This window comes from Zalophus californianus, chromosome 10 (genome assembly GCF_009762305.2).
Source record: "Zalophus californianus isolate mZalCal1 chromosome 10, mZalCal1.pri.v2, whole genome shotgun sequence".
Classification (NCBI taxonomy): Eukaryota; Metazoa; Chordata; class Mammalia; order Carnivora; family Otariidae; genus Zalophus; species Zalophus californianus.
Genome location: NC_045604.1, coordinates 29,942,820 through 30,231,177, shown reverse-complemented (window position 1 = coordinate 30,231,177; position 288,358 = coordinate 29,942,820). Strand labels below are relative to the sequence as shown.

Sequence of the window (288,358 nt, the reverse complement as noted above, 5' to 3'; positions counted from 1 at the left end):
GCATTTAACAATCACATGGGAGAAGGCAACCCATAAAGGAGGCAGAAAAAAGATGGCAAAAGAAGTTGAAGCGGGCTAACAAGAAGAAGGTGAGGAAATCAAGACTGCCAGAAAAATTTTTCAAGTCTTTCAGGGAATTTAACTGTAAAAGAAAGATGACTGATAAGGCAGGGACACAGAGGCAGATGAGGGATCAGTGAGGGTTGGTTTGTTTTTAATTGGATGTACTCAAGCATGATTAAAAATTGATGGGAAGAATCCGAGAGAAGGGTGAAGATGCTTGAGAAAAAAGAAATAATACTTTAGATCCTATATGTGATCCACCGTAGATTGCAGAAATATCACTGACCGATCTAGTAGGTTCTCAAATTTTCTCAAATCCAATCAGTGAAACCAAACAGCAGAACACTTTAAAAATAAATACATAGGGTGGCTGGTGGCTCAGTCAGTTAAGCATCTGCCTTTGGCTCAGGTCATGATCCCAGGGTCCTGACCTGGATCCTGGGATTGAGTCCCACATCTGGCTGCCTGCTCAGCGGGGAGTCAGCTTCTCCCTCTGCCCCTCCCCCCCGCTCGTGATCTTTCTCTCTCTCCCGCTCTCTCTCTCTCAAATAAATAAAATCTTTTTAAAAAAATAAACACATGAATAAAAATAGAATAGAAATAACAAACAGTGTGAAGTTCCTGGAAGGTGGGAGGTGATGTGATCCAGAGTACAGATTGGCAAGCCCTTCCACAGGATGGGGATGACAAAGTGGTGCAGAGGAAGAGACAATAAACAGCATGTTTGGTATCAAGAAAAGAGGGCATTTGGGGCGCCTGGATGACTCAGTCGTTAAGCATCTGCCTTCAGCTCAGGTCATGATCTCAGGGTCCTGGGATCGCGCCCCGCATTGGGTTCCTGCTCCGTGGGAAGCCTGCTTCTCCCTCTCCCACTCCCCCTGCTTGTGTTCCCTCTCTCGCTGTGTGTCTCTCTGTCAAATAAATAAATAATCTTAAAAAAAAAAAAAGCAAAGAGGGCATTCTCAGACAATGGATATTTGCTGTCTATAGGAGGAGGTACACAAGTGATGTGAAGTCAGGGACCAAGGTGGACAGGAGATAAAAGGGGGAAATAAAGTTGAAGGACAGGAATAAGGTGCTGCAAGTACCACTATACGTTAATTTTTTAAATACAAGTATTTATTCGCACATTGACTTGGCATACCCATGAAAGCAGCTCAATGGAAGAAACATATTTGCAGATACTTAAAAATGTCTCTCTCACTCTTGAAAATAGGTTAAGGAAATTACAAGTAAAATAAATCTCTTAACCCTCCAGCTTTAGACCGGATAAACGCAAGTTTTAAATGACAAACTGAAAATGAGTTTTGAAACCAACAACTAAAGTCTGTGTTGTCAGTTGGTTAATATGCTCATCATGAGAGCCATTCATTTATATAAATTATATAAATTAGTTACTGACGACCATAGCAAACATTAAAATTTAATCAGTATATGGATAAATGGATTGTTTAAATAAATAAATAAATAAATAAATAAATAAATAAATAAATAAATAAAATAATGGCTTTGTCTTTGCTGCTTGGTTATAAAAGCCTTATTCCATCACAAGTATTTTAAAGGTATCATAAACAACAATCCACTAACATAAATCAGAGCACATACCTTGCAAAGCAATATCACTGATGGCTCTTATCTGGCTGTGATTGATTCTCTGCTTATCCCAAACTCATCTAAGTGCCAATCCAGATTGCACACTGAAAGCAGGTCTGGTTCTAAAAATAGAGGAAATTTTTTTTCAAAGCCAATGCATTAGTGGTCTAGAATTTTTAATTACTCATCTTAAACATATTCACAATCTAAAATAAAAGTAATTGTTAAGTAGTAGCATCCAAGTAGCCAAAGTAACATGAGAGATGGACAAGATGCCCACATTATTCCTGAGAAGAAAGTTCCTGGTATACAATTTTAAAAGGCACCTTTGTTAAACTGGCATTCAGTAAAGACCAAAAAAGGATCTATTGAGAATTCCAAGCTCATATTTATCTTGTTCTGTATTAATTTTTTATCAAAGCAATCATTTTATCACTAGTTTTAAAAAATTTGTCAATGACTACGTGCTATTTTTACATGTTCTGACTTTTACTATCCTCTCTTGTTTAGATTCTTTAGTGTACCTTCTCATTCATGATATATTTTCTTGTGCATGTCTTCTCATCATCTGTCAAAACCTGGTTTAAAATGCCACCTCCTCAGTGAAGCCTTCCCAAGGCTTAATAAATTAATCCCTCTACCTCTTCACATGCCATTGTGTAGTTAGTTATACACCTACTTCTCTCTGCCTCTAGACTTTTTTGTATCCCTAGCACTGAGCACTGTTCCTGAAATGGTAATCACTAGATTTTAAAAGTCACTAGAATATTGGTAGACACTAAAATTACTGTAACGAGGGGCCCCTGGGTGGCTCAGTCAGTTAAGTGTCTGCCATTGGCTCAGGTCATGATCCAGGGTCCTGGGATCTCGGGCTCTCTGCTCAGTGAAGAGTCGGCTTCTCCTTCTCTCTCTGCTGGTCCCTCCACCTGCTTATGATCTCTCTCTCAAATAAATAAATAAAATGTTTAAAAATAAATAAATAAAAATAGGATAACTATAATGACATCTCAAGCAGTTCCTGAATGCCATCTAGGTTATCCATCATGTTCTCTGAAGACAATATCCAAATGCGAGCCCTTCCACTCACCCATCCTATTTTGGACTCATCCTCAAACAATTCCATATTTACTTTGCACTCTCATATTTGCACGCATGTCCCAATCTCTCTTGCTCTCACCCCACTCTCTCACTCTCCTTTTCTCCTCTCCTTTTCTCTCTCACCAGAATTTATATCTCTACATTAGGAGACAATGAGAAATCTGTATTCTCTTAGCAGCTTATTGCTATTTTCAGACTGTTCTTCTAGCACTTTTATCTGCAAACCCTCTTCCTCGGAAGTTCATGCCAACTTATTTATTACCAGCTTCTCCATCTCCTTGTCAATTTCAATCATCTGTTTCAAGACCATTACCCAAAGGTCATTGATGACTGTGGCACTCAATTCACATGTTTCCTTTCATGTTTTACACTATTATGGGCAACTTCAACAACTATGTGGAAGTGTTTTAAAATAGTAAAAATACTACCTATATTTTTAAGCACCTTCTATGTGCTAAGTAGTGTGTAAGGGCTTTCATGAATTATCTTGTTTAATCTTCCCCCCGATCCCATGAGGCATGTGCTACAATTAAGCCCATTTTATAGATGAGAAAATGGAAGCCTAGACACTCTTACTGACTCTTGGCCATGATCACGCAGGTAGTAAGTAACAGAGCTGAGACGAAAACTCAGGCAGGCTGACCACTGAGCTGCACTTTAAACCACTATCCTCGACTGTCCCTAGATTAATGGAAAAATCACAGCTCCTTGTTTTCCCAAATGTGGTGGTTTCTCCCTTCCTAACAATAAACTCCAGTTGCCAAACCAGGACTCTATGGACACTGGAAACTGCCCCATATGAAATCTTCCAAATTGCATCACTCCTTCACCCTCCATCTCACCTGATTGCTTACTCCTCTACCCCATGGAGATTTCAGTCCTCCTATTCACCTCCTAACAATCTCCCATACTCACACTTTCTAGACCATTAATAACCATCTAACCTGCACCTTCAACAAGCTAACCCCCTGTTCTCCAGCCTTACCGGTCCCCAAATTTCTCATCATGATCGACTTTAATCACATGTTTTTCCTGCCCTATATCTAGCCCTCACATTACCTAGACATTCAGCAGCATCTAACTGGGATGCTGTCTCCTCACCTTATAGTGCTTGGGGTTGAGATTTCCTGGTTTCTCTATTTCCTGACCTCTTTCTAAGAATCTCTATTGGCTTTTCTGCCCAGCCTTTTAATGTTGGTTTCCAAGGGTTTTCTCACTGGCTCTCTCATAATTTTATAATTTTAAATAACTTTTATTATGACATATTTTAAGAGCACAGAAAAGTATAAACTGTAATATGACAAATAACAAAGAAAGTATTGCTCAGATTTGTCAGATTTTTTTTTAAAGAAAGAAATTACAAATATAATAGATTCTCCCTGGGTGTCCTTCATCAATACCATTCTCATACCTCACTTCTAGAGGTAACCACCATCCTGATTTTGGTATTCATCATGCTCATGCTTATTTCTGTAATGCATGCCAATTTTTAACTATTTATATACACATATAATAATTTTGCAGGTTTTAAAATTTTATGGTATTAGTGCTAAAAAAATGAGCAATAAAGTCTTGAAAAGACATGATCTTTTTTTTTAAGATTTTATTTATTTATTTGACAGAGAGAGACACAGCGAGAGAGGGAACACAAGCAGGGGGAGTGGGAGAGGGAGAAGCAGGCTTCCCACCGAGCAGGAGCCCGATGCAGGGCTCAATCCTAGGATCATGACCTGAGCTGAAGGCAGACGCTTAACGACTGAGCCACCCAGGCGCCCCAATATGGAGGATCTTTAAATAAATACTACTAAGTGAAAGAAACCAATCTGAAAAGACTACATACTGTTTGATTCTAACTATATGACATTCTGGGAAAGGTAAACCTGTGAAAACAGTAAAAATATCAGTGTACCATTCTGTGGGGAGTGTTGATAATGGGGGAAGCTGTGCATGTGTGGGGGCAACAGTAATTAAAGTCTAAAAAATGCTTTATAGTATAAGCTGTACATCTTTCTACAATTTTATCTTTCTACAACTTGTTCTTTTCATTCAAATTTTCAACATTACTTTTAGAGACGTAAAACAATTCTCTTTTCTCCTACTAGTGGACATGTAGGCTGTTCCCCACTTTTTACAACTACAAATAATACTGCATAAGGATTCCTTTTTCGTGGTGCACATGAGAATTTCTCTAAGATTTTCAAAGTGTTTGTAATCAGGACAACTTGACACTTAAAAATCACTGAGGACCCAAGAAACTTTCGTTTATGTGGCCTATTTCTATCAATTTTGTCAAATTAGAAATTGACACTGAAATATTAACAACACAAGAATTCACAAGCACACAACCCATTAGCCATCACAGCAATGATGTCATCATGCATACTGTAGTCTCTGGAAAACGCCACCATACTTATGAGGGGATGAGAGTAAAAATCAAATAATTTCATAGTATTATTATAAAATGTTTTGACCTTCCAAAATCCCTAAAGGGTCTCAGGGCCACCAGCGGTCCCAGATCACATTTTGAGAGCTGCTGCTCTTAGGTATTACAAGGTCTCTGCATTAACGTAACATTGCCAAATTGCTCTTCAAAGTGGTTATACCAGATACACTCCCAGCATATTTTTGCCTAACTGTTGGGTATGATTTTCTTTTCTTCTTTTTTTTTTAAGATTTTTTTTTTTATTTATTCATTTGCGAGAGAGACAGAGAGAGAACAAGCAGGGGGAGAGGCAGAGGGAGAGGGAAAAGCAGACTCCCCGCTGAGCAAGGAGCCCAATGAGGGACTCGATCCCAGGACCCTGGGATCATGACCTGAGCCGAAGGCAGACGCTCAACCATCTGAGCCACCCAGGCACCCGGTAGGTATGATTTTCAAGGAGGTTGTTTATATATGTGTGTATGTAATAGATAAATATATTTCCTTGTGACCAAATCGCTTTTTAAATATTTAGTCAAGTTTTTCTAATGAGCTCAGCAGATATTTTTTCTACAACAAGAATATCTATCATTACCACAAGCAGAAATTAGGTTACATTTACTTCTTAATATTCATGATATTATTTAATATTCATATTTGGCTTAACAAAATATAAACTTAATCAACCATTCTGTTCTCCTCCTGAAAAATATAAGAACCTAAAAACACGGGGAGCCTGGGTGGCTCAGTCGTTAAGCATCTGCCTTCGGCTGAGGTCATGATCCCAGGGTCCTGGGATTGAGCCCCTCATCGGGCTCCCTGCTCAGGGGGATGCCTGCTTCCCCCTCTCCCACTCCCCCCTGCTTGTGTTCCCTCTCTCACTGTGTCTCTCTCTGTCAAATAAATAAATAAAATCTTAAAAACAGAACTTAAGACACTTTAATTTTAATATCCCTCCTATTTTAGCAGTTGTGTTTATTCAGAATTTTAGTATTAACTTATTTTTATATTTTCTGTTATAGTCATAGTTGCATGTGTACATATACATATGTAAGTTATATATAATTTCTCTAGTTAATAATAAATATACATTATATTTTTATACATTTTATAATTATATATTTATATTATATAATTGTGTGGTGTTATTTATTATATGTTATACATACATATATTTTATTTATTATATATACATTACACATATAATTTCTCTAAGCTGTTTTCTGGTTTATTTTCTCAAAAAACTATCTTCTACTTCACTAATTTTCTTTCTAGCTGTGGCTAATCTGTTATTTAACCCATCTACTGAGTTTTCTATTCCATTGACTATATTTTTCATTCCTAAAAATTCCTTTTTTCTTTTTCAGTCTATCTGGTCTTTTTTCAGAGTGTTTTATCCTCTTCTATATTTTCAATAATTGATTTTATGAATTTAGTCTTTCCACAAATTCTTATTTATGGCTTCTAACAGATTATTTCATTATGCAAAGTTCTGTGGAGTATAATCCTGAGGTTTTTGTGTCCAATGACTTTTCCTTTTGATGGTTCTTTTTTTGGAATTCCTATGAAGTTTTGAGGTGCATTAAATGTTCTATATCTTGATTATTTTGGTGATTACATAATTACATACATTTGTCAAAACTCAGCAAATTTCTCACTTTAAAAGACTGAAATTTTCAGTCTGTGAATTATACCTCAATGTGATTAAAATTTTTTTTAACCCTAACCCATACTGATACAAATTTTTATTTAAAAATTCCCACATGAGACCTTTTTCTTTTTAATCTCAAAGCCAAAATAGAACAGTTTACTTGTCTTCTTCTGTGCCAGTGGGCATTTTGTTCCCTAATCCACCATTTGAAGTACATATATCCATTCAGGGATCCCAAATGGGTTTGAATTTTAATGCTCTACCTCACCGGGGAAAACAGCTTCATCTCTTGACCACATGTGTGTTACAACCCAATCTTCTCGGTTATTGAAAGCAACAAAACCTCCACTTCATTCCAGCAGACAGACACCATCTCAGCTTACTCATTTACCATTATGATAATTTTGAGAGAGTCATAATTTAGAGGGAGTGAAGAAAGCTTTCTGCTCCTGCTTCATTTCTGACCCCTGGAAGTACCTATTACTTTCTGAGCATAAGAGTTGCTACATTGTCTTAGATTTGTATGTGTTTGTAGGGGGTGGCTTCTCAAGTTTTCTGGTCTGCCATATTTTCAGAATGCCCTCCTTGCCTCTTATTCTATAAATGTCAATGAGTGGCATGTTCTCCCATGGCTTCAACTGTTATTTATAGGCTGATTAACTCCCAAATCCTTATCTCTAGCATGGACATCTTGTTTCAATTCCAGTTGAATTCTGGAGCTATTCCAGAATTCACAAGGAGCTATTCCCACTTGAATATCCCATAAAAATCTTAAACTGTAAATTATGTTCATATTTAAACTCCCTCAAATGCTCTTGGATGGCATCATCATCCCATCAGTTTTCCATGCCATACATCTGACATTTTTCCACTCCCTTATCCCCTGTCAATACTACAATTCTATTCCTTAATGTCCCCCAGATAAATTCCCTCCTCTCCATTCTTAACTGCCTTAATTTGTACCTCTCTTTATAGTCTCCTCAAAACTATTCTCTACAGTTAATCGTCCATCTTTTGCACTTCTACCAGAAAATTACAAACCCGAATGTCACTCTTCTCTTTAAAATCCAAAACAAAACAAAAAAATAAAATAAAATCCAAAACAATTCTCCCACTGCATATATAAGGAAGCCCACATTCCCTAATTTAATGTCACATCCTTTCATGACCTAGCTTCTTATGTTTTTCAGTGTCAACTCCTGTTAGTTCCCTCAGAAGCTTTAGCCTTATTGAACATTTTACTTCCCTAAATGCAAGGTGCTCTCTGACACTACCAAAACTTTGCACATGAGAATCAAGCTGACTTGGCCTAGAGATTTTCTGGCATCTTTGTCATCCATGTCATTTCAAGAAGCATGCTCTCTCTGACAACTTCCCTGCTTTTCATAACCCTACCCCAGCCACCATGAGTGCCCCTCCGAACTCCCAGGGTATATGATGCCAAATGCCAGTTAGCACATTGTTTTGAAAAACTATTTAGACTTCTGTCTCCTCCACTATACCATCAATTCCTTGAGGGAAGGGGGCACTGTGTATTATTTATAATACCACTCCTAATTCCTAGCATAGTCCCTGGCCCATAGTAAATATTCTGCTGACTCATCAATAAAAACTGTCACACTTGCAATTTAGGAAAGACTACATGATCTCTTGGGTCTCTTCCAGATATAAGATCTATGATCTTATATCATCAGTCAAGGGTGAAAATAATTTTACCTAAAACTATACAGGCAAAATATGCTTATTCTTTTTTCTATTTGTAAGCCTTATATTATAGGCATTTTGTAATGTAGATGTCACCATGAGCTGTTCCATAGGCTGCCACTTCTATTTTTTAGTCTATTTTTTAGAATTCATAGGGATAAGTGTACATTATCCTCTCTTAAAGCAAATGGCACTTCAGCTTGACCAAGTTTAATGTCCATATAAAAATCAGAAATGTTACAAATTGAGGCATATAGAAACATTTCTCATCTCTCCTTCAGGCTCTGTCTGCCATCTGCATCCTACATCCCCACTGCTAACCTGCATCTGACCACTTTCAATCTAGAAACCTCATTCTCTGTGGAATACTTGAGTCAGAACTAATTATAGCAATAACTAAAATGGTCCTATGAATGCATGCACTGCACAACAAGAATACTTTTACTGGATTACTTAGCCGTGGCATGCTAGGTCTGTTAATGTGCTCTGCCTGGCTTCACTGCAGACATACTTCAGAAAATGTAAGGCTGCAGTTCAAGTAATAGAAGGCCAAAGAAACCTGAAGAAATAAAGAATCAAATTCATCTCCTTGGGAATATGTTTTAAAACAATCTTCTAATGGGAAAAAGGGACTTAAGAGGTTCATTTCAGAGCATATGTCAAAATGGAGCTGGGTCAATTTTGTAGTTTTTGTTCACTAGTTGGCTTTCTGCTGCATCATTCTTACTTGAGTTTAGAAGAGCAGCCTGAGACAGCACTCAGAGCAAAAAGTTGTACAGGGCTTTGTGATGCTCAAACTCCCTTAATATGCAACAACCCCCTGAAAAGGAAGGGATGGACCAGGCCATTCCTTTGTTTTCTCTCTCTCTCTCAGTCATAAATGAAAGTCTCTTGTTCCCCAAAGAGCAAGTGGAAACTTAATTCAGTATGGTACTGCCAAAGCATAAAAGCAATCAGCTTGGTCTTCAGCTAATTCCATCAAAATGGAAGGAAATCTGGAAATAAACAGGCAACAACCAGACAAAGTCTCAAAGCAGAGGGCATATAGCATGGCAATTAATACTTCAGACTCAAAAGAGAGCTGGGCTTAAAACTTAGCTCTTCCATTTATAGCTGTATGACTTCCTTCTCAGAGCCTTAAGGTTTCTGACTGTGAGAGAATAATGAAGCTTTTAACTAAGCTCTAAAAAAATTATATTCATCAATAAATTTAAATTATCTTAATACTTACTCCTCAGTAGTACAAGATAGCAAGTGGTATATGAAGAAGTTGGATCGATTATTTCCTTCTTTAATGAATACTACAGAAGAAACTTTATATAAATGTTGGCAGCTTGGCTCAATGACCAAAGCAACAAACATCTAAATAGGTTTCCTAGACACTATCCACCTCTTCCTCTGACTCATCACTTCAGCTTCAACAAACCTTCAGTGAATCTAGTCTAAGACAGGACTTTCCACTTTATACCATAATGATAATATATATATATTTTAAAGATTTTATTTATTTATTTGACAGAGAGAGACACAGCAAGAGGGAACATAGGTAGTGGGAGTGGGAGAGGGAGAAGCAGGCTCCCCGCGGAGCAGGGAGCCCAATGCGGGGCTCAATCCCAGGACCCTGGGATCATGACCTGAGCCGAAGGCAAATGCTTAACGACTGAGCCATCCAGGCGCCCCAAGATAATATATTTAAAGTGACATTTCTTTTTAAAGATTTTATTTATTTATTTGAGAGAGAGAGAATGAGAGATAGAGAGCACGAGAGGGAAGAAGGTCAGAGGGAGAAGCAGACTCCCCGCTGAGCAGGGAACCCAATCCCGGGACTCCAGGATCATGACCTGAGCCGAAGGCAGTCGCTTAACCAACTGAGCCACCCAGGCACCCTAAAGTGACATTTCTAAACTGGCAACATTCTACGATCTTCAAACACAAGATACTATCATATACCATCAATGTTAAGCATATAGAATGTTACAAAAAGCATGGCAGTTATAAATGTTGAAGTCAGGAGCTCAAACCAAGTTAATTTAAGTTTGAAAACATTCTAGTGTTATGGTTCTGTGGTTTTAGAAGAAATACTCATGACTGGTTCTGGTTTGAATAGGTTGACTAGGTTAAAACTAAAACATTTCTCCATTGGTTTGTGGTTAACCGATTAATTTATTGCTTCAGAAATTGAAGTTGGTTAGGCAGCCTCAGGTTTGGGTTCCTGGTTCAATTCTGTTCAAGTTCCTGGCAAATGTGTACTCAGAAAACTGTATGATTCCTAAATTACCACGTGCTAAATATCCCAACTTCCTCAAAAACCACAAGTCCCCCACAAACCACAAACTCCCTTACTCTGGTAAGATAACAAATGTGCTAGCAAGAGGCTGCCCAGAATACCAACCCAAAGTAGAGCAGGAGGCAGGCAACACCTAGCCTGAGAGCAAAGGGGACCCCTACAATGCTACTTAGGATGGTAACTGAACTAAAACGTGTGCCTTTCTTGGCTATTAGAAATCTTTATCTTGGCAACTCTCAACCATGATATGTGGACATAAACGTGTAGCTCTTTTAGTTAGGAGACATGTGTCAAGTCATCATTTACAAATAATTGTTTAATTTTTTTCAAATGCATATATTAATACACAGACATGTGCGTTCATATACATAATGATTATATGTATATATGTATACGTTAGTGAATTATTCTCAGTCACGTGCATTCTGATATGCTTTCTTGTCTAGGAGAAAAATGCATGGGGCTACAGAGGGTAGCACATCTGGGAGTGTCTCCCACATTTGGGCATAAATTGTATATGGCAGCAGAAAAATGTGACCTCAGGTAATTTGGCATTCCCTTATTTCTGTTCCTACCATAGGATAAACTTGGTAATGAAGACATGAGAATTTGGACAGTGGGCTAATGGCTGAGGTATATCCACAGGCATCACAGGTCTTGGATTCCCTGAAGCATTGGAGTGGCTTTGAGAGAATAACTGAGGCCCATTAAAGCCAATTTGCACTGAGAATAACCAGCTCTAGCAATATCACAGGCACCTTGATAACATCAGTTGACCTTGGTTAGTGCAAATTTGCATGAGCTTGAGCAGTATCAAAACCAGAACCTTCTCAATATTCCAAATTTAAATTCTGGAATGCGCAGCAGAGGGAATTTACAAATCTCCTAATCTAGTGGTCTCTAATTTTAGCTGGTCATTAGAATCAGTTGCAGGGCTTTACAGAAAAGATCTATCGAATAAAAATATCTAGTGCTGGAAACTGGAAATCTAGGATCTTAGGAAGCACCTCAGGAAATTCTGATGATCAGTCAGCTTTGGACACCACTGATCTAGTCCATCCCCCTTCTTCCATTTAGAATAATGTAACTGCAGACAACTCCTCAGTTGTAATAATCATGGCTAATATGTGTCAAGTGCCTGATGTGGACTCCTTTAACATACCTTCCCTCTAATCCTTACAGCTACTCTTAAATTCATACTGTGAGTAAACAACCTTCTACTATCCCTTCTCTCTAGATGTTCTGCACCATTCTCATGCAGTTTATCTTCTCACATGCTTTCGATGGACATTATTAGGTTTCCATGCGGTGCTTCAGAAAGTCCTGCCATCTTGAACAAAGAAGATAAAGTGATTGAATGGCATTTTTCATCCACAGTAGGTTCTCAAGGATTTTTCCTAGGACCTTTAAGGTATACACTATACTGTTCTCAGGGTTGTGGTATGTCAAAGCCCATAATGATTAGGGAGATTAAAGAACTCTTAGGAAATTAATATCTTCATGATTCACACACAAGTATAAATTACCCAAAGCAAACCCATGGTGCTTGATCACCAGGCACTTCCAGGACCAGGACTCCGGGATTTCAACCTTTTCTTCCCACCTCCCACCACTTCCACGTTGGGCCAACATATGATTTAAATTGATGGGTCCACCCAGAGCATTAAGACACTTGGCTACACGACTAGGTTTTTATACACAAAATGGTTTGACTTTTATTAAAAATATCTACAATGAAACAAGTTTAACTCCAAGAAATTTTGTTGCTGGTGTTTCTACTGCTACTTATTTCCAGAATTTCTAGCAACACATTTTGACTTTAATCAAAATCCATATAGATGTTTCACTTTTGAACTGATTTTTTGGCATCCTATAGAGAATTTACCTGTTGAGCACAGTTTTGGATAAAATGAAATAAGATAGCATCTGACAATATGTCTGGCGACACTGCCACTGCCACCAGTTTGTGTCACTGGCTCTCAGCTCCCTTCCATCATTTCTGAACCCCAATCAAAGCCTCCCAAGAGAAAGTTTTGGAAGACATGGCTAATCCCTTTGAAATTAGTTATTTTTCAGGGGGTGCCTGGCTGGCTCAGTGAAAAGAGCATGGAACTCTTAATCTCAGGGTCATGATTTTGAGCCCCATGTTGGGTATAGAGATTACTTAAGTAAAAAAAAAAAAAAAAAGAAAGAAAAAAGAAAATAGTTATTTTTCTAAATTTTCAGAAAATTGAATGGATCATATCATAATTGAGCTAAAAAGTTAGTGCCTCCATTGTAAATGCCAGCTACACTTCTCGTGATTATTTCGTCTCCTTCAGTCAATTGTGTAAATGATGTTACCTAAACTAATGGATGAAACAGGAAGGAGATATAATAGATTCTTCTACAAATGAAAAACTTCGAGAGTTGTACTTACAGAAACACGGGTATTTGGGGAACTTCAGAATCACTAGGGTTTATCTCACTTTACAGTTTTCCAAATCCATTCATGGACATTTTCATGCATGTTCTTCACAGAAATTACCGAAGGAAGCAGCCATGCAGTGGTAGAAGAGGTGTACTCTGAGGCAGGAAACTTGAGTCTGAGTCCAGGTTCTCAATTAGCTGTCTGATAGTTATTGAATCTATCTGAACTTCAATGTCATTACCTGAAAAATATGTATTATGATAGCTACTTTCACCTGCTGAAAAGATTAAATGACATGAATACATAAAAATGTCTACCTCGAGTTCCAGTTCCTCGGTTCCCCGACTGGCTCTCTGGCGACCCCGAGCGTCTCTCCCCCCAGGGGCCAGGAACCGGGCAGTCATGGCTGAGGTGAAAGAGAAGGTACAGCCACCTGACACGGATCCGGTCGAAATAGAAAACAGGATTATAGAATTATGTCACCAGTTCCCTCATGGAATCACAGACCAAGTAATTCAGAATGAAATGCCTCATATAGAAACCCAGTAGCAGGCAGTGGCCATCAATAGACGGCTGTCCATGGGTCGGTTGGATCTCTTAAGGAGCAATACAGGACTTCTGTATAGAATAAAGGATTGTCAGAATGCTGGTAAAATGAAAGGATTAGATAACCAAGAAAAACTAGTATATCAAATCATGGAGGATGCAGGAAATAAAGGAATATGGAGCAGAGATATCCGATACAAAAGTAACTTGCCATTAACAGAAATTAACAAAATTCTGAAGAATTTGGAAAGTAAAAAGCTTATCAAAGCTGTTAAGTTTGTGACAGCCTCAAAAAAGAAAGTATATATGCTCTATAACCTGCAACCGGACCAGTCAGTGACTGGTGGAGCCTAGTACAGTGACCAGGATTTTGAATCAGAATTTGTAGAGGCGCTTAACTAACAGTGTTTTAAATTCCTACAAACCAAGGCAGAAACAACCCGAGAAAGCAAACAGAATCCAATGATATAAAGAAATAGTTCATTTGCCTCATCACATGAAGTGTGGAAGTATATCTGTGAATTGGGGATCAGTAAGGTAGAGTTGTCCATGGAGGACATTGAAACGATCTTAAATACACTCATTTATGATGGGAAAGTGGAGATGACTATCATTGCTGCAAAAGAAGGCACGGTTGGCAGTGTAGACGGACACATGAAACTGTACAGAGCAGTCGACCCAATCATCCCGCCCACGGGTTTGCTCCAAGCCCCGTGTGAACTCTGCCCGGTTTTTGATGACTGCCATGAAGGTGGTGAGATTTCACCATCTAACTGTATTTATATGACAGAGTGGCTTGAATTTTAATAGAGAACTAGGAACTTTACTGACATTTTGCAAATGAAGTTACTTTGGGAGCAGATAATTTAACTCATGATGGAACATCAAATTCCCTTGAAAGCAAACTTCACAATAATGGATAGACTTGCTGCTATGAAAAAGTATTTTTTTAACTATGAAGACTAAATTTATATTGGTAGAGTAGCCAACAGAATATGAAGCAGGTAAGGTTAATAGTGAAATCCATTCTTCAATAAATAAAATATTTTGAACTTCAGGAAGACCACCTTCTGAAGCTTTCAAGACTTTTGATGGTTCATGGAAAAAGAAGCCAACAAATCCATATTTACCACATACTACAATAATGACTAAAGTTTAAAAATGCCCATTTTAAAGTTATTTATTAAGGTCTTCATTGGAAAATTTTATATCTGGTTCACTATTTCCATTTCTGTTTTCTCTTTTCTCAGTGGTTTCATTGAGAAGGAATCAAAAGCGGTGAGGCAGGAATAGCACTTGGAGGCATGAGTGGGGGAGAGAATGGAACATCCCTTTCCACACACTATTCATTCCTTTTTACATTAGAAATATTCTTTCAGAGGATTATGCCTTTGTACTTACCTCAAATGCAAATGATGACTATTGTCAAGGATGTTTTCAGTGCATAAATATGATTATTCTCATCCTAAAAAAAAAAAATCTACCTCAATTTCCAACTTATGCCTTCTCTCCATGCATATCCCAAAGAGTATTTTTTATCTTGACAAAAATTGTTCTAAAATATCACAAGTCTGCAGGAAGAGCCAGTCAAAAGTATTAAAGAAGAATAATGGGGGGGGCCTGGGTGACTCAGTTGTTAAGCGTCTGCCTTGGGCTCAGGTCATGATCCCAGGGTCCTGGGACTGAGCCCCGAATTGGGCTCCCTGTTCGGCGGGAAGCCTGCTTCTCCCTCTCCCACTCCCCCTGTTTGTGTTCCCTCTCTCGCTGTGTCTCTCTCTATCAAATAAATAAACAAAATCTTTAAAAAAAAAAGAATAATGGAAGATTATCATGGTGGTACATGAGCTACATTAATGGACTCCATTTCTCTAGTCTCTGCATGACCTTTTTTGCAATGTGACTCTGCAGTTCCTTCTAGGAAAAGTGGAGTGTACTTCCCTGCACCTCAGGTGTGACATCAGTTGTGTGACTTCTTTTGGCCAATGAGATGTTAGCAAACTTGCCTCAAGCAGAGATTTGAAAAAGTGCTTTTGCATTGCTTCTTGTCTGCCCTCTGCACCTCACCATGGAACATGTCTGGGCTAACCTGCTGGTGGTCAAAAGATATGTGGCCCAATTTCATGCATCTCCTTAGTCCACAGCCAACAGACCACCAGACTTAAGAATGAGCCCAACTAAAGCCAGAAAAACTACCCAGCTTAGCCCAGCCTAAATTACAAGCTGCAGATGCATGAGCTAAATAAACGTTTAGTGTTTTTAAGCTGTATTTTCTTGGTGGGGTTTACATTAGAAAATTAAGCCCTATAGAAAAAATATTTGAGTGACTATTTTCTCAATTCTCCCAAATGGTGCCTAGTTAATTCGTTAATAAATGCCTTAGGGTATTAAGGCTTAACTATCTTCTGTAGCCCTACTAAGAAGGAATGTTTCAAGTCATTGCATTGTGGATGGTTGTTGGATAGCATAATGAAAACAGTAGATAACTAATGCAACCATATATTAAAATGTTTTACAAAGTCATCATTCTTTTTTTTTAAGATTTTATTTATTTATTTGAAAGAGAGAGTGAGTGAGAGAGCACGAGCAGGGGGAGAGGGAGAAGCAGATTCCCCTGCTGAGCAGGGAGCCCAATGTGGGGCTCAATCCCAGGACCTTGGGATCATGACCTGAGCAGAAGGCAGTCGCTTAACCAACTGAGCCACTCAGGTGCCCCTAAAGTCATCATTCTTAAAATAATGTGTCACCAAAATGACAGATCAATGGACCAAAATTAAATATCAAAAAAGTCTGAAAATATATAAGATACAAAATAAAAGTGGGCATTTTAAGAAAGAAATGGAGCATTCATTGTAGTCTGCTGGGACAAGTGGCTACTATATGGAAAACAAAAACCTCACTACCTGACATCTTGCCCTCAAATACACTCCATCTGGTTAAAAACTTAACATTTTGTTTAAAGAAAGAGCTATATTATTAAAAACTAGATAATAATTCATATTATCTTCTATTAAGAAAAGACTTTTCAAGCATGTTATCAATAAAAGAAGCCATAACAGAATGACTGATAGATCTATGTAAAATTTTTAAACATCAGTATATGTTTAAAAAGCAAAAATATTAACTTTGGCACAAAATTTTTATATTTTGATACATAATGAAAAGGTAAATGAAAAATTAAATATGGTAATAGCTATTACCTATATATGTTTTCAGAGCAAATATTTATTGAGCTTCTTCTATATGCCAGAACTACATATCTGCGGATTAAATAGAAAGCAGAAAAAAGAAAGCAGAAATGAGCAAGACCCCTATTCTCATGGCACTTAAAGTTTAGTGACGGAGCAAGTAAATAAGCACAAGAGAGCATTCCAGTAAGAGGAAACTTCATGTGCAAAGGTCCTGTGGTGGGAGAGAATGTGGTGTATTTGAGAGACTGAAATAAGGCCAAAGCAGCAAGAACACAGCAAACAAATGAGAGACTGGCTCAAAATGAACTGAAAAGGAAAGCAGGAGCCAGAAGTTACAAGGCCTTATAAACCCTGAGGAAGACATTTGATGTTTATCCTAAGAATAAAGAAAGTGAAGGATTTTAATCTGGTGGGTGACACGATAGTATTTGTGTTTTGTAAAAACCTTCTGAATATAAATGAGGTAACTGATTCAAACATTTGATTTAGTGAGTTACGGTATGGACACAGGCAGGAAGCACTAGGAATTTGGTCCAGAGTGGTGGTAATAAAAATATTGACAAGTGAATGGATTCAAAGATAATTTAATGATTAAACACACACACACACACACACACACACACACACACACACACACACACTCTGAAGTTTGATGATGGGTAGGATTAAGGAAGTGAAGGAAAGATAATTATCTATTATGCCAGAATGTGATAATGACATTCACTAAAATAGGAAAAATCAGAGAACCAGGTAGGGAAGACATAGATTATGAGTTTTATCTTAAACATTAAACATATTAAGGCTGAACTGCCTTTAAAACATTCATATAGAAGTGAAGTAAGCAATGGACGCTTGGGTGGCTCAGACAGTTAAGCGTCTGCCTTCAGCTCAAATCATGATCCCAGAGTGCTGGGATCAAGTCCCGCATCAGGCTCCTGGCTTGGCGGGGAGCCTGCTTCTCCCTCTGCTTGCTTCTCCCTCTGCTTGCTGTGCCCTCTGCTTGTGCTTTCTCCCCCTCTCTCTCTCTCTCTGACAAATAAATAAAAAACAAAAATCTTTAAAAAAAAAGAAGTGAAGTAAGTGGTTAAATATGGAGTAGAGGTTCGAGCTAAAGAGAGAAACTTGGATCTCATCAGCATTTAACAGATAACTGAAGTTAGGAACATGGATATTTGAAGATGTGGGAAGGGCCCTCAGAACAGAGAAGTAAGTAAGGTGAGTATCCCTAAGACTTAGCCTTTAGAAGCTCCCAAGATTGGAGAGCCTGAGTGGCTCAGTTGGTTGAGCATCTGACTCTCAATTTCGGCTCAGGTCATGATCTCAGGGCCGTGATATGGAGCCCCAGAATGGGCATTGCACAGGGCAGGAAGCCTGCTTAAGATTCTCTCTCCCTCTCCCTCTCTCTCATCCCTCCCCCCAACAACCCCCACACCCCTACCTCCCATTTACCCCCACCACCCCCAACCCCGCTCACTGGCACCCGCAGTCTCCCTCTCAAAAAAAAAAAAAAAAAAAACTCCCAAGATAGATGGCCAGCTGGAGGACAAAGATTTGTGAAAGAATGAGGGCTGTGGAAGGAGAAAACAGAGGGAGTAAAGTCACCAAGGCCAGCAGAAGAGAGAACTTTAAGAAGTAGTGGTTAGCATGTCCAACTCTGTGGAGAAGTCAAGTAAAACAAGGACCTGACAAGGTGGTATCCTGAACAAGAGTTGCTAAAGGCATTGAGACATGAGGAAATGAAGACATCGAGGACAGTCCTCCCTCCTTATCCACGGGGGATACCTTCCAAGACCCGCCGTGGATGCTTGAAACCAAGGAGAGCCCTGAACCTTCTATGTCCTATGCTTTTTTTCTATACATATATACCTATAATGAGATTTAATTTATAAATTAGGCACAGTAAGAGATTAACAATAATAACTAATAATAAAATAGGACAATTGTACCAATATATTGTAATAAAAGTTATGGGAATGTGACCTCTCTCTTTCTTTCAAGATATTACACCATACTCACCCGATGTGAGATGATGAAAGGCCTATGTAATGGGATGAAGTGGGGTGAATGACGCAAGCCCTATGCTAGGCTACGGTTGAATTTCTGATGATTCGTCAGAAGGAGCATCATCTGCTTCCGGACCACGGTGCGCAGCAGGGAAAACAAAACCACAGATAGCGAAACTGCAGATAAGAGACAACCACTGGGCGCCTGGGTGGCTCAGTCATTAAGCGACTGCCTTCGGATAGTGTCATGATCCCAGAGTCCTGGGATCAAGCCCCATATCAGGCTCCCTGCTCAGTGGGAAGCCTGCTTCTCCCTCTCCCACTCCCCCTGCTTGTGCTCTCTCTCTCGCTGTCTCTCTCTCTCTCTGTCAAATAAATAAATAAAATCTTTTTAAAAAATTAAAAAAATAAAAAAGAGGCAACCACGACATAGGCAATTCTTGTAAGAAATTAGACTGTGAAACAGAAGAAGGATTATCAAGGGAGGTGAACAATCTTTCCCTGCTTTCTTCCCTTTTGAGTTTGCTAAATTTTTAAAGGTTCTTAATATTATCAAATTCAGTACTCCAAAATCTTTGTCAGGAAGTATAAAATACATAATAGTTTAAAATATATAGGTGATTTATGTAGCAAGCAGTCTATATTAGTCCTCTAATAGAGTCCATATAATATTATGGTTTGTAAGAAATAAAAACAAGCAGTAAATGTAATTTAAATATCAAAATGAAATTAAGTAATGTGTGTAAAGTTCTTACTTCAGTGCCTGACACAAATATACATTTTATTCTTTTTTTTATGTGACAGAAGAGATTCTGTCTTTATTTTTCATTCAAAAAAATGTCTGCTTCCACATAATCCTCCTTTATCTTGTAAGAGAAATCCCAGAGACAAATAGATTGAATAAGAAAGATATTCCATAAATTATCACATTATTTATATACTTGCTATCTTAGACCTGAAGTCAATACAATTTCTAGCCTTTATTTCATGGCAGGAAAAGAGAGTCTTAAGCAAGCTCCACACCCAGCATGGTGCCCAGTGTGGGGCTCAGTCTCATGGCCCTGAGATCAGGACCTAAGCCAAAAATCAAGACTCAGCCACTTAATGAAGTGAGCCACCAAAGCACCCTTCTTTTTTCTTTTATATAAATAATACTAAAATCTAAGACAATTGAAAGATTTTGTGCAATTAGTGTTGGGTATTCTGCTTTATCAATATTAATCTTCATTGGACAAATGCTACTTATTTCTCCCCTTTCTTATTCTGTTAGTACGTATACGCTTATATTATAACTAACTACAATTAAATTAATATAGATTTAATAAGCAACCAAATATTTTACAAAATATTCTCCAACAGTTTTGGTTGTCGTGTTTTTTAAAAAAGATATGTAAGGGTCCCTGGGTGGTTCCCTCAGTTGAGTGCCCGACTCTTGGTTTTGGCACAGGGCTGTGAGATCAAGCCCCAAGATGGGCTCCTGCTCAGCGTGGAGTCTGCTTGCCCCTCTCCCTCCTCCTCTGCCTGTCCCCCCACATGCATGCACATGCATGGTCTCTTCTTAAAATAAATAAATAAATAATAAAGAAAACAGAATTTGAAAAAATTTTAAAATAAAAAGATATTTGGGGCATGATTTATGCATATATACGTGTTATAATTAAAGAAAGGTGCACAAACATATTTAACATGTGTAAGATCAAGAATATTTGATTACATGAAGTAGTGAATAAATTCTTTTCTACCAAAAAATTTGCCTGAGCCTGAAAAGCAGCAAGAATCAGCACTTGGCCTTATGGATGCATTTTTATCAGGTGCCATAGGCCCATGAAAATTGGATATTCCTGCTTTACTCATATGTTGGACATAAACCAACACCACTCTGCAGCAGGTTCCCCTACAGAAGAAACTCTGTCTAATCCCTTCCAAAATGTCCTAAATGAGAAAATAAAATAAGAATTAAAGCTGCACTATGCTAGAGCACATTTATATTTCTGACAACTATGGATTATTCCATACTTACCTCTCAGTGCACCAGTAAGCAAGGAGCATGGGAAGCTAATAAAAGTAATGAAGTCTTTGTAGTACATGAACTCACTGCTGTTAAATCTCTTCTGAGAAATGGGATGAGCTTGCCAAGTTTGTTGGGAGGACAGCTGAATTTGTAAGCTGGTGAAGTGAAAATAAGTTGTGCCATGTGGCAACAGGGGCTGAAGATAATGGGTGTTAATGCTCAGGAACTGAATGCTTTATCTAACCTTCAAATTCATTGAGGAGTGATGATGACATAAAGCTGGATTTATCATATCTGTACTTGTCAGCAAAATCTAGAGAAAAAAATCATAGTTTTATCGTATACAAAGCTTGAGCATATCATGTTGCTACCAATATTGAGCCACATAATGTAAACTTACCATTCTTCATCCAATGACTGGTATCATTTGCCATCCCTGCTTAAGGGCTGTGTGGAAGTGCCTTAGTTATCCAGAGCTCCTAGAGAGCCATGATGATGTTGAGGTCTATGGAATGTGCTACTCAAGCGTTATATCAGTCAGAGACCACGCAGGAAACAGCCCACTCTAATTTAGGAAAGCTTAATATACAAAGGTGTGAGCAGGGCCCATGGAAACCACAAATATAGTGCAGCACATACCCTGAGGTAGTATTGGTGGGGTGCATTTATCACCCCTGGAATAGAAGTGTCGAGGGAAGGAGGAGGTTACTGGAATCTAGAGACAGAAAAGGCTGTGCAGAAAATGTCACCTTAGAGCAACTGTGACTTTCAGAAGAGGGACACAGCCAGCCTGAAGGCACCGCGCAGGGGGGGGTACGGAGCAATAATACCCCAGTCTCCTCTTCCCTCTACTCTCCGCCAGGTGCCGCCCATTGACTGAACCCAACCAACAACCGGGGGCAGAGAACCCTTTGAAACTGTCTCTCAGACATAGCGCAGGGTGGAGTAGCAAGTAGAGTGATCTGAAGGGGCAAACGGAAGATACCCAAAGTAAGTGGAAAGACAGCACTATTGTCTTAAGTAACCTCCAACTTTGCCTAAGTTTTTATTTTATCGGTAATTTCATAGATGATATGATTCACTTGGTTTCCTCTCCAGCATGAACATGAGAGTGGGTGAAGGACATTAATCCCCAGTAGTCAATTTCCTTAAGCATTTCCAGGTAACATAATCTCCTGCCCCCCCCCCAAAATCAAGAGTTCTCACCTAAATCCCCAGGAGAATATCTATTTTCATTTTACAAAGAATGCCAGTTGTTGAGTGGTGACTGTTTTTAAAGAGAATAATTAAAGCTCTCAGTTTCTCCTTTTACAGATCAGGTGAGCAATGTACTTACTTTGAACCATGACAGTTTTTTGGCTGCTTGTGAACTCTGGAAATATTGATCAGTTAAAAATATTCGGACGCTTGCATCTCCTGAATTTGCTTACTGCAGCCCTTCTTCCTGGTCGGTCAGGAGAGCACCAGCAATTTTGTTATCATGATAAATTATTCCCCCTGGTAGGTCACTCTTTTTTACCTAAAGTCACAATTTGCTCTTTCTTCTAGGTCACAACCTGATTTTTCAGGGTGACAGATTTATTGCTTGCTTTGTGCTCCAAAAAACAAATAGCCAACATTGCTCAAAATACAGTACTGTCACAATAACTTTGGATATTTCCCAATGGGAATAAGACCCAGCATTTATATTCCTATTAGAATATGGTAGAGAGAGAGAGCATTTTCCCATTTCTCCAAATCTGGGCTGGAGAATGGTGGTTAGGTCTAAGTCACGCTGCCAGTTTTAAGCAACTGTTAAGCAAGTACTTGTTGGGAGAGTCTTGCAGGGGCACTTCCTTTGAGGATGCACAGAAAAGCAGAGCAAACAGCTACTTCTGACCTCCAAAGCAAGCCTTTTCACTGACAGCACATTTTCTTCAGCCATCATAAAAACCCAAGTTCCCCATAAAATTTCCCTAAAACCTGAGAATGAAGCTGTGGGTGTTAGGAAGGTCATGTCACAGACCTCTCACGGTGGAATGTGGACTAAAGTGATGAACAGCACTGCCAGGCCTGTTCATAAAAAAACCCACACTCAGTCTTCAGTGCTTCCTTCCCCAACCTGCCATCTGAATATGCTGCAGATCTCCAACCCTGTATCAGGCCCAGCTCCCACACTGTACACTTCTAAATGCTGTGTAACCTTACAAATGTTACTTAACCACTCCATGCCTCCATGTCCTCATCTGTTAAAATAGAAATAGTTATAAAACATACTTTATAGGACTGTGGGGAGAATTCAATAAGCTACTGCTTATAAAGCATGTAAAACAAGGCCTTCCTATGCAAGTATTAGATAATTTTTCTAAGTTTAGTGTGGTGAAAATAAAGTGGTATCTTCCTTGTGGTTTTCTTTTCCCAAAATGACTGCTCACATTTTTTGCCATTTTTCTACTCCGGTTGTTAATCTCTCTCGTATTCATTCATTGAAATTCTCTATATATTCTGGGCTAAACATGGTTATTTATATGTGTTGTAAATATGGCTACTCTTTTTATGGGGGGGTGGGGGAGTGATTGGCAGAGCCAGCTGAGGCTTTATTTGGGAACAGACAAGTGAACTGGCTTTTAGTTGGGGGCAAGGGCAGGAGGTACCCAGGGCTGTAGGGTCCCCCCAAGGGTGGACTGAGGAATGGAGCTGAGCCTCCAGGTGGGTCTCCTGTTTCTGACGCTGCCCTGCACAGCTCCTTCCCCCAGAGACTCTGTGGCAGCCACAGGAGTGGGGAGGCTGGGAGCAACCACAGATGACTCCAACACCAGCTTCCTCTCCATCTTCTTCACAACAACAGCCTTGGAGGAGTTGACTCAGCTGAAGGAACTGGAGGCCAGCCACAGCCGAAGCTGGACTGGAAAGAGCTCAGGCTGTAGTTGAGGCTCAGGCTCCTTAGCACCCCCACCCCCAGTGGGCGGAGCTTGGCCCCCCTGAGTAGCCACTGGCAATCTTGGTATGGAGACTCAGCGTTTGCATCCCGGACTCCAGCCGGCTCTCCCCGCCCTCCAGTAGCTTCCGGTAGGTGGCGATCTCCATGTCCAGGGCCAGCGTGACGTTCAGGGGCTCCTGCGACTCGCGCAGCTGTCGCGCCAGGTCCCGCTCGGCTCGCTGCGGCGCAACCTCCCGCGCAGTCAGCTTGGCGTCAGCGTCCTTACTGGCCAGCTCCCTACGCTGCCCAGTATCAGCGAGGGCAGCCTCCAGGGAAGCCCCGTGGCCGTTGAGGCCATCGAGCTCAGCGTGGAGTCGGCCAGTGTTCGATTCGTCTCACAAGTCTCTGTCTTCAGGCGACGGAGGTCATCCCGTGCTTCCCAGCCAGTGCCACCAGCTGTCATGCGTGATCTGGCCGTGGTCTCGGTCTCGGTCTCGGCGGTGGCCTGGCTGCGGTTAGCGATCTCCTTCTACTGGGCCTTGAGCTCGGCGGTGGAGCCACCTGGTCCAGGGAGCAGCGGCTGTCCACCGAGAGCAGCGCGAGGCGCAGATGTGTGGCTGCCCCTCCCGGCTCCGCTCTTCGCCCAGCGGCCCGAGGAAGCCCATGGGGCCCGTCATCCCCTCCGGGCGGACTCCGGCTCTGCCACATTCATGTAAGCCTCAAGCGCCGCCTTCTTGAGGAGGACCGAGGCGTTCTCCATCTCTGCACGCTCTTCGATCTCTTCCTCCTACTTACTCTTGCGTGTGGACGAGCTCCACCTCCGGCTTCAGCCCCTATCCTGGGCCAGTGTGTCCAGCGGCCGCCCGAAGCTGATGGAGCTCTCGAACATGTTGTCCACATTACTCCGAGCCGTTTTCCGCTACCGCGGGAGCCTCCATTTCGTCTCCAGAATCTCGTTCTGCTGCTCCAGGGTACGCACCTTGTCGATAAAGGAGGCGGACTTGCCGTTGAGGGTCTTGAACTGCTCCTTCTCCTGTGTGCGCACAGCCTGGATGTAGGGGTCCACCTCCACCTTAAGGGGCCTCAGCAGGCTCTGGTTCACCGAGACGTCTGCCGTGCTCCCTGTACCCCCTACCCCGGCGTAGTCCCCGGCTGTCTTCATGGGGCCCAGGCCTCCACGGAAGCTGCTGCGGCTGCCCACCTGGGAGAAGGCCCGGGAGCTGATGCGCGCCAGGTGCGCTCAGGTACAAGCTGCTGCTGAAGGCCCGGGGACCAGAGGTGGACACCTTGTAGGACTTCTGGGTCACCCTGATGGACATGGTGGAGGCTGGAGTGGAGGCAGGTAGGCTGAAACAGAGATTGGAGAAGGAGCCAAGAAGCTGCTTCTAGGTGAGCCGTTCACTCTCTTTAGTATATGTACAGCATAGATTTTAATCTCAGGAAAATAAGAATTTTCAAAATAGATCCTCCAAATACCTGAAAGTCAATGCCTAATAATTGGAGTAAAGTATTCCAAATAGACTGACAGTTCGCCTTCATAAAAATAATTGCCAGATCGTTCCCTTGCTTTTTACTAAACCAGACTGGCCTAAATGTTACATCACATTCTTAAATCAAAGTAAACTTATAGGCATGCCTGAGTGGCTCAGTCGGTTAAGCCTCCATTAAGTCACCACTCTTGATTTCTGCTCAGGTCATGATTTCACCCTTGTGAGATCAAGTCCTGCTTGCGCTCAGCAGGGAGTCTGCTTGAGCTCAGCAGGGAGTCTGCTTGAGATTCTCTCCCTCCCTCTCCCTCTGCCCCTCCCTCGCTCTCTCTCTCTCTAAAATAAATAAATCTTTGAAAAACAAAAAGTAAACTTAAAATTGATAATCATCAATGATAACATACTCAGGGATACACAAGAATAATAAGCACAATTCCTGCCTTTATCAGGTTTAACATCTAGCTATGATGAAAGAATAAACACATTAAAAATATTTAAGGGGTGCCTGGGTGGCTCAGTCAGTTAAGCAGGTGGAGCTCTTGATTTCAGCTCAGATCATGATCTCATGGTGAGGGGATGAGTCCCACCTTGTCTCCCTGTTCAACGGGGAGTCTGCTAGAGATTCTCTCTTTCCCTCTCCCTCTGCCCCTCCCCCTACTCACCCCTGCTCTCTCTCTCTCTCTCTCTCTCTCTCAAATCAATAAATCTTTTTCGAAAGAGTAAAAAAAAAAAATGTTTTAATCATAAGGTAATATGAATTTCAGGTAGTACACACCACTGTATATATCATCATAATTCATTCCTATATTTGGGAAACTCATTTCGTAAGTCACACCAACAAAGACAACAAAATGGTAAAAACTCATTTCCTTCCTTGTTGATGGGAATCCTTGAAAACTCTGAGTTTATAGTGTCCACACCATGAAAGAAGGGGCTTTTGTTATTGGAATTAGTCCGTGGTTAGGGATATTGTCATAGATAATAGGTCCGGTGTCTAGGAGGATGTTAGGCTCCAGTAAATCCCTGTTGTCTTTCTCTCATCCTCACCATCTGCCATTTATGTACGGTTTCAAACGCGTGCATATTGGGCAACTCTTAGCCTTTAAAAAAATCTCATCATCTCATTTCTGTGAACATTCTTGAGTTTTTCAAGGATCTTTCTCTATAAGTCTCGAGTGATAAATGCAAGTTGGTTTTAATTATTCTTAATCATTTTGTGATCCAAATATGGCCTCTGTGGACTCAAAATATTTAAAGTCTAAGGTGTTTGTTTCAAATCAATCCAGCTTTGGTCCTTAGCTCAATGTCAGTCATCAGAGAACAAGAAATATTTTAAAAGACAGTTTTCTCTGGATATTAAAACCATTATATTTTAGGGGCGCCTGGGGGGCTCAGTCGGTTAAGTGTCCTACTTTTGATTTCTGCTGAGGTCCTGAGATCGAGCCCTGCATCGGGCTCTGCACTCACTGTGGAGTCTGCTTGACCCTCTCCTTCTCCCTGCTTGCTCTCATGCTCTCTCCCCCTTAAGTAAATAAATAAATAAAATCTTAAAAAATATATATTTTAATCATGAAAATTTATTCTAAATTCTTATAACTGTTACAAGCCAAAAGACCAGTTGGCAGAACAAGTATTTAAATTCTGATTCATTGTTTTAATTCAACAAATCTTTATAGTAATAATAATAATATTTCATAGTTAAGAAATGTCTATGTGCTGGGCCTTGCAGAAAGCTCTGAGTTAGGGCTTATCTCTTCAAGTCAATGAATGCTGCTTGAGTACTTGGTATGTGCAAAGCACTGTCCTAGGCATTTGGGAGTCTATAAAGATTGCAACACAAGTGATCATGCTACAAGATAGTATAGACCTATTAGGTATCATAGAAAAAACACAACTGCTTTGGTGGCTCAAAGACAGGAGTGAGCCTATCACTAAAGGAATCTGGAAAGGTTTCATGAGCAGATGTTAGCACATTATGGCTTGAAAACCCAGAAAGCCCTTCCACCCCCTACACATAAACCACAGGGGCTGTCCCACGGGCCTTAAGCAGAGGCACCACTGTAGTGAAACACTGTCCACACAACCCCATCCCCACCCCCACACATGTGTTCTAACTCCCATTGCCCTGTGCACATGCTCTTTTTGACTCCGACGTAGTGTTTTAGTCCTGCTTGTTGTTGGCATCATCTGCTCATGAATTGGTCTGTGGGTCATGGAATATTCTAACCTTAGCCTATCCAACACCTCCTGGAAAGATCTGTTAGGACCCAACAGATCATGTCCATATAGCTCTTTAAGCTTTTCAAAGTATCATCCCAGATAAGGAAATGGATGGAGATTTAAAAGTATGTCATATGTCACTGAAACTATGTCATAAAAAATAGAGATAGCAAAATATACGGGATTGTATTTGGCAGTAGTTATGAACACGCAAACCATTTGGGGGAAATAGCTTGGGCACTTAATGACACCCCTGACTTCAACCCACCCGTATTTTTTCAATTTATATTTTGTAAGATGATCTGTAATGACATGCCATCAAAAAATAAATACTGTAGGAATCAGCAGAACTTTCCAAGGTCCCATCCAGACCGCCCTGTACACATTCATAATCTGAATAACAGAATTCCTTTTCTTCTGTCAGTCACTGTGTTTGTTTTCTTTTTGTGGCCATCAGAAGCTACCAATGAGATAACTCAGAAAATATCATGCACAGGGAGCTAATTAGAATGGACTTTGCTACTCCTTGGCTTGTTTGAAGAAGCCGACCTCAGGCACGAAATTTCAGAGGATGGGGAGTGAATTCACAAGTCATGTGTCATAATTCCCTCTAACTCCATTCCTAACTCCTCCTCTTCTGGGCATGATGGACCCAGAGGGAAATAAAACCACAGCTGAGCCTTCATGGTGGGCACTGAGAGGTCTGTAATGAAAATATTATTTCCTCATCTTCACTTCAGGAGACCAAGGAGTCTAATGGAGAGATCGGCGAACTTCAAGCAGAAAGATGGAGATCTAATCCGCCATTGAATTATCACTAGTCCTCACATAAGTCAATCCTTCGGTTTCTTCTGCTGTAAAAGGGTGGGGAGTAAACTAAATGTTCCCTGAGATCCCCCATAGTTTTAACATTTTCTGACTATATTGCTCTCTAGGCAAGCAAGATTTCCCACACTATCCATCAAGTTAGTTTCCGTATATACAAGGGAAGAAATTCTTAAAAGTGGCAAAAGTCAGATTCCAGATCAAATTTGTTGTTAAAGATCATTGTGTCTCTCTATGAACTAAGATAAAGCAACTACCACCTCTCAATTTGATAGGAACAAAGTGACTCCCTCCATGATAAACTTAAACCAAAAGCATAAAAATTTTTGAAGTTACATTTAAAGCTTTTTGGCCAATCCTGTTTCTGTATTGGGGTACCTGGCTGGCTCAGTTGGTAGAGCATGCAACTCTTGACCTTTGGGTTTGTTGGTTCGAGTCCCACACTGGGCACAGAGATTACTTAAAAAAATTTTTTTACAGTCCCCCCCCAAAAAATCCTGTTCTTGTATTCTTGAGTCATTCAAATACTTAAAAGTAAAATGTGTTGATAAGCTACCAGTTACAGATGCCTACTGCAAGACAACCTGTGCCTCTCCTTCCCATTTATTCTCAGCTTGCTTTTCCAAGTGGGGCCCTCCCCAGCCACCCTATCCAGAAACACACCCACAGAGGCTCTACCTTTGCCCCGACTTTATTTTCTTCTTTGGTATTTATCATCATCTAACATAAGATATATTTTATTTACTTAACTCATTCTCTCCCTCTATGAAAGCAGAGTTTTGTCTTTTTTATTCATTGTTGTATTTGTAACATCTAGAACAGTACCTAGCACTGGATGGATGGGTAGTAAGCACTCAACATTTATTTGTTGAATGCATAAATAAATATTATTTACTATTATGATATATCAACTGCCACTTTTAAAAGAGTGGCCTCTATCAGGCATATAACCAGAATAAAGGCATCCCTGTCTTCAGGATGTTTTTTTCCAGCTCCAGATTACAAGAAAGGTCCACCTTTGGCAGGAACGCCCTACCAAAAATAAATAAATGAGCATTCCACATTGGCAACTATGACGTAGTCTGAAGTCTGACCTAAATCAGGGGATTTAACTTCAGGATGACAAAAGGATCAGAGAAACACATTATTCTCAAGTTGTTTCAGTCTTGGTCTGGGCGAGCCACAGAGTAAGCAAAGGTATCTTAAATGCTTTTTTTTGCTGGAGTAGCATTAGTCTGAATGCAACCAGGCTTCTTTTGCTTCTTAAACACAAATTATAATGAATTGCTCTATGATAAAATACTACTCTGGTTCTAATCTACATTCCAGAAGAAACTCCAGAATCTCTCTCTTGGGGCTTCTCCTAAATTACTCTGGAATTCTAGTGGCTGATGCAGGGTGAATGGGAGGTGAGCAGTCAGGGAGATGCCCACTCCAGAGTAGGAAGGGCCACTCTGATGTCTTGTCCACCTCTCCAGCTCTCAGTTTTCAGTTCTATGTGTCTCACACTCAGCCCATCCCAGGCTCCAGCCAGCTCAACAGCATTGTAGTAAGATGGGTTCTGTAATTCACCTTCATGGATCAAAATCACTGTCTTGTTTTTCTTTCCAAAGATCAGAGCTATCTTTTCAACTCCTTGCTGGCTGTCAACCACTCTTGGCTGCTGGAGGTCGCACGCATGCCTTGTCATGTAGCCCTCTCCTTTGTCAAGCCAACAAGAGTGCAGCAAATCCTTCTCAGGTCTCCTGTGATTGGTAAGTGGCAATCAGCCACAGTTTGCCTAAGCCAGAAATTTGGCGATCTTTCTTAACTGTCTTGTCTATTCAATTTTATCTCCATAATATGTATCAAATTTATCCACTTAGCCACCTCCCAACCGCCCCTATTCTAGTCCAAGCAGCCATCATCTGCCACCTGTATTTGGCAACAGTTCCTTAACTATCCTCCTTGCTGCCTCACTTCCTCGTAATGGAGTCTCCTCATTGCATCCAGAATGGTTTTTCTAAATCTCAGATCTGGTCTGGTTTTTTTTAATTGCCTTCCTAATTCCCTGTTATCCTCAGGATAAAGATCAAATTGCTTAACATAGTCTACAAATGACATTCCTAATCTAGGCCCTATTTATCTCTCTGATTTCATCTCTTGCTCCTCTCTCTACCTGATGCTCAACACAGAATAGAAGAAAACCCAGAATCCCCCTCTTGGGGCTTCTTCTAAATTACTCAAAAATTTTTCCTTGTTTCTCTGCTCCAGCCTTTCAGGACTACTCAGGACTAAAATTGACTACATTTTCAGGACTATTCACCCAACATGCTCTCCCACCCACCACCAAGCTTTTAGGCAGACAGCTTCATTTTCCTGGAATATTATGTCCTCCCCATAGGCTTTTTTTTTATATCACTTTACAAATCAAGTCTTTAAGAAATCTTCCCTGACTTGTCAAAGCCTTCACTAGTCCCATTATGTTGTCCTTACTCCACCAAACAGTTCATTATGTTCTGTTATCAATGCCCATCTACTTGTACTTCCATCAGACTATAATAAGCCCTTTAAGGTAGGGACCACGTCTTGTTCTTTAGTATATCTCTAGTATTTAGAAGGTGATTAGTAAATATGAAGCACTACATTTTTTAAAAAAATGTAATACCTTAATTTGTTACCATTGGTCACAGGTTGTTTTCTCTGGAAGGTAAATAGTAAGAGGTGAAGAGTGCAAGAGCTGTATCAGTGAGTAACACCTATATAGGAAGAACATAAGAACAAGCCAGGGGGGCAGAGCTAAATGGCAGGCCAAGATGGACACCTGACAATGTCTCTGCCGGATTAGCAGGGAAGTAGAGAGCAAAGATTTCCCATGTTGGGCAAAAGAGCTAGACCTCGTACGCCTTGCTTAGACTTTGGTGGAGAGCCCTCCAAGAAAAGTATGACGTCAGCTTGAAAGCTGAAGCCAACTCTGAAGGAGCCAACAAGTGGAATCGTCAGGAGAGCACACCCCCTGCAGGCAGGTGACCAACAAGCCCTTTCTTGAAGGGGAATCTGAGCAGCACATCCCCCCAGCTATCATACCAGTGAAGGTATTCAAAAGTGTGTTCTTCGGGCTTTGAAAACAATATCAAAAAATAGGTTCTAGGGAAGCCTGGGTGGCTCAGTCGGTTAAGCATCCGCCTTCAGCTCAGGTTATGATCCCAGGGTCCTGAGATCAAGCCGCCCATGGGGCTCCCTGCTCAGCAGGGAGTCTGCCTCTTCCTCTTCCTCTGCCCCTCCCCCAGCTCATGCTCTCTCTTGCTCTCTCTCTCAAATAAATAAATAAAAATATTTTTAAAAAATGAGTTCTAAAAATAGTTTAAAGTTTAATAACATCAATAACAGTATGTATTAAGACAATATGTATTAACATACTATAAACAATATATATTACCAATATTTATCAATAACATCATGTATTAAGTATATTTCTCCCAAGATAACTGTTTTTGAGGAAAGGATATTCATTATTTAAATACATCAGTTCTGGCCTGTTTGGTTTTCAAAAACCTAATCATGACTTTGGAATCATTACTCCTACATATACAGGATATTGATTTCTTTTTTTTTTAAGATTTTATTTATTTATTTGACAGAGAGAGAGACAGCAAGAGAGGGAACACAAGCAGGGGGAGTGGGAGAGGGAGAAGCAGGCTCCCCGCTCAGCAGGGAGCCTGACCCGGGGCTTGATCCCAGGACCCTGGGATCATGACCTGAGCCAAAGGCAGACGCTTAATGACTGAGCCACCCGGGTGCCCCGGGATATTGATTTCTTTTTTCATTTTACTAACATAAATTTTTACAATTTCTAAATGGCCATTTTTGATCCAGTGTTTGTCTTTTAACAAATTGTATAGGAATAGTAAAAGGCAAATCTTTGTCCTGATATGCTAATATAATCTAATTTGAACTCGTGCAACCCAGACTCTGCAAAATGTCAATCACTTCACCACTTGGATAAACTGAGTAAAATGAACAAATTCCACTAGATATGATGCAAAAAAAATGCTTAAATTCTTGCTTTTAGCATATCATATGTATATTCAACTTGCTAAGTATGTATTTTTAAAATGAGATTTGATAGACTCTAAAAACAGGTTTTGCTAAATTTTCAGAAACCAGAGTAGTAGAAACAAGCACAAATTTTCAGGAAAATAGTCTATGTGAGGCAAGTTGTTTCATGAAGCCTAGATTAGAAAATTCCACTTTAAATATCTTGGGCAGAAACACTGTGACCATACACATGTAATTTCACCAGACTTCCTAATATATGGAGCCAAATAGTTCAACTATCCCCAGAACTTTTTTCCAGTATTAAATGTTTTATGCTCCCCTTCCTAGATCATCTTTGTAACTTAGTCATTTTTTGAAATTTTAAAATTCTTGGCTTTTCTATATTCCGTACACATACTCAAACTTTCCTTCTAAAAGAATAAAGTCCACATCCTCCCTCCCAAGGGAAGGGTTCCGTGGGTTACCAATAATATTTGGAAGACAAAAATTATTGATGAGAAAAAAAATTATTGGTGGGGGGGTGGTGTGGTCAAATTGATTCAATCCTACAAGCATGTACTGAACAGTGACTGTATACAGAACTCTGTGCAAGGTGTTTGAGATATCAGGATGTACAAACTAGAATCTTGCCTCTGATAGTTTGCATTTTAGTGGAGAAGAAAAGGACATATGGAAACTTTACTGAGGGAGAAGCATATAACAGTGAAGAATGAACGTGGCATGAGCATGACCTATGAGAAATAAGAGGACATTTTAACAAAATAGGTTTATTTTGTGTATGTGTGTGGTAAGAACGCTTACCACGAGACCTACCCTGTTGACAGATTTTTATGCGTGCAACATAGTGTTGTTATCTACAGACACAGTGTTGTACCAGCCTTGAAACACAAAGGATATAAAATTGCCTTTTGAAGTTGTGGTTGAAAAATGGATTTTATCATCATCATCATCATCATCAAAAAATGATCGCAATGTTGCTATCAGCCCATGATTATCATGTGAGATTCCCTGGGATATTCACACCTGTAGAAGTCATCCTGCCTCAGGAGTCCTATCACCTCTTTCAGATTCCTAAACCTTAGATTAACAAACTTCCAATAGGTCTCCACATATGGTTAACTTTCTGTCCTCACGGTGGTTTGTGTATCAGGAGAGTAGTATTCATGCTGTCAGCACTTACTGAGAGACTACCAGACGTCAGGCTTCGAAGAAAAAAGAAATCATATAACTCTCAAGGATTTTATCTTTTCCCCTAGAGCACAAAGCCCAGTCTGCAATTAAATACGTGCTTGTGTAATTATCTATTTGAGGTCTGGCATTACACTATAACTTCCTTGGGGCAATATAATATATTGGCTAACATACAGGACTGTGAAGTCACACTGCCTGGGTTCCAATCCTTGCTGTGCCCCTTACTTGCTATGTGACCTTGGACCAATCACTCAGCCTCTCTGCATCTGAGTTTCATTATCTGAAAAATACCTACCTTGTAGGGCTGTTGTGAATATTAAACAAAATAAGGTCCATAAAACCCTTAGTATAGTACCTACTACACAGAAATGCTTGATAAATGTTACATATTTCTAGGGCAGGAGTCATTTCTCCTTTGCTATCCAGTTCATTCCTTGTGCCCGATACCCACTGGTGCTCAATAAAACAAATTAGTTCATTTTTGTCCCAGTAGTAGAATACAGCAGGTACTGAAAGCACAGTCGGATTCTTTAGTTCATTCCACAAAAATCTGAGCGCCTACTATGTGCTGGGCAGTGCCAGTACAGCAATCGATAGAATAGTAAAACAAATCCCTGTTCTTGTGAAGTTTATAATATAATGGAAGAAAGACATACCAAAAACATAATGCATGTAGAAATGCTATACTATGTTTAGAGGTGATAAGTGCTAGAGACAAAATAAAACAGAGGGGAGATTGGGAGTGCAGAGGAAATGGGTTGCATATTTAAACGGGGTAGTCAGGGTACTCTTCCTTGAAAAGTTACCATTTTGAGCCAAGATTTAAAGGAATTGAAAAAAATAAGCCTTGCAATTATCAAGGCAGGGCATAGCCCATGCAAAGGACCTGAAGCAGGAACGTGCCTGGCCAAGGGACAGCAAAGGGACCAGCGGGACTGGAGCAGAGTAAGGAGGAGAAACGTAGCAGATGAGGTCAGAGAGTTAATGGTAGGATGGGAGGGGGCACAGATCACATGGGACTCCGTAGACCACTGTGAGAACTTGGGCTTTTACTGAGTGAGATGAGAGCCAGTGTTGAACAGAATGACATGATCTGTCAGACATTGGTGGAGATATATATTTAAGAATCAATCTGGTCGGGGCACCTGGGTGACTCAGATAGTTAAAGGTCTGCCTTCGGCTCAGGTCATGATCCCAGTGTCCTGGGATAGAGTCCGGAGTTGGGCTCCCTGCTCGGTGGGGAGCCTGCTTCTTTCTCTTTCTCTCTCTCTTTCTGTCTCTCACCCGTGCTCTCTCTCTCAAATAAATACATAAATAAAATCCTTAAAAAAGAATCAGTCTGGTTGTTTTCTTCAGAATATGTTAGATGAGGGAAGGAAACCAATTGGGCGGCTCTTATAATAAACCAGATAAGACATTGATGGTGCTTGGACCAGAGATGGTAGTAAGTGATAAGATTCTAGATGCACTTGGCAGATCAGGATGTCCTGACAGATTGATGTATTAAGAGAGAAAGAGAGGGGCACCTGGGTGGCTCAGTCAACTAAGCGTCCAACTCTTGATTTCACCTCAGGTCACGATCTGAGGGTTGTGAGATCAAACCCTGCGTTGGGCTCTGCGCTGGAGTGGAGCCTGGTTAAGATTCTCTCTTCCTCTTCCTCTGCCCCTCCCCCTCTCTAAAAAAAGTTAAAATAGTAAAATAAACATTTAGGGCGCCTGGGTGGCTCAGTTGGTTAAGCGACTGCCTTCGGCTCAGGTCATGATCCTGGAGTCCTGGGATCGAGTCCCACATCGGGCTCCCCGCTCTGCGGGGAGTCTGCTTCTCCCTCTGACCCTCTTCCCTCTCGTGCTCTCTATCTCTCATTCTCTCTCTCTCAAATAAATAAATAAAATCTTTAAAAAAAATAAATAAAATAAATAAACATTTAAAAAAAAAAAGAAAGGAGGGCAAGAGAGAGTCAATAATGTCTCCATCGCTTTTGGTGTGAGCAACTGAAAGGATGAATGAGGTTGTTGTCAAGCAAGGCGGAGGCTGTGAGTGGGCAGAATTGGGGCTTTAAGGAACAACCAGAATTCAGTGTGGGATACACTAACTTGGACTTTCAAGAAGAGAAGCTGAGTAGGCGTTTTGGAATACAGGCATTTTAGCCCTCCTCTAGGTGAGTCAATCAGAACTCTCTTAGGACTATCTTCTCTGAAGGAAAAAAGTCATACGGAGGACTTGGAAAGAAGATGTCTTTTAGATCCTTCTACCTATAATTTACTCAGCTGGTATTTATTTTATTGAGGCCCTTTTATGTGTCAGGCGGCCCCGAAGGTGCTGAGACAAACACCAAGTAGAAAACAAAACAAAACTCTGCCCTCACCAGACGTGTTTCCTCTTCTCCGACTCCGCGATTCTGCAGAATGACCCGCCCAAAGGGAGGGTGAAAAATCTGAGCCTTTCCCAGGGGTTAGTGCTGGGATAAAAAAAATCAGTGAGCGTTTACAAAGGTTTTTCTGGTATTCTGTTTGTTTGTTTACCGTTCCATAGAGAATGTGAACCAGGTAGTCAATGTGACTGCTTTCTAGAGCATCAGCATGAGAGATATCAAGATGGAACGTAATTGTCTCCAAACTGCCTTTTCTAGGGAGCTCCCTGGAAGAAACTGCCAGAACCCGAGTTTTCTAGTTAAAAGGAAAAAGTGTTGCAACTACTCGAATCAATATGTGACTACCGCTATCACCCCTGTGGCCACATGTGTGGAAATCTCCTGGCAGAACAGCCAGTATTTGTGCTAACATTAACACACTCAAGGAAAATCAAAATGTGCCGTTCACGGTTGTCAGGCCCTCTCAAAAGCCTACCCCCTCCCACCATCTCTTAGATCGACATATCTGCAGGGTAATGGAGAGAAGGCAAAGCCCTTTTTCATCTGCAAGGACTATGGCTAAAATGGTCTATCGAATAACCTCCCCAGATAATTGTATATCGTGTCTGCCTGGATTAACAAACAGAAGATTGAGTAACGAGAGGAAACCCAGTAGATGACACAGACAACCTTTCTGGATCTCAGGTCCTAAGTACTTGGTGTTCCCTCCACCTGCTACCCCATTCCCCTAGATATTTACTTAGCTGGCTGCTTCTCACCAAAGCTCCGGAAGGTACTCACCTCAGAAAGGCCTTCCCTGATCACATCTTCTAAAGTAAGGATCTGACAACCCCCCAGCCTCCCAACAATCCACAGTGACAGAGCCGCCCTTGTGATGTAACTGCGTTTGTCACTCTGAAATGATCGTGATCAACCGTTTTCTTACAATCTCACTTGAATATAGGTTCCATGAGGGCAAGCGCGCCAGTCTGCCTGACTCCACGGCAGGGCTGGGGCCCAGAACAGTGCCCAAGAAATATTTATTATCCAATGAGCAAATGCTTGACCTGGATTATCTGGGTGGGGGTCTACAGGGCCTGAAGCCTGAAGATCATTTTTCAATTGCTCCATTTCAATGGGTTAAATCCCTCATAAGCAAGTCAAAAGTAAGAATTTGGCAAATATCCAGAGAATTCAGGTGCAAAAACCCACTTAGACCTCAAATATCCATTTCAAGAGAAAGTGAATCTTTCCAGTTCCTTCGGTTCTTGACTTGACTTTGTATGTGTAAATCGGGCTGTTTACTTCCTTTCTACTGACTGTGAGGAACAGGCTTTTCTCCTTCCTCAACAACTGGGAAGTTTCAAATCAGTGAAGCTCTAATGAATTATGGATTTGTGTGCAGACGGTTTTAGGTTTTGTTTTTGTTTTTTACTCTTTAGTTAGAAAAGAATTAGACCAGAGAAGGCTCGGTTCTAGACTCGATCCAGCTGATTCTCAGTTGTGAGATCCTGACTTTTCTGCACCTCAGTTTCCAATTTTTTGAATGACAAACTTTAATACGTATTCTAAATTCTAAAAATTACATATTTTTCTTATATGTATTTTTCTATAATGCTAAAATGATTTATGAGAAAGACTATCTCATGGGGAGCAGGGGGGAGAATAGTTCTTTTAAAATCATTTCTTAAATACATTTACTCATCTGTTGAATTTTGTTCACCACAAAGTATTGAAGATTTGTGTAACCAATGACTTAACTGGGAAGATTTTGTAATTATTATTTACAAACCAAGATGCTTCATATGGATTAAAGAGTTAAATATACAATAACAACAGCTAATATTTATTTGCATAGCATGTACTATGTGTTTCAAAGTATCTCAATCCCTACGTCAGCTTTATAAAGTAGATAACAATATAATCATTGTACAGATGAAGAAACTGAGGCACAAAGGGATTCATGATCTTGCTTGCAGTCACACAGCCTGTAAATGCCACGTGAAGATTTGAACTGGATGCATGTTCCAGAACTCACATACTTCATCAACATGTTATCCAGAGAAAAAAAAAGAATAAGGTTGTTAACAAATGTTTTGATATGTGGATTCTTCTACTTAAAAATGAAAATGGCTCTATGTCAGAAAACAGCATACATATTAATTTAAAAGACACATAATATCTTGGGAAAATTCTTGCAACACTTATGACAGACAGGCTATTATCCCTTTTTATATAGAGCCCTTTAAATAAGAAAAAGGCCAATACCAAACAAGAAAAATGGACAAAGGATATGAATGTACAATCCAAAAAGAATAAATACTAACTGCGAACAAAATCTGAAAGTATCTTCAAACTCCTGGCTATCAAATAAATGCAAATCAAAACAACAAAACAATTTTTTGCCTATAAAACTTATGTTTTTCACTACCAATATTTTTACTGAGGCAACTCATGGTAATACAAGTTGGCACACCTTTCTTGATTTTTTTTTCAGTGACTACCTGGAAAAATAAAAGTAATCATTCATGAATGTGGGAAAATATTGATAGTTGTGAAAATCTGGATGAATTTTGAAACTCAGTGACAGGAATGTGGGGATTCATTGTATTGGACTCAACTTCTGTGTTTGAATTTTTTCATATAAAAATACTTTGAAGAAAAAGTTTTTAATTAAAAACATGTAATACTTAAAAAAATTAATACTTTTAATGCAACAACTCAAAAAGCTTATGTATAGGATTACTCATCTTAGCCTTATTTATAATAAAAAAAATCACCAAAACCACTTTTTTTAAGTTTTATTTTATTATGTTGTGTTAATCACCATACATTACATCGTTAGTTTTTTGTTTTGGTTTGTTTTGTTTTTTAAGATTATATTTATTTATTTGACAGAGAGAGAGATAGTGAAAGAAGGAACACAAGCATGGGGAGTGGGAGAGGGAGAAGCAGGCTTCCCGCCAAGCAGGGAGCCCAGAGCCCGATGCGGGGCTCAATCCCAGGACCCTGGGACCAGGACCTGAGCCGAAGGCAGATGCTTAACGACTGAGCCACCCAGGCGCCCCTATGTCATTAGTTTTTGATGTAGTGTTCCATGATTCATTGTTCGCATATAACACCCAGTGCTCCATTCAATACATGCCCTTTTTAATACCCACCACCAGGCTAACCCATCCCCCCACCCTCCTCCCCTCTAGAACCCTCAGTTTGTTTCTCAGAGTCCATCGTCTCTCATGGTTCATCTCCCCCTCCGATTTCCCCCCCTTCATTTTCCCCTTCCTACTATCTTCTTCCAAAAACACATTTCTAAGAACAGAAATGTGTTTTTAAAATAGTGCCAAATTGCTAAGATAGAATATTAAGTGACTGTCAAAAACCATATTTACAAAGAATGTTCCATGACACAAGAAGATATTCCTGGTAAAATATCAAGTAAAAACAAACAGAAACCGAAAGATTTTATGTTTTTCAAAAATATATTTATGTCCTCAACGAGGCTGAAAGAAAAACATTCTCAAATTATACACAGTTGTTCTTTGATGGTGGAATTATAATTTTTAAAAATTTTTTTACACTTTAAAAACATTTTCTATATTTTTTAACAGTATTCAGACAGTAATGTTACAATGAGGGTAAAATATAATCTAGACATTCAAGGTAGGAAAAAAAAGCAAGAAAGAGAATCACAAATGAAACAATTAAGTAATTCTGTTTGAATCCATTTAGTTGAGTTTCCCTCAAAGTGCTACTATCCTAAAGAGATGTGTACCCTAAACATGATCACATCATGAGAGAAATCATTCAGAGCCCACAAATTTGGAAAGGACTCTTCCCTTTATCAAGTCCTAGCATTTTAGAAGTACTGGCGTTTGACCAAACAAAAAGCATTTCAGACGCCAAGCTCAAAGGACTTAGGGGCTACCATCTGAAAACAACGTGTCAAGCCCGTGCAGGAGAATATAGAGTCAAGTTGAGCCACAGGTGATGTGATCTAGCCTGAACAGCCTTCCGAGATCTGAGGCCCGGTGAGACCGCGGGCCGGCAGCACATGTGTGAGCCCGGCTGGCTTTTCCATGGAACGCATTGCAAGATTATAGAACGCTCTCTGGAGGATCAGGGCTTTCTAAACAACAAAAATAATTTTGCAGCCGATGATAGAAATAATCATTCCTCCTTGTAGTTCATTAGTATCAATTCCCACTCTTTCTCTCTCTCCCTCTCTCTCTCTCTCTCTTTTTTCATGTTCTTTCAAAACGGACAATCTGCGTGACCCAACTCAAGTATATGTCATACTTTTTTCTATGGTCAGTGATTGAAGGTTCAGGTTTGAAGATAGACAATTTGGCTGCAGTTGTCTGAGAAATGCTCTGCTTCTCCAGATGGAAGAAATTTGAGAAAATTCAACAGGATGTCAAAATGTTTATAAGAAATACGAGATGAGAGAATTTTGTGATACAGAACAGGTAGACAAAATAAACGAATTTAGTCCTTTGCCACCTCTTAGGTCTCATTACAGATCTTTTAACTCCCTGAACTGTGTGCCTGAATTTCTTCAACCAGCGGGAGAGTTGAGGTCTATCCAAAAGCATACACAAAAAAATGTATGGAACTTGTCCTGAATGATGTAGGACCTACTGCCTTCTTCTGGTCCTGCACACCCCACTGCCGGGTGCCCAGGCACTTCCTTCTGCACCATCTTGCCAAGGGTAGTACTGTAACGGCCCAACTAGCAGGAACTATAACCTGTACCCTGCTTCGTAGAGTACAACGACATCAACATGGATGACTGGCTGACAAATAGGACTTGGAGACTGAAGGGTTATATTTTAAGGCACATTTGAAGGGTGACAGCCCAGCTGACAAATAATAGGAATGTAATTTTTAGGATACAACTAGTCAAATTGTTTCTAAGAGTGTAGTATTAAAGAAGCAGGGAGGCGGGAGAAGCAGAGGAGAGATTTTAAATCACAGAAGAAAAATCAAATCCTTTATGGGGCGCCTGGGTGGCTCAGTCGGTTAAGCATCTGCCTTCGGCTCCAGTCATGATCCCGGGGTCCTGGGATGGAGCCCCGTATTGGGGCTCCCTGCTCATGGGGAGCCTGCTTCTCCCTCTCCCCCCCACCCCAGCTCATGCTCTATCTCTCTCTCTCTCAAAAAATAAAATCTTAAAAAAAAAAAAGAAAAAGAAAAATCAAATCCTTTACACCTTTCTCCTATGAAGCATACATTTTTAAAATGTTATCTTGGTTATCTTGATCTGGGTTTTTAAAAGAAAGAAGCCTATGTAGGCCTATTACTCACTTGTGTTCTTTTTTTAAAATCTTTTTTTTAATAGAATTTTTTTAAAAATCAGTTTTAGGGGTGCCTGGGTGGCTCAGTTGATTAAGCGACTGCCTTCGGCTCAGGTCATGATCCTGGAGTCCTGGGATCGAGTCCCACATCAGGCTCCCTGCTCGGCGGGGAGTCTGCTTCTCCCTCTGACCCTCCCCCCCCCAGTGTCATGCTCTCTTTATCTCATTCTCTCTCTCAAATAAATAAATAAAATCTTTAAAAAAATAAATAAATAAAAGCAGCTTTAGGTTCCCAGCAAAACTGAGTGGAAGGTACAGAGATTCCTCATATACCTCCTACCTTTGCACATGCTGACTTCTATATCAACATTCCCCACCAGAGTGGTATTTGTTACAATTGATGAACCCTCACTGACCCATCATTATCACCCAGAATTTGTAGTTTACATTAGGGTTCACTCTTGGTGTTGTACATTCTATGAGTTTGGACAAATACATCCATGTATCCACACATATCCACATGATAGCCTCATACAGAATAGTTTCATTGCCCCCCAAATCCTCTGTGCTTTACCTCTCTGTGCTCTTTTTTTTTTTTAACTCCCTTATGTTCTTCAAAATCCAAATGAACCCTTCACTGTTACTCTAGTCCAGAAAAATATAGGGGCAAAACTCCAGATGTTTCTACAATGATATCTGGCATTCAGATTTAAAGAGCTCTTGAATAACAATTGATAAGTGAATAAACCTACTTTTCTTTTAGTTATTTAGTTTGGCATTCAAGGCTGTTCATAATCGGACTCAAAGTTCCTTCCTCTAATCACTTCTCTACCAGCCTAGCTTGTTCAATCAATGCTTCCTCAGCACATTTTGTTCATTTAAGTCCCTATATCTTTCTTTAGGCACCTCTCACCTGAATGCTCTCCATTTTTCACTCATCAGCCATCCATCCCTCCAGGACCCAGTTGTGCCCTACCTTCCCTAGGAATCTGCTGCTGATTGCTCCTACCAGCAATGATTTTCTCCCCTCTGAATACTCACTCCGTCACTTTTCCATCATTTGACTCTGATTTATATAACTGGTTTTTACTGCTGGTTAAGTTTTCAGATGTGTAGGTCTTGTCTCCAAAACTGAATTGTAAACAGCTAAAACATAAGAGCACTGTCTACCCCTTAAAAGAAAGCAGAGTTTCATGAACAGAGATGCTATTCACTAAATTCTGCATTTTTGACTAAATGGCACCAAACCAAATCCATGGTGTTTCCATCATAAGAAAAGTAGATGCAGTCAGAAGAGCATAAAGGCTTTCTCTTTATACTTCAATTGAACTAGAACAAAACCATAAACATGGTTCAGTTCAATTCACTATGGCTTATCCAGATTTATCTCCAAGCAAAGCTTTCCAATCAAGAAATAAGTACACGGATTCCACGTTCACTCGATGATTAAATGGCTTAAGGCTAACCAGGCTAGCCTTCCCCCAAACTCCACACCCAACTGGTTCACCACGTTTGTTCACAGATAATTGGAATTTATGGGACAAACAAATTATTAGCACTAGTATATATTTCCTCTGAAACCAACCTGCCCTGATGTGTCTTAATGAAAGCCAGCTCCTGGTCCTTCTGGAAAATAAAGTACCTTAAAATATTTTTGTACAAATAAATATACATTTTTTAAGCATAATTTCTCACAGAGTTCTATAGATGTGGAAACAATTATAACAAAAAAGGACTGGGGCACCTGGGTGGCTCAGTCATTAAGCGTCTGCCTTTGACTCAGGTCATGATCCCAGGATCTTGGGATTGAGCCCCGGCATCGAGCCCCGCATCAGGCTCCCTTCTCAGTGGGAAGCCTGCTTCTCCCTCTCCCACTCCCCCTGCTTGTGTTCCCTCTCTCGCTGTATCTCTCTCTGTCAAATAAGCAAATAAAATCTTAAAAAAAATATAACACTAAAGGACTAAATTGAGAAAGGTGTGTTTGTATAATGAGAATAACCTGTCTTGGTTGACATAAGATTATTTTCTGCTTAAAAGCTGTTTTAGTGCTATTGTAAGAACCCCCCAACACACCCTTTTCTTTTTTAAGCCCATCTCTTAGGAGAGAAGAAAATACGGTTGGTGATCATTAGCCAGTTTTATTTTATTTACTAAGATAAGATTTATAGCTTTCAAGTAAGACTAAACTCTTGTGCACTACCCACAATTACCTTGTGACACAGAATATGGTGACCAGTTTCTTTGTAAATGTTGGACTCTCCCAAGACAGTGAAAATTCCTGGACGCCACTTGCCCCACTAACCTCAAAGAAATGGTCAAATCACAGCTCATAACTGATTAGAACAGTCACATAACAGAAGGTAATGTGGGGAAAATAAGTTATCCTAAGACAATGGAAAAAGGAAGATTATTTTTACATGGTATTGGGATAACTAGATAACTGTACAGACAGGAAAAAGGAGGCCAGACAATGATTTATATTAATGCATGAAATCAAGCACCAAAATGGAGTACATGAGTTTCCAAATCATTCAAAATTAGCAAATAGGTCTGTGGAAGAGTGACAATAATACTTCCTAAGATTTGACACAATAGAAGAAATATAAACAAAGAGATAACAAGATAACATAAAATAAAATATTTAAATTTCTTTTTTTTTAAGATTTTATTATTTATTTGACAGAGAAAGACACAGCGAGAGAGGGAACACAAGCAGGGGGAGTGGGAGAGGGAGAAGCAGGCTTCCCGCCAAGCAGGGAGCCCAACGCGGGGTGAGCCCAGGACTCTGAGATCATGACCTGAGCCAAAGGCAGATGCTTAATGACTGAGCCACCCAGGCACCCCATAAAATATTTAAATTTCTATACAATAAAAAGATTAGAAAGGAAAATCAATATAAATATCAAACAAGTTGTGTTATAAATATCTCATCTTGAGGTTTAAGAATAACAAAACCCTAAAAATCAAAAAGACAAACACCTACATAACACAAAAGAAAATGAAAATTATAAAATAACACATGAAAAAATATTCAACTTGTTAGCAGTTAAGGAATTTAAAATAAATACTAATAAAAACAGTAATAATAATTAACATCTATCATGCGGTAGGCACTGAGCTAAACTGTAGATGTTATCTTCTTTAATCTTAACAATAAACGTGGTAGTGTACATTTTCATTCCCATTTTATACATAATGAAACTGAGGTTTAGAGATATTAGTAACCTTTTCAAGGTGACATAACTAGTATTACAGGAATGTGAATCTGAAGATTTCAGATCTTCATATATTCAGGATACCTTGTACAACTAATTATTTGTGATATAGATAGATGGTGGTGAAACCAGTCAGCTTATATGTTGATGGGTACAAACTGATACAACTCTCATGAAAGAAATGGCAACATGTATTGAGCCATAATGATGCTCATACTATTTGTACTGATAATCTCATTTCTTAGGAAGTTATTCTAAGAAAATAACTCAAAAGAAGGAAAGTAGAGGGGCACCTTGCAGGGGGGTCAGTCAGTTGAGGAGCCAACTCTTGATTTTGGCTCAGGTCATGATCTCAGGGTCGTGGGATTGAGCCCTCTGTGGGGCTCCATGCTCATTGGGGAGTCTGCTTGAGATTCTCTCTTGCCCTCTCCCACTCCCCCTTCCCCCACAAATAAATAAATAAATCTTTAAAAAAGAAGAGAAAAAGATGTCATAAAAATATTTATCACATATTAATTCAAAATAGCAAATAAAAGAAAACTGTACTCAGAAAGATAGAAATTATCAAATAAATACTGGCATAAAAATGTAGTGGACTATTAAGCCAATTTTTTTTAAAGATTTTATTTATTTATTTAACAGAGACACAGCGAGAGAGGGAACACAAACAGGGCGAGTGGGAGAGGGAGAAACAGGCTCTCTGCTGAGCAGGGAGCCCGATGCGGGACTCAATCCCAGGACCGTGGGATCATGACCTGAGCCGAAGGCAGACGCCCAACGACTGAGCCACCCAGATGCCCTATTAAGCCAATTTTAAAACATCTTTATAAATACAAAATAACATAGAAGATAGAAAAATGTTATAACACTTAAAGCTAAGTAGGTGTTAATTTTGTTTATCTTTAATCTTTAATAATTATAATGATCTAAAATGCAAATGAAGATTGAAAGGAAATACAGAAAAAATGCAAACATCTAGATTTAGATGTTTCACGATAATCTGAAAGCAAATGTGTCCAAGTTGAATTTATAATCTTTATTCAAATTTTGCAAGATAAAAGAAAAATCTACATTAAAAAATATTTTAAAAGTTTGCATAGAAACCCAAATATGTATGATCTTAGATCCTAATCATCCTTGTTCCATTTAAGCCAATGCATTTAAAAACTAACTGGAATAGAGTTTGAAGGTCCCACAAAATGCCTTAAATTTAAGCAAAACCTCTATTAACAGCTAAAGCAATACTAGTTTGAAGTGCAAGTTACTGGAGGACATTCCAGTCCACTCTTCCAAGCATAAGATATTTGCAAAGAACTAGCATATTATTCTTCTACTGCCCTTTATGGAGAAATCTTGGCTTTGAATTTGCTGTAAGAGATGACATATAGTATCTAACATCACTTGATAGATCATTTTTTTAATCACTTGATAACTGACCCTTAAATTCCATGAAAGGAAAAATGGCAGCAACAGTATAAGCACAATATTTTCTTCTTTTTGTTTTATTTTTTGCACAATATATTCAAACAGCCTCCAAAATTACTCCACGAATTTCTAGAACAACAGTATTCAACAATCCAATCAAAACCATCTCCTTAGATCTCCTTATACTGGGGGAACCATTCTCATCAGATTTGATTCAGGTTTTAGATATATAACTTGAGCATGATATATATGTGTCTATCCAATATATTGATCCATAACATGCTCCCTTGCTCACATTCTGGTATAGTATCTTGACTTCAGAATCTGTTATTCTGGTATCATGATTCATCTTCATCAACAGAATTTATCTAATCTTTTAATATATTTGGGCAATAATATTAAGTGTCAAAGCAGATGCAATACATTCTCTGACTATTTTAGCTTGGTTCTCACTCAAATTGAAATTTCTGCGATAATGGAAATGTTTCATATCTGCATCATCCGTTACTGTAGCCACTAGCCATGATAGGCTATTAAGCACTTGACATGTGACTAGTGCAACTCAGGAAATAAACCTAGTTTTAACTAATTGAAATTGAAATAGCTAGTGCTTACTGTATTGGACAGTACAATTTTAGAGAATCCTTATCCATTGTTGGATTGGTTATTTGTTATCTTTTCAAACTTGAGCTTCTTTTTTTTTTAAGGTTTTATTTATTTATTTGTCAGAGAGAGAGAGAGAGCCCACACAAGCAGGGGGAGCCTCAGGCAGAGGGAGAAGCAGGCTCCTCGCTGAGCAGGCTCCCCACTGATGCGGGACTCGATCCCAGGACCCTGGGATCATGACCTGAGCCGAAGGCAGACGTTTAAGGACTGAGCCACCCAGGCGCCCCTCAAACTTGAGCTTCTTATCTCTGGAACCAGAAAGTCATCTTCAGTATCAGACAAACTCATGTGAGAAAAACCTCAGTTCCCATTTCAAAGACACAGCAGCTACTGCTTGAACCAAGGCTTCCAGATTAAATTAATGATGTGATATTGACTTCAGTTTCACCAAATTCAGTTGATTTGTCATTCTGCTGGAAGCCTATTAATTTCAAGGGTAGCATCAAATTTAAAGCTTAGAAAGCATTAGAATGATCAATGGAATATACAGAGAACTAACTTAAGTGTTAAATTAGTACTGCCAACTTACCCAACTTACCTCACCATCAGAAGCCACCATTTGACTTCACTCCTGGCCGCATACCATACTTAATTCAAGACAGTGGTTTGCATAAGATTGGCATAGACTTGAAAGTTCTCCAGAGAAAGCTAATAAAACCAACATTAATAAAATTGGGAAGGCTGCTTCTGACTTTATAAAGTTTCTCTGGAAGTCAATAAAGTGGGAATCTAAGAGATGGAATGCAAAGCAAAGCTGTTTTCTGCTTTATGGGCAGCAATTCTCTAGAAATTCCGAATCTTGTTGAATGCAATATTAGGACTTTGCTCTGGGAGCAGCCTTTCGTTTGTAAATATTCTTAAGGCACTACAGGCCAATCCAGGCAAACCCCACGGAGGGGGAAACAGGTGGCCCAATGACTGGGAGCCTGCCTCCCAGCTTGGTGCTTCCCCCATGGATTCCACTGAACTTCCCTCCCGCCTACTTCTGCCCTGATCAGAGAAACCAAGGGCTCCTGGAGCCTGAGGCTAGTAGTCATGGGCCAGTGGGAGAAAAGAGGTCACTCAGCACAATTGGAATTTGAATCTGCATTTGCTTCCTGGCCCCTCCCCTGGGCTCTAAGCTCCATCGCAAAAGGGACTACAGGTGGGTTCTTCACTGAAACATTCCCACGTTTAAACTGTGTCTGCTCATAAACGCTTTTGGGAATTTTACTCATTTACTCATGAATTTTAACTCATTAATGAATGAGGTATTGCGGTGAGATTATGTGTGTTATAACCTTTCTTCTTTTATGATGTTATACTATTCTCCTTACAGTATTAAGATTGGAAGCTGGGATTCCCTTGGGTAATATTTTTCTGGATAAAGCACGTACTATGTTAGAGAGATCACATTTTGATCCTAGAAGCATTTATTGAGTGGCTGTTACTGGGAACTGAATTCAGTGTAATGGAGGACACAGGGGTAAATCAGACAAAAAGTCCTTGCCCTCAAAGAGCGAGTGTTGGAGTAGGGGTGGGGGGGAGACATGTACACATAGAACTTCTGCAAGTTCTGTGAAGGAGGACAGAGCATTTACTTTCAGCTAGGTTTGCTGAGTGTCTTCTATGGCGTTCCATTTCCGGTGACCTCTCGTTTCTGATGAACTGCCTGTCAACTTGCCCGAATCTTATACTAAACTAGAAAAATTCCTGGAAAATCAGGGTTTATGCTTTATCTCCCATAGTATCTCCAAAAACTGGCACACTGATTTAGAAAAAGCACTCAATAAATATTTGTTAAATAAATAAATGAATGAACTGCAAGGCAGCAAAAATTTTTATCGTGAGTCTTTGCCCTCTCTTTTTCATGAATAGTTGTAGTTACTCCCAGAATGAAGACCAAACAGGATCATTAAAACCAGTTTAAGTTAGAAAATTCCATAATAAGTGTTGCCTGGGTGGCTCAGTCGTTAATCGTCTGCCTTTGGCTCAGGTCATGATCCCAGGGTCCAGGAATCCAGCCCACATCGGGCTCCCTGCTCAGTGGGGAGCTTGCTTCTCCCTCTCCCTCTGTCTCCTGGCTCATGGTCTCGCTCTCACTCTCTCTCTATCTCAAATATATAAATGAAATCTTAAAAAAAAAAAGAAAATTCCATAATGAACACAAACTCCAGTTTAACAAGAACAAAGCAAAATCAATAATGACTGTTTATGAAAAAAAATATTTCAGAAAGGGCTGAATAGCAAGAAAATACACCTCCAAGTGTCCCTCTGTGACCACCAACTAATCCAAAAGTTCAACTTAAAGCAGGCTTGCTCTGGCCCCGGGGGTATAAATGTCCCCAAGACTTATAGCCAAAATGTAAATATCTTTAAGATAGCAGAGGATTCAGTCTTCCTCCCATAGACACCAATCCGGCCCTCAGAATAAAGAGTGAGATTTGTATCACTTGATTTCACTTGACATATATTTAATTGTTAGGTGAGTTTAGACTAAAACAAAAGAGAGAGGTGAAAATAGTAACTACACTGGTTCATTTTTATGTATATCAAAGGAGAATATGAGCCTCTGGAAGGTCCCAACCTTAAAGAACCAATTGTGTATGATCTTTGACTCATTAAAATTAATATGAATAAAGTTACAATACTCATTTTCCACATGGATTGGTACTCTGTACTTCTTACAACCTTCTAGATTATATTCTTTTTCTCAGAAATCAAAAGACAAAGGGAGATGGAATCATTGAGTGAAGGAGTTAGTAGAAGAGGATTTCCATGTAATATTCTTGATCCTTCCAAGTAGCTCTCTGCAAGTGTAGACATTCACAAATCACAGTCTTAGCAAAAACTGCTTGCCAGAATCTTGAAGATCCACAGTTAATAAGAGCAACAGTTTTGGAAAGAATCACTGTCCTGGGTGTTTTAAATATATTCTTCCTAATCCATTTTGAATCCTGCAAGGTGGGTATTATTATCCCCACTTTACATATGAGGAGACTAAAGTTCAAGTAGGTTAAGAAATTTTCCTAAGAAGGGGCGCTTGGGTGGCTCAGTCGTTAAGCGTCTGCCTTCGGCTCAGGTCATGATCCCAGGGTCCTGGAATCAGGTCCTGGGATCGGGTCCTGGGATCGGGTCCTGGGATCGAGCCCTGCATCGAGCCCTGCATCGAGCCCTGCATCGAGCCCTGCATCGGGATCCCTGCTCAGCGGGAAGCCTGCTTCTCCCTCTCTCACTCCCACTGCTTGTGTTCCTTCTCTCGCTGTGTCTCTCTGTCACATAAATAAATGAAATCTTTAAAAAAATCTTTTTTTCCTAAGATGAGACAAGTAAGTGCCTGATTAGGATTTGAACCCAAGTCAGTGTGACTCAAAAACCCATGCTCTTTGCTCAGCTTTACTGCATAAAGGAAAAGTTACGAGTAGCAGCTAGCATCCGTTCGGCTGCTGGAGTAGGTTTGTAAAAATGGTAAGAATAAGGTCAGCAGCGATGCTTACCATTAACATCTGTTACATAAAACCTGGGTTCTGTTTCATCACCCTGGAGCTGAGGGTACCATCATCATCTCTTCCTCTGCACTTTCCCCTCCCCTCTCTCCTGTCATTCCTATGGTGATTCCGTTGAGCCCTTCTCCCTGAATACATTCAAGCTCTTCAAATCAAGAGAGGTCATGTCTAGTTCATCTTTGTACCCCCATAGCACTTAGTGTAGAGTTAAACTCACCACATTCACTAGGGGCTGTTTGATCTTCTAAGCATCTCAAAGAAAGAATCAGATATAAATGGGACCCTCTAAGCCCATGGATATTACCACCAATATTTACTTCACATGCTGGTTTTCCTACCAACGCCTATTATTTCCAGCCATTGGAAGACAGACATATTTTTTAAAGTAACCTCTACACCCAACATGGGGCTCAAACTCACAACCCTGAGATCAAGAGTCAGATGCTCCAACAACTGAGCCAGCCAGGCGCCCCAAGAAGACAGCTAACATTTATTGAGCACCCACCGTGTGTCCTCACTTTGCTAAGTGATGCTCATTGTCCGATGTAATTGTCACCACAACCCCATGATGTGAGTACTATCACTGACCCATTTCATGAATGAAGGGACAGGGACTGAGAGAAGCATAAATGGTAGGGCTGACATTTAAGTCCATATTCTTCCCCACAATGGTAGACAGTGTGGACAGTGTGGACATGTCTCCCCAATGTTTCTCATCCGTCTACATCCTAACTAACCTTCGAGTCCCAATTCAAGGCTTACAGGGCTGTTAACACCAGACTCACATCTCATATTGTTCATTATTGTTTCATGTCCTTAACTCCCCTCAACTAGACTCTTGAATTCCTTAAGGACAAGGTGCATCTCTCACCCAGAACACTTGGCACAGTGATAAACACACTGTAGGCACTCCACAGAATGCTTATTGGATCAGTTGTCACTTTTATTTTTTTAATTAATTAATTTTTTAAAAGTAAGCTCTACAACCAACATGGGGCTCGAACCCAGAACCCCAAGATCAAGAGTTGCATGCTCTACCAACCAAGCCAACCAGGCACCCCTCAGTTACTACTTTTAAGCACTCAGTGAGTAACACCACTCTAAGTCAAGCAGAGCTGTGTAGGGGGAAAACAAACAAACATACAGAAGCTTTAGAGCTAGACATGCCTAGGAGTGACTCTGGTTCTTACTAGTTGAGTAAACTTGGGAATTAACTTACATTCTCTGAGACTCAGTGTCTTCATTTGCAAATGATATAGATGCATGCCTTATTTGGGTCATTGTAAAGTGAAATTATTAAATGAGAACATAATCCCAGATACTTATCATGGTGCCTAACACCTAACAGTTGCTCACTAGTATAGTTAATACAGATTCCTTTTTAAAAAAAAAGATTTTATTTATTTATTTGACAGAGAGAGAGAAAGAGATCACAAGTAGGCAGACAGGCAAGCAGAGGGAGAGGGAAAAGCAGGTTCCCTGCTGAGCACAGAGCCCAATATAGGGGCTCGACCCCAGGATGCTGGGATCATGACCTGAGCCGAAGGCAGATGCTTAACCGACTGAGCCACCCCAGGCACCCCTTAATATAGATTCCTAAAGCCCATCTGGAATAATCAGGATAGGCTAGATTATGCTGCAGTACCAAATGAGGTTATAATCTTTGTGAGTTAACACAATGGTGATTTATTTCTCACTCACTGAAATACCTGGTTAGTATCTCAGGGTCTGGGTGACTTTCCAGAGACAATTGTTTTCAATGCGGCAACTCAGCCATCCATGCTGAAGTCAGATCACCATCTTGTATCATCTGGTAAACATAGCCTCTGTAGTTAATGTGGAAAGGGAAAAGAGCTCTGGAAAGTCTCACACTGACAACTAAATAAATGTTTTGTCTCAGAAGTATCCCATAATTGTCATTTCTGCTTGTATTTCGTTGGTCAAAGAAATTCACACGGCCATGCCCAACTTCTAGAAGGCAAGGAAATCCAATCTTCCTGTAGGCATGAAACATTGGTAAACAGCTGCCGTACCATACGAGATAGGAAATTACTTCATGTGGAAAGAGGAAATAAAATGGTACTTTTGGGGTGCCTGGGTGGATAAGCATCTGCCTTCAGCTCAGGTTAGGATTCCAGTGTCCTGGGATCGAGTCCTGCATGGGGCTCCCTGCTCCGTGGGGAGCCTGCTTCTCCGTCTCCCTCTGCCACTCCCCCTGCTTGTGTGTTCTCTCACTGTCTCTCTTTCTCTCAAATAAATAAATAATAAATAAATAAAATCTTTAAAAAATAAAATAATAAAATAAAATAAAATAGGACTTTCTACCAAGACAGAGGTAGAGCAAACACACTACAGTGGACACTCTTTACTACTTTTGGGGTGGAAAGGGCACTGAAATGAGAGAGATAGGTGGTTTCGTTTTAGTCCCAGTTCACATACTATCTGGGTGTCCGTTGTTTGTGGATCATGTTATTATTCTGTGCTTTGTTTCCTCCTACATAAAAAAAAAAAAAGGAATAGATAAAGCCTATCCCCAGTGTTTTGTCCAGATCAAACAGATTTGGACATTTTAATCAAAATTTAATTTTATGTGAAAAATTAGAGCAGATAAATGAGTTCACATAATTGTCCTAAACACTTCAGGATGGACTTTTATTTATAGGAGTAGAAAACAAAAATGAAATAAAGAGAAGGGGGAAAAAAAAACCCAAACCTGATTCGAGTGGCAAGTTCTGGTTATTATTTGATAAGGTTGAACAGTAACAGTAGTGAGAAGGAGAGTGCTCTGAGCTGATTCCTTCCACTCTGCCACATACTAGATTCCCATACCTGGAACGGTCATGCCCAGCTGAAATGGTCTTGCTACTTAATCATTTGGCTCCTTTTGTCTTGCCTGCCATCTCTGCTGGGCATGGGATCAGAAATGGAACCAGAATCTCCTTCTTGGGTCATTTACAGCTACTTCCAAGCAGCAAGAATTTTGTTGCTAATAAAAAATACATTCTGGAAAGACCTGATTTCTTTTTACCACATGGCTTCATGTGTGTTAAGGCTGACACTGAGGGAATATGTCATAGATAAAGGTTTTTTTTTTTTTTCTAAAGATTTTATTTATTTTTGACAGAGAGAGAGTGTACAAGCAGGGGAAGCAGCAGGCAGAGGGAGAGGGAGAAGCAGGCTCCCCGTCAAGCAGGGAGCCCAACGTGGGGCTTGACCCCAGGACCCCAGGATCATGACCTGAGCCGAAAGCAGACGCTTAACCATCTGAGCCACCCAAGCATCCCAATCATAGATAAAGGTCTTGCCCTCGACAAAATTCTAAGGACATTAAGGGTAGGACAAGTCTTTTTTTTTTTTTTTTAAAGATTTTATTTATTTATTTGAGAGAGAGAATGAGATAGAGAGAGAGCATGAGAGGGGAGAGGGTCAGAGGAGAAGCAGACTCCCCGCTGAGCAGGGAGCCCGATGCGGGACTCGATCCCGGGACTCCAGGATCATGACCTGAGCCGAAGGCAGTCGCTTAACCAACTGAGCCACCCAGGCGCCCCGAGGGTAGGACAAGTCTTATCTCCACTGTCAGGACCCTCCGTCCCTTATTCTCTCTCAAATAGTTTTCTTCCCAGCAAGTAAAGCTCAGATCCTGGAACCAAACCACCTGATTACTAGTTTTGTCATTTACTAGCTATGTGACCTTGGGTAAGTTGCTTAGGATCTCTGAGCTTTAGTTCCCTCTCATGTAAAACAGTAATAACAGTACTTACCTCATAAGGATGTTGTGATGTAAGGATGGAGTTAACCGTTGTGAATGATGTCTGGCATATAGTAATGATCGAGAAAGGTCTACTTTCATAATTATCAATAATAGTAGTAGTAGGGGGCGCCTGGGTGGCTCAATCAATTAATTGCCCTACTCTTGATTTTGGCTCAGTTCACTATCTCAGGGCATGGGCTTGAGCCCCATATCAAGGCTGTGTAAGTCTCTAAGCATTACAGAGACTACAAAGAATTATAGATCACAGTCCTTTTCTTTGAGAGGTTCACAAATGGCACAGGCTTTCTTAAGGAATTCAATTTTCGGAGCGCCTGGCTGGCTCAGTCAGAAGAGCATGCAACTCTTGATCTCAGGGTCATGAGTTTGAGCCCCACATTAGGTGTGGAGATTACTTACATACATACATACATTCATACATACATAAATTCAATTTTAAATATACAAGAATAAATAACAACTCAATAAAGTTGAAGGAAAAAAACAATAAATAACAATACAAGATACTGGGGGGAGGGGAACAAACCCTCGCACATTATATAATTAATTGCTAGAAGAGAGGCACATATAGAATAAATTTGTAAAAACACTGATGAAGCCAATTAAATAATTTAATCAGAATCAGCACATTTATTTGTGAATCAGAGAATTCACTTTAAAAATAATTACTCAGGAACTGACTAATGGGTCAGAAAGTGAAGTTAGGATTGTAACCAAAAGACTGTTTTGCTGACTCCTGGATCGTGCTGATCTCACTGTGTTTCTTAGTCTCACTGTGTTTCTATTTCTTGATCTGAAAATTGAGGCCAGTAGGTTAAACCAGCCTACAGATAGATTCTGAAAAATAATTAATCTACCTGAAGGATAGAAAAAGGCTTTTCTAATGTTATAGAAAAAAAAATTTACTCTATAGAATGAGTTGAAATGATTCAAAACAGCATGCGGAAATTAAACCCCAATAAAAAAGCAAAAAGTAGAAACTACAGTAAACCCCAAATGAAGTCCTTTGTTACTAACAGTGTAGGTGCAATCCCAATAAGGTCAGTTTCACAACTCCAATGAGACAGTCCCTCTATTTTGCGTGAAATAGTATTAAAATTAATTAAACACTCCAACATTACCAGACTGTATAGTTTTCTGGAAAGCTACCCATTTTTTTTGGATTATTGCTCAAATAAAAATAGCAGAAAAATTCATAAAGATAATTATGAATCTGAGGGGGCAAGATTTTGGTCACCATCTTCAGTCTCTTAGATCACATGAAAACAATGTATCCTTTATAGTTTATAACTTCCCAAGGCCCACAAAGAAAGGCCCAGAAAAGAGATACTTAACATCAAATCATGCCTTAATGGACACTAAGTATTGGCATAGATTAGGGGTTTTTACTCAACGAATATAAGATATTGCCACAATTTAACTTTATGCTCAACCCAACCAACTTTAAAAAGCCTTATGTTTTTCAGGGACCCTGGAATGTCAGCTAAACAGTGTTATCTGACATGGTCAGGTCAAGGCAAATTATCTGCTCAGTCTAGGGGCATCCTGACCAAGTCCCAGTTCCTTAATAACCTAGTTCAACCTGAATCCTTTTCTTTGACACTCTAAGCAACCATTGGGAGCCTATATAATTGTCATCTTATAAAAGAATTCATTTAAAGGCGGTTTGAAAGTTAATGGTTAAGCCCATTGTTTGTGGTTCCATGAATATAGGTCACAATAGTAACAAGCCTTTAGACAGAAGGTACATAAAGAGGCAGTGAGCAGTTCAGGACCTTATTACAACATGTCTGTCAAACCCAGAGGAACAAACAATGTGTCTGATTGATTTAAAAAAAAAAAAAATCTGGCAGTCCGCACTCATTGTGCCATTAGCCCCAAACCTTGCCTCAAATTAAAACTGGAAGTTGAAGCAAAAGTTTTCCTGACTCCACTCCCCAGGACCAGCTCCCTCTAAGGCAAAACTTTCAGTTATATTCAAGATTCTCATCTTTCCCCTCACAGGTTCAGCTGCTGGTGACCCAGAAATGTCCATGTGTAAACAATGGTCCCAAGGATGGAAAGATCTATGGAGAACAAAACGAGACCCACCCACCCTGCCCCCAACAACACACCACATAAAAGCTGCCTTTCACTTTTCACACTTCTGTTCTAGTTCGTCTCCTGTCTCATTAGGGGAAAGGACAAATACTAACATTGCAAAGGAACAATAGGCATGACCTTTTGAGATTCGTTTAGGGATAGGAATATAATGTCTGAATGGTAATTTTTATTTCTTAAACTACTATCACATCTAAAGTCTCTCATTACCAGTTATTTGGACTCTTTGCAGCCCATAGGTAATATGATGGTGGCTTTTAGCACATGACATTATTGTCCCCCATGTGACCATGAAGTGTTCCTTTGCTCTTCTTTTTTTTAGGATTTTATGTATTTATTTGAAAGAGAGAGAGCATGAGAAAGGGGAGGGTCAGAGGGAGAAGCAGACTCCCTGTCAAGCAGGGAGCCCGGTGCAGGACTCGAACCCGGGACTCCAGGATCATGACCTGAGCTGAAGGCAGACACTTAACCAACTGAGCCACCTAGGCATCCTCCTTTGCTCTTTTTATTGCCAGCACCTCATCCAGTGTGTGTCATTCAGGAGGTGCTCCGTGAAAGCTCTTCAGGCTGCACAGGTCTCAACACAGCTAGTCAAAGATTTCCCAAACTGAAGATACAAAGCATGTAGCAGATTGTAAATATTTTAGATTTAAAAAAATGAAGGGAACACATTGGAAACTGTGAAAGCTTAATTAAAAGACTATATAGGACAATTCTAGCAATCACATTTAAAATTTATAAATCCTATGCAACTGAATCACAAAATTTGGGTGTGGAATCCAGGAAATGCAAATCAGAACCACAATGAGATAACACCTTACACCTGGCAGAATGGCTAGAATCAAAAATAACAGGTGTTGGTGAGGATGTGGAAAAAAAGGTACCTTTGTGCACTGTTGGTAGGAATGTAAATTTGTGGAGTCACTGTAGAAACAGCATTGGAGGCTCCTCAAAAAATTAAAAATAGAAGTACCACATGATCCAATGTTTCCACTACTGGGTATTTATCCAAAGAAAATGAAAACACTAAGTTGAAAAGATATATGCACCCCTCTATTTATTGCAGCATTATTTACAATAACCAAGGTATGGAAGCAACCCAAGAGGAGTCTATCCATAGATGAATGGATAAGGATGTGGGATGTGTGTGTGTGTGTGTGTGTGTGTGTGTGTGTGTAGAATAGAATATTACTCAGCCATAAAAAAGAGTGAAATCTTGCCACTTATGAGAAATGTCAGGACCTCGAGGGTATTATACTAAGTGAAATAAATCAGACAGAGAAAGAAAAATACCATATGGTTTTACTTATATGTAGAATCTGAAAAAACAAAAAAGGAATAAAGAAACAAATAAAAAGCAGAATCAGACCTTATAAATACAAAGAACAAATTGATGGTTGCCAAAGGGAAGGGACGGAGGGATGAGCAAAATGGGTGAAGATGAGTGGGAGGGGAGCGCCTGGGTGGCTCAGTCGTTAAGCATCTGCCTTTGGCTCAGGTCATGATCCCAGGGTCCTGGGATTGAGCCCCGCATCGGGCTCCCTGCTCCGCGAGAAGCCTGCTTCTCCCTCTCCCACTCCCCCTGCTTGTGTTCCCTCTCTCACTGTGTCTCTCTGTGTCAAATGAATAAATAAAATCTTAAAAAAAAAAAAAGATGAGTGGGAGGTACAGGTTTCCAGTTACGGAATGAATAAGTCACGGGGATAACAGGTGCGGCATGCGGAATATAGTCAATAACACTGTAATGGTGCTGTGCGGTGACCAGTGGCAGCTATGCCTGCGATGAGCATAGCATAAGGTACGGAGAAGTTGAATCACCATGTACACCTGAAACTAGTGTAACACTGTGTGTCAACTATGCTCAAAAAAAAAAATGAATGTGGGAACTGTACACGTTTTTATAAATATATTTTATAAATATACCACATAGGTCTATATGGCATAAGGGAGGTCTGCATTCATGCTTATTTATATGAGGAATTACCTTATTATACTTTCAGAGCCAAAAGATTATACACCAGAGATATAAGAATAAGTAAATGGTATATTTGGATATACTTATATTTTATTTTTCACACTGAGTCCTGACCCAATGCAAAAGGAATTAACAAGTTGACCTAAATACCAAATGAACTCCGCCCCCCCAACATACACACAAAAAGACTATCTTCAAATGCTATAATTTCCTTGAGGGCAAGGACAATGTCTTAGGCCTTTCGTCTATTTTCTAAAGAACTTATCAATGTGCTACAGAAGGCTTAATAACAGTTCGATAATATAACTTAAGTGATCAGTCTTCTATATTTGAAAATATAAGTCACAGTTACTTCTGTAACCACATACCACTATCTAAATGTGGGGGTTTCCTTAAATATGAATAAAAAGAGCCGATTGGGGAGGTTTTAATCTCTTTTAAAATATAGAGACTTTTGCTGTGATGCTTTGGGAGGCGATCAATGATGAAAATTGGTGGCCAGGGTAATGATGTCACAGGTGCTTCCAGGCCCTGGTGCATCCTGGTTTCCATTTTGCTCACAACGCCTTGAGCAATGCCTGGCACAAAGTAGTTACTCAATAAATATGAATCAATACCAAAGAGTAAATACCTAAATATCAGCAACTTGATCATTAGTTCTCAGAAATTGGAAACTTTTATTTTCAGGATATCAACCTCTCTTTTCACTTCTTTTGGCACTAAAATATTCCAAGGTTACCAAATTCTTCATTAAAAAAATCCTCTGTAACTTGAGAAAACTGAGATAGGATCTGATTAGTGGTGTGAAAGCCTAGGAGAAAAGAACCTGGAAATATTTCAAGGAGAATGCAGGGAGCTTCCTGTATTTTGTCAAAATAGGAAAAAGAGTGGTAGAAAGATAGAAGAAATGGAGAGCTTTTTGTCCTGGATTATTTTTTAAGACTTTTATTTTATTTTACTTTGTTTTTGAAGATTTTCATCTTAAAATTAATTGGAAATGATCATTTTATGAGTAAATTTAATTATGCCAAATACATTTGTCTGTTTCGAAAGTAGCAAGAAGGCTTTGATCTTAAAATATTCTAAATTTAGTTACAACTGTGCTCACTTATATGCAGCACTAGGCTTTTTTCTTTTTACATCCCAAAATAGCTTATTCCTCAATAGCTTAAAAATTCTGGTATTTTATCTATGCCTACCTTTTGACTTATCAGGTCAAAGTCAAGATATTATAAAGATTGAGACACAGGGGGGCACCTGGGTGACTTAGTCGGTTAAGCACCCTGTTCTTGATTTCAGCTCAGGTCATGATCTCAGGGTCCTGAGATGGAGCCCCGCATAGGGCTCCGTGATCAGTGAGGAGTCTGCGTGAGATTCTTTCTTTCCCTCTCCCTCTGCCCCTTCCCCTACTCTCTCTCTAAAATGAATAAACAAATCATTTTTTAAAAGATTTTATTTATTTGTCAGAGAGAGAGAGAGCACAAGCAGGGGGAACGTCAGGCAGAAGGAAGCAGGCTCCCCGCTGAGCAAGGAGCCAGATGCAGGACTGGATCCTAGGACACTGGGATCATGACCTGAGCCCAAGGCAGACACTTAACCAATTGAGCTACCCAGGTGTCCCTAAAATGAATAAATAAATCTTTAAAAACGGGGGAGGGATTGAGACACAGGATTCTGGATATGCTACTGTGCTGAGTTTTCTCTTCTGGACAGGCAACAAACATGGGCACTGGCCGTCTCCCTCCAGCTTGGCCTTATCTTAGAGAGAAAATGGGTCCTGTGGTTAGCCAATCAGAAGACAAAAAGACTCACTTGGGTCCTGAGGAACAAGGGTAGGCACAATGGTCTTCTCTTGTTTCGGTTTCTTTTCATAATAAGAAAAGGAAAAGGAGAAATCTTAAACCAAATGGAACACCATGCTAATCTATTGCTCAAATGATTTGAGGACTTTGGGACTATGGAGATACCTTTAACAGATCAGAGGGGTCTTTCCTGAAAGCCTAGCACTTGATAGCTTGAACCATGATTCAAATCACAGGCATAAAGGTGATGTTTTTACTAAGAGAGAAGTGGAATTGTTTACATGTGTTAGCGGTGCAGAGGGATTTTGTTTTTATGGGGTGGTTCTGGAATAGCAGATTTGATGGGAGTTATTTGAGAGGACCAGCATTCACTGGTTTTCAGATGCGAAACAAGAAAAGAGAATAACCAGATTCTTAACATTAAGCCAGTGTCAAAATGGATCAAATTGATTTCAGGCTATGGGCTTTCCATGTGGCAAGGCAGGCTTCTCTGGAAGGCCATCCACCTGTGGGGAGGCTTCCCCAGATCAGAGAGGTGGCTGAATGTACCCATTCCCCTTTGGGGTCATTTACACACTCTCAGACCTGCTATTGATCTGTTACTCTGACTTGCACAACACAACCACTAGTGCTTGAGTTTTTCCACCTCATTAAGTAATAATAGTAATAATATTTGTCTTTACCTCATGGTATAATGGCAGTGTAAGTGAATGGAAGGGAAGTGTTGAAATCTTGGCCCTCTGAAGAAGGATATTCTTCAGGCTCCTTAGAACACATTTCAGAAGAAAGTGCATACACTGTATAGAAACCAAATCAATAAGCCATCCTGAGTAACATTAGGTGAGGTTTTATTCCAAAATTAAAAATAGAAAAAAAAGCAATGATAAAAATTCAACACAAGCTAGTTTTCAAAGGGATAAAAATGTAAAATTCCAAGATAGTACTTTGTTTTCAATACACACACACACACACACACGAGTCTATAGCTATGGAATTATATTTTAAGCTAAACCAAAAAGAGTAAAATATTTAATGTAGATTACAAGAGCTATAAAGAAAAATTCCCTAAAGTTATAAAGTATAGCTTTTATGTTGAATGCGAAAAGGTCATGAGATAGTCCCTGAAGGGCTCTAGAATAATTTTTCTCTCTCATCCCTTCCAGCAATCTGATAAAGCAGGTTTATAATTGCAAACAGTTTTTATAGATGAGGGAACTGAAGTTGAATAAAAGAAAAAAAATCTTTACAAAAAAGTTCAAATGTAAGCTCTTGAAATTCTATTCCCCAGTATTTGAGCATAACAAAAAAAATTTGTTTTCAAATTGACAAGTTTATTACAAATTCAGTTAAAGATCTTTAGATGTTTAGATCAGGGTTCAGAAAGGTTTTAGAAAACTGTATTTCTTTAAGAAGCTGCATGTGAAAAGTACATTTCAAATTAATAAAACATTTAGAAAGTGTCAACATAATAGCAATTCCCATAAAACTTCAAAAGTTGTCAACACAATAGGTCTTTTGTACCTCTTAGTGACTTTAGGACTAAGGCAGATCCTTCTAGTAATTCAAAATTGTCCAATCACCTTCTAGAACAATGAGTCGTTCAGCTGAGGCTTAAGATGAGGTAAAAGTATTGTGGATCCCTAAACTGGGCCAACATTTCTTGGGGGGGAGCATCTTTTGATGATGCTTTTACTGGTACCAAATAAGATAAAAACAGGAATGTCTAATTCGTTATCAAGTTGCTTTGAAAGTCATTCTTCAAGAAAATATTTTTAATCCCCTAAGTCATTTCACATATGCAAGCATTTCTCACTACCTTTTGCCTTCCACTTTTAAACTTAGGTAAATCTCACATGCCTTCATTGATGAAATAATTAAGGATGGGTATTTTCTATAGAAAATATAACATCAGTATTTATAGATGTGAAATAGATGTAGAGCCCACAGCACCTGAGGATGTCTTCTATGCTTTGCCAATCTCACCCAGTTCTCTGAAGCTGAAGCCAGTCAGCAAAATCAATGACCCCACCCTCTGACAAAAAAAAGCAAAGGAAAAGAAATTTCTAGTATACGTTGCCCCACTTCACCAGGCAGCTCTCCATACTTCATAGCATGCCATATCAACTTTGATGTCAAAAGAAGGACCACAAAGCAGTTTTTACCAAACTGGCCATTCCCAGCATTCTTCCCAAGGAGATATTAGGGTTTTTTTTCCTCTTAATATATATGTAGGATTTTTTTTTTTTAAGATTTGTTTGAGAGAGAGAGTGTGCGCAAGTGAGAGGGGGGAGGGGCAGAGGGAGGAGAGGGACTTCCAAGCCGACTCCCTGCTGAGCCCAGAGCCCGACATGGGGCTCAATCCCAGGACCCTGAGATCATAACTTGAGCTGAAATCGAGGATCAGAAGCCCAACCGTCAGCCACCCAGGCACCCCAATATATATGAATATATATGTAGGTTTAAGATTAATAAATGATTGTTAGAATCAATTCCAATCAATATTTTGATCATTTTCTAGCTCTAGTCAAAAGTTTTCACCTTGAAGGACTTGAGTGGTGAGCAAACAATGGGAAGAAAGTAATAACTAAGATGCATCATTACTCTGTACCAAGCTTTCAGTGTAATTAATTCATTTGATCCTCACAATAACCCTAAGACATTGGTATGATTGGTGTCCTTATTCCGTAGATGAAGAAATTGAGGCGTAGAGGGGTTAAGCAACTTGCCCAAAGTCAGCTGAGCTTAAATCAATGTAGTTGGCCTTTGGAGCCTGCACACTGAACCCCAGCACTCTACTGCCTGCACACACACACACACACACACACACACACACACACACAAATATTTCTTAAACTCCAAATATGCATCTTCTCTCCCATTTGGTACTAGGAAGGTACCTTCTTAGTGGACATGCAGGGAACAATGTGGTCTAATAACACACCAAACGCAAGTAAGGAACTAAAACAATGATGACCCTTCAGGCTCAAAGTCCACTGCTCTATTATTCTGGTTCTTTGTTTTCCCCACAAAGCCTAGGACAGTTCTGGGAGGACATCATCTCAGTACTGCCTATTACTTGGATTTTAATAATACTGAGGGATGCATGATGGACCTTTTTAAAAAAGCCCAACTGCGGAAACTTTTGTGGCTGCTAGGAGTCCAGCCAGATAGTCCAGGTAACAGTCACAGAGTAGATAGGATAACCTGGGAACAAGGAAATACGATGTGACCGCAGGGTCGCTTTCGTTGGAGTTAAAATTTTTATTTATTATTTATTTCTTAAGACTTAAACATTTTTTTTCTTATTTTTTTTAAAGATTTTATTTATTTATTTGACAGAGAGAGACACAGCAAGAGAGGGAACACGAGCAGGGGGAGTGGGAGAGGGAGAAGCAGCCTCCCTGCCGCTCAGGGAGCCCGATGCGGGGCTCGATCCCAGGACCCTGGGATCATGACCTGAGCCGAAGGCAGACGCTTAACCGACTGAGCCACCCAGGTGCCCCCAAAATTTTTTTCTTATTTATTTATTTATATAAGGAATCTCTACACCCAATATGGAGCTCAAACTCATGACCCCAGGATCAAGAGTCTCATGCTCTTCCAACTGAGCCAGCCAGACAACCTGTTGCAGTTAAAAATTTTTAGAATATTGTCCAGGGGTCAGATTTATGGCTATCAGTCTTACGGGAGTTGTTCAGATACGTTCTTTGTGTGAATATGTGTGTGACTGAGCATGGGAGAAATAAGTTGGAAAGGGGTGGCAAATGCAAGAAGAGAAAGAGGAGAAAGGGTCTACACCACAGCTTTGATTATCCAAAATGGCAAACTTCAAAATGGATCAATTGGAAAATGGGTATCAATGCTACAAAAAGACTTTTCATTTTACAAAAGGAATGTAAGTTTGCACTGAACAGCAAGTATGGCATTTTTTTTGTTAAGTTTGATTTACATCTAATTTTTTAAACACTTATTTATTTGAGAGAGAGAGAGAGAGAGAGACTGTGCGAGAGCGAGCGTGCAGGTGTACACCCAGGGAGGGGCAGAGGTAGAGAATCTTGAAGCAGACTCCACTCTGAATGTGGAGCCCAACACAGGGCTCGATCTTACGACCCACAGGATTATGACCTGAACCAAAATCAAGAGTTAGACACTCAATGGACTGAGCCACCCAGGTGCCCCTAAATCCTTTTAAACAAATCTATCAAACAAAGCAAGGTATGCTGATACTTAATTACACTTGCAAATTTTGATCTGCATTATTTCCCAAGTTTTTGGAATAGCCACCCCAAATTCCATGCTTTGGCTCAGTTTCATTGCTAGGTCATTTAGATATTAAGATTGACCTTTTCTAATTAAACATCTTTAGAATATAAGAATAAAAAGCCAATTTGTGTGTTTAAGGGTATTCTAGGAAAACAGTGACTTAAGTACTCAAATATAATCATCACTACCTCTGTTATTCATTATCAGAGAGTACACACACACAATGTACAATGTGTGATTTCTAGCTCTATATTTGTCTGAGTTGTTAACCAAAGTCTCTCTTGGATTTCCAATTTAAACTAAGGGGATGCTGTGAGATGGAAAACGACTATCAAAACAAAACAAAACAGAAAACTACTAGTGAGAAAACAAATGGTCCAAGAATTTTTTACCATTCCCTTGTACGAAGGTTTAGTGAAACCACTTGGTAAGGCAAAAATGTATCAAAGTGGCAACATGGCAGGTTCAAGCCTCCTGAAAGCAGCAGGAGGGTGCAGTGGCTAAGTGCAAACACAATGAAATCACAATCTCTTCCATTTACAATGTCTTCAACCTTGTGCACGTTACACAGCCTCACCGCGTGTCAGTTCTTGATCTTCGAAATGGGATTGATAGTCATACCTCGCAGGATTGTTGAACAAATGTGTGAATTCATATAAAGTGCATATCACAGCGTCTGGACAGAGCAATTTGTACCTAAATGTTTGCTATTTTATTCGCGAGATAGAAGATAGGACAGGAATATTCAAATGAGATCCTACATATAAAAGGGCCACATGTATTTTGGTTCTACTCGCTGCCAGTTTCCCCATGGAAATTCTGATGAGACCAATTTTGTATTCTCACTACACGGAAACTCTGTACCTCATGATAATGACTGCCCAGATCAATGAATTGGCAGAAGTTGCTAATATACAATCTCTAAGGAATAGGAAGTTTCCAAACTTCTGTATCTCTTCAGACTTGTTTTTGGTTCCCAGGACTTTTACCTCTTGTACATTTTATCTTAATACAGTTGGGTAGGAAATAGGGTCTCATTGACAGATGTGACCTATGGCTAACCCTCCCTCTGACCTTTGTACATTTCTCTCACCTCCTTGCCTGTGAGTCTCCTTTCTGTCTCAGGCTGTTAAATCCCCCCCAGCAAAGCCCTTTCCATTCTAACTATGCAAACTCTCTCTTGTCTACATATGTGAAATTAATGATTGCTAAAATGACATAGGTATGGGGCACCTGGGAGGTGCAGTCGGTTAAGTGTCCAACTCTTGATTTCTGCTCAGGTCATGATCTCAGGGTCCTGAGATTGAGCCACACATTGGGCTCCATGGAGGTGGGGGTGTAGGGGGGGAGATTTGGCTTGATTCTTTCTCTTTCTCTCTCTCTGTCTCTCTCTCTCCCTTTGCCCCTCCCCACCACGCTTATTTATGCCCCCTCCCTCTCTCTTTCAAAATAAATAAATAAATCTTTAAAATGATATGGGGGGGCAGAAGAGAACAAAATTTAAGGAACATGGCATACATTATTGATTGCTTATCCCAAACTATTCTGTCTTTCTTCCTAGGAAGAGAACCCTACTTTTTTCCCACTAGACAGGTGATCTTATTGTGAGCTGAGCTTAAGCCTAAATCCTCAATATTCTAACTAATTATGGCTATTCCATTTTCCTTCCCAGACTGGTTTAGGGACAGGCATGTGACTAGGATCTCATCAATGACATAAAGAGGAATCGGCCAGGGTGTTATTGGGACGATTTCTTTTCTGATAAAAGGATAGAAAACAGGATACCCTTACTTCTTACACTGGACATTATTTTGCTGTCCAGTGTGATATCTAGAACTTCTGCAGCCACCTGACAACAAAGAAAGCTGCCAGAGGACAAGTCAACATATTGGCAATGATGGGGACAGGAAAAACAAGGGTCCTGATGATGTCACCAAACCATGAGTTAATCAGCCCTAGAGTGGCTCCACCTCTGACTCTCTTATGATGAGAGATTATATTTTCCTCATCATTGAAGCCAGTTCAGTCTGGGCTTTCTATTGTTTGCAGTTTAACTAAAACAAGGGGAAATCAATATCTTCCAAAGGAAAATAACCTAAAGATATGCCTGAAGAAAAGCGGGTGGAAGAAGGAGAGAAAGGGAGGGAAGAACATGAATTGCTTAATGATGGATTCAGGATATATTTTAATCTATTTTTTAATTGTAAGAATAGCCTACACTTTTACTTGCATAAAAGCTGATCAACTTTGTGTGGAAAAACATCTAGTGCTGTCCAGACTACAGAACCGTGGCCTTTATCCACGGTGAAGACCAAAATCACTTCAATGTTTTTTTTTTTTGTCAAATGCCTCAAATTTATTGGATAGTCAAATTGGAAGTCAAATCTGGCATCTACCCCACATTACAAAGTATGGAGCTTACCCTAGGCATTATCATGAAAAGAAAAATCAATGTTAATTGTTTAAACCATTAGTTCCCATTAACTGACACTCCAAATCTCTGACACAATGATTAGCTGCAAACAACCTGAACCAACCACAGTAACTCCCTACAAGACTGAATTTGGGAGAGAATGTAAATGTGTTTTTGCTTCTGATGAATGAAGGAGAAAACATTCCTCAGACCTTTCCTTAATTGGGTGGGCTCTTTGCAAGGATCTAAAATCCTATCCTATCAGAAATGGGAAGGCTCCAAAACTATGACAAATTCCTAAAAATTACATGTTTAACTCAGAATTTAGAACTAAGAGATGCAGAATCAGGGCCGGCAAGAACACAAGAACATGTAGTCGTTTGTCGTTCTGTTGCAATTAGCCGATCAAAATGATCTGCCCCTGGACATTACTGTAGCACTGCAATTAGAAAGCTTGGTGCCCTCAGTCTAAAAGCTCAAATCTTGGGGCACCTGGGTGGCACAGTTGGTTAAGCAGCCAACTCTTGGTTTTTGCTCAGGTCATGATCTCGGGGTCATGAGATCAAGCCCTGCATCGGGCTCCTCACTCAGTGCAGAGTCTGCTTGAGATTCTCTCTCCTTCTCCCTCTGCCCCTTCCATTCATGCCCTCTCTCTCTCTTTCTCTCCCTAAAATAAATAAATTAATTAATTAAAAGTAAATTAAAAAATAAAATAAAATAGTAAATAAATCTTTAAAAATAAAATGAAAGCTTTATTTTAAAGTAGTCCTTTCATTCCTGGCACTCTAGACTCGTGCTTTCTTGAAGCTCACATGTTTGGGCTTTTAAAAATAGATTCACAAGTGTTTTAACCTTTAGCTTCTCAACTGTTGAAGATTTCCAGATTCATATCTCTGTTTAAAAATAAAACAGATTTTGGTTTTGCTCTTTACCTTGTTAGTGTCTCCCTGCCTATTTCACCAACGTTGTGCTACCCTTCCACCATTTAGTAGAGGAAAATGCCACCTCTCATCCCGCGTCTACTCATTACCCTCAATTTTCCTTTCTTGTCACTGATGGTTCCTAAGCAATGAGAGGACAGATGTGACTGCAGATAGTCCAGTCCTCACGACTATGGATGAAAAAGGGCATGATCACTGCCTAGCTTTAGCTTGGTCCACTGAAACCAGGTTCTTTCTGCCATCTCTCAGGGGACATTCTGACCTTCTCGATTTGGTTTCTTACTGCAGGACTTTGTTTCTTTACAGATCACTGGAGAGCCCTGTAAGAAGGTCAATAACCATATGCCAAACCATTACAGGAGAAGAATACTGAGAGCCAGGCTGGCTGTGCAATTTACCATTGTGCCTGACAGGACACACTTGACCTTATTTGACAAACACTGAAACCAGGTCTGGTCCAAGCTCCATAAAGGACTGGGGAAAGCAGAGTGATGAGTGCCCAGGCCCTAGAACCAGACAGGCCCATGAATCAGAGCTCCATTCCTTACTAGCTGATTGACCCTGGGCAAATAACTTCACAGATCTCCAGTTTTCTCATCCTTAAAATAGTTCTGGGGGATATTTCCCCCATGGAGGAATTAATACATTTACCTAACACAGGGTGCTTGAAATGATCAAATGAAAATCATATCAGAACTTAGTCCGGGGATGCCTGGGTGGCTCAGTCAGTTAAGCATCTGCCTTCGGCTCAGGTCATGATCCCACAGTCCTGGGATCGAGTCCTGCATCGGGCTCCTTGCTCAGCAGGGAGCCTGCTTCTCCCTCTGGCTGCCTCTCCCCCTGCTTGTACTCTCTTCTCTCACTTGCTTTCGCTCTCTCTCTGGCAAATAAATACATAAAATCTTAAAAAAAAAAAAAAAAAAAGGAACTTAGTCTAGTGCCTGCCACATAGCAGGGACTCAGAAGTTAGCTGCCATTTGCTATGCAGAGCTGTCCCAACTTGCACATTTCTAGCCAGGGATTTCCTCCTCCCTCTGATTTTTTCCCCCAAATAACCAGTCCCAGTTCACACCACAGAGACCCTCACCAATTTCATGGCTCCCATTACCTTCACATTATCTTCCTTTTCTTCACCTTCTCTATTTCCCTGACAGTTTAATCCCATTCCCCGAGATCATTTTTCTTTTGTCTTTTTCTTCTCTGTTGCCTCATAAAACTTTCCTTGTAGGTTCTCCTTCTTGCTACTATTCCTTTGCCAGACATTAAATGAGTGCCCACAATATGTGAGCTATTGCACTGGGTACTGGGGACAGACAAATACAGGACTCACATCTCAGCAAACAAGTAGAGGAGACAATAAGCCATCATAATACATAGAGATAAGTGCTATAATAGAGTTAGATGCTGGGGGCTGGGAGCATAGAGTAAGAACATTTTATTGAGACTGGAGGCTTCCTGAGACCCAGGAAAATGGACTGAGGGTCTTCTATTGTCACATATCACAATAGCCACTTGGAGCACATTTGTTAATACTCAACAACAGCAATATGAGGTAGGCATTGTTGTCATTTTCATTTCTTCATTTTAGAAGAGATTTTCATATGCTGCTTAAGAGAGCTTCCCAAGAGTGAGCGTTTACTGAGTACTAACTATGCACCAGGCTTAGTTATAAGCAAATATGTTTTAGTCATTTTACTCATCAGAACCACCCTCTACTAAGTCCATTTTACTGAGGCACAAAAGATTAACAAAGCCAGTAAGTGACAAGATTATTTAAATTAACAAAATACGTATATACTAAATGTCCCACAACAGGAGAATAAGTTATGAAGGAGCCATCTGAAGGACAGTAACCCAAAATTAAAAAGGTGTTTTAGAAAAAGATATAACAAGATAGAAAAATATTAATCATATAATGGTAAATGTCTACAAGGACAGAATATGAAACTATATATACAACATACCAATTTTGCCTATATCTATATTTAAGTACTCCAATATATACGAAAAGACAAAAGAATACTTCAAGATGTTAAGATCTCAGGATGTAAGGATTACAGGTGATTTGTGTATATTTCCTTTATATTTGCATTTTCTAAGTTGTTTTAATCTCTTTATTTCATTTATATACATATCCTCATGTACACAGATTTTTACATAAATGCGTAATATGATTATATTCCCATACTTGTTTTCTTCTTTTTTTCTTGGTTCTCCCACTCACATGATTACCTTGCTTTGCTCATGCAACAGTAAATGCTTCCCACGAATCCCTCCAAGCCATCCAGTAAGTTGGATAAAAACTCTCCTTAGCCAGTTTTATTGGCTGCATTATAGCCTACAAAGTGGAGATACTATAATTTATTCAGCCATTCCCTCCCCAATCATTGGCCATTCCCTCTATTTTCATTTGTTCCCATTCATTTGCCACTATTGAAGAAGTGCTTCAAGGGTATATATTTTTTAAAGATTTTATTTATAAAATCTCAAATAAATATTTGAGAGAGAGAGCATGAGCAGGGGAGGAGTAGAGGGAGAGGGAAAAGCAGACTCCCCGCTGAGCAGGGAGCCTGATGTGGGGCTCAATCCTGGAACTCCTGGATCATGACCTGAGCAGAAGGCAGATGCTTAAACCAACTGAACCACCCAGGTGCCCCTCAAGGGTATATTTTTAAACACAGTCCTGGCTTAGCTCCAGCTGAATGAATGTGTTTAGGTCACTGCACACACCTTGGCCCCTCAGGCTTCCATGGCTTTGTATGTGCTGCTTCATCTCAGGAATACCCTTGATACTTGGCAAATTCTAATTTGTCCTCAAGGATGCTCAAGCACCATTTCCTCTGAGGTGTTCCCTCTCACCTTTCACAAGATGTATTAGTGACCCCTGGGTGCTCCCAGCATCCCAAGATTAGCTCTGATAAACAACGGTCATCATTTGTCTCTTTCATCAAATTGAATGTCATGAGATCGACTCTATCCCCAGGACCAACCCCAGGCTCCAGCACATTTTAGTTGATAGAACAAATGGATGGGTGGATGAATGAACAAATGAAGAGATAAATGAATAAACGGAGGCATGACACGTTATGATGTTTTGAGGAACTACAAATAGTTTTTTGTAGCTAGAGCAGAGAATGAATATGGAAGATAGATCAGAGAGTTTTTGCTTTTTTTAAAAAAATTCAGATCGTAAAGCGTTTTGTGTATCAAATTTAAAGAGCATGAGCTGTATCCTAAAGAGCATGACAAACTATTGAAGAATTTTAAGCAGCAAAATATCATGAATTTTTAAGAAATTCTTTAGGTTGAGTGTGGAAAATGGTCTAGATTAAGCCAGAAGAAAAACCAGGAACAAGTAGAAGACAACAAAGTGAGAAACGATGAGGGCCATGCGTCAGTTGTTGCCCTAAACATGTACAGGTGCTTTCATTTAATTTTCCCATTATCCCAAGAGTCACGGTTCATGCTGGTGCCATGCTAAGGAAACAATGTTAAAGGGAAGAGCTCACCAAAAGTCACACTGTTAATCAATGATGTGTCCTGATTGGACCTCAAGTTTCTCTGGCTCAAAGCCAGTAAGCTCTCCATGTGGACATTGCAAAGCAAAGGCACTGGCACTACTAAGAGGAGGGGATGCCAATTAAGACGTTAAGGATGGGGCGCCAGGATGGCTCAGTCAATTAAGCGTCCGCCTTCAGCTCAGGTCATGATCCTGGGGTCCTGAGATCAAGCCCCATATTGAGCTCCCTGCTTATCGGGGAGTCTGCTTCTCCCTCTCCCTCGGTCCCTTCCCCTTGCTCCTGCTTCTCTCACACTCTCTCTCAAATAAATAAATAAATAAAAATCTTAAAAAAAATAAAAGACGTAAAGGAAACAGAATGGACTAAGCTTGTCAACTGGATAGACAGAGCAAGTAAATCAGAGGGAGATTTTAGAATGATACCCACATTTCTAATTTAGTGTTGTCATTCATCAAAATTAAAAAAGGGGGGCATTCAAAATGAAAGATAAAAAGTTCCATTTGGGACATGATGAAATCGAAAAGAACTCAAAAAATCTATAATGTATTAGTATGTAAAAAATAATGCTGGAGGGAATAACTTGTTAGATTCATGGTAATGACAATAACAGGTAGAAAGTAAGCTTACCTTTGAAACTCATTTTTGCTTTTCAATTTCATATAGTATAAGGTGACATTTCTAAGAGCCTTCAGCTTTTTTTGAGTAATCCTTTCTTTTTTAGGTTTTTTCCTTTCTTTCTCAAAACATAATGAAAATACAACATATGTGCATTTATGCACTCTTTCCACTTTATCATCTTTTTAAAAATTTTTTAAGGTAATCTCTATGCCCAATGTGGGGCTCAAACTCACAACCCTAAGATCAAGAGTCATGTTCTCTACCGACTGAGCCATACAGGCGCCCCTACTTTATTATTTTTGATTAAATATTTTCTTTTTTTCACAAAAGGATTGAGAGGGCAAAAAACAATGTCTATTAAAATAACTGAAACACAATCAAGCTAGGTTTATATAGCCACATAAAAGATTTAGCCATATAAAATATTTCATTCTAGGGGCACCTGGCTGGTTCAGTAGGTAGAGCATTCAACTCTTGATCTCAGGGTTGTGAGTTTGAGCCCCACATTGTAGAGATTACTTAAAAAAATAAAATATTTTAAAAAAATCGCATTCTAGAGGAACATCTATTCTTTGGAAAAAACCACTTTATTCATGTGATCTACCAGACAATGTGAGGTCACATATACCATTCAGTTTTATGAATTAAGATCTATTTTGTGGCTCCATATTTTTAAAATAATTACTATGTGATTCCTAAGGAAATCACTTTGAACGCTCTACAGATCCCTCTTTTAAAAACAGTTTAGATAATTGAGTTATTTGCTTAAAAGTTTTAAAAGGTTTTAAATGGAAACAAAATGGTACTGAGTTTCTTTCCTCTAAATAAAGATAGGAACCATAAGTCATCAGACATAGATCATAGATTGTGATAAACGTGGGGAACTCAACATAAGCCTACAGAAGAGTAAAGTCTTAAACATTTCAATTGCCAAAAGATTGACTGAGGCTCTGTTTAATTATTAGTGCTATAAAAAGTGAGTAATATTTACCCGGCCATAATAGTACTGCATAAAAGCCACTTATCTTTCCTGCCAGGTGCCACATTTCTCACAGTTATTAAAAATAATGAGAAGAAATCTTGAGTCACTTCTTTTCAAAATCAGCCATCCCACCATCTTATATAATTTGGGGGTTAGAGGGTTGCTAAGGAAGCTGATTAAAAAAAAAAAATTAAAAAGTGCCAACCCAAGCCCAGGTCCTAAATGCAATCAGTGAAAATGTCCTTGTTAGTGAAGAGTTCAAGCAACAATGTTCCAGTAAGCAATGGTTTCACAGGAACTACCCCGTTCAGGATTTCTGTCTTCTGTAAACTCCCCAACACCCAGTGCCTCAATCAATTGAATGATGAGTAATTTAGGGTGCTGGTTATTATTAGACCTAAATTATAAACAAACTTAAAGGGCTTTTCTGGTATATGTTCATGTACAGGGCTCACCAGAAATCCAACTGTACAAGAATACCAGTTCCTAACAGACATGTCATAATGTCTTGGACCAGTATATTCAGGAAGCTTACAGAGACTGTAACTCATTAACTGAACTTTAACATCATCATGCAATATGGGTTCAGATGACATTGTTGAATGCCTTTTGGATTTTGGCAAAGATACCTCGGGAGTCATTAGTTATCTGTCAATCATTTACAAGTCCTTTCTGAAATCAGTTAGCAAATAATGTTTTATCATTATAAACATGTATCTTTGTAAATGTGAGTCATTATAAGTATGCCATGTGGCTGAGTTCAGTGGGATAGTGAGTTTAAAACAGAATGCTATACTGGAAAATGCCCACACTTGCCAAAAGGAAATGGTTAGACTGTGACTTGATTGAGAAAAAATAATTACCCAAAACTGAGGTTTTCACTTGTTTTGTGTTTTTCCCCAGCATAGTTGGAATGTAAATTGCTTATTAACTGTCACCGGGGCTGAGTTCTGAGCACCTGTTATTTGTATCACATGTGAATGTTACTCCGCTCCCTCTTTCACAAAAATATGTTCATTTCTCACAAAGTACTGAGTACTTATTTCTATTATATACCAGATAGATAAGCTTCAAAAGACTAAAGTAACTCATTAATATAATGTTTCTTCTGCATGCCAGTAAGTTCTACAGAAAAGTAAGAGAGTGACAAATAGTAAATAGTATTTTTTTTAAAGGTTCTTGTAGGAGTTATTAGGAACCTTGTAATGCTATCCTCCTTCAACTTTTTGGGTACATTTTTAAAAAAGATTTTATTATTTATTTGTCAGAGAGTGAGAGCACAAGCAGGGAGAGTGGCAGGCAGAGGGAGAAGCAGGCTCCCTGCTGAGCAGGGAGCCCAATGTGGGACTCGATCCCAGGACCCTGGGATCATGACCTGAGCCAAAGGCAGACACTTAACCAAATGAGCCACCCAGGTGTCCCTGACACTGAGCATTTTTCTATTATCTCATTTTCTCACAACAACACTATTGGATACCATTGTCATTTTTACTTCTGAAGAATTCATAAGGCTTAAGGAAGCCAAGCATTACTTTGCCCCTGAGTAAAGGACAAAGAAGGAACAGGAGTTGTGAACTTTCCAATCCCAAATCTCAGGCTCTTAACTACTACCTTCATTTGTACTATGATCTCATAATGTGTTCTCATGCTCAGGTAGATTGCATCCACCAAGCACAACTGCATGGTTTCTCAGGGAAACACAATTACATCTACAGCCAGAGTGTTGAGGAGTTGATGGGCAATGCTATTTTATGGATTGAATAATATGTAAAACCTTAACAAATGTGTATCCCACATTTTGGCATGTATAAAAAAGGACCCATATATTTTGTAGGCATATTTTATATACCTACAAAATATATGCCCCTTCTGAATTTTCATCTAAAATTAGTAGTCATAGGTTGTGGTGCCTGGCTGACTCAGTTGGTGGAGCATGTGACTCTTCATCTCAGGGTTGTGAGTTTGAGCCCCATGTTGGGTGTAGAAATTACTTAGATATATATATCTTAAAGAAAAAATTAAATTAATAGTCATTGGTTTCAATAAAAATCATATTTTGAAATCCACTATATATTTAAAAGAAAAAATTAAATACCACCTACCACAGTGTTAATGCAAAATAGACTGCGTTGGTTATGTGTACAAAAGAACTTAAAGCTCAGAGGAGAAACAGCATGTTTATCAAATGCCCTCCCCACTGGCAGCCAGAATGACCAGTTTCCTCACTTTGTGTGAGCCAGCACCAGTTTTAAACTACCTACATTCCATGAGCAGGTCTCCTCAACAAAATCTCACCTTGATGAGGCTATGTGAATATTTAACTGGGGACATTTCCATCACCCATGAGGATCACAGTCATGGCCTTGGCCACCTCTCACCCTGACTTCCAGGAGTCGCCCAGACCTCAAGTCACCCCATCTGATAACAGAGGTGAGTCTGCCTCAGGCAGGGTTCAGAGCCAAGAGCATGGCTAGAAGGCAGGGGACAGGAAGAGAGGATAAAGCCTTTCTTTATTCTTTTTTTTTTTTTTTTAAGATTTTATTTATTTATTTGAGAGAGAGAATGAGATAGAGAGAGAGAGCATGAGAGGGGGGAGGGTCTGAGGGAGAAGCAGGCTCCTTGCCGAGCAGGGAGCCTGATGCGGGACTCGATCCCGGGACTCCAGGATCATGACCTGAGCCGAAGGCAGTCGCTTAGGCAACTGAGCCACCCAGGCACCCAGCCTTTCTTTATTCTTATTTCCCTTCCATCTGGTCCCTCTCCATAAAGCATGTTTATCATTCTGAGGCTATATTTCAACATTTCAACTGAAATAAAGTAAGGCAGGAGGGAGAAATGAAAACATAACAGTAATCAGAATAAACAACAAAGAAAAAAAAGGATCATAAATTCTGTAATGTGAACCTCAGACAATGACTGCTAAATCCATCCCATGATGTGTGAAGTTATGTTACAACAAATATCCGTATATGAAGTTATAAATTACCTGCTGAATACATATACACTCCATTTATTTAGTTCAAAAGAAGCGTCAATGTTAATATTGTTTGAAACCACACGAAGGCTTGAAAATGTATATACGTGGGCTTTGATCACAGATAGCAGCAGATTCTCTACCAGAAACCTAAAAGAATAAGATAAAATTTAAAACTTAAGAGTGCAACTAGCTAGAGGCATAAACTTATAGTCTAATTGATTCAGTATCTTTATCCAATTGAGAGTTCAGAAAAGGTCCCTTACCACTTTACTAACTGCACGATGAGCCTACCGTACCCATCACTTCCTAATCGGGGCACTACTCTTTCAGTGTTAGCTGGAGATAACAGGTGTCCATATGATCTTGCAAATAGCTTTCCCCTTTCTGAAACTTTTTCTTCCATAGGAATCAAAATGTGGACTTTAGCCTCATTAACACTCTGGTTTAAACAACTGATCTAATTAGATTTTAATGTGATCATTAAGGGAACATACCTAGTCCTTTTATTTATATAGAGGCAGCTTTCTATTCATTTATCTTTTCTTCTTAGGTCCTGGCCCAGAGGTACAACTGCTTGGGCACTGCCCCTCACAAATGCCAACTCCTTCTATCTAAAGAGTTTCAAAGACTTGGGGAAACATCCTTGAGTTTCCTAACTTTACAGCCATAAATACAGTGAATAAAACTGCTTATCAAGAAACCCATCTTCTAACTAACTGACAGTGTATCCCCAAGGTACAGACAGCTATATATATTTTTAAAGATTTTATTTATTTACTTGACAGAGAGAGACAAAGCAAGAGAGGGAACACAAGCAGGGGGAGTGTGAGAGGGAGAAGCAGTCTTCCCGCTGAGCAGGGAGCCTGATGCGGGGCTCGATCCCAGGACCCCAGGATCACGACCTGAGCCAAAGGCAGACGCTTAACGACTGAGCCACCCGGGCGCCCAGACAGGTATATTTTTAAATAATCTTGACATTTGTTTCAAAGAGATGAAAAGCCATAAGAACAGGTAAAATCATAGGTTCCTGCAATAAGTATCCCGTCCCCCCAGGTTCTGCAAATCCCTCACAATACACTGGGGATAGGCAGCCCCAAGTTAGGATATGGAGATCTATGAGACCAGGAAAAGTTTCTATTCACAGCTGAAATCTCAGCATGCCTCCTTTTCAACATCCTGGAGCGGAAATGGCTCGTAGTATTTGACAAAAGAAGACATTATCTATTTTAATTCAGATTTCTTCCATACCCCCAAGTTCACAGAAATATAAATATGAAAGTATGTTTTTAAAACAGATGAAACTAAGAGACTATTTTGTTTTATAAAAAATTCCAAATGTTGTATTCCGACCCTAGAACAACTACTGTGTTGAATATATGAAGTGGGTTGTAAAAAGTAATTAACACGTAACTCGTCAAGAACACAGCTACTTCATAAAGCAAATCACATTTCTAATCAAGCTGAGCCATAAGACTTAAATTTCCCCCTTACTGTACTGTCCATAGTTCTTTAAGTTCTTCAAGTATCATTAAAGACTTAAGTCAAAACACGTTGGCTGAGGGGCGCCTGGGTGGCTCAGTCGGGCGGCTGCCTTCGACTCAGGTCATAATCCCAGGGTCCTGGGATTGAGCCCTGCATCGGGCTCCCTGCTCGGAGGGGAGCCTGCTTCTCCCTCTCCCAGTGCTTGCCTCTCTGCCTACTTGTTCTCTCTCTGTATCTCTCTGCCAAATAAATAAATAAAATCTTGAAAAAAAAAAAACCACCACGGCTGATTCTAAGGAAAGCACTGATGTAATTGTTCAAGTGGGGAGCTGACCTAGTTACTTTTTAAATTTTTTTATTTTTATTTTTTAAGATTTTATTTCTTTTTTTAAATAGAGATTTTATTTATTTATTCATGAGAGACAGAGGCAGAGGGAGAAGCAGGCTCCCCGCAGAGCAGAGGGCCCGATGCAGGACTTGATCCCAGGACCCTGGGATCGTGACCTGAGCCAAAGGCAGACGCTTAACCAACTGAGCCACCCAGGTGTCCCGAGATTTTATTTCTTTATTTGACAGAGAGAGAACACAAGCAGGGGGAGCAGCAGAGGAGAGGGTGAAGCAGACTGCCCTGCTGAGCAAGGAGCCCGATACGGGGCTCCATCCCAGGACCCTGGGATCATGACCTGAGCCGAAGGCAGACACTTAACCAACTGAGCCACCCAGGCATCCCTAGCTGCTTTTTAAAAAATGGAATGTTATTTTTACATTTTAAGAATGACAGACAAACTGGTTATTTAGATGGGTATCTTGGAGAAAATTCTCAAATATGAAGTGAACCTGTTACTTCATGGAAAAAACTGATGGTACTTTTTTCCATTGATAACTTCAGGCTTACAAGTGAAAATTTGGATTTAAGAAAATTTGTATATTCCACTGTGAGTTTGATAGCTTCCTAGTATTTAAAGACTTCAAATGAGATCAGTAGTAATATTCATAAATAGAATTTTTGATACTATATAACAAAATGTGTCAACATTTGGAAAATTTGCCAACTTTGATGAAACTACATTTTCCAAATTACCAATGTGAGATGCAACGAAATCATGCATAGGTAAAAGTGGTATTTGAAATATAAAATAAGCCAATGAATTTTAGTGTAACAGGGTATACAAAGTTCACAGATGTGGTTTCAGATTCCACATTTCAACTAATTTTTTTTGAAGATTTTATTTATTTATTTGCCGGAGAGAGAGAAAGAGAGAGCAGCACCAGCACAAGCAGGGGGAGCGGCAGGCAGAGGGAGAGGCAGGCTCCCCGCGGAGCAGGGAGCCCGATGTGGGACGGGATCCGGATCCGGACCTGAGCAGAAGGTAGACACTTAATCGACTGAGCCACCCAGGAGTCCCTCAACTAGTTTTTAAGAAGATATTACTTGTGGAGTTTTGGTGTAGCATCAAAGAAAAAAAAATCCATAAAAATTATTTGAAAAAGTTATTACAATATTGCTCCTTTTCCTAACTTCGTATCTTGAAGACCATATTTTCTTATATACACCAACCAAATTTTTTGTTTCAACCAAAACAATATACTGCTACAGACAATGCAGAAGCAGATATGAGAATCTAGTTTTCCATTAAGGCAGGCGTAAGGGGCGCCTGGGTGGCTCAGTTGGTTAAGCGTCTGCATTTGGCTCAGGTCACGATCCCAGCGTCCTGGGATTGAGCCCCGTATTGGGCTCCCTGCTCAGTGGCGAGTCTGCTTCTCCCTCTCCCCTTGCCACTACCCCCTACTTGTGCTCTCTTTCTCTCTGTCAAATAAATAAATAAAATCTTTAAAAAAAAAAAGGTAGAGATTAAAAAGACTACTGAAAATGCTGCTTTTTATGAATTATTTTGTTTTAGAAAATAGTTAATTTAAAATGCATTATGCATATTAACATATTTTAATAAAAACAAATTAGTATATTTATAAATAAATAATAATTTTTACTTTCTCAATTTTAATTTTGAATACAATAAATACTCATAGATATAATTCACAGAAGCAAAAGTATTTTGGGGCCCTAATAGTTTTTAAGAGAATAGCTGCTTTGCAGAGTCATATGTCCTTTAAGACCTACATTAGTACATTTCTAATATTGTGGCATATTGTTTGATTATTCATTATTTTTTATAAAGTATTTTTTATTTTATTTTACTATTTTTTTTAAAGTAAGCTCTACACCCAACAATATCAAGAGTCACATGCTCTAGTGATTAAGCCAGTCAGGTGCCCCTATTGTTTGATTATTTAAAGAAATAACAGCAAGGGTGCCAGGGTAGCTCAGTCTGTTAAGTGGCGGACTCTTGGTTTCCATTCAGGTCATGATCTCAGGGTCCTGTGATTGAGCCCCCGAGTAGGAATCAGGCTCTGCACTTAGAATGGGGTCTGCTTGAGATTCTCTCCCTCTCCTTCTGCTCCTCCCCCTGCTCACTCTCTTTCTGTCAAATAAGTAGAATCTTAAAAAAATAAAGATTTTAGTTATTTATTTGACAGAGAAAGAGAGATCATAAGCAGGGGGAGTGGCAGGCAGAGGGAGAGGGAGAAGCAGGCTCCCTGCTGAGCAGGGAGCCCAATGCAGGATTGATCCCAGGTGGGATCATGACCTGAGCTGAAGGCAGATGCTTAACCAGCTGAGCCACCAAATCCTTTGAAATACTTGCCTATCTAAAATACTTTACTTCCCAGCCTCCCTTACAGCTAAGGATAAGTATGTATCTAATTTCTGCATAGTGAGATGTAAGGAAAGTGTTTATGTGGTACTTTCAGGAAATGTCCTTAAAAAGAAGTATGTTTTCAAAAAAAAGAAAAGTATGTTTTCTCTGCCTTTCCTCCATTCTTCTTCCTGGTATAGAATGATGGCTGGAATTCTAGCAGCCATTCTGAAACATGAGGACAAGAGATAAAGGATAGTAAAATGGAAGGAACCTGGTTCTGAACAACTTTGTAGAGCTATTGTACCATCCCTGGATTGTCTACATCTGAACTTCTAAGAGAAAAATAAAGGTTTTATTTAAACCACTTTATTCTGACTTTTCTATTATATGCAATGATATCTAATCCAAGAAAATATAATTTTGATGGGAAAAATGCTGTACATAAACATTTCGAGTTTTCTAAATAGAATCTCAAGGGGAAAAGAAGTTTGCTCCATTACAGAAATAAAAACAGACAAGTAACTCTTTCACAACATGGGAAAAGATATGCATTATTATAAGAATCCATAGTTTATTACTTTGAAGAACAATAGGGATATTTAACAAGAACCTAAAACTACTGTTGGTCATTTTAGAAATAGTTCTTTCATGGTGAAGAGTGATCCAGATTTTTCCCATGGATTCAAGCAAAGAATAATAACTTAAAATTATGGAAGACGTTTTATACATTCATCATTTTGCCAGCACTAACCTCAAAGTATAAGCTTTACTTTTATTGGGGGTAAAGAGATAGGCTGCCCTTTTAATCAACTGACTAATGAACAAATAAGCTAAGATTAACTTTGCAGCTAATGAATAGGCATGATTAAAAAGTTGGTTGACAACACATGAATAAATAAATGACCATAAGCCTGGAAATGCTACCTGTAGTATTTTAAAGTGTCAATCATATCTCTAGTCATCATTTAAAGAATTAATGTGTGCTAATGTTATCATCTAAAATATGTTTACAGAGGTCAGAAGAGCTACCTCTGTCCTCCTCCATGCCAAGAGGTGATGACATCAAGGGGGTATGTCACAAGCCTAAGTTTAGTTAGTAGATTTAAGTTGGTTTGGAGTTTTATCCACTAAGTATGATCTTCTGACCCCTCAGTTTTACAACTTTCCAGTCTCTGTGCTGCATAGCACCTCTCCACTTCTGAGTTAATCATTTCTTTGCCATTATCTGCCAGGAGTTCTTATCTCTTTTGCTGTCACTTTATAACAGGGTCCTCTTATCAACTTGCATAGAGTCATGTGATCCGTCTAAGCCTATCAAAAGTTTCCATTCTTCTGATTAGAAACCATCATGTAACTGGATACATGGTTTACAGCAGGCCACTAATGCTGGAAAAAGTACAGAGTCCAGGGAAAGACCTACTTGTAACTTTCTGAATTCTTGGATTTTTTTTTTTTTTTGCAATTTTTTAAACTTTCACTAAGGGTTACTGTAGACTGATGTGTCCTACCGAGGACTACAAAATTTGACAAGCTGTACTTTTTCTTATGCTCAATGATTTCTGCTTTAAGCCAAAGGACCACCTATAATTTTACTAAGAATGTCTTCTAATTCGGATACTGGAAATTTACAAGATTCCCTAAAGCACAGACTTACACCTATTGGTAAGTAGGAGTTGCTCTATTTATCATCCATTTATTATTCTGCTACTACCTTAATTCATGTAATTTAATCTCATTGATGTCTTTAGTTTTATAAGTCATTGCTTCTCCTATTGTCTATTAAAAGCACATAAGCCCATGTATGTATCACACATTTATCTTTCCTGAAGTTATGAAAAAGCAAATGGATATTTCAATATTACTCATTATATCCACTGTTTTTGGATGCCCATCCATTAGTCTAAAACAGTCAGAATCAAAAATTTATAATTTATATATATTTATATATATTATAATGTATATATTTCATCACCAGTATTTTCTGAAAATTTCTAATCAGAGATGATAAGCTAAAATTTGACCAACTTGAAACTAGTTTACCATATGGAGTCATCATTGATCAAATTTTAACAAATAGCTTTCAGATATTTGTAAAGTTTCAAGCCACACCACAGTATGGTGTCTCATTCATTGCAGATACTATAGACCCTTTTGTTTCTCTGATGAATAAAAGCCATGCGAAAAGCCATATATTTTTAATATACATATTTAATAAATATATGTATATATATATATATACACACACACCTCATCATTAGTTAAGGATTACAATTTAAGGGTTACTGTCTGTTTTCCAAAATAATGAGCATGGCTTGTTTTTATAAACAGGAGTAAATAAAGCTAATTTTCACTTCTAAAAAGAACAAAAAATGTTAGTGTTACAGCAAGAATACATGCAATTAGTCCTAAAAGTAAAGGACTAAAGGGAAGTGATTTCCAGCGGTCTGTAGTTATTAGTCTGTTGGCAGTCATGCCCTTTTTCCTTTCCCTTCGTTTTTGAAGGACCTGTGCCTTTTCTTGTAGCACTTTCTTAGGCTTTCGAACTGGAATTTCCCTGCGAATTCGCAGAGGCCTGTCATGAGCTCTGAGTTCCATCCAGCTCCGCTGTAACAAGAAGGAAAATCAAGGCTTGGGCTTTTCCTCTTTCTCCCTTGATAACCAGCTGACTCCACTGAGTGCAGTGATTGCTTTTTTATTGGGCCAGCTACACCCTATGGTATATCAATTGAGGAAATGGTTACCCCCCCACCCCAAAATCTGTACTTAGGAAGAAAACACGAGGAAGGCAGAGTGCAACACTGAATCAATTGCTCTGCAGATAAAAAGAAACTATGAGCACAAGAAAGGAGGTGAAAGAGAAACACAAACGATTTCTAATCTTTTTCGCCTGGCAAAACCGCCGCGGCGCACTAAGGAGTCCTTCCAGGCAGCGACCGGCTAGGCGTTCCCGGGGCTCCGCGGCCCCGGGGCTCGGCGCTGGGGGCTCGCGGCGAGAGCGCGCTCAGCCGGGGACAGGGGCGGCGCGTGCGCGGGGCGAGCCAGCGCGCCCGCCTCACCTCGGGTCGCGCGCAGCGGGGACAGGGAGGCTGCGAATTAAGAGGGCGTGGGGGTCCCGAGAAAACATACGCCGACACCCGCCGCCACGGCGTCCCTCAGACTCTTGGGGTGAATTAAGAGGGTCAGGTGGTAGAAGGAGACCCCTTTGCATTTCTCTCTGCTACGTTTTACCCACCGCACTGGGACTCACCGGGCGCGGGCTATGCTGTAGAACAGAGGCAGGTCCATCCTGAGCATAAACAGAGATCTAACACCCTCAAGTCTGGGATCAGCCAGGTTCCAGAGAGCCAGAACCTGTGGAACGTCTGTCTAGCCCCGGAGGGACTGCTAAAGACTGAGCCTCAAAAAAAAAAAAAAAAAGTACGGAAGGAGGCGCTCAGCGAGTCTACCCCAACACCCTACACCTCTCAGGGCACTTCCGGGCGTCAGATCCCGGGATGACAAAATTCCAGTCAATTTTCCGGTAAAAGAAACCTCTTTCCGGATCTCCTTCGCGGCCTCCCGCCCTTTCCCAGCCCTAGCACTCTCCCTCCCCCATACCCTGGTATTCCCAGGTGGCTGTGAGATGTCCCTGTTAGCAACATCTTAGGCACCCAGAGGCGGCTACTGGCACTGAGAATTCCATCTATTCATGGGGTAGCCTCCAAGGAGCGCGGAGGGTCATTCCTGGGGGTTTCTTGGCTAGACAAGTCATCCAAAGGGCTGATAAAGGAAAAGGCATTGTCAGCCATCAGTCTGAACAGTTATGACTGACCCCAATCCTGAAGGTTAGTTTCCTCTTGGATTGGATTCTGATTGCCCAGGGCAGGCCCAATGAGAGGAACCCACAGGTGGAGTAGAGAGTGTCAGGTCCTGGGGTGGCTTTGAGGGAGCAAATTGCAAGTTAGGATAGGGATGGGGAGTGGTTCACAAAACTGAGGCCAAGGCATGTAGAGATGGGTCAGAGTTTCCAACTTTACATTAATTCAGTTGTGTTGTATTAAGAAATGTGCCTCTGTTTATTTCAAAAGCTGTCCCTATGGGTCCTTGGTGGGTATGACATTTTCCTTCTATGCACACTGGTGGTTACATGAAAATTGTGTATAAATGTCTGTACTCATATAGAAAAGTGGAAATAAGATAACATTGATCCTTCTGCCTACCTGCAAGATGATCACAGTGTGGTATAAGAGCAGCAGACTTGGGGTTATAACCAGATTGTTCCCTTAAAGTTAACTAGCTCTGGGACACTGTCCAAACTCTTGGTTTCTGGCTTAGGTATTTTTTTTTCCCTTTCTCCCAAATGGGGCAATTTTACTGATGATATACAGTAGCAATGTAAGAGAGAAAGAGAAACAGAAAAAGAAAGAATAAAGTATTTGTCTACATCAACAAAAGAGTCAAATCTGTATGGTGGGAAGTATGTCCTATAACAAGTATTTATTGACTCTTCTGCAATGTGCTCAACATTATTGTTTTGATTTCTATGAATTTGTGTAATTCTTCAAATTAAGTGCATTAATGAAATACATTTTACACACTCAATATGTTATTGTCTATTACCCACAGGAAGTTATGACTGCATAGTTAGGGGTACATAATACACAATGCAAACATTCTTGAGACACTACATATACTTTGTTATCTAGTCCCCTTAGCACTCTTGGAGTCTGATTTCATTCCAGCAATAACCTCCAGTAAGCTCTGTGCCCATAAGGATCTCTGAAAGTAGACATCATGCAGCAGAAAATGAGATAGCCCATTATGTCACCCTAAACTCTGGCCAGCCTTATTGGCAGTGCAGTTTAGAATGTCAGTCACCCAAATCCATGTTCTGATTCTTGGCTGCCGGGCTCAGGCAGCCAGTTCCCTCCAGGAAGCTAAACTCTGGTGCCTCTTCTCCTTCCTTGCCTCAGCCTAACTCCGAAAGAGTGCTTCCCAAACTCTCTTTACTGGCCTTGATCTACAAGTTCTGACTGGAGCTAAAGGATTTCTTTAACACCTCTTTTAATAAACCAAGAAAGATTTATGGAGGAAGGGAGAACAGAGGCTTGGTAGTGGTTTTTTTTTTTTTTCCCTTTTCTTAATGCCTCTACAAAGACATAATGTCTAGGGTTATCTTAGATTCAGCCTTGAACTTGAGATGAGGTATGGAGAAGGCTCTGGGACAGACTCCCACCTGGAGGCCCAGCTTCCCCCAAGCACTGCTAGGGATGTTTTATGAAGGGCAAGAGTCAGATGTCTTGTTCCCCAAGACTAGAACCTACCTCAGGATAAAGCTGTTTCTTTGGGTTGCACTTCCTCACTCTTCACCTTATTGGAACAAAAATTTCTCTGAGAAATCCAGTTGGCTTCAAGGAACTTTAGGAGTTTGGGGACCTTGAGGTCTAGGGGAAGCCCTGGGGAAGAGTTGAAATATAACCAATGTGAACGTGAGAGGTTTAAGCCTGGAAGAACCATGTGGACTGAACTTGACCAGACAAATTAATAAAGGCTGCCTCTTTTTTAGTCTTTTGGGAAGCTCTGATATGTGTGTTTTTGTGTAATAAGTAAGAAAAGACACACTTAACTTTTAAACTCCAAATAATCTGAATACAGATGAACATAAGCAGTTTGGTGAGCAGTTTTATCTGCAGGTGTAATTAGGCCCCTGAGGACTATGTCAAGCACTGCAAGACAGTCAAGTTAGCAAGTACCTCCCACTGGAAGGATCTTATTTTTAATGGTTCTAGAATGGTTAGTGATTCCCTTCCTAGCTATTTTCCTTAGAGAAAGATGAGTGTGGGTGAAGTTAGGGGAAAAGAAAATACAAAGGAGAACTGGTATTTATTAAGAGCATGATATGTTGCTTTACTGGTACTGTCTCATGCAACTATAAAGTTTACTTTGTTAACCCTGTTTTACTGATGACAAAATTGAATCAGAAAGGTCAAGTGATTTTCCCAAGATCCCTCACCTTGTCAAGAGAGTGAACTGTAAACAGGACCCATGGATGTGATTCTGAAATCCATGATCTTTCCTTAAAGTAGTGATTATTTGCCTTTGTTGATATAAAGGAATTATTAAAAACAATGTTGACCTACTCAGACATTCTTCCAAAAGGCATGTGGGGATTAAGAAGACATTTGTAAATGGCTCTTTATCTTCCTTTTCATTCCACAGTGGAAATCAGATTTAGATCCCAGTAAAATTCAGAAGGGTGGGGTGGGGAGAGGTCTAGGGGGCCGGGTGGGGACAGCATCCAGGAGCCTTGGGGGCAAAGCAAAGCATGTAGGAAAGTACTTTGGGTCTTCTGTTCTGGTTTCCTTGAAAGGCTCTCTGGAGTTTGGAGGGAGGTTTTGCTTGCAGTTATGGGGTGTATGCTGTCCACTTGCAGGACTACTGACAGACAAGGGAATTGAGAGAAAATTCAGAGCAGCTATTTGTTATAGAATTGGTGGGTATGAGGAGGGCAGGGAAATCATCCAAAATGAGTGACTGCATTTATTTTTTAAAAGATTTCATTTATTTGACAGAAAGAGAGAGAGAGCACAAGCAGGGGGAGCAGCAGAGGGAGAGGGAGAAGCAGGCTCCCCGGGACCCCTGCTGCAGGCAGACGCTTAACCGACTGAGCCACCCAGGCTCCCCTGAGTGACTGAGTTTAGAGAGAAAAGGACCCTTTTTACCCTGAGGAACAAACATCTGTTGTCTTATAAGGGGACGAGATAGAGAACGAAATAGTTTAAGCACACTCACCCTTTTTTAAAAAGCACTTTTGGCAAACCCCGGTGTGTTTCTAGTGAGACGCTGGTCCCACGCCCAGCGCTAACATTTTTCACAGTAAATGCTGATTCCTTCCTCATGATCTTGGACGTCCGCAGCCTCAGCCCCACCAAGCTCCACCTGTTCTACCAGCGGTCTATATTGGAGTGAAAAGAAAATCGGTCTGAACCCGGCACTAGGTCCCCGAAGCATCTCCCCAAGTTTCCAGACAAGAAACTTTGGGGAGAAAGCGAAAGAATTTGCCCCACGCCTTTGCGCTGGCTGGCCACCACCTCTTAATCGTAAAAGTTGTCTTGAGTTAGGTCGGAGGACGAGCCGACACCTTGAGAACTGCGTAACCTCCCAGACCCCAGCACCTTCCATACTTTTGCACCGCAAGCCGGAGGGTGAAGATATCACCGCAAGTCCCGCCTTTCCAGCACCCCCCCCCCCCACTTTCTTTTGTGGAGTCCAAACTGGCTGACAAACACAGCTCTGCGCGTCCCGGCACTCTTTGATCTTAAGGACAGAAACCCCTAGGGCGGGGGCTTTCCTAAGGCAAGAGCCTCCCGACCACCCATCCCCGCGCTCCAAGAACAGAGGAATTCGCAAGCGAGGCGGCGCGGAATCCCCTCTTCCCTCAGAACACTTCCAGTCTGGCGGATTCACGTGAATGGTAGCCCCAAATAATCTAGTGCTAAGGATTTAGTTTCTAGTCCGGGTTGAGGAGGGGGGAGGGGATAAGGGGCGTGGAATTGCAACGCAAGGGCTCAGCTGGTTTCACTAAGCGTTTGGTGGCCTGCTGGCGCCAGGATCGTCCTCGAGAACGTCACTCACTGTTCTGGTTTGTCCCGAGGATGGACAGGGGTGGTTCCAAGAGTGGAGTCTCACTGTTTTGAGTTGGAGCTGACTCACATCTCCATTTCAATTACAGAGGAAGAGATAGATTAGATTGGACCACCTACCCAAGATTATTTCCCCAGCCAGCTCCTTTCTCAAGACCGGATCTCCCCGCCCACTTCGAGAAGGGCACCGGCTATACCAAAGCGGGACGCGCCTGGACCCCTGGGTTGGGGCAACAGTCTCCAAAGAAAATGAAGCCAAAAAGTTCTACTGGGAAGCCTTTTTACAGAGATGCAGATTCCGATAATCCAGGCCAAACTCTCGGAAAACCTCACCTATTCTTTAGGGCAAGGGTGGGAGGTTGGTTGGGGGAGGGGCTGGCGGAGCCTGGATTACCTGGATAATTACTTCACCTTGTATTTCCCTCCTCAGTAAAGACGGGGCCATGATATATTAAGATACTCTCCTAGTGATTGTGAATCAATCCCCATTTGCGGCTACCCCTGACACACAAGCCTTTCCAGGGGTAGAATGTCTAAATTGATAGCAGTTTTTCCTCCTGCTCTCCTAGCTGTGGCAGATGATGTCTTAAGTAGTTCTTTACACGTGTACCAGAAGGATTATTTATTTATTTATTTATTTATTTAACAAGGCACGACTTCTCACCTATTCAAATTTATTTTTTCAAAGCTTCGGCCAATACGGTCCTCCTTGGTAATTTGCATGTCTGTCCTGAAATTCAACCCCTCTCATCTTAAAGCAAAGTGCCCTGGACGCCGGCTGGGGAAGCCTGGAAGCGGAGGCGGATAGCCCAGCTCCCTGAGCTCAGGAGCGGAACTCTGGAATTCTTGCTAAACTTAATCTTCAGAGAAAGGCAAAAGAGCCTTCTGATGGGCTTTTTGAGTGGGAGGCGCTGAAAAATTAGGCAGAGCCTGAGTTTTCCGTAGGCTGGTAAACTTGCTTCTCCTTCCCCTCTGGCTATCCCGGCCACTTGGTGGAGACTTTTCGAAAAAAATCTAGGTTTCTTCTGAGGCTGAGAACTAGACACGTGCTACGAGAAAAGTAATGATTCTGGTTTCTTAAAAAACCACCGAAAAGTAGAAATGGAGTAGACGTTAGAAATTGTTTCCAAGAATGTAGATTTGCAAGTTTCGTGCAAGGTTGTGTGGGTCATGCAAGGCTTTTCCCACCCAGGCGCGCGGGAGGGGTGGGGCTTCTACTTGGGGACCCGTGTTTTCCGAGCCCAGGAAAGTTGAACCAGTCCTAAAAATCTTGACATTTTTCACTCCCTTTGCAGCCTCCATGCGTTAAGCGCGCGGGGCTGGCCAACAATTCTCAGGTCAGGTCAAGGGCAGGCTGTTCCCGGCGCGCTCTCTGAAATGGGGCGGCGGAACAGCGGAGAAGTGGAGGCGGGGGAGGAGAGCGAGGCGGTTACATCCTCGCGGGTGGGGAGTGCGAGACCTCCTCAGCTGCAGCCCGCGGGGTGAATGGGGCGCACGGCCCCGTAACGCTGAGCCTGGATAAAATATGCCAGGACTGCGCTCCTCGGGCTCATCAAGGCTGCGGGAGCCTCCCCGAGCCATCATTCTTTATAATTGCAACCGTCAATCAATGCTTTAAGACAAAGTCAGAACCGGGAAGGACGAGCCCTGGAGACCAGTCTCGTCGGAAAGAAGGTGGGGGCGTGGGGGAAGAGAGAGGAAAGGGGAGAGAAGTTTGCCAGAAGTTGGCAGAAGAATGCAGGGAAGAAATTGAGAATGCACACGGTAGCTAAAGCTGGAACAGCCTCCCCCTGCCTCCCGACTTCTGGTCTGTGGTCTCTGCCACCAGTTAAGTTTCCCGCAGACGGGGTGGATTCCTAAGTGTGCATCCACTAAGAGGCAGAGTGGCAGTAGGTAAAGATGTCCCTGGCGGAGGATGGGATGCGTCTGCCCGCCTATGGGGGCTTTATTATTCCAAGCCGATCGGTGTGTCTGCCGGCCAGTCCAACTACCCGCATCAACGTTTAGACCATACAGGCCCTATTCCCCTACTCCCATCTCAAATGCCTCCCCCTTCCCGCGTCCGCTTAGCTCTCCTTCCTCACGGTTGCCTCTGCAACCTAGAACCATCCTCAGGTAACCGACCGGAGGCACCGTGGGCGGCTCAGGCCCCTCCTCCCCCAGCTCTCCTTCCGAGAGGGTGTTCTGGGAGACGCCCAGGCCGATCTCCCATCGCAGGGCAAGCGGTCCGTGGCTCCAATGCGGGCCCAGACGAATTGAAGGCTCAAGGGACCAGAACATTCGGACCGAGGGAACTCAGGGAGTGCGGAATGGATGCCCTTGGAGGGCGGAATGAGTGTAGTGTCGGAGGCCTTGGTGCCGCCGCCCCTCCCTCTGTGTCTGCCCCAGGGTTGGGAACTCCGCCGCTCCCCTAAACTCCTTGAGGAGAAAAACCGTGAAAAGGTGAGTGTGCCCTCCGGTCTGACTAGAACCAATTGCAGTGGAAGATTTCCCACCTTGTGCACCGCAGGCGGGGCGGGGGGGGGGCGGGGTGTTTTCACCACGCCGAGGGGATCTGGAATAGGGTTAAGCCAGCCTCTTCTCTCCCTGGAGCGGGAGGCCTGGAGCACCGAAGTTTTCTCTCTGCTTGAGACCTCCTGTGTTTGCGGTGTCCCTTCCGTTTGTTTGCTGCGGTCAGCCTGGACAAGAGCCTCAAAGCAAGGCAATCTTGGACTTTTTTTTTTTTTAAGGGTGGCTTTTTGAAACGGTGTCTCCAGCCCCTATTTTCCCCCTCACCACCTCCTCTGGTTTGGGGAGGAGATAAATGAATGTCAGCTGGCCCTCTGTCACTACGACTACTGGTTTGGGCTGTGTGAGGTGAAGGCAGACTGGCTTGGACTGAAGAGATGCTATGGTCTAAACAAGCCCCTTCTGGGGGCTGAAGCTGGGTTATGCATGTGATCACAAAGTTTGCCTGGGCTAGGTCAGGCTCTGCTTCAAGTCCAGGCAAGGATTTCACCATGCAGACCACAAATATATGGTCTGTCAGACTTCAACTCTCCTAAGCTCTTCCTTCAGCTCTACCAACCAGAGGACCTTGCCTCTGGCTCTGAGCTGGAAGCTTCCTCTGAGGACCAAGAGTCTGGAGTTCTCCATAGCTGCCAGCCTGGTGTTTGTGAAAATGCTACATAAGTGCCCCATAAGCTCTTTGATTGTAGTAGGACACTCCTAAATTAAGACTTTGTGATAAACTGGTTTTCAAAGTTCATCTAAACCCACAAAGCACTGCAAGAACTGATTTGAGCCCTGAGATGTAATTCCTTTCCTTTTCTGAACTATGTAAATATATGTGTGTGTGTATGCACTTAATTCACAATGGTATTTAAAACAACTAGTAATATTGAAAATGGATTGACAGTGTTACTTGATACTATCACAGAAATCTGAGCATCTTAAGGGTCCCTAATTTTGGCAACCACAGCCCACTGCACTTTCCAAACTAATGGACAGTCTCCCTCCCCTCAAGTTTAAACATTTTTATGAAATTTGATGAGGCTACAAAACTGAGATTTAAATAACTTAGATTCTGAATATATATTAAAGAACAAAATGACAAAAAGAAAAATTTAGAGAGCCAACAGCCTCTGAATTGCCAGACACCAGTAGGTGATGAACAACCCGTTTCATGTAAAAGTGTAGATTAATCGTGGCGATGATTGGAGTGTTTTCCAGTTCATCAAATACTGGACTGGACAGTTTGAATGTGTGATCTCCATGCCATTCAAATAGAATAAATTCAGGTCTTTTGAGATTCAAATTCACCCCCTTGTGGGTGGACTCTGATAATTACCCGGTCTTGCAGCAGACACTGAATATGAGGCATTTCATATGCAGTCATGAGGCTGGAAAAAAATGTTTTTCATCTTGTTGGGATGAGATCTGAAAACTTTTTGAAGATGTGGCTGGGCTGGTGGCTGAAGAGCTTACATAACAGATGGTTCTTTAAAACTTTATTAAAAGTGCTGGGCCTCTGGGCCTCATGTGGATGGTCCCACCAGAGACACCAGAATGAAAAAGGAAAGCCTAGTTCGGTCTTTGCATTCTACTTGGAAACGCAGTTCACTAAAATTTAGTAAGTCTGCCGCCAATATAATCTTGGGCTGGAGGGGGTGGGGTGTTTATAATTGAGTGAAGAAACTGGTAGAGTGGGTAAACAGGGATAGCTGTTTCTCAGATTTCCGGTGAACGTGCGGCGATATGGCTGTCTCCTCGGTGGGCCCGGACGCTCGGCCACTCCAGGACTCCCGGGGCCCACGGTGGGGCCTTTTAGGACTGAATCCTGAGGGGTTAATGAAGCCGGGAGACCCTGGAGAGCGGGCCAGTTCTTTGGAGAAGAGCGGCCCACTGAATTCAACATCTCTTTTCTCCTTTAGGTTGTTCAAATGGGTGTTTAACTCCCCCCTCCAGCCCCTGACCCGACACGCGCGCGGAGACACGCACGCACACCCACACACTCCCGCGTCCCTTCTGGCTTCCCCCCCCAGCTCGCAGAAATAAATCGCCGCCCTAGCCTCCCGTCCTCCGCCGCTGCGCTCAGAGGTCGCCTCTCACTAGCTGGAAGACCCGGCAGCATTCACATCCCCCGCCCCAGGTCAGGGTGGGGTGGGAGGGGGTTAAGGCGGGGTGGTGAGGTTGGGGCAAGCGAGGGGACTGGAGCATGCGCCTCATCCTCATTGGCTGGCGGCTGGTGTCCGACCTAGTCCGGAGCCCGCGTCCCCATTCACTGTCATCACCCCTCATCCCAGCCTTCCCCTTAGCCCCGTCTTACTTACCTCCCCGCTCCTCCTCATCTTCCCCCTTTCCTTGCCAGCACCGTCACCCTCGGGGCTGGAAGGACTGCTCTCGGACACGCGGGAGGAGTAAACGAGGCAGGAGAGGGAGCCTGGAACTTCACAACTCCACACTTGTGATAGTGAGCGAGAGGGAAGCACAGACGGGGAAGGGGCGGAGAGGAGAAGTGAGGCGAGAGGAAGAGAGAGAGAGAGAGAGACCCCTGGCGATCCTGAGCCAGAGGGCGGGTGGAGGGAGGGGTAGAAGTCGCCCGAGCCGTCCGGGAGCAGCGGCAGCGGCAGCGGCAGCGGCAGCGGCACCGCCGCGGCGGCAGCACCAGCGGCTTGGCCGCCGTCTCCGCTGCCCGCCCGCAGCTCGGCCGCACTCGGATCCGCGCCCCAGGCAGCTGCGCCCTCGCCACCGCCGCCGCCTCCGCCCTCGCCGAGCCAAACCAAGGCGCCCGGACGCAGTCTTCACCGCATCTCGTAGCCGGCCATCTCCTCCCAGCGGCTTGGGGGCGGCTCCGGAGTTGGCGAGAGTGGACCGGGCTCAGGGGTCCTGACCCGCGGCCCCGGGAGGAGGCGGAGGCACGCTCCTGCGAGCGGGTGGGTGAGCTGGCACCCCAGTCGCCCTTCCTTTTTTTCCGCCGGAGTTGAATCTGTGCTGCCCCGTGTCCAGGTGCTGGGCTTCCGGACGGACACGGACCCCCTATCCCCGCCCGCGGCCGCCTTGTCATGCTGCCCAAAGTGGAGACGGAAGCCCTGGGACTGGCTCGATCGCATGGGGAACAGGGGCAGATGCCGGAAAACATGCAAGGTAAGGAGGCGCTGCGCGGCGCTCGGGCTCCCGCGGCCACGCCACCCCCGGGCTCGCCCTGAGGGCTTCAGCCGCCCACCCCTCGCGGGCTCTGGAACTACCCCGCTGGGCTCTCGCGGCCGCCGGGCTGTGGGGCTGCGCGCGGGCGGCAGGCCCCCACCCCAGGGACAGGCATAAAAGTTTATGGCTCTTGAACAATGTGGGGCGGAGGTTTTCCAAGCAATGCCTAATTGGCCGCTTCTAATTAAGAAAAGAGAGACTTCGAGATCTATGGCAACCCGGGGGGGGGGGGTTGCCTTCAGGCTACAGATACTTCAGAATAATAAGATCATTCTAAGAAATGGAATGCCTCACTGGAAACCGGAGCAGGTTCTCAGTCACTGAATCGGTGGGAACTTTAATCAGTGCTCTTGTGTGGAGGAAAAACACCCTGCCTAGCAAAGTTAACTACAGAAAGAGAAGATGACCCCGGAAAAGCTTGTCCTAGCGGCGTTAGAATGCATTTGGGCCCCCCCAAACGCCCATGCGGACACTGGGCGCCGGCTATAATTTGGACAACTTCAGAACTGCAAGCAGAACTGAAGAGATCCAAAGTTACTCCAACCCCATCTTCTGCGCGGGTATTGCCGAGTTAGTTGAGGGTGGGGGGCAGCGGTTTAGGTTAATGCCTCTGCTTCAGTTCGAGAACCGGGAGTATGGAAGTCCTATTTGTTTTCCCAGCTCTTGATTGGTGACAACAAAAAAAGCAAACTCTGCTGGCAATATTTTTGCCGCATTCCAAAACAGCGGCTCTAGATCTGGCTGTATGAGCCCTTCAGAAGTTTATCGCAGTTGCTCTGGGCCGGGGAGGGAACAATGCTAGGAAAAGTCACCGGTGCTCTTCCATTCTCGCCCCTTCCAGCGCGCAGGATGTGCGGGTAGGCGGGCCTGTGATCCCGGAACGCTTCCTGCCATCCCCTTGAGCGAACTTGAAAGGGCCGGGGAGGTGTTGAGAGTAGAGTCCGACCAGAGTTTGGGGTTGCTACACGCTGCTGTGCGGGATAGGCGGCGCGCCTGCAGTGCTCGGCCCCGGGGGCCCTGACGACGCCCGGCTGGGCTGGGGGACAGGGGGTGGCGGCAAGACGTGCGTTACGCCTTTGGGTCGCTTACCCCACTGTGATCCTGGGGACTCTCCAACCCTCCAGGAAGGGCTGTGGAAGTCCCCTGGGGGCTGCGGCCCCTGAGACTAACTTGAGGGTTGACTACTGGAGGAACCCGGTTGGCCCAAAGAGGCATTCTAGCCCTCACCTGGGATTCCCGGGAAGTGGGGACGTGGGGGACCCGGACGCCGGGAGCCGGATCTGGGAACCCTCCGCCTGAGCTGCGGAGAGGGACAACCCTTTGGGCGCCCTTGAGGCCAGCGCGGTCTTGGGTGCAAAAGGAAAGTTCCTGCTGCTCGTTCCGACGCAGCGCGTTTCTGACACTCGGGAAAAGACGCTCAGAGAAACGCTGGATCAAGAAGTAGGGGAGGCAAGAATAAGGGTTCAGGGGGTGGGGGGAAATGGGAGGGAAATGCCACTGTAATACTTTCCCTGTAAAGTTCGGGAGGGGCGTTTTTGACAGGACCTACTGCCCCAAAGCAGGAAGTTTGCCCTCCGTTGTGTCCAGGGCTCAGGAGAAGTCGCCGGCCGCTCGCTCACTCCGGGTTCGAAAACACCATGGAAAGGGCCAGGGCACGATTTTCCCCTAGGCCACGCGGCCTACACCTCGAGGGCAGTCCCTGGGGATGGGACCCCATTACCATGCTTGCTCTGGTCTCGGCCGGGGACACGCCCTAGTCGCCCTAATCCGATCAGAAAGGGGACCCGCCATTGGGTTTCGGGACAGCATAGCGCGTCCAATTTAGGGGGAATTTCTCTGCGTGCCTCTCTGCTGTCCTAGCTTTACAAGGCCCCACCGTCCTCTTCACTTTCTTAAGACAGGGACTTCTTTGCCCTAATGGATTCCCTTCTTCAAATGCCTACTTGGGTACAGCACCTGGGAAACTGAAAGATGCCTCGGTCTTGCACAGCGGCAACTGTCTACCCACACGGACTCTGTCCAAGAGGGTCCCCACCCTTAACTCCTCCTTTTGGGGTTGGATCCCCGAGGCGGGCACCGAATCCTGCAAAACGTTTGCCTCGCTGTGCCTCTTAGGTGCAAAGTTTAGACTTCACTTTTTTGGGAGAGTAAAAACAATAAAGTACAGTTTTTCCCGTCCCTAAAACACGCCACAAAGCAGTAGTTTAAGTTTGGGGAGAGATGGGGCTATAAACGAACTTCTCGAACCCTAAGTTCCCCCAAACCCCCAACTTCCCAAAACCCGAGCGCGGACCTCTTAGGGCTGGCACCGCTGGGAGGACTGCGCTCAGTATCTCTTTACTTCTGTTTTACGGAGCCCAAGCGCCTGCCTCTACGGGAACATCTTTCACGGGGACCCCACCCCCTATCTCCAAACTCTGGCTAACTCACTCGGGTTTAAGCCCCAGACCAGGGCTCTGTGGCTCGGGAAGAGATGGCTCAAACTTAGCGGGTCTGTGCTCGGCCCTCAGCCTCGAAGTGGTGCAAGTGACCTCACCTCCCCACGGCCCTTTCCGGAGGCCTGCAGAATCCATAAAGAAAAAAAGAACTTTATTTTAAAAAGAATAAGGAAAAGAACGAGTCATTGTCGAAGAGGCCACATTATGGTGATGGAGTGGCCGGGAACTTTGGGGATGCGGTGGGGGCTATTTCTCTCTTTCCTTTTTGGTAAACAAATCAGAGGAAACTTCTGTCCGGCCATCGGTTCCCCGCCCCCCCCGCCCCGCCCCCTTCAAGTGCCACTGATTAACTTAAACTCGACTCTGCGTTAGTGCGCCTGTGTGTAGCCGAGCAAGGGGCGAGAGGCGAGTGTACCCCGGTCTTTCACAGGAAGGTGCCCGGGAGGGTTAGGGTGCCGGGCTGCGCGGACCTGCCCCTTACCGCAGGTACCCGCTGTGTCCGCCCTCCGACACCTGACCCTGGGTGAGTCTCGGGAAGGGATTAGATCAGGTATTATCTCCCGGCCACTGTCCTTCCTGTGCATAGTTATCCATCTTTTGGCTGCAAAGGCGCCTTCGCAGAGCTGCGTCCGGCGGAAGGCGATTACTCGATCCCCGCAGTGAACCGCGCGGAGCCACGGCCTGATTTCTGTTTAACTTTAACAGGGCGATCCGGAGGTGTTTATATTTTGCACTGATTATCGGAAACATGTGAAGTTTATCACAGGACTTTAATACTTTGCGACGAAACCAAACCCTCGTGTGTATCTTTTCCTCTCTGCCCGGCGTCCTCTCTCTTTTCCTTCTCTATTTTTACAGGAGATTTTCAAGTGTGAAGAGATGAAAGTATCCAGAACAGGAGTCCTGTCGATTATGGAGCTGAATGTTTCAATTAATCTAACAGATTTGAACGTAGGGAGCAGCAGGCTGTGGTTCAAGTGGGGCTGCTGCTGAGAAGCAGGTTTCTGGGGCTTCAGGCTCTCCGTCAAGTGTTTGCAAGTCGGAGTTGCTCTCCTGCTGAGCGAGGTGTACTTGCAGAAAACTTAGTTCAAGAGTGGGAGACTGTGTGTGCTTGTTTCTCTCTCCTAGGCAAAGGTGACATTTTTGAATCTTAACTTTAGGAGGTTTAAAGTTCTCAATTGTTATTTCTGCAATTCATGTTTCTATTCTGATTTGCTGCCTTGCAGTTATGAGCTATGTGTTCAACAGTGGTAAGTTTAAAATTCTTAAAACAAGTTGAAATTCTTTTTCAGTTAAAAAATAGGAAGTGCGTGCTCGCTGAGTCCAAAAGATCTTTTACTTTCATTGTATAAAAATAGTTTTTCACTACATCTGGATAAAAAAATATATTTTATATTTTACCTGTGATATTTGCCCACCGGTTACCAAAATGCTTCTCACTGGAGGATTAAAACCTACTGAGTGAGTTAATTAGCTATGTATATACATTTCTTTTGTTTCAGTGTCTCAGTTTAAAATGGTGAATTACTCCTATGATGAAGATCTTGAAGAGCTCTGCCCTGTGTGTGGAGATAAAGTGTCTGGATACCACTATGGGCTCCTCACCTGTGAAAGCTGCAAGGTTTGCTTACACATTGCTACCTGACAAATACAAGGTTCAAAACCAAAATAAACCATTGGATTGCTTTTTAAAGCTAAATTTAGGCTGTCTTTTTTGGACTCAATTAAAAATGAGAGAGTTAGTCTTAGGGAGACGATTCTTTGAAATATGTGTTTGATTTAATCCCAAAGGCAAAAAAAAATTTATGCTGTTTAGAAAACTTTGCCAGTCTCGTGGCTTTAAAATATTTTATTGTAGTAAAGTGATGTATCTGTAGAAAGATTTCTATTTCTAACAGTCCTAAATATTGATTTTGCTTGAATTATATATATTTAAAGCATCGTTGTTCTTGAGAGGGAACATGACAAAGTATTTTGCAAATATATTTTAACTTCAGACTATTCTGTGCTGCAAGTCTAAACATTTTTTATCCACAGGTAAAAGTCTAAATTCTCAACTGTGTGATTTGATCCTTATTTATTCCAAAAACAATTCTTAAGATTTTTTGAAATTTATATCATAAAGAATAAGAAACCACATCTCAGTTTATAGTAAGCATAGCTTTCATAAATACATTATATGACCTATTTAAATGCAAGAAGTTTTAATATGTAAAATGTACTTTATTGTTCCTAATAATCTCAACCCTACATCAAGAATTTATCTCAGACCTTTTTAATATATTCCCAGCCAACTTGATACTTGCTATTTTTCAACATTTTTTAAAGGAGAAAGCTCAGTTACAAATACTTAAACCACTGGCAGGAAAATCCTTTCATTCTCTATAACAAAGTAAGATTGTTTCACTTTATGGCTAGTAGGATAAACATAAAGAATATACCATCCTGGTAAAGCTGTTATTGTATTATGAAGCTACAAAATTTGTTTTTCATTAATTCTTTTTGGTGCAGTATAAGAAAAACACTGCTAAAATTCAGCTCTCTGCCTCACATAATTTTCTTTTCCATTAGCTTTACCTTTCTTTTTTTTTTTTAACAGAGTTCCCCAACTTGAATGTATTCCAATGGAATTATGAACACTTACCCATTTTACTCTTTAAATCCTTTTGCTCTTAACTATCGAGTGCTGACATTTGAAAAAAAAAAAATCTGGGGTGTTTTGCTATTCTGTTTTCCACTGTTATTTTACAATAGTTTGCCACTAAAATTCTATCAGACTGCTTACAAACAGTGAAGATCTCCATGAGTACCTTACCTAGAATATGAGATTAATAAGAAAACAGATGTGTGTGTGTGTGTGTGTGTGTGTGTGTGTGTGTGTTTTAATACTAGTCAATATAGAATGTATTTTTCTCTGACTGTTGAGATGAAATGGAGTGTATCCAAATCTCCCCGAGATTTGATATAATTCTAGGAATAGAACTCAAGTGCTAGAAAAATCTCCACTTTGGCCCGGTGCTGTTTTGGAGTGTGGATCTTGTTAAAATGTGAAACAAACCACAAAACCACGGAAGGGCTCATTGGTTCAATGAAAAGATTTATTGGTGATTTCCTTAAAATGAAACAATGGAAGAGATGGGTGTTAGATTTTTAATATGCCTCACTATTTTCTCTGTCTTGTAGGGATTTTTTAAGCGAACAGTCCAAAATAATAAAAGGTACACATGTATAGAAAACCAGAACTGCCAAATTGATAAAACACAGAGAAAACGTTGTCCTTACTGTCGATTTCAAAAATGTCTAAGTGTTGGAATGAAGCTAGAAGGTAAGTTTCTTCCAAAGACTACTGCCTGTTAAAACTCTCCAAGGACATAAGATTTAAAATAACATTGTACTTAGAATATAACATTCTTTTCCTAGTCTTTTAACACCATGGACAATAATGTAAGAACTTTTTTATGTTTTGTCAGCAGAGACGTCTGAGTATATCATTTAAACACTGGTGACATCTACTAGGAAAAAATTTAAATATCAGAGTTTCCCCCCACTGTTTTTTTTTGGTTTGGAGAGCAGATGGATTTGACACTAAAAAGGCCAGGTTAGATGAAAACAAGACTAATGTGATTCAACTGAGAACAAGTTTTAAACATTTGCAAAAATTAAAAAATACTTTTAAGTTTTCAAATCGGATGCTCTAGTAAAAGTCTGATTGTAATCTTTTAAATTGTTTACTTGTCACAATTGTTACTATTAATTTCATGGCTCCTGAGCAAGAGTTAAAGCCTTTTATTGTGCAGTGGGGTTTCTCGTGTAGAGTATCAATTTTGATTGTGTGGGAAAGCACGTTTCTTTTTTTTAGGATGACGAAGGCTGTGAAATGAAGTTGAAAAGTAGAAAACATGAAATATAATGAACTATTAAATCAGTAGCATTGGTTTGACAGGAATAAGATAGTGGTTCCCCAAAAGCCATGTTAGACTTTACGTTGTGAGAGTAGAACTGGTATTTACAATGTACAGATTGGCAGGGAGGAAAGTTAATATGTGGTCGCTGTAAATATTGTCTGTAGTTCATGGACTATTTTGGTGTGTTGCTGTTTCTTAGCCTCCAGCCTACTGACTTTCCACAGATTTAACTATAGTGCAAATAAAGTAATAATAAGGGATACGTGTCACTGTTATGTGCCAGATTCAAGAGTGCATTTTAGTTGATCAATGAGGCACAGGCTAGTTGTGTGTGGAGCTTTCCTGTGATGTGGCACTCAGACTTGATAGAAATACTCAAAAGATTTCAAATAAATCTAAATTGCTAATAGATTTTTTTCCCAATAGAAGTAGCCACTTTGGTTATCATTAGAACTGTTAACTCTGTATTGCTTTTATTTTACTTATTTTTTAAGATTTTATTTATTTCAGAGAGAGAGAGAGAGAGAGCGCAAGCATGAATGGGGGGAGGGGGAGAGGGAGAAGCAGACTCCCTGCTGAGCAGAGAGCCACCCTGGAGCTCAATTCCAGGACCTCAGGAATCTGAAGGCAGAGGCTTAACCGACTGAGCCACCCAGGTGCCCCTCTGTATTGCTATTAAGAGATGGAGAAAGATCAAGAAAGAAATGCTCACTAACTTCTATATTACCAATCACTTTATTATTTTCCAAACAGCAAATACTGTGGGAGATGCATACTGTCATATGAGACTCAAAATGTCAAAGAGTAAATGTTGTGGGACGCCTGGCTGCCTGTCAGTAGAGCATGTGACACTTGATCTCGGGGGTCATGAGTTCAAACCCCACGTTGGGCATGGAGCCTACTTAAAAAAACAAACCAACACACACACACACACACACAAGTAAATGTTGTGGCTTCATATGATGTCATTTGATTTCTCTCTTTTTTTAATGAAAAGAAAAGGTTGCATTTCTTTACCTTAAAAAGTATTACTAAGTCACTCGTGGGGCATAACCATACTTCTTTAACAGTGATATGAAAAAGTGGAATATTCAATAAATTATCATCCAGATGAAAAACTTGCACAATATTCTAGATACCTAGTGTTCACAATAAATGTTTAATGCCGTATTAATCCTAAAATCAAAAGCTCAAAAACAACCTCCAGCAATTTCAACATGTCAGAAACTGTCAGAGGTCGCTGGTTTCTAATTGCCATTGGCCACTATGGGCTTGGAGACCACTGCTAACTCACTTATTTGACATGGTCCCAGAGTCCACACAGCACTGTGATGGTAGACTGTCTTCACAGCTTCTGAAATGAATTTGCTTTAATTATGTCCAGTTCTTAAATTAAAAACAACTGGTGGTTATCTGATGTGTGCTCATCAAGTCCAGGTGAAAATGATTTTCCAGGAAGAGAATGTGCCCAACCCTTTTGCAGCTAATTAGTCAAAACGGCTTTGAGGGATGAAGATATTCTAAGGGAAAATATTCACAATTCAATCCAGAAATGGGTTGATTTTTTATTTTTTCCTCTCAGTAGTTCGGGTTTCCGTAAAGAGAATTCTGACATAACTGGCATAATAGAAACTGATACTCTTTCTTAGCAATCTGTAGTGTCCCCTGTGTGTAGCAAAAATTATGAAATCCTCACTGTCTACCAAAGGGTTAATATGACCCTATGCATCCAAAATACTTTTTTGATGACAAACACTTAAAAAGAAAAGAATTCAAAAATGGCTTTTTGAGGGGGAGGAATCTTTATGGGCTATTGTAATGAAAACAACCACATACCTAACACTTCTGGTCAATTTTCAACATTTCTCGATAGCTGGAGATGTAGAGAATGCTAATAATTTGCATCTTATTTATACCCTTACTCCTTTTTTTTATTTCCCCACAGCGGTAAGGGCTGACCGAATGCGCGGGGGAAGGAATAAATTTGGGCCAATGTACAAGAGAGACAGGGCCCTAAAGCAACAGAAAAAAGCCCTCATCCGAGCCAATGGACTTAAGCTAGAAGCCATGTCTCAGGTGATTCAAGCAATGCCCTCTGAGCTCACCATCTCTTCTGCCATTCAGAACATCCATTCTGCCTCCAAAGGCCTACCTCTGAACCATGCTGCCTTGCCTCCTACGGACTATGACAGAAGTCCCTTTGTAACATCCCCCATTAGCATGACAATGCCACCTCATGGCAGCCTGCAAGGTTACCAAACATACAGTCACTTTCCTAGCCGGGCCATCAAGTCCGAGTACCCAGATCCCTACACCAGCTCACCAGAGTCGATAATGGGCTATTCCTACATGGATAGTTACCAGACAAGCTCCCCGGCAAGCATCCCACATCTGATACTGGAACTTCTGAAGTGTGAGCCAGATGAGCCTCAAGTCCAGGCTAAAATCATGGCCTATTTGCAGCAAGAACAAGCTAACCGAAGCAAGCACGAAAAGCTGAGCACGTTTGGGCTTATGTGCAAAATGGCTGATCAAACCCTCTTCTCTATTGTTGAGTGGGCCAGGAGTAGTATCTTCTTCAGAGAACTTAAGGTATGTCTTCAGCTATTACAACTTAAATCCCCCTTTCAAGAGAGACCTAACTCCGTTCCTAATTAATATATTCTTGGTGTTGAAAATACGTTTTCCTTACTTTTCTTATTTGTATGATTTACAGAGTAGAAGAATCTTATGACCTTGACTTCAGGACTGTCGCAGCTTAACTTGATGGGGCTTTTATTCTATGTAGCTCTTAGTTTGGGGGGGGTGGCATTTCATGTAAACTATAGGAAAAATCTTTTTTTTTTCTGAATAGTAGAATGTCTTTAATTACTCTCTTTAACTCAGCTGGTTTATGGCTAGAAAACTTAAGTCATTGTGAACCAGCACCTTGTGAACTTTTTTAAAAATTACCAAGTAAAAAGCTCTATTATAATGGTGCCAATTTAAAAGAAAAAAATGCCAGTGTTTAGACCCTAAAGAATGAAAATGATACCACTGGCTACTAGTGTCAAATAGGTATTTACTACCTGTTTACCTTAACATTAGGTTGGTAAAGCCTTTGTTTTCGGAGCAGATTCCAATAGGATGTTTACTGTCATTGGATGGGGATTGGGCAAATGGTGAGTGCTAGTCTACTTGGCTCAGGTTTTAGTTCTCATAATCTATGTCTGTCATTGATTTTAATGGATTGGTACATTGTAAACACAGTACATGTTTGTATAAGGATCTCTGTTTAACTACGTAATTATTTTATTTCCTGAAACTTAAGACTGAATTAATACGGGAAAGTGATATTGAAGTTCGGAATCCAAGAGTAGCTACCAAAGCACATTTGGTAGTCAGTGGTTTCATTCTCTGTTTTAAGAGCAAAGGTGAATCCTGGATTTGATTTCTCAGTATATCTGTTGCAAAATCAATTTCTTCCTTTTACTGTCATGGGGGTAGACATAGCTGCTAAAGATCTGTGGCTTCTGAACACCTAGGATTTTTGGAGGGGATTTAAAATTCTTTGAGAGAAGGACAATACAAAGCCGACTTTTAATGTAAAGGGTGGTTGTTGAAAACTGTGTAGATAGACCAGGGAATGTGAAACTTGTGTGCAAATAGGAGACAGTGCTTTTCATGGCAGTCTTTATTAAGCACTGCGATTTGTACAGGGAAACAAAAGTTATCTGAACAGATCCAAAGAAGTTGATAGAATACTACCACCAGGCGGTTAAGAGTGTTGACAAATCCAGCTCTTTACTCTCTTGAACTTTATCTCTCCATTTAAAGAGGGCTGAAAGTGGAGATAGATACTAAACGCAGAGGACAAGCAGAATGCGTTGAGTTAGCACAGTCAGGCCAGGTATTTTCTGGGTATGTAACCACTCTGTGATGAAGCGTTTTTCATGAAAAACCAAAACGAAGAAAACTTCCTGGTGTTCTTAATACTCACAGCTTTGTCCTTCAGACGGCCAGTAAGGTATCTGAAATGAAACAGAAAGCGATGATTTTAGGTACAACATTAAGAAATGTAAAAGTGAGGAAAGCACGATGACCTTTGCAGGCAGAAGGACTCACTTCGAGTTAAAGCTCTGTTTGCTATGACTTACTTAATAATTGTGTCTTTGTAGGCAGGATGTTAATTTCTAGACTTAGTTTTCCCATCTGTAAAATTGTACCTGTGGTGTTCATGGTATAGGGGGTATGGAGGGCGTAACAATACTTTCACCATTGATGAGGTTTTGCAAGGAAGAAATGAGACCATGTAGGCACAATATCTAGGACTGGGAGCCTGGCATACATTTCATACTCAATAAATTAGTGTTCTTTTAAAATCATTATTATTGTGGTTTTATGACCAGTGTCTGGAGATTTTACATAATACTATCTGATATTCAGCATAAAAGCAAGCAGTTGTGCTTTTTCCTAGTTTGACATTGGGGAAACAATATCACCACATATGTTATAGAGCGGTGCAATTCTATAATAAACAGTCATAAGTACTACTAATTGAGGACTTAAATTTGCTAGACAGTAAGTTGGGTGTAAGATGAATACAAAGTTGAGTTAGACAAAAGATATTTCCTCTCAAAGATTTATGATAAGACAGTTTCATAAATATCTATTTAAAAAACAGCTGAAGTTGTATTTCACAAATCCACAGGGGAAGAAATTATGCATATCATTTACATGTCAAAAAGGAAACATTATGAAGAGAATATAGACAGCCACAGGTAGGATTTTAAGAGTGCTACGAAAGCACTCTTCTCTCCAAAATTCTCTTTTCCTCCCCCCTGCAGCTAAATTCTACAAGATTCTTTTATGGGGTGTGAGGTTTCATATTTGGCTAAAATGTAAATCCTTTGGGAATGGGGTATATTAAAGCATTATCAGTCATTTATATTGTTGTTTAATGCATTTATCAGTCTTTCATGAGAAGATGCTTTGAAAAAAGGAAAGGGAAAGAAAGTACAGACATTAGTGGGGGTGCTTTAAAGGGGTAGGAAGTGCCCCCAGGAAAGAAAGACAAACTTGACCCATTTTCTATTTTGCCTCGAGCTTGCATTGAAAAGAGTGATTCAATATAAGTATTTTTCAGAGAAGAAAAAGTAGAATTTAGAATAATTTAGGGGCAGTTTAAATTTAGAGTTAGAAGGTGACAGTTCACATTTGGAAGAATTCCTTTTCCTTTTGTTTATAAATTTGTCACAAAATAGAGCAAGCTGTTGGAAGCCAACATTGAGACATGTGCATCGCCATGTATTTTTCCAGGGCAATGGCTTTCAAGTTTTTAAACTATGACCTGCAGTAAGAATATATTTTACATTGGGACTTGGTGTACCGAAACAGATCTCTCTCTCTCTCTACCACGCACACACACAGACACACACACACAGAGAAACATACATACACACATATAAAATGAACCAGAGTGTGACTAGACATTACATGACCTTCTCCTTGCCATGCACTCTGATATTTTCTACTCTATTTTGCTTTAGTCTAATTTACATGTTTTTAAAATTTTAGTTGGTTACATGACCCACTAATGAGGCATGACCTGCAGTTCAAGAAACATTGCTCTAGGGAAGGTTTTGTAGGCCATCCATTGGGCATTGCCTACCTGGCATTGCTAAGTGGAAGTCCTAAAAAGGCCTCTTTCCTCTGGCATGGCTTCCAACACATCCCCGAAACCTGCAGCCCAGTCCTCACCCTATCTTCCTGCAAAAGTTGTGATTTTTAAATAGTCCTTTGGGAAGATCAATGCCCCCCTTTAAACCTTTGTCTTTTTCTTGTTAACTTCACAACAAATTACCCATCAAGTGATATACGGGCAGATTGCTTATACCTCTATGACCCCAAGATGAAAAGTCACATATTTGTTCCCACAGAGTAATAGGATAATAAGGCAGTTTTGCAAATGACCCCTTGCTCATTATTCCAGGACAAGTTACACTCTCTACCATGTATAAAAGGAGAGAATACAGATTTCATTTGTTTACTATTTAAGGTAACAGAAGGGTCAGAGGGAATTTGGTGGGTGTGGTTTTGTTTTTCTACGTGGCTACAAGGTGCAAAAAAGATATTCTGGTTCCTATTCAAAATTTTGTAATGAGAAAGAGGAAATTATGCCTCCCCACCTCACAGTTCATGTAATAGCACATAAACAGCAAAAGAAAAAAAAAAAAGACTGTATACGCCTAGAAACCGTGCAATTTCAGAGCTGGAAGATGATTAGGGAAGAAGGGATGCGGACACATAAGTGAGCTGTTCTGTTTTTCTATACACCTGTAAGGACCAATTCTAATTCCAATCCAAAATACTGGCATGAGAACAATGAAATTAATACTATGAAACTAGTAGCTTTCAAAACAGCACATATGCATCGGAAGATATTCCAGGCCTAGAAACCAGATTTTTCCGGAGTTTGAAGACATGGTGGAGATCATTTGACCCACCTCTTGATTTTACCTATGAAGATAGGTAAAAGCAGGAGTGGAATTGTGACTTGGCTCAAGATGATACAGCTACTAAATGTCAGAATTGGGACTGACAGATTCAGGTTCTGAAAAGCAGTACTTTGTACAGCCCCCCCTCCCCACCCCCAAGAAACACACACAAATAGGCAGTGTAACCTTTGACTCTGAAAACACAGGTCTTTGCCAGTGAAGCTAAAGCAAATCTCTAGGTTATCAGAAGTCCATCACTACCATCCAATTACTAAATCACTAATAATCAGTGAGACAGATTTTCTCTGAGCTCAGACGACCCCCTGGGAGTGAATGAGTCACTTTGGAAAGCTACAATAATTCTTTCAGGCCACTGGGGTATCATTCAGTAGAGTGGATCTACCAGCTAGCACTTCTGAGCCTCGAGAGCGTGTCCGGAGCATTCTTTAATACCTTACCCTCTACAGATAGTGTACTCTGTGGGAGAATCTGGTTCAGTAACATACGGGTTGTGCTCAGCAGTTAAAATGGCTAAATACAATTCTACTTGATGCCCTGCATATTCAGCATGGGTTACTTTTAACGTATGTTTGTGAAAAGACACAGCAAGAGAATACAAGATTGCAATCAGGTGATAGATGAGCCACTAATTATAAATGTATTAGAAGTGTTTTCTGAGGTAATATCGTAAATCCCATGCACCTTCTAATCTTCAAACCAAATCTTAGGATGGCTGATACTCTTTTGACTTCTTTTCCTTGTGTTTTTGGAAATTAAAAGCAAACTTAAGACCTCCTCACATTGGTGAAAGACCTGTCTTTGTGAGTCAAGAAGATTGTACATTTTCTTTGTTATTTTTCTCTCATCTATGTCTTAAATATCTCACAAACACAAGAGCAGTGAGAAACTAATTCCCACTTTGTTGAACAACTAATGAATCTGGAAGATCTATTTGATCTTCTAATGAGACCAGATGTCTTAAGAGGATTCTGGGAATGGATATATAAGAACTTCCCCTCGATGAATGATTCTGATACATGTGGGAATAAAAAAAAAAAAATCTAAATTAATCCTGACTGAAACACATAACTAGCATTTCTGTGGAAAATAGGTCTCAGAGACTCAGGGAGTTTGTGCCAAAGGAATTCAGCCATGCCGAAGCCAGCTTCTAAGCGAAGTTTTGACTAGCCTGGAGGCTGGGGTAGGATTAAACCTTCCTTTTTCAGTGGTCCATCACAGAAGCTTTCTGAGCAGAGTCTTACTCATTTATTTTGAATATTCTAGATCCTTTCCCCCAAGCCTTTGTTCACCTCTCCTGACCAATACAGGTTTATAGTCTGAGTTTATTTGGATCTGCCCCAGTTTTTAAGCTGTGTTCTTTAGGAAGCTTATGTAGCCCTTTTCTGTGTGTGTGTTGGGGGGGGGTAGAGAAAGTGCCTGCATAGTGTCTCCCCACGTTCACCTGAGGTAGCATCCCTGCCACATGGTCCTGTGGCTTCCCAGAGTTACAGTAAACCATGTCATATACCCATGTTTTCAGTGCTCTGGATGCAAAGTGGTTACTCTGGAAGGAGATGATATGCAGGAAACAAACTTGAAAGTGATTTCCACTCCAGAAGAAGAGAGTTTTTTCTATCTGAAGGTGAATTAAAACATTTATCACCGTATCAGTTACTCATCACAAGATAACGGAATAAAATAAATCTGTCCTACATAGGTTTGCAAGGAAATGAGAAAACTAGCTTTTCTTCCTTCCACCAAAAGTGGGCATGGAACTTTTCTTCTGACCTTGTGAATTTGGAGAGAATTGGCAGGTTTGACTTGATGGCCTCTCAGGTCTCTTCAGGTGTCAGACATCTGCTTCCGTGATATCTTCCAGGCAGACCTGGTCTGGTTGATGGTGTTGAGATTTCTATTATTCTAGCCTTACTTGTTTATACATGTGCAGCTGCAATCTTGTCTATAATCAGTTAAGGAATCCATTATTTTAACCTTCTTATTCACTATCCACGGGATGAATCCACTCTTCTCAGTCAACACCTGTTACTGCTATGGCTCGCTCTTAGTGGGCAGCTGGAAATGCCCACCTGACCGCAGAGACCTGCATTCTTTACCTTCCCTGTTCTTTACAGGGATGTCATGAAAGTACACCAGGCACCTTGAAACTGCTCTGTGCTAGTTCTTTTTATTAAGGTGTAATTTCTATCCCCTAAACTCACTCTTTAGTGTACAGTCAAATATAAAACAATCTATCACCTCCCCAAATTCTCCTGTGCTCCTTCACAGTCCAGGCCTCTCCCTACCCAGCTCATGTCAATCCTTGTTTTTGTCCTTATAGTTTGTGGTTCCTTTTTTTTTTTTTTTTAAGTTAGCTCTACACTCAAATGGGGCTCGAACTTACGACCCTGAGATCAAGAGTCACATGCTCTGTTGACTGAAGCAGCCAGGCGCCCCAGTGTGTAGTTACTTTTTAAAAGTATTAACTTTGCTTTATTCTGTGAGTATATGTTTATAAACTGCAAACTCCATTTAGACTCTAACTTCCTTGGTTTCCGTGTGGTGGCTGGTGTCCTGGTGGTTTCCATGCACACATATCCTCCATGGGAAGCCAGGGTATTTGGTGAGAGTGTCAGTAGTGATGATCATAGCTTCTTACTGGCTTGTTCACACCGATAAGCTTCCTGTTCCTATTAATCTATTCGTTATCTCCTAGAATCATGGCGAGAGCATGAGAATAGCCAACCACACCCAAGAAATCCATGTTTGACTGGCTTGGCCATCATCAGGTGTTTGAATATGAACAGTGAGAATAGGAAGAAAATCGACACTTTCCTTGCTGTGCTCAAGGTCAGATGGTGAAGGGGAGAGTCCCATTTTTTGGGTGCTCACTGTTTGCCCGCTGTAGTACTGGGTGCTTTCAGGCCATTTTCTGGTTTGATCCTTAGGACAGCTCTGTGAAGTGAGCACAGTATAAGGTCTTCCTTGGGTGAGAGAGTTTGAGTGAAGACGTGGACTATTGCTGTCACACAGTGTTTTTTACAGAGGATATGTCTGTTCAACCCTTGTCTTGCTTGGGCTCATAGTGGCCCACAGAAACACTGAGTTACTTGATTAGTTAGTAAACGTTTGCCACCTTCTTTTTATTTATTTTTTTTATTTTGGGAGGAGAGGGGCAGAGGGAAAGGGGGAAAGAGAATCTTAAGCAGGTTCCATGCCCAGCACAGAGCCTGATGTGGGGCTTGATCTCACAACCCAGAGATCATGACCTGAGCCAAAATCAAGAGTCAGATGCTTAACCAGTGAAGCCACCCAGGCGCCCTGCCACCTCCTTTTTTAACTAACCAATCCCTACAGTCAATTAATCTGTTAGTACCAGCAAAATTAACGAAGGTACTTGAGTCAGTTTGGTTTCCAAGGAGCAGGGATGGGAAAGATGGGGAAAAAGCAAAGACATGGAAAAAACCTGAGGAGGTCATTTACATCCAAAGCTTGGGGTACATTAACAGTTGAGAGTTTAAGGAAGACTCAAGGTCACAGAAAACACTTCCATTTTTTCCTTGACTACAGAGTTTGGACAATGGAGGATAATAATAGCTGCCATTTATTGAGCTTTACTATGAGTCAGACAATTGTTAAGTGTTCTACATGTGTCCTCTCATTTAATACTCACTAATCCCTGTGAAGTAGGCATGATTATGCCCTGTGTGCAGATTAGGATACCAAGACCTAGAGACATCTGACCTGCCCCAAGTCACACAGTTACTAGTAGTAATGTTATCATTAAAACAGAAAATGTAGGGGCGCCTGGGTGGCTCAATTGCTTAAACGTCTGACTCCTGATTTCAGCTCAGGTCATGATCTCAGGTCATGATGTCAGGGTTGTGAGATCGAGTCCCACATCGGGCTCTGCACTAGACGTGGAACCTGCTTAAGATTCTCTTTCTCCCTCTGCCCCTGCCCCCCACTTGCATGCTCTCTTTTTCTCTTAAAAAAAAAAAAAAAAAAAAACCAAAAATGTTTATGGAAGTCTTTGGTAAAGTGTAAAGTACTTTATGATTGTTGCCATTATCACTTTGCCCATATCTGTATACTATATTACGATAGGTCTTAAAGGACCTCTGTTACCCTTAAACTGCACAGAGCAGTTTATCTTAAATTGGCCCAAGGATATGTAAATTCTTTTTCTTTTCTTCCCCTCTTTCTTTTAAGATTTTGTTTTTAAGTATTCTCTACACCCGACATGGGGCTCGAACTCAAAACCCCAAGATCAAGAGTCACATGCTCTACCAGCAGAGCCATCCAGGCCCTCCCTTCCTCCCTTCCTTCGCTCAGTACCTTACTATCAGAAGGGGATCAGGGTTGCTATTGGCTGCAGAGGCCTCCTCCAGAGCCTCTGAACCTTCATTTGTGAAACCTGACTGTAACGGAGGGGGGGGGGGGCTGTAGAATGAGGCAGGCAGGCTATTGCAGTGTGGTGCTCCCAGTGGGTAATCCCTGGGTAGGCCTTCCCCACCCCACCCCCCACCCCTCCAATGTCCAGCACCAGCTCCTGCATAATTACTAGAGGCAGTTTCATTAGTTTGTCTACTTGGAAGCAGCTGCATACCTGTTCACAGAGAGGCACGAGGGTCCCTGCTTACTGCATTATCTGCGCTTGCCCAGCCAGGCACACAGATTGCTTATAGCTCTTATGGAAAGTCGGCCATTGTTAGTTCCTCATTGTTGGGGAGGTGGAGCTCCCTTAGTCCCCGAGCCTCCTGGGTCCCTCTCTGCATGCGGTATCCAGTGTCAGACAAAGTCAGGTAATGGGTAAAAAAACTCTGAAAACATGACTTCTGTGTGACGCCCCTTAACACACTTTTGAAGGACTTTGCCCTCTGAACCTATGAGGTAAAATAGGTCTTTTTATTTTCCAAGATAAGTGAAGAATGACTTTGCTCTGACTTATTCTTCTACGGCTTGGAAGTAGATCATACAAATCTTGGAGGGCTCAACATCCATTTGCAGAATGGCTGCATAGAAATGGGGCATTTAAGCTATTCTTCACTTTAAAGACATTAATCTCTAACCCAAGAATACCACCCACACTCAGGAACAACGACGTACACCATGTCCCTCAGCTATTCTAGCAGCTGGCTCTTTCTTGACTGACTGATACTAAAAACCTAATTCCATCTGCACTTCTGTGTCTGGGCGCTGGGCTAAGCGCAGGCCGCCAGTGGTGTGGGCCATGTGGGGCCCCAGCCGGCCTCTGCAGCCCTGCTCAGCTCTGTGTCCATTTCTTTGTCTGCCACTCCCCTCACATCCACCTCTCCTTTCTGTCCAGACTCCCTTTCTCTTTTCTTTTTTTTTCTTTAAGATTTTATTCATTTATTTGAGAGAGAGAGAAAGAGCACAAGCAGAGGGAGGAGGAGAAGCAGGCTCCCCGCTGAGCTGGGGGCTCCACTCGGGGCTCGATCCCAGGAATTCCAGGATTATGACCTGAGCCGAGGTAGATGCTTAACCACCTAGCTCCCCTCCCTTTCTCTTTTCTTACTCAACTTCCTTTTCTTCCTTCTCTTCTTATGCTTCTGGCTTCTCAAATGTGCCTGTAGGCATTACAGTAGTGCCCCCCACCACCCGCCTTATCCGCAGGGGATACGTTTCAAGACCCCCAGTGGATGCCTGAAACTGCAGATGGTACTGAACCCTAAATATATTTTTTTCCTACATACACATACCTATGATAAATCTGAATTTATAAATTAGGCACTGTAAGAGATTAACAACAACTAATAGTAAAAGAACAGTTATCACAATATACTGTAATTTAAAAGTTATGTGACGGGTCTCTCGTGATCTCTTATTGTGCTGTACTCACCATTCTTATAGTGATGATGTGAGATGGTAAGATGCCTACGTGATGAGATGCAGTGAGGGGAATGGCGTCAGCATCGTGACATGGTCGACACCGGGGAAGGCAAAACCATGAGTAAGGGATGGGAGACCACTGTACTTCGTACAGCGTTGTGGTTCGGGGACCACGTGGTGGCTAACCCCTGTCCTGGGCTATATCTCCCTTTTCCTTTCAAGTGAAATGTGGAGCAAGGACAGTCTGAACTCTGGAGGTCCAAGGATGGGTAGAGAAAGCAAGAGAAGTAGTTGGGTAGACAGGCTCTAGGAATGGGGTGTATTCGATGATAGTAGGTAGAACTTCTGTCTGGTCCTTCCGTGGTGCAAGGTGACTTCCACACAGTGGCATTTTCTGTTGGGGGTAGCAGGTCAGCTTTCCTGGTCCAAAGAGTGGCAAGGCAGTTCTACTTCAGGGTTAGCCAGATCGCCACACAGTCCCACAGATGGTTACCAGTGTTTTCCTCACTTTTCGCTTCCTCCTTGGAAATCAATTTCAAATGCCATGCTTTTGACCTGCCATGACCTAGTCTATGAATTTTTCAAATGTGGTGTACTCTGAAGGAATAGCCAAAAACTATGTGTGATCTGAAGTCGACAGGACAATTGGGTTCTGCTGTTCATTTCTCTCAGAAAACTAAAAACCACATTATCTTGCATTTTTAGAAACGTCACTAGGATTACACAACATTCAGGATTAACTTTACAACCAAACTTGATCCGACTTCTAATTCTGTAAGAATGCTTTTTCTTTACATGACAGAATAATTGGCCAATAGGTCCAAAGTCTGTCCTTTATTGTGCAATAATGGCATTGCAAAGGCAGAATGTAACCTCACATCGGTGCTTTTAAAGGCATTGGCCTCTGTCTTTCATTTTGGGAGCATGTACGTAACTGGCCTTTCATCAGTAGTTCATAGTGTTGGTTTTTAAAGTCTACAGCAAGACCACTATCACATTTCTAAATACCCTCTTTACAGAATATTTTACCTGGGAGAGCAGTATAATTTCATTTAAATTAAAAACATATTTTTATGGGAATGAGACACAGTAAAAACACAGGATACATGTTGAATTAATGCGCTCAAGACTCCTCAGTCGGAAAGGCAACACATATATATCTTGTATTTACTTTTAAGCAACATCAAATATATATTTTTGGTAATATGACAATCCTCCTAATGATGTTTTAAATGATTTTTAATTCATGTTACTGATTTTACACAGACACACCCACATTCATTGGCTAGAAAATAATTACATGCACCTAAGTGGTTCTCCCTGGCAGATCTTGTGTGTATATATCACAGGGTTTTGAGGGCATATCCTGTTTTCAGACATGTTCTCTGAAATGTTGGCTCATTCTAAGACCTGTTGTTTTATTTTGACCACTGTATCCTGCCTATTCTGAAGTCACCACAAATGCTTCTTTACCACACACATCCGATCATCACAGTTGTGCTTTTTTGATCTAAAGTTGTGATGAATAAGAGGCTTTGCTTGTTGCCTAATTAAAAAAAAAAAAAACACATACTAAATACTACATTTCCCCTTGTAAAATAATGATATAGATTTAGTGTTTGTGCAGAAGTGTTGGCAATAGAATTCTTAAAAGTTTTCCTTTGGGTGATGAAAAGCTGTTATATTATTTTCACTAGCTAATCAGATGTAATTGGGTAGCTTGAAGTGCCTTAGATTTTCCTTGTACAGTTATCAAAGTGGGAAATGTAACTCAGGGAGCTGATGAAAGGCATCTCTCATGGTATTCTTTCAATTATAGATCTTAGAGAGTGAATGAAAGAACAGATCTGCTGCTAAAAACTCAGAAGCCTGAAATGCCCCTTAATGTTAACTGCTGTATTAGCTAGTTAACACATTATTATATATTTTAATTGATCCTTGCTCCAGCTTTGGAGAAAAAACCATTCTGGATCCATTTGGCAAGTAAATTAAAGTTGGGGGGATGTTTGGGCACAATAACATTGCTGTTTACATTAGGTTCAAATCATGTCAGATATTTACAGTAAAAACAATAGCTCTCGTTCACTTTGGTAGGGAATAACTTACTTTAAAAGCATTCATATTTTGCACTCATGTATTGGGATTCATGGTTATGAGTGTTTTTGAAGGAGTCTTATTTGACCATTGAGAATTACTTTTATGGTTTTATCAATGAAGTGTTGCAATCTTGAAAACATAACTTCATTGCAGTCCTATATTTGGATGGGTGCAAGTGAGGTTGTAGCTTTAGGAAAAGCATCAGAACACACTATGTCTGCATTTCACCAGGTTGTAGCATTTCTCTTTAGGGTTGAATCACACTCTCAAGCTGCCCCTAAAACACCTCTGGCATGAATAATTTGTTGTGATTTAGGATTAGGTCAGATTCAGTTTTTATACATTCATTAAATCACTTGTTCACTGGCTCAGTCATCAAACATTTAGTGAGCCCCTACTGTGTGTCAGTCTCTATGCTAACTTCCTAGAGATAAAAACAAAAGCAGTCCTCGCTTGTTACATATTAAGCCCTCCAGGGCACTTTTCTCAAAGTAGAACTCACTGGCATTCATGCAGCACTAAACTACAATGGCAAATCCTTCCCTGGAAATCTTGTGCAAGTACTTGTGATGGGCATGCAAATGATCCTGACTATGCTCACACCAATGTGTAAGATTCTATTTGAACTGAAAAATACAAGTTAATTCTCATAGACAACAAGCCGACCCTTGAGAAACATGGCCTTAGTCCAGTAATGACTGAAATGGAGAAAGCTTTGCTCAGAATGTAGTACAAGCTCTTTGGAGGGCACCTAATCCAGTATGGGACAAGGGGTGTATGGTCTGGAGAGGGGGAGGGAATATCTAAGGGGAGTCTTGGAGGATGAGCAGGAGTTGTGAACCAGATGAGCAAGTGGGAGTTAGGGGGCTGAGGGAGGCTTTGCTAGAACAGCTTGTGCGAAATCCAAGATGTTGGCATTATGCTTTGGGGGAACTGTGGATAATTCCTATAGCTGAGGGTTGAGTGTGTAGGGAAGTGACAAGAGGTACAGCTAGACCACCTACAGCTAGGTGAGTGGGGGCACTAACACGACGTCCTTATGTATGGATTTTATTCAAGGCAGGGGAAACCACCAGAGGAAGTTAAAGGAGCCCCAAAGGGATTGAAAATAGCCCATAGAGACTGTTGGACGTATGTGTACTGTGTTATTTCATGATTTCAGTTTTGGTATAGATTTTCCTTTGTTTCCCAGCATTTAGCTGATAGTGCATTCCAATATTGTCTTTTTAGGTATTGCTTAAATTTTGTCATTGTTGCAACGAAGGTATATTGATATCTTTTACATACTTAATTATGTTCGTTTTTCTTTAAAGTGGGCCTTTTGCCTCTAGGTAAATTTCAGTTATTGGTGACATGTATGTATTTGAGGTTTTGGTCCTTGTTCTGTGTTTAATTTCAATAAACATGATATTTTAATATTTCTTCAGTATAACATTTTTTGACCAGGATTTTTTTTTAAACAAAAATTTAACCTCAAACTGATCTATTGCTGTTTATATCGTCATCATTGATTTAATGGCATCAAATCAGCCTTCCAATTTATATGTATATCTTGAAGGGGGGCTGCCTATCTCAATGTACCTAAAGTGATCACACCTGAGCTTTTAAAATTACTTGTTCTAGGTACTAGCTCCAACCTGATGAATTATTCCTTCCTTCATTCAGCATATGTTCATTAAATACCCACTATGTGCCAAGTCCTGTTCTAGACTGAGGGATACTGTAGTGAGCAAGATCAACAAGGGTACTGCTTTTATTAGTGCTCACACTGTCATGGAAGGGAAGCAGATGATAAACAAGCCAATAAAAATAATGAGAACTGATAGCATAAAAGAGTAAGTAGGGTATGGGGAGGCAGGGAGCTCTTCATATCAGAGAAGTGATATGAAGAGCTGATACTCGAGCTAAAATCTCAATAGCAGTAAAAAAGTAGTCTTACTAAATCTGGAGATAAATCCAGGTACAGGAACAGCAAGTGCAACAGCCCTGAGGTAGAAACTAGCTTGGTGTTTTCAAGAAACATGAGGAAAGCCAGTGAGCATAGAAATTGATGACTGAGGGGGGAAAGTGGGTCATGATAAATAGAAAAATTTCACATGGTCCAGCTCATGTAGGGCTTAGATTTTATTCTGTTTGGAACAGGAAATTATAGAAGCATTTTAATCAATGGAGTGATTCCATCAAATCCTCATTATAAAAATGTTGCTGTAGCTACAGGTGGGAAATGGGTTGAAAGGAAGTAGGAGATCCAGCAAGCCAGGAGAGATACTATGGTGGCTTAGACCAGGGCATGACAGTGGAGATTGGGAGAAGTGGATGGATTTAGGATATATGTTGAAATAAAGCTGACAGAATGTGCCAAAAAGGGCTTTGAGAGAAAAGGATGAGACAAGAAGACATAGGTTTTTGGCTTAAGCCATTGAGAGCCATTTATTGAGAAGGGGAACCAGAATCTCTAGTAGCAAGGACTGCAAATTTTCTAGAAAGCTTCCTGAACCCATAGTTTCAGATGCCAGAGTTGGCCCTTTGATGTCCTCCTTGGGAATTACTGGTTTATTCTTATCCCTCTTTTTTATTCAAGAGAACACAGCTGAACCACTCTATGCACATAAGAATCCAAGCTCTTCTGAAGGGGGGGGATTCTCTACCAGCCTCTGCAATCTATTTCAGAGTTTAACAGCGTCAAGACATTGTTTTATATGCAACTTAAACCCTTTCTTGTGCAGTATATATCACTCCCTCTGGGTCTGTCAATATAGCCAAAGCATGAGGTCACTCTCCGCTTGATTCTAACTTTTTATTTAATTACTTGTTGAGTAGCTGCCTCACGAAAACCTAAAAATATTCTGTCATTAAGAGATCCAAACTTGTTTAAGTAATTCAGACAGAGTCTTGTTTTGTTTTAGAGCAAGTGAGCGAGGAAGCGAGCAAGCTTGCGGGAGCCGGGGGCAGGGGAGGGCAGAGGGAGAGGGAGATAATCTTAATTAAGCATGTTCCATGCCCAGTGCAGAGCCCAACTTGGGGCTTGATCTCAACAACCCTGAGATCATGACCTGAGCCGAAACCAAGTCAGACACTTAACTGACTGAGCCACCCAGGGGGCCCCAAGACCGAAGAGTCTTGGTAAGACTGGCTCCCTACGGGCACCTGGGTGGCTCAGTCGGTTAAACGTCTGCCTTCTACTCAGGTCATGATCCTGGGGTCCTGGGATCAAGCCCCACATCGGGCTGCCCTGAACAGAGTCTGCTGCTCCCTCTCCCTCTGCCCCTCCTCCTGCTCATGCGCTCTCTCTCTCTCTCTCTCTCTCAAATGAATAAAATCTTAAAAAAAAAAAAAATGGATCCCTATCCTGACCAAACTGACCATGTTGCAAATTCAATCTGAGTGGCATACTGGGAAATTAATGGATGAGAACATTTAGTGCTAGTTCCACATGACTTTTTTGTTCTAAGATTGGCTCTGAGCTGAAGGAAGAGGGGAACTTTGGACCCCTTGTTTTAAAGGTGTAGAATGCTACCTTTAAAAGTATTTTTCTTACTTCAGTATGGATTCTGTAGAAGAATTTGACCGAAAGGTTGAGTCAATGCCTGGACATAGGCCCAGTTTGTTTTCCTCCATACTCCTTTTCAACGAAGATAAAATTCTTTCTAAGCGTTATCTCCAATCCCTTTAGTTATCTTCGTTATTCTTTTAAAAACATTTTCCACTTTATTTCTATAGTAACACAAAATATCTGCTATGGTCTTTCCAATGCTTCTCTCTGCCCAATGCAGAGCAGTGGGCAGTGCTTGGATTATAAAACAAATCCAGGGATTGATTCATCTACAAAATTATAGATGAGCATGAATATATCATACCAGAATTAATAACCCTGATCATAGTAATGAGTGTTTTATCTATTAGAATTTTCAATCTCCTGATATTCCAAAAGGTCTTGGTTTCCCAATACTTACCACCTTACTTACTTTACTTCTAGGCATTGAAAAAAAAAGTGGTGTTATTTTTTCTGATAGCTTTGCAGTTGAAAAACTTGCCAGTTCACTTATTAACCCAACTCAGTGGTCACTTGCAGCAGAGGTAGATCCCAGCTTTGTGGAACCTGGAGTTGACACAGTTTAGGAAGCTCTTGATGAAAGAGAGTGTATAAATATCTTCTCTTTTGCACATTTTATAAAAAAACAGACCTTGTGCATACAATTGCTTGGATCCATAGAGAGCCTGGAAAGTGCCCATACATGGGAAGGTTGTGAAGCTTAAACTCTTTAGTTGCAGGTACAAGTCTGCTGATTTGCACATGTGAATATATACACGTACTTCTGCCGTATATACCATATACATATGTCAACTCACCACAGTATACACTTTAAATATTTTATAATTCAATGTCAGTCACACCTCAATAAAGCAATAAATAAGTAGTAGCTGGAACCAAAGGAGTATATGTTAATTAAATGAATGGACAGCAGAGCCCCTTTGTGAACTTTTGCTTTGAAAATAATGAGAGCAAGAAGGGAGTCTAATGACTGCTATGAGCCAAGACATATCTTTGAGTATCTTATGATTTTTATTTCTAAATAGTCCACAAGTCAAGAATATCCCTTTAATAAAATGATTAATCAGGAGATTTCATAGACTGTTTCTGCATAATAACACTTAATAGAAAGTCTGTTCTCAAAATTGGATGTATAAATAAGCCCGAATTAGAGCTGGTTTAAGTTTCTGGTTTTTGCTCTGAGAATGCACCACACCTGATTATGTATGAACTTGAGCTGAAATGATGTTAGCAGTCTGTTAGCAGACTGTTACTTGATGCTGGCCATCAAGTAAATGGGAGAATTCTGGAAGTATTGTAGGGAATAATCGAAACATGTTGGCATATTTTATAAGAGAGAGTGAAAATAAATTTTATCTTTTTTTTTTTTAAAGATTTTATTTATTTTTTGACAGAGAGAGAGACACAGCAAGAGAGGGAACACAAGCAGGGGAAATGGGAGAGAGAGAAGGAGGCTCCTGGCCGAGCAAGGAGCCTGATTCGGGGCTCGATCCCAGGACCCGGGGATCGTGACCTGAGCCAAGGGCAGACGCTTAACGACTGAGCCAGCCAGGCGCCCCACAAAATATTATTTCAACTGCTTTTGAAATTTTGGTTTTTCTACAGCTTTGAGCCCTATCCTACTTCACCTGAGGAGGGAGAAAAAAACCTTAATATATCAATAATTACCTTAGACCTGAAAGCACTTTGCTGCACAGATGTAATGTTTTACAAAGGTTTCTGAAGTAAGGAGTGTTTATTTAGCTTTACCTTTATCAAAACAAAACATTAGGTAAAAACACATTGAAAGGGCACTTAAACCAACAACAGTGCCCAAACTCTATTGTTCTATTACATTTGAGTATAGGACAAATCCAGTTGTTAAATTATCCCATATTGAGAATTGGTGAATAAACATCTACATAATTGCCCCCACTTCCCTGACCCTCTTAGTTCAATCAGTTTTAGAGCAGATGAGTAAAAAATATTTTTATTCAAAGACAGCTTTTGAGATTGAATGCTATAATTAAATGCTGATTGTTTTTCTAGATAGACTATTTCAGATAAAAAAAAAAACCCTAATTATCTCCATTCTAGTGGATTTTAAGGTTGTGATGAAAAGCAGAGCTGATATTCAGTGAGACCACAAGAACCTGTACCACCTTTGTTACTCGGCATCTCACTGCTCTGAGGTAGAGCCAATTATATTTAACAGATATTTTTTTCTGAAGATCTTAAAAAGTTGATCAATTTAAAAATAGAGGTACACAAACCATCTTCAGTTTGAATTTGTGATTAAAACAGTCTATGCTGTGTAATAAAAATAAAAAATTATGCTGTGTATAATCTTTTAAAAATTACAGTCCGTTGGTTAATAAATTAATGGTGGGTTAGCTATAATAGCAATTTTGCTTCAATAGCAAGACAAAATTTGAGTGATTTGAGAATATGTGATCTATAACATATGTGAAAGTCTTTTCATCGAAATGCCAAAAGGTCAAATAATAAAGTTTTCATATAAAATTTTGGGGAAAAATGTTTTATACCCCTCCCCCCATTGAAATCTGTTTTTAGTTAATACGGAAATGGGAGTAAAATATTTTATTGAGTCTAAATATAGGCTTTCATATATTAAAAGAAAAGCTATTTACAGGTAATTTGTTACTAAATAAAATCTTGGAGGAACACTTTAAATTACCAAAAAGGTAAGGTAACAATAAACACAGGAAATATAAATGAATAAAGAGTCTTGCTGCTTTCTGGACTATAAATAACCCCCAACTCTGCCACTATTATTAGCTCCTAGGAACAAAAGAAGATGCCAGAAATAGAAAGGGGAAGAGCAACTCGGGGAGCCTTGTATTCCATGGCATAGGAAATGTTTCTAGCAAGCTCATGAATTTAGGGGGTTAATTGATTTTTAAAAAGGACATTTCCAAGCTGTCTGTTTGCCAAGGAAATTCTTTTACTGGCAAGTTGGTAAAATTGGCAGGCTGATGTTTCCTCTGGGTGACACAAGGTGTGATGAAGAATTTTATCTTTGCTTCCTTACTAACATCACGGATTGCTTGCTTTTTTTGAACTTATTTGGTTATTATCAGATTACATCTACGGACGATCAGTCAATGCAGTTGAAGTTGGAAGGTCGGGATGGTGGGGTCTGGGGGGAGTCATAGTGGGCAGCCCTGGAAAGGAGTAAGGTCTCAGTTTCACTGGGGCCACCAGTGAGCTCTCTGGCTTTGCTTAAAGCATTTATGTATAACTCTGAACCACAGTTTCCTGATTGACTAATGTAGCAAACATAAATTGATCTCCAATATTCCAGGCATCTTGCTAAGCAGTAGGGATACAAGGTAAATAAAAATACCTTGTCCCTGCTCACAAGCCACCCGTGGCTGGAGGGACTTGTGAACACAATCAGAATTTACAAAGAATGTATCATATAGTTGACAGATGTGAGAACACAGGGCATAGGAACTCTGTCTATGTAAGGGGCAATGGAGAAACATTTCTATTTTTTTTTTTTTTTGAGATTTGTTAGAGAGGGAGCATGAGTACAAGCAGGGGGAGCGGCAGGCAGAGGGAGAGGAAGAAGCAGGGTCCCTGCTGAGCAAGGAGCCCGATATGGGACTCGATCCCAGGACCCCAGGATCATGACCTGAGCCGAAGGCAGTCGCTTAGCCAATTGAGCCACCCAGGGGCCCAAAACATTTCTATTTTATTTTTTATAACAAAAGGACTCACATGCATGAATATGACAGAGCTACTTCTAATTTCTGCTTGTCTGGTTATTAATTTGTGTCTTTTTGATTATTAAATTATGAGTACAATTATTTGAGAACCAATTATAAAACTGTAGTTGAAAGTGAGAGAAACACAAATTTCAAGTACTTTTGTTTTTAATTGGTATAGACCAGATTTAAATGAAAATTAACTTCTCCAAATTTGAATATGTTTTCCCGTAAGTAGTAAAGAGAGTAATTATTTTTTAAATAGTCATGTTTTTGGTGATTTGCAGGATATGAAATTACAAAGAAATAGTAGTTAGTAATAAGATTATTTTTTTTAAACATCGGTTACTTAATCACAAACTATAGGTGTATTCTGATGAAAGAGATCATCTTCTAGGCAAACTAAGTATTAGAATTTCCTCTCTCCAGTAGAAATTTATTATTTTCCTATGATCAGTAAGACAGCTCTGTGATTATTTTATTTAGCAACTTATCCAACGGATATTTTTGTGGGCCTGCTATGTGCAATGTCAAACAAAATAAACAATATCTTATATGTTCCAGTGTCTTTTTAGAATGAAACATTTAAAAAAGTACATGCAAGTCAGATACTGCTTGCATGTCCCACTTGGCACTTCCTTAATATGTGACCCCATTTTTTATTATTATTATGTTAATCACCATACATTACATCATTAGTTTTTGATGTAGTGTTCCATGATTCAGTGTTTGCATATAACACCCAGTGCTCCATGCAGTACATGCCCTCTTTAATACCCATCACCAGGCTAACCATCCCCCCACCCCCTCCCCTCTAGAACCCTCAGTTTGTTTCACAGAGTCCATCGTCTCTCGTGGTTCGTCTCCCGCTCCGATTTCCCCCCCCTTCATTCCTCCCTTCCTGCTATCTTCTTTTTTTTTTTTTTTAACATATAATGTATTATTTGTTTCAGACGTACAGGTTTGTGATTCAACAGTCTTACACAATTCACAGCGCTCACCATAGCACACACCATCCCCAATGTCAATCACCCAGCCACCCCATCCCTCCCACCCCCCACCACTCCAGCAACCCTCAGTTTGTTTCCTGAGATTAAGAATTCCTCATATCAGTGAGGTCATATGATACATGTCTTTCTCTGATTGACTTATTTCGCTCAGCATAGCACCCTCCAGTTCCATCCACGTTGTTGCAAATGGCAAGATCTCATTCCTTTTGATGGCTGCATAACATTCCATTGTATATATATACCACATCTTCTTTATCCATTCATCTGTCGATGGACATCGTGGCTCTTTCCAGAGTTTGGCTATGGTGGACATTGCTGCTATAAACATCGGGGTGCACGTACCCCTTCGGATCCCTACATTTGTATCTTTGGGGTAAATACCCAGTAGTGCAATTGCTGGATCGTATGGTAGCTCTCTTTTCAACTTTTTGTTTAAATGTTTTATTTATGTATTCATGAGAGTCAGAGAGAGAGAGGGGCAGAGGCAGAGGGAGAAGCAGGCTCCCCGCCCAGCAGGGAGCCTGATGCGGGACTCAGTCCCAGGACCCTGGGATCATGACCTGAGCCGAAGGCAGACGCTCAACCATCCGAGCCACCCAGGCGCCCCTATTTTCAACTTTTGGAGGAACCCTCCATACTGTTTTCCAGAGTGGCTGCACCAGCTTGCATTCCCACCAACAGTAGGAGGGTTCTCCTTTCTCCACATCCCCGCCAACCTCTGTCGTTTCCTGACTTGTTAATTTTAGCCATTCTGACTGGTGTGAGGTGGTATCTCATTGAGGTTTTGATTTTATGTGACCCCATTTTTAACCAGGAAAAAGAGGGAAGGCTCTTTGCTTCAGCAATATGCAAATTAATTTTGAGTATGCAAGTAATTTGAGCAGACATTGATTTAGAATTACTGTTGTGAATAATTTCCACTTCCATGATTGCTTTTGTTAAAACTAAAAATGCCAATCAAAGAAAAAGTATAAAATAAGAGCAGAAATCTGTCCTGTGTACTTGAATGGTTATTGATGGGCTATCATAAACCATTACCCCTATACGTTCAACTGCCAAGGCAGAAGTCCCATGTCTTTGTCCTGTGTCCACCTCTCCATTGATCCCATTCATATTCGCTTTTCTCTGTTTGCCTTCCTCCTTTTATCATTTTGGACTAAGGTGAGGATATACTAGTCAGGAGTCTTTTTGAGCCCTCTAGCCAGGTTTTAAGCATGGCAGTTTGAATTTAGAACAAATACAAGTGTATATAAAAGCTCTTCTGTTTTCATTTGATTTTTTTTTTTTTTTGGTTAAGAAACAATAGTGTTTATTTATCACGTTTGGCTTAGAATTTCTTTGGTATTCCGTTCTTTTAATTTTAAAAAGAAACTAAACTCAATAACATCTTTAAGAAACAAAGTAGTTTTCAGTTGAGGGTGGGTGAGGAAGTTATATGAAGATTGAGTGGGAACCTCAACCCAAGGACATAATAGACAAGAAACAATTTTTTTTCTCCCCTTTCTTCAGAAGTAGTCTTCCGCATGGTTTAATGTGCTAACATAACCCCGGTTCCAATATTTCAAAAGATACAGAACTTCCCAGCATGATGATAAAGTTTTCCTGTGTTCCAATAATAAAACCTCAACGTACCAGTGATTTCCAGTTCCTTTGTGGCTCAGCAACTTGTGAAGACTAACTAACTCCTAAGTACTCAGCCTGCAGTATCAGTGTGGGAGTCGGAAACAGATGTTCACGGGACAATGCCATTTGTTGTCACTGTCGATACTATGTGGCAACTTTCCCAAACGAAATTGTTTGTGGATGGAAAAGAATGTAAGCAGTGATTCATGCCCAGGAATTTTTTTTTTTTTTTGGCTGCAGGCTAACCATATTTTATTTGCTTTAAATCATAGAATATTAGTGGATTAAAAGTTTTAGGATAACTTACTATTAGGCTCTCTTTTCCAATTTTTTGGTCCAACATTTCCTTTTAAAAGGAGTGACTAATTTAGGTGGTTTATTGAAAATATTAAATGCCTTACCTTTATCTGAGAATTCAGATAAATGATTAGTATTTTTGTTCATAATTTGGAAGCATAGAGAATTCAAATAGTGGAAATATTTATTGGTTAAAAAAAGAAACATTTATTGTTGATAGGTGGCATTGTATAACCTTAGTTTGAAATTTTCATGAATATTACATAGGTGAGTATCCACTAACTTGTAGTTACAATAAGACAATGGATTTATCTGTGCCAATTAAATATTAATTTATAGAGAAACTTAAAATGTGCTCCCAATGAAATAGGCACAACAAAGCTACTTAAAAATTAGGGCCACCATGTCATATGACACATGCATAAACCATCTTCTTCAGGAAGAAAACCTAACAAGAATTCAAAGCATAATACCTATCATTCTAGTGCCGTTTTTATGAAAACAAATTTTAATCCACAAATGAAAGTCTTTTAATGTTTATTCATAACAACAGATGCCTAAGGCCATAATTATAAAATGTTTTATGTTCTTTTAAATAATAGGTATCTCTTATAATTAGGTTTCTACATCACAGAAAAATTATTTTAAGAGACATGAAACAAAATCTCACTTTTAAACAACAGCCAAAGGAGAGATTGGTATCACATGTCCTGGAAGGGTCCTAGACTAGGAAGCCAGAGTTTGGAGTTCTAGTTCCTCTGACCATCACCTGAATAAGTTGTGGTTGTGTGCCCCTCTCTTGCTTGTCTTTCTTTGTCTCACCTGCAAGATGGTGGATCAGGCTGGATAACCTCTAGGATTCAGGCTCTCATGTTTTATTATAATTTGGTAATAAAACCTTTCAAGACCTCAAATTTTACTTTCTAGAGTCACTGTTAGGGATTTCTTTGGACCACAAACACCTTTGAGTAGCTGATCAAAGCTATTATTAATCTTCCCTGAAAAGTGCATAAACAGAAAATTTTGCATCTAAGCCTAGGGCTTCATAGACCCCTCAGAGTAAGAACCCTGTGGCTCTCTAAAGAAGGTTGGTATCCTCGTGTTTCTGTGAAGACTTAAGAGGCATTTTAAAATTGTTCCAAACTTCAGCATCTGAACTTACCAATTATTTTTTAAGGTTGATGGTTTTTACCTTCTAACATTTCTAGGTTAGAAATTTGACATTGGTATCAGCATTCTTGAGGAACGAAAACACACGTTAGTTGGCCAACTAAAGACCTGTATAGTATTTGAAAGAAATACTGTGTGTGCACAACTAAAGTGTAGGGTTACAAAGGATGCCACTATATCCCGGCTAGAGTCTTTGCTTTAGAACAGGAAATGAACGAACTAAGGTATGCTTGCATCTCTCCATCAGCAAACCCAAACTGGTTATTGTTGTGATTGTTGTTCGTAATTGGTGAAAAATTCAAAATTAAATACTCCTACCAAAGAAATAATGGGCCTAGGGAATACTGGAATACTCAAAGTGACTGGAGAAAGTCATCATTTAAGTAATAAATACAAACCAGAAATTAGTTCTAATTCAGATTTAGGAATATGTAAACTGCTAATTTTCTTCCAGTATACATCTCTGTTTTTTCTTTAAACCATTCATGGGCAATTCTACACTTTCCTAAATTATCATTTGGAGAAAGCTTTGGACTTTTAAAAGTACTTTCATACACGAGATCTCATTTGATCCTTTAGTTACTATCATTTTTCTATGCATAGTGCATAACTAAACATGTGTGACTCATTTTCATGACTAGTGTTGTCTCAAAAATTTACTAAACCACTTATTTCACCTAGAAAATGTGGATGCTTTAATAAAATATCTTTTTGCCTTCATAACTAGAGCTTTTAAATTCTCAAACTAAAAATTCTTCATGGGCTCTCTTTTACATTGTTCAAATTCTATTAATTTCTCTGTAGTAAAGTCAAATTTGATAGATTTATGTCGCCTCTCTCTGGCATTCACAGCACCTATAAGGCATGAGCAAGAAAACAGAAATTCTAATCCTGATGTTACAGGAAAGTCCCCAGTTCTACTTGACAGAAATGATTTCAATTAGGGAGTCCCTGGCCTACCTTTTCTATTTCACTAGAACAAATGTTATTGGCATAAGGGGAAATCCTTGGATACCAGATAACCCACTCACTCTGTGGAGCAGAGTTACTTAGAGCGCTCTGAATCCCATCTTTGATCTCTGGCCATATTTTTCTCTGTTATGTCACAGAGGTCACCTGGCTCATGTGTGACAAACTGCCTGCATAAGTCACCGTGCCAGTGGCAGAGATTTGTAACCATGCCCCTGGTCCATTGCCTTTGAATTATTTCACAGGCCCGCTGCTTTACATTTACACTCTGTCGGAAGATGAACAGGGGAAGGGAGTAAAATCAAGGGCAGGGTCTCATCCTGAAGGACAAGGGGAAACAGGTGGAAGGTTAATGGCCCTGGAGCGATTCCACAAGCCTCTCAGGCTTGATATATGGGCCTCGGGCCTAAAACGGGCATTGGCTTTCAAAGATATATTATTTCATTTGAGGAGAGACATTCTGGAGTTCCTGCATTTGTCTGCTGATAGATGATCCTCTGTCCACAATTGGTTATGGCGTGTGAGTTTTCCTTGGGCCTGCTCCCGTACATAAAAATTTTGCTGAGCTCTCCAACCTTTCACATGCCTTTAAGAATGGGACGTGTGCAAGCCCGTTGGCAGGCTGTTGGATTTTTGTTGCTGCTATTTTAGTAGTTCCTTTTGAACCTGAGGCAAGTGGGGGATGAAAGACACTTCTGTTCATTCATACATAACTTGATAACAGTGGCCTTGCCCAAAAAAGGGGGGTGGTTGAAAGGGGTGTTGGGAATCAGACGTGTGTCAGTCTGGTAAGATGAGCTCAGTGTAATATTTAGTCATTTGGGTTTCAAAAGTGGCTTCCATAAAAGATAGATACCACCAAACAGCTCTTGACTTTGTAACTGTTTTGCACTCTCCTTAAGCTTTTAATAATTGGCTTACTCTATTTTATTACTGTGTTTTGAAAGTTTGAGGTGATTTGGGGTAAGGGGGTGAACTGAGAGCTGGAAAAAAATGCTTCACAGAGACTGATGATTGATTTGCCCTACAAGAACCACTAGGCAACACTACCAAAAATCTAATGGCTCAGATGTTACAAATGAACTGGTCACTAGTTTAATGGAGCCAGTCTCTTAATTGAACCTTATGTGGTCTTTAAAAAGTTGTCCTACAGAGTCTAAGACTGCAAAAGTCACTTAGCCCCTGCCTCCAAATGTTCATAGATTTAGCAGTCATTAAAATATTAGGAATTCTAATATGGCTTAATTTGTAAATATTCTAAAATCAATTATTGGGGTGTGTTTTTGTGAAATCTTTGACTTTATAATTTCTGGTAATTGTACTAACCCTGTCAGAAAGAGAATGCATATTTTTTGATAAGCATTAAGTAAAAATGAGCTCTGTCATTCACTATGTAAACAAAAGGTGGGTTTTCTTTCCAGTTCTTTTGTGTACCACTGTCCTTGTGTTTGATGAATACTCACACTACCATATTAAGTGTCAAAATTCTATTTGTGGACATTTTTAACATGAATAGCTTTGTCAAAAGCAAATTCTCCCCTTGGAGAAACTTTCCATTATCATTATAGATGCATTGGTGTTTATAAGAAGTTAATACTGGGCAACCAGTCTGATAATATATGAATACCAATAGAAATTTGATTTTTGAATGTGGGACACTGATTGCAACCAATTACAGATACTTTCACCTATATTTAAAAAGGCACCTTTATCACCATCCTTTTCAGACAAAAGCCTAGCACTTAGTAGAAAGGTGTAAAAAGATGTAGTATCTGACCATGGGTTCTGTTAAAGTGGGGTTATAAAGATGTTCTTTTCTTTTTCTCTGGAATACGGTAAAGCACAAGTTATACCAGAAGTGGGGAGACTGGAGAGAGATGTGTTTAGTACCCGCAGGAAGGAAACGTAATCTTTTTTTTTTTTTTTTTTTTTTTAAAGGAAGGCTTCAGAATCACTAATTATATAGAGAGTTGAATGATGAGTATTAGCAGTCAAGAGAATCTGCTGTTCCACTTGTTGCTTGGGTAAAGGGATAAAAGGCTGCCAAGGACTTCAAGCCCCCAGTTGGGGGTACCATAGATAAAATAATCCTGGCAGAAGGGCACGTCCCAAACCACACAGGCATGCTTTTCAATCACAGAATGTAATTTGGTTGTTTTAGTCCTTTTTGCTTGTGACCTAAATACCTCGTTTTTCATGTTTGAAGAGTTACCAACTTTATTTCAGTCATATTTACCCTTCTTCTGTGGTATTTCCCAGTCAGTAGACCACAATCCTGTGGGTTATGTCAGTGCCTAAAGCAAAGATCAAATCAAAGGATCTGACATAATGGAAGCTCATTCTGAATTAGTAAATAACGGCAGTCTTCTACATCTGTCAGAGTCCCCAGCGTCCCCAGCTCAGATGGACACCTCCGTAAGCTGATCCATAGGAAGCCAAATACTTGCAAACAGTCTCTTAATTGCTCATTTGCAGTTGGACAAAATGCTAAACGCAGAAAAACTTCAAAGCCAATGGAATCTGCATTGAAAACAGGATCTCAATACACATAGTCGCTTATTGTTGCAAAATTAGAATAACAAATGTTCCCAGCATGAAGCCAACATAAACTTGCCTGAGTATTATTCAACCTGAGACTTATTCAACTTTTTTTTTAAAAACAGCAATAGAAAGGCATACTTCTCTATTTGCTATTCTCTACCGTTCATTTTAATGATATATTTAGGTCTCCATCACACTTTGTATTTTTACGTGTAATTACCCGTATTAAAAAAAAAAAAAACACTCATTAGTGTTCTGTTCCACTGACTTAATTATGCCCTTAATTAAATCTTGACTAACTGGGGGTCACTGCAGTGTCAGTGGGATTTGTCACTGTTCGTCAGCAGGTGTCTGGTTGCATCTATTTCTGGTTTTCCTATGGTTTGAATCTATTTAAGAGCTTGCTTTTTTCCTAAATGCCTGAGAAGGAGAGTTCTCATTGGAGGGAAGGAAGAGCAGATATTTGACAGGCAACTGCTCCTCAAAAGCTTGTTTGTAAGAGGACATTTTTGTTTTTAGTCTAAGAAAATCTCTGGATTAGGGGAAAGATGTTGAAAAGAGATTTGGGTACAATAGATATACTTTTAAAAAATCATGTTTATACTTCTAGAAATTATGATATTTATGTATATAATTCTAAAAGTTTCTTAACAAACAATGGTGGTTTTGTTGTGAGAATATAACCTACAATGTTTTATACCAGGGTACCTTGTATTAGTTAATGATTTGGTTCACATTTGTCACTGTAAAAATATAAAACAAATTACAAAAATAGGAATCAAGCTGAAACAAAAAAATGTCTCTTATGTGTCTAACGTACACAGAAAAGTCAATTCATTGTTTGGAAGGAGTTTTAATAATAAAGACTGCTATACATTCACATTTCACATTAGAATGTTTTAGACTCATGATTTTAACGTTTACTTAAGGGAGATATAATTCCCATGTTTATCTACATAATAGGCACCTAATGTTGATCTGAGTAATTGATTAGTCCAGTAAGGCTTTTATAATTAGTTGTCAGCTTTTCAACATAAGCCCTCAAAACACCTGCTGTGAATCTACAAAACTCTTACATTTATTAATCAGTTCTTAATCTAAAAAATATATTCAAGCTGCCTCAAAAGCATTTATATTTTTGTCTGGAATTAGGATGGCCCTTCTAGCATAAGGCCTAAGAAACTCAACTCAGACTATGTCTCTGCGTTTTTCAGTCTGTAAAGTTTTGAAGTTGAAATCCTAATTTTAAAAATAACTTATTTTCATTTAAAGGTAAAAAGTCACACTTTTCCTACCAGTTAAGATGTTTTTCAGAACCCACATTTTTAATGGTAACTTTATTTTAATGGTAACTTTAAATGAGACAATAGGTTACAGATATCAGAATATCAACAACATATAATAGTATTGTGACCTTATTTTCATTATATTTTGTCATTACATGAACAAGTTAATTTTTACTGGTTTACCTACAAAGCTGGTAGGCCAAAGTCAGAAGGAATTTTAAAAGAAATGTATACAGTAGTTCAACTTAACTATATTTCTGAAATTCAAATCATTTCATCCTAAAGCATTAATTCCAGCTGTCTTCCTTTTTTTTTTTTTTAAGAGAGGGAGAGGGGAGAGAGAGAGAGAGAGAGGAGGGGCAGAGGGAGAAGAGAGAGAATCCCAAGGAGGCTCCACACCCAGCACAGAGCCCCAGAACCCGACTGGGGCTCGATCTCATAACCCTGAGATCATGACCTGAGCCAAAATCAAGAGTTGGACTATTAACTGACTGAGCCACCCAGGTGCCCCACCAGCTGTCTCTGCTTAAGTAACAAATATTCTAAATCTGTTAGCCAAGTAATTCTCAGGGTGATTCTCATTTGACATTTCTTTTAAGTTTTATCACTTTTAAGTAATTTAAAATTTAAATATGTGAGTATACATGGTTTTTCAATGGATTCAAATGACGAGATGATAAGGATTTTTATGCATTCTGTGGATTCCTGTACAGTCTCTGAATTATCCCTGGATAACGAAAGACTGGGTCATGTGTGTGCTCACGAGTACCTACTGACGCAGCATGACCTCTAGATTTCCTTACATTTATACAATTGAAGTGATAAATGTGTAGTTTAATTACCTTGGATAATACATCTTAAAAAATATATATATATAGATGTATTATTTGAGAGCAAGAACATGAGCTGGAGAGGCAGAGGGAGAGAGAGAATCTCAAGCAGACTCCTTTACGAGCACAGAGCCCAACATGGGACTTGATCTCACAACCCCGAGATCATGACTTGATCATGAAATCAACAGTAGGAGGCTTAACTGACTGAGCCACCCAGGCGCCCCTGGTCAGGTATTTTTATGACTTCTTTTATTCAGTAAATACTTACCAAGTGTCAGTTTTGTGCCAGTTAACATTTTAGGACTTGGCGATTGCACACAAAAAGGATAGACAAAAATCCCTTCTCTGAAGGAACATACTTGCTTAGATAGACTTTAGTGATTGTGAATGTTTTTAGAATAATTACAGTACCATATTAAAAAAAAATTTGTCATTTAGCAAACTAGCCTAATCAAGGATGAAACCTGCAGGGAATGGAATGTTTCTGCTCCTCCTCTGTTGGAGCCTCCAGGAGACATTACCAGTTTTACGACCCCATGCATATCGTGAGTTCTTCAAGTACATCCCCTGGATATATTCAAGGATTACTTTAACAGTTAGTGTTCCTTTCTGAAGCTCAGAGTCAAAGAAAAAAGAACAAAAGTGATTAAGAATAATTTTGTCATAAACTTATAGTTAGTAACTTTAGGTAAACTAATCACGGAGAAGAGGTGGAAATCATATGAATAAACAGTGATTTTAAAGCTTGATAGATGGGACGCCTGGGTGGCTTAGTCGGTTAAGCGTCTGCCTTTGGGTCAGGTCATGATCTCAGGGTTCCTGGGATCGAGTCCCGCATTGGGCTCCTTACTCAGCAGGGAGCCTGCTTCTCCCTCTGCCACTCCGCTTGCTCCTGCGCTCCTGCTCTCTCGCTCGCTCTCTCTCTCTGACCAGAAAAAAAATGCTCGACAGAATCTCTAGGAATATTTACCCATTTGTAGATTTTCAGTTAAACTCACAAAGCTCCTCTTTATATAAATTTCATAGATCTGCCATTAATCTTAGAGAATAATGAGTTATATTGTACAGTTTCATTAAAAAATGCATTAATCCTCTTCTGGTAACTTCTCATTCACTGATTTGATAATGCAATGATAACAAACATTTTAGGCATAACACATACTGCTCCTGCCCCTCTTTTTTTTTTTTTTTTAATGATTTTATTTATTTATCAGAGAGGGGGAGAGAGAGAGAGAGATAGGACAAGTGCACAAGCAGGGGGAACAGCAGAGGCAGAGGGAGAAGCAGACTCCCCGCTGAGCAAGGAGCCTGATGCGGGGCTCGATCCCAGGACTCAGATCATGACCTGAGCCGAAGGCAGACGCTTAACCAGCTAAGCCACTCAGGTGCCCGTCTTTTTTTTTTTTTTTTTAAGATTTTATTTTTAAGTCATCTCCACACCCAACATGGCGCTCGAACTCACAACTGAGATCTACAGTCCTGTGTTCCACCAAATGAGCCAGCCCAGGCGCCCCTATGAGAAAGTTCCCTTAAGTCTCTAAGTCTCCCACTTCTCTTGGGTCTGATGTAAGGCCTCCGTAGTCCCTTGTTACCACTGAAAGATGGAGGAAGGAGAGGATAGTTTGTGAGATCATCAGCTTGTCTAATCTGACTCTGTAATAAGGGTACTGAAATGCTGGTTGGAGTCAGGGTGGAGAGAAAAGAACTCTTGAGTCCAGTACGATTCATTCACTGTTGTTCAGTGACTTTCTGTCTTCCTTCTGTGAGTATGTCGATCGAGTCTTATTTATGCCAAATAATTATGTCTGTTATTAATGGGAAGATATGAGGGTGGAGAGAGAATGAGTTCTGGAAACTTTTTTAGAAATTAAAACTCAGATAATTAACACTACAATATGGGGAGTGCAATAATAGAGGTCCCCAAAGGAGAATAAAATCTCAACAATGTGAGTCCCCCTTACTCTCTATAACCCTGACCTGGGCTAAAATTGGGGACAAAGAAACCAATTTTAGGCAACCTTTAGTTCCGAAGGAGCTGAAGGGGCTTTAAGTCAGGTGAATTCTCTGACTTATGTCTGCCCTGTTTTCGCCCCATGCATACCCTTCCTCTACCAACACACACACACATCCATCAACACACACTCCCTCCTGCACCAAGACATACACACTCATTCCGCCTCTATCGACATGCTCCCTCCTGCACGAACACACACACCCACACACATCCCTCCTCCATCAACACACACTGCCTCCTGCAGCAACACAGGCACACAGCCCACTCAGGACCTATTCTCAAGAAAGTTTCAGATTTGTGCTGAGTTCAGGAGCACCTGGGTGGCTCAGTCATTAAGCGTCTGCCTTCTGCTCAGGTTGTGATCCCAGAGTCCTGGGATCGAGCCCCGCATCAGGCTCCCTGCTCAGCAGGAAGCCTGCTTCTCCCTCTCCCACTCCCCCTGCTTGTGTTCCCTCTCTCGCTGTGTCTCTCTGTCAAATAAATAAATGAAATCTTAAAAAAAAAAAAAAAAAAATGATTTGTGCTGAGTTCAGTGCCCCTTCTGACGCACCTGCCTGACTCAGTGGGTAGAGCATGCAACTGTTGATCTCAGGGTCATTGAGTTCAAGCCCCATGTTAGTCATGGAGCCTACTATAAAAAACAGTGCCCCTTATGGAGTCTGAGGGTTTCCTTCTCTTCTAATTTTCCCACTTAAACTGTTCCTCTCACTTTCTCTCAATTCTGTCAGTGTTTTCATGCTATGCTAGCATTTTAATCTTCCCTTTCCCCTGGGCCCCATCAGTCACAGCGATGTGCAAAATAAACCACCTCTGTAACTTGTCTCCCCATCTTCACCATCCTGCTTTTTCCAACATGGTGCCCATGGCCTCTGCTCTACCTCTTTTTCCTGGTGTCTCCACAGTCAACCTTCTGTGTTGGAGAGAGGAGGGGAAGGGGGTGTGGGGAGTGTGGGCGGCTCTCAAGCTGGGCCAGCAGGGAGGCTGCACTCCCATTTTTCATGGGAAATGGCTCTCTCAAATCTCAAACATTATCAGCGACCTCATCCACACTTTCTCTCTCCATTCTGCATCCCTGACATTACTTCTGAAACAGACTTTTTGTCACCACTGTGTTTTTTATTTTTCCATGCAAGGCTCCCTCGTTGGCTCCTCTCCCTCTACCCAACTTTTTTTTTGTATTTTTTTTTTTTTTTTTTTTTTTTTTTTAGAGAGAGAGGGAGAGGGAGAATCCCAAGCAGGCTCCGTGCCCAGTGCAGAGCCCAACATTGGGCTCGGTTTCACAACCGTGAGATCATGACCTGAGCCAAAATCAAGAGTCCTGACTGGGCCACTCAGGGACCCTCTACCCAACTTTTAAATGGTATTTTTCTTGAATTTGGCTGCTTGCTATTGGTTTCCTTCTCTTCTCATGCTATACAGTCTTCTTTGTGATTTCATCCACACACACTGTTATGCCCTACCTTCTCCCTGGACTCCACAGTAACATTCTGAATTGCTTGCTGAACACATGAATGCTTATCACCAACATTACCTACATCACCTCCAAGAGGCCTCCTTTCCTGTATTCTCCTAGAACATACTCCTTCCAGCTGTTATCCTCGGCTGTCTGATTTGATCAAGGCACTCTCAGCTTTTCGTCTCCCTCTCCTTGACTACTAACGCACTAAACTGCTCATCTTTGCCCTCACTTCTTTGTCAGTCTTTATACCTCTGTGCTTTGGCTCACCCTGTTCTCTTTGCTTAGATGCCCCTCACAACATTTATCATACATGGCTGAGCTCAAATACCAATTCCAAGAACCTTCCTCGGTTCCTTGAACAGGAATTAATCCTCTTTCCTATATTACTATAGAATTTTGTTCATTATTCTGTTTTATCATATGTACATATATTTATTTATTATATATATATATTTAGTGAGAGATCCATTCCACCCCACCAAACTCAAAGTCATTGATTTTGCAAGTCTGAATGGAGTCGTGGAAGGACTTGAAATTGGGACTGTGTGACAAAATCTGGGACATATGCTGATCTTTTTACCCCATTTTAAAGCAGTGGTTCTCAAACTTTGATCTCAGGACTCTTTGCAATCTTGAAAATGATTGAGGATTCTGAAGACCTTTAGTTTATGTGCATTTTAACTATGAATATTAATGCAATAAAGGAGTTAAAAAGGGAGAAATGGGTAGAACACAAGAGTTCAGAAGCATATGGTTCATTTGCCACCACAGTGATGATGTCATTACATCCTGTTGTTTCTGTACAGTTTTGAGAGGTAGAGGGTCAAAAGGGCAAATAGCAGCTTAGTATAATTGGGAAAATAGTTTTAGCCTCTTGGATCCTCTGGCCACATATGTAAAACCACTGATTTAAATATTGCTACCTTCGTGGGTATTTACTCTTTCATAGGGATTAAAGCTTGGATGCCAACCCGAATGCAGTTCCCAAACTGGAATTTTCAAACCAGCAAGTAAGTGGAGTGTCGAGACAGATGCACGGGACAGAAACCCTTCTCTGACTACCAGTGGTTGTGAAGTTGCTCCCCTGGGCAGGGCTGGGGAATCAGCAAGGCTGGGGGCAGCACAGATGGATGTGTATGTAGGTCACTGACAAACAGGCACACATTTCCCCATGTGCGACCATTATCCCCCTCACCGACATACATTCACACTCACACTGGTGCCGTGCTGGGCCCTGACCAGGAAAGGGCAGCTGTATCATTGTGCTCATCTTTCTGAGGTCAAGATCCCATGGGCCTCAAGCAGCTACAGTTTCTGTCTAGTCAGTCCCCAAGACAGGTAAGAAAATTGGCAGGGAGACCATGTCCAAACAAAAACTTAGAGCTGTTGCTTTGATTTTGATTTGGCATTGAACTTTTTTTTTTTTCAAAGATTTTTATTTTTGAGTGAGAGAGTGCACACACAAGCGGGGGGGAGGGACGGAGGGAGAGGGAGAAGCGACTCCCCGCCAAGCAGGGAGCCTGACATGGACTCAATCCCGGGGCTCTGGGGACATGACCTGAGCCAAAGGTAGACACTCAACCGACTGAGCCACTCAGGCGCCCCTTGGCGTTGAACTCTTATTTGTTTTGTTTAACACTTAATCTGACTTTTTGTGGAAGAACAATGATGTACTTTAATAATAGCAATTATTTATTGAACTCAAGCCTTGTTTTAAGTTCTGTGTGTGCATTAGCTCAGTTAACCCTTACAACAAGGTGCGAGAAGAAGAGGTGTCAATATTAATTAGAATTTAAAAAAAAGATTTATTTTAGAGAGAGAGAGAGATGGGGGGGCAGAGGGAGAGAGAATCTCAAGCAGACTCCCTGCTGAGCGCAGAGCCCAGGGCCAATCCCGACATGGGGCTCCATCCCGTGGTCCTGAGATCAAACCTTGAGCTAAAATCAAGAGTCGCAGCTTACTGGACTGAGTCACCCAGGTGCCCCAATATTAATTAGAATTTGATTGAAGCTGGAATAAAATGACTCAAGGATTTAAGTCATTTGCCCAAAGTTACATTCAGTCTGTTGGCCACTGATGGGGCCTGGGTTTGCATCAAGTCTGTCTGATTCCAAAGCTCTTACTCTTTGCCATTAGAGTGATTATTCTCATACCAAATTCCTATGCCTAAAATATTGGTGTGTGAGTGAGATAATGTGTGTACTCGCACATACACATGTGGGGGGGTGCGGCGGGGATATCAATTTCCTGGAATTTTCTAGAGCTTTTTATTCAAAGGGTGGTATATTCAATCAGCATTGGTCTCACTGTCCAGCTTGTTAGACGTGTAGAATCCCAGGCCCAGACCTGCTGAATCAGAACCTTCATTTTAACAAGATTCCCAGGTGAATTGTAGGTGTCTTCAAGTTTGAGAAGCAAAGATCTTGAGCACAGTTGTATCTCCCTAAATTCTTAAGAGAGGATGAAGTAAAGCCATTAGTAGGAGTCCTGCTTGGAAAGATTTCCAGCACTGTTAGTTAAAAAAAAAAAAAATAAAGGGAAACATGCTTTTTAAAAAGTATATGCTTTGTTTTAAAAGCATGTATTTATGCTGTCTCACTCCATAATTTGGAACATAATATACTAATTCTACAAGACCTACTCTGTACACAAATGTACTATAATTTTTGATAGTCTTCTTTGAGGTCTGCCTACAGTGTGCTTTATTAAAAGCAAGCCAAGACTGAAAGCCCCCATTCAAGAATGTGGTTTGTGGTAGAGTCTAATTTGTACCACTGGGCAAAGGTCATACAGAGGAGCTCGTTAATGCACTCACTCTGGGAGGAGATCAATCTCCATACTTCACCATATTGATCTGAGAGCTCATTGGTGCTTCCCTCCTTGAACTGATTAGCTCATGTGTGAATGGAGATGGATAGCTTTCTGAGCCAGAGGATTCTAGCAGGGCTGCCACCCATGGCAAGAGGTGGAGGTTTGAACATCCTCATTTAGGCAGTCCTGTTGGTTCTTCGTGTTAGGATCTTCTACTTGTGTATCAGTTACTCCGAGAAAAAGGTTTCAAAAGAAATGGATTGCTTTTCTACTATGGGGAGTGGTGTTTTCCTTCTGTACTTTTTATAAATCATGTGTGATCAATGTAGGAATTCAATGTATGTGAATGTAGGCAGATGGCTTACTTTAAAGTATATCAGTGATGTTACCAAGTTCATTTCTGAATTAAAAGGCACCTGCTCAATGTGGTCTCTAGGACCCGGGAGTCACCGTATGTTCCTTCTTGTCAAACTCTCTGCCATTCCTTTATATATATGATCCCTTAACTGCAGAAGCCCTGAGGAAGTAGTGACTTAGTGAATACAGCTCGTAAAATGTTCATGTGACCTCTGTGTACTTCCTCCTTCCTGTAATGGGCCATGTGAATTCTAGAAGTGAGGTAGAAGTAAGCCAACAAGCGGCATTTGCAGTTTTTAAAAAAGCGTGTAGATTCCGGATCGACACTAGATGGAAGCATGCTCAGGGTCCTCCCAACTCCCAGCCATGGTTTCCAAGAGAAACTTTGGGTATTGGGAAAACCACAGCCCCCATGGCTCTCAACCCCATTATTTTCATTGCACTTGGATATAAGCCCCTTGAGAAGTGTTTCCTTTTTACCCTTGAATCCCTTCCAGCGCCAGCACAGTGCTTATGCACAGCAATGAAAGTTGGCTTTGCATTCTCTGGACCTCCCCTAGACTTCATTTTCCTTCTTTTCAAACCAATTTTTTCCTTGAAAGAGTGAAGCTTGAGTCTGAGGCAAGAACCCTTAGGCCAAACTTTTGCAAAATGGAATTACGCTTCATTCTTTGGAAATTTACATCAATGAAGTACCACTTGGAATGTGAAAATATAATATTTGTCACATGAAAAATAACCTCTTTAGATCTTTGTAAGATGACACATCTTAGGTTATACCTCTGTGTCCCCCACCTTTCTGAAGGCAGGTGGTCACAATAAGGGAGAGGATGAAGTTGTACCCCCCAGACAGCCTCTGCACGATCTCCTTTTGAGCAAATGAAATTGAATGGGACATCCAGGGCCCTCAGACTGATCTGCCATGTTCAGGCTGCTAGTGAGAAATGAGCAGGCAGTTTAGACAAAGTTGAATTGGCAGGGCGGCGGTGGGGTGGGGGGGGGTGGCTCAGGGAACTGGGAGAGGACCATGCTGCACAAATCGAGCTAACCTTGAGCACCTGGCTAGATCCTGCATTGGTGGAATATTTTAGGAATGCCCTATGAGTGAGTTATGATTATTATTTGGTATCTTCCAAGTTCTTAATTATAGTCAAGAAAGATTTTTCAAATATTTTTTGGCAGGGAAAAGTCCTAACTGGTCATAAAGAAATAATAGGAAAACAGTGCATGTTAGACCTGGAAACCCTTTGCTTTCTGACTTGTGTGTAATGGCCAACATCATTAAGAGAAGTCTTCATAAGAAGACTTGATCTTATCATCCATAAGAAGGACACGTGACAGACTAATTGAGAAAACTTATACTCTTGTTGCTGCATTTTTATTATTCCCATTATCAGGACTCCACCCACACCATAATACTGCTTTCTTAATACTAAACACAATACAGCGCTAATTGTCTGACCAGCTGTGTGGAAACAGTACTGTTGTATGATTGATGTGTCGTAATAACCCATTGGTAGGCCTGTATCTATCTATACAATCTGGAAACTGTTGGCCTGTTCAATTAAAAAATTAATCGACTTCATGAGTTGGCTGAGATACGTTGTTTGATATGAATCAACCAGCTTACTACAGCAAAATAGTCAACGAGCTCACTCCATAGACACAGCATGTCCTTGACCCGTCAAGAATGCGGTCTGTATGAGCAGATACAGTTAATACTGTCTCAAAGAACAGTGTTGTAGGTGGAAAATGTAAATCATTTCTTCCTATAAATATAAATAAATATTATGTCCCCTTGCTGTGTGATCCGTACTTAGTACTCAGTTTAAGTAATTGATTTTGCTTGCATTTTAGTTTAACTTCTAGTGTGTGAATCCCAGAGACAATGCAGATGAGTAGCGTTTTCTCATTTTCTCTTTTTTGAGGATGCTTACTTCCCCCACCCTCGCTTAACCTCCATTAGAGAAGCAGTTCTTCGATCCAAAAGGTTTTTCTCCCATTTTACAATGAGAATAATGAGGACCATGGAATTCAATACCTTGCATTTCAATACCTTGCATACCTGAACCAAGATCTCAGGCATCTTGGCAGGAACTTCTAGTCTGTGTGTCAGGATAGCTGTGCTAGGCATAAATTCTCTCAGATCTCAATTTGCTATCTTTCATCATTATATTCAGATAGAAATCCCAGAGTTATAAAGTTTACAAAGAGTGAATAAAGGAAACGCTACCTAGAAATATGGAAGACATAAAGAGATTGGCTTGGGACTGACCTACAGAGTCCTGGCCTCATGGGGACAGATTCAAAAGGGCAATCCATCTGTCTTAGGGAGTATATAGGGGGTGTGTGCTATGTGGGTGGGGAGAGGGCAGTGCAGCATCATAGCCCACATGTTTTTCTCCCTGAATCTGGAATAGAAAGAATATGAAAGTAGCAGTAATGGGAAATACATTGTACGGCACACCTACCTCACACACAGATGCAATAGAGCTAGGTATGATACTGCTAAAAATCTAGGTCATGTGATTTTGATTCCAGAATCATTTCCTTGCACCTTGTATAGGATGTTTACCCTTTTTATTTATTTTTTAAAGATTTATCCATTTATTTGAGAGAGAGAGAGAGAGAGAGAGAGAGGATGCACATGCGTGCAAGAGAGTTGGAGGGGGGGTAGAGGGAGAGAATCCCCAAGCAGAGTGCCCACGGAATGCCTGGATCCCTAGGTGAAGATTGATCCCTTGACCCATAAGACCATGACCTGAGCCGAAACCAAGAGTCAGGTACTCAACCCATTGAGCCACCCTCAATCAATTCACCAGGTGCTCCGGATATTTACCCCTTTTAAATGACCAGATCTGGGGAACTAAAAAATTGGTCAAAACTAGTGCTCTACAGTGTTGGTGAATAGTGTTTCCATGATAATAATGTTCCTCCTTTTTAGGTTTGGGCCCTTCAGTGAGGCTCAGAAGTCCTCTACTCCACCCTGCCAAGCTGCGGGCTGTTGTAGAAAAGGGCACAAGCAACCAGGAGCTACGTGTTGACCTTTGGGTCTTCTGGGACTGGGGCTAGGCCAGAAGAGGGCCACCCGGCCCTTACACTGATGACACACGGGGCACCAAGGGGCCAGGGGCACCACTGTGCAGAAGTACAGGGCCAAAGGTTTTGAGGGGACGTGGTCCCCAGTCCTGCTCCAGCAGGCACAGCCAGGGGAAGGTGGTTTCCATGGACGGCTGGCAGACGGCCACTCATTCTGTTGTGACCAAATGGACACATCCTGATAAAGTTATATGTGGGCTACTAGGAAAAAGGCTCAGGATCAAATTAATATTTGCCTAAATACCTTGAGAGAAAAATCCAGTCTATCATGTAATAATTTGTGGATTTTCAAAAATATGAAGAGTGTGTAATCTTGTTCCTCTAGGTTCCTTCTCCATCTTGATTCTAGTTTACCCAGAAGAACCTCATTCTTATCTAATTTGGGGCACAATACAGACCCCCCTTGGAATTAAGTAAATGCCTGGTCTTAGTTCATCTTCCATCCAAGTCACCTTCATAGCCTTTCCCCCAAAATAGGAAAGATCATCTATCTAGATTTTATGTCCAGATAATTCCAAGGTTCTATCATTTGTTATCTATGTCTTTTGTATTTCCAAAAGCCTTTATTTTTCAAATCACAAACTTCTTTACATTTGAAATAAAGAAACTAAATCACCATTAATTTCTTTCCTTGCAAGAAAGAAACTGAGACAGTGTTAATATAAAAAAAAAAATAAACTTCCAGAGGAAAAAAATAAGATTGTTCTTTATTCCCATATGAAGAAGGCATAGTCACAGGGCACTGGACTGGGATTCAGAATACCTGGATTCCCATTCTATTTCTGGCACCTGAGCAATTTTATATAAATCACAGCCCACCTGGCCTGAGTTTCCTCTTTTATAAAATGAAGTGGTTGAACTGAAAGTAGTTGCTAGGTCCTTTCAGCCCTGATGAAGAAAATATTAACTAGCACCTACTTTCCTCCCAGGACCAGGGTGTGATTCAGGATGTACCAGTATGGGGGTACCCTCAATTCGGATAGTGCAAGGGGATGCCATTCATAGTGCCCCAGACAGGAAATCAGATAGGAACTATTGGCATTGTTAACACGCTGAGTTTGGAGCACGGGAATGAATATTGCCCAGTATACACTATTGAGAGATTTTTCACAAAGCGAAATTATTTGGCTTACCTAGAAATAACCATCCCATCCTTGGGGCTGATGCTTTGACTCCAGGAGCTCTTTCTTCAATTGCTACCACTTTCTGTGAATCCATTTCTGAGTATCTCTGAAGGCATGGATTGACCTCACACTTAGCTCTGCGACCAGAAGGGAGAATGTAAATTGTATGACGAGAGTAGGTTGTCCCCATGTCTCTGGTGAGCTGGGTTGAAGAGTTCTCCCAGGAGCCTTTGTGCCCAGTGAATTCCCATCACTGGATGGTCCTTAGGGACCTCTCCTTTGCCTCTGCCCTAATTTCAGTTGTATTTTTGGTGAGTGATATTTAGGCCACTTGGGTTCTTTCCTCCTTTCTTTGGCCAACTGCCTGATTGAAACAGCCAGCCAAAAAGGACCCAAGGACATTTTAGCCTCTGACAACTCTTTTTCTAGCTTTGACATGCAGTCTAGAAAGGAAGAAGTTACATTAAGACCTTAAGGGTCACAGAGCATGCTCACTAGACTATCCTCAGCTTCTCCCTTTCTTCACCACACTGGTATTCCAAGGACTTCAACTCTGCCCATTTCGCAAGGTGTAGGGCAGCCAAAACATTCCTTAATTTATGCCTTAGTCACTGATGTCCAGATAATGGGCCCACTGCACACCTGGAGTCCTGTGGCTGCTGGTATTGTTGCCTTTAAGGCAGTGTCTGGAAATGGAGAAAACGAATATTCTGAAAATGATAATCATATTCACAAATGCTTTCTGGACATTCCAGCCAAGCTAACAGAAAATATATTCATCCTTCAAGGGTTTTGTCTTCATTGCTTGAAATATATCTGCCTGGTTGGACGTGTGAGGAACATTGGCTTAATTATACAGAGGAGATTTCTAAAGTGTAGAGAACAGGAAACAGGTAATGGTCATAAATGAAACAATACCCAGCAAGAGAAAGCACTGGAAAATATTTCACATTAATCTGCTTTAAAATATTTTTCTTTTCTCATCCATCAACCTTTTCCATCACCTGAAATTTGTTCCTTTGTACTTCAGTTTGCATCTCCTGTATTTTGCCTCCTTTTTTGTATTCGGAGTTAGGCTTAACTACCATTATTTGGGTGTCTGCCACATGCCAGTCACTCAGCTAGGCATACTTATGTCATTTAACAAAAATAATGGCTGAGAGAGCAGCCGGGGTTTAAGGAGTTTGGATTCTTTGCCCAAAGTTCACATGGCGAGAGTGCCAAGATAGGAACCCATGTTTCCAAGTTGCAAAGCCCATATATTTCTTGTACAGTGTCTAATGGTCCTGATCTCTGCTCTTAACAAAGGGGCCTAAAATACATACATTCTCTCCATTTCTGAATTATCTCAGTGTATCTTTGGAAAACAGACCATCAGAAATTTGTGCTCCAGGACCAAATTATCTTGTAGCCATAGGCTTTAAAAGGAACACCCTCTGTGAAGCCAAATATTGTGTGTACTTGAGGATGTGGTTGGAGCCTAGCTTACTGTACCATCTAGAATCCTCCTTGGAAAACTCAGAGAGAAATTTCTCTCAGGAGTCCAGCACAGACTAAGATAGGCTGTTTTGCAAGTAACTGTTTGATTTTATCTCATGCATACTACAAATCATGTTAGTAACGCTGCTCCGCCTGCAAGGAACCAAAGTGTGGCCCATTTCCAGTCTCTGAAGCTGATTTTAGGGACTGAGCCTAGTCTTGGCTTCAGCTTGTTATCCTACCTTTATTTCCCTTGTACCCCCAGTTTCTCATTTATTCCATTCCTCTTTTATTGTGTACATCTAAACTGCTTCACATATTTTAAGGATATGGCATTTTATACATATGCCTATAAAATAACTGAGTTATAATAAATACAGTAAGTTGAGTTATATATATATAACATATATATCTCACATACACACAGTATACACACAGTACACACACACACACACTCATTTTCAAATTATTGGTTCCACAGAGTTTAACACTTTATATGCTACCTTATATACTAATTACTTGGCATGGATATGTCTTGTTAATTCAATTCATTTGTAAGTTCCTTGAGGGTAAGGTCTTAAATTCATTCAGGTCTCAATAACACCCAGCTATACGTTGTTTGATTTATTGTTGACTGGGATATGTCCATAATCTGACAAGATAAGTGACTCCTAGGTTAACCCTGCCCTCATCCAGACCATCCTTTGTAATACCAGTCACATAAGACCTGGGGCTGCGCTGGCCATAAAGTTCATAGCTATTCTAATTCCTGTCTTCATTACTTTGCAAAAGTCCACAACTGTATGGAAGAAGCAACCCATCATGCTGAGTTGTCCTGTCAAAGCAACTCGTCGGGGTAACAGTCTGTGAGTGGCAGAAACTTTCTTTCCCCTATCTCTTTACATATGTACATGCTTTGACTTCAAAGCAATGGAAAGTGATTGTATTCCATAAGCCAAAAGGAAAAATAGTCATTACCGTTTTGTGTCCACCTTAATCAGATCACATAAATTATATGTGGATGCATATGAAAACTTAAACAGGAAAGACGACTAGCATTGCCGTGGTGCACATTCCCACTTGACCCCCTGCAATATGATGAACTTACTGTTAGTTTATGAGTAATTGACATTTCAACAAGAAGCTTTTTGAAGTGTGAATAAGAGGAGTGGTAAAAAGGGCAGCTGGGTGGCTCAGTCGGTTGAACATCCAACTCTTGGAATTGAGCCCCAAGTGGGGAGTCTGCTTGGAATTCTCTCCCTCTCCCTCCCCCTCTGGCCCTCCCCCTGTTCATGCTCTCTCTCTGTCTCTCAAATAAATAAATAATATCTTAAAAAAAGCAAGAGGGATAAAAGCTGGGAAAAATTTTGTCCTTTGGTTTGACAAATTCTGAGACTATAGCTACTGTTCTATGTGAAAGAAATTGTCTGAATTCCATCATGTTGTCTGTGATGATACATAATTCAAGTGATATTTAACATGTACATACACTGTGCAATATTATCTCCAAACCTCAAAGATGTCTCTCACGTATGTAATTATCTCACATTTATATAAATGAAAAAAACTCACATTGATATTATCACATCTTTGTATAAAATAATACTGCATGTGGGGTGGGAGGCTGGCTCAGTCGGTTAAGCTTCTGCCTTCAGCTCAGGTCCTGATCCCAGGGTCCTGGAATTGAGCCCCATATCTGGCTTCCTGCTCAGTAGGGGGTCTGCTGGTCCCTCTCCCTCTGCCCTTCCCCTGGCTCATGCTCTCTTTCAATCTCTCCCTTTCTCCCTCTCTCCCTCCCTCCCTCTCTCTCTTTTTAAAAGATTTTATTTATTTATTTGAGACAGAGAGAGAATGAGTGTGGGGGGGTAGGAGCAGAGGGAGAGGGAGAAGCAGACTCTTTGCTGAGCAGGGAGCCCGATGTAGGCCTCCATCCCAGGACCCTGGGTTAATCACCTGAGCCGAATGCAGATGTTTGAGCCACCCAGGTGCCCCCCCGATCCTCTCTCTCTCTCAAAAAAAAATAAATAAAATCTTAAATAATAACGCATGTGACATCCTTGGGAAATAAGGTGCACCAGGCATATGAATGTTCTGGATAAATGAAACTTACCTTTGGACACGTTAGACTTTGAGAGAAATTTAATAAATTTGGAACCTTAACCGACTCAACCACCCAGGTGTCCCAAGAAATTTAATAATTTTTGATGGAAGACCTCTAACACAAGTCACACCATTCTCTGACTTCTTAAACAGCAGATTTGTTGAGCCTGTTCCTGATGACTCCTCATGGCTGTGTAGCGGCTGCTATCGGACACTGGGTTACAGAGCGGTTCCCTTTGAGGTTCCTTGGTTTGGGGCCTCTGACTGCCCTGCTGAGTGACTCTGGATTAAGTGTTCAAGAAGTAGAGGCCGGTCTGTTTTATTTTCTGCCTTCTCCCTGTGCTGACAGCTACCTTATTCATTTCCCAACCACACTCTGCTCTTTGACTTGGCACCTAGTTGTGAGGAGGTGGGGCAGGGCTGAGGTGGCCCCACTTCCCTGGAGGTGGCAGCCGTTTACCTCTCTTTACTTCCTCCTTTTCCGGCCACCCCAGGCCTCCCAAGGCTGAAGGATCAGCAGACACATTGATCAGTGAGTGTTGCCAGCCTCCGCTGGTTAGGGAGGTCTGGCTTGGTAGACATCTCAGAAGGGAAATCTAGAGAATTTGGTAGAGATTCATGTCCAGAGGTTTGTGTCTATGTGTTTCTTCTCCCTTTTTGAAAGAAATATTCCTGGTGACTGTGTATATGTTGAATTAGAACAAAAGGGAGAAACAGGTAGACATACTGAGATCCTAGATTCTGTGGGCTGTTGGGGCATGAGCCAGATGGCCGGTGAAATGGGTATAATGGGAAGGGGTTGGTGGAATGGAAGGAAATAAGGGGCAGATAATCATACACTGAAACCCCGCTGCCTCCTCCTTCCATCACCTGAGGAGTTAGATCACAGGGAGAGAAAGCAGTTCTTCGTTGCTTCACTAGAGAAACACAGAAAGAGGCCAGAAGAGTTCAGTTCCCTGGCTCAGCGTTGACAGGCATGTCTTTGCAGCCCAATTAGACGGTGCACAGGGGGGACTTTAGTTATCCCCGAGCAGGGGAGAGCTCCTGCTCATAAATCCCTGGGGTATTGCCACAATTGACAGGGGAGTTTTCCTGGCTGTTAGTTCTCTTGTACAGTATTGTTTTTAGTGCTTGTTTAATCATTGTTAATGTGAAATCATTTTTCTTGGACTTTGTAGCAGTTTATGACAGAGGCTGCAGATAATCAGCAGCGTTCTTTATAAAAACAGTAAAGGATTAAAGTAGTTGTGTGTCTGCCTAGCCCAGAGCAGGTTCTCACTCAGATGCGTAAAAGTTGATTTTGATTTGTCTTGGTTTTGATTTTTCTCTCCCTGCTTCTGAATACCTTTTTATAAATGCCACCATTGTCACAAAAGGAAGCCCAAAAAAATGGACGTCCATTTCGAGGGATTTTTTTTTTTTCCGCCAGAAAGGGAAAAAAAAAATGAACTAATAGCTGGACTTTATTTGTAATGATTGTGAAGAATCCTCACATCATTTTTAAATACTTGGTTCCAAGAGTTGTTCTAACAGGAGCTACAGAGTTCAGTGAGTGATTCTACAAGGTTAAGTCCTGCATTTAAGTATCCTCTTCTCAGAAGCTTCCCTGACCCCCTGGGAGGTGAAGCAGGGTAAGGTTCTCCTCAGCTTCTTTTGCACATGGAATTCTAACAGCAGACTTGTGCTTCTGTCCCTTCCCCTCGGACTGTGATTTTTCTCAAAGGCAGGGATTCCGTCCTAGTCACTTCTGTTCTTACCCCACCAAGTTTCTTTTCTTTTCTTTTCAAGATTTCAATTATTTATTTGAGAGAGCACGAGCAGGGGGGTGGCAGGCAGAGGGAGAAGCAGGCTCCTTGCTGAGCAGGGCTCAATCTCAGGACCCCGGGATCATGACCTGAGCCGGGGGCAGATGCTTAACCGACTGAGCCACCCAGGCGTCTCCCAACCAAGTTTCTAACAAAGGCCCAGAACACCAGACTTAATGATCAGAAGTAAGAGATGGGTTCACGTCCACTTTTAAATTACCAATCCATGTCAGTAGAATGTGTTCCTTAAAATATCTTTCTTAAAGTTTAACCACAGTGATTCGTGATGTCAATTTTCAAATCCGCCAGGGAAAGTGAAATCACAGTGTAGTTTCCAGACTCGTAAAAGGTAAAGGGGAAGGGGCAACAGAAAGGTTTTGATAAGTTAAGTGCAGGCTTGAGAAAGTTCTACACATTTTTCTTTTTCTAATTGTTTGCCCAAATCCACTGTTCTTAGGAGGAAGCCCGTATCTCTAATGATTAACATTCTGGGTTGTGGGAAGTGTGCTTCATTAACAATATGTGGCTTGTATTCCTTTACACACTCATCCGTAACGTCAATATAAATAGTTTCTGTGATGAGTAACTAGGTTTCTGAGATAAGTCTTTCCTTTTATTACAGCTGATAACACAGGATTATAGGAGGCGGTATGGCTAACTAGTGAGAGGTTTTGATATATAATGGAAATTATACTCATTCAGTCCCCCTTCTGAGCTCCCCAGATGCCACCCTAAATTGTTTATTGACAGTATTCATACCTGGAGAATTTACTCAAAAGCAGTGGATTCTTTTTCTCCTCTTCCCTGCCCCCCACCCCATGTCGCCTATAACTCTGTTTTCCAAAGAAAAACTATCTTCAAAATTGCCAGCTTTTCTTATCTAGAGATAAGGATCAAGTCGGTCATCAAATTTACCCCGTGCTTTTATTCATAGAGCTGCATAAAAACTTTGTCACCCAAAGCACCGTGACGCTGCATACTCACCAATTTCAAGATAACATGAAATATGACATAATCAATTTTGGAAAATAGTGAAATGGAATGTTGGCATGGAAAGCCCCCTGGGAGAGTGTTAAAACAAGGAATCAATTGCTCAGGAGGAGTTTTAAAATTACAATCAGTCAAGAAGTTTTTACGAAGGGCCAGCCGTGGGTCGGGACCTGCCAGCACACGTGGGAAGGGTCAGATGCATGTTTCTGGGGTGTTCATCACGTGGGGCAAAGATGGTTGTTTATTCCACCAACACGGAAGGACTTGCTTGCTTCTCTTGTGGGCTAGGTACCAAAGATACACAGGTGAAAAGCAGAAACCATGCAGAAGGGAAGGTAATTCAGTCATTTGGTTTTTGTCTTAACAAGCATTTATAAAATGCATCTTTTTTTTTTTTTTTTTTTTTTTGCCTGGTGCTGTGGTAGGCACTGTGGGAGCTCCAGGGGCAGGTTCCACCACTGTCCTCGAGGAGGGCAGACAGATTTACAAGTAATTACAGTACTTTGCAGAAACAGGGTGATAACAACAAAGATCCTATGCTAGACACAAAGGAAGAGGTGATGCCCCGAACAGTACAAAATATAAAACCAAAAGTGAAGTGCTAATTACGGGAAATAGACATGTTCACCTATTCTTGCAATTTCTGAAGCAGCAGAGGAACCGGGAAATACGCAGATTTTAAAAGCCTGTCTATTTTCTTACTGCCTCTGGACCTAAGCAGCAGTGGGCAGGAGTGGGGATGAAAAAATATCCAGCCCCTCCTTAGTGAGAAACTTACAGAGGATATGTGAAAATAAAACCTTTATTTCTTCCTTGGCAATTGGCTGGCACTCCTCTCTCTCTCTCTCTCTCTCTCTCTCTCTCTCTCTCTCTCTCTCTCTCTCTCTCTCTCTCTCACACACACACACACATACGCACACATAGAGTTCGGCATAAAATCTGAAAATGATACACCCCATTCTTTTTCTGAACACGAGACAAAAATATATCTTTGTTTGGAAGTGTGTCTTCAACATCCCAAAAGAAAAGGTGGCCAGGAGAAGTCAGATTCTGACTTGTGATTGGAACATGGCTTGATGCTGGAAAACTTATCATAGTATTTCTGTCCTGTTATATAGGAAAATAAGGGACCATCATATGCAAATGAAGAGGAAGAAGCCCTTAATGAGATAGCTCCCAAACTTATGCTTCTTTTCATTTTCCCTCCCCCCTTTCTCCTTTTCTGTGTGGCTAGCGGATAATCTCTTGGCTCTTTCATCTTTCCAAAATGGGAACAATAAATGCACTTTGAGGAGTCTGTATTCCCCCACCCATTTTGAAATTATTTGCAACATTAACATGTATAATAATTGTTTCTGGGGAGACAATCTCAGAGGGGTGTATTTTAGGTTTTCCTCAAAAGAGCGATAAATAACTAAAGCTTCATAGCTCGCTCGCTCGCTCTCTCACACACACACCCCAAAAACCAAAAAACTTACAGTGGAACCAAATTGTCATCACAGACTGATAAATTTGAAATAAGATACTGTCATGTTTTTGCTGAAATGAGAATAAAACCCAGGAGAGCAAAGTATGCTTTGTTTGGAAATGACACCAAGCATCTGGTGAGACAGTTCCTGGAATGTGCCCTGGATGCCACAACATGTATGTTTTTGGGACATTTGGCCACTGCTCCTTGTGACAACAGTTTATGGAGAACATTTAGCTGGATCTGCATCAACTGCTGCCCAAAGGCTGACTTGTCACACCGTATAACACTGGAGATTTTTCTGTAGAGAAGAATATGACCTCCTACTGTCACTAAACCACCAAGTCATGTTTGGGTGAACATTGTCCCCCATGAGAGTCCTTCTCACAAGGTAGGGACTGCTTTTGTCTTGCTCACCATTATATCCCAGGTCTGGCACTCATACCCACCAAAGAATCAGCTATTAAAAATAATCGATGTATTTAATGAATAAAATTTTTTTTAAGATTTATTAATTTTGTTCATTTGTTTATTTATAGATTTGATTTATTTGAGAGAGATAGCATGCCATAGAGGCAGAGGGAAAGGGAAAAGCAGACTCCCTGCTGAGCAAGGAGTCTGACTCGGGGCTCGATCCCACAACCCAGGAGATCACAACCTGAGCGAAAACCAGGAGTCGGCCACTTAACTGACTGAGCCACTCAGGCGCCCATGAATGAAATTCTTTTGGTCAGAACAGACTAACCGGTTCAAAGTATTTCTGATGGAGATGTTTGGGGATGTGTTTTCCTAATCACAGAGCCTAATTGTAGTTTTCTGTAGTTTCAATACTACTGCTTTTCTCCTTCTCCACAGAATCCGTGTCCATCAGGCACGAGCCCTCAGTCTGATGTATTTTCATTTGTGTATTTACACTTTACGAAGGGGATTTCCCATCCACTACCTTATTTCATCCTCACAAAAACTTTCTCATATTTTTAGGTGAGAAAATAAGTCTTAGAGAATTACATGATTTGACTAAGCTCTCACAGCTGGAAAGTATCGAACTGAGTCTTGAATCCTTTGTACCATGAGTTCAGTGCTCCCTTGATCATGTTCACTATGTCCCGGAGTCATGGAAATAAAGTTAGTCACAAGCTCATATCAGTACTAATCAATGTATGAATGGAAACTTCCTAAGAAACAGCCAGCTATCCAGAGTTCCATTGAATGGCCACTTAAAAATGAATTTGTTAAAAGTAAGTCAAATTCATCTCATTTAGAAAATTCTAGCACCTCCTGATGTAATTTGGAGACAGCCTAGAGCTTGAGAGAGCGAAAGGGAATTTTTTAGGCAGGTCTCTGAGCCCTATTTTCTCATCTATAAATTTAATACAATGATAACAGTTCAGCTAACTTCGAAGGCATGTTCTGTCAATCAAATCTAAAGCAATACACAAAGACTCTAAAAAAAAAAACTACACAGTGTATCAATGTCAGGTGTTACTTTTATAAATTCACAGTGTATGTCTAAATATGACCACTGCATTTGGAAAAACCAGGGTCTTTTATATATTACAAAAGAAAGAGCACACTGTTACAAGTAGCCATTGCAATGGGTCAATATGCTCTTCACATTCAGACCGTGGATATGTGAACTGTCCGTGAAATAAGTATGGTTTTGTCATTGAATGCAGTCCCCTGGAGGACAAGGTGAAATAAAGAATAAAATGCCCACTGTGACCCAGCACATTTCATTTTAATCCTTATGGTAGTCCTGTGAGGGAGGTAATGTTCTCGGTTCATTTTCCAGTTATGGAAACCGAAGTTCAGAGTGTTTTTGGGAAAATCATCCAAATCATAAAGCAAATGTAGATGAGCCTCAAGACCATGATTGGTGATTATTCCGATAATCACCAATAATAAATATATCAATAATAAATATATCAAAATAAATAATCAAAGTTGAGGGCAGTTTGGACACACACATCAGTTAATACTGATGCCAGATAAGGCAGTGTGTCTCTTTATCTTCCAAAGTCATTCGTGCCGGCGTGCTAATTGTCTTTTAAAGAAATCTTCTCAGTTTGGCAGCTTGCTAATATCTGTGTACTATTTTAGCTTTGGGTCAATGTATTAAACTCTAGATACATAAGCACAGACTATTTGGGGCCGTTCTAATGGGGTCTAGCGAGGACAGTGTGAGGCGCCTGGACCTCCCACAAGCAAACTCTAATAGCTCTGTTAACATTAGACAGACCGCTCTAATGGAGGGCCTTTTCCTAGCAGCTCATTGATTATAAATACTACTCTTAAGTATTCATATGTGGCCTAAAAAGTATTTATCCAAATGAAAATAATGATTTTCAGGAGCAACGATGTAAATTCCGAGCATTTGTGCCATGATGACCATTGGCAGAGACTTCTTGCTTATAGTGAGTTCTCTTATGTAGAAAATTAGGCAAAAATAAATGTAGTGAATTACAGTGTCATTTTTTTTCTATTTCTTTTATAGGTTGATGACCAAATGAAGCTGCTTCAGAATTGCTGGAGTGAGCTCTTAATTCTCGACCACATTTACCGACAAGTGGTACATGGAAAGGAAGGATCCATCTTCCTGGTTACTGGGCAACAAGTGAGTATAGAGATCCCCCGCCCCCCAAAAATGTCTTTTTATTAAGCATGTTCAGAATGGCAGGAATTTAACTAGGTCAGAAGCACTCTGGTGCTTTGAAAGGGAAAGATTGGCTGCAAATAATTTAGAAAAGCTGACTTGGTGCACTCTGTTCCTACACTGATGATTATGGTTAAACTTGTAAAAGCAAACACAATCACAAACATTCTGCTGCTTTCACTCTGCTGGGATTGACAGTTGTGCTTTGAAGGGTCAAAACAACTGGTAAATCAGAATTAACGATTAGTACCCAGCATTTTTTCCTTAAGTTTCTGCACTAATCTACCACACTTGTTTTGTCAGCTATTTAAAAAGCTGATACATTGTGGAATCCTTACTATTTTGGCATCATAATGGTGGAAGAGACTGATTCAAATATCATATATAAACTAAATATTTGGCATAAAGGCAAACGAGGGAAAAGGGACAGGGGTTCCAGTTTTCAAGAGCCAGCCATCATTCAAAAGGAAAATAGAAAAAATTACTGTTAGTTCCTACTCCTTTCTTTTTTTTTTTAAGATTTTATTTATTTGAGAGAGAACGAGAGAGAGGTAGCATGAGAGGGGTGCGGGTCAGATGGAGAAGCAGACTCCCTGCTCAGCAGGGAGCCCAATGCTGGACTCAATCCTGGGACTCCAGGATCATGACCTGAGCAGAAGGCAGTCGCTTAACCAACTGAGCCATTCAGGCGCTTCCCTGCTACTTTCTGAATAGATATTTTCTTAGACAACAGATACTTACTGAACATCCAACAGTGTGCCAGCCACTATTCTAGGGCATTGGCATGCATTAGTGATCAACACAGAAAAAGACCCTATCCTCGCAATGCTTAACATCATAGCAGGGAGAAGCTGACCATAACGAATCATCTTATAACAAACCTGTATATAAGAAACGTATAATGTATTAGAAGTCAACGTGCTGTTGAATAAAAGATGAAAAACAAACTGAGGGTTCTAGAGGGGAGGGGGGTGCGGGGATGGGTTAGCCTGCTGATGGGTATTAAAGAGGGCACGTTCTGCATGGAGCACTGGGTGTTATACACAAACGATGAATCATGGAACACTACTTCAGAAATGAATGATGTATGGTGATTAACATAACATATTAAAAAAAATTTAAAAAATACACACACAGAAAAGAAAAGAGAACATGCTGTGCAAAGGGGAATGCACACATATCCATGGGGGTAGTAGGTTGCATCGTGACCCAAGGATTTCTGTGGTCAATAAGAGTAGTTGCTTTGGTCTTAGTGAGAAGGTGATGTTTTAGCAAACACTTGAAGGAGGAGAGGTCGTTGTTGGCTTCATGGATATCTGGGGAACAAAGTAGTCAATGGACCTAAGTCCAACTTTATAGGATTTTGGCATGTCCCTCCCAGTTCTTAGCCTTCATTCAATAACTGATGTGTTATTAAAATAAATGCACAGAACATAGTGATTCCATAAGTCCATTGGGTCATTCCTATTCAGGCATCGCTCCAGCGTTCAGCAATGCTTCCATACTTCAGGACTCGGGCACCGTGATCTTTTACATCTAGCCATAAATGTTTATGTGCTGTGAAACCACAGCAGTGCATATTTGAAAATGAAAGGCTGTCTCCACGCCATTTGCTGTATTATTAATAAATCACATTTTCCCAATCAAATTAAAGGCAAGCACTATTTCAGAGTTTTTGCAAATTGGATCAATTCAACCATCTCCATCATTATCTGGTCCCTGTTTTTCTGTACATCTCATGAGAAAAGCCTTCTAGATGAGAAAATAAAGTCTCATGGGCTTGACTTTCTGTACTTCCATATTTTTGTTAAGCATTTTCATCCAGTGACCCAAGTCTTTGGAGGAAATGTACCCATTTCTAGAGTTTAATCACTGGGTATGCCTCCCAACCCTCTCTCCACCCCACCTCCGTTCCCCCGCTCAGCCCTACCCAACTAGGAACTGCATTAGAAGGAGCCTCAGCCCGCAAATTAATTTGATTTCATTTCATTCTGAGTTTCAGAAATCAAATGGGTTTGTGCTGTTCTTTCTCAAAGCACTTCCATTCTTGCTCTTTAGAAATACTCCTTATTTCACATTTCATTTTGCCTTAAGTGCTGCCCCTGGGTAAAGGTAATTACCATTTAAAAAGTAGAGAAAGTGCATTTCTTGTCTCTGATTTTCAGAACCAAGAACAGTCAGAAATAGATGGTATTTATCATCTTTAGTATCAATTACTGCTACTTCATGTTTTGTCATCACAACAGAATACAGAACTCCCTGGTGGAGAACTAGTTCTTCCCTTTCATCTTTCCTGTCACCCAGAGTCTTCTAGCTCCCTCCTGCCCTCATAAAGTGAGTCACATTTCTGTCAAACCCCTCTCCTACCCCTTTCCATCCAATCCAAGAATCATAATGATTCATTATAACGACATTCTTATGAAAATTATGGAACAAACCTTGTATTATCTATTGTGGAATAGGCTAGACAAAACATTTTGAATCTATCTCTGGGCTTCCTGTGATTCTTTTTTTTTTTGAGGCTCTAGTTGGCTTTATTGATTATGAATTGGGTAGCATTCCATCTAGCAAGTAGAGAAATGCTCCTGCAATTTCTTTCTTTCTTTTTTCTTTTCTTTCTTTTTTTCGGTGGGGGGGGGGGAGGAGGGGAAAGGAGGGAATCTTAAGCAGGCTCAATCTCCTGACCCTGAGATCATGACCTGAGCCTTAATTAAGAGTTGAAAGCTTAACCCCCTGAGCCACCCAGGTGCCCCATCCTGCAATTTCTTAAATAAAAGCAAAAGAAATGCTATGAAGGAAGACTTTTCCAAACAAAGCATGCAACCTTTCCAAAAGAATGAGAAAGATATTTTAATGTGGAGTCATAGACATATTTTTACATCTCCCCAGCACCTATTTAGTGCTGAATATGTTAGGTGCATGATAAATATTAGCTCATGGTACCAAAGTAGAACCACCCTATCGTAACCTAAGTGGTTAATTAAAACAAGTTAACTTGGACTCAACTCCCAGAGTATGCATCCCCACCATGTTTCCACATCTCATTTATACCTTTTTATACCTTCCCATTTTCTGTGGTGGGGCTGAGACCCCAGTGCTGGTCTGACGTTCAGAAGTTGCTTTTCACTGTAGTAGGGCTGTACTGCTCCCCAGCCTGAGATGCAGGGATGTAGGTGAAAATATTAAGTAAAATTTTCTTAGAACAGTAAATACCTCCCTGGCTGCAAGTGTGGGAAAACCTAGATTTTTTTTGTTAAAACAACAATAACAATAATAAATTATTTGGAGTATGCTAGTTTTAAGAAGATTGTTAAAGTAATGCTGAATGGAAAGGAAAGACTATGTGAAGACTTAAGAGTAGGGCAATATTCGGGGGGGGATGATTTTTTTTTTTAAGATTTTATTTATTTATTTAGAAGAGAGAGCGGGGAGAGGAGCAGAGGGAGAGGGACAAGCAGACTCTGCGCTCAGCGTGGAGCTAGACGTGGGGCTCGGTCTCAGGACCCCAAGATTATGACCTGAGCTGAAACCAAAAGTAGGATGCCCAACTGACTGAGCCACCCACACACTCTAGGGAGAACATGATTTTTAAAAGGAAAATGTATGGAGGTCGTTGAAGAAACCCAAAAGAGAGAGAACTTCCTCTTTCTTAGTATATAGTCTAACAGCAGTCAAACTATGGGTAGAGTATATTTTCATTACTAGTGCAGGCTGCTTGCTCTCTGGTATGAAAATGGTGTGTGTGTGTGTGTGTGTGTGTGTGTGTGTGTGTGTGTGTGTGTGTGTGTGTGTGTGTGTGTGTGTGTGTGTGTGTGTGTGTGTGTGTGTGTGTGTGTGTGTGTGTGTGTGTGTGTGTGTGTGTGTGTGTGTGTGTGTGTGTGTGTGTGTGTGTGTGTGTGTGTGTGTGTGTGTGTGTGTGTGTGTGTGTCTCTACCGTACACGTTGGTCTAGTTTAGAATCAAATTGACCTGTGTTCTAGTTCCTGTTCCAAATCTTACTAGCTATGCCATCTTGGGCAACTCCCTTTACTGTTCAAGTTTCAGGGTCCTCACCTACCCAGTGGGGATTGTAGGGGAATCTGCTTCAGAGAATTGCAATAGGAATTACAACAAATAGTTCTGTAAAGTGCAGACATGAAAATTAGAAGCTATCAAAACTAAGCTAACATGAAGCTGACATGTATGAAGTCAACAGCCCTATGAAGAAAGTACTATTTATTATTACTATCATCCCCATTTTACAGATGAGGAACTGAGACAAAGAGAGGTAGAGTAATTGGTGCAAGGTCAAAATACAACTAATAAAAGCAGTAGAATGTTCCAATCTAGGAAGCCTGGTTCCAAAGTTCGTGGTTTTTTTTTTTTTCTTTTTTCTTTTACGGTTTTATTTATTTATTTTAGAGACAGAGAAAGAGTGAGGAGAGGAGCAGAGGGAGAGGGACAAGCAGACTCCATGCTGAGCACAGAGCCTGACACAGGGCTCAATCTCATGACCTGAGCTGAAATTAAAAGTCAGATGATCAATCAGCTGAGCCACCCAGGTGCCCCATTGTTTGTGTTCTTAACCAACATACTATACTGCTTTTCTGTATATCTCACAGATGCTAGAGAGCTTGCTTTCACCATAGACTCTCAACTGGGTCTTCATGTATAATTTCTGTGCATGACAGCTTCTGTGGAACTTCCAAGCAAGACATTCATTTCTTTATTGAGCCTAAATGGCTTTGTTTTATTTATTTATTAAATTTTTTGGTGTGACATTGTAAACACATTGTAAAAATAAATTTTAACCTCAGAAGTATTTTAACGTGATTATTACCATTTTAAAATTACTTCAGCATTAAGAAAACGCTAGAAAGAAGAATGCTGCCACCCTAAATCAACTGTTTTTGTTGAGTTTTCTTCCTAAATGCGGGGTTTTCTTGGGTTTGTGAAGGAAAGAATTCCTCTGCCACCAAAACACATTGACCTACTACCACAGATTTGTGCAGAATGTTAACTTTGAAACAATGGTAGAAGCCTCAAGTCATGATGTTGATACCATGGTGAAAATATTAAACATTATTTCAAGGTAGCATGTAAAATACCCCTATGGGCAGCTGAACACTCACCTACAGGAGAAAAACAACTTGATTCACTTAATTTAAAAACATTTCTGAAGGCCTGATAATTGAAGGAAAATCAAAGATGTGGGGGAGGGGAATTAGACACAGTCCTGCACTCAGTGGTGATAAGAGGTGTAATTTATCGTCTAATGACGGTGATGCCTGAGCCTTGCATAGTGCTTTGCACTGTGCACTTTCACAGGTAAGCTGCATGACACGGGCTCAGATAAGATGGAAGGTTCAGAGGAGGAACTGCAAAGGGAGTCAGATGGGCATGTGAAGCTGTCCAGATTCCAGTTCTAGAAGGAAGTGCCTTATTTCTACAGAGATGGTGTTTGACCAGACTCCTTTGCAGGTGGAGATAGAAACTGAGAGCAGTGACAAGGAATTTCTGGATAAAACTTTAACTAAACTAACTAAGCTTTAACTAAACTCCACCACCTTTTTTAGCCTCAACCAGAAGAAATACGGTACTCCCATATCATTCTTTAGAAATTTCCAGGTTTGGGGTGTCTGGGTGGCTCAGTCGGTTAAGCATCTCCCTTCAGCTCAGGTCATGATCCCAGGTCCTGGGATCGAGTTCCTCATTGAGCTCCTTGCTCAGCAGGGAGCCTGTTTCTCCCTCTGTCTGCCTCTCCCCTGCTTGTGTGTGGGCACTCTGTCTTTCTCTCTGTCAAGTAAATAAATATTAAAAAAAAATTTCCAGGTTTACTTATAGAATTTTCTCAACTGCCCTGTGGTGACTTGTTCTAGAACAAATGAAAATATTTATGCTCAGTATTTTTTTTTAAGATTTTATTTATTTATTTGACAAAGAGAGCACGAGAGAGGGAACACAAGCAGGGGGAGTGGGAGAGGGAGAAGCAGGCTTCCCACCTAGCAGGGAGCTCGATGAGGAACTCGATCCCAGGACCCTGGGATCATGACCTGAGCCGAACGCAGATGCTTAACAACGGAGCCACCCAGGCGCCCCTATGCTGTTTATTTTAAGATTAATAAATAGTATTATTAAATATGCCTCAGTCTATAATATCAGGACTATAGTCCTGACACAAAGGCAACCCAGGAAGCAATTTTGTGTCAGCTTGAGCATGCATGTACTGTCTACACAATGCTTTATAGCAACTCTGCTAGACAAACTAAGGAATGCAAGGCCCCAGGTACTCCTTGACCCAATATTCTGGTATTTTCTTCCTGAACGCATCTCATGGTAAATAACGTGATGCATTTGTTACAACAGAGAAGGAAGAAAAAGACTAGACTGAATTTTTTTTAAGTGAGGGGGACCTCCAGGGAACTGCTACTTGGAGATTGAAGAGAGAAGAAAGTTAGATAAAATAGCACAACTTTTCTCAAAAGTCCCATGGCTAGCATTGTGCCTAGCACATTATGTTCGCTAAATAAATGTTTGCAGAATCGAGTCCCTTCATAGTTCATTGAGATCTAGAGTAATTGAAATAATCCCACTGCAAAGAACAGCCCAGGGCACTACTACCCAGTATTGAAATGAGGATTTGATGCTTCACACCAAATTTCTTAAAACTAAGGTCAGCCATCATGCATTCATTATGTCTTTTAATCAGACATCTATATAAGCATATGTTAAATAATCTTGTTAAGCAAAAAGGAAATAATTATCGGTAATATTAATTAGTATTAGTAACTCACATAATAATTAGTATTAATATCAGTAATATCAGGATTATCATCAATTCTATATTTTTAACATCTTAGAGTTATGACAAGAATTCGTTTCTATCAAGTATTTTAAAAATATATGCACACAAAACATATCTGTGTGTGTGTATATATATATACACACACATATATATATAAAATAACAACAGAGTCCTCTGAAGTGGGATCGCTTTTAGTATTTGCATATTGTAGCTAATTAACAGCCCCTGTAACATCATCCTAAGGGATAGGTCTACCAGCAACTTATTCATTATCTTCTATTATTGTGTATCATATTAAAATGACAGGCATCTTACAATGTACAAGTCATCAAAAATTTCAGTTATTAGAACTAAAAGCAATTTAGCTAAAACTGTTTCTACCTTCATGATGAGTGAAATTTATCCAAAGGGGACATCAGCTTATAGTATTTCTTCAATATCTGCCTTGAGTTTAATGGCACAAAGATTACATGTAAGAGAGCAATAAATTAATTTTACTAAGTACATAAAAGACAAGGCCAGCTGCTCCTAAAATGAGCACAAACTCTGCATTCAACAATGAAAATATAATTATGTTTGTAATAAAATGTAAGGAAGTTGCAGATCTATGTGCTGTTTCAGGAATAAATCACCTATCCTCCTTCGGAGCCATGCAATTTGATAAATTATCCTTGAAGGAAGTGTTATTGGAGCTCCCATTTAATAAGCATGTTTGAGCTTTCAAATTAGCATGTAAATAAATGTATAGCTATAAAGTTGTTGGTATGCCAATTGATTTCCTGAAGTTCATCTCCCTAAAGGTCTCTCCGTAAATAGAATCTTACGAAACATTTTCACTTCCTTTCGGGTATAATGTACTATACTTTCAAGTGTAAAGTTCTAGGACTTGAACTTAGTATTACACACCTGTTAGAACTGTACACATACCGAATTTTAACTAACCGATCTTTAAAAAAATGAGATTCTGGTTAATCACTACATTTTCAAGCATGCCGTTCTAGTATTTGAACTTCTTGCATACTTGTTAGAACTATACACACAGCAAAACTTAATTAACTTTATACTATGAGAAATTAATTAGTACCAACATATTTGTGGTTTATTGTAGTGCACTTTCCTTTTTGAAAGCTTCACTTGTGATTTTGATTAAAATGTGCTATGTACATACTAAGCTCCAGCTGCAGTGCATTCAACAGCTGATTCCTAGCTTAAATTGGTAGTATTAGCCCAAGTACTCTCATTTCCTGATAATCACAGAAATGGGGGGCACCTTATTATCCTCTAGCTTAACTGCTTTATTTAAAGATCAGGAAACCAAGGGCTGGAGACTCCGTATGACTTGCCCAAGACGCTTCGTTTGTAAGTGGCCACGTTGGCCCAGATCGCCTGTGTTCTCCCAGTTTTCTTCCACCTCTGTGACCCCATGGGGCCTTCCTGCTGTCATTCACTCACCTATCCTGTTCGTAGGATTTCTGTTATTACCTGGGTGTAGTGAGACCATGTATAGTTGCTAAAGAATTGAGAGCTCAGGCACCACTTCTAAGTAAGAAGAACTTCCCTGGAGTAGAAAGATCTCTTGTAAGAGAACTGGCAAAATGGAAGCTGAGACATCCCTTTGGGGACTAGGCAGATCATCCTAATGCATTCCACCGCGTTCATCTGCTGGTCCTCTCTGCCTCCTGCTCAGGATTCTGGTTGCCTGGGTTCCGGCCCTTTCTTTCACACATTCTGAAACAGAAACCAAAGGAGTTCCTAGAACGCTTGATGTTTAAATGTAGTGGACAGAAGCCAGCACATGGACAAAGCAGGGAGGACAGTGCTTGATACAAGAGCAGACCTAGAACACACATTAACTGTGCCTTTTTCATGCATAGTTGACTCTACATAAACTGATTGACACCTTTGGGGGTCGTCTTTCCACCGACTCCTAATTTTTCTCACTCTTGAAAAAGGGTTTCTGTACACCCAGTATTCTCTAGTTAAAGCTGAAAATTCAACTCATCATATTTACACAATAAAAAAAATCCATTCTGCCTTGTTTTTAATTGCAAATTCTACTCTAGGGACTAGTTCTCCTGCTTAGGAGGCAGCCCTGTGCCTTCTCCTGGAGAAGCAAGTGCAGTCAATTATGGTAATGAAATGTCAATAAATATAAAAATTTAATACAGTCTGCTCCGGGTGAGTGGCAGATGAGGACTTGCCTCCCAGACAAATTTGCTGCTGCTGCAAATATTAAATGCACCTGAAAGAGTATCTGGTTGCCTGAGAGCTCTCTGGTACAAAAAGGATGGGAGCATCAGGTACCAACTGGGCTTTCCCATTATGCTATAATTGCAGCAGCAAAGCCAGTACCGTCATTGACAGCCATCCCAACATCTTAACTTATTATTATAAACTGAACTTTTTATGTCCCCCTGAATAAGATTGGTGCATTGCAGCACCTTTTTTTTTAATGAGGAAGAAAATAAGCCCTTTTTGTTATGTTTTCCATATCAAGAAATTATTCCTCTTAAGAAGATCATTGCTGTCTTTAGAGAGAAATGCATTAATCATATGAATGAAAATAGTAGTTGTTGCTTTTTAGGAAGCGACCCGCTAAAGAATAATCTAAATGCGATTCTTTCATCATCCACAAGCATGCATTCTTGGACAATGACTGCTTTAAAACATAGTCTCTTAATAAAATAAAAATGGAAACATACCTCTGCCTTCACTTTCCTCATGTACTAGTTAATGTTATCGTATGCACATAGCATGCTGTTCTGGATTCAATTTTTTTTGATAGTGTAGTTTTCTTTAAGCTGATTTGTGAAAGTTAAAAATTATTAACCTTATGTGATAATGTAATTTCACAATAGAAAAAAGATGAAGGCATATACCTGTGAAATTTAGGTAGGCAAAATCTGTTCCCTACAAAGCTTATCAAAATGATTAGATTTATCAGCATAATTATGATGCATCTCAGAATCATAACATGTCTCAAACCATCTTCATGGGCAATGTCCCCTCTTATAAGTCTATAGTGCAATCTGATTTTACCCACAATTCCTAAAAATTGCAAATAAAATATTTGTTTCTGATTCTTTTTTGTTGTTGTTGTTTCTGATTCTGACAGTCATTACAACTGATTCTGTGTTGCAGGTGGATTATTCCATAATAGCGTCCCAAGCCGGGGCCACCCTCAACAATCTCATGAGTCATGCACAGGAGTTAGTGGTAAAGCTTCGCTCTCTACAGTTTGATCAACGAGAGTTTGTGTGTCTGAAATTCTTGGTGCTCTTTAGTTTAGGTAAGGAATCCTTTTCTCATACTCTGTACGACCAGATGTTATTAGGTGATGCCAAACTCTGAGTGTCACGAAGTCAGTGCATGCTTTTGTTCTGCCAAGATAATGCCCTCCTTTTGAAATCCCAAAGTCGTCAAATGTGAATACATTCTTATGTATATATTTCTGCATGACTCGGCACCTGTGAGTAGATGGGTTGGGGCATGGAAAAGGAGTTATTACATGGGAGTCCTGAAGTTTCTCCTGTAATGGACATGAAGAGTAAGTAGGCAGAAGCCATAGAAGGCTGTGTCAGAAGGTGGAATGGAGATGGCTTAGGAAAGACATATGGTATCAAATTGTAGCCATCCTGCTGCTGTTGATCATTTCTGTGTGCCTTTTGTTAGAGCTTGCAAGCTATTGCTGTTTTTATTGTAAAATATGGGTAGTAATTAAAAACCTGTTTCTTAAGTCTCGATCAGGATTAACCAGAGAATGTTTATAACTAGATGCATCACTATTCAAGTATATAAGATGATGGTTGTCAAGGGGAAAGGATGCTTCTTTAGGAAAGCTTTGGAGAAGAAAGATAACTAAGCAAGACAGATTGGCTAAATCAAGGTTCTCAGTGAGTCAGTCGAGAAAAATCACCACTGCTTGGAATAAAAAAAGGATTAAGGAGATGGATTTTTATTGACTTCAAAGGAACAGATTTTTCTGCCTGTCCCATACTTGATTTCTGTATTTTCTTGGCTTAATAAAGCCAACTTAAATAAACTTTTTGCCAAGTCCATTTATTACTTATTGGCAGACAGCTGAGGGAGGCAACTTCCCCTGAATGAAAAAAAATGCAGAAATCAGATTTACCAACATATGTTTTTTCTTTAGTCTTCAGTTATAAGATAGTTGTGAACTCATAGCCTAAGAAATAAAACAATAAAACAAACTGCAAAGTAAAACAGATGTGTCTACTCTCCAGATTTGGTACTTTCGCTTTAAAATTCCTCTTGACAGCGTTGCACAACTGTTGCTAATAAAGGGATAGTTTGAAGTAATAGAACCAGAGTTAATTTTTCACGTGTAGTCAACATTTAAAATAAGAAGAACGTTTTCATATTTTGGAAAATGTGATAAGTATAGCAAAGAGAAATGTTACTGAAAATTTAAAAAGACAACAGAATTTCATAGATGTAGTGTTCAAAGGTTTACAGTGCCAGGACTGGATCCTGTGTGGTTTCTGTATTAACCACTATAAATAGGAAAGTTCTATTCAAGTGAGTCAACATCTTTTACCCATGAACAGTTTTTAGAAAATCAAGAGGAAGATAGCACAGGCCTGCTTGCTCTAGTCTCACAAATCATTCCGGTGTATGGCAAGATCTTAGTCTTTTCAACTAGCACATTTGATCAGTAATTAAATGGAAAAAGTGGTAATATATGTTAAGGAATCTTACTGCATCTTAGTGATAAAATATTTAAAGAGAGTCATCTCACTTCAGTGGTATTTTAAATTAGTTGAATAACTGCATTACATTTGAAGATAAAGACATTAACCATGGGCCATGTTTCGTTTTCCTCGCTTTTATCTTCTTTCATCATTTTTCAAAATTATTAGGTTCTCTGCCAATACTGAGGAAGTAGGGGCTGGAGTGGTGCTTCTGAAGTGCTTTCAATCTTTGAATCTCACAAATTATCATCCTGAACCATTGGGCCAGGTATTTCCCAGAACCTCAACCACACACTCTCTTATTTGAATGTGTTGACTGTGTCAGGAGTCTGGGGACCACGGAATAACTAACTTAGTGTTCCTTAAAACTCCGCCTGTCTGTTGTTTAAGGAAAAAAAAAAAAGAAAGCATGGCTTCCATATCAGAGGTAGATAGAGTTTTCACCAAAAAATTTTTTTTTCAAGAGTTTGTTTTTAAAGAAGCAAGAAGATGGTAACTGGCAATAACTTTCAGGTAGTTTCCAATTTGCAAATGGAAACTATTTCCCCCCAGAAAAACAATGATAAATAATCTTTTTTGGGCAGCTTTATTGAGGTGTGTGGATAATTAACCTTTGGGTACCCAGGCCAGTCCCCAAACACTGTTTTGCCTATAATGGGAATGAAATCATAGCAGAACCACCCTTGAAAGCTGAACCCAAGTCCAGATTTGATACCTGCTGTCTCAAACCCTCATGAGCTTTGCGCGCGCGCACGCACACACACACACACACACTCACACACGCGCGCGCACACACACACACACACACACACACACACACACCCCGCCCCAAGTCTGAAAACCGATACGTTCTGATCCCAGCTCAGCCTTCAGCCTCTGATCCTGGAGGAAAAATGAGCACTGATCGTAGGTCAGGGGCTGCGTTGAGAGAGGACTGCAGCAGTATTCTCTTGGTGGAGATGAAACCGCGTTTACCACATGGAGCTGGTGAGAGAAAGTAGGATGTGAGCCCTAGCAGGTAAAACATTCTAAGCCAGAAGAATGGCTGGTGCAAAAGCATGAAGGCAAGAAAGAGCAAGACGAATTCAAGAGCTAGTAGGAGATCAAGATGGCTTGAGGGAAGCCTCAGTTATGACTGGAGGGGTGGTCAAGAGCCTGGTCATGGAGGTCCTTAAGGCATTCGACAGATGCTTACTGAGCACTTTTCTGTGTCAGGTGCTGAGGTAGGCACTGGGGATACAATGGTAAACAGAAGTAGGTGCCATGATCTTCATTCTGTAGGCAATTAGGAAGTATAGCTGGATTCTTTTAAAAAAGGAGTGAAGTGTGGTTAATTTAAGTTGATTTGCTTTTCTGGTAGTAATGTGGAAAGTGGACTGGAGACAAACAAGGCTGGAAACTTTGTGTTCAGAGGTGGTTTTTTTTTTTTTTTTAAAGATTTTATTTATTTGACAGAGAGACACAGCGAGAGCAGGAACACAAGCAGGGGGAGTGGGAGAGGGAAAAGCAGGCTTCCCGCCGAGCAGGGAGCCCGATGCGGGGCTCGATCCCAGGACCCTGGGATCATGACCTGAGCCGAAGGCAGACGCTTAACGACTGAGCCACCCAGGCGCCCCAGAGGTGGTTTTAATACTTCATGGAGATAGGAATGCGCTGACGTGAACAAGGTATAGGATGCAACCATGTGACAGAGTTAGGAAGATGAAGGCCTGCATGAGTCTCAGGTTTCTGGGTGCTTGAACCAGAATAGAAAGCTCTAGAGGAGCAGTAGCTGATTAGCTGAGCCAAATCAGATTCCCGTAGAAACCATCCTCCTCCTAAAAGTCATTCTTCACTAAAGCTGATTCCTGATTCCCGATTCCATGAAAAGCTAATGACAGGGCTAACTTAAATGTATGGTTAGACTAAAAATTTTCCATTCCACTGCCTGATTTCTTTTTTTTCTTCCTCAAATTGCATCCAGGAACAGACATCAATTAGTTAAGCTGGTTGAAAAAAGAAGTAAAAGTAAAAAATGTTCTCTCTCTCAGAATATTTCTTTATATAATATAGTAGCCTCTGGGGGCCCAGTCTGCTAGTAATGTTTTCTTAAAATCCTGTTAAATTTATATTTATATATATATATATATATTTATATATATATATATATATATACACACACACACACTTTATATATATATATAAAATAATTTCTTAAAATTTTCCTTAACTATGAGATAACATAATTGGAGCCTATTGATAACTTGGCAGAAGAGGAGATACTCTACATTGGCTATTTAAACCTGATGACCCAAGAGAAGATAAAACAAAATTTTTTATGTTTATCTATTGGTTTGTACTCCCACTTTCTAAAAAGGAATCAAAGTGACTGATGAAAGGAAATTTGCTGTCTGTCACCAAATGCAGAAATAAATTTCATAGAAGTTGTGGAATCATGACCCTCAAATAATGTCATCATTGCATGTGTTCCAAAGACGCAGAATTCCCACAAACTTGATCTGAAGACAAATGCAGAACTGGGAAGCAGTCACCTGGTTTCCCACCGCAGCATCCTGATTCCCACCGCAGCATCCTGAATAGTGCCGTTACATGTTCATGCCCATCAGGAATATCACTGTGACTTCAGTGCTCAAAGCAACAAGTAATCAGAATGTGCCAACTAAGATGTTACTCTGGCCTTTGGATTTTCTTAGCCTCAAGACTCAATTGCTGGATGCTGCTGGACTCTTATTATATCCCAGGTGGGAAGAGAAAATACTAGAGGCATATTGCATCTTATTTTCCCTAATGAATGCCCTTGATTTGTTGCAAACTATTCTCTTCTTTGCCCAGCCAGTGTTTCTCAAAGCACTGTTTTGTATTCTGCTGAGTTAAAGAGATTGTTATTCTCTTTGAGGGGATTTTCCCAGCCTAAAAAGTAACTAATATGTGCCCCAAGTGTAGGTTCTCTAAGCGCACTGGCTGGAGTGGAAGATTCTGCTCTGCCTTCTGCAGACAATGCTCTAGCTGGGTCTCAGGTGGGGTTAGAAATTGTCCTTCACTTTTCTCTGTATCCCAGGTCTATGGCACATTGCTTGGTACACAGCAGAGGCTTAACAAAATATTACTGGTGAAAAAGATGCATACATGGATTTACTTAATTTTAAATTCAAAACAAAGCTTTACCAAAGTGGTTTGTGACATGTGATAGGAGGTCGTCTTATCTCATCAGGTTAGTTTTCTGAGACCAGTTTCTTCAGAGAACTCTCTGATACCTCTTCAAAATTAAATTATTTCTATTATCAGTTTGCATTCTCACAATGTATAAGGGGAGATGTTCATTTATTAGCTCTTTGGGAAAGCTGACTTGCAGAAAGACTAGAAAGAATATTCATGGCTAACACTAGGTGATAAAAGCATGTCTGTTCCAAGCAAATGCAAGATCATAGGCTTTCAGCCCATGTCAGTTAACAGTAGTTAAGGAATATTGTACAACTCCTTCTTGATATTGATGGAATCCTGTCTATGCTGAAATGGCTGGACAAAGCCATATCTTTGTTCATCGTGGTAGCTCTTTGCTTCACACACAAAATTTCCAAATTTTGAATGAAGCATTGATTACACCATCACACATCCCAGGCAAGATTCGTCCTCATGGAGGCAGACCCAGGGAAGATGGGTTGTGGTTGCCTTGGGGAATGGCCCACCTGGGAGAGTTACCGCCCATTAGATGCCCTCACCTAAAATGCTACCCGAGCCTTCTCGATAGAGAAGCACGGAAAGTGCAGCGGGCGTAGGTCAAGAACAAAGCTGGCTGCACGGTTGTTTGATTCATCTCCAGGTTTGGTTCAGGCATTCTTTAGTGTCAGACCACAACTCCTTTACTTTAAAAGAGTGACACACATCATCTCTAATGTCAGTTACCATCCAAGCAATTGGTGAAATGTCCCAGGATAAAACAGTATATTTGTGACTTGACCCACAAATTGTAAAGGGTTTTGAAAATGGATGAATAACATTTTCAGACCTTAAAAGACCTTTGAAATCATGATTTGGAAGGAGAAAATGAACAAAGCATTTTTCCCCGTGTCTGTTGTGGCTACTTTGAATATCTAAGGCTTACACTTAGTACGGTTGTTCGGTTGTTCTGGTACTACTCATGAAGCAAAGGCTTTTAATCTATCAGATTAATAAACTAGAATGTCCATGAACACAGGAAGTATATCTATTTTGCTCCTAGCATGCCACCTGACATATATAAGTTTTTAAGAAATATTTATTGCATTCATGAAAGAAGGCTTTTGTTTCCAACTTCAAAGATAAAAAAAAAAAAGTAATGGGAACTGGAAAAATTAGTAATAATAACAACAAAAATACAGGCACAAAATTTGAAGAATGAGAGGCTAGCAAATACCTGTGGATAAATCTTAGAGAATTTGACATCTTTTTCACTTTAGAAAGTAAGGTTATGTCTTCATATTATGAAAGGAATTCTTATAAGGAAAAAAGAGACTAAATAGACTCTTCCTTTGTGAATGAAATAATGAATGGAATTAAGTACTGATGATCAGTATTTAGGTTCCATTTGAATTGAGACACTCAGTGTCCAATACCAAAATGAGCCGTAGAAGGAAGTGGCAGAAATGCTTTTCTCCAGTAGTGTTAATAAAACATCTTCAGGTGGGTAAATCACTTAGTTTCTCTCTTACAGAAAGAAGGACCTAAGAGATCGTTTCTCTCACTTGGTAGTTGTAAAAACTAGGTAATATATCCAACATTTTAGGTCAGAGCCATGTCTAGAACTAACATCCCCAAATGTTAGGCTGTGTTTTCTCTGCTACAGCACATTGTCTTCTTCAGAGACATTTGAACTCATCAACCAATATTTTTAAAATACTACATACATACTAAGTCACCTTCTATATGGACAAAATGATGTAGAGAATTAGGACAATTACCTGAGGAATATGGAAGAAAAAGAAAACCAAACAGGGAACTGCTTTATATGAATTTCCAATCTTCATTGAATATACTAACTAATTATAAAACTTTTTCCTCCGCTTGGCTTCTAAATAAATCATCAACTGTTTTTGTTTGTTTGTTTCATGATGATGTGAACTCTGGCTTTCAGGGCTTCAAGAAGTTTGTAGAAAGCGTTTGCCTCATAACCTTGGTACCTCCCTCTCCAAAGAATTCCTCCTTATAGTTTATTGTTGCCCTGAGGTTTGGCATTTTCTTTGGATTATTTGCTGGACTTTAGGAAAGTTAAATGATCATAAGCCCTTTATTACTTACTCGTCTATTTTATCATCTATTTGGGCTCCTTGTAATGTTAAAAGGAGAAAATGAACGAAAGTAACCTCTTCCTCTTTGGTGGTCATTGGTATTAAAAACTCTACAGTAGAAAAAGATGAACCGAAGGGGTCTATAAAGTTGAGGAGATAAAACTCCTTGGTGGGGAGAATTAGGAAATTCTGCCTTCAGGTAGAACTTCCCACTCTGCCCAGGGGCCCCACCATAACTCTGCTCGTGCATTTTGATGTTGACATTGTTAATAGTAAATAAAATTTGCACCATGTTCACTAGCTGGAAAATGTGGAGTTTAGTCTTTAGGTGACGAAATTTATTTTCCACGATTAGCTTTCCAGTAGGCTTAGTTTTTGATATAATAGGTATTCTTTTCTTTATTTTAACTTTTACTAGTAATTCTGCTTTGCTATTTAAATAAAGATCTATCCCTTGTTTTCCCTTTCCTAAGAATATCATTTCTCCCCCTGGCTTTCAGTGTCGACCTGGCCAAGTCATGATCTTGGTATATCGTGAGGTCGAGCCAGTGTGGGGCTCTGTGCTCAGCACAGAGTCTGCTAAGACTCTTTCCCTCTCTATGCTTCCCACCTCTTCTCTCAAATAAAATAAATAAATCTTTTTTTTCTTAAAGCCTCCTGCAGAGCAGTTGGTAAGGCAAAATGCCAACAGGGAGATGGGTTTCATGTGACCCAAGCCCAAGTTAGCACCTCTGTGCATAGCTTAAGACTTGATCACAAAGAGTCCCATATGGGAACTCTCATCACTGTGAGAACTGGCATACATATACACCTCGTTTGAAAAATGAAGGCTTTATACATGGGCAAAGCGTTGCACAGCAACTATTGATCTTACATCTCACTTAATGAGAGACAGCCGGGACCTGCAGGAATACTAAGCATGCAGTCATGAAGTGTGGCATAGAAGTTTCTGTGTTCGCACAGCCAGAAAGCACGGCAGTTCAGGCAGGACCCCTGGAAGGAAGACTCCTTGCTTTTTTTGCTCAGTGAGAAAGACTATTATGAAGCTCCACCAAGGCTGGTGTGTTCAGTCCTGTGCTAAGAAAAGCCTCTCCCGTGCATACCCACCTCATCCCATCTGCTTGGTTGTTTGCTGCCCCGGGGAAGGCTATCCTAGTCATGCAGAGGAGTGTGAAAACTGTGTTGCTCAAACTACAGTTAGACCCTTGAACCCAAGTCCAGATGTTGGCATGGCTTTGCAGTGTAAATCATGATGAGGTTTTTCAAAATCACACCTCCTGTGCTGAAGAAAGAGTTTTGCAGGATCACCTGATGATTGACTAGTTATGAGGTGGTCCTGAGAAAGAAAAGTTGTCGTGCCTCGGGCTGGGCTCTGGACTCCTGCACCCACCATTCCTGAGCCAAACCCCTAGAGGGAGTGTGCATGGGGTCACGGTTGGCGTCTGGGTGCTCCTTCCCCTCGGCGCTTCCAGAGTATCCCGGAAATGTCCTACAACACCCCGTGGGAGAAGGAAATGTAAGGTGTTGCAAAAAGAAAGGGTAAATTTTTTTGCCCAGTTCTCCAGGGGCCCAGCAGCACGCTGGCTCTGAGTTTTTTTGCCATCAGACTAAGTGTCCCCGTTTGTGTAAGGGGTGGGGGTGGCAGAAGAAAGCACAGTTCTAAGCAAAGCAACAGGAACAAAGGGGAAAATGAATTTGCCTTTTCCTTTTTTGTAACATTCAGTCCGGTTAATAAAAGAGGTTTCCAAATCCAGCAGAGAAATTTGATCACATTGATTAAACTCTGTGTTTGCAGTGCCTAAAGCAAAAGGGACTAGTCACTGTATAAATCAGAGAATGAGGCCACAGGTATGGTTTGCTATAAAGCAAACCTACAGCCAACCTAGACAAGTGAAATAGGAGAGCCAGTTCCCAGTCCTTTGTTGACCGCCTCCCTCCAGAAGTGTCAGAAAAACTTCAGAAGGGTGGAAAACTTGTACCGACTTATATTTGTGCACATCACAGGGTATGTCTGAATATTCCGTTTTGAAGCAAGGGCAAGTCTGCATATCCTAAGATTCTATTTACGTGGTCTTCAAACAGCAAAAACCAGTCTTCCCATTATGTGGTATTTGTCCTTGCTGAGGTTGGTCACAGTATTTGCTTTATGATAGCCTTCCTCTACATACGATCAAACACCCACATCACATACTGCAGAGGCTCCTCTCCCTACACATGTGCGTGTGTGCACACTCACACGGACCCTCGCCGACTGGCCTGCCCGGTGTTGCAGTGCGTTCCTCTCACATCTTCACCCAAGTGCACTGGTTAAATGGTTCCTCATCAAGTCAGAGAAGCAAAAGAGGTATCCCAGGGTTCTTCTTAAAATTAGCGTTCAGTCTCGGCTTTTACCTTCTCATATATGATATTCTAATTTAGAAAAACACTCACTAGACACTTGTCAAATAACTATGCATAGCTGATATATATGCAGCTGAGGGTAATGCTGGCAAATAAGCATTTCCTAAAATTTATGTAATCATTTGAAATTCAGAAAAGATTGATTAGCATTCAAGGGATGCCACTGTTCAATATTTACACCATAGAGATTTGGCAGAAGCAAATAATGGCACATAAAGTTGATGCTTGTCTTAATCAAATGCGGTATAATAGGTGTCGTGTGGATTTCTTTTTTTTCTTCTTTCAGTGAGCAAAGCAGTTTAGCAATGACCAGATATAATTCATTTTGGAGTTCTAAGTTTGAACTTAATCAATACGTATTTACAGCCATGGAAGAAGTGATTATCATTTGTTATCTGTTGGCACAAGAATATAATTGCCTAAATAGCATTTATTTAGGCATACTTCTGAATAGCTTATGCTTAAAAATATTTATTATTTCTTAGTTGTTAATACTAATATTGTCATTTTGCTAACTAGTGCTATTTAGTGAGATGATTTTTCAGAGATGTATTGGCCTGGCAAACCGGGACTAGCCAACAAGGGAAATGACGTGAATGCTGCCTGCTCGGCTGGACGCCTTTCTTGCTTCAGCAGTGCCGACCGCCCTGTTAAAAACTGCAGAACGAAGTGGCTGTACTAGGCCATGCTCAGGAGAGGCTAGTTGGTTAACGTGGTCCACGCAGATCCCACATGATAGTGAACTGGACACCCCGGGGCCTCAGGGTGTTTTTCTAGAGTGGAGTCCCTCAGTGACTCACTTCTGAGGAATTCGTTACACCTTCTTTCTAGCTTACTGCTGGCATCCAGTGAGTCCAATCTTGAGTTCTGGCCATGTTTGGTTGAGAGGGTTAAATTCCAAGCAGACCAATTCAGGCCTGGAATCGTGAACAAATAGGAAGTTTAAAGGCCTTTCGTCAGTTTGAAATAGTGAATTCGACAACACATATTGAGTATCTACTATGGGGCAAAGCTGGTGTACTAGCCAGGGTATGAATGGGCAGCGTGGTCTTTCCAAAGAGAAGGAGACTCCTCGGTATGGTACAGAACCACACTTTGGACCCAGGGGACACTTGTGAAAAAGGTATAGTGTATCAAGTGGAGAGTCTGAAACACTGCATGATGCCCTGGCCACTGCTCCCCTTCTCTTCCTTCCTGTTCTCTTCCCTCTTTCCCCTGAACCAGTGCATGCTCCACACACACATTAGTCCCATCCGTCCCTTTTTGTCAGTGAAAAAGCCTTTCTTAGGACACCTGGCTCACTCAGTCAGTAGAGCGTGGGATGCTTGATCTCTGGGATGTAAGTTCGAGCCCCACGTTGGGTGTAGAGATTACTTAAACATAAAACAATCTTTGCGGGGGGGGGGAAAACCCTTCTCCATCCTCACGTTACACAAATCTGACGGTGATAAGGCGCATGAGAAGAGGTGGGACACCAGGAGGTGCACGGGGTCACCAGGAGCCTCAGCAGGAGATACCGTACCTAACCCCCACACCCTGGGCTACCCAGATTTTTGACAGAAACTTTGGCCTCATCCCTGAATGGACACCAAATCCTAGAATTGTACCTAGAAAAGAACCCGCCACGTGTCCAACCACCTCGCACTTCTGAATAAGGAAATCGAGACTAACAGACGTTGAGTGACTCATGCACAGTTACTCAAGAGTTGGGCCTTGCACTGAAAGTTTTAGACTCCAGATATGGGAAAAAAGCACAGACATGGGTTTCAGTACTGAAATAGTCATACTGAAGTTTTAATACTGAAATCCCACTTGTGCATTATATTCAAAATTACTAGTTTGGGGGGCATCCTTCTTAACTAAATCTTCAACATGTTATCATTGTGACGCATAAAAATAATTTCTCAGAAGAGCAAAGCATGCACATTACCTTTTTTTTTTTTTTAAGATTTTATTTATTTTACAGGGAGAGACACAGGGAGAGAGGGAACACAAGCAGGGGGAGTGGGAGAGGGAGAAGCAGGCTTCCCGCTGAGCAGGGAGCCCAATGTGGGCTCGATCCCAGGACCCTGGGATCATGACCTGAGCTGAAGGCAGACGCTTAACGACTGAGCCACCCAGGCGCCCACCTTTTTTTTTTTTTTTTTTAAGATTTTATTTATTTACTTGACAGAGAGACACAGCGAGAGAGAGAGAACACAAGCAGGGGGAGTGGGAGAGGGAGAAGCAGGCTTCCCGCTGAGCAGGGAGCCCGATGCGGGCTCGATCCCAGGCCCTTGGGATCATGACCTGAGCCGAAGGCAGAAGTCTAATGACTTAGCCACCCAGGCGCCCCTGCACATTACCTTTTATTGCATCAGGGCTCTGTTGTGCATGCTGTGTCTGGGCACCTTGAACTTTGTGGAGGGAGACGGCCCACAGTTGCTCACACTTTGATTCTCCCAGCTCGCTGGGGGGACAGGGAGCTCTGTGACATCCGTAAAGGTCAGTGTGACCTGGGTGACAATGCTGACCCCAACTTGGACAGTTCTGCCTAATCCCTGTGGGGCATGGCCACATTCTAGTGGTGTATTCCTGTCTTGGAATAAATAAGAATAAGAAATAAGAATTGATAGCACACCTGAAATAATCCCTTCTCTCTACTATTTGTCCTAAGAGAAAAATGACTGTTATACCAGTATTATTATCTATGTAGGACTTCTTTTTCTAAAATTTTTTTCATTAATTTTTAAAAATTGTAGTAAAATATATAAACACAAAATACACCGTTTTAGCCATTTTTAAGTGTACAGTTTAGTGGCACTAAGTACATTCGCATTGTTTTGCAGCCATCACCGTCATCCATCTCTAGTATTTCTTTCATCTTCCAGCATTGAAACGGCACCCATTAAACAATGACTTTCCATCCGCCTGTCCCCACCCCTGCAACCACCAGTCTCCGATTTACGAGCAAAAATTTTTTATTTAGAAAGCCCTTTTTACGTATAATATTAAAAAGTATTGTAATTTTACGGAACATGACTAGATTCAGAACTTGGCTATCATGCCCAAGGAATGGGTGGGAGTCTGAGCCCATGCTCCAAGCCAAGTTTTCTGATTCCAGACTTGTCACTCCATACCACACAGGCAAGAAAGGCTTAGGGTTTGGGTCTGGAAGAATAATACATGAAGTAGCAAGAGAGGAAAACGGGAGGCATTCAGAACTAGTTTCCTGAGGTGGTATGGCTTAGTGGTTAAAGAATGCAGGTTTGAACTTGGCTTTTTTTTTTTTTTCTATTTGCATCCTTAGGCAACTTCATCTCAGTTTTCCCATCGGTACCATTGAAATAATGATCTTCCTAAAAGATTGTTGAGAGAGGTTAAATGCAGTAATCACCGTGAAGAACTTAGCAACACATCGGACACATTATCAGTAAATTATCATTCAAAGCATCTGTGTTTACATCAGCTAAAGTCCCATAAGTGAGGGTCCCGTATTGGAAAATGCCTCTTCTCGATTATAATCTAACTTGTACAGATTATGTGAAAAAGGCCTTCCTCGTGTCAGCAATAACTGCTGTATTAATTCAGTACAAGCCATTGTTGAAAATCTTTGATCTACTAACAAAAAGAGCCATTATTACCTTTCATATCTTGAAATATGTCAGAGGAAGCAAACTCAAGCCACTTCCTTTTATTTCATCTACTGCGAATCCCAAGATCAAACCAAAGTCAAATGATAAATAATTAGTCCTCTTTCTAGGCTGGTGAGGTTCTAGATAATGATGATCTGAAAAAGTGGAGTGACCAGGTGGACACATGCTCCTGGGGAATGCTTATGCCAGGAAATTCCTCAACTTTTTCCCTCTAATTTTCTGGAATTGTAAATATTCTATAGTTAACTTTACCTAAAAAAAAGTTGAAATTTTTATTTCAGATTAATACAGTCTCTAAATCAAATGGTTAAATAGAAATTATGACTTCAAACATACACAACAGAAGATTTCACTTAGAGGAGCTGACTACTTCTTTTGGAACTAAAGTCCTAGGTAATTTAATCTTCTAAGGAAACAGTTGGAATTTGAGAACTGAAAACATTTAGAGAAATTAACTTTGTACTTTATTTAACACACTTTTAGCAAAATATAATGCCTTAATAATTACTAATAGTAATTGTATAATAATAATAATAATATTAGCAGATTCTCCTCTTCTTCATATTACTAGATTCAAATTCAAGGGACTAAGGAGGTGGAAGGAGTGAAGACAAATGTGAACTTGTGCATGGTTTAAAACACAGTTCAAAGATGTGGAACTTTGAAATCCAGAGTTCTGGGCTCTACCACCTAGAAGCAGAATAACAGGCATGGGGAGGGCTTGGCCGATGTCAGCAGCATCCCTAGTTCATAACAACGTGCAAGTCTACTATGAGTTTGAGCTGCCTTGGCTACAAAATGTGGACTCCTGTATCTATCTTGCAGGCTATTTGTGTGAGGTGCGTCCTTCATGTCTCAGTTCAAGATAACCTTCCCTAAGACGTCTTCACAGACAGACTCACACTTCCTCTGACTTCCTATCGCTTCTTAACACAGATCTCCACTTCTGTTATTTTGTAATTGTTTGTATGTCCCACAACCAGAATGCCAGGTCTGTCTTCATTCTGTAATCCTAGCATTTAGCACCATGCCTCGAATATATATAGTTTATATTAAAAGCAATACTTTAAAACAAACCAATACAATACTTGCTTTTTTTTTTTTAAAGATTGTATTTATTTATTTGACAGAGAGAGACACAGCAAGAGAGGGAACACAAGCAGGGGGAGTGGGAGAGGGAGAAGCAGGCTTCCTGCCAAGCAGGGAGCCCGATGCGGGACCTGGGATCATGACCTAAGCCAAGGGCAGATGCTTAATGACTGAACCACCCAGGCCACCCCATCAATATAATACTTGCTTAATTAATGTGTTCCATTTTAATAGCTACCTCTTATTGTCTTCTATGAGCAGAGCATCTTATACATTTTGTTTCTCATCCTCATAGTGCAAACCTTAGACAAGCAGTTAGCTGTTCCTATTTTACTCCCCGTCTCTGAAAACAGAGAAGTCAAACACCTACATGGAATCCCCCAGCTAGAAAATAGTACACACTTCAGTCTCCAAAGTCCAGATATTCTCCACTAATCACTTAGTGTGAATATCACGCTTTTTCGATGAAATGATTAAGTCTATAAACCGTAAAGCACTGTACTAGTGCTTGGCATTTATGATGAAGACAACCCATTCTAAGTAGACCTGTTAGGAATTTGGAGGAAATCTGATCTTTCTAGATCTTTCTTGAAAGCCTCTTCTTAATGGTTAGCAGTAACCCCTCACCAACATCCCACTCAAGACTGCCAAGTGTGGTTTCATCCCTGCTTTCTATTTGCCAGCTTTAGGAATGGGATTGCAAGTTTTATCACTGCAAAGTCAGAAGCACTGTTGAAATTATAGGGTACTTATTGTTCATGCTGACTCTGTGCAGATTTTCTTTTTAATGTGAAGAAGCATCTGGTGTCCAATTTCTTATCTTCTTACAAAACTTTATTGTGAACAGAATCTGATAACTTATCAGAGATTCTTAGCCTGGATTATTAACAGATTTTCCATTTTTTAATTCTTATAACTTCAAACTCAAAGGACTAGGCTTAGTATAGTGAAAGAACAGGAAACCGAACAAATTTAAAAATGAATTTGTGCATGTTTTTAAGTATTATAAGAATATCAAAATAAAAGTTTTCAGCATGTCATCTTTAGTATGTTCTTGATACTCAATGGTCTGGATGGAGTTTTAGTATTAGCAATTTCTTTTAAAATTATTTAAGAAGTTGTTATTATTCCTTGCCACAAGAAATTGAAGGAGAAATTGGATAACCACATGTGCTGGCATTTCTCCAGGAACACTCATATCAAAAGGGATCAGGGTCCATGAATACTGTAACAGTATCATTTCTAATTATAACTTCAAGGAACTTCCTCTTTCAAAAAGGTAGCTGCAGAAACTTACTTTACATGAGAATAAGCCTTTTTAGGATTGAAAGACGTCTTAATTTACCTTTTTTGCTCCACATTATGTTTTCCAGATTTCTGTTTTGATTAATGTAGCTCTGAAATCCTTAAGAAATCCAGAGCCCGGATCATCATCATTTTCACTGATCCATAGTATTTCATTATATGATGAACCCCACAATTTATTGATTCATTCTCCAGTGGATGGATATTTATTATTAACAACACTGAGGGAACATTTTTCTACATGTCTTCCTGTACATACATTTCTGGGAGCTCCTTTTTAATTCAAGAAATAGCCAAATTGTTCTCCAAGGAGAACTGTACCAAATTACTTTCCTGTCCACAGTAACTGAGAGTTCCCAATATCATCATCAAAACTATAATTAATTTGTCATTATTCTGTCTTAATTTGCATTCTGATTACCATTGAAATTACAGATTTTTTTTGTTTGTTTCTCTGAAGTACCTATTCATGTCCTTTCCCCAGTGGGATATATGTCTTTCCTATTGATTTGAAGGGACCTCTTCAATAGATAGGTAAATAGGTAGGTAGGTAGGCAGGTAAATAGAAAAGATAACTAGATTTTCATTTCATTTTATTTATTTTTATTTTTTAAAGATTTTATTTATTTGAGGGAGAGAGAGAACATATGCATGCACAAGGGGGGTGGGGCAGAGGGAGAAGCAGACTCCCTGCTGAGCAGGGAGCCCAACGTGGGGCTCCATCCCAGGACCCTGGGATCATGACCTGAGCCGAAGGCAGATGCTTAACTCTTTAACATTTTACTTATGTATCTTTTCTATCACAGAAGTAGACACATTTATCAATATTTTCCTCTTTATTTATTGCTTCTTGTAGCCTTTTTTTATTGAGATAATACTAGTTTCAGGTGCACAACATAATGATTTGGTATATGTATATATTGCAAAATGATCACCATAAGTCCAGTTAACATCCATCACCATACATAGTTACAATTTTTTTCTTATAATGAGAACTTTCAAAATCTATTCTCTTAGCAGTTTTCACATACACAATACAGCATTATTAAGTGTATTACCATGCTGCTCATTGTATCGCCAGGACTTACTTATTTTACATTTGTAGCTTCTTTAAGAATCCTTCCTTATCTTTGAGATCATAAAATAGATCCTCCTGTAGGTTTTTTTCAAATATATTAAAATGTTGCTTTTCAAATTTGGGTCTTTAATGTGCCAAGAATTTATTTTTATGTATAATATGAGGTAGAGATCTGGTTTTTATTTTATTTTGTCTTATTTTCCTCACAAGTAGTCAATTGTCTCAACACAGTTTATTAAATAGCTTGTCTTTCCTACTATTTTTAATGCCACATTTCTTATATACTCACGATCTATATATGGGTGGGTCCCTTCTTGGACTATTTTGTTCCATTTGTCATTTGATTATCACCGTGCTAATTCCACTTGTTTTAAGTATTCTTATTATAAATCTTGATATCTGGTTGAGCAGTAGCTCCACTTTGTATTTCAGGATAGTCTTTCATTATTTTTGTGCTTTTGTTTTTCCATATGAACTTTAGGACTGGCTTGCTGTAATTCTAGAAAGGACCTAAATGAGCTTTGAATAGATTTGCATCGTATTTAGAGATTAGTTTGGGGAGCACTATTATCTTCATAGAATTGAGTTCTTCCATCCATGAACACAGTTTGTCTTTCCTTTAGTCATGTGTGCTTTGGTATAGCTTCTTCAATAATGCCTTGTCATTTTCTCCCAGAGGTATCCTTTGTTGTTGATTTATTTTGGTTACTCTATAGAATTTGTTATTGTGAGTGCAGACTTTTATCTATTACATTTTCTAATTGGTTAATACACATGTAACTGATTTTTAAGTATATGTGGGGTTTTTTTGGACAAAACTGCAAAACTATTGAGAATTTTAGCCACTCTTCAACACAAGAACAAAACTTTATTGAGAGAATTTTAGCCACTCTTCAACACAAGAACTGCCCACGTGGCTTCAGTTTGTCTTCGTTTAAACCTGTGGTTTCCATTTGCCTGTCTCTGGCATCTTAAGGGGCTCTAGATTTGCAAGTCCCCTCCCTTTGACAGCAGGACCATCTCCACACTCACACCCAGTCTTTTCACCAGCCAGTTCTTTTTGATTAGGTTCTGGGGCAGGCCCTTGAACCACAGATGCTCCTTCTTTTTTCTCTTGATCAGGTATAAATATCCTGACGCTCAGTCGGTGGCTCCTCCCCTTGAGGTTGCTCAGCACGAGGCCACTGGGCAACCACAGGCCCAACTGGCTGTAAAGATTTTTCATCATCTCATCTTGCTGTAGGTCTGAATGTTGACCTTACTTGCCAATTCATATTTCGCACAACTGAATCGCAGACACCAAGAAGGAATCCAGACTGTAAGACACGACCCATACAGATCTGCACCCCAGGCCTAAATATATGTATTTTTAAATATATATATTGAACTTGTGTTAACGAACTTGCTGAATTCTCTCATTTGAACTAGTTTATCTTGGGCTTTCTATATAGACAATCATAGTCTGCAAATACAGATTTATCTTTTTCCTTCTGATTTCCTTTGCCTGTCTTATTTTATTGACTAGACAGTATTGACTTGAAGCAGTGATAACAAGCACTCTTGCCTTATTCTAATCTATTTATTTGTTTATTTTTTATTAACATATAATGTATTATTTGTTTCAGGGGTACAGGTCTGTGATTCATCAGTCTTACACAATTAACAGCGCTCACCATAGTACATACCCTCTCCAATATCCATCACCCAGGCACCCCATCCCTGCCACCCCCCTCCACTCCAGCAACCTTCAGTTTGTTTCCTGAGATTAAGAGTCTCTTATGGTTTGTCTCCCTCTTTGGTTTCATCTTGTTTCATTTTTCCCTCCCTTCCCCTATGATCTTCTGTCTTGTTTCTCAAATTCCTCATATCAATGAGATCATGTGATAATTGTCTTTCTCTGATTGACTTATTTCGCTTAGCGTCATACCCTCTAGTTCTATCCACGTTGTTGCAAATGGCAAAATTTCACTTTCTGATGGCTGCATAATATTCCATTGTATATATATATATATATACCACATCTTCTTTACCCACTCATCTGTTGATGGACATCTAGGCTGTTTCCATAGTTTGGCTATTGTGGACATTGCTGCTATAAACATTGGGTTGGACGTGCCCCTTCAGATTGCTGCATTTGTATCTTTGGGGTAAATACCCAGTAGTGCAGTTGCTGGGTCGTAGGGTAGCTCTATTTTCAACTTTTTAAGGAACCTCTCTACTGTTTTCCAGAGTGGCTGCACCAGCTTGCATTCCCACCAACAGTGTAGGAGGGTTCCCCTTTCTCTGCATCCCCACCAACATCTGTCGTTTCCTGACTTGTTAATTTTAGCCATTCTGACTGGTGTGAGGTGGTATCTCATTGAGGTTTTGATTTGTATTTCCTTGATGCTGAGTATTGTTGTGCACTTCTTCATGTGTCTGTTGGCCATTTGGATGTCTACTTTGCAGAAATGTCTGTTCATGTCTTCTGCCCATTTCTTGATTGGATTATTTGTTCTTTGGATGTTGAGTTTGATAAGTTCTTTATAGATTTTGGATATTAGCCCTTTATCTGATATGTCATTTGCAAATATCTTCTCTCATTCTGTGGGTTGTCTTTTGGTTTTGTTGACACCTTATTCTAATCTTTAATGGGAATTCTAAATTCTCACTACTTTGAAAAGTTTTGTCCGTTGTATTAGCCTTCTTTTTAAATAAAAAGCTATTAACCTTGGTGATCCTTTACTATTTTCTTTGCCTTTAATTTCAATAAATGCTGCTCTTATCTTTATCACTTTGCTGTTCTCATTCTAGCTTTTTTTTTTAAGGTTTTATTTATTTATTTGAAAGAGAGAGAAGAATGAGAGAGAGCACATGAGAGGGGGGAGGGTCAGAGGGAGAAGCAGACTCCCTGCCGAGCAGGGAGCCCCATGCGGGACTCGATCCCGGGACTCCAGGATCATGACCTGAGCCGGAGGCAGTCGCTTAACCAACTGAGCCACCCAGGCACCCTCTCATTCTAGCTTCTTGAGCTGAAAATTCTTTTAGTCGATATTCAGTCACACATTTTAGTTATTTTTCATGAAAACATTTAGTGTTAACGACAGCTGCCACTTGGCACCACTGTAGTTGTATCTGCAGAAGTTTTGATGTGGGAAATTTTCTGTGACATGGCAATGCTGCTGCCGGTTTATGCATATCACTCTACAAAACTCTAGGGGACACCATGGGCATCATAGTCTCTTGTCAGTCATCCCTTAGCAATGTGTGGTTCACAACCTGAACAAACCTATCTCGTGATCCTATATTCAGTTCTAAATATTCTGTGATCTCTATTGTGATCTGTTTTTTTGGCCCATGATTCATTTAATGGTGGGTTTTAAATTTTCTAAACAAATGGGCATTTAGACTATCTTAATTTTTGGATTCTACATTAATTACATTATAAGGCTGTGCATATTATTGATTCTTTGAAATAATCATGTTAGAACTTCCTTTTTGATGTTATCTTTAGTTGATTTTCATAAATGTGGCATATGTACTAAAAAACACAATCTCTGTTAGGTGCCAAGTTTTATTTACTTATATTATTCTTGATAATGTAATATCTTCTTGGTGGATTATTTCTTATATAACTATAGTGTCTCTTTTTCCTTTTAATTCTCTTGTGTTAAAATCTGCTTTGTCTGAAATTAAGAGAGTTTTAACAGATTTTTGAAATTAATATTGGCATTTTTTTCTGATCTCTTTATTTTCAGCTATTTATTTGATTCAGTAGAGTTTCTTGTGTTTCTTGTGGGTTTTCTATAAGCAGCATATGACTAGACTTTGTGTGGGTTTTTTTTAAATCCAGTCTGTAATCTCTTTTTTAACTTCTAATTTTGACATCATTATAGACTTACAGCAAATTGCAAAAAAAGAAAAGTAGTACAAGGAGGTCCCACATTCCTTTCATCCAGTTTCCCCAATGGTAATGTCTTAGATAACTATAGTCAATATAAAAACCAGGAAAATGATATTGGTCTAGTCCATAGAGCTTACTCATTATTCAGTTTGCTAATATGACCAGTTTTACGTGCACTCATTTGTGTGTTTATGTTTGTGTGTGGTTCTTGCAATTTTATGACATGTATAGATTTGTATAGCTACCAACACAATTAAGATACAGAATTCTTCTGTCACCACAAGGCTCCTTGGCACTGTCTCCTTATAGCCGCACCAGGCTTCTTCTCCTTTCTTAACCCCTGGCAATCACTAATCTGTTCCCCATCTCTGGAATTTTGATATTTCAAGAACATTATATAAATATAATTATACAGCTTGTAACCTTTTAGAACTGGCTTTTTTCTCTCAACAGTATTCCCTTGAGATCCTTCCCTGAGTATATCAGTAGTTTGCTACTTTTCGTGGCTGTATTGTATTCCATAGTACAGATGTCCTACAGTTTGTTAAACTCGTCATTTGTTGAAGAACAGTTGGGTTGTTCCTAGTTGGGGCTATTACAAATAAAGGTTCTACGAAGATCATGTACAGGTTTTTGTATGAATGTAAGTTTTCATTTCTCTGGGGTCAGTGCCCAAGAATGCATTTGTTTAGCAGTATGACAAGTGCATGTTAATAATCTGCTTTTTAAGAGGTGAGTTTGATCTGTTTACTGCTAAACCGTTCTTTATTTGTATGAAAATGATTACAATTTTGCCTCATCTTGAATGATAGTTTAGTTGGATATAAAACTTCAAGTTGACAGTATCTTAATGCTTGAGAGGTATATTGGATGTCTACTGCCATTCTTCCCTATGACTTTGAGGCTTTTCTCTTTATTGCAGCTATCTTATACTTTCACTACAAGCTGTCTAAGTATAGATTTATTCCAGAAGTACACATCTTATTGGAGGATACTGGAAAATTCTGTTATTCTCTTTTCATATATTCTATGTTAACCCCTCTGCTAACTCCTGTTAGACATGTTGGAGCCTCTCAATTTGTCTTCTGTGGTGCCCTTTTTTATGCCTCGCACCCTGTCACCCTTGTCTTATTGTGTTGCTCTTGGTGTTAATAACATCTTCTAGGGGTGCTTTGCTGACTCAGTCGGTATAGCATGAGACTCTTGATCTCAGGGTTGTAAGTTCAAACCCCACACTGGGCCTGGAGCCTACTTTCAAAAAAAAAAAATCTTCTAATTCGCTTTTCAACCACATCTAGCCTAGCATATATCCCATCAATTAAATTTTTTATATGAATAACTATTGTTTTGTTTTAAAGATTTCTAATGGGTTATTTTCCATATGTACCTATTAGTGTTTACTTTTTGCCTATGTTGTCACATAACTTGTTTTCTTTTTTAATGAATAGTGTCCCTTTATTTATCCTTTGAACATGATTTTTTTAGGATTTTATTTTTAAATAATCTCTACACCCAACATGGGACTTGAACTTAAGAGCCCAGAGATCGAGAGTCACAGGCTCTACTGACTGAGCCAGCCAGGTGCCCCTGTTTATCTCTTGAACATTCTGAGCAGACTAATTTTGAAGTTTGCATCTCAATCTTCCATAGAAACAATTTCTTTTGGAGTAAATTGATGTTTTCATTGTTCTGTTGGCTTCCTCCTTAGCAAAATACATTTTGATGGTTTTCACATAATGATTTGCAGACTTGTTTTGAGTGAGATTTTTGGTGGTTATTGTTTCTGTGTCTTTTCTTGCTTTTGCTCTCACTTCTCTTTATTCAGCATTTCTGTATTTGCTTCCATCTAACACTACAAGGTTCTGAGGTCAGACCGGGTCCTTCATAATGGCATTTATGCCTCTGCACTGTGGTGATTCTGGAGATAGAGCAGATCCAGTCACAGAAACAGCAGGCGACCTGCCCCAGTTCCAGTGCAGTGATAAAATCTTGCCCTGCCCCTTCCCTAGTTCTACAGCTTGCCAAAATATGTAGCTTAGACACTAGATTAGGAATAGTTTCTCTCTCTCTCTCTTTTTTTTTTTTTTTCTGTCGCCTCCTTTTACAAAAGGAGCAGAAGAATAGAGTGCCTGCGGTGGCCCTGCTCCATGCCCCGACTTCAAACCAGTCCTACTTCTCGTGGCGTGATGCACAACGTTTTATTTCCCATCACCCTCCAGGAGCTGGACTCCACCTCCTGCTCACTGTTTCAGCCCTGGCCACTGCTCTGCATTTCTCTTCTGTTCCTGACACACATGTTGATATTGTTTGGGGGCCTGACTATCATCATTTTCTCTCTTTATATTTTTCTGTCACTGATCTGTTGGCAACAGAAAGGGTACGCCAAAATGGGAACTCACTGAGACATCTTGACTGAAGTGCAGCAGATCCCCTCTCTTTCCAAAGATCCTGGCAAGCCCTCAGCCCTCCTACTGCCACCGCCACTGCATACAGACACATGCGTACACACATATAAAGACGGACATATCAGCCAAGAGCTCATACTGAAGCCCTCTACGGTGAGACTCCGGCCTGCCTTTCCAGTTCATGTCCCACTGTCTTCTACTCCGTCCTCAGCATGCTGTTTTCCCCAGCAAGCTAGACCCTGTGTTGCATCTTACTATCTTACTCTTCCCCCTTTCTAGAAATGTCATTCAAAGCTTTCCCCAATCTTTCAAGCTCTGACAAACCCTTTCTTTTCTCACCGAGAGACTTTCCCAACCCCCTACTACTTAGGAAATAAGTTTTCTCTCCTATTACCCCTTTGTGTTTTTCAATCTCTACTCAGCATTTGCCATAATGTAAAATTGCCATTATGAAACATCTTACCCAGTCTCAAAGACTTAGTGGTAAAGTAATATTTCTTAAGAACCTACTGTGTGCCAGATGCTGCCCAATGTACACTTCAGTTACATTGCTATCACATGTGATTCCTTCAGTAATTATGATAGGAGGTAAAATCAGTGTGACTTGATGCCCCAAATAATTGAAATGACTGCAAGAAGGGCCTGAGCATAAAGGAAAAATTCATATACTAGAAGAACATAGTTTACCGTACGTATATGGATGTTTACGCTGCTTTCAGAAGTTTAAACTTTCAAAACACATAAATTTATGGGATAAATATAGTGCATAAATGATTATAAGCTTTGCTAAAGATCATTATCAAATACGATTTTATTCTTCAATCATTTATTGAATATATGTGATCACACACATACATAACCTCTCACTTTAATAAACAGCACAGGAAAAATATAAATGAAATAAAATTATAAATTTGCTCAAGTTAAGATCTTAGATTACTAAATATTAGTAAGGTTGCTGATTTTTTTAGAGAGAGAGAGAGGCTGGGAAGGGGCAGAGAGAGAATCTTTAGCAGGCTCCACACCCAGCGCCAGAGCCCAATGAGGGGCTTTGATCTCACAACCCTGAGATCATGACCTGAGCTGACATCAAGAATTGAAATCAAGAGCCAGATGCTTACCTGACTGAGTCACCCAGGCGTACCAAGGTTGTTGAATAGTAACAATAAATTTCTTGTGTTCTTAATTTACTTACAGAAATCATCTGTAAGGTTTGCCTTGGTATACAGAGAATTCTTCAAAGTCAATATGAGCTATCTACATCACTCCAAATATAAATAAGGAAAAAGAATAGTTTCAATGGATATTGTTGCTCTGGATTGCTTAATTGAGACTACTTTAGGAAATATTCTGTGGAGAAAAGCATAGGACCATGTTGTATATTTGTTTGCTTTGAACATGATACAGCTGTGATTTTAAATAGTCTGTATAAATAGCCATCAGTAGGTATCATTTGAAGCCATCTGCCATTCTTTATCTCCATCCTAGTGAGTATGAGAGCTTTTCTAAGGCAACTTACATTCTATTTAAGATGTAATTTTTTAATCATTAAAAAAGATCTTTAAGGCTTTTAAGTATCAAATAAAATTAAATTGCTCCCCAGCAACTCTCAGCTATGTGTTTTCACATCGAGGCGTCCCCTCCCTTAGCACACTGGCAAGTGCCATAGAGGGTATAAGGTTAGGGAGGAAGGACCTTTCTACTAGGGAGAGGCCCATGCTCAGAGGACCCTGGCAGCTATCAGGAGTAGCACCCCAGGCCATTTACAGCAAGATAGTGGTGCAAATTGGGAGAATCACATGTGCTGGCAGGTGTGTGTGCACCTAGCATGAGCCTCTCATTGATGGGAAGTCCATTTGCGTTGCTTTTACATCTCAACTATACTTAGTGAAATACTCACAATATGATAGTTATCCCTGCCTATATAACTTAACCTGTTTCTACCTGTGGACTCCAGTTGATCACTTAGGGCCTATCTAAATGTTGCCTCTTTGAAGATGCCTGCTTGATTTCCCTATGCCGTTTTCATACTTAGGTCCATGTAGTAATTGCCATGATGTGATTATCTATACTAGGGTTTGCACCGTTTGTTTAAAATCCATAACCCCAAAACTTGGCTCACAATAAGTATTCAAGCGGCACAGGATGGTCGGATGGATGGATGGATGGATGGATGGAAGGAAGGAAGGAATATTCATCGATTAGAAGATGTTAAGCAATTTGAAGAACTCTCACACACTTTTGTTACCCCAATTTATTCAGTCCCCAGAATGATACCTAAAAGGGAACCAAAATCAAATGGAAAAATAAGAACCTAACCCGTATTTTGTCATCCTTGGTAGATACTTAGTGGAGGAAATATATAAAGTTGTGCTACTCATACAAAGAGTTAATAGATAAACCAGTTTATCCATTGCTAGCTTGTTTTTATAGCACCAGTCTGGTGTAAAGACAAAAACAATCCTGGACACTAGTAAGTATCATTTATATTTAATGCCTCTATGTTTATAGCAGTAAAACTCTAAATGATTATCAGCACCACTTAAAAATATGGCTCCTTGTTAAATAATTAATACATTTGATGGGGGCAAGTTGCAAACAATGCTCAAAGCCCCAGTAATTAATGGACAGATTATAAGATGCTTGTAAAATGGCTTAAACACTAAAAGTATGGCATAGGTGTAATTGTTTCAGGGTTAACCCTGTGTATATAAATGTGGGGAAATGTTCTGTAAAGATGGCGGAGGGTGGGAGAAGAGAGAGAGATCACAGGATATCACACCAATTTTAGTTATTGATTTAAGATTTTTTAAAGGCTTTGTAAACGCAGAATGCAAGCATTCCTGATGCCCCAAACATTTTTCAAGCATGCCTTTAATCACATAAGAGCATTACCCATGAGTCATAGACTCCTGGTAACTTTGTAGAAGGCAGAAACTGCTGGGGTGCAAGTCCTCCCAGCCTGGTTTGCTTTTCTGACCCCATAACTAAAATACTCTTACTACCAATGCCAACATTCCACTCGAGTTCTCTCTTTCATTCCAGGCCCTTGGGAATTAAGAATTAATAGTAGCTTATTTTTCCCCCTATTGTTTGCTCTTCTCAGAAATGGTCTACGCTCTGAGCTTTCTTAGTCTATGGCATTTCAGTTCTAGAAAGAGGAGGGAAAAGGGAAAATGGTCTTCCTGACTGCAAACCACCTAGCTGAAATGTCCTCCGCTCACCCCCTGGAGGGGGAAAAAAAAAAAAAAGCCTTCTTTAGAAGATGAAACATTGTCTTGTGTCCTTTAGCACTGTTCTGAGCAGTCAGTCTGTTAGGACATATCGGGCGATTATAGCACAGTCTTTTTAAGGAAAGCCATGGGTTTCAAGTTAGCAGTAACCATCTATCAACTCCTAAGATTATGCCATGATTTACTGTCAGAGCATCATGTATTCTCTGATTTTCTGCCTCCCATGAAACATTGTGCTTTCCTTTTCTATTGATGTATCAACTATAATAGTTACAAGCAGCTACAGAAAAATCAATAGCGAGCTTTCATTACTGTGTACATCAAGTAAAGAGCCCGGACTACAAGAGCACACCTTGTTAGATGCTCACCATGGAAGGTGCACAGCACGTGACTGGCTCCTTCCAGAGTAAGTGAAAAATTGTAGAGTTCAGATCAACTGTAAGGAATTTTAAAAATACAACTGTATGTGAAACGGAAGAACACAGAGCCTAGAGCAGCCATCACAGGGCACGGACAAGGGGCACAATCACGTTTCAGAACGAAAGCAGCCTTGCCGAATGAGCAGCATATAGATGTGGTTTCCATGCGTTGTGTCTTGCGATTGCCTTCTTAAGGTCATCTGGACATTAGGAGTACGTTCCGGCTTAATATTTACTAGATTGACTCTGTACGCAGAAAGTCACCACTGCTGAAGGGAATGGCGCAATCGTCATGTGCCCCCACCCAGCCAGGCAATGAGGATGCTAAAAACCACGGGAAGGTACAGTAATATTGCCAAAGTCTTAATCAGACTCGGGAGTTCTAGACACGCAGGTGTACAAAGTTTAATTCTCTTTCAAAGCACATGTTGAAGGAAAAAAAAACCCAGGATTTTAAAGCAACAAATACCTTTATCTGCCTTTGGGAGCACATTAGCTACCAATTAGTGCATGTAAATCAAGAATGCTGAAAAACAAAACTTTGAGCGGAGAGTCTGGGGGCTGTCAAGGCCTCAGGACTTGTCTAGCATTTCACCATCAATTTGGGCGACACCAAGAGGAGATTGCCAACACAGATCTAACAAGTCTGAATCTGAACCATGTGAGATCATAAATCCTGTTGAATTCCCAGTTTCTAAATATATGTACAGAGAAATGTATCCAGGTACATAGGTAATGCATCTGTTACCTACTGGTAGTAATGATCTACATAGAGGTTTTTCATATTTCACTATTACAATCCAATTCCAAATCCCAGTTACAAAAATTATCTTTAGACATGATATATTTAGCAAGAAAATAGAAACTTGGGCCTTGATAATTTTTACATTCATAGGAGAGTCTTAACAAACTACAAAATATTTTTGGAAATATCACAGCAATATTAAACAAAGAAACAAAAACATTGAACAGCAAACATACGTCCCCAAACCATTTAAAAATACGATGAATCTGAGCAAGTGGTTTGATTTCTTTGGGTTTATTTGTTTTGGAGTGGAGAGGGAGGAATATTTCAATGATGAACTTCTCAAATATTCCGTTTTCTTTCATATTTTTCCCAATTTAAGAAATGTTTTCCTTCCATGCTTTCATACAACCAGAAAGGATGTAAGGATTTTTAATTTCCCTTTGACATTCTGACGAAAGAATGAACTGTCTTTCAGCTGTGGGCAGTCCATTCAGTGTTTGATGTTCAGGAAGGTTTGCTCCATAAGGATTGTGAAAAGATTAGTTAGCCAGAGGACACTGAGAAACTAGCAACAGGCTCTCTCTCTCCTTCTGTACCACTGCCTCAGAGAAAGATCTGCCTCTCCCTGGTTAATCAGATAGCAGTTATATCTACGAGGTTAGCCTTTTTATTTGCCAATATCCATAATGATTAAAACTGTAAAGATAATTCATATAATGCCAATCTCTAATTATATTCCTGCTTTCATTTATTTCTTTTGCCACTTTCCTGGTTGATATGTTGTATATTATTTACATGCAGTATTTCTTTTATTCTTTGTTTAACCTACTTTATTTTTTTTAAAGATTTTATTTATTTATTTGACAGAGAGAGAGAGACAGCAACAGAGGGAATACACGCAGGGGGAGTGGGAGAGGGAGAAGCAGGCTTCCCGCTGAGCAGGGAGCCCGATGCGGGGCTCAATCCCGGGACCCTGGGACCATGACATGAGCCGAAGGCAGACACTTAATGACTGCGCCACCCAGCCACCCTGTTTAACCTACTTTAGATGTGGTTGTCCTAGCTATGATTGGAGGTCTAAGAATAATGAAATATCATTTGGATGGTTTTCAACCAGGCATGATTACAGAATCTCTGTGAACTAAGCTAACACTTCCCTGCTTGTCTCACTTGCGTTCTTTTTAATAATTCCATCATCTGGCAGCAAACGTGCATTCTTTCCACATACTTTGTCTTGCATAGTTAAAAAGAAATCCTTTCATGACACATTGAACCTTAATACCAAACAACCTGGTGCTTTCCCTGAGCTGCCGAGGAGAATGTTCGCTCTGTGAATATTGCAGTGGCCCAGTGCTGCCCTGCTCCACAGACAGAGAGGAGCAGGAAAACCCAGAGCCGGATATTATGCACAGTAGGGGGCTTTCCAACCAAGCCATCTTAAGCCCTGTAGGGTCAAATTAATGGGGAAATCCAGAATAACAGCAAGGCACCCCATCGAAGAGGTTGCTGGGCAGACATATCTACACATGTCCTGGATGTTTAGTATGTTTTTTAAATATCTATGGCGAATGAATACATTTTAATCAGGAATTGAGAAGGTAGTAAGAATGAGGTAGTGATATAGGAGGAAATAAAAGGGAGAGAGTAGAAGAAAAGAAAATGAAGGAAGGGAAGGAGGAAGAAAGGAAAGAAAGAAGAAAGAAAGATTAGTAGTAGAAAATCATACACACTAAGCAAAGCAACTGTGATCATAGTTATTTCATTCTATAATCATGTTCGTAAAAGATTTGAATTTTCTTCCTAATTAAGAAAAAAATAAGTTCACGAGTCAAAGGAACTATTCTAGAATTGCACTGGCATAAATATTATCCTATGATCCAGTTGAATTCTTAAATGGGTACATTATTTATGCAAATTCTGAAAGAAAAAATAATTTTGGATACTTTTATATGTTTCACAAGTCCATTTATAACTTACATTGCATTATTCCAGAAATATCTTTGCATCCACAGGGGTTCCCTGTCTGCTCTTGCCTCCTTCGGCTTCCCAGCGTTTGTTCCCTTCAAATTGGTCTCAGCAGTCCTGAAGCTGTACATGTGGAAGCATGATTAAGAGTCCTTCGTAGTGTGGGAGTGTTCTGTGACCGGCCTCACAGGTGGTGGTATTTCCTGTGCCGGACTTCCCGCTCACTGGTGGCTGGTATGCTCACTTGACATATTCAGGAACGGGACAGGTCTGTACTCAGGCAGCGGCCGTGGGCCCTCACATAACTGCCTCCAGTCCGCAACAAGTGAAGCCTTGCAGAGTCAGAGGGAAACTGCTGGCCTTGCATTGCTTTAACTAATAGTAATCAAACATTGGCCCTCGTGTCACCACAGAGCAGTGGGTGACACTCAAGAGCCAGAGGGACCTATGCACCACTTGGAAATAGAGAAGTTGATCATTGAAGACATTATAGGAATTCCAACAAAACATTTAGGAAGGGTCTTAGAAACCATGTTGTTGGGAAGCTGCTTTGTTCATACACCTATGCCCAATTTGGGTTGTGTCTAATCTTATCACGTGCTCACGGTATGGGCATCTGCCTGAGTGGTTGGAAGCTTTTTCAGAAGTTTATAAAAAGATGTTTCATATTACTGACCCATCCATGTTTCTGCACATCCGTGCATCTCAGAGGGACCTCCTTTGTAGGCAGGGCTTTAGAAAAATATCTATTTTCGGGGCTCCTGGTTGGCTCAGTCGTTAGGCGTCTGCCTTCAGCTCGGGTCGTGATCCCAGGGTCCTGGGATCGAGCACCACATCGGGTTCCCTGCTCAGTGGGAAGCCTGCTTCTCCCTCTCCCACTCCCTCTGCTTGTGTTCCCTCTCTCACTGTCTCTCTCTCTCTCTGTCAAATGCATAAGTAAAATCTTTAATAAAAAAGAAAGAAAGAAAAATATCTTCACAACTCTGGAACCAAGACTCAGCAGAGTCTCGGGAGGGTGGGAGGAAATGCAACTTGTGAGCTTTCTCCTTCACCTCCACTCCCACCAAAAACGTAGTCTCCAGAAGACAAAAAGCAGATTGTTACTACAGGCACGGAGGGCACAACTTTAGAATCCAATAGACCTGGATGCTAATCCAGTCTCCAATTCTGCCACTAACCGGCACGGAACTGGGAATAATAATAAGAGCAGTATCAACCCCACTGGGTTGTCTAATGTATTAAATGAGATGGCACTAACACAGATAGACACTTAAATGTTCATTGCTGGGGCACCTGGCTGACTCAGCCAGTAGACCTGCAACTCTTGATCTCCAGGTCATGAGTTCAAGCCCCACATTGGGCATAGTTTACTTTAAAAAAAACAAACAAACGAAGTTCATTGCTGACATTTTTCTTATGAGTAGGCCATCAATAATAAATATAAAAGTCCCATAGTTCACAAACTAAAAATGCTTAGCTGTTGAAAGATAATACATATTTTTATACATCCACCTGACTTGCTTTCCACCATGACTTTTGATTTAATCAGAAAAATAAGAACTGTTCTTGATTACGTATCAGTTGGATGGTGAGGGATTTGTTTGCTTTGAAATAGTGTTAGAAAAGATAAACAGTTGCTCTGTTCACCTCATGCAATCTGAGATTTATGCATCTTTAAAAGAGATATTTCTATATCCAGGTGATATTCCTAGAGTTTAAAATGAACCTCAAAAGATATTATTTTCACTTATTATTAATTATACAATAGACTGGGAGAAAGACAGCCAAGCATGTCAAGGATCATTTTTTTAAAGATGTGTTTAATACTTTGAAGAAATATTTATTTTAAAATTTGGGAAATGGAAGGCCCTTTGTTTCTTCACAACCCAAAAGGAACTACACCATGGTTTGCTCGCAGAAGAACCTCCCATAGAAATGGGTGGTTCTAAAGTTGTCACTGGCATTTTGCTAATTTCACTGTACTGGAACTTAAAACATTATCCCTGATTTTCTCTGTTAATGGAGGCTTAAGGACAATGCTGAATCCACAGATAATCCAAAAATCAAGTTTCCACCATTTTTTAAAATCTACTTCCACAAGATGACAGCTGTTTGCTTAAATACCCACTGCAATTTGGAAAACTTGTAAGTGGTTCAGGATTGTCCTTGCACCTGATGTGGGTCTACTCACTAAGCCACCATGCAGCTCACGTGAAGAGTATTTTGCCTTTTGTCTTACATTCTGGATACTTAAATTTAAAAATCCCCAGGAGACAGTAATGGTTCTGTAGGGCAAATTCCAGCAGAGAATCCCCTTAGGAGGTATGGGAGTGGCACCCTGAGCTAGAGGAATGTCAGTGGACCTGAGCACTCTCTCAGGGAAAGCACAGTGAATTGCTCAGAGCAGCTTAGAGTATTAACACTATTCCTGATGTCTTAGACCAGAGCCACTGTCTGTATAAGCTGGCAGAGGCCTTGGGCTCAGGAAGAACCATTATCTGAGCTTTCTTTTAGAATAGCACTTGGTAGGCAGAAATATTTCATGTTCAGCAAAGTTATCACTGTAGGAAGATGAAATAACGGTATTTTATGAACCAGGCACACTGTCCTACTTCATGGTAATTATTGTTAAGCTACCTTTTTTTTTTTTTTAGCTTAAAACCTCATTTCTTCTTTTTTAAAATTTTTTTTATTTAAATTCAGTTTAATGAACAAATAGTGTATTATTAGTTTCAGGGGTAGAATTTAGTGATTCATTAGTTGCATATAACACCTAGTGCTCATTACGTCACGTGCCCTCCTTAATGCCCATCACCCAATTACCCCATCCCCCCACCTCCCCTCCCCTCCAGCAACCCTCAGTTTGTTTCCTAAAGTTAAGAGTCTCTTACTGGTTTGCCTTCCTGTTTTCATCTTATTTTATTTTTCCTTCCCCTATGATCATCTGTTTTGTTTCTTAAATTGTACAGATGAGTGAAATCATTTAGTATTTGTCTTTCTCTGACTGATTTCGCTTAGCATAATACCCTCTAGTTCCATCTGCATCGTTGCAAATGGCAAGATTTTATTCTTTTTGATGGCTGAGTAATATTCCATTGTATATATATACCACTTCTTTACCCACTCATCTGTTGATGGACTTCTGGGCTCTTTCCATATTTTGGCTGTTGTGGACATTACTGCTAGAAACATTGAGGTGCATGCGCCCTTTTGAATGACTATGTTTGTATCCTTTGGATAAATACCTAGTAGTGCAATTGTTGGGTCCTAGTGTAGTTCTATTTTTAACTTTTTGAGGAACCTCCATAGTGTTTTCCAGAGTGGCTGCACCAGTTTGCATTCCCACCAACAGTGTAAGAGGGTTCCCCTTGCTTTGCATCCTCGCCAACATCTGTTGTTTCCTGAATTGTTAATTTTAGCCATTCTGACTAAGTGTGTGTGAGGTGATCTAATTGTGGTTTTGATTTGTATTTCCCTGATGCAGAGTGATGGTGAGAATTTTTTCATTTGTCTGTTGGTCATTTGTATGTCTTTGGAGAAATGTCTATTCATGTCTTCTGCCCAGTTCCTGACTGGATTTTTTTTTTTTTTTTTTTTTTTTGTATTTTGGGTGTTGAATCTGATAAGTTCTTTATAGATTTTGGATACTAGCCCTTTATCTGATGTGTCATTTGCAAATATCTTCTCCCATTCTGTCGGTTGTCTTTTAGTTATGTTGACTGTTTCCTTTGCTGTGCAAAAGCTTTTTCATCCTGATGAAGTCCCAATAGTTCATTTTTGCATGTGTTTCCCTTGCCTTTGGAGATGTGTCCCTAACCCCACCGCCCCCGCCCCCATACATTTTAAAAGATGAGGAAACTGATTGGGGCACTTGGGTGGCTCAGTCGTTAAGTGTCTGCCTTCGGCTCAGGTCATGATCCCAGGGTCCTGGGATCGAGCCTGCTCAGCGGGGAGCCTGCTTTCCCCTTTCCCACTCCCCCTGCTTGTGTTCCCTCTCCCGCTGTGTCTCTCTCTCTCTCTCTCTCTCTCTCTGTCAAATAAATAAATAAATAATCTTTTTTTAAAAAGATTTTTTATTTATTTATTTGAGAGAGAGAGAATGAGAGATAGAGAGCACGAGAGGGAAGTGGGTCAGAGGGAGAAGCAGACTCCCTGCTGAGCAGGGAGCCCGATGCCCCGATGCGGGACTCCATCCTGGGACTCCAGGGTCATGACCTGAGCCGAAGGCAGTCGCTTAACCAACTGAGCCACCCAGGCGCCCTAAATAAATAATCTTTAAAAAAAAAAAAAAAGATGAGGAAACCGAGACTTAGAGCAGTTTCCCCTTTCCAAGGTCAGTTGGCTAGCACAGTATTCACAGATCTGAAATCACCTCTTTTTCATTTTTCCCAGCTGTGGAAATGCAAGGATCAATAATTCCCCTAAATAATCAAGAGTTGGCTATAATGCAACTGCAAATGCATAAGCATTTTTTGACTGCTAAATTAATGATATCTGGGTGTGAAAAGGCATGGTGAGCACACATTCCTAGTTCCTTTCCTATACAGGGCTTAGAATTGAGCATAGCATTTTTTAAAACAAATATGATCAGATATGAGATATTTTAGTATCATTACTATCTGTCTTAGCACTTCAAAAAAAAGATAGCTTCCTTTGCAAAATGTTTGAAGCTCTTGGAAGTTCTTAGACTAATCTTTCCTGTTATTTTCTCTGCCACATGGTTAAACAAATACAAAACAAATTGGTAATGTGGATTTTCTGTCTTTCACGTACAAATACATATCCCTGAGCAATTGGGTGAATTATTAATTTATGTCCCCCAAATTGATAAGTATTTGGTTTTAATGATCTTGTTAGGCCATCAGTTTCCCTTAAGTATTAGTTCTTCAGCCCAAAGACTTCTCTTTTCTTTTTATAGTCCCAATAATTCAGAATAAGTTTTGGTCATCTGAATGATTTTTTTTTCCCTTCATTTCAACTTCTGATCTTACTGAGCAGGATATTAATAAGCCAAGGGAAATGATGTAATAATAAGGAACAAGTGTATCTAGGTCTTAAAGAGTAGTCTTGGATATTTAGAACAAGCATATATAAACAATGGTTCTCAGATGAGCAGAAAGCTACAAGAATTTTAATGATTGTGATGTTACTTTTTAGTACCAGTGGAAACAGAATACAGTAAGCCTCACTAATTCAGAACCATTCAACTTGGCAACAGAAAGCTGAATTTAACATGTACTTTAAGAAATGCAATTTTAGGGGTGCCTGGGTGGCTCAGTCATTAAGTGTCTGCCTTTGGCTCAGGTCACGATCCTGGGATCCTGGGATTGAGCCCCGCATCGGGCTCCCTGCTCGGTGGGAAGCCTGCTTCTCCCTCTCCCATTCCCCCTGCTGTGTTCCCTCTCTCTGTGTCTCTCTCTGTCAAATAAATAAAATCTTAAAAAAAAAAATACAATTTTATTTTATTTTTTAAACATAGGCTTTTTTAAAGATTTTTATTTATTTATTTATTTGACAGAGAGAGAGAGAGAGCGACAGAGAGCACAAGTAGGCAGAGAGGTAGGCAGAGGGAGAGGGAGAAGCAGGCTCCCCGCTGAGCAGAGAGCCCGATTCAGGGCTGGATCCCCGGACCCTGGGATCATGACCTGAGCCAAAGACAGATGCTTAACCTACCTACTGAACCATCCAGGTGCCCCAAGAAATGCAATTTTAATGCCCTCAACCCAATGGTTTCTGTAAAGTAATGTAGTTGATACAGTATGGTGCAACTAAAAGGATGTTGGGAACGTCAGATGTAACGTTAAAATACCTAGTCTTGCTCCCAATTCTATCACTAATTCATTGTGTGTCTCTCTCAGAAAGGCTAATACCAGATCTGCCAAAGTGTTGGGAGAAGTTAAATAAAATAGATGACAGGGTTTTGATAAAAGTTCAAAGAACTAAGCAAATATTTTATCCTCAGAAATTGTAATAGACAAGAAACCTACATTTATATAAACCTTGAAAAAGGTCTTAAACATTTAAAACTTGCATTTTAAAATAAACTACACATCAGTAATACTCTTAATTTCCTGAATTTCTGCTTCTGCTGCTGGTTTTAGACAGAATTTCTCGAGTTGGATACTCAGAGTATGAAACAGAAAGGCATCTGTAAACTTCCTATCAAAAAATAAAACCTAAAAACAGTGTCCGAATTTGCACAAGAGTTCAAGTTGCTGAGTCTGAATTAGTGAACCAACAATAATCACTGTAGAACAGTGTGGTAATGTTTTCCAGATTCTGTATTTCTTGCTGCTTGGGAGGCAGAACTTCATACCTGTATATATCCTTGTATTGACTTGACCATAATGTGTTTCATTCTTTTAAAATAATCAGTACTTACTCTTTAGAATGACAAGTATATTATATTCACATCTTGGTTTCAAAGTTCTGTTGAAATGAGTAGGATTAGACCCAGGGAGGTAGAGGTTCTCTGGTTGTTTGACTTTGTTCATATCTAATCATACCTGGTGTGGGTCCATAGGAGGTACTGCAGGCAGCTCATTTCAGAGATGCCCCCCGCACCCCACCCCGCCACAAAGGGTCACGTTACCCACGGATTTGGAATAGGGAGCACAGCAGGATAGTGATGACCACATTTGTGTCATTCTGCCACTGGAGAGTCCTACCATGTCATAGCCCTGGGGCCAGAAGACTAAGTTCACCGAAAGATACTATGACATTCCCTGCCCAATCCACAATGGGTATTAAGGTGTGAGTAATAAAAGCTTTATAAAACAGACTGATTATTTGGATAGAGATTGTTGAATGCCTTTTCTCAACAATTCCATTTTGTTAAAGAGTGTTCTCCTGCTCTTTCATTGCATGTAACCCTTCTCTCCATGGTGCCCTCTTCCTTTCTCATTCCTGTCCCTTTTCTGCATGAGCAGCATCCCTTGCTCCCCTCTAACACCTGGAGGATAGAAACAACAGACTCTACCTAGCCTTCTGTGGGGAACAAACCCAACATGAAGCTGCTCCTGGCAGTGCAACCACACTGTGGCCCATGGACTAACAGGAGTAGTTTTAAAGAAAAGGATTTATTTCAAATGCTGAATTATGAAGGAGTATTGATTGTATGAGTGGAAATACCTAGACGATTATCTTTTTTCTTCCTGGACTAATGCTGTAATGCAGAGAAACGCTTCAGCTATTTATTTTGAATACAGTACCTTGTTTACTAAATGTTCATGTAAATTCTTAAATGTTACCCTTTTTTACCTCTTAGAAATCATCTCTCCAAAAGTCAGTAAGAAAGTTGTAGATCACTACCAAAGCTCAGTAGGTTGAACTGAATTGGGCTGTTAGCCACACTCACAAAATAATATTTTAATTGGCTAAGCTAATATTTGGTCCAAGTTCATAAAAGTTTGAAATCAAATAATTAAATACAAATACAGTCCTCATCCCAAAGACGATAAGAATGCCTTTAAGCTAATATTTTTAACAAGAACTGTTCGACAGCGTTCTCTTGTAAATTTTATCATACCTGAGGCAGTTTTCCTCTTTCGATTAGCTGGAAAGCTGAATTTATCCCAAGGCAAACCAGACATCTAGTACAGGCTAAATTCAACAACTGGAGCTTAAATTTGGCTTAATATATCCCCACTTGGATCTGCCTGTTTAATTCTCTTTCATATGATAACGTTGGTTTATTCATAGTCTTGACTTACCACCTGGACAGACGGAACCTCATATCTTATTCTAAGAGAATAAGAAAACTTTGCAAAACCCACAAAAGTTCCTGAATGGAAATCAAATGCAAACTTATGAATCAAAAACTGTTTTAGGACGTGACTACAAGAATGTAGTGAAGAGCTTTTCTCTCAGGAAGGGCTGCTTTTTATGAATGTGGACATTTCATATTCTGAGGGGACAGATGGTCTTAAAACAAGATAAGGGCTCTGACTTCCAAGGCTGACCAGCCAGGACAGCTGCAATTTTGAGTGTCATATGCACTTGAAAAGCTACCTATTATCAAAAATTGTATGTATTTGCCCTTGGTATTAGGTCTGTTTTGACACACAGCTTTATTTGAAATTGAGGGGGAAACCAGAAAATTGCCTCGTCCCAGGCCCCTTTAAATTTTGTTTTCCTGCCTCAGAATATTCCATCAGTTCCCAGCCCAGAGACCTTATTTTTGCCTTCATTCTCCAAGAATTTTTAATGTGGTTTTTGCTATCATCTGGTATGGAGAGTTTGATGAAACATAGGTTCTATTTTAATTCGTGTTTTTAAAATAATTCTTTAGTAGAGCCTTCCTTCCTCATTTTTATCCCCAAGACTTGGAAAACAAACTGCAAATTTATACATAGAAGGAAAATGTGAGTGTTCTATGTCAGTTGATGCAGTCCCTTAGCACAGTACAGCCTCAAAATAGATTTTTCCTGAGCGTATACAGATTACCGCTTCATAACATCAGAAAACCAAATGTTTTCCCTTCTCCTAATTTACTGAACTCAGTTTCTTCCATTTTGAATCAAATTATACTTTTTCTAGAGATAAATTATGGGAAATGTCTTCTGTAATGTTTGAAATTGGCTATGAATTTAACAAGGTGAGGAACTTCAAAACTTCTTAAGAGTTTAACAGCTGGGACTATTGGCGCATAAAAGGTGCTCAGTGTATTCTCAGGGAATTAATTTGCCTATGCTTTGTATTCATGGGAGCTTAATTCAAATTAGCAAGTTTAATAGTACATGTATTGGGTGACTTTTGTGTGTGTGTGGTGCTATGCTTGCACTGTGTGGGAAATAAACAGAAGATAGGATCACTGCCTTTCGAGAGACCACAATCTAGTAGGGGAGGCAGGGTACAGACCAGTGACTGGAAGACCAGAAAAGCTTGCCAGGGAAGATAGGATTGGAAATATCTGGAAGATCTTTCAGGCATAAGCAGGGGGAGAACTGATGTATGAATTAGTGTGAAAGGACATTCTTTCACTCGACCAGTGTGAGTCTCCTGCTTTGTCCAGGCACTGTGCTAGGCCTGGGGAAGGAAGGGTAACCATTAACAAGGTATCTGTATCCCTGTTCTCAGAACTGACAGTCAGATAACCATGTAATACCCAATGACCTATGTGATGGGCAAATGGAATGTGCTATAGGATCTACAGAGATGGCTTGGGGGAGGCTTCCTGGAGGCAATGATGTCTATACGGAGTCCTGAGAGATAGCGATCCAATAATTGGCATAGGGAAAACAGGAGAAGGAATAGGCTCAGAAAAAAATGGAGAGACTGAGCTGTTTTAGACAGTGTGAGTTTGAAATACCCACTAGCCATTGGGGAAGAGATGTCCATTAAGCAGCTGTATCTACAGAACCTCAAGTCATATTCTGCAGCCTTCAATATGGGTCATTGAGTGATCTGGTAAATGTGTAAAACATGGCAAAGTAAAATGTTCTACACATAGAAAAGTCCTCATGATTCAAGAAGAACAGGCAGGCTTGGCACTACAGTCAGAACACCCAGCCAAAATTCCCTTTTGAATCTTTCCCAAGAAAACACAATACATAATGGACTTCATGCTTTTTGCTTACTGTTATGAAATAATTCTGCACGAAACAAAAATAAAGTCTGCCGTGAATTTGATATGGAAGAATAGTAGTATGTCAAAGGCAAAAGAAAAGGTTTTGGTTTAGGGCAAAGCAGGGTTTAATCAAGAAATTTATTTGTTCATTCCTCACATATTTACAGTGGTCCCCCAACCCCCTGATCCATGGGGGAAATGTTCCGAGACCCCTAGTCATGGAAGCTTGACACTGTGGATGGTACTGAACCCTTATATATACACTACATTTTTTCTGTAAGTGCATACCTGTGACAATGTTTCATTTCTAAATTAGGCACAGTAAGAGATAAATAACAATAGCTAATAATAAAATGGAACAATTATAATAACATACTGTAATAAAGGTTATGCGAATGTGGTTTTCCACTCTCTCAAAATCCCTTATCGTGCTATACTCACCCTTCTTATGATGATGTGAAATGATAAAATGCCTACGTGATGAGGTGAAGGGAGGTGAATAGTGTAGACACTGTGTCTACTAACAGGAGACTAATTAGGCGGCTACTAACCTCCTGATACATCCGGAAAAGGGTCATCTACTTTCAGAGTACAGTTGACTGCCCGTGGCTGAAACCACGGAAGGCCAAGCCATGGATAAGGGGGCCACTGTCCTGAGGATCTTCTCTGTGCTGAACACTGCCCTAGGTGCTAAGATACAGCTGCAAATTAGACCAAGTCCCTTCCTTCACAGCTTTCATTCTGGTGAGGGTAGCAGGCAATTTCAAAAATTAGACAAATGTATAATGTACAGTCAGTCCAACAAGCAACAGTAAGAATATATAGTTTAGGGATATAGGGAAGAGTAGACACAAAATGGGGGTAGTGGTCACTCTGAGGCATCAGGAATTAGTTCACGGAAGGAACACACAAGGAGCCTGAAGGGTGATGTTCTGTTTGTTTCTTCAGAGTGGTGGATTCACAAGTGTTCATTATATCATGCTTAAAAACCTACCTATACATTACATCTTTAAATTTCTAGTTGTGGTAGAATACCCATAACATAAAATTTATTATCTTAACCACTTGGAAGTGTACAGTTCAGGAGTGTTAAATACATTTACATTCTTGTCCAACCAATCTCCAGAACTCTTTTCATCTTTCAAAAAACTCAAATTCTATACTTATTCAGCAACGGCCCCCATTTCCTTCTCCCCCTAGGCCCTGGCAATCACCATCCTACTTTCTGTCTATGAATTTACTACTCTGGGTACCTCATATAAGTGGAATCATATGGTATTTTTGTTTTTGTGACTGGCTTCTTTCACTTAGCACAATGTCCTTGTGGGGCGCCTGGGTGGCTCATTTGTTAAGCGTCTGCCTTCGGCTCAGGTCATGATCCCAGGGTCCTGGGATCGAGCCCCGCATCGGGCTCCCTGCTCGGTGGGGAGTCTGCTTCTCCCTCTCCCACTCCCCCTGCTTGTATTCCCTCTCTTGCTGTCTCTCTCTTTCTGTCAAATAAATAAATAAAATCTTTAAAAAAAAAAAAAAAGAAAGAAAGAAAAAGCACAGTGTCCTTGTGGTAGCTTATGTCAGAATTTCCCTCCCTTTTAAGGCTGCTTAGGGGCACCTGGGTGGCTCAGTCGTTAAGCGTCTGCCTTCGGCTCAGGTCATGATCCAGGGTCCTGGGATTGAGCCCCGCATCGGGCTCCCTGCTCAGCGCTCAGCAGGGAGCCTGCTTCTCCCTCTCCCACTCCCCCTGCTTGTGTTCCCTCTCTCGCTCTTTCTCTGTCAAATAAATAAATAAAATCTTAAAAAAAAAAAGAAGAAGAAGAAGGCTGCTTAATATTCCATTGGATGTATAGACCACATTTTGCTTATCTGTTCATTGGTCCGTGGTCCCTTAGGTTACTTCTACCTTTTGGCTATTGTGAACATTGCTGCTAGGAACAGATATGGGTATACAAATACCTCTTTGATACATGACATATTTTAAAGAAAAATAAGGCAGAGTGAGGGCACAGAGGGAGATTTGGTAGTAAGGCAAAGCTTTTGTAGAAAGGGTAGTCAGCAAAGGCTTCTTTGAGTAGATGTTATTTGAGCTGAGGCTGAAGTGAAGTGAGGGAGTGAGTCCTACACAATAGGGGAGGAACCATGCAGAATGAGGGAACAGCAAGTGCAAAGGTCCTGAGGCAGAAGGAAGCTTTGCGTGTTGAAGAAAAGCAAGAAGACCAGCGTGCCTGGGGAGGAGTGAGGCCAACAGATACGGTTTCTGAGTTAGACTGTGATAAAGGATTTCCGCTTTCTTCTGAGAAGAAACTATGTAAACTCATGGAATATTGTTTTGTTCAAAGTAGTTAAGTGATGCCATTTGTATTCAATTCTATATTCTGTGCGCTCAGGGCAAAGTTGCCCGAGGTGAGCACACACGGGGGCTAGCTCTGAAACTTCTGCAAGCTTCGTGTCTGTGCATGCCAAAGCTACATCGTTCCTTGTCAAGGAGGGAGCTACATCAATGTAAATGAATTTAGTGCCACTTTTCCTAGGGCACAGTGTGTTATATCGTAACTATATACTAAACAAAGTCTGAAATGATTTGTAATTCAGGCCAAAAACCGTCTTGGAGAATTGAAGTACTTTCCAGACAGTTAAGCAAAAAAGCCAGTGATAGTCTAATAGGGTGATTGCAGAATACTGCTTGTACCTGTTTGTTGACAATCCAGTATCTTCCTTTCCATACTTCAGTTCATAAGCATTCAGTCATAGACTATTAGGGTTGTGGGTGACGATAGAGACCAAGTCCAACTTTGAAGTTCCCAGATGAAGAAAAGTTGAGGCCCCAAATAGTGACGTGCTCATGATCTCACAGTTAGAATTGAGATTAAAAATAAAGACATTTAATTAGTGAGGAATTAAATGTCCACTGCTTCTTGGGGATGACATATTATGAACAAAAAATTGACAAGAGGGCAGGCACTGCTCCAGGTGACATTCTTTATGCAACGGTATTTCCTGAGCCTATGCTTCTCTGGCGCCATGCTAGCCACTGGCTTCATTGTAGCATTTTGTGCAGTCTGCCATGTATAGTTGGGAAAATTGGGCTTCAAAATTAACACAACAGCATGAAAAGTCTGTAACTGAAACTTCACAATTGGCCCTGTTTTCTGGAATGTTGTGATGGAGGATGCGATACACTTTCAACTCTTCACTGTGCCTTCCATTAATTTTGGAACACTGCAACATCAGAGACTGTTTTGTCCGCGAAACTTCGTGGCAGGGAGAAGGATCAGATGGCTGTTTAGGATATGTGTTGGAAGCCAACAAATTGATCAGTAAACTTTAATATTTTATCAGTACATTTTATTATTAGAATTTTAAGAAATAATGACTAGGATGTAAAACTTGTGCGTTTTTAAGTTTATTCATATTTAATTCATATTTTACTTTTCCGTGGTCCTAAGAGACTTAAGACAGTTATTTCCCATATTTTACAGATAAAAACACAGGCTCAGAGTGATTGAAAGACTTGCTTGACAGGACTAGTCAATAGAATTAAATTAGACCAAATTCCCTTTGAATGATGTTGTTATAGCCACAAAATCAAGTGCTTTTCAAACTTTTTAAATCAGTGGAACCCTTTTTCCTAAACTCCATATATGAAGCAAAGAGAAACTCTTTTTTTCCTTAGCCCTGCTACCTTAGAGTCCCAGTGGAAAGGGCTGGGTGGAGATTGCCCAGAAAAGACCCCCATGAAGGCACCCTATGACACTAAATTATACTCATTCTCAGTTGTGCCTGCTATTTATAATAATGATCTGTGGCATTTAAGATGTTAAAGTTCCTTCAAAATCGTTAAAGATGAATTAAGGTATGAGCCATAGCAATATAAATGTCAATAGTATATTATTTTCGTTCAAATTCTCTGAAAACCACTCATGTATTATGAGATCAGACCCTTTAGAAAAGGAACTATTTGATTAACCAGGACATCCCATTCTCCAACCTCAGCAGGGGGCAAAAACTTGCACGCTGCGGCACCAGGGGGAAGACAAGCTCCGGGACGGTCAGGAGCCCTTCAAGTTCTAGTTCCAAGCTCTGCCGGGGGGCGGGGGGGGGGGGGGGGGGGGGCGTGGCCAGGGAGGACGATGTCTTGTGGGCGGGGTTCAAGAACTCTAGAGCCAGATAGCTTGTTAACAATCCAGGGTCTGCGTTTTAGTAGCTGAGGAGGTAGAGTTACGTTACGTGACCCCTGTAAATCTGTTTCTTTATCTGGAGAATGAAGATAATAATACCTTCCCAAGATTCTTAACAGTATTAAATGAGAAAACATGTAAAAAATCCTTTGCACATTGACTAGTGCTCTGAAATGTTAGCTTCTCCCTCCCTGCGTCTGGCTTACTTTGAGATCTTAGAAAAGCTATTTAATCTCTGAGTCTTAATTTCAAAATACCTATAATACCTTCTCAAGAAAGCCATCCTTTAAAAGTTAGCCTTCTCCAGAATCCCAGCACTAGGCCCCTTCTCTCTCTAAACATTCTCACCAACCCCAGAGGTTTCGTCCAACACTGGTCCATTGATGAGTCCCAAATCTAGACCACCATCCAGGCCTCTCTGCTGAGGTCTGGACCTTCATTTCCTGCCATTTCCTCTATATCTACTGAGTGTTCCACAGGCTCCTTAAATTCAATATGGCTATACCTAGACTTATTAAATCCTGCCTTCTCAAATATGCTCTTCTGTCTCTTGCCAAAAGGATAGCCACCACCTTCCTCCCTTGACAGACACCCAGGAGTCATCCAGGACCTTCACTCTGGCCTTTGGAGTCAACCATCTTGATGCCTTTCAAGTCCATCCCCACCCCCACCCCATGGCCCACTGTACTTGTAACCTCTATTCCTGCGACAGCCTCCTGATTGGTCCTCCCATGAGACTGCTCCCTCCTTCCCCTCCTTCATATACCAATTCCTTCTCCACACTTCTGGTGGAGCGCTCATTCTAAATCAGAGTTCACCATTGCCATCTTAAAATCTTTCAGTGCTTCTGTATTGCTTTCAGACCAAAATCCAGACTCTTTCTGACAAGCAATGTCCTTCAGTCTTAAACTTTATGGCCCATCCTCCTCTTGGCCCTCTGCTCTCCTTCTGCATGAAAGTTAAGCTGCTGATCCTGTGTGTGCCCAAGACATGCACTGCTTATCTCTATAACTACTTGACACAGACACTGTGTTTTATTCCTGTATCTTTAATACCTGGCACAGGACTGTCAAACTGAATGAATGAGTGGATGGATGGATGGATGGATGGATGGATGGATGGATGGATGGATGGAAGGATGGATGGATGGATGGTTGGATGGATGGAAGGAAGGATGGATGGATGGATGGAAGGAAGGAAGGATGGATGGATGGATGGATGGATGGATGGATGGATGGATGGAAGGATGGAAGGAAGGAAGGATGGATGGATGGATGAATTCATATATTTCATATATTGCATATACATAAAGGTGTAAAATAATAAATAATGCATGTTACAGTGCCTTGCAAGTTACAGTGTCAGTAGTTGTAAGGGCTTGTTATTCCTGTGTACATAAATAATGCATACTCTATTTGTCCACATTTTTACACACAGCTCCTTCCAAAGAGTTGCATTTTCTTGTTAGTAATTTGCATATGAAGGCACCGAATTGTATATTCTAGTTGCTAAAAATAGCTCTTGGGTTAATAAGCATACACACACAAACACATTTTTGTAGGGGACTTAACAGCCATGAATGTAAAATCTTGAGTTTGAAGTTTTGCCGGAAACAGGATAGAATTTAGTCTTAGACATCAGCATTAAAAATATCTCGTCCTCCCATTTCCAAACCCTAAACAGCCCTCACTCTTTATTAAGTGAACTTGGTTGATATGAAAAGAACTAGCAGGTTGCTCTCAAAATTCTTACAAAATTACGTGTGTAAATTATTTAAATATAGCCCTTTCAAAAATAATTTTAAAAATTCCTTACAGAAAACTCTTTCTCCTTTTCTGACTTATTAAAGGAAAGGGTCTTCTGAGGACAAATTGTGTACCAATTTATAGATCGCCATCCTTCCAAAAGCCTCAAGGAAAAGAAATGTTCTCTAGGTACAAAATGATACCTCTTTTTCCCACTTTCATCTCTTTTAAAGGGCAAGATACAATTGTTTTCCCACACGTGGAAAATTAACAAAGATAATTATCTTCTCGGCAAAAAAACGGCACACTCCCATTTGAGCCCCCAGCCTCCCAACCTCCCAGCCCCCTTGCTCAGCAAAGGATCCATCACTGAAAAAAGTGCTGAACAGGAAGATTTACAGGCTGTGCCATGTGGCAGGTACCAGAGAGGCAGAAATCAGTGTCTTCATCTTCAGAAAGAGTCTGAGTGTTGTGTATGACTGAGAAGCCAGTACTGTAATGTATTCAAGAAGACCTAAGGGTTTACTTTCCAATAAGGATGGAAAAAATCTGAGCATGCCATTGTGAGCTTATCGTAATGCTGCTTCATATAAAAGTTGGTAATTAGTCCCTGAGTGAATAAAGTAGAATAGATGATAAGAGATTGATACTTAGAGGAGAAGCACAAAATGCTTTTGCCAGTCATCAAAATTTAAAGGTGATAGAAAAAGTGTTGGGGATGCCTCTTGTCTGTTTACATGTAATTTCCAACTCTGAATTTGCAATGATAGAGTTCATTAACTTGTATTTTTAAATTGTATTAAAAGGAAGCTTATAAATTTCAAAGGAGAACATAGAAGGCCAAATGCAGGAGACTTTGAGATCCAGCATAAGATACCACAGAAGGACTGATGGGAATTTTGGTCTCCTGTCAATCTCCCCACTTCTACCATCCAAATATGGTACAGTGGTATTTATACAGGAACTGAACAGCACATCTCAAAAATATATTATTTCTGAGGACTCCAGAATATGTAATAATTTTCCAAATTTTGTTTTCTCATGTAATTTAATATCAGTTCATTCATGAAGTTTTGGTGTTACAGAGTCCTGTTATAGATGAATTTAGACTCCCAAGTATGCCAGCCCCCTTTCATTACTTAATGTGGAATAGAACTTGATTTACAGGAAGAACATCCCAGAGAAAATGCTTAAGATTCTAAATGTATTTCATATATGAATTTTCACAAAAGGACATGAATTCCATGGGGCGCCTGGGTGACTTAGTCAGTTAAGCATCTGACACTTGATTTGGGCTCAGGTCATGATCTCAGGGTTGTGAGATCACACCCCTCATTGGGATCTGTGTTCAGCTCAGTCTACTTGAGATTCTCTCCCTCCTTCTCCTTCTGCCCCTCCCCCCACTTTCGCCCTCAATCAATCAATCAATCAATCAATCTTAAAAAAAAAAATTCCATGAGTATTGTTGGAGCACACTTAAGTTTCTGGACTTTTCCCAAAAAGTAAATACAAATGAACTACAAAAAGAGAAAATTCTGAGTCTTCTGAGAGGTGTGTCACCTGTATTTTGGCACTCATCTTCTCTGTTGCTTTTAGGTCCTTGTGAACCATCTCGACCATAGCAGAGAAACTATGGTCTGCCTCTCAGCGCAGAGATGCAAGAAATGTAGGAGCTCAGGCACCCTATTCCAAATCGGAATGAGGACGTGGGCACATTTCCCTTAAAGCAAAACTGACCAGTGAAAATCCTCATTGGCAAAACATATAAATTAAGACTTGATTATTTAGACCACAGGATTCACACAGGATTCTTTAGCCAGAAAACACTGTCACATTTTCAATACTTTATTTCAGGGAGAAATCTATTGTATAAATGAATTTTTGAAAGCCAGTTTCAAATTAGAAAAAGAAAGGAAATTGGCTTATACGATACTTAACAGCTAAATGTAATAGGTAATATCACAGTGATATCAATCTTGGACAAATACATCAATAATATAAAGCAAACATTAATTGGAGAATTCTCTGGAGATGCTTTGACTAATACAGAGTCCTCACGCCAAGATGCTTACAGTCTACTAGGGAAACAGATGGTTACTAAAGCAATGCAAAATGCTGTGAGAGGGATTGCTAGCTGAAAGTAGAGTCAACCAGCAGAGCAATGATCCAGGAACTACTTGGTCAGTAAATGAGAGTAATTCCATAAAAATCTTGTTCTTTCTTTCTTTTTTTTTTTTAACCTTACATAGTTTAAATATCAGGATCATTGATACCAAATTATAAATTATCTCTATAGACACAGAAACAAAATAGACAATCAATAAGTACCTTTGGGGCAATTAGCATAAGTTTTGTTAGACTTAATGAGAAATTCTTAGAAATGGCTTAATGGGAAAATTAATTCAGTCATATGAATTCAACTCTGATGGACTTTAGAGAAAAATTATAGAAATGGCCATAGTATGGGAAACCTGTATATTTTCCTTCAGAAGGAAAATGGCATATATTTTTAAACTTTTGGAACAAAGGTACCAGTTTGGATCAGTATTTATAGAAATTATCCAGCACATGCTAATCTGGAGACTTTAAATGATCATTCTGTGATAATAGTAAACACATAAGCCAGGACTAATGATCTATTCTTTTTGTTTTATGTTTTTTAGTAGATTTTTTGTTTCTTAACAGAGTGGCATAATTTATCACAGAAAGTAGAACCTAGGTCTCAAAAAATACATTTATCAAGAAAAAGAAAGTTTCAAAAACAACTTCCTAAAAAGACTTTTATTAATTTATCTTACATTTTTATACTGTGCAAATTCCTACATCCTCCCTATTAACCTCTATTACTCTTGTTAGATTTCCTTGCTTGTGAGAATATCTTTCATTGTAGCATAAAATAATGCTCCATTTCAGTTGTTTTTTTATAATTGTGTTTAGATCATTATAACACTGAAAGTGGCTTGTTTTCTTTTTCAACTTCCTAGTCGTATGTAAAAGAGAAAGGTGAATTCTGTCTCCTAAGTTGGATGAAGATAAAAAGAGAAAGCACTGAGAAATTTGCCAAAAATCGAACTATTTTTAAATGATATTAGCTTTCTGCTGTAATCCTTTATGAAGGACCCACACACATCACCAGAGTGTGGGCCCTTGAAAGGAGAACATGCACCGCAGGGGACAAAGCATGACGAGTGTAAATTCTTCTGTCCCGAACCCAGCTAGAGAATATCAGTGGTATTTCCAATTGTTGACATTTTATAATTTTGAACCAAATGTAACTAAATGTATCAGTCTTTTTAAATAATTTAAGATCATTTTGGGGGCGCCTGGGTGGCTCAGTCGTTAAGTGTCTGCCTTCGGCTCAGGTCATGATCCCAGGGTCCTGGGATCGAGTCCCACATCGAGCTCCCTGCTCCGCGGGAAGCCTGTTTCTCCCTCTCCCACTCCCCCTGCTTGTGTTCCCTCTCTCTCTGTGTCTCTCTCTGTCAAATAAATAAATAAAATCTTTAAATAATAATAATAATAATAATTTAAGAACATTTTTAAAATGTCTTAAATCAGGGCGCCTGGGTGGCTCAGTTGGTTAAGCGACTGCCTTCGGCTCGGGTCATGATCCTGGAGTCCCGGGATCGAGTCCCACATCGGGCTCCCTGCTCAGCAGGGAGTCTGCTTCTCCCTCTGACCCTCTTCCCTCTCGTGCTCTCTATCTCTCATTCTCTCTCTCTCAAATAAATAAATAAAATCTTTAAAAAAAAAAATAAATAAAAAATAAAATGTCTTAAATCAGATGGAAAATGCTTTATTAACTGTAAAGTAGGACATACATAAAATGTCAAGTGGGCAACAACTTGCCTACCAGTTTCAACGCCATAAGAAGACACAGCGCCTAATAGTGTAGCATTTATCTGTTGGTACATATCACTAATAAATAATCAATTTTTTTTATTCTCCCATCTCACTTTGAAATACATGTGGTATCCAGTGCTCACACTATGTACCTATTTCAGTACTTATTCCTCACTGTTTTTAATTTGGGGCAGAGACTTGGAGGATGAGGAGGGGGAAGCATGTTTAATGTGAAGTTACGGCTCAAAATAGAAACACTAAAATCATCCCAGACACATTTAAACAGCAAATGTAAGGTAACCTTTTTGTTTTGTTTTGTTTTGTTTTTGTTTGTTTTTACTCTTTATTTGAGTAGAGTTGACACACAGTGTTTCATTGGTTTCAGGTATACAACGTAGTGATTGAACTTCTCTGTATGTCATGCTGGGCCCACCCCAAGCGTAGCTGCCATCTTTCACAACACTAGTGCAATATCACTGACCATGTTTCCTACGCTGTGCCCTTTATTCATGTGACTTAGTCATTCCATAACTGGCAGCCTGTATCTCCCACATCCCTTCACCCATTCTGCCTATCTCCCACCCCCCCCCCGAGGCAAGTAAGTAACCTTATTTTAAGAGGATTTAGAGATACCAAAATGGACGTGCACATATGTACAGGCTAAGTTTAACAGCCAAGTTCAGTGCCAGAAGTATTGGGTATTAGTTACTATGGTAACTAGTAACTGAGTTTAGTACATTTAACCTTTTAATCATAGTATTATGTGGCTTTCTTCAGAATCATTCTTATTTATTTTTGTCCAATTAGAAAATAAAACAGGGCTGGAGGCGTGCTGCATCTGTTTACTTTCTTAGCATGGACGTATGTAAACACACTTATCTATATATTTTTTTCCAGAGACTTCTATATACACATTATATAAAAGTTGTAGTTAACGTAAATAAACTCCAGAAGAGAAATTCCAACATCACCATTTTCCCTTGTTCATTGTCTGTGTATGTATTTGTATGTCAGTCTGTCTTTTTTTGACTCTATATTTCTCCCTTATTCAATATTTATAAGGACCTCTAGGGCAGATGCCTTAAAACAACTGGATGATCACCAGGAGTTAGGCTGCATGAATTGCCCATGTCCATCTTCTCCGTATGAGTGACCCAAGACCAGGAAAAAAAGGGGGGGGGGGGGGAATAAAGTATCAGACGTTCAAACCACATTCAGGTTAAAGGGCACCGGCCATCCTGGAGCGTATTCTGCCTAAAGGACAAGGCTTTCATTTGATAAAGATCATTAGTCACTGAGATATATATTTTAGAGAGTTCTCAGTAGCGAATATTCTGTTGCCAGTCACTGGAGTGTACCAGATGGTTCATTAGCATAGGCTTGACAAGTCAAAGGCTTTCAGAATCATTTAGAAAATGTCAAACAGAAACAAGAACGCTGTCACTTTTTATTAGAATTAACTACATCATACCCTGGACACAGATTTCACCTTGGGTCAGAAAAATTAATACAGAATTATATGAATTGTGTAATATACTGGGTTAAGATAGGTCTTTCTCTAGGGACTCATTTGCCGGCAATATATTATGATCCCTCTACTTTAGGAATCCTCAAACCTTTCCTTTTGTAAGATATGAAAAGAGTTGACCTTGCTCAAAATCCATTGGTGTCTAATTGATTTGAGGTATATGCAGAATTTCAACAAGACATTCTTCTAAAGCTCTTTTGTGATCCTTTTCCCAGGAAGCTTGGTGAGTGGGGCTTACTGAATATTCAGCAGCATATAAAGTATGCTTTATGTCAGGAGGAAATACATCCATTAATTGAACACACTGCTGTAGTAAACAGGAATTAAAATTCCATTAAAATATCATGGTGTTTTTTTGTTTGTTTTTTAAATCCAGATGTCAAAAACCTTGAGAACTTCCAGCTGGTAGAAGGTGTCCAGGAACAAGTCAATGCCGCCCTGCTGGACTATACTATGTGCAACTACCCACAGCAAACAGAGAAATTCGGGCAGCTACTTCTTCGACTACCCGAAATCCGGGCCATCAGCATGCAGGCTGAAGAATACCTCTACTATAAGCACCTGAACGGGGATGTGCCCTATAATAACCTCCTTATTGAAATGTTGCATGCAAAAAGAGCTTAGGTTCCAACCCCTAAAAGCTCTGCTTTCAAAACAAAAAGAGACTGGTGGGGGGAGAAAAGAAGAACAGGAAGAAAAGGAAAAAAAAAAAAAAAAAAAAAACTCTGAACTGCTCCAAGCAACACTAATTAAAAACTTGGTTTAAAGATTTTGAGTTTAAAAAGGCATACTAATCAAATACTTAATAGCAAATAAATGATGTATCAGGGTATTTGTATTGCAAACTGTGAATCAAAGGCTTCACATCCCCAAAGGATTCCATATAAAAGACATTGTAACGGAGTGGACTGAACTCACAGATGGATACCAACCCCATATCGGAATAAAAATGGACAGGACAGTTCTTGTATATTTAAACTGATCTCCGCTGTGAAGAAATTTAGGAACTGATCTGTGTTATTAATTAGGCTTATACAGCAGGGGATTTGAGCTTACAGAATGCCTCCGTGGTAAAGCCGAACTAAAACAACTCAAAACATCCATCGGCTGCACCTGTAAAAGCCCTTCCGTCTTCCTTTCAAGGACCCAGCACCTTCCGCCCCATGATCACGGAATCTGTCCTTGCGGATTTGTGCTCAGCCACACCCACTAGTAGCTCCAGCAAATCATGAAAAGCCTAATTTTGAATGTCTGTGTCTTAGACCAGCAAACAGCTAATAAGAACAGTCTACAATATGTTAGCTTGCCATTTGAAATATGTTCTGGTTTGTTTTGTCATGTGTTCATGTTAAAAAAAAAAAAAAAAAAAGCAGACAGTATCCCTCTTCTGATGTTATATAAGCATTAATTAATATTAAGGGAAAGGACTACAAATTTAAAGCAAATGCTCCATAGCTAAAGCAAGCTAGACCTTATTTCTGCTATTGTTACTGAAATGTGGCTTTGGCATTGTCGGATTCCATAAAAATTTCTTGCCAAAAGGCTTGTTAGGGTACATCCATCTTTTGAACCATCAAAGTTTGTAGTTCATTTGAAAATAAAACCTGAAACACATCTTACTGGGATGTCAAATAGTCACAGTGCTAAGTGGTTTAAAATAAAACCGAAGCATGTTAAGCTATTCAAAAAGAAAGAAAAAGGTGAGCTAATAAATTGCCTCAAATCTCCTGCTTGTTGCAGTTGAACATCCCCTAAACGTAGAATGGCAACAGTGATTCGAATCTACACATGGACTGGAAAGATACTAAAGCAATTCCAATCTTCCCCAAAAGGGAAAGGAAGAGAGTGATACTGACCTTTCTGAGTCATAGACCAAAGTCTGCTCTAGAACAAATATTGAAGGACAAAGAATTGCAAAACAAACTCTCCAAACAACGATAGCAGTATTATTGACATGTAATGCCACAGGTATGGAAGTCTTGCCTTATTTCACAATTCTGAGAGGTAGCTGTGCAGATGTGGATCAACATTTGTCTAAAATAAAGTATTAATACTTTCAAGTCAAATAAAAGATAGTGTTTACATTCTTTAGGTCCTGTGGGGGGAGGGGGGGAAACTGTGATATTACAAAATAGCTAAAGCAGTAATTTCCTTAATGTTATTTTTCTGATTGGTAATTATTTTTAACAGTACTTAATTATTGTATGTCGTGAGACACTAAAATCAACAACGGGAATCTCATTTAGACTTTGATTTTTTTGAGATTATCAGCGGCACAATCACTTGTAAAAACTGTAAAAACTAAAAGTATCTCCTAGTCCCTTAATTTTTTCATAAATGTTTCAGGCTTTTGAATAGTTTATTTATATTGTATATCATAGTTTCAACTGTAGACAATTATGATGCTAATTTATTGTTCCTTGGTTTCACCTTTGTATAAGATATAGCCAAGACTGAAGAAACCAAATATATGTGTTTACTGTAGCATGTCTTCAAGTTAGCAGAACATAGTTCAGGGACAGAGAAGGGTCTTAATGAATTAAAATCATTCACTTGATTAAATGTCTGTAAATCTTCATAATTCTTACTGTAGTTTATTTAATATCTATTGTAAATTATGTGACTTGTAGTTTCCTCTGTTTTCAAGTAAATTTAACAAGGGTAGAGTCTTCCCTGGTTTCCTTTACAAGCGTTGTAAGTTGTATACCAAAGATATTAGTTACTACTTCTGTGTGTACAAAAAGGATTATTTTATTATTTTTTTAATCACCTCTAATATTCGTCCACGTGAAGGGTACACATTTGCTAAGCTGAATGTCCACAGCTCCTCATGCAAAGCCTCAGTCACCTGTCATCACAGCTCAAAGGACAATGAAAAACAGCTGATCAGAGTCAATGTCCAAAGCATTAAATAGACTGGCAGCATCCTTACTCTCCCCATTTAAAAACCAAGTTGGCTAAGAAGACATGTGGAGAGGAATGGGTGTTGTTAACAGTTGCTGAAATGGTTGCATCCTGGTTGTGGAACATGGGTGGCGGCAATCATGAGACTGGTGGGGTAGGTACCTGGAGGGTCTTTAACACCGCAAAAAAAAACCCTGAATACATTGATTCTGAAAGGCCGTGTTTTCTTATTTTAAATAATACAGTAGTACTCTCCACTGAAAATTAAACCTAAGAAAATTCAATTACTGGTATGTTGTTAACCTAGCAAATTCCATCCTAAGTATAGTTAGAAAGATGGGCAACACGGAGAGTTACATCCACACTCCTGCTGAATCAAGAACATAAGTTGATAAACAAGAAAGCACCACAGCCGACGTCTGTGGCCTGTCCAAAGTTGGCAAATGAAATTTCTCTAGTGCTCGTTGTTAACCAGTCTGTCACGAGACATTTCCTTAGCAACTGCCTTATCAATTACAGATTTATTAGTAAAAGCAGACTCAAATATAAACATTTTTGGCTTAGCGTGGTTTATTATAGTCGGTCTATGTTTGTAAACAGACAATCTGTAATGTCTGAACATTTGTATTACAGATCTGCAGCTACCTTGGACCTGAATCCATGCAATGTTTAGAGTGTGAAGTCGGTTACTTGTTGGCGTTTTCTTACTGTATCAGTGAAATACATATTGTCATGTCAGTTCTTGCCAGGAGTTTCTCGACAAAATGGATTTTTTTTTCAGTATTTCAATAAATATTGATATGCCCAGCCTGATAATTTTTTAAAAGTTTTTATGCTGTCCTCATTCTGTTAGATACTAAAGCTTCTAAGTAATTAAGATACCTGACTAGGAATGGAATCAAAAGATTTCCACACGAATAGATAACTTTCCCCTCTCTAGATACTATCTAGAGTAGTCTTACCCTTAGTCGGATCCTCGAAGCATTAAATGATCTGTGCATCCTATCCCTCCACATGAAATAAAGCATTTTATATTATTTACTGTTATAACTGATTGGCAGCAAAATCTTCAAGCATCTTTAACTTTTTGTCTACCCTGTGCCCTAATAACTTTACCAAGTGCCTTGTTAATTCAAGTGATCTTCAGAACAGCTCCATGTGGTATTATTAGGTTCCTCTTAAAGTTTCTTGCTCAGAGTGAGAAACTAGCCAGTGAAGGAGCGGGGATTTGAACCCAGGCAGTTCAGCTCCCCCCTGTCTCTAAACCAGGGCGACACCTAGGATTTGCTTCGAAAAGAAAAGATATTAGATAAAATCAGGCATCAAATCACTGCTAAGTATACAAATATCAATAACTTAGAAGCCTAAAAGCCTTTTACATTTCCTGGAGTTTAACCCAGAAACAGTAAGATGTCTATGTCCTTGAAATTAGAGTTTAACCCAGAAACAGTAAGATGTCTATGTCCTTGAAATTAGCCTTTCTCGGTATCATTGAGCATTTGGAGATGTTTAAAGCAAGGAAATACATACAAAATCCATTTTGGAAATTAATATTTACCTCTACTACAAAATGAGTCAAGAGCCACAAAACAGTATGCTCATGAAACATTGTGATGCGGGGAAAGCCATCTCCTTTCGCCCCGCCCCTGCCTCCCCATAAAACTCCTGCCTCTTTGGGGGAGGCAGGGGCTGTCATCTCTTTGCCAAGAAGGCACTGATTTTTCTCTGGGTCCTTCAAAAAGATACCAAGGAAACAGATTCAAAACGCTGCACTTAGGATCTAGTAGATTACAGAACTAAGATTTTTAAGCAACTAAATAGTGGCCTACAAAACACACCTCCCTTGTCAACTTCTTACCAGGAAGAACTTTGTTAAAAAAAAAAAATTCTTGCTGACATTCCATGGAATATGAAAATACATATTCATATTTAATTGAACTATAACTTAGAGGAAAGTATACAGCTAGATACATTCTTTCATATGTATAACCCAGGTAATCATCCCAGAAGTCCAGCAAGGTATAGAGTATCAATTTTTAAAATGTTTTTATAAGTGATTATACACACTTAAAAAATTTGATGGAGAGGGAGATCCTGCAAAGCCCAACCCAGCATCCGCAGAGGTCATTCTAATGAGAGCAGAAGCCTCACTCCATCACCTAGAATGACAGAGTTGCTAAATCCATCGGCATGATAGAGCCCCTAAGAAAAAAGTGGCTCACGCTGATGTGCATTTGATTGTTCCATTTGATATTCACAATCACTTTGAAGAGGTTTGTACCTTTAACTAAGTTTGACGTTCAGTTTGAAACCATCTCTGATGTATATTTTTATGAGAAACATGTGGAGAGTTTGCTCAACATATAACACAGGTCAAAATGCTACGATACTTAGTGATCTTGACATTTCCCTGGAATAATAAAGACCAATTTTCCTTAACACTGAGCAGGAAGTGTATAGTTTAGTCACTCAAAATAAATATTCTTGCAATACTTTAACTGCTTCACAGAGGCATTTGTTTCATGTTAGTTTAGGAATTAATAATTTGGTGGCCGATACCAGGCAGTAATTGTGGTTCGTTTGTAGAAAAACTTAAGAACCGATCTGTGAAACAATGCATGTGTAATTGTTGATAGAAAAGAGAAAAAAGAGGCAAAAAGAAGTGTAATTAGACTAATCACTGAGTGTCCCCAATATGAGTTTGACACTAAACAACCAAGAAACCACTAGACTGCAGCAAGCTGGACCTTCCACACTCCACTCCTGAGCTGAGGCCAGTGTCCTTCAGACCCCAGGCTGCCCAGGAGGTATTACGGATGCCAGACCAGATGCCCTGGGACACTAGATCTGAAACTGTGCTCAGGACCACATCAGTCAGAAAGGGCCAAAAGGAGACAATGTGTTGATACCTGATTTGCATCTAATTCTTGAACTTTATGGACCGCAGACCACAACACTCCCATCTCACCTGATCGAACAGCAGCCCCCTGTCCTTGGCCACCTCTGTCGGCCCCACCTCTCAGGAAGAAGCCCAGCCCAGTGAGCTCTGACTGGGCCAGAACTTCCAGCACTTGAGCCACAAGAACTGAAGCCCCTCCAGATTCCCCCCAACCTTGGGCCACCCCTGCTTTTCCTCATGCATCCCCCCCATTACTTCGGCATCCAAATCCTGCCCGTTACTTTCCATAACTCTCAAATCTCTCCTCTCCTTCCCTTAGATCAGGCCCTTAGCATTTCTTGCCTAAAATTATTCAATAACCTGTGGGCTGATCTGCCATCAATCTCAGCCCACTCCACGCCTCTCTCCCTACAGCTGCCAGCGTGTCTTCCTACCCCAGAGCTGACCATGTCACTCCTTCGATTCCAGTCCTGTGATGCTTAATATCTTCAGGAAAAAGTTCCAACCTGCCCCCCTAGACCTCACACCTCAGACCTTTTAGACAGAGCATCTGCCTGCCTTACCAGGCTCCGCTCCCCAAAACGTACCAACCACACTGAGCTACTTGCCACCCTGAACAAATCCTGCTCTTTCCTGCCTCTGAGCTTCTAGGCACGTTCCCCAGTGGCTCACCAAACTGAGACTAGACTTGGAGAAATCTTCCTAGCTGGCCCCATCCCATACGAGCCGCCCCACCAAAGGCAAAAGATCCCATTTCTAGGCCCCTCAGCCTCTGATATGAATCGTACTCTGGTCTCATTGTCTTTCTCTGCCTGAGTTGCCCCGTGAGCATAGGGCAAGGGCAGTGCCCGGAACAGCTCTAAGCCACTGGCCCCGGGCTGGTGACGAGAACAAGCATGATCTTCACAGAAGGATAAGGACAGTGCTCCCCAGTCTCCTTGACTTTGGACATTTTAGTGGGGCCAAGACTGAGATCATCTAGTGCTCACCCGGCATGCTCATCCACTCCAAACTCAGTATCACAAATGAATTTTGCGTTTCCTTCAGGGATGGCTCCCATGTGTGACGGCATCCCGACTCCCATCCTGAGCATGTGGTTAATCCAGAGAACCTGGCAGTGAGAATGGCATTACTTTATGGATACAAGGTACTCAGCATCTCTGCACACCAACTGAAGAAAGAGATGCAGAAGGGAGAGGAAAGGTGCTTTGCAGCACCAGGGAGCAGAAACTGGTGGTGGTAAAATTGGTAGATATCACAGGCAGAAAGAGTTTGACACGATGTGAAGGAAAGAAATGTCTACAATCAAAGCTTTCCAAAAATGAAACCAACTTCCTAGAGGCTGGTGATTTTGCAGAAACTGTTCCACCTAAAGCTGGGGTTGACGAGGGTTGGGGACATCCAGCGGATGGCTGGTCACCGCTAACGGCCCTCCAGAACAGACAGTCCAAGATTCCAGCATGACCATCCAAACAGACAGGTCCAAACCTTCAGGAAGGATCTTCTTCCTCACTTCTTCCCTCCAGGAAAAAAAATGTGCTTGTGCCTTTGAAGTCTGCTTGCATGATGAGATACTGACGGGCAAGATCCAGCCAACTCCAGAGACCTAAATGTCTAAGAGCTGAATTTACAAAGCTCATTTCGATGTCTATGTATGACGCAAGAGAGAAATCACAGCCTGCCAAACATGTTAGACCAGCTCATCCCTTACATCAGGCAGCAGTTAATGCTCTGAAAAAGAAAGTGTCTGCTTTTTGAAAAGTTCTACCCACACATCCAAAACTGCTGGTGTGCCCTACATACACCTCCACTGTGAGGGGCAAGATGCCCTTTGGCTCAGTGAGGTAATCCTCATGTAGTTGCTGGTACTCACTGTCCCCGCCCATCCTTACAGCTCTCCCTACCATCTGACAAAAGAGAGCAAATTAAAGAGGTTACACTAGAAAAACTCAGGACGTCCATAAAAATATCTTAACTGAAGGAAAAAACAATTTGTTTATTTTTTTATTTAAATTTGATTAACATATACTGTATTATTAGTTTCAGAGGTAGAGGTCAGTGATTCCTCAGTCTTATATAACACCCAGTGCTCATTCCATCAAGTGCCCGCCTTAATGTCCATCACCCAGTTACCCCATCCTTCTACCCCCTCCCCAAAATTTGTTTACTAATCCAGGATTTCTCACCTGAAAAATATTAGTTGAGCCTCTACTGTGTTCCAGGCAATGATCTAGTTAAGGAAATGCATTTAAAGAACACATACTAGGGGCACCTGGGTGGCTCACTCGGTTAAGCTTCCGAATCTTTGATTTTGGCTCAGGTCATGATCTCAGGGTTGTGAGACGGAGCCCTGGGGCGCACTCAGCAGGGAGTCCGCTTCTCTCCCCCTCTCTCCCTCGCCCTCTGCCCCTCCCCGCCCCCTCGCTTGCACGTACGTGCATACTCTCTCTCTCAGATAAATACATAAATCTTAAAAAAAAAAATAAAGAACATATACTGTAAATAATTCATGAAACCAGCAGCCTCTATTTATGTGCTACGAAGTATGACAGACTTGATAGCTATCTTGTCTCCCCAAAATCCATCCTCCCTTTTACCCTGGACACTTGGCTACCAGTTAAAGGCTACATATTCCACCTTTTTCGTAGCCAGGGGTGACCATGTGAGTAAGATGGGTCAGTGACAATGGGCTGTGAGTAGAAATGATAAGAGCAACTTCTCAGTTTTCCCCAACTTTAGAGACAATCCACTTTACCTGGACTTCATCTCTTAACCCCTTCGCTCGCTGAAGCCCGGGTGTGGCAACAATCCTGACGCCTAGGGGACTGAGGAGCGAAAAGGTGGAAAGTACCTGGGTCTCTCGGTGACCTGGTGAGTAGTGCCCACTGGCTGGACTTAGGTAAGAGAGAAACAAACTGCTCTCGTTTAAGCCACTGTATTTTGGGGTATCTTTGTTTCAAAAGCTTAACATTGACCCTCATACACAAAAATGATTTCATTTAATCCTCAAGACAATCCTACCCAGGACTAAAGGAACTGAAACTTACGGAAGTTAAATAACTTGCCCAAAGTCCCAAAGCTAGTAAGTGATAGAGCAAGGGTTCAAACAGTTCTGAGTCCAAACGCCAAGCTTTTAACCACTTAGCTGTAGTGCCTTCCTGAAAGCACAAACCAAGGCATCCTGCAGGTCCAACATTTATCTCATTAAATGAGCATTCTCTTTAGAATTCAAAAGAAACAATGGTGGCAAACACATTTTTTTTTAAATTATGGCACCAAAATCACAAAATTTTTCTTTGCTTCAGTAAGAGCCTGAATAAGCTTGGTTCTAACCACAGACAGCTAAAATAGGTATCGATTGGCCAATGCCTTGGGAACATCCTCAACCCAAAAATTCTTCGAGTCTCACATAAATGAGAATTTGGGGTGACAACTTCTATTTGTACACCATCTTAACAGAAAACATCATCATAATCACCACCCCTTGCCCAAATATTAGTCCTGACCATGTTGTAACTTTAAGAGCTACCCTAACTTTCTCATACCCCCGTTTGACTAGAAGTTTCCCTATTTATTTTATCACAAAATTATTTGAAAAACATCCTCTGTGCATTCATTTTGGAGGACTGTGTGAATCCAAAGCAATAATGTCTATGAAGAGAAAACATTCTGCGCTTGTCATTTCTAGTCACTCTACTGCCATAGACCCAGTTACAGAAGTATTCACTATTAAAAAAAAAATCTTGTTAACTAAATGGAATTTTTAAAAAAAAGAACTGCAAAGAAAAAAAATCTTGGCGTGCCTGGGTGGCCCAGTCAGTGAAGTGTCTGACTCTTGGTTTCAGCTCAGCTCAGGACCTCATGGTCCTGAGACTGAGCCCTATGTCAGGCTCCAAGCTGAGCATGGAGCCTTCTTCTTCTTCTTCTTTTTTTTTTTTTTTTAAAGATTTTTATTTATTTATTGAGAGAGAGAGAGAATGGTAGAGAGAGAGCATGAGAGGGAAGAAGGTCAGAGGGAGAAGCAGACTCCCCGCTGAGCAGGGAGCCCGATGCGGGACTCGATCCTGGGACTCCAGGATCGTGACCTGAGCCGAAGGCAGTCGCTTAACCAACTGAGCCACCCAGGCGCCCTCTTCTTCTTTTTTTTAATTATAATTTTTTAATTTAACTTCAATTAATTAAGTGTATTATTAGTTTCAGAGTTAGAGTTCGGTTATTCATCCATCGCATATAACACCCAGTGCTCATCACATCACCCAGTTACCTCCACCCCATCCCCCCACCCCCCTCCCCTCCAGCAACCCTCAGTTTGTTTCCTATGATCAAGAGTCTCTTATGGTTTGTCTCCATCTCTGATTTCGTCGTTTTGTTTTTCCCTCTCTTCCCCTATGCTCCTCTGTTTTGTTTCTTAAATTCACATATGAGTGAAATCATACAATAATTGTTTTTCTCTGACTGACTTAGCGTAACACCCTCTAGTTCCATGTGTGGAGCCTTCTTAAGGTTTTCCCTCTCTCTCTCCATCTGCCCTTCCCCTTCACTCCCCCCCAAAAAACCAAAAAAACTTGTCCCAAGGATTTTCCCCAGAAACAAATTGAGACTAGCCAAAGTTCTCTGCTGTGAAGGGAGAATGAGCTGCTATAAATAAGTGTGGAAACACGTGTTACGTTGTCCCTGAGTGTTGCTGTAACAGGTTTTATTTCCCCTCTGCTCCTGCCTTGTGGCCTTGTATTATTTGAGTGTCAAATGTTCCTGTGAGCATTGTGTGGCCCGGACTCAAGCCAAGCTCCCTGGGCAATGCCCAGTCAGTGCTCACTCATCCTTCCACCTCCCTTAAAGGAGCCCGAAAGTGGAGGGACCCCCCCCTGTGGGAGAAAGAGAAGCTCTCGAGTCTCTTGACACAGGCTGCCAGACACACAGAACATGGGGGACTGACTCTTGCACCCACCCAACACCCAGTGTCGTTTATGAAAAGAGCAACAAGGACGGTGAACGAAGATTGCACCCTTTAAAGTGCCGAACCCTTATTAGTTAAATTGTGTCCTTTTATTCTCACCACAACCCTACAATGTAGGCAGGAGCGTGGTGTTGTAGGTTAAGTTCTGCGCGTTTCCTGAGGTCACACAGCGGGTAGTGGCGGGGCCAGGACTCCAGCCCAGCTCCATCTGAACACAAAGCCCAGGGATCTCACCACAGAGCCATGTATTTCATATGAAACAAAACGTGGAAGGGAGGGATGGTTAAACTTCGCGTCTAGTTCTTCATTCCATCACCAGGCTGCCTGACTCTTTGAGATAAATCTCCCTTTTCTCAACTTCAAGTGAAATAGATATGTAAAGAAAAGGCAAGGAAACACACCATTACCAGATGATTATTTCACATCTTTAAAGATAATCACTTTGGGGAGGTGCCTGGGTGGCTCAAGCATTGGACTCCTGATCTCAGCTCAGGTCTCAATGTCAGGGTGGTGAGTTCAAGCCCTGCGTTGGGCTCCGCACTGGGTGTAGCGCCTACTTAATGATATAAAATTAAATTAAATTAAATTAAAACAAAACAAAACAAAATTTTAAAATAAATAAAAATAATCACTTTGGCATAACCAAACAGAAAAATGAAAGAAGCTCAGTGGTTTCTGCTTCTCATCTTTGTTTTCTCTTTGTTTACTTTTGCTTCGTTTCATTTTAATGTAAAGGGAAGTCAAAGGAGGATCTGGTTTATTTTCAACGCTACAATGCAGACACCTCAACCAGCCATATTGGTGCCTGAAATGTTACTAGTGGAGGAGAATTTTATGGAAAGGGCAACACTGAAATGTGGATGCCACTTACAAAGGTGTAAGAGACTGAGCGATAGGGGACTACGGACACAAGAGAAGTGGGAAGTAGTGAGCCAAGGGAGATTCACAGGGCAGATCAGAGATCAGAGGACAAGGGCCTGGAAGGGACATAAAAAGTACGAGCTCAAAACACGGAGGGATTTGGGAAAAAAGAGATGAAAAAAAAGACAAAGAAGGTGGGATGAGACCATTACACTGAATAAAGAAAAAACATGTCATTTAGGATCAACCAGGTAACAATAAGAAGTGTCATTCTTTTTCCTAATATTAAACCTGTTATTGTATTACCTCATTCTGTGGAAAACTATGGCCAAATAAGGTACCAATGTGTTGGGAGTTGATATCAAGTGATTTTATATATATGTAATTTTTTTAGCTCTGCAGAAGCATCCTCAGAACTTCCTGCGTTTATTTTCACGAGGTGCAGCAAGAGCTTAGTGGCACTATGTGAGTCAAAAGAAGGGGGTTTCCATCCAGCTTTGATTTATGATCCACAGAGATGCCAATTTCCTGTTTTTGAAGCGCTGCGGAAAACTTTCCCAAATATAATCTGATAGGCAACAAAGCCTCCTAACAGATGTGAAGATACAAGGAAGGACCCAAAGCACAACGGAGGGTAAGCACCGTTTTAATCTTAAGGAAGGGACTTTGGCAAAAATTGGGACTACAGATATTTTTATGTTTGAACACACTTCATTATAATTACAGGGGAATAGGGAAAATCAAAGCCTGCTTATCTTGTAATCAGTTAGTAAAATACTAGTTATTAATCCTGTATGTTTGTTTCTGAGCTCTCCCAGCAGAAAACAGGCATGTTGTCCCCCTTCTGTCTCTCCGTCAGGGATTTCTCGCGGGGTCCGGGATGGAAAATGGCTCCTGTCATCCCCTCAGTGTCTACGCGGGCATCTGTGACTCCAGTGGCACAGGTTTCAAGGCTTCCTTCAGCCCCCCGGTTAGGAGTGTGGATGTGGGGGAAGAGACAGTAGCGGCTTTGCAAACATGGGGTGAGGAGCACATCCATCTGCCACTTGTATCTCTGGGGACATCCCAGAGAAACCATCAGGCTCCCAGATATGGAGGGTGATGGGAGGGAGAGGGCAGCAAGGAAGGCTCTCACTTCTCTCCAACCCCCATCCTCACTTCCTACTGTGTTGCCAACTACCCTTAAATCAGGTTACTTCGCTCCCCAAACCAGCTAGTACTTTGTCCCCAGGCTGCTGAAACTTGCTCTACATCTTTGCGTGGACAATTTCAGACATGTATTTTCTTGAGCAGAGGAGAGTAAATACACAGGCTATTTATCCACCCCTGGTCAGGAGTTTGAGAGAGCAGTCATCCAGCTCCCCTGGCCCAGATGCCCGAAGCCAGTGATTTTTCCTTCCTCCCTCCTTACTTCCTTTCTAGTGAATTGCTGTGCTCTCGGAGAGAAAACAAAGCTTACAAAAGATCAGTCACAAATCTCCCAGCATAAACAAAACACACATCCCCCGGAGTGTAATGTGCCATCACATGGCTCTAATGCATTAAAAAGGAATGAAAAGTCTACTGAATGCTCCATATTTCTTCCATCATGAAGTTTTGGGTGGCCAAGCTCTCCACCAGGGACCCAAGCCTGCTCACAGCTTTAGCTTCTTTTAACTCAATACCTACTCACAGTAGGTGCTTAGTAAACATTTCTTGGACTGAGTCAAATATTTAATTGCTTTTCTTAGGATTAACATATCTTTGAAAACACAAACAACTTGAGAAGCAGTACTAATGATCTATCTTTCCCCTTGAAAAAAGAATACACATCCTGATTTGTATGAAAATCTTTCTCTTCACTTTTCTTTTAACTGCTTTCAAAGAGAATCCAGCAATCAAAAATTGTCCTTTCACTGGTAATTTCGGTGTCAACAGATTCTTGATTTTTTTTTTAAAGATTTAATTTATTTATTTGACAGAGAGACACAGCGAGAGAGGGAACACAAGCAGGGGGAGTGGGAGAGGGAGAAGCAGGCTTCCCGCCGAGCAGGGAGCCCGATGCGGGGCTCGATCCCAGGACCCCGGGATTATGACCTGAGCCGAAGGCAGAAGCTTAACGATTGAGCCACCACCCAGGCGCCCCAAGATTCTTGATTTTCCAGGATAAAGAAAATTTGACTTAGAAAACGATTCTGAAAGCCATTACCACCCAAAACATGAAAACCTACTTGATTTTTTATTGTCTATTAATTCACCATGAATGTTCACATTGTTTGAAAGTTAAAGCAAGCAAAAGCCTTGCACTTAAGATACAGATGCTATTAGCTTCATGAGCCCTTGTACTTATTACATCATAAACAACACAGTTCTTACATAAGTGAATATGTTCTTTGGTCACTCTTTGACCTGAGAGTCCAAGTGAGAAATGCCTGATGTCTTCAAATTTAATATCAATTCATCACACATAAATTGTGAGACACACCATTCTTTTATGTACCACTAAAAGGGAAACATGCTTCTGATATCATTGTAAGACATATCTTGACTCAAAAGAAGTTCAGTTGTGGAGAGGTATGTCTTAGAAGTGATGCTATGAAGTGTCACTTGCCTGGCTACAGGTTTGTCATTCAGGTGCCAAAACCCCAAATCCCTGGACCATGGAAGAATCAAGCACTAAGCACGCCACCCGTGACCAGCTGCATTCAATATAAAATTACCGATGGATTTGTCTTGGGGCTTCTGTATTTATTTCTGTATTTAACAGAGATTCCTTTGTACCTAATATAAGCGTTAGACACCATTCCTGCCCTTAAGGACTTGCAGTCTAGAAATCTAGGACTTTAGGTGGGGTCAGGGGTCAGCTCACTACGAGCCAAATACAGCAGGCCTGCTTTTGTAAGCTTCTGTTGCAACACAAGCACACAAATTTGGGTATTGCTTGCTCTCACACTATAATGGCTGGGTAGTTGCAACAAATCCTGCAAAGCCTGAAATATTTACCATCTGGTCTTTTAGAAAGTGTTTGCTGAACCCTGGTTTAGGCTAATGGTTTGGTACTTTACCATACCTGGGTCACTTCATAAACCTTCCCATTTGAAACAAATACCCCATCAGTTCAAAGTGGCACAGACTTCGAAGTCTAAAAAGGAAAATGGGAAAGAAAGTGAATAAACAGAGGATATAGTCATAATAGAGAACAACAATAATGATTATTTAAGAACTTTCTGCACTCTCTTCTTCATACTTCTAACATGTGGTCCTCTGAGTATTATACCAACATTGGAACACAAAGAAAGATCTATTAATCTGACAGTGTTGCAGTTTATTAGCAACTCTGGCTTTCAGTTTTACAAAGAAAGAGTTGAGCACGTATAGGTACCATCAGACATAATGATAGTGGACTTGAGCCATTCCCCAATAATCTTTCTCAACGGTACCCCTCTTTGCACTGTTATTCATTCCTTCATTCAACCAATGTTTACTAGGCAATTACTATATGCTAGCCTGTTCCAGTGACTAGGGAATATAGCAGTGAACAAAACAAATCCTTTACTTTTATGGAGTTTGAATCTGAGTGGGAAGAGACAAAAATAGATAAAATGATAACTATGTCCTATGTCAGGGAGTGGTGATAAGGACCAAGATGAAACTAAGCAGGTCGGGGAGATAGAAAGGGGTAGTGGGTGGGAAAGGTGGGGGTTATGTGGTCAGGGAAGGGCTCTGCCATGGGCGAGAAACCCGAAGAAAGCAGGATCAAGCCATCTGGAAAGTCTGCCAGCAGTGGAAGGGATAGAGGCAAAGGCCCTGACAGAAGAGCTGCTGGCTGGGCTTGAGAACCCGCCGAGGCCTCTGTGCAGGAGCTCAGAAGAGATCTGGGACAAGGAAGCCAGAAGGGATGAAGTCGGAGAGGATGGAGGGGTCTTACAGGCCATGACGGGGACTTCAATGTCCTTCCGAGTGCGATGAGAAGCCATCAGAGGATCTGGGGCAGAGGATGGCATGATCTGACAACGGAGTGGAGAACAGACTGTTGGGGGCTAGAGTGGAGGTAGGAAGACGATAGGAGGCTCTTGTAGTAATTCGGGCAAGAGATGAAGGTGGCTTGGATTAGAACAGTACTGGGAAGGGGTGCCTAGCTGGTTCAGCCGGTAAAGCACGTGACTCTTGATCTCAGGGGTCGAGTTCAAGCCCACTTTACTCTAAAATAAATAAATAAATAAAGAGCAGTACTGGGGAAAGTGGTGAGACACGGTCAGAGCCTGGATACCTTCCAAAGGTAATGCCTAGAGGATTTGCTGGTGGATTGGATGTGAGGTTTAAAAAAAAAAAAAGAGGCAAGGAAGTTAAGTCATTCCTTGTTATGAACAGCTGGCATTTCCTCAGTCCTTTATAAAATGTGGATAAACGTATCTTTAGGAAAATTACATGTTAATGTGGTAACGTAATCTAAGCAAAAGAATGGGCCTCCTTTTCCAACCAGTGGTCTTCCTTATGCCCCTCCTATGAGGAAACTTAGTTTATTAGCCATACTTTACTCATCCGTGTGATCTCATGTCCTTTTTACAGATAGAAATGTCTTGTATCTCCAATAGTATCAAATGTCAATGATAATTTATATTTTTCATTAAAAATTACTCCTAAATTTAGCATATTACAGTTTTAGTAAACACTTTTTTCACAAAATAACTTAGAATAGTATACTACTGTTTCAGATAAAGGGTTAAAAATCTAAATTCCAAGGGGCGCCTGGGTGGCTCAGTTGGTTAAGCGACTGCCTTCGGCTCAGGTCATGATCCTGGAGTCGCGGGATCGAGTCCCGCATCAGGCTCCCTGCTCAGCGGGGAGTCTGCTTCTCCCTCTGACCCCCTTCCCTCTCGTGCTCTCTATCTCTCATTCTCTCTCTCTCTCAAATAAATAAATAAAATCTTTTTAAAAAAATCTAAATTCCAGGAGTATTTTAAAAGACAGAAAATTGCATTACTGTCAGTTGTCTCTGGCAGTGCTTTTCAAACCCAGGTGCAAATAGTCACCTGGAGATCTTACTAAAATGCAGATTCTGATTCTCAGGTGTGGGATGGGGCTGACATTCAGCATTTCTAACAAGCTGCGGGAGGATGCAGATACTACTGTCCCGGGATCACACTTCAGGGAGTGAAGACCTATAAACTAAGAAACGAGGCTAAGAGTAAATTAACCACTTTAGAACGAGTGTAGAAAATAGGAACGATTTATTCAAGAAATATTTATTGAGTCGCCTCTAAAGGATCACACAGTTACTAGATGCTGGGGTTCAGAGCTGGAAGCCAGTCCCACTTGTGAGGAATCTTCCAGTCTGATAGGGAGAAACTAGATAAATAAGCAATTACAGCAGACACGGGTGCAATGATAGATAGGCTCTTTGGGGACCTAGAGGAAGGGTGGGGCATGAGGGGGCGGGTGACGAGACATGTGAGTTTCGTCTTGAAATACACAGAAGATAGGGCGCCTGCGTGGCTCTGTTGGTTAAGCGACTGCCTTCGCCCAGGTCATGATCCTGGAGTCCCGGGATCGAGTCCCGCATCGGGCTCCCTGCTCAGCGAGGAGCCTGCTTCTCCCTCTAACCCTACCCCCTTCTCATGTACTCTCTCTCTCTCTCTCAAAATAAATAAATAAATCTTAAAAAAAAAAAAAGAAAGAAAGAAACACACAGAAGATAGAGGACACAGAGGGGAAAGACGTCCCTGATGGAAGGAAGTGCAGGGGCGCAGACACAGCCCTGAGAGCCCATAAATCCCTCGGTAATTGCAAATTGTTCGGCGTGACTAGAACGCAAGTGCCTTGGGGGGGAGGGTGGAAAATGAGGCAGAGGGTGGGCCGCCGGGAGGACCGGAAGGCTGGAGGAGCCTGAAGGTGATGAAGGGTATTCAAAGAGAATCGGGTTTGCATATTGAAGAGACCGCTCTAGCCTCAAGCCTTGGGATGTGGGGGAGAAGGCTGGTGGGGGGCGGGGGGGGGGGGGGAGCGCGGGTTGGGGAGGGGCCAGGTGCTCTAAGAACCACTGAAACCCAGGCAGCTTCTTTCTAACTCGGGACTTGAAATGTCCACATTTTTAAGCAAACAATCCGTTTCTATGAACTTGATAGCCTGAATAGTTTACACAGTAACGGCTATGGAATATAATTAGCATATCAGGGATCTGCAAATAGTCACCTACCTAAGTGCTTGAAAAGAAGTTTAATCGCCGAAGACAAAATTTCTTAAGCGAACACAATGAATTTGCCCTGTAAAACTGTGAGGGTAAAATTCAAAATAATCTTTGCCCTAAAAATCACAACTTCCAAATGGATGAATAAAATTCAAGGTGATGTAAAACGACATCTTGCTGCCTGCCTTCTCCATAACGCTGTGGAGGCACGCTGTGACCCTGCGGGTGACCAGGTACCAGCAGGTGGGGCCCCGTGGGGCTTGCTGTTGTGGGGGCACCAGCCACATCCGCTAAAGATGGCCCACAATTCCGCGAACCGTGCGTGCTTCGGGGAGACCGTATGAACACTTCCGTCACAATTTGAATTCCTGTGAATTTTCGGTGGGATGCACGTATATGAGGGCAAAGAATTCCGATTTCCAAGATTGAAATCTGCCTCCCAAATTGGAAGTGAAAGAGAGACAAATTCAGCCCCTGTTCGCAGAGGAGAGAATAAAATGAACCTGCAGGCAAACGGTCAATATCCTGAGGCGGTGTAATTTGTCTGCGGCAGACCCGAGCAGCCTTGGGAGGGGGAGGCCCAGGGGCTCAATCAGAAACCACTGTGTGGCCCCCGTGTCAAAAAGCCTGGCCACCCTGGGCTTTCATCCAAGAGGGTGAGACTCAGACTGTGGAGAGACAGTCTAAATAAACATTACACTGATTAAAAAATCAGACAGAGGCAAGTCGATAATAAGCTATTTTTAATATTTAATTAAATATTTAATATTAAATGTAATGTGAAAAGACCCAAGCACCGCCCCCAAGAGTACTGTGTTCCCTTGTGTTGAGGCCACATTAAAATTGCAAGTTGCAGTTAGAGTCTTTGTAAATAAGAAGAATGATAATAAAAAATCTCAAGGTTGTAACAACAGTCTGCATCAGCCATAACCTCTCCTAATAAATTAATGTTATCTGTTTATTTGAGCTGCTTCTCGTAATAATCTGGAATAACTCAGGAGGCAGTAGTCTTGTACCCAGTTTACAGAGAAGAAAACTGAGGTCCAAAGACAAGAAACATGTACCAAATCACACAATGCTAGGACTTTTTTATTCCTTATTCATGGCTCTGACAGTTCTTGAGACATCACAGGGTAAATATCCACTCCTAAACAAGTCTGTGCTTTCAAAGTATAAACATATTCTTACCACCAAAAATATTGGCAAATTTTACATATGTTTTCCCACAGGTGGCAGTTCCTGCTTAGACTGATTGGCTTCCACACTCCCGAAAGCCATTTCCTTTCTGAATCAAAGCATAGTTGGCAATAGCTAACAAACAATTTAGAAAGCCTCTATAAAAACACAGCCGTCTGTGCTAGGAAATAAGTATTGCAGAAATATAGGAGCATAGCCCAATGGAAATGACTAGAACAGTGGGTGCTCAGGCTGGCCCAGCACAGGGCATTATGCCACCACCATGGACAACCTATTCTACTTCCCTCCATCCGGAGGAGGGGTCCGGGGTGACAGACCAGATCTCAGAGGAGCCAAGCTGGTCCCGGGCTCACCTGCGGGTATGAGGAAGGGGAGGGGAGCCTGGGTCCCCCTTGTTCTTCCAGAGCCATAGGATGCTCTGTGGTAGCTCCTTTTCATTCTCAGCCCACGGTCTTCTCTGAGTTCACAAATCCTTCTTCTAGACCTTCTAGAAAGGCCAGTCCTTAACCAGCACACTCCCTGAGTCTTCAAACTTAGCAGGACATTCCTTCCTCCCATTGGTCTTTGAAACCTCAAGGTCCCAGGACCCCACCCCTCCCGTGGTTTCCAGGCTTTGTGAGGGTCAGTTTTATGTGTCCACCTGGCTCAGCTGTAGCACCCAGTTACTTCATTTTTTTTTTTAAAGATTTTATTTATTTAATTGACAGAGAGAGACAGAGAGAGAGGGAACACAAGCAGGGGGAGTGGGAGAGGGAGAAGCAGGCTTCCCGCCGAGCAGGGAGCCCCATGCAGGGCTCTATCCCAGGACCCTGGGACCATGACCTGAGCCGAAGGCAGTCGCTTAACCAACTGAACCACCCAGGCGCCCCACCCAGTTACTTCATTAAACACTGATCTAGGTGTTGCTGTGGTGAACAGCCACCATCAGTTGACTTGAAGAGATCATCCTTAATAATATGGGTGGGCTTCCTTCAATCCATCGAAAGACCTTAACAGCAAAAACTAAGAAGTTCTGCCTCAAGACTGTTGTACCAACTCCTGCCTCAGTTCCCAGGCTCCCAGCCCTCTTTACAAATTTCAGACTTGCAGCCCCTACAATCGGAGTAACTTCTTAAAATAAATCTTTTCGTGGGTGTGCAGGTGTGCATGCGTGTTTGTATGTCCCGTGCTCCGTGTACCTCAGTGTTGGGAGGAAGCTTATCCTGCTGCTCCTCATTGCCACTTTCAGACCTTACTCATCCATGCCTTTGTCGAACCATGAAAAGACAGCAAGGAAGGTATCAGGACAAAACCTGCGTCCCTCTGAGACTCATCCTCCAGCTCTGCCACAGCCCCCTCGCAGAGGGGATGCAGTCCTCTACTGACGTCTCAGCCACTCACAGGCTTCTGCATCCACAGCCACAGCCGCAAGCACCTCCATCTGCACGCGTTTCTCTCACCGGGCCCTGGCCTCATCTCCAATGCCTATTTGCCTCCCTTCTTGAGCGTGAGCTCTTGAGCATCTCGCACTCAGTGTGTACAAATCCAATGGACACAGCCCTCCCTCTACACTCAGTTCTCGTCAGGAGTTCCCAAGTTCAATGCATGGCACATGCATCCATCTAGTCATACCAGCCAAAACTTAAAAAGCATTTCTGTCCCCTCTCTCATCTCTCCCTCATCTTCTTACTTCTGATTCATCACCAAGATTTCCATAAAAATTTCCCAAATGTGCCTATATATCTTCATCTCCCCACCACCCCAGTGTGGACTACCTTTAACTCTCATTTAGACTATTCCAAACTGTGTTCTTTGCTACAAAGATGCCAGAATAATCTTTTCAAAATGCCAAATCTGATCAACCTCTCTGATTAAAATCCCTTAGTGGGTTTTATTGAAAGGAAAAGCCTCTGCCTCCCCTTCCGGGTCATCCCACACCATGATTCCCCTCCACTCTGTCCCAAACACACTGGCATTTCCCAGCCCCTTGCATTTGCCATGCTATCCACTCTACCTGAACGTATCTCCCTTCCTTCTTGGCTTAGGTAACCTCTATTCCCGTCCTATAGGTCTGCCGCTTTAGACCCTCGGGGGGGCAGATGCCAAGATGGATTCAGAAGTACAAGAGATTTACCATGGGAACTTCTGGAAAAGCTTTTGGAGCAAAATAAGGGTCTGACACCTGTGGAAGAACAGAGGGAAGGAAAAAACTGGATTAAGAGTAGCCTCAAACTGCAGTGTAGCATCTGCTCTGAGAAAGTCTCAGCAAGCCATGAGGATGAGCAGTCTGGGGAGAAAGTGGCCTTGGCGTGAACATTATGTTGGGTCCCAAAGGTGCAGCAGCTGGAGGCTGTCAGCCAACTGCTCTTCTTTCAACAAGCTCTCTCTTGAAGGGAGAACTATGTGACGTGCCTCCAAGATAGCCACGGATCTCAGCACAAACTTTGTGCGTTTTTCAGCAAAAATATTTTCCTGTATTTAAAGTTGATTCCTTACATTACTAGAGATTACCAGAGCAAGATACATCAACATTTTAAAGATTCTTGACTCATCACAATTCCCAATCACTGCAAAAAGACTGAATTACTTTCACCGTGCTACGCTCATTAAGATATGAAATTGTACCAATATATTTTATAACATTTTGAAGAACAAAGTTAAAAGGAATGTTGGGGGAGGAGAGGCTTTGGAGGTAACAGTAAATTGAGAAAAAGAAAATTTTATTACATTCCATTTTCTAAATAGTCAATAAAATATCAGTTTTATTACAGAAAGATGAGAGTTATAAATATATGTGCACACTGCTAAATAGGACTCCCCTCTTTTCCATTCAATTAGGCTTATAAATAACAAACTCCAAACTAGAGATTGAAATTGACTCAGAATACTTTTTTTTTAAACAACCCTTATTTTATGTTTCCTGAAAAGATGAAGAGATAAATATAATACAGTTCCTGCCCTTGGGAAGTTCACATCCTAGCCAGAGAAAAAGACATGTAATAACTAACTATATACCACAACATGATGTGCATTATAATAAAGTGACTAGAAATGAGAGAGGAATTTATTCAGCCAACAAAGAGAGAAAGAAGAAACAGAGAGATTCAAAGAACTGACATACAAACTGGACTTTGAGGAATGAATAGGAGTTTGCCAAGCAGAAGATATTAACCAATACAGAATTCGTGCATGCAAAGGCATGGAGGTATGGCAAGTATGGACAATGTTAGAGGGAGTGATTGCAGAAGAGGTATTAAAGACAGGGTGTATCAGGTTTCGTTCTGGTATGCTAAGGTGCTTGAATTCTCCTCTGTAAATGATGCAAGTGTTGAAAAGGTTTTTGAGCTTTTTGGTTTTTTTTTTTTTAGTTGAGATATATTGCCATACAATATTACATTCATTTCAGATATATAACAGTGATTCAACAATTATATACTTTACAAAACATTCATTGCAATAAGTGTAGTTAACATCCGTCACCATACAAAATTATTATAAATATTTTGACTATATTTCCTATGCTGTACTTTTTCATTCCTGTCTGTACCACACTTATTTTATAAGTAGAAGTTTGTACCTCTTAATCCCCTTCACCTATTTTGCCCATCCTCCATCTTCTCCCTTTTTTATTTTTTACACATTTTTTTTTAAGATTTTATTTATTTATTTGACAGAGAGAGGCACAGCGAGAGAGGGAACACAAGCAGGGGGAGTGGGAGAGGGAGAAGCAGGCCTCCCGCCGAGCAGGGAGCCCGATGTGGGGCTCGATCCCAGGACCCTGGGATCATGACCTGAGCCGAAGGCAGAGCTTAACGACTGAGCCACCCAGGCGCCCCTTCTCCCTTTTGGCACCCACCAGTTTGTTCTCTGTATTTATGAGTCTGTTTTGTTGTTGTTTGTATGTTTGTTTTATTATTTATTTATTTATTTTTAAGTAGGCTCCCCTCCCAGTGTGGAGCCCAACACAGGGCCTGAACTCATGACCTTGAGATCGAAACCTGAGCTGAGATCAGGAGTCAGACACTTGACCCACTGAGCCACCCAGGTGCCCCTAGATTCCACATAAAAGTAAAGTCATATGGTACTTGTCTTTCTCTATATGGCTTTTTTCACTTAGCATAATGTCCTTTATGTCCATCCATGTTGTCATGAATGACAAAATTTCATTCGTTTTTATGGCTGAGTAATATTCTGTTGTGTATATACATTACATCTTCTTTATCCATTCATCTACCAATGGACACTTAGGTTGCTTCCATATCTTAGCTATTACAAATAATGTTGAAAGGTTTTTGAGTGAGAAAGTGTCATATTCAGAGCAGTGCTTTAGAAAGATCATGCTGGCAGCAAGAGGAGGGATCGAAGATGAGACTAGAGGTAGAGAGGCTGGTTAAACTATTGCAATAGTCTACGTCAAGAAGCATCAGGGAGATTGAATTGAATCAGAGACTAGTAGCAATGGGAAAATGTGAAGATGGACAGAATCAAGAAACTTTTGGGATATAAGCTTGGGACGTGGATGGAACTAGAAGGTATTACACTAAGCGAAATAAGTCAATCAGAGAAAGACAAGTATCATATGATCTCACTGATGTGAGGAATTCTTAATCTCAGGAAACAAACTGAGGTTTGCTGGAGTGGTGGGGGGTGGGAGGGATGGGGTGGCTGGGTGACGGACATTGGGGAGGGTGTGTGCTATGGTGAGCGCTGTGAATTGTGTAAGACTGATGAATCACAGACCTGTACCTCTGAAACAAATAATACATTATATGTTAAAAAAAAAAAAAGAAGAAGAAGATAGTAGGAAGGGAAAAATGAAGGGGGGGAATCGGAGGGGGAGATGAACCATGAGAGACTATGGACTCTGAGAAACAAACTGAGGGTTCTAGAGGGGAGGGGGGTGAGGGGATGGGCTAGCCTGGTGATGGGTATTAAAGAGGGCATGTACTGCATGGAGCACTGGGTGTTATACACAAACAATGAATCATGGAACACTACATCAAAAACTACTGATGTAATGTATGGTGACTAACATAACATAATAAAATAAAATTTAAAAAATATATGCACACTAGGTCAAGTTAAAAAAAAAAAGAATCTTCAGAAGGTCTAAGTCTGGTCTTCTAGATTCAGTCTTTAGGTGGAGTACACACAGCCAATGTCCCTGAAAACAAAACCGTAAGAAGAATCATCTTTCCAAGATATCATGAAAGCATTTTACAGCTTGTCATCAGCTAATCCAAATGTGAAGGCCTTAAAAGAGTTAATGTAATCTTTCTGTTTGACACCAATATATTCTCAAATCTTACAATGGTTCATTGAACATTGGGTTCATAGCATGAAATCTTCTTAATGACTTGGAATAAGGTTCTTGTCATTTTCATAAACAGTTAGCGGAGGTATGTTGTAATAGGAAGAGTCAGAAGTGGATATGATCACTCCCAAATGTGGGCCATCTGGCTCTCAAACCAGACAAAGTTATTCTTTATACTCCTTTTTTGTTCAAAAGATGTCATTTCCTTCTCATTTAGTCATACAGTTGAGATTCAGCCACTCTGCTATCTTCAAAAAGAACAAAATTAATCAACTTATTCCAAGAAAGGAATCTCAGAATGAAATTATGATCTAACAATTATTTTCCAAAACCATGTGTGACTGCAGAGCTCAGTTAAATATGACCAATGGTCGCTAGCATTAAACAGATCGTATGGATGGCAGTGACATTCGGCAAGAGATGGCTTTTTAGGAAGCTCAACAAAAATGGAAGACTCAGAATAATGGTTTTAATGCTGCTAATGGTTTTAAGGCTTGGCTTTGAGGAACTTTTTATGGGTAACTGAGAGACGTGTGCCATTTTACCACATGTTCACATATGTGATTCCCTGACAGACACCTCTACCTTGGATGCCCCGCTGATCTCCCAAAGTCGACATGTCATCATTTTGCTCCTAGGGTCAACTCTTCCTCCTGTGTCTCCATGACTACTGACAGCCCACCACTGGCAGCCCTCATCCAATTTTTATTTTTTTCCTTCCTTACCATACACACAAGTCAGTTGCCCAGCTACCCCATTAATTCTGCCTCTTCGTGGCTCTTCTTTTGTCTTCCTATTGTCACCACGAGGCTTTTGTTTCCAATTCCTCTCCCCTGGAGTAGAGTCCTCTAACAAGCTTTAACCTTCAGTTGTCCGTCCAGTATATGATCCCCACATTAACCTTTCTAAAGCAGAGCTTTAGAATGTTCAAATATGGTTTAATAGTTTTACCTTTTCTACCAAATAAATTTCATACTCCTTAGTCTGATAGCTTCAGGCCCTGCAAATCTGGCTCCAACACCCCCCCCCCCCCACCCTGAATGTGAACCCAAAGCGTACAACTACTTATGAGTCAGACCTTACAATCCTTTCTGGATCCATGATCCTGTTAAACCATGACTCTGCTGAAAATATCTCTGCCCTCTCCACCCACCAAAATCTGTGAACTACTTCCATAACGTCATGTTGACTAAGCAAACAAACAGAAAGAATACACCACCAGTACACTGATATAGGCATGCTCATTCTCTCTCTCTCTCCATTTATCTACCCATCAATCTATCTAGAGAAAGGAAAATAGGTTTTATTTACTTACTTATTTTTAAGTTTTTATTTGTTTATTTATTTGACACACACAGAGAGAGAGAATGAGCACAAGCAGGCAGAGTGGCAGGCAGAGAGAGAGGGAGAAGCAGACTCCCTATGGAGCAGGGACCCCAATGTGGGGCTCGATCCCAGGACCCTGGGTTCATGACTTAGGCTGAAGGCAGATGCTTAACTGACTGAGCTACCCAGGCACCGCAGGAAATTAGATTTTAAAAGATATATATCAAGTTGTTAAAAGATTTCTCTTGGTGGCACAATTCTGGGTGGCTTTTTTTCTTTTTATTATTAAATTCTAATTTTTCTGCAGAGAACATGTATTATTTCTATAAGAAAAATATTAAGTTTTAAAACAATTTTTACAATCCAAATTGAAAAAAAAAAAGGCCTGTCCATATTTCAAGGCTCTCCTCACATCTAACCTCTTTACTAAGCTTTCCTTGATGATTAAAGATGTGTATAAACAACCTTTGCTTCAACTTCCTAAGTAGCTTTGTACACACAGACACATACACCCACAGAGTCATGGTTGAGAAAGAGCACAAGCTTTGAAATCAGAAAAAATGCAAAATCACTTTTGGGGGGGGCAGTTAAGTAGGCTCCATGCCCAGCATGGAGCCCAACGCGGGGCTTGAACTCACAACACTGAGATCAAGACCTGAGCTGAAATCAAGAGTCAGATGCTTAACAGACTGATCCACCCAAATGCCCCAAAATCACTTTTGACTCTCACTTTTGATCCATTCTTGAGCCCACCATTCCACACCATGCCAACTGGGGCCACTGCAAAACCACCAATGGTCAGTCTCAGCTTGGTTGATCTCACCATCACCATATACAACACACTGCGGCACACTGGTTTTTAATTTTACAATGGTATACTTTTTAAACGGATAATTATTGATCAAAAAAATCATTTAAGAACAAACTTTTGTAGACACTTCCAGTTATAGTACTCTGCCACTGTACCCCTGTCTTTAAAAAAGAAAAGAAAGTTTGCAAAAGAGAGAAGAGCATACATTTCCCTTAGTGAGCGTCCCCTGGCACTCCTAGCTAACACCTTCTTTGCCTTGACTTACCTGACAGTACATAATTCCCTTCTGGCTTTACCCCTATTCATTGTTTGGTATTCAAAGCTATCAGTATTTTGGGTTTCCCCATTGTCTTCAGTCAGTGATAAGTCTCAGTTGTCAGAGTCCTGATAAATCTGGCCACTGGGTATTTTTTGCAGGGAGAGGGAAGAGTAACTAAAAGGAATATTTCTACAACTTTTTCTTAAATATTTTGGTAGGGGGAAACATTCTCCATTACCACAATTCCCAGGTCAACTTTTTAGTCTTTGTTGCTCTCTCCATAAGATAGGGGTACCAGATCCCCTTGTTTCATCCAGCCTCAAGCCTTAGCTTTTTCATCTGAAATCAGCTTTCTTGAATACGTATTAAAAATATCCCATATTTGCCACAATTTTCATAGAAAGTTAACTTCTGAAAGCAAGAATATTTTTATTAGTATTTAAAAAAGCTAGTTACAAATTGCATTTGGCTGAAGCCAAAGGTACAATTCAATTTATTTAAATGCAGTTTCTTATGAATGTACTTGGAGAGAAGGTCAATAAAAGAGTGCTGGGAGAATTTCCCTTGTATCCATTACGTTTCCCTTTGCCTACACAGAAGTCAAGAAATTTCAAGTATTAAAAAAAAAGAGAGAGAGAGATTTCAAGTATTAGGACAGAATGTTCAGCATTTCAATAATTAGCTGAACATAACTTGGAAATAAAAAAGGGAGAAAAAAATAAAAGAACTCTTTCAAAAAACATAAATAGAGCACTTAGACCCCTTAGTACACATTCCCAGATGAACCGCAGTTGAGCTGCACATTTGGCTGAAAAAATTTTGAGGCTACATACGGAAACCTATTCTATTAATTATAGTATTTAAAATACACACATATCTTATTTCTTACTTCCATATTTGAATTTCACTTTTTTTGGCTTCCTAATATAGATGACTTGGTAATATGTAGCTCAGGTATCAAACTGCCACTCATTTTTGTCTTGTTCCATTTTTTTCTTCAAAATCATGTTTTTTCCAACCATTGGAAAATTATATCAAAACTTTATAGCTGATAGATTATAAGTTCTTTAAATTTAAAAAAGTTAGTTAAAGAAGAGAAGACCAAGATGTATCTAAATTATAAGGATAATGAAAAGTTTTATTTCTTCAGTATAGGAAAAAACCCAAGGTGGTATAGTGGGAACAGTGAAGGCTGGGCCCATGTACTTAGGGTTCTTTAGGTTAAAGTCTATGCCAGACCAATTCTCATCTTTAAATTCTCCTAACGATAAACTGAGATTTTAGTAATTACTTAAAAGTCTCAAAAGGAATATAAAAAAAGATAAATTTCTATCCAAGCTGGAAATTAAATGGGCATAATTTCATGAGGAATTTGGAATAGCTCTACAAAGAGGAGAACACATTACAGAGTTTTAGAATGTTCTGTTCCAGTGACTATTTCATTATATTCAACAATTTATGAAAACTATAAGAGAAGGCAGGAATGAGACTATTGATTTTTCTCACTTGATTTGTCTTGAGTTGGTGTTGACTGAGCGTAAGGAGCTCCCATTCCCTGAGCTAGTCACTGACATGCAGAGTTTTACTGCTATGCTTCAACAGAGGTTTAACCACTCCACAGATAGCCAGTCTCCAGATCGCTGAATGGTGACAAAATACACCATTAAGTGAAAAATTGGATGGAGATCCTGGCTCATTGGGTTGGTGGTTATAGTCATAAGAAACTCTTCAGGATATTAATAGATTACAAGGAGCGGTTTAAATTTCTATGACCGAACTCTCAATGTAGTCAGCAGCAGAATAAAAACCCAAGTAATACCTCATACAGAATGTGTTCTGGTGATGCCCTGGTCTCTAATCTTGGACAATGAATTTTGCTTCGCTAGACCTCAGTTTCTTCATCTGTAAATGAGACTGTATCATCAAGTGATCTCGGGAGTTTCGCCAGCTCTAACATTCTGGGATTCAATGAATAGTGAATCTACGTGTATCAGATTACAGGACCAGGATTAAGTGAACGATAAAGGAGAAAATACACTAGGAAGTAATCTGACCACTAATATCTTCATGTGTGTAGAAAGAACAGATTTTAAGTTCACAGAAATTAAATAGAAATGGCTAAACATATTAAAAGATGCTCAACTTCATTTCTAATTTTAAGATGCAAATCAAAACATGGGTATACCATTTTCATGTGTCAGATAAGCAAAGATGAAAAGTTTTGATACCCAGTGGTGACTGAGTGTCAGGAAACTGGCACTCTTAATGCTGTTGGTATGAATGAAAACTGGTACGGCCTTCTCAGAAGTCACTTTGTTATTATCTGTCCAAAGTTCCATGAATATACTCTTTGAGCAATTTCACTTCTAAGGATTTAGCTTACATACATAGTTGCAAAAGTACACTAAACCATGTGTACAGGAATGTTTATGACAGAATTGTTTGAAATACAACCGTGAATGTAACATAAGTATCCATTAACAAGAAAATGGTTAAATAGATCATACATAGTGCATCCATTTTATGGGATATTATGCATCTCTAAAAAAAAAATCTGTGTGCTGCAATGGGAAGATGCTAAGAATATTATTAAGTGAAAAAGCAAGTTAGAGAGCAATATGCATAATATATAACTTGTTTAAAAATAAGGAAAAGAAAAATTAGATATTTGTATATTTATTCTCTAGAAATTTTCTAGAACGCTGTACCATTTGGGTCACCTTAGGGACAAGGGATTGGTGGTTAGGGGATGAGGGAGAGATTTTTCCTTCCATTTGATATTTTTATTTACCATGATCATTTACATTTATAATTTAAAAAAAACTACTTAAAACAAGAAACACCCTTGAGAAACTGTAGGGAAGAAACGTCACAGAACGAGTGTGTAGCCTGATGACTGGGGGATGGTGCCCAGTGGCTAGTCTGCACCTCGGCTGCAGGTGTAGAGAATGTAGGACTCGTGGAGATGAGGACTCTGGTGCGCAACTGTTATTTTTGCCTGCCCAGTATCCCTTTCCCCTCCTTTTGGTAACAGGACTCATTTTGCGGGGTAGGGGGCCACTCTCCTCCCACCCCTCAGTCCATAGGTTTTAGGTTGGGGAACTAAATCTTTGCCTCCAGTTCCAAGTGTGGGCATTGACCTTGGCCTAGCCAAAGCACACAGAACCATCATGATTGCTTCCCTGGGCCAAGCATGCACAACGAGAGCATCCCCCCGAACTTCTGCTAGGACTCTTGGAGAGGCACCCCTTCCCTGTCTGAGTGCAGAGCTGTTGGAACAAATGTCTCTCACTGCTGTGGCCATTGCTGCCCCCACCTGGGTAGAGATTTGCCTGAAAATGAAACAAAAACAGGGGAAATCAGAACTTATGTGACGAGAGACAGGTTCCTGTGGACACAGAGCACCTGCACCAGCCCTGCAGAAGCCTTTTCAATTGCTTTTCTGTTATCTTAGATTTTTCACAAGCTAATACATTCCATTCTTCCTTGTATTGATTTGAGTTAGGCTTCTATCAGTTTCCACCCAAAGTCCCGGCAGCAACAAGCACCTGAGGACTCTCCTCCAAAGCTGGCCGTGCCCATACCACATTCGCAAGCCCCTATACCCAGCAGCAGGGATGCCCAAGGAGCAGTATTTCTAGTTTTTACCATTCTCCTGCCTATGATCTCCTTATCCTCCAACCCCTGTCCCAGCAGGGAGTAGAAGCTCAGTGACATTTCTGCTGCATGAAGCAATCACTCTAATTTTCAATATCCCAGCAGAGATTCTGTGTAAAACATAAACAGGCTTTTATGCCCATTTTTTTCTTGCATTTTGGGTCTCTTCAGTGGTTAAGGCTTCGGGATGGAAGACTTGAAACCACAGATTCCCAAGCCTTCACCATATGGCAGCTTTTTTGAAAAACCCCAAAGATTGGGGCGCCTGGGTGGTGCAGTCGGTTAAGTGGCCCACTCTTGGTTTCAGCTCAGGTCATGATCTCCGGGAGCTGCGATCGAGCCCTGTGCTTGTGCTTGGTGCTCAGCATGGAGACTCCTTCAGGATTCTCTCTCTCCCTCTGCCCCTGCCCCGACTCGTTCCAGCTCTCTTTCCCTCTCACCCTCTCTCTCTTTCTCTCTCTCATCAATGGAGAGATCTTAAAAATAAATTTTTTTAATAAAAAAAAAAAAGCCCAAAAGATCAAGGTCAGACCTCTACCTCAGAACCACATAGACACTTACTAAAATCTGTTATCCCCAAACACTTGATTTTGGGGTGCCTGGGAGGCTCAGTCAGTTGAGCATCTGCCTTCAGCTCAGGTCATGATCCTGGGGTCCTGGGATCGAGCCCAGAGTCAAGCTCCCTGCTCAGTGGAGAGTCGGCTTCTCCCTCTCCCTCTGTCCCTCCCCCTGCTCGTGTTCACTCTCTCTCTCAAATAAATAAATAAATAAATAAATAAATAAATAAATAAATAAATGAAATCTTTAAAAAAAAAAAAGAAATGTATACAAAAAATCCAAACAAACCCTTGAGTTTTTAAATATTTACTAGAATAAGGCAGGCATTCTAAGGACGCAAGAAATCTTCTAAGTCATCAGCCCCATTTATTTTTTTCTTTTATTTCCTTTGTTCTTCATTTTTAAAAAGAATTTGTTAATAAATTCTTAAACACCTTCAGCTTAAAGGGTTTTAGAAATTTAAGCAAGCGCAAATGCCTTGTCCTCTCAAGGTTTCTTTTTCTGTTCTTAGTTCTAAGAGCTCTTCCACATCTTCTCTTAAACACACAGCAAATATGCTTCTCGGTATACACACTCAGATGCCATTTCGTGGTCACCACCCACTAACTGGTGTCTTACGAGACAGGAATCTGCCGTACACGACGTGGAAATTCTATACCTGGGTGCACATCACTCCCATTGCACCTGAAACAGCGTATTCAGGACTATTCATCACTCCATGTGAATTTCTAACCCATTTGCAAACACAGCCGTCCCAGAAATGCGGCCAGAGGAGGAAATGTCAGAAACCGCTGGAGGATGGCCACATTTGTCTCCTTACAGGTGTCAGACCACATGCCCGGCTCCGTGACACATTGGCCTCTCAGTGACCCGCTCGGTGACACACTGCTCACCACATTCGCTCATCGACACCAGGGCCAGTGTGGCTCGGGGCATCTGCACCAGCTCCTTGCGCTCTCTCTCTCTGCACTTCCACTGCCAGCCCCACTCCTCCAGCCGTTCACAAGCCTTGGCAAACTTGGGGGCTGCCTGCCCTCCCCCCCGCCAAGGAGACCCCAGTGTCCCTTGCCACACCTACCACAGACTCAGAGCCATCAACAAGGCCTGAAACAGCAAGTGACAGTGACAACAAGACACCTTCCAGGCAGTGTGCACGGATCAAAGAGAATGGCAAAGAGGCAGTCTGTGAGTTCTGAACACGCCTCCTGTCGCTTCACCCGCAGAGTGACAGGCTGGCTGTGACCTGTAGCAGCTACCCTACGGCGGATAGCGGCGCCCTGACTGTGTCTCGCTGTCGAGACGTGCAGGGCTCCTGGGGACCGCAGGGGCTGCAGGCTTTGTGGTGCAGGGTTGGGCTTTTTGGTCTGAATAAATTCAAAGGCAGGTGCAAAATGAAGGAATTGGAAACCCCCCCCCGCCAAAAAATACCACTAGCTGACTGTACTTAGCTGTTCCTCCTGCTCCGTGACATTTACGCAAGGCCAGTGCTGGTCTTGGTGGCAGCCCCGTGGGCTCTGGTGGTTTATTACCAATAATCGCTGGAAAAACTTTGCAACCCAGGGCGACGATGAAATGCTGTCGATGGCGGCCTGCAAGGAACTGTTGGCGATTGTGTCTTGATCTTGAGTTCAGGTTATTTTTTTTTTAAGATTTTATTTATTTATCTGACAGAGAGAGACACAGCGAGAGCAGGAACACAAGCAGGGGGAGTGGGAGAGGGAGAAGCAGGCTTCCTGCCAAGTAGGGCGCCCGACACGGGGCTCGATCCCAGGACCCTGGGATCATGACCTGAGCCGAAGGCAGACGCCAAAAACTGAGCCACCCAGGTGCCCCATTGTGTTCAGGTTATTAAAAAGTGCTACGGAGTTCAAAGTTACATTTCCCTGGATTCTCTACACATTTACTCTGAGTCCTCTGCTCTTTCCCTCACAGGCTGTGTTGCTCCCCCTCTCTGTTGTCGGTTTGTCCTTCTTTCAGTCCACCCTGCATCACCTCTTACCTGAACAATCACTCACCTGAATGCATGGATTTGGAATCAGGCAGATCTGGAATCCATCACATAATTTTCCTCAAAAGTTAAAAAAATTTAAATTTGAATCAAAAAAATTTAGAGGTGCTGAGAACACAAAAAAGAGCAAATATATCCCTCTTATTTGAACGATTCCCTATTGTCTTCAGGATAAAAAAAAAAAAATCTAGAAGCCCCTTAGCCATCCACTCCCCGGATTCCTTATTACTTGCAAAATTGCCCCTTCTATGCAAACTGGCCCCTTTAGCGCCCCCTTGTACAGTAGTTTGTACTAGTCTATCTTCTCGAAAGCTTCCTCTACTTTTACTTATATCACTAGTAGATTGAAAGTATCTTGAAGGCAGAAATCATTTTCTATTATTCTAGCCCAATGCTAGATAAAATATAAACATATAACGTATAAAATAGTAGATGATTAATAACTCCTCGAATTGATTGCTCCTCATCAGTCCTGTGAGACACAACCCAGAGCCTATCACTTCCATTGAGCCTCCCAGCCTTCTCTCCAACAGAAATCCTCTCTTTCTATGAACCCCTCTAGCATCTATTATCTGTATAAGTCATTTAGCAACCAGCCATGAGATACAATTCTTTTGCCAATTTTCTTATGCTCTTGCTTCTGTTTCCATGAGTTTACACTTTATCTCTTCAGGAATCATGAAATGTCCTTACGACCCACAATCTCTGAGCTCCTAAACAATTCCCTCAATAAACACAAATAATTATCCATTTAGTTTACCAAAGTGAATTCTACTTGTATATATTGTTTAATTACAAGCAATTACTATTCATTGTTAATTAAGGCCGGCTAGGTTTTTCAAAACACACTAGAATTTTGCGACCCTGCCTATTTTACAATAAAGTCAAGCTCTTTCCCTACATCTTGCAACGACGGTGAATGACACATAAAACACGACCATTTAAACATGACCCGTACTACATTTGGAAATTGAAGTGTGACTCCTAAAAACATACTTTTTAAAGGAAAATATGTAAGTTGTCTAATTGCACTTTCTGTGCATGTGTATATGTGTGCATGTTATGTCTCGCACCTCGTATAGCTACCAATTTCCAAGATGGCCCCCAGTGATTCTTGCCCCTGGGCCTCATGTTCCAGAGAGTCTCTGGTCTCCTCCCACATTGATAGGACTGGACTGTGCAACCAGTAGTTTATTGTAGAAATATATTGTAGAAATGAAGGAGTGTGGCTTCCAAGGCTGAATTGTAAAAGACAGTGCAGCTACCCCTCGTTCTCTTGGGCCATTCACTTTGGGGGAAGCCAGCCGCCATGTTCTAAGGACATGCCAACCATTTCTTAGAGTGGTCCATGTGACCCAGGACTGAGGCCACCTGACAACAGCCAACACTGACTTGCCAACCATATGAATGCATCAAGTTGGAAGGAGCTCTTCCAACTCCAGTCGAGTCTTCAGCTACTGTAGCCCAACTGACATCTTGACTTCAATTCCTTGAGAGAATTTGAGACAGGACCTCAGCCTCTCCCATATTCCTGATCCATGGAAACTGTATGAGATAACAAATGTTCATTATTATTTTAAACTACCAAGTTTTGGGGGTGATTTGTTATGTGTCACCATGTATAACTAATACATCTTAACGAGGACATTTTTATATCATATCAGCAATAAAAAGAGAATTTCTATGACGAACCAGGCTAGTGTAAGTACAAATTAAAAGATTGGATATTGTGCAGGGAAAAGTGAGTGTCTCTAGTGAGATAAATCAGATGACCTTTATTTGAAATATGGAGAAAATATTTTAAAATTTAACCAAAAGAAAGAATACAGTATTGAAATTGTCATTATTTTAGGTCTTCTTGACTGTCAAGTTTATGGAAGGACACACATCGACATGGTGACGTGTAACAAAATGAAGAGAAAGGGGTTGTCTTCGTCACCTTCCTATTCCAAGCCAGTGTCATCTCTCACCTAAACTACAATAAGAGCTTCCAACTAGTCTCCCCATAACCTCTCTGTTCCCCGTATGTTCAGACTGAACCTGGAACTACCTTTTTAATACTCAAATCATATTATATCATCATTGCTTTAAAACTCTTCACAAAATATCTCCTTGTTCCTAAGATGAAGCCTTGAGCACTTTGGCCCTGCCTGCTTCTCCTTACCCAATCCACAATGGTCACCAGGTTCTCTGTATCTTCCAGCTACACAGGCTTTCTTGAAATCCCCAAGTTTGCCATCCCTCTCCCACCTCTGGGCCTTGGCACATGCTTTTCCCTCTGTCTGGTACACTTCTCAAGTCTCACGCCTACCCCTCTCCCCTCAGACTCCCCCTTTCTCATCCTTCAAATCTCAGGGCCAGATTCAGCCCTTTAGGAAGCCCTTACTGATGCCCTGGTTCAGGCAAGGTTCTTGGTTATATGCTAGCAGGAAATTTTACCATTTCCTCCAAGCCTTGGCTCAGTGTATAGTTGTTTGATTCATGTGTCTTTCGTAGCTACGAACAGAGCCACCACTACTGTGTTGGTGTTCTGCACAAAGGTCCCTGGCCCAGGGCCCCTGGCAAATAAAATCTCGTCTGGGCTCTGCCTGCCAAGATGTGTCTAGGTCTGCATTAAGCACCTTTTGGTCCTTCATCTGCAGGGGGTGGGGGTGAGGGTGGTAAATTACATTGCAGTCTCCATGAGAACAGAGATGACTTCAGAGGCTGATCACCATTAAATCTCCAACAGTTAGCACACGAAAGACACTCGACAAATATTGGCTCAATTAGTTAGTTTATTAATTAAGAGCCAGTTCAGTCAGGACCTACCTTAATTTGAGGGCAGACGGTTTCTTGCATTCCCCTTTTAATGTCATCCCTTGAGGATTGCTCTAACCTAACAAATACCTCTGGGAAGTGTAATATACTATATCAATAACATCTTATGTGAGTTAATTTATCCAAGATTAAAAAGTCAATTGCTTTACAAGACCTCAAGAAAATAGGACAAGGAACAGATGATTTGTAAAGGGGGAGAATGTTCCAGAAACTTCTCATTTTTTCACAGGCTCCGAGCTCTTTCTCTAACAAGAAATAGTTATAATAAATTACAAGAAACAATTCCGTTCCATAGTAAAATGAAAGGATTACTTGACATTAGTTTTCTACCATCTGGACTGATCAAGATACGAGTATCCAACCATACTCTTTTTCCCCATTCTAACTTTTCTATCACATACTTTCAACCAGAAGTGGATCTAAGTTTTGGGAGCATGAAGCTAATACAATTTAGGGGATCTTATTTAAGAAAAACATGTAAACCTACAAATATATAATGCCCATTGGTTCTTACAAATATGAAATATCTACAGCTACTCCAACATCACCCAACATGAGAAGTGTGAGAGCAGTTACAGTTAAAATGTCTCACTTTTCCAAAGTCTGCACAAATATATGACCATCTGCACACAATGTAATGTGTGACACACCCCTCCTGGAGGCATAGGATGGGTCATACATGGAAGAAGCACTGCACTTTGGTGGAGGATCTGCTTTGGCATTCACCAAATACTAGTCCAGCTTGTTCTCCCAACTCCTGTAGAGAGGGTCCATTTCTTAGTTTACCTTGATTGTTTCAAAGGTCTTGCTCAGGTCCTTTAGGTATTGTTATGATCTACTTCTTTTTCCTTTAGCTCCATAACATCTCATCTTTGAAACTTCTCACCCAATAGTTGTCTTCACTATTGGTCAATCCGTCAATAATATATAGTCTTTGGTTTTAGTCATTGTTAGTGAACACTTCTTGTATGCCAAGCTCTGTCCTAGGCTCTGGGGATACAGCCAGGAACACAAGAAACAAGGTCCAGTCTTTCTCCACTGGGGGGTTCCAGGAGGGAGACAATAAACAGATAATTAAACAATCGAATACTGGGATGTGATAAGACATGAACAGTAGGGAAATGTGGTAAAGGGTGACCGAGTGATCCGGGACAACCTCTCTGAGAAGGTGGCATCTAAGGTGGCAGCTGACAAGAAAGAACCAGCCATTCCAAGCAGGTTAAGATCATTCATTCAGGCAAAAATGCTGAGACAGCACCAAGCCCATCCAAGGAGAGAAAGAAGATCAGTGTAGCCCCCCCAAGAATCAGGACTCTGGGGGCCAGGGCAATGAGTTCAGATTTTATTCTAAGGGTAGAGGGAAGCCTCTGAAGAGAACTAAGTAAAATGGTGACATGATAGGATTTACATTTTTAAATAATCGCTCTGGCTGCTGTGTAAAGGATGGATTTGTAGTGGGAGCAAGAGGGGAAGCATGGAAGCCGGGGAGGAGGCTGTTGAGTAGAACGAAGGGGCAAAGCCAAGCTTTCAGTCACTAGCAGGGCCATTCCTCCCTCAACCATGGATCAGGCATTTGGCAGGACCCTGAGGAAAAGAAAAAAAGCTGCCAAATGCATATCTAGTCTTGCCTAAGCCTTTCCAGATCTGCTTTCCAAATGCCTTCTCTCAAAATTGTATAGACAGGGGAATGGGAGGGAAGGAAGGGGGAAGGGGAAGATGGGAAGAGAGCCCATTCTCTAATTTCCCTTTAGAAATAGAAAAAAAAAAAAATTCCTCTAAACTAAGGGCACAAAATCAGAGGTACCCACCCAACGCAGCTCTAGAGTGAGGCAGACACGGACTCAACATCCTGGCTCAGCCACCTCCTAGCTATGTGACCTCACTTCATCTCTCTAACCTCAATTTCCTGATCTCTAAAATCAAATAATAATATCTTATAGCATTTCAGCTGGGATTAAACGAGATTATGCAACGAAAGCACATGGCTTGTTGCTAGGCAAAACATAGGCATGTTCCTCATCCCCCAAGTGAAAACTTGGCCCCGGGCACAGGTTTCTAATGTAGTCAGAGCAGATGTCTTTGTTGCCCTTCACTTGCAATTCAACCCTACCACTCTTGAGTGAGCCTTTGAAGCCTATCCAATCTTACAGAACTGCTTTTGTGGGCGAGACATCTCTGAGAAGTTCAATTGTGTTTTGGTCCAAAATCATTTGCCATTCTCCTGTCCCTAACACACAGGTCCCTGTGTGTTGATCTAACCAATTGGTAGTGTTTTGAGTAATACATCACGGGGCCAATGGCGCCTTAACGATGTATTACATTAATATATCATCAAAGCCGTGGCATTGTTATGATATATTACTTTAATACATCATTGGAGTGCCATGGCTTTAATGATGTATTACTCAAAACCATAGCAACAGCTAGAAAGATCAAGATAAGTTTTGTATTTTTTAAACTTATTCTCAGTAAATAAGATTTTTTTAAGTTTCCACAATAAAATATGTGTTTAAAGGAAATACGAGGATGCAAGTTTTCCTGATAAGCCTCAAGATGTTTCCTTGGTCATCCTTCTTCCACCATTTACTATATACCCTGCTCCTAAGTTAACTTAAAAATGCCATATCCAAATCTCATAAAAAATAATATCATTGTTGAATGTACGATTCTGTTAAGTTTTCCAGGGATCTCCAGTTTAATGTTACAATTGCACACTTGTAGAGTGGTTGTTTTTTGTTTTTTGTTTTCCCTAGTGGTCATTCAAGCATTTTTCTACCCAACTTTCCAAAGAATCCTAGACCGACCCTGGGCACTTTGTTGTCCTTCAGTAAACTGATGGTCAAGTTCACTTTATTGAACATGATGTCTAAACTGCCTGCATCTCCATCTTCTCCTCCTCCTCTGTGTGTGTGTGTGTGTGTGTGTGTGTGTGTGTGTGTGTGTGTGGTTGTTGTTGTTGTATATAAGATGTAGGTTCTCCATGAGAGGGTTCCAACATGTCAGAGGGATTGAAATTTAAATCTCAAATCTTCCACCTGGCAGCCTTGCCAGTCTTCACTATTTTTAGCACAGTGAGATTGGCAAAGAAATGAGAGTGGCATAAGTGTGCCAATTGCAACAATCACTGTATCAATAACAAGAAAAATCTTTTAATCCAGAGCCTCATGGCAAATCTCATCTAACAAGAGTTCTACTCACTTGGGAGTGGTCTGAAGAGAAAAGGTGCACTTAGTATGTGAACACACACACACACACAAAGTAGAAGAATAAGACATTGGAGCCAAAGAGCTGACCCCAAAGCAGACGTTCTTAAGTAGACCCTGATATTCTAATAACCACAGCCCCTTGAATTCAACATTGAAAATTCAGTTCTTAAGAAACTCCAGAATCAATGTCATTTGGAGAGGGGTAACTCAGTTATGGGCAGACGTGGGGATATATTTCTGAAATTTCTCAAATACACTTCTATACATTTAGTGTTCGGCATGTTGTAAAATCTAGAAGCATCCAGTCACTTACTCTGCAACATGCAGATTTCTGCAGAGGGGAGCTCTCGCCATTTACACAGCAGTGGCTGAAATCTGTCATGCCAGACCCCTCGGAACACCTCTCAGGGCAGGAAAGCCTTCTCTCATTTTGAGTGCCTGACTTGGAATTTGAATGCTCTTTCCCTCTTTCTCTCTTCATCTAGGTTGAAGGACTTTGAGGGAGCCAGCTGTGTGAGAATAGATTAGGCCAGAAATGATGATTCAGCACTCGCTGCTTCCTGCCATGTGCTAAATGATCAGTTTAGTCTCAATCAGCAGATAGAGAAAGAAGAAGCCTGGAGAAGAGACAAGAAGATTCACACAGGAAAAGGGAAGAATGACAGAGATCCGCCACTCAGAAATGTGAGATTTGTGATACGATTGAGCTGAACAAAAATTGGACCGAATGTTTTTGTAGTTTGTTCTAGAGAAAGGAAGTCTGGATGCTTATAAACTACGATTAACCACAGAGCTACCAGGGGCCTCAGAGGCTAGAGTCCGATCCCTGGTTTTGCAAGTGAGACCCATAAGGTGCTGAGGGGTGCCTGCAATTCTGAGAGCACTCTGGGAGGGGTTCATTATTACATTCTGGAGCACTCTGGTAGTGGTAAGTCCTCCTCTGCCCAGCACGGCCACCCCTTCATCTTGTGCAGTTGGTTCAAGTCCTGCTGCTCCTTTAAAAGCCAAGCCCAAACCCCACCTCCTCCAGGAAGTCTTCCTGACCTCCCACAGCCTGCGGTGATTTTCCCCTGATACTGGCTATCCATTCCTTTTGTCATTTGCTACTTTGTATTATCACTTGCCCTTTCTAAGAGATGCCCAATAACTTCAACTTCAGGAACTTCAGAAAGAGCGCCCTTTGAGGCCATCTGAATCTACGCTGGGTCGGACTGGGAGTGTTGGGAAGGGAGGCACAGCAGAGCTACCGGGGCAGGGGATCAGGCCTGCCGACTGCTGTTACGGGCTTCTCTTGCACAAACTTCCACAAAGCAGCTGACTAATACAGAGTTCCAGAAAGGTGGAAAACATAATATTATTCAATCCTTTGTAAAGATTGAAGATATTCTCAATGCCATTATTTGCCTGTTTCCTGACTTTATGGACAACCTATACTGGTTATTTGCAAAGAGGAAGGGAGCTCTGCTGCAAGTCCTTTAATCAGGGGACAAAATACAACTTTTGTGCCTCTCTTTTCACTATTATACAATAATCATTTCTTCTAAAGTTTTAAGTTGAATTGGTACAGTAACAGCATTCTTTTTTCATATAGTTGGATATATGAAGGTATATGTAGAAAGATACATGCAGTTTCTTTACTGTAAAGAGAAACTACACACGGTTTGATTATTTTTTTTTAAGATTTTATTTATTTATTTGAGAGAGAGAGCACCAGCAGGAGAGGGGCAGAGGGAGAGTAGATTCCTCTGCTGGGCACGAAGCCTGATGTGGGGCTCAATCCCAGGACCCTGGGATCACAACCCAAGTTGAAGGCAAATGCTTAAACGACTGAGCCACCCAGGTGCCCCAAAACTGCACACAGTTTGAAACACATACAAATAACAACTACAAAATCCTTGGTAATTTTTGTCTGGATTCTTAAAAAAAAAATTATAGAAACCAATGAATTTATCAGAATTAGTATTAAGAAACATTAGTATAGAGCCTCCTGTGTATACATACACAAATTAGTAATTGCCTCAAGTAAACAGAAGTTGCTCACACTTGTCCAAAGAAGACTCTTCCTTAATTCTTCAAACTTTTCCCCAAACCATCCTGAGAGCCCTTGAGAATCAACTGAATTTTCATGATATAAGAAAAGGCACATTCGATGCAAAGCATTCGTCTTTCAAACGTGTAAAACATGTCCTTATGAGATGACATCTTGGAAAAGATTCTGCCAGCTACTCAACGAAAATAGGTCGTATATTACTAGAAGGTTAAATACCATGGTTTACCCGTCTAGCAAGACCACATGAAGGAGTGGTTTCCCTGAATTTAATTCCATTAAGTACACGGAACGTGTGTCTTCTTCCCTCAGAGTATTCAAATGCACTCAAATGCTTGACAAGAACAACACCGAAGCTAAGCTTCCCGTCAGGGTCAGGATGCAGCATTTTTGCTTCACATACAATGAACAAATTCCTTTCCTTTCTCACTTTCCAGCGATCGTGTATTGGACAGATACAAACAATAGAACTCCGTACTTCCGAAATCCCAGCTTCAGTGCATACACTGAATGGAACAAAGTGATAGCCACGTGACCCTTTTCTGAGGCAAAACATTTCTCCCCAGGAAAAAAATGTGGTCAGGCATTATATGTTTCCCCCAGTAATGCTAGTGTCTTCTTGACCTTCCTTCCTGGTGCTCTTATATCCTTTGTTACCAAGATAACTTGTTTATAAAAGTGCTTGTATCAGTTACTGAAAACAAGTGACACGTGTTTTACCTGGGGGTGTGTTGCAGAAGCAAATGCCAGGATCAAGCAAGTAACGAAAGCAGACCCTCCTTCCTGGATCCTGAGTTCTGCTATAAAGGGAATTTGAACTTATAAAATTGTCATTTGGATACAAGAATTCGCCCAGAATAAAAGTTTTGCTCTGGAAACTACAGATACTTTAAATTTCTTTCCTCTTTATGTTCTTTAATCTTTCACAACAATATATTGTTCCTGAAATTTAAAAATGTATTCCTGCATTTGCATATGGTGATGGATATTAACTAGACTTTCGGCATTGATCGTTTTGCAATATATACGAATGTCAAGTCATTATGTTGCATACCTGAAGCTGATATGTTATATGTCAGTTATACCTTACTTTTTTAAAAATGTATTCATGCATTGCTCTATCAGGTACATTTGGCACATCTTGCAAAACGCACTCCCCTCCTCATTATTTGCTCTATCCACACTGTATGTGCAATCCCCAAACAAGCCTCATTCTCCTGTGACTCTTGGCCTTTACTGAAGTGAATCCCTCTACCTAGAACACCCTTTCCCTCCTTTGCCTGGCTGATTACGACTTGTACCTCAAATCTCAAATTAGGCTTCATTTTCCCCATGAAGCCTCCTCTGGTGGCCTAGCCCTTTATTAGGATAGATGTGTTTCCTCTACGTTTCCACCACCGGCTGCACCTCCCCTTATCATGCGACGAATCACACTGCGTTGTAAATGTCTGTTTCCTTCTCAAGCTCCCTCCCAGGACCGAGACAGGAACTCCATCTTCTTCATCACTAGACACCCAGCACTCAACAGTGCTTGGCACACAGTAGATGTACTCACTACCCCTTTGTGGAGTAAGTGAGTATGACCTCTAAATGTCTAAATACTTTAGTATGTACAAGGAAGAGTGGTGAGGCTATATTCCTGCACAGAAAGCTAAATGTTCATTAAAACTTGCTTCCTCTCATCCACCATTGCAGTCCACTGCCCTCTCTCCATGGCTTGGCTCTTTCCTGCCTAAAATTCCCTCCTCCAGATCATGTGGTTAGATGCTACTTATCATTCATATCTCAGCTTCAGAGTGGTCTCCCCTAGCCATTCAGGCTAAATGAATTACCTAGCACTTAATCATTTTACCTGTTATATTTCTCTGCATAGTTCATATTATTAACTTGATATTTTAATTCTGTGTTTGCTTATTTTGCCACTCTCCCACCACCAGAACGTAAGCTCATTAGGGTGCCTAAGTGGCTCAGTCGGTTAAGCGTCTGACTTTTGGTTTCAGCTCAGGTCATGATCTCAGGGTCATGAGATAAAGCCTGACATCGGGCTTTGGGCTCTGTACCGAGCTGAGTGTGGAGTTTGCTTAGGGTACTCTCTCTCTCCTCTCCCTCTGCCCCTCTGCCCCTGCTCATTCACTCTCTCTCTCAAAAAATAAATAAATAACATTAAAAATTATTTTTAAAAAAGAATGTAAGCCCAGTGAGAGTGGAAACCTTATCTGTCTTACTTTCAGCTGTATCCTCAGAACCTAAAACTTCACTGGCACATAGTAGATGCTGAATGAATGAATTAGTGGATAAACAAATCTTTAAAAGATCTAAAAGTTCTGGGGTGCCTGGGTGGCTCAGTCGTTAAGCATCTGCCTTCGGCTCAGGTCATGATCCTGGAGTCCTGGGATCGTGCCCTGCATCGGGCTCCCTGCTCCACAGGAAGCCTGCTTCTCCCTCTCCCACTCCCCCTGCTTGTGTTCCCTCTCTCGCTGTGTCTCTCTCTGTCAAATAAATAAATAAAATCTTAAAAAAAAATAAAAGATCTAAAAGTTCTTTGTTCTAAGTCAAAAATCATCATGAAAATATTCAGAAAATGCTTCAAAATCAACTTAAAAAAAACCACTAGGCTTACATATCAGTACTTTTATTCTTTGTACACCCGGGTCACCCTGGAATATATCCAGGCATGACACTCTGAAAGGAAGAAACAAAGTCTAGGTGATACTCTGCACAGGGACAGGTGATGGTTCAGGAGCTGACCTGGTGAAAGGGGAGCACTCCCTGGAGAAAGGATCTTGTACCTGGACCTGAGCACATAAAGACCCAAGAGTCTTTATGAAGAAGAAATTCCAACTTCTAAAGAAGATCAGTGTCTAGAATAGGCAAGAAGTTCTCGGCAAAAAGAGTGACAGACAAGGAGCTGAGTTCTCAGAAGACCCAAAAGGACTTGAATTTTACCACGATGTCTGAAATGAACAAGCAAGTTCAGATATTGGCAGCCCTAGGCATTTCCTGGATCTAATGAGGCAGAAACCTGACATCTGAATAAAGATGCTTCCCACTAGGGAGACATGAGGAACCCCAGGATCATCTGTGGGTTCTAAGCCCCAGGAGCAGCACTCAGCAGACTCATTGGTATAAAACCCCTGCCCTCAGGACAATCTTTGAGCAAAGGTACAAAACACATTCCTTTTAGATCTTAGGAGGCATCCAGCCTCTATCCTTCCAGGAACATGCAATACCCTTGAGAGCTACAAGGTACAGGAGAAATCACAGTCACTTGGAGCCCCCAAACTAGTAACGGCACAAATAGCCATCCCATATGAAGACAAATAATACTGCACAGGCCAACCTAAATTTGAATCCAAGTTCCTCCACTTATTAACTGTGTGATCCTGGACAAGTTCCTTAACCTCTCTGAGCTACCGTTTTTCCATGTGTTATAAAACAAGGGACTAATACTATCTCAGAATTATTGGCAGGGCTAAATGAGCTACGGCATATAAAGCACTGAAGTGAAGTTTCGATAATTGCTGGCTATTATCATTATTATTGTAATTAATAAGTAAGAGTGGTTGTTACAGAGATACAAAAGTCACAGACTAGGGAATTGTGACTCAGAATTTTTAGTTATGTGGATTCATTTACAAAAGAGTTACCAAAGAATAGTTCCAAGTCCAAGGCTCAGATTGCTACATGCTGGTTCTTTGCCATGTCCCCTTTTAAGAAATCTCTTTGAAATTTTGGGTATATAAGCTAATATGGCATGGTATTAACAACATGTTATTGCTTCTCTAAAAGGAATTATATTGTATATCCGCAGGATGAGACTCACCACTCTTGGGCTATAATTAGTTTGTGTCCATTAAATAGTGGTTGCACAACTTCCTAGTAATTTACTGGTATCCTAAATTATAAGCCTGCTTTCTGAAAATGTTTTTGCCTGCATCATTTTTCCTCTTGGTCTCATTTAGGTCCAGGTCTCTTAAACCAGAGTGGGAACTCGCTGCTTTGTGCATATCAGAGAAAAGATTCTAAAATCATCCATCTAATTCTATCCTAAATTTTGTCAACAAGGGAAAGAGAAAATTCATGTGGCAATTGAGAAAGTAACAAGGCAAATGAACTCACATGGAATTAATTCTAATGTTAAAGTCTATCTTTTCTGTACCTCTTCAGGAACATAGTCGTAAGGAATATCACTAGTTTGTGTGTGATATTTCAATTGATTATAAACAGACTGATTAGATGGAGTGTGCACTGTTGAGCAAGAAAATTTAAATCAATGGCAGATACTATCCAAAGGTTTTAAAGAGATCATCACTTCTTAATAATAATGATGATGATGATGATGATGATGCTGCTGCTAGGGTTGGTATCATTTCCAAAGCTACTGCAAGGAAATAGACTTTGAAAATCTTAAATTAAGATATATTATGAAAGTGAAAAATCAGAGCCATCATTTAAGAAAGAGATAGCATCTCACATAAAAATGAAATAAATTTGCATTCTTTTAGAAAATTTAAAGTAAATCAATATTACATAAATTACTGGAAATTGAGCAGCCGATTTTCAAAAAAAGAAAATCTACACTATCCTTTATTTTGGTATTAAACAACATAATCCAAAACACAGCCTGGAAACGGAGGCACATGCAAAGCATTCTGATTGTCCTATCTTATCTGCATTCTTAAAATGTATCTGATCAACTTAAATGGCATTCAAATAACTAATGGCTAACAGAATATATTCAGTCCTCAGTGATAAAGTGTTGACTAGAGGGTCAGCTGGTCCATTTGGGAAAATGCTACCCGGATGGTGAAGGGGGGACTCGTTCTCATTATTTTCCCATTATCTCCGCTGCACGATACAAGTTTCATTCCTATTTTCTTATCCAGTTACATCTTGCTCAGTTCTTCACTAAAATTTATAGCAAACTTTGCAAAGCTTTTGACCTGTATCATCTTATTAAACTTTTATGAAAAATCAATGGAGTTCCATCATATCATGGGGCTGTTCCTCACACAGTTGTCAGTGGTGAGTGGAGAAGTCTATTTATCCCCAAATCTGATGAGAGATATCTGAACTGCAAGAAGTTCTCATTTTATAAGCTAAGGTGCAATAAATAGGAAATACTCATATTTTTCTAAAATATGGCATTTCAAGAATTGCAACCTTTTGAAAAGCAGCCTGGACACAAAAAAGAGTGAGTTTTTAATCATTTGTCTTCTTGTTGTTGTTGTTGTTGTTCTCATTGGCTTTGCCCCAGAATGATGGCATCAGTCTCTGGACAGCCGAGAACCCAGGGCGCCGACATGCCTAAGCAACTGAGCAGCTCGAGAGAAAGAGGCCTGCACTGCTGTGCCAAGAAGAGAAAGGAGCTGTCCTGGTGCCTGAGCCACACACCCCCCCTTAGAGTTCAGATACACGTTCCTAACCTCCTCACCCACCACCTCCTATGCAGGGCTTTTATCATGATTCACATTTTTAAAGGAATGCCATATGGTCTTTCCTCACATTGCCAACCAGCAATGCAATCCATTCTCTTCTTCTGCTTACTCCCCAAGATTCCAGAAATTTTTAAATGAACACCTCCAGCCCAATTCGAGAACTGAGTAGGAACTAGTGTCAGAGATCGGCTCATCCCACTCTGATTCACTGTCTAGGAAGCCCATGTGTCGTGTTTTTTTCCTGCCCTCTCCCCTGAGCCCTGGACCTGTATATCGAGCCACCTACAACACAATTCCACTTGGCTGAACCTCTGGGTTCTTCCAACTCAGTGTGTTCGAACTCAACCTTACCATCCTCTTGCTCTTCAGCTATCTAAATCTGGTTAGGTCCTGTGTTAATGATAATTAACATTTGCTGAGCTCTTGCTCTATGCTGCGTTCCATGTGAAGTTCTCCTGCAGACTTCCCAGTAACCCCGTGAGTCACGTACTCAGATGAGTGACACCATTTACAGGTGAGGACGCTAAGGCTCACTGAGATTAAGTATGTAGCAAGGCTTCATGCTTAGCAAGTGGCCCAGGGGGACTTGAACCTGTCTGTCCTCCACCAGTATGTGTTCCGAAGCACTACTTCTCAGCACTCCTGAGGTAGGAAGAGGCCCATTACTTAGGATCTTTTGCATCTTATTAACTCTAATTTCTTCGGAGACTCTGGCTTCAGGCAACTTGAGAGTACTTAGGTTGATGATCACCTGTTGGGGGCTGGTTAGGCATTCTTTTCAAGTGCAGCCATTTCCTCCTCAGAGAGGTCATGACAGCCCTTCAAGTCGAACGGGAGAGAGAAACCATTGGCAAAAGAAGGATGGTGTGTGGGTTTCAGAGTCTCTTGTCATTTGTTGTCATATTTTCTTTTTTTTTTTAAAGATTTATTTATTTATTTTGAGAGAGTGAGAATGAGAGGGAGAGAGAGAGTACATGAGAGCGGGGAGGGTTAGAGGGAGAAGCAGGCTCCTCGCTGAGCAGGGAGCCCGATGCGGGACTCGATCCTGGGACTCCAGGATCATGACCTGAGCCGAAGGCAGTTGCTTAACCAACTGAGCCAGCCAGGCACCCTGTTGTCATATTTTCAATCATAACAGAAGCCAAACTCAAGTTGCCAGATGCCAGAATTCTTTTGTTTGTTTGTTTTTAAGATTTTATTTATTTGAGAAAGAGAGAGTGAGCAAGACAGAGCATGAGCTGGGAGAGGGTCAGGGGAAGAGGGAGGAGCAGATTCCCCGCCAAGCAGGGAGCCCTATGTGGGACTTGATCCCAGGACCCTGGGACCATGACCGGAGCTGAAGGCAGATGCTTAACTGACTGAGCCACCCGGGCACCCCAGATGCCAGAATTCTTGAGGGAGACATTTTTGCAAGAAGTCTGTGAATCCATATGTTTGACCAGCATTTTATGTGGAAAAAGCCACAGCCCATGGTCTTGCACATACAGAGTGCTCAGAAAATGTCAGCTGAATAAGGCCATGACTGACGAGAATGTTGAGCTTCTATCATTTATCCCCTGGATTAATTTAAAAGAGTGGTTAGCTTCCCTGACCCAGGTTGTCACCATTCAATCCAGAGTTATAACAATGACAAATACTGAGCCATTTTATTGAGAACACATACTAGGAACTATTGAAGTACTTTACATGTATTAACTCCTTTAATCCTTATGGCAACCTTTTGAGTCAGAGTTATTCCCAGATGGGAAAACAAAGGCATTCAAGGTGACAAGGAAGGGATCCAAACCCACAGAGTATAGTCCTTAACTATCAAACTGCACCTTTCTAAGCATGTCAGGTGATCACCTAAAACCCTTTAGAAGCTAAGCATTTTGCCTAAATAGCCTTCACTGTCTAAGCCCTGCCATGCGGCTGACCCCTTCTCCCTCCTCTCCCACATGCATGTGGTTAGTTCCTTAAACTGCTCTCTTACCTTTGTGCATTTTATAGGCTGTTCCCTCCACCAGAATTTTCAGTCCATATTGTGCACATCCAGCTGACCAACTCCTATTCATACCTAAGACTCAGCCAAGTTTCACTTTCTCCCCGACTTTTCCAGATATTAAAAGCCAGCCCTTTCTTTCTTGCTCATCTTGCTTTTCACACTATAATGTGAATGTCTGTTGCCTCCCCTATGAAACACTAGGCCCCCTAAACTGTGACTTACTCCACCATGTCCCTAGTGAATGGCACAGAGTAGGTCTAAATAAACACTTGTGGACTGAATGAATTTATCAAATTTGTGGCTGTTCAAAGGACAAAGAGTGCCTAATGTTACCAGCAAGAACAGGAGAACGGACCATTCTTAAGAACGGACCTCTGAGGGCTAAAATTATTTTACAGCTTCTAACACATCAGTAAATTACTAAAAGTCTGTTGACACTGTGAGTACTGAACCAACTAAATCTTATAACAATCTTTATAATAGGCAACTGAGAAAAGATAACATATAATAATAAAAGAAATAGCAGACTCCCGCCTCCATGCAAAAGTTATTAGAAGTCAAGATTTTCTCAAGAGTCAACAAACATCTTGGCAATGAATCAGGAAAGTCAAATTTAGTTAAAGTGATGTTATCATAGAAAGGAATTGATCCAGTAAGTTACTCTTCTAAAACTATTCAGCTCATCTTGATGTACCCGCTGAAGGGAATATAATTTTTCTCTGACTTTAACCTTGATTACCATGGGGAAAAGCCTTAAATGGGATGTTCTTTCAGTGATAGATAAAACATGTGTGCTGATGCGTCACACAATGCAAGCACGATTCTCCAAGGATTTCAGTGTTTAGTCATTCTATGGCCAATGGAATATCATGCCCTATTTTTATGAAGCTATGTTTATAAATATGGCTGATTGTGAAGCACTTGCTTAGATCCTGAATTTTTACTGCCTTTTCATCAATTAGCCATATAACACAGAACTGAAACAATTCATGAAAATTTTCATTAAGGAAAAAAAAAGGCAGCATAAGTAGGCAGGATTGTCCAGTATTGTAAATATAAATAGTTTCAAGCTGTTGATCATGGGGAAAACTTGGTCCAATAAGGACACGTGGAAAGAGATTGTGTATATCTAAAGATGAAGCAGAAGAATTTGAGAAAGTAACCAAATCGTAAAATGTTAGAACCAGAAGACCCCTTACAGATGTCAAGATTTTGATTACTATGTTCCCAGGGCCCAGTAAAATCCACGACAACGTGCAATAATATTCCAGCTACAAGCTTTTCAATCCTGTAAAATCTTAACATTCAGATTTGGATGTGTTTCAGCCCTAATCAGTTAAGCAAATGCTGTATTTTTGATTCTTTACAAAGCCACGAAGTCTGGGTTGTTTTTGTTTTTTTTTTTTAATTACACTGGGATATACTCCCTTGACTTTTTATTACATGTTTACTGGTATCACACCATATATCAGGTATGTTATAGGGAAACCTCGTGTCAGATTAATCCAATCTTCCCAACTCTAATCTTGTGCTCTTTTATAAATCAGAGTGCAATGTGCTGAAAGATTTCTCCATCAATTACTATAACACAAAATTATTCCTCTTAGTGTATAATTAAGGCAAAAGCTACAAATAACTCTTACAAATGTTATAAAATCAAAAGCATTAATAAACAACCTTCAACCAGAATGTTCATGTTTGTCAGCTTTTCAATAAGAGCTATCACCATTTATTTTACACATTTTATACCCCAAATACTTGAGTGACATTTGATGCCCAGGACACCCATCGCCTGCTGATAGGCATAAATGAACTGAGGAAATTTGGAAACTTGATGGCATTTGCTTAAAAATAGGGACTTAAAACAGGGACTTCTTCAAAAGTCAATAAAATTTAAAACAATGTAATTCATAAAAGTGGTCTGACGACATTAAAAAATGTTGGAAAGGATAGTGTGTTTTAGGAGGAATAAATTAAGAAAATGAAAATAAGGTGTCCTTTCTGTTGTGATAGAATTAAGAAATAAGATCTCCAGATTTATGGAGGAAAAAATAGACTTCTTAGTACAGAAGTCTAAACTTTGTATCTAAATTTGAATTTTTTAAAAAAAGTATACCACACTATTTAATAAATACAAGAGAATACAATCTAGATCTGGCTGTGGAGAAACAATGTTTTGGTTGGCATGATTACAGGGGCCCTGGGAAGTTTCTGGGTGCCCCCCAAAAGATCTCTCTCCCACCAAGTTAGACCTGAAGACTAAAATTTCATAGTTTAGAATTTTATTTTACTTTAAAATACAAATAGCCCTAGGAAAGGTTGACTATTAAGCAAACTGTCGTTTATGCTGGAGTGTGAACTAGTTTATATTCACACTAGAAGTGCTGATGAGGGACAGGGAGCAATAGTGAAGAATCTGGACAGGGGGAGGGTAGAAGGAAGCAAAAGCAATGAGGGTGTCGCGAGCTGAACTCCAGCTACTTCAGTATTTGGCCGAAGCTAACGAGATCTCTAAATTTTGACCAGTTTAGTAAAGATGAAGTGCCAGAACTTCTTCAAATAACTAGGTAGATTTTAATTGTTGTTAACCTCAGGCCCGGAAGGTAATCCACTTGGCATCCATCTTTTCTATTTCATAGGCTCCCTGACCAGGTTTTGCAAAAGTCACTTAATTAATTAGCACTCTGGGTAACAGTTATAAGTTAACATTACCATCTCCTAGATAATGGTAGCATTTTGCCTGTGCTAAGTAAAACAGGAATTAACGAAATTCCAATGGCTTACTTAAATGATAAATAATGAGCCATTTTAAGGAAAAGATCTCCTGGGGTGTGCGGAAAAACCTGCCGCTGGAGGCAAGCTCCCGGATGTGGAACTCTGCACAGGCATAAACAGGAAATGGAGCAGCTCGCCTTTGGACTGACAAGCAGGCCTGGAATGGCTCGTTCAAAGTGGGCATAGCGCTTGACCCTTGGCAAAGCTGAGCTCTGGTTTTGCTACCTTTTATTTTCACATCTGTACGATCCATATTTTTCAAAATCCTATCCGGTCGCTCCCAGACAGCCACGAAAAACACCATCCATACCAACAGCCCATAAAATGATCTTTGAATCCAAATGATAGAGGCACAGATGATTTTTTCATTGTTCTCATGCTGCCTTCTTGACATTGCATTTAGCAAAACTATTGTCAGTGAAAAGTTTCAAACTCTTCAAAGCTCGCTAGGGAGGGCCTTCATGAGTCTTGTGCACTTGTGTCATCCGTGCGCAAAATATACTGTTCCCACATTAAACTTTTATGGGCAATATATTTTCTTTTCCACTTAGACACAGGAGCGAAAACTTTGAATTTCATGTGATCGTGTAAAGGAGGCCTATAACCCTATAAAAATTCAGGAGATCAAAACTTGTTCCTTATCAAATTTATTGAAATGATCTGATATACCAGGACAATCGTGGAGAGAAAAGTGTTTCCACGCAGCCGAGGTGAACCCATCTTTCCTGTGTTCATAATGGCTCCATATCAATCTTTCTTTGAGGATGTATATGCCATCAGTAAAATTCAGTTCTGTGTCATGCCATATGACATCTTTTGAAACTCATCTTGATCTTAATTTCTGAAGGAAATAGGCCAACAAGTCATATTTTCTTAAACACTTGAGTTTAACCATTTATGAGCTCACCCATCTTTAAAAATACATCAGAAACTTTGAGGCACGGGAACTTAGAGAGGACACAACAAATGATGTTTAATTATTTTTTAAATATATAAAATTGAACCCAAACACGATATAAAATTATGTTAAAATGATCTACTTATATAAAAGTGATAAATTAACTGTTGAGCTTGCACACGTGTCTTTTTTGTTCTTTCTATACTTTGAATTTTAAGGCAAATTAATAGACAGTATGTCTTTAGTATTTACTTATTTTTTAGGTGTGTCATGACAGGAGAAATTGGTAGTGATTAACAAACCTAAATACAGGGACAGTTTTTCTAGATTCTTCTTTAACAAGAAATAAACTGGACATGCTTCATATTAGTACTATTAATGGCAACACAACAAATCCTTTAACAATGTAGGCCGTGTGTCTGGAATTTGTAAAGGAGATGCCATGAAGAGGTCAAAGGAAGAAGACAGAAAAACGTAGGTTTGTCACTCATGTATATTAATCCCCAATAAGACAGGACCTGATATCACAGCATCTCAGAGGAAGAAAACAAAACCATTCACTGCGTAAACATCCCCAGTGAGGAGCCAGCAAGGCCCAGAGGCCCTGTCTGCAGAGGCAGATAGCGGGCACCCATCCATCCATCCATGACACACTCCCACAGAGAAGGGGGTCTGCTTTGTGTTTATTGGGTCTGGGGCCGAGGCTGCACTAGACGATCAATAAAACAGAATTGGGGGCAAGTCACTGAAAACGTCTGAAATTGCATGACTGCTTGACATTATTCAATTTCCTCACTTACCATCCAGCTTCACTTTCCACTGGGTGCAGACAGCATGAGCAACAGGCGTTTGGAAAAGGCTGGTCTTTGCCGCGGACAGAGCTGAGCACCTCCGCAGTGACACAATATAAACTTCACTACATGAAATCCTGGAAGTTGGTGTAAACAGCTTTTAATAGCAGTGAACATTTGTTCGCTTTGTTTAGACCATCTGGATGTTCCATTGTGTTCGGTTCAACACTGACTGCCGCCGGGTGACAGTTGATATATGTTAAGTACAAGCAAAGTGCCTTGGCCCACTCTGGGGACCTTAAAGAGAACTTTTGAGTGTTTTGTGGAATATTCTGTCAGATCGCAGCCGGGTCGCCTGCATCCTTAATGGCTATGTGCCAAAGTCCTCCGGCTTTTTTATCAAAGGAGAGTTTTGCTTTTACTGTTTGAAAGGTTAGGGAAACTATGCCAAAGTTCTTCCCGACAGCTTGGAGACCACGGGCTGACAGGAATGATTTTCAATATGGAGGAGAGAATAAAGGGCACCGCAGATCCTAAGAGAATGCCGGCTTTGCTTGTTTAATATGCAGTATGTCTGACAAACAAGCCATTAAAACACCACCAAAGCAAACCTCGCCAATAAACATAGGGCGGCCAGGGTTCTGAAAGGGAGAGATTATCCCTTAAAAGCATATTCTCCTCCACCTGCACAAAGCGCTGCGCGATGTGCAACTGTGCAGATGCATGCTACCTTCTCGTGTCCATCCTGACATTGCCCGAAGCCGAATTAGTCTGGAGTGAGAAATGCCACTCTAAAAAGACGGAACTAAGTCAGTCAACATGACTATGTATAAAATTTACACAAGCACAGTTGGTGCCCTGCCGAGCAAAGGAAGAGCTTAGAAATCTGCCCTGGCTCACTTACCAGCCTGTTTGGCTTTATTGGAACATCTGGGAGATGCTAAATTTGCACTTCTGGAGCCCGCAGTCCCCACGGCTGTCCCTGCCGCCTGGGCAAAACCGGACAGTGCCGGGGGACAATGGACTCGGGAGTGCCAGAGATAAAAATACTGCTCCATCGTTGTTGTTTGTACTGTGCCAGTTTTGAAACGGCTTGATAAGTGGAATTTCACTTCACTGTGGATGACACAGAAACTAGATAATGTCTATGTAATGACTTGATCTCCGACTGTTCGTGTCAGAAACATAACGATAGCCTCTCGTGTGTGGAGTACCGCCAGATCTCAGTGAACAGTAGAAAGGAGGGGCAGAAATTTTACGCATAAGTGAAATCTGTGATTTATATAACCCTGGACGCATGATCTAGATAACATGTGGTTCTAGCAAGTTCCACAGAGGTTGCACTTTCCTTCTTTATCCCGGGTGGGGTGATACAGGTACGAAAAAGCCTGCAGGAAAAGAAAAGCTGATGAGCAGAGATAGACTAACTTGTGAAATGGGGAGATGATACATCAGCAGAGGTTTCGTCTAAGGATTAAAGGACATAATGCACACAAAGATGCTTGCCACCAGGTAATGTATTTCAACAAATGGTGGTTGGAAAATGATCATTCGAAAATCTATTCTGAAAAGTTGATTATATGAGGTTGTTATATTGGCAAATAAGGACCCATAATAGTGTTTTTAAAAAATGCATTAATAAGTGGCTAAATACACTATTTTTTTGGACAGAGATCACTGTGTTTCATTGAATAATTTATACCAAACATTCTAAGTTCCACTTATGGATTAATTATGCACCAAGAGCAAGATAAACTTTCCAATAGCTCCTAAAAGTTGCCTTTACCTCCTAATTCTTTTCATGATTACAAATTAAACAAAGGAAACCTTTTCAATAGTTCAAAAGAAAAAATCACAGAGAAATGTATTACATAGGTTAAATAAGATTTATACTTACATAATTGTGTACATTGCAAGTAATAGTCTGAGAAAAAAAACCCTTGACGCGCCTAGAACAGTGGCTGACATGTTATAAAAGCACCGTAAGTATTCACTGAATGAAGGAGGGAACTCTTGAAGATCGCAAATACGTAATTCTATAATACAGCAATCTCAACCTTCAGCAAACATCAAATATGGTTACCGCAGCAAATGACACTATGAGTTTCTAAGAAAACAATATACAACAGCAACAACAAGAACTGACCAAATAGCTAGAATTTTCTGAAACAGTGAGACTCCTTTTCATCAGGACTTAACTGACTTTCAAAGGTTGATGAGGCAGATGTTAACTAAACAATGATTATTTGTTTTATTTATTTGTTATTTGTTATTATTTTTATGAATAAAATTTATTTTTAATATCCTATGTATTCTATAACAAACATAGAATGCATTTTTTTATTTAAAAAATATTTGCAGTCTTCTTTTATTGGTAACATAACTGAGATACTTATTTCATACATTTAAATTATCTTGAGATTTGATAAGAATATTTAGCTACAATGTAGCCCAGAAATGAAAACATACAAAATAGTTTTAAGAACACATGTATTTCTACCTGTGGGTACACTTACAAATCATACAAAGATACATATTTATTTTAAAATAAAGACTTTGAAAATGAAACCAGTTCATCTAATTTTTACCAAGGTAGGACAAAAAAATCTTTTATGCAAACAAAATTAAAATTGAAGCAGAAATAACACTTTCAGCTTAGTTTTCTAATACATCAATTAAATGGTAACTTGTTGTGGTGATTATTTTGCAGTAAATACAAATATTGAATCACTACATTGTGCACCTAAAACTAATATATTGTTATATGTCAATTATATCTCAATAAAAAAAATTTATAAGGTTAGAACAATTAAAATAGTATTTTTTAATCCATGATTTTTATTTTCCATTGTTTTACAATAGAGATTATAGATTTCAAAGTGCTTTCATACTCATTATCTCATTAAAAAGTATTTATTGTATTTTGTAGATGGAGGGAAATATGAAGTTCATTAAAAAGTATCCTTCTTGGGACACATGGGTGTCTTCTTCCGTTGAGCATCCGACTCTTGATTTCCGTTCAGGTCATGATCTCGGGGTCATGACATTGAGCCCTGTGTAGGGCTCCACACTCAACACGGAGTCGGCTTGAGCTTCTTTCTTTCCCTTTCCCTCGGTTCCTCCCCCCTACTCTCTCTTTCTAAAATAAATAAATAAATAAATACATAAAATCTTTTAAAAAATTATCCTTCTCTATACCATTTTCTCTGAAATAAAACACAACTTAAAGCATTGTTTGAAGAATAACTGCAGATGAATTATTAGAATTTTATTGGATTTTCCATTCACTTTTTCTCTCCCAAATTAAACCATATTCAAAATAATATCTGTCATAAAAAGAGATTGAACAAGTGGTTTCTGAGGCAAACTGTATCACCCAGCGGGCGCCTGGGTGGCTCAGTCGGTTAAGCGGCTGCCTTCGGCTCAGGTCATAATCCCAGGGTCCTGGGATTGAGCCCCGCATCGGGCTCCCTGCTCAGCGGGGAGCCTGCTTCTCCCTCTCCCTCTGCCTGCCTCTCTGCCTACTTGCTCTCTCTCTGTATCTCTCTGCCAAATAAATAAATAAAATCTTTAAAAAAAAAAAAACAAAAACTGTATCACCCAAAGATGGCCACATCTCTCAGTCTACAAGCTCTTTGGACACTCTTGATGCTCTTCCTTTCAAGGGAACCTAAGCAAACCTCTCCTTGAACCTAAGCAGATCTTTATGACTACCTCAACCAAGAGTAGGGCAGAAGTGATGCTATGTGACTTCTAAGGCTAGAATTTTTAAATGCCATGTACTTCTGCCTCATTCTCTCAGGACATTTGTTCTTGGAACCCAGCTACCATGCTGGAAGGTAATCCAAGCAGGCTGTGGGGAGGCCCACATGGAGAAGTCTCTAGCCCACAGCCCCAGTTGAGTTCCTTAGATGACAACTAGTACCAACTCATAAACCATCTGAGTGAGCCATCTTGAAAGCAGATGCTCTATCTCCTAGGCCAGCTGCCCCAGCAGATGTACCCACCCCGCCCATACTGAAGATTCACGAGCAAAATCAATAATTTCTTTGTTTGAGACCACTAAGTTTGGGGGTGGTTTATTATGCAGAAATAAGCAGATATATTTTCTAACATTAAAATGCTAAGATCCTGCAAAGCTATTCTATGTTTATTATTTATATTTTGCTTAAATGGTTGATATAGTTACTATTTGTAGGACTTGCTTGTATTGATTTTTAGTACTATGAACTATATTGAACTATACTGAAGCTCTTACATGAACTTCATATTTCCCTCCATCTACAAAATACAAGGACTAGCTTAGGGTTAATTTATGCTTTCCAGAAGCTATTCATAACAGAGGCTATGAAACAACAATATAGCTTCAAAGAATTAGAGCATATAAATATTATCAAGTCAGTTGAGTAAACTGAGCCAAAGGTTTATTTAAAAAATTATAAAACATTTTCCCAAGATATAAAACTTGGTTGTTGATCAAATGAGAAAATACACACAGAAAAGCACTTTGTAAACCCTGAAACATTCTACGACGAGAAGTTGAGATTTAAAAGGAAAAAAAAAACCCACATCATTTCAAAGTCTAACAGCTCCAGTTAGATATACATGATCAGAACATTTTAAATAATGCATTTATAAATTCATTAATCCTTTTTAAAATTCCAGGCTAATGAAAAATAGTGCATTTTTAAACAGCTACTTTGGCAGCAGGGGATTGGATTAGATGACATTTTAAAGTTCTTTTCAGGGCCTATGAATCTGAGAAATACGAGCTGCCTTGCTATATATAGACACCAGATCACAGAGTATTTGAAATCTAATTTCAATGACTTAAATTCTGTGCATTACAACAAACATGAAAAAACTCCACCTTGATGCCTATGTTGATGAAATAGTAATAATTAAATCAAGATTCGTAACAAATAGCATTAATGTAAAGATCATTTGTTTCTAAAAAACATGAATATTATTTGCCTCGGTTTTATAAATTATCATTGAGTATCTTTTATTTTTAAAATATAACAATCTCATAATAGCGATTATAAATTAACAGACTGTAGTCTTCAAGAGAGCAGATTCCTAAATAGTTGTATTTCACGCAGGTCCCCAAAACAAGTAGTAAAATATTTCTTAAAATCGTGTCGAAGATATCTTACTGAGGGGATTTCTAAAGTGTTAAATGGAAATCATATTAATATTCATGACTTCATCTGCATAAGCACTGGAAGAGCCTTATTTGATTCCTCAATTTTCTGTATAAATATGTGTTTAAATATTTGCTACCTCAGAAACAAAAACAGCAACTCATTAGATACTGAAAAAAAGTAAAGCAAAACACAAGAAGCAAATTTTGATCAAATGTAGTGGTGGGAGAGAGCCAATAATTCCAAAGCATCTGTCCTATAACATGGAATGTCACCTAGTTTTTTAAAAAGTGAAGATGCTAATTCTGCTGATGAAGATATTGTTTTTCCCCTCTTGTGCCCTATTCATTATGCAAGGCTGCAGAATATGAAGTGTAGACGTGTGATCCGGACGATCTAATGATCTCCCACACCTGCTCATCTGGTACAATTTTAATTAACACTCCAAGGAGGTTTGTCAAGAGTAATCAAAAACATTGTCGCTTATAAAGCTGTGGCAAGAAATCAATAGTTTTCATCAGAAAAGGTAAGGTCTGGCATAACTGAACCATTTAATTGCTTCATTCCAATAAACAAAAACTGCACATTTTAATGACTTGATTCGGCAGATCAATATCTAACCACATATTGCATTAAACAGCAACATGTGGTGGGATATTCGCAGTCATTTCCATTCCGAAAGCAGCATTCCTCTTCTTTATTTCATCCCGAGTGGCAATAGGTTGCTGCGCCATGCGGTGCTATGATTTATATCAAATGAGTGACCTCTAGGGCCATAAGACTAGAACGGGTGACTAGTTCTCAATGGTAAGCTACTGGCACTTGACAAAGTGCCTGAAGCAGAATGAATTTACTTCTCTTTTCCTCAATCATCAACAGGCTCTGCCCTGACCCCCGTTCTGACTCCTATAACAAGATCTCCTGTCGCTGCCTGAAAAATTTACTGTCGCCTCTAGTTCTCATTGAGCTCAAGTGAGTACTTCTGTCACCTTCAGTGAACTGAGTCTGCAGGAGATTTAACTAAACACCAGTCCTAGTTTAAAACTAAATAAGGGAGTTTCCTATAAAGCAGGAGGCATTCAAAGGCATGTTTCCAAGTGGCATAATTTTCTAAGAAGTTAAATCTTTCTTTGTGCTACGTTACATTCAAAGCCACATTTGGGCCCCCCAGAACTCATTCATTTGTGTGGGGCCGTGAATGCAAAGCTTTTGGTAAAACTACAGACCTTAAGAACTATCTGTTGACCATGGGTTGCCATTGGAGGACCATGCCCACGAGGCATTTAAGTCATTTTGAAGGCTGCTCGAAAACAGAAATTCTTAACTGTTGAAAAATACCGTATGTGATCCCCATAAACTGAATATCTTCATGTTCCACTGCAATAAATACACAGGTATGCAGGAGGAGATAAAGACATCAGATTAAACATTTTGAGCACTAATGCACCAGGCGGCCTTCTTCATAGAGATATTTTAAATTACATTGTCCATAGAGCTTTAAACATATACTGTCAATAGACTTTTCAACAGTGACTTCAAAAACACCCAGATATTAAGTATCAGCATATTATAGAACTTGCTGGTGAAACATATACATAAGGCATAAACCCACCTTTATGTAATGTACATGATTTTAATAATCCCTTAAAATAATTAAGCAATCCGAACGAACATTCGCAAACCCCTGTGTCAACAACGAGGCAATTAAAAGACTGACGTGTGATGGTTTATTCCATCTCACTAGAGCCTTACGCAAAATTTCCACTCCCTCTTTAATTTTCAATTCTTCCACCCTCCCTGCTTCACAGCTCCTGGCTATTGGCTTTTACAATCTGTCCCCAGGGAGTGAGGAGTTATTACCCCTGTCGATGGAAGAGAAAGGGATGTTATTCCCTTGTCACCCTCTCCGACTCCTGCAGATTCCGAGCGCTGATGGATAGCCTTCATTGGAGAGAGGCGGTTGAGACGCTGTTAGTCCTCAGGCCTGTCCGATCCATCTACCTGTGCCACTGGCATTACTTACTGGAGTCAGAGTGACACTCGGTGTCCCCAGAGTCAACCGAAAAACTCAGGAGCAAACGCTGCACGGGCCGTTCTGCTACTATGAAGTAAATAGCAAGACAGATGTCCAAGACTCTTAGCAGAAAGGATGCTATACCTTTGCACTTTTGGCATCATGGCAAATGCAAAAGTTTACTGGCAAGATCCTTCAGAATGTTACCAAGTTTACTTCATAGGGCGCTGAGTATAAAATATTGCAACGACTTATGAAAAAACTGAGGGAAGCTAATTTTTTTAAATTTAAATTTTATTTTATTGTGTTATGTTAGTCACCATACAATACACCATTAGTTCCTGATGTAGTGATCCACGATTCATTGTTTTCCTATAACACCCAGTGCTCCATGCAGTACGTGCCCTCTTTAATACCCATCACCAGGCTAGCCCCTCCCCCACCAAAACCCTCAGTTTGTTTCTCAGAGTCCATAGTCTCTCATGGTTCATCTCTCCCTCCGATTCCCCCCTTTCATTTTGAGGGAAGCTAATTTAAAACGTTTTGGGGATGCCGTAACACTTGTTCACACTTTTTTTCAATTATTGGATTTTTCTTGTTGTTGTGTTTTAATCATTACATCATGTCAGTTAAGAGACTGGAAATCTTAACTTAATCCACAGTTTTCAGACCTACATTTCTCTCTCACCATCTCCCTCTTTCTCATTTTCAATATATGAATAACTTGTTCCATTAATTGTCAAAAAATCATTATTTAAAACATGATTTTTATTTATTAAAAAAATTTGGGGGGGGCGCCTGGGTGGCTCAGTCGTTAAGCGTCTGCCTTCAGCTCAGGTCATGATCCCAGGGTCCTGGGATCGAGCCCCGCATCGGGCTCCCTCCTCCTCAGGAAGCCTGCTTCTCCCTCTCCCACTCCCCCTGCTTGTGCTCCCTCTCTTGCTGTGTCTCTCTGTGTCAAATAAATAAACAAAATCTTTAAAAAAAAATTTTTTTTTTAGTTAACTCTACCCCCAGCTTAGGCTCGAACTCAGGACGCTGAGATCAAGAGTCACGTACTTTACCGACTGAGCCAGCCAGATGCCCCTAAAACATGATTTTTAAATTTTTATTATCAAAAAAATACATTTTACATAGCTAAAAAATAAATATTAATTTCTAGAATTCTGCCACGAGTTCCCCGTCCTAAGAAATGCCTATTCGGCCTCTAGGCCATCAGACTTTTCTTACAAAGTTACATAGAACCTTTTATTCTCTTTGTCTTTGGTTTGTACGTCACATCTGCCCTTCTCCCTACCTGTCTTTAACTTAAGGTGGTGATCAAGGTTGCTCAGTAAAAGTCTCCCCATGTGGAACCTGCCCTGACCTGCCCCATGAGTTAGGAGACCCACATCCTGACAAGGTCAATGTCAGAGTCACTATGGCCTGATGTGGTAGATTCCAAGATCATAAGCTTTTGTCAGGAAAAGACTTTTGCGCCTAAACTCTCAACTTATGTATATTTAGTCATCTATAAATTATATACAAATACAGGTCCCAAATCCTCATTCAAAATCCTCAGAACCAAATGTGCTTCTGAATTTTTCTAATTTTGGCAAGGTAATAAAGTACATACCCTATATATTAGGCAACATTCCCAATGGAGGGTCTAGGGCAGCATCCCATGGTGGAACACATCAAGACTTGGGCAGAGAATGTCTGATTTTCTGATGACTTGCACTCGTTTTGCTAAATAAGAGCTATAAATAGCCACATCTCAATTCAGGTCAGTTCCAGGCTGCGTCACCAAATGAATTACAAAATAACTTCTGGACATCAGGGATGTGAATAAGGGATGGTGAACTTTTACTACTACATTAGGTATGGAATAAAACATGCAAAAAAAATAGATAAGAGGGGGATGAAATAAAAATAGGAAAGGAGACTCATGTTTTCCTTTTGTACGCCCACAGTTGCACACACTTCATTTTGGAGACCAGTAGGTGCTAGCAGACCCCCTGTTGTTGAGTAAGGCTACAGGGGTTTATGCACAGTTGAAAACGACCTGGGCAGAATGACTCAGCTTCAAGACACTGAGCTACTGAACCAGTTCCACGGTTCTTCTTCCTCTGCCTACAAAAAAATGCAAAACTTGGCATCATCTATAGCTACCAGCCAGTGCTCAAGCCAGCCCTTCCAGAGCTCTGCCTCCTTAAGGATAGCCAGCGCCTTTGTAGGCAGACTTACTTATTACCAGGAAGATGAAAAGGAGGCCACGACTTGTACAAAAGCACAGTGAATTGAAGAAAACCGTTTCTTTGCCGAAGGCATTTGCTTATTAGTGATTGGGGAACACATTAACATTGTTTAAATTTTGTGTTTGTGAAAACTCTTCCAAGGGTCTAGGATTCACACCAATCTTATTTCACTGGAACTGACCCGGTCTGACCATTTCTGGTAGTAATATTTTAGTACGAGTCAATAATCTATTTCTCAGAGTGACCTCTGTTCCCCGCAAGGGGCCAGGTGAATTGAGGAGCGAAAAAGGCTGAAGCACACGGATAAAGTGTAGGTCAAGTGCCTGGAATCCTCCGTGAAGTAAGTTTAAAATCGTAACATAAAGCACTTTCCACAGAGAGCTACCATTCATCATAAATGGTTCTTCCCTCAGTCTGATGGTCGCTCTTCTTCACAGGTTTTTTTTTTTTTTTTTTTAATGAGAAGACCCATAGGAGGCCAAATGAATGATTAGTGATGTCAGGGAACACCTAGCCGACTCCTAAGTGTTACAATTTCCTTTCCTCTAAATTTTTCCTTTGGCTTATATTTATCGAGCTTCCACCAGGACCATAAGGACAGAGCTTTTCCCATTACGATTGTTATCCCAGACACAACACTAGAAACTCAAGCAGACAGCTGACTCTACCCACCCTCCGCCCCTCGCCCCTGGTCCCCCATCCCTCCAGTTTCCACCCCATGTAGGGCTCTGCACCAGATGGGACAAAAAAAGAATTTTTGTGGATTAATGCAGAAAGTTTTAAGAAGTTCACACCAGCTGTGTTCTTATTCATAAGTACCTCAGTTTGACACTCGCAAGTTCCAATTAAAGTAGCGATATTAAACAAAGCTGTTTTAACTCTAGTCAATATTACATGCCCAGAGGAATTCTCCTTGCATATAATTTGTGCTTACTTAATGTCAGCATTTATAAAAATGTCCTGAGACTCTTTTTGTTTTCAACAAAGAAAGGCTTTTTACACCCAGAATTTTGAGATTCCCTGGAGGCCTGATGAATGTCAGGCCCAAGTACAAAAACTGTCCAAATTACAAACTGTCCTAAAAAGTGATGAATATGGAGATCTAAATTCTCTAACAAAATTTCTCCTAGAAAAACAGTGAGATCAATTGATATCCATCTTTGCCTCCACTGTGAAATGTATTTCTTAGCTTATATTTTTGTCTCTCATTCATGTCACAGATTTAGCAAAAAAAATTCCTCACAGTGTAAAGACAATGTCTGATTTGAACTGGATGGCCCAGGAGAATCAGAGTTAGCACGCCTCTTCAAAATATCAGACGCATTCCAACCACATTTCCAATAAGTAATTCAGTCCCTTCCACTAACACACAGATGTACAAATAACAGATAAGTCATCTCGTCCATAGTGGTGCCTTGAATTCTGGAGTCACCCTGTCCAACAGAAATACACCAGCCACATACATAATTTTAAATTTTCTTATAGCCACATTAAAAAAAAACAGGTCAAAAGAAACAGATGAAATTTTACCACTGTGTTTTATTGAATCCAAAATATTATTTCAACATGGGATTTCTATTAAAAATTATTCATGAAATATTTTATGATTTTTTATGCTGTCTTGAAAATCTATTGTGTATTTTACACTCACAGCCTGTCTTGATTTAAAGTATAAATTTTCATCAGAAATGATGAATATGTATTTAGGTTTCATAAAAACTTAAAGATGAAAATGTATACTCAAGTTGTTCTGAACAATACTTGAAAGTTTTTCAATAAAAGACTCGAGTTACCAGTTTTTTTAACTTTAATTTTTTAATTTTTCATTTAAATTCAATTTAATTAACATATGGTGTGTTATTAGTTTCAGGGATAGAATTTAGTGATTCATCAGTTGCATATAACACCCAGTGTTCATTACATCAAGTGCCCTCCTTAGTGCCCATCACCCAATTACCCCATTCCCCCACCCACTTCCCTCCAGCAACCCCATTTGTTTCCTAAAGTTGAGTCTTTTATGGTTTGTCTCCCTCTCTGATTTTGTCTTATTTTATTTTTCCTTCCTTTCCCCTATGCTCCTCTATTTTGTTTCTTAAATTCCACAGATGAGTGAAATCATATGATATTTGTCTTTCTCTGACTGACTTATTTTGCTTAGCATAATACCCTCTAGTTCCATCCATGTCATTGCAAACGGCAAAATTTCTTCTTTTTGATGGCTGAGTAATATTCCATTATATATATATATATATATATATATATACATATATATACCACATCTTCTTCATCCACTAATTAAAACTTAAAATCCGTTTTCTAGTCACAGCAGCTACTTTTTAAGTGCCCAGTGACCTCATGGCTAGCAGGTTCTGATTGAACATAGCAGGTCTAGGGGCACCTGGGTGGCTCAGTTGGTTAAGCAACTGCCTTCAGCTAGGGTCATGATCCCAGGGTCCTGGGATCAAGTCCTGAGTCCTTCTACAGGGAGCCTGCTTCTCCCTCTCCCTCTGCCTGCCACTCCCCCTGCTTGTGCTCTTTCTCTGTCAAATAAATAAATAAAATCTTAAAAAAAAAATTAAAAAAAAGAACATAGCAATTCCAGAGGAATACGTGATAGACTGGCAGGCCAGTGAGTGACATCAATCCTCTCCTTCACCTTAGGTTTCTTCATCCTGGCAGCCAATCCAGAGTTGCTCATGTCCTTCACTCTTGAGAGAAATTCCCAGCGATCATGTTTACTGGGGGGATATTTGTGGGGATGCCTTCCAATGGCACCATACGATGTCCCCTTAGCAGACGCCCTCTCGGTCAGGGTTTGATCAGGAGGCAGAACCACTATGAGTATTATAGATGGAGGGATTTATGACAGGACATAAACATTACACAGCTGGGGTGGGCAGTGAAAGATCAGGGAGATGTCACTAACCAGCCCTCCTAAAGCACTGGCAGAGGGGGACAGTCGGGGCTCACAGGGCACTCTAGAAAGCCAGACACCTCTAGTTCCTAGAGTCAGGGGTAAAGGGGAGCTGGTGGAGAATCCCAGAAGGCCACTCTCGCTGCTGTGGTGGACCTGGAACTGTTCTTGTCCTCACAGACATTTGGAGGACACAGGAGCTAGATGTGGAATGAAGGAGGACAGGCACGGGCTCCATCTGTCCCTCACTGCATCCGACTCTGCTGACCTATTGAGCGTAAAAGCTGTTGGTTCATTCTTACCTCGTAAATCATGCACCACTTTCTTTCAGCCAGTTCCAAGCTGGGGAATCTAGGGAAGGGGTTGCTGGGAATCAAAGGTCCAGCTTAGCCAAGATGATACAGCACAAAACCACCACAGACTCCATGACGTTTTTCTCAGCTCTCAAGACAGAATAAAGTATTTCTTCCAAAGAAATAGTTTGTTTTTGTCTCATGCACACCGTGAATCATTTAAGTGAGATCTTTTCTCTCTTAGACCGCTAGGAAGCTCCGAGCTCAATTTGCAGACTACTTCTGGCAAGTGTGTGGGTGTATGACACCTGCATTTTGCATGCTAATCTCCCAGCTTTATTTTTTTTTCTAGTTGCCCCCTCTGCCTTCATTTCTTCATTTTATACCATGGTGTATATTTGTACAAGCTGTTCCACATATTTGACAGGGAAAGCGTATAAATAAATGGATGGGTGGATAAGTACAGAGAGACGGACAGATGAATGGCTGGATCTGACCACAACCTCCTCCCACTTTGTGATCACTGGGACTCCAGTTCTCCCCCTGGAAGCATGGCTGGTTCCTTTGGATATTTCAGGACCGCTGGGCCTAAAATGGAGCCCCTCCCACAGGCACATTTACTCTTTACTTTCTGTTATTATCACGCTCTTTCCTTCACAACTCTTACCACAACCTGAATAACACGTCCAATTATTTCCAATTATTTATCTCTCCCACCTCAAAAGGACAGAAACTCCCTGAGGGCAGGGACCTTGCCTATCTTGTTGACTGCTGACTCCCCAGAACTAACACAAAGTTGGTTCTCAATACCTGTGTGATGAACAAATTAACGAATGAATAAGCAACTGGTCAATTAATACATAGATATTCAATGTTTATTTTAAAATAACCTGGGGGGCGCCTGGGTGGCTCAGTTGGTTAAGCGACTGCCTTCGGCTCAGGTCATGATCCTGGAGTGCCGGGATCGAGTCCCACATCGGGCTCCCTGCTCGGCAGGGAGTCTGCATCTCCCTCTGACCCTCCCCCCTCTCGTGCTCTCTATCTCTCATTCTCTCTCTCTCAAATAAATAAATAAAATCTTTAAAAAAAATAAAAAATAAAATACCCTGTACTTTGATGTTCTATCTCAAATGACTCACCACTAATAATCTTTTTAAAAGGAGCTTGGGGGCAGGGAATGGGTCTTGGAAGGAGGGGGAGGACCATGTTCAGTCTATTTTACTTTTTTTTTTTTTAAGATTTTATTTTTAAGTAATCTCTACACCCAACATGGGGCTCAAACTCACCACCCCGAGATCAAGAGCCACATGTGCTACCAATTGGGCCAGCCAGGTGCCCCCAATCTATTTTACTTTTTTTTTTTAAAGATTTTATTTATTTATTCATGAGAGACAGAGGGAGAGAGAGAGAGAGAGAGAAGCAGGCTCCCAAGGAGCAGGGAACCCGATGCGGGACTCAATCCCAGGACCCTGGGATCATGACCTGAGCCGAAGGCAGACGCCTAACCATCTGAGCCACCCAGGCACCCTATTTTACTTTTTAAAATAGTTCAGGCAAATAGTTTTCCCTACCTCCTCTTACCAGACAAAGAGTTCTCAGGGTTTTAGTGAACATATATGCTTATACCATTATTCCATTCTTCTACTGAGTGTGAGGAATGCCGGGTTTATTGGGAGTTTATTTTAGAGCTACTTGTCTCCAACCTGTACTGTTGGGACCAGTCCCAACCCCATCCAATTCTTTTAACAGAGAAATCAAAAGTGGAGTATGAGGAACCTGGAAATGCTTTCATGAATAGCGTATGCCATTCACATCAATCTTTTTTTAAAGGAAATCTTGATATTCCTTTTCTTTATTGGAATGATAATGGTCTCCAGAAGTTTCTAGCAATTCTCCCAAGAAGGTTAGTGCCTATTTTTAATTGCATTTAACTTTCACATTAGATGTTGCCCTGACCCATGTGTCTATCACAAAATAAACAGTCTGAGAATGTTTGTATTAAGATCAACGAGTTTAGGGGCACCTGGGTGGCTCAGTCGTTGGCCGTCTGCCTTCGGCTCAGGTCATGATCCCAGGGTGCTGGGGTGGAGCACCGTATAGGGCTCGGTGCTCGGTAGGAGGCCTGCTTCTCCCTCTCCCACTCCCCCTGCTTGTGTTCCCTCTCTGGCTGTGTCTCTGTCAAATAAATAGGGCCTTTAAAAAAAAAAAAAAAGATCAACGAGTTTAAAAAATCATTTAAAAATGTATCTGTAAAAGCATTTAAAAATAGTATGATTTTATTAGTATGAGGTTCCTAGAACAGTCAAATTAAAGAGACAGAAATTAGAATGGTAGTTGTCAGGGGCCTGGGGGAAGAAAGAATAGAAGTTAGTGTTTAATGGGGACAGAGCTTCAGCTTGGGACAATGAGAAAGTTCTGGAGATGTACAGTGGTGATGGTAGTTTAACCATGTGAATGTACTTCATGCACCTAAAAATGGTTAAAATGGTAAATCTATGTAATGTATATTTTACCACAAAAAGAGCGGGTAGTTAGTGAGTCTGCCTCCGTACACAAAGGTACTACTCAGCAGAATTAGACAGGACTGCTTTTTTTTTATACTACTGAATACTGGATAGTTGCCCCAAATACACATCAGGTCCCAGTCCCCATAACTTGTGTATGTGACTGTATATTGGCAAAATGGACTTTGCAGATGTGACTAAATGAAGGATTTGAGATGGGGAGATAATCCTGTGTGGACTCCAAATGCTAACAAGCATTCTTATAACAGGGAGGTAAAGGGCAATTTGACACAGAAGAGAAGAAAACCATGTGACCAAAGAAGAAGGAAGCAAAGTCAGAGAGAATGGATGCTATCCTGCTGGTTTTGAAGATGGAGGAAGGGGACATGAGCCAAGGAATGCAGCTCTAGAAGCTGGAAAGGAAAGGAAATGGATTTTGTCTTAGAGCCTTGGAGAAAGCAGAACTCTGCTGACACACTGATTTTAGTCCAGTGAAACTGATTTCAGACTGTGACCTCCAGAACTGTAAGAGGATAGATATGTATTGTTTTTAACAAGCCAAGTTTGTGGTACTTTGTTACAGTGGCCATAGGAAACTAATCCATATATATATGGTGCCCATATGTTTACATAATAAGTGTATTTTTTGGCAATACAGTATTATTAACCATAGTCCCTGTACTGTCCATACTGTACATCCCATGACTTATTTATTTTATAACTGGAAGGTTGTACCTTATATTTTAATAATCAACTAAGAGTAAGACTATATTTTTGACACAAAGTGCCTTATATATTAGGCACATTATCATTTTTTACCTTAGAAAGATTTTTTTAAAGGTATTATCTTAAATGGTATTGGTATCTTGAATTACAATGAAAATAATTCTATTTGAAATTTCAATATTTAGGGGCACCTGGCTGGCTCAGTCATTAGGCATCTGCCTTCAGCTCGGGTCATGATCCCAGGGTCCTGGGATCGAGCCCCACATCGGGCTCCCTGCTCAGTGGGAAGCCTGCTTCTCCCTCTCCCACTCCCCCTGCTTGTGTTCCCACTCTTGCTGTCGCTGTCTCTCTCTCTGTCAGATAAATAAAAAAAATCTTCAAAAAAACTTTTTTTTCAATATTTAAAATGCTCAAGAAAAACCTACCAGAAGCAAACTACTTCTACCTGCTTATCACCTAAAATATTCCTAAATATCCCCCAAAGCACTAAAAACCAAAATCAGATTTTCCTTTAGTGGAGGAGGTGAACAGAATATACTTAAACTCCCTTAAATTTACATTCATTCTGGGTGTAGAACATGCACTTAGTTTAGAACAGCTTCTAAGACTAGGGAACATTAAGTGAACAGAAGCTTAGTTCCTGGAGAAGGGCCTAATACCCTCCTAAACCTTGAAAAGCAACAGGAAATCCATTTTAAATAACTGTGAGAATCCCCAGCACCGAAGACACCCTTCAAGCCTATTCAGTATTCTCCATGTAAGTCATTGATTCCTTCATGGAAATTTTAAATGATAATATTTCAAAGACGGCTAAAACTTTCAATTTACCTGAATTGTAAATTGTTATGCACTTATGCTTGTCAAGTTCATATTTCCAAGTAGTGGCCACTGGTGCAAACCCAAAATATGGTCTACCCAGTCATTGACTTCCTTCAATGCCTCTGACGCCATGTTTCACTCATCAGTGGAAGGTCTCTTCTACGTCCTCTGTAGAGGAGTTGCTGAGCCAGAAGACCACTCCTTCCTCCAAGCTCTGTGGCTCCACTGAGAAGCCAACATGGGGATTGCATAGATAGGTGTGAAATGTTTATATTCAACAGAGAAGCTAATAAATAATATGAAGGGTCTCTATTAAATCATTACCCTGCAGATTTTATCTCCTAATATCACTCAAATATGTCTGCTTCTCTCCATTTCCATGCTCATCACTCTAGTCTGTTACCATCATTTCACACCCGGTTTATTGCAAGATTCCCCCTTACTTATCTCCTTTCACTGCTGCCCCAACCCCCCCCCCCCACCCTTGGGCCCCTAGCTCAGTCCATTCTCCATTCAACGGCCTGAACTCTCTGTACTAAAGTCTAACCTGATCATATCACCCATTCCATGTCCTACTTAAAACCCTTCAGTGACTTTCTCATTGTTCTCAGTGGTAAGATCAAAATCCTTAGCAAGGCCCATAGCGCCCTCCACAGCTGACCCTTCCACCGCACCATTTCATCTCATCCCAGGAGCTCTCTACCCATGGATACCTTTCAGATGCCCAGATGTGCCATGCTCGCACCCATTCCAAGGCCCTTCCTCATGATGCTCCCTGAACCCGAGGACTTGGCTTCAGCCACCACCCCCACTTTTTGCTGGGCTAGTTGCCAACAAGAGAGGAACTGTGAGGACTCAACAGTCCATATTTTTATTTTTAGTTTTTTTTTTTAAGATTTTATTTATTTGAGAGAGAGAGAATGAGAGACAGAGAGCACGAGAGGGAAGAGGGTCAGAGGAAGAAGCAGACTCCCTGCCGAGCAGGGAGCCCGATGTGGGACTCGATCCCAGGACTCCGGGATCATGACTTGAGCTGAAGGCAGTCGCTTAACCAACTGAGCCACCCAGGTGCCCTCAACAGTCCATATTTTTAAAGCCTTCACAGCAGGATCCAGTAACAAGTGAGCTCTGTTGAAATATTTATTATTGGTATTACCAGAAGTATTATTATCCCTCATCATTTAGATCTCACTTCCATCATTTTCATAGCAGACCTTCAGACCTTCAGTTTAGGTCAGGTTTTCTTGTTTATGCACCCACAGAACTATGTTCAAGGGACTTTACTTCAATTAATAATTATGCAATTTATTTATATGGGCATTTAAGTCCATCCTCCTCATTAAGCTTTAAAGTTTAAGAGCTCAGGAGCTATGCTTTTTATTACTTATATCCATGGTGCCTGGCCCTAATGGAGGTTTAATATGATATGTGTGTATAAATGCATAGTACTATATTATAAAAAGTGGTTAGACTAATTTAAAATATAGTCTTATTTGAATGCCTGGGTAGCTCAGTGGGTTAAGCATCCGACTCTTGATTTCGGCTCAGGTCATAATCTCAGGGCTATGATGAGATCGAGTCCCACATCGTGGAGCCTGCTTAAGATTCTCTCTCTCCCTTTCCCTCTGTTCCTCCTCCCCTCCGTCTCTCTCAAAAAAAAAAAAAATAGAGAGAGAGAGAGATAGTCGTCTTATGCGGACTCTGTGGAATATACAAAATTCTCTCAGAGGAGCCCTGCGAGAGGATCATCAGACACAATTAATTTAGTCAGCTCTTGTCACCATAATGCTATCAAACAAACTCAGTGCCCTATGACAACTGAGTTTGAGGGGTCTAGGCTAGGCTTAGCTAAGTGGCTCTTCTGTAGGCATAGATCACCTGCACTTGGCTGTTGTTGGGTACAAACCTCATATCTCTCATCCACATATCTCTCATCCACCCCAGATGCACAGTCACCTGGAGTATGTACTGCTCAGAGTGGATCTCTGAAGCACAAGATCCAAGTCCAGTGTGCCAGCACATGTAAGGCTCCAGCTGATGGCACATTTACTACCAGTCCTTTGGCCAAAGCAAGTCACACCGCCAAGTCCACTATCAGTGAAATAGAGAAGTATACTCTGCCCGTGGTAGGGGATCTCCCGAGGAGGGGATCAAATGTTAGCTGAATGATGATTTAGACTATTACAGATGGTCACGCTTTAGAGCGATTGGGTCTAAGGTAAAGTGAGAGGCCAGTGCCACCCAGCTTGGGGAGACTTACAATTATGATGCTTCTGTGAACAGAGAAAGCAAACAATGGAATCAAATATAAACCCCCAATTCAAAGTCACAAATAAGAGCCACCACTGAAAATTGATTTACAATTGAGATGCTTCTCACTTTGGCAACTCCTTAGCATGCTCCAGGGCTAGTAACAGCTGGGATTTATTTAGCCATGATTAATGAATGCCAAGGAAGCCTTACACCACCACTGGGACTCTGTAGGAAATGAATATGCAAGAAGAAAAAGAATGCAAAAAAGAAGGGATAGAGAAGAAATTTAGTAAAAGCATAGAATTATGGGTATTTTTTTTCATCATGTTTTGAGATTTTCTTTACTATGGTCTTGTAGTGTCTCAAGTCAAATAGAAATGTTGGTGGGTTTGTTTGTTTTTTTTTTTAAGTTTCCCATGACTGCATGGGCAAATACCCAATCAATTCTCCTGCCTGCAGCCACACTACTTATTTGAATATGTAAATCTGATCACGCTCCCCCCCCCCACCACCCTAAAAACTTTTCAAAGACTTCCAATTGCCCTCGGGGTAAAATCCGATCTCCTTTCAGATGGTTTCCTACAATCTTCTCCACTGGCCCAAGCCTACCTCTCTCCAGCCTCATCTCTCAGCCACTGTCAGCCACTATAGACATTTTTGTTTTTAATAAAATGTCACAGTCTTATCTCTAGACCTTTGCATATGTTGTTCCCTCTTCCTGAGAAACTGTCTCCATTCACTTCTTTAAATAATTCCTAATTATCACTTAGATTTAAATGCTGCTTCCTCCAAGAAGGCCTCCATGACTTACCCCTGCTATGTGCAACCAGAACATCCTATGCTTCCACTGTCTTAACAATCCTCACACTTTTGTGGTTGTTTTTCTGTTTTCCTTGAGTTCCCATTTACACATGAAGGCAAGGACCATGTGTCTGACCTGTTCCCTAAGATGTCTTAAGAAGTGAAAATTTCCACTATTTTTGCTGGACTCCTTTGTCTTCTACTTCTCAATAATTGCTAACCCTAATACTAGAGAATTTTCACTGCTGAAGAAATACTGTTGAATCCTTTTAAAAAACAATATCAACTCAGTATATCATTGGTAACAGGCACTTTATTTTCAGTCTCTACTCATTCTTCAAAACTCAGCTCAGACATCACCACTTCCAGGAGGTCCTCTAAGTTGCCACCATCTTCTTCAAGCTAAGCCTTGTCCTCTTTTGTACTCACAGTGATATCTATGTTTGCCTTTATCTTGGCACTGACCATAATCTTGCGTACTAAGTTCTCAATAAACATTTGTTGAAATTCAGGGGAATTTGAACATAAGTGATAAGTGATACATGTGTGACCTGTGCCAGAATCCTTTTTGCCAGGGCTTCTATTGATTGGTAGCTAGCTCTTTGAGAGCAATATGGGCCCCTCTAATTGACCTAAGCATTAAATAATGTTCCCATACCATTACCTGCCTCACGGGGGTGCTATAGAGACACAATACACTGCTACAGGCATTTAAAATGAGATTTCCAAAGTAAGCACAATAGTTAATATGCCAGGTGCTTTTTACACATTAACTCATTTAACCTCCACTACAACATCATCACCTTCCTATAAGGTAGAACCATTAATAGCATTCCCATGTTGCATGTAAGGAAACCGAGGCAAAGAGAGATTAAGTAACATGACCCAAGTCATTCAGCTACTAAATGGCAGAGTCAGGTTGAAACCGTAACAGTCTGGCTCAGTCTGTGCTCTAAGCCACTGTGCTATCGCCCCTGGGCTGCCACTGTCATGGTGCAGCTGCTTTGACATTGAGGACTTTTCAGCTCTTGATTTTAATAATAAGTTCACTTGGGGGCTCCTGGGTGGCACGGTCGGTTGAACGTCTGACTCTTGATCTCAGCTCACGTCTTGATCTCAGGGTCATGAGTTCAAGCCCCATGTTGGGCTCCGTGCTGGGTGGGGATCCTACTAAATAAATAAATAAATAAATATTTAAAAAACAATAATAAGTTCACTTAATCATGGGGGGGTAGATGTAGTATCATTGTACAATCAAAGAGAAATAAAATGCTATTTTAAAAAAATACGAACTCAATTTAAAAGGTGTTATGGACTGGGGCACCTGGGTGGCTCAGTCGGTTGAGTGTGGACTCTTGGTTTCAGTTCAGGTCATGATCTCGAGGTCCTGAGATCAGGCTCTGCATAGGGCTCTGCACTCAGTGGTGAGTCTGCTTGAGGGTTCTCTCCCTCTCCCTCTGCCCCTCCTCCTGCCTGTGCACTCTCTCTCTCTCTCTCTCTCTCTAAAATAAATAAATAAATGTGTGGGTTTTTTTTTTAAAGGTGTTATGGACTGAATTGTGTCCCCCTAAAAGTCATACGTTGAAGCCTTAACCCCCCATTGTGACTGTATTCAGAGATGGGGCTTTAAAGAGATAATTAAGGTTAACTGAGGTCATAAGGGTGGGGCCCTAATCTGATGAGACTGGTGTCCCTTAAGAAGATGAGGAGACACCAGAGATGTCTCTCCCTCTGTGCACACAGCGGACACAGTGAGGGGGCGGCCATCTATAAGCCAGGAACAAACCATCGCTGCTGGCACTCTCATCTCAGACCTCCAGCCTCCAGAATTGTGAGAAAACAAACATCTGTTGTTTGAGTCATCCAGTTTGTGGTATCCTCTTAAGGCAGCCCAAGTAGACGAATAAAAAAGGCCGTGTGCAAATAAGCCTCACATTTCTGACTGTATTTCCAACACACAGAGGATTAAGCAACAAAGAGTAATTAAAAAATTATCAGAAACTAGTTGGGTCAAACCAAACAATTCCATCCAGGAATACTCCATCCTGGAGAACATCAGTTTCTTGATATCAACAAGAGATATTTCCCAAGTATCTATCAATTCTGCCCCCAAGAAGTCGATGGTCTAGTTAGGAAGCCATAGCATGTATTTACCTAAACAGGAGCATGTGGGAATGCGTAGGACTGCAAAACAACGTACACCTAACCAGTGGTACAAACTTTAAGTGCTCTGAGTGTTCAGAGGAGGAAGGTTCATTTTAACAAGTTTTTAGAGTATGTAGGATTTGATGTGCTTCATTAAAAAAAAAGAACTGGTGGGGTGCCTGGGTGGCTCAGTCATTAGGCATCTGCCTTTGACTCAGGTCATGATCCCAGGGTCCTGGGATCGAGCCCCACATGGGGCTCCCTGCTCGGGGATACCCTGCTTCTCCCTTTCCCACTCCCCCTGCTTGTGTTCCCTCTTTCGCTGTCTATCTCTGTCAAATAAATAAATAAAATCATAAAATAAAATAATAAAAAAAGAACTAGTTGCAAATACAGTTGTGTGGAGTAAGATGTTTCACCAGGGCAGTGGTGCCCACAAAGCCTCAGAAGCCTAAATGCAACTGGCATATTTAACAACCAATGATAGGTCAGAGGCCAATTCTTCCCAAGGCAGGGGGATGAGGAGGGATGTGGTTGGGGGAAGGAGGGAGATGTGTAGGGGTAAAGTGGAAAGGCAAGGGTGCAATTTTGAAAAATTTTGAAACACCAGTTTTCTTAGTTTAGAAAATTCTAGTGGGGTGGCTGGAGGGGGGAGGAATGCGCACAAAGATGTGTTTGGGAAGATGATTCTGGAAGCTGAGTATGGAGTAGACAGTGAGGGGAGAATCTGAAGGCAGGAAGATTAGCTGGGAGGCAGGGCAATAATCCAAACTTGCATTCTAAGACCTAGATTAGGCTGGTGGCAATAAGGATCAAAAGGAGCCAATGTGAGCAATACTGAAAAAGAGGAAGTGACAACCAGGTAAAGCCCACTTCCTTCAATCCTGTCACTTGGCTACACCTCCCTCCTCTCTGCTCCTCCTCTTCCTCTCATCAAGAGACCCCTGGGACACTCCTCTTTGACCAAAATGAGCCTTTGCCTCACCGTATTTGTTTTGAAACCTAAGCTCTACTCTGTCCCACCATCGGTGGTGTGTTGGAGCAGGCTTGCAGTAACTCATGAAAACCAATGGAGAGATCTTCAAAAATTTTATAAGCTGGTTATTAGATCGGGCTATTATTTAAATAATATTACGGACACAGTTCAACAGATAATCTTTTTTTTTAAAGGTAATAATAACTCAAAATGCATCAGCCCTTAATTAGTTTACTACGCTTTACTATTATCTTCTGTTTCCTCTGGTCTCGAGGTTATTTCCGTCCTACCGTAGCCTTACATTGGCAATATCCGGTAATGGCGGGTTTTCCGGGCGTGTCTTCCCGACTGGCTTCCGGCACCCTCACAGCAGCAGCCGGGAACCGGGGGAGCGTTCACACTGTGGAAATTGTTCAGGGCTTTATTTATTGTTTTGCTGAATGTCCAGACTTAAGAAAGTGAAGAACAAAATGTTAATAATGCAGACTAAACTCAAAAGCAGTGCAGAAACTGAAAGAGGGTTTAGTTGAATGAGTATCGTTCGGTACAGTGGTGAGAAGTCGTTTTATGATAGCTCACATAGATTTAATGACAAACTTATTGGGAAATGAGTTAGTGGACTGGGATACAATTCCTTTTTTTTTAAGATTTTATTCTTTCATTTGAGAGGGAGGGAGCACGAGCAGAGGGAGGGGCAAAGGGAGAGGATGAAGCAGCTCCCGGCTGAGCAGGGAGCCCCACATGGGGATGGATCCCAGAACCCCAGGACCCGGGATCGTGATCTCAGCCAAAGGCTGAGGCTTAACCGACCTAGCCACCCAGGCGCCCATGGGATCCAATTCCTATTGCTAAACCATAGGCTGGCTTACA

The 288,358-nt window shown here is 40.7% G+C and overlaps 1 protein-coding gene and 2 pseudogenes across 12 annotated transcripts; 2 read left to right on the top strand and 1 right to left on the bottom strand.

Annotated features, from left to right (window-relative positions):
* The first annotated feature begins 13,627 nt into the window (after window positions 1-13,627).
* On the top strand, window positions 13,628-15,144 carry LOC113933490 (annotated as a pseudogene). Its single transcript, XR_003523363.1, has one exon. The product of XR_003523363.1 is annotated as a DNA-directed RNA polymerase III subunit RPC6-like (transcript).
* An 8,435-nt stretch (window positions 15,145-23,579) lies between these two features.
* On the bottom strand, window positions 23,580-25,191 carry LOC113932622 (annotated as a pseudogene).
* A 55,708-nt stretch (window positions 25,192-80,899) lies between these two features.
* On the top strand, window positions 80,900-215,610 carry NR5A2 (nuclear receptor subfamily 5 group A member 2). Of its 11 annotated transcripts, none has more exons than XR_004819375.1 (9): window positions 80,900-81,270; window positions 92,718-92,855; window positions 96,856-96,974; window positions 98,537-98,678; window positions 101,204-101,850; window positions 151,874-151,993; window positions 161,957-162,104; window positions 212,184-213,775; window positions 215,345-215,610. XR_004819375.1 is itself a non-coding variant. In XM_027612068.2 (8 exons), exons 1-8 carry the CDS (start codon window positions 81,207-81,209, stop codon window positions 212,429-212,431), a joined length of 1,626 nt encoding a protein of 541 aa, XP_027467869.1. In that variant the 5' UTR covers window positions 80,900-81,206; the 3' UTR covers window positions 212,432-214,903. The 11 variants fall into 11 exon arrangements, 8 of the variants coding, with proteins under 8 accessions (XP_027467869.1, XP_027467877.1, XP_027467873.1 ...); XR_004819373.1 differs by having other exon boundaries at window positions 214,601-215,607; XR_004819374.1 differs by having other exon boundaries at window positions 212,184-214,865; window positions 215,345-215,607.
* Window positions 215,611-288,358: the final 72,748 nt, after the last annotated feature.

What these genes read in the sequence shown, in the direction of transcription:
- NR5A2 (XM_027612068.2), top strand. Translation starts at nt 81,207, where the DNA reads ATGTCTTCTAATTCGGATACTGGAAATTTACAAGATTCCCTAAAGCAC. An exon ending in TCCTGGTTACTGGGCAACAA is followed by an intron (nt 151,994 to 161,956) that starts GTGAGTATAGAG and finishes TCTGTGTTGCAG; the next exon opens with GTGGATTATTCCATAATAGC. An exon ending in CTTGGTGCTCTTTAGTTTAG is followed by an intron (nt 162,105 to 212,183) that starts GTAAGGAATCCT and finishes TTTTAAATCCAG; the next exon opens with ATGTCAAAAACCTTGAGAAC.